This window comes from Monodelphis domestica, chromosome 4 (assembly GCF_027887165.1).
Source record: "Monodelphis domestica isolate mMonDom1 chromosome 4, mMonDom1.pri, whole genome shotgun sequence".
Lineage (NCBI taxonomy): Eukaryota > Metazoa > Chordata > Mammalia > Didelphimorphia > Didelphidae > Monodelphis > Monodelphis domestica.
This window is the reverse complement of record NC_077230.1, coordinates 445,969,343-446,243,341: the sequence shown is the minus strand read 5'-3', so window position 1 is coordinate 446,243,341 and position 273,999 is coordinate 445,969,343. Positions and strand designations below refer to the sequence as shown.

The window sequence follows — 273,999 nt, the reverse complement described above, 5'->3', positions numbered from 1 at the left end:
TCTATTACATTTTTAATAGATTCTAGGTGGGGAATTCAATACTGTTATTGCACTTCACTTCAACTACTAAAGGGATCCTTACCTCTTGTTACAAACAACTCAAAGGTAGACAAATGATCAGAAGTAGTGGTGCTACTAGATACCTGAAAATCACTTCTAAGATCCCTTAAAAATCAGTTGAGATTTTCAGATCATTAAATTCTCCAAAGGTTGTATACAGGTTGTAACCAGTTGGATGGAGTCCATCCATCATCATCATCTATGTCACAATTAACAAAGGCAAAAAGTAAAAAAAGGTCATTCAGGCAACATGTGACCTAGATGGATTTGGTGAAAAACTAAGCATCCATAAGGACCTATAGTTTTGTCATGGAGAAGGGTTTGTCCAAGTTGACTATAGGCTTTTATGATGGTATTTTCTCCAGTTCTAGTCATATAGGGAGGTACAAATAAATATAATGTAACAGCACATATAGCTAATGTCCAATACACAGTAGTTGAAAAGGACATGGTGAAATGGAACATTATAGATTAGATCAATATGTGAACTTAAAACCAAAATTAAATATTAAAGAAAACAATCCACAAATACAATATATGACAGGATACAGGCACTGAATTCAAGATTCCTTTTCTCCAATTGCAGAAGCTGCATTAAAGAGACTTCTTTACTATTTGAAGTGGAACAAACTGAAACAGTTAATATCAACAAAGCAATGGAATCTGAAAATTATCTCCAGACTCTTATAGGTTCATTTCCCTCCCCAGTATCACCATCCATTTAGATTATTTTGGTCACACTTCTGGAGTTTCCAATACCGGCACTGGGCATAGTGTGGATCAACCCCATATTGGATGTGTTGCAGAGGGTTAGAGGGAGATGAATCTCCTCTCTCAATCTAAAGATTATACAAGCTAACAGCAAGGTATTCAGTCAGTACACCCAGGATCGGCAGCAAGAAAAGACATCTTAAAATTTTGGTAAGGCTCTGCTCTTTCATAGACTAGGCCACGCTTGCAATTCTACTTCCTCTCTGTAGGTAGTGCTACCCTAGTATACACTGGCTAAAGTTAAGATGTTTAGAAGAGTAACCTTCCTTCCCCTCACCCTCAAGGGTAACAACACCAAGGAGTTGACTGCTTCCACTGTCATGGGGGCAGGGATTGCTACTCCCCTTGATTGCTCTCCCCAGCTACTTGGCCAGGGAATTAAAAGAGTGGAAGGAAGCATCTCCTCAGGTAAAAGCCTTTAGGAGGCTAATTTTTGCCTAAAAGATTCACCCAGGCATCCAAGGCAGCAGCAAGTACTCAGGTGTTAGCAATGCAATGAAAAGGGGAATTTTATACCTCAGCCTTCCTGTAGAAAATGGATGGCAAGGAACCCCAGTCAGTGTGTTCAAGAGAAGCCAAAGCAGGCTCACAGCAACAGCAGCACTGGATATGGGAGCAGAAGCAGTGGGAGGAGGAGCGGCAAAAGCAGCAGAGGCTTTTAAAACTAATCTCTATTTTTGTCTATTAAAAAAATTGCTCTACCAACCTGGAGAGAAGCAAGGGTTCGAAATGCCTGACTTCTGGTCAACACAATTTAAAATTTAAATTAATAGCCAATAACTCCATGTATATTTTATAAAGTTTATTAATAATCACTTGAAGTAGAAAGAAAATAAACTAAAAGAAATAGAAGTTCAAATCTAATTATCCTACAATAAGTAAACATATATATGTAGATTCTCCTGGCTGGCATAAAGCCCACATCCTCAGCCGCAATCACAGGGAGAAGATTGAGAGGCAGGGTAACACGCAAACTTTATCACCAAAACGTAATGACGTAACATGAGAAGTGTTCAGCTGGGATCTGGAGTTCTGAGGACCAAATCCTAATTATACAACAAAGAATAACCCCACATAAATGACCAGCATTTTTATAAATTTCGGACAAAAATCGGCAGTAAAACTTAGAGAAACTCCATTTACAATCACTCTAGACCATATGAAATATTTGAGAATCTTTTTGCAAACTCAGGTATTATATGAACACAACTACAAAACACTTGTCAAATAAATAAAGCTAGATCTAAACAATTGGAAAAACATTAATTGTTCATGGGTAGGATGAGCTAATACAAGAAAAATGACAATCCCACCCAAATTAATTTGCTTATTCGCTTTTTAAAGAATTAGAAAAACTTATAACAAAGTTCATCTGAAAGAACAAAAAATCAATATCAAAGGAACTAATGAAAAAATGTGAAGGAGAGGGGCTTAGCAGTACCAGATCTTAAATTGTACTAAAAAACACTGATCATCAAAACAATATGGTACTGGCTAAGAGACAGGAGGGTGGACCAATGGAATAGACTAGGGGTAAATGACCTCAGCAAGGTACTGTTTGATAAACTCAAACATCCCACTCATGGGGACAAGAACTCACTATCTGACAAAAACTGCTGGGAAAATTGGAAAACAGTATAGGAAAAATTAGGCTTAGATTAATTTTTCACAATTTATACCAAGATAAGCTCACAATGGGTATATGACTTAATCATGAAGAGTAATATTATCAGCAAATTAGAGGAACATGATATAGTGTACCTGTCAGATCTATGGGAAAGGAAGGAAATTTAAGAACAAACAAGAGATAGGGAACATTAAAAAATGTAAAATGAATAATTTTGCATATATTAATTAAAAAGTCTACATCAGTTCTCAATTCTTTCCAGGTCTCTCTAAGCTCCTTCTCCTCGTTAATGATGAAATAATAGGATTCCATTACAATCAGAAGCCAACATTTGCTCAGCCATTTCCCAATGCATGAGTTTCCTCTTAATTTCCAATATTTTCCTAACCCCAATAAGAGCATCTTTCCATTCTTAATATATGTGTGTGTGTGTGTGTGTGCTTGTGTGTGTGTGTATATATATTTCCTTTTTGTTTTTTAATGCCTTGTGGATGCAGTTTCAAATTGCCTTCTGCAGAATGGTTGAATTAGTTCACAACAACCCCAAAAGTTTTCCTTTTTCATCTTCTCACATCTCCTCCACATTTTGTCACTTTCCTTTTCTGTCATAACAAAATAGATGTGGGCTGATGCCTCAGACTTGTTACCATTTGTACTTCTCCAAATGAGTGATCACCCTCCTCTTGAGGAAACACATAAACCTGAACATAGTCATTATGTTTTGTTGCACTATAAATCCTCTGACGTGAAATAAGAGATTATCCCTTGCTGAAAGCCTTCCTACATCTGGAATACATCTGGAACTGATCTCTTCAGAAGATATTTTCTAGTATTGAAAGAGCTCTGGATTCTCCATTTCAATGTCTTTCTTCATTAATGACAGGAATAAGATTTCTATCCAAAAGGAATTCTTGCTTGAGAATAAGAGATGATTGTTGCCTGAAGGCCTTGCCACATTCATCATATTCCTAAAGTTTCTCTGTAGTGTGGATTCTTATGTTGAATAATGTAAGAGTGGAAACTATAAGCTCAGCTTCACTCATGAGGTTTTATTCCAATGGGGATTTTCTGACATGAAGCAACAGTGGAGCATTATGAGATAGGCTATCCGAATTTATTACATTCATAAGATTTCTCTCCGTTGTGGATTCTCTGATGGGCAGCAAGATAGCCCCTCCGTGTGAAAGCCTTTCCACACTGTGTACATTCATAAGGTTTCTCTCCAGTGTGGATTCTCTGATGTGTAGCAAGAGAGCTACTCTGTGTGAAAGGTTTCCCACATTGTATACATTCATAAGGTTTTTTTCCAGTGTGGATTCTCTGATGTGCAGCAAGAGAGCTACTCTCTGTGAAAGCCTTTCCACATTGTGTACATTCATAAGGTTTCTCTCCAGTGTGGATTCTCTGATGTTTAACAAGACTACTCCTCACTGTGAAAGTCTTTCCACACTGTGTACATTCATAAGGTTTCTCTCCAGAGTGGATTCTATGATGTGCAGCAAGACTTGCTCTGTGTATGAAAGCCTTTCCACATTGTGTACATTCATAAGGTTTCTCTCCAGTGTGGATCCACTGATGTGCAGCAAGATGACCCCTCTGTGTGAAAGGCTTTCCACACTGTGAACATTCATAAGGTTTCTCTCCACTGTGGATTCTCTGATGTGCAGCAAGATGGCCCCTCCATGTGAAAGGCTTTCCACACTGTGTACATTCATAAGGTTTCTCTCCAGTGTGAATTCTCTGATGTGCAGCAAGATCTCCCCTCCATGTGAAAGACTTTCCACATTCCATACATTCATAAGGTTTCTCTCCAGAGTGGATTCTCTGATGCTTATCAAGATTACCCCTCTGTGTGAAAGCCTTTCCACACTGTGTACATTCATAAGGTTTCTCTCCTGTGTGGATTCTCTGATGTGCAGCAAGCTTACCCCTCTCTGTGAAAGCTTTTCCACACTCTGTACATTCATAAGGTTTCTCACCAGTATGGATTCTCTGATGTCTAACAAGATTACCCCTCTGTGTGAAAGCCTTCCCACATTCTTTACATTGATAAGGTCTCTCTCCTGAGTAGATTATTTGATATGAGTTCTGACTGAAAGGTCTCGCACTTTTATTACTCACAGAAAGCATCTCTACATGTTTAATTTTTGGATGTCCTATAAGGTCTAAACTTGAGGCATAGGCAAGGCTCCCTTGGTTATCTTGATACAGGTTCAATTCAGGAGGTTTCTCATGTGACTGATTAAATCCTACTTTTTCAGGAAAGCATTTGGTGTATTCACTATCCACATAACAGTCATTACCTGAGATCAATTTCATATACGGATTTAGGACTGAATGTTGGCTGAATTTCTCTGCGACTTCATTAAATTCATAGTCTCTCTTTGGATTTTTATTTTCCTTGATTTTAGAGTCACAGATTTCTTTCAAAATGAAGTCACAGGGACCCTTATTCATGCCTCGTAGAGGACCAGATTCCTCCACAAATAGGCTCAGCATTGTAGACATCTCCGCTTCAAAATTAGTCTCTGCTTCTGAAGAAAAAAATAATGATATGAGCACAAAACAAGAGGACATACATAAACATGGAATATAACTTCTTTCCTCTGATGTCAGTAAAGTGATTTTTACTCTATTTCCCAAGGCCAAAAGGAATTTTCAAACTTAAAACGAGCAGAATCAGACTTTGGTCATCACTGCAAGATGGAAGATTTTAGAAATACACTGCAAAATGGAAGATTTTAGAAATACTTCCACATACAATAACAATGAAATCTCACAACAGATCTGTGACACAGACAAAACCAAGACTCTTATACTTCACAACTCATATCATATGTAAAGAATGGAGAAGAGACCTGACCAACTTCCTTGCAATTAGAATACAACTCATACTCTGTGCCTAAGCATGCTTTGTTCACAGTACTGGACAATCTTTGTCCATTTTCCTTTCTGTCCTTCCTTTTAGTCACTCATTGACTAATCTTATAATTTTGTTAATCTCATTTAAGTTTCCAGATATTTCGTTCCCATCATTCTTAGTAAATTTTATATGCTAAGCTGAGAAACAACTTCACAGTTTTAAATTCTCATGTAGCAATTATCAAAGTGCAATATAAGTTTTCTTCTTTTCTCTACAGATACAAAGATATTATGCCATTCAGTGCAGACCTACTATGTATTCATCTTATTTTACAACCTACCATATATTATGTCTCCTACTCTATTCTGAGTCCATCATGCATCTCTCACAAAATGAACAGTATAATTCAGGATTGGTCCTCCAACCCCTAAGTCTAGCACTCCCTTCACTACAACATATGAAATACTTTTGGGGTAACAATCCTTATACACCTGCTTTCACCTCATTACCCTGGACATAAAATCTTTGAGCCTTTTTTTCTCTAGCATCCATGTTGATTCCTCTCACTGAAAATAGGAGATAAAATTTGCTCTTGGAACTGGAAGCCCTGGACATAAGGAATAATGAAGGTATCAGGAAAGAAAAATAAAAAATTTGGTCCTCTTAATGGAAAAGGGGCAGGCAAACAAGACCTATAGAATGGTCTCTTGTTATTTCTTGTTATAGAATGTATTCCTTGTTGGGACATTTATATCAGGGCAGAGATTATGTAACAGATTTCCAATGAGAAAATTCCATCTAGATTTACCTCTTGTAATAGGATGGGCACATTCCAAAACCTCCATTATTTAGAAATTAAACACAGCTGGTAGTGAAGAGGTCAGAACTTGGAGCCAGAAAAAACAAATTTAATGAGATGGTATGTGGATGCCCTGGGGTTATTTATTTAAGTTATTTAACCTGTTACTTCATTTGCCTCAACTATGAATTGAGGACAATAAGAGGACAATTCCAATCAAACTCATAGGCACTTTGTGAAACTAATTATAACTATGAACTCTTTTACCTAGTAGAGCACATAGAGCAGGTATTTTTAAATGCTTATTGCCTTCAATTTCATTCCCATCATGAGGCCTGGAATTTGAGGGAAGAATGAAGGAGGAATAAGGATAAACCTGCTAGACTAGGTAGAATTAGGGGATGGGAGCTACAGTTTCATACTTCTTTTTAAATTTTATTTCCATATTGTTTCATTTTAGAAGTGAATAATCATATAAAATGACAACTTCAAAACAATAACCCAAATAAACAACTGAAAAACCATATTTTCTCATCTGCATTCCAATTCCAACAGTTCTTTCTCTGGAGGCATTCTTTGTCACAAGTCCCTCAGAATTGTACTGGATGGTCGTATTACTGAGTAGTCAAAGCTGTCACAGTTGAACATTCCATAACATTAGTGTTACCGTGTATAATATTGTCCTGGTTCTACTTATTTCCCTCTGCATCAGTTCATGGGGGTCATCCCAGCACTTTCTGAAATCATGTTGTTTGTCATTTCTTACAACACAATAGTATTCCATCACCTTCACATATGACAATTTGTTCAGCCCTTTGTCAACTGATAGACACCCTTTCAATTTCAAATTCTTTGCTACCACCAAAAGAGCAGCTACAAATAATTTCCTACAAGTAGTTCCTTTCCTTTTTTTTCTGATCTCTTTGGAGCACAGACCCAATAGTGGTATTACTGGATGAAAAGGTATACATTGTTTTGTAGAGCTTTGGGAGTCATTCCAGATTGCTCACCAGAAAGGATGGATCAGTTCACAAATCCAACAGCAAGGTATTAAGTGTCCCAATTTTGCCACATCCCCTCCAATCTCTGTCACTTCTCTTTAGTGTCATATTGGCCAATCAGTTAGGGGTGAGGTAATACTTCAGAGTTCTTTTAATTGACTTCCCTAATCAAGAGATATTTACAATACTTCTTCATATGATTATTGACAGCTCTGATTTCTTCACCTGAAAACTGCAGATAAGTGGACAGAATTTGAAAGAATTAAGCAAAATGAGGAAGAGACATCCCCCAGATTCATGGACAGAATAACTGAGTTGGTTACGTTGGTTTGGTTTGTTCCTAAATAGTTTAAAAGTTACTATACTCAAAATTATTCGTTTTACATCTTATAATGTTCTCTATCTCCTTTTGTCAGAAATTCTTCCTTTCTCCATAGATTGGTCAGGCAGACAATTCTATGTTCCCTGAATATACTTATAATATCACCCCTTATGTCTAAATCACATGCCCATTTAGACCATATCTTTTATAAGATATGAGCTATTGGTTTATACCTAATTTCTCTTCCTTTGGACTGACACGTGGTGAGTGAAAAGGCTGGCTCATTTCCTGGATTTTCTGAAAAAAAAAAAAACTAGGCTCAGGAGAGACTTGCCTCGAGAGACTTCCTCTGGTCCTTGGCTTTGCAGAGTCCGGCTGAAACTAACTCTCCCTGCCCAGGCTGAACCAGGGGCTGGGTGTAAATTACTTAGTGCTTAGGCTAGCTATCTTACCCTATCCTCTCTCTGATATTTTTTTACTTAACTCTTTCTATATTTTGAAAATAAATCTCTTTGGAATAAATTAAATTCCCAGCGACCCTATTCTTAAATAATCCAGGCCAACCTTTTTGTAAAATAAGCCCTTTTCTCCCCTTACAAGATGAAGAAATCACAACCATCAATAATGACATGAAATAATGCTTTCAATCCCTCCTGAAGAGAGAAATACAAATCAAAACAATTCTGAGGTACCACCTCATAGATAGCAAAGTGGCCAATATGACAGTAAAGGAAACTAATAAATGTTCAAGGGGATGTGGCAAAATTGGGACACTAATGAATTGCTGGTGGAGTTGTGAATGGATCCAATCATTTTGGTAGGCAATTTGGAATTATTGCCCAAAGGGCTTTAAAACAATGAATGCCCTTTAATCCAGCAATACTGCTATTAGATTTGTGTTCCCAATTGAGTTAAAAAAAAAAAGGGAAAGGACCTGTATGTACAAAAATATTTATAGCTGAAAATGGGGTGGGGTGGTCTCTCCGTCGGGGAATTGCTGAACAAACTGTGGCATATGATGATGATGGAATAATTAATAGACTGATTTCTATAAGAACTTAAAAGACCCACAGGAACTGACAGGGACTGAAATAAGCAGAACCAGGAGAACAATGTACACAGAAAGTGAATTGCTACTAAAAGGAATACAATGATACAGGACATTCTGAGGGACTTATGACAAGGAATGCTATTCACATCTAGAAAAAGACCTGTGGGAGTAGAAATCCAGAATAAATCATGTGACTTAACACTTGTTTACATGGGTCTTGATTTTAAAAGATTGCTTTATTACAAAAATCAATATAGAAATAAGTTTCGAGTGATAATACAGATACAACTCAGTGCAATTGCTTCTCAACTCCAGGATTGGAGAGGGAAGAGGGGACGGAGACAATATGAATTATATAAGTATGGAAAGAAAATTAAAATTAAAAAGAAACAGAAAAACCTATAAAGATCTACATGAACTGATACAAGTGAAGTGAGCAGAACCAGGAGAACACTATACACAGTAACAGCAATACTGTATGATGATCAATTGTGCTCTTCTCTGCAGTACAATGAACCAAGAAAATTCTGAAGGACTTATGATGAAAAATGGTATGTACTTTCAGAGAAAGAACAAATTGGGGTCTGAATGCAGATCAATACAGACTGTTCTCCAATTTTTTTATTTGTACATGTTCTTATTTAGGATTTTAGCTTATAGGAGTCTCCTCACAACATGACTAATAAGGAAATGTGTTTTGTATGATGGCATATGTATAAACTGGATCAAATTGCTCATCATCTGAGGGAGAAGAGGACAGTTTGGGTCTCAAAACTTTGGAAAACATGTTAATAATTATTATTACATGCAATTACAGAAAAAATAAAACAGCTTATTGAAAAAGCTTGCATTTCTAGTACAATATTAAATAATAGTGGAGATAATATGCATTCTTGATCTTGCTTCAGTTCTGATCTTAATGGGAAGGCTTCTAACTGATCTCCAATGCATATGATATTGGCTGGTGTTTTTAGACAGATACTACTTTTTATTTTAAAGGATGGCCATTTTATTGTTTTGCTTTCTAGGGTTTTTAAGAGGAAGGGGTATTGTATATTGGCAAAGGGCTTTTCTTCATCTATTGAAACAATTGTGTGATTTCTGTTAAGACTACTTATTGATATGGTCAATTATGCTAAGTTCTCCTAATATTAAACCAGCTTTGCATCCCTGGTATAAATTCTACCTGGCCATAGAGAATAAACTTTGTGAGATGTCTAAGATTTTTTCTGTCTATTTTATTAATATAAGTATTTGTGGATATAAATTTTCAACCAGGCACTGATTTGGTTACATCCCACAACTTCTGATATGTTGTCTCCTCACTGTCATTCTTTTATGATATCATTGATTGTTTCCATCATTTGTTTGTTGACCCACTCCTTTTGACCAATTGGATCATTCAGTTTCCAATTAGATTTAAACTTTTCTTTTGTAAGAAGGGAAGAAGAGAAATTGGTTGCAAACAGGTGAAAGCAAAAGATTTTGCTCAGAGAGATTTGCTGGAGTTGGCCACATGCTGTGGAAGATATGTCAAATTCTGGAACACGGAGAAAGGATAAAGGTGGACAACAGCAGTTACTGGGGACTCTTAGACTTCCTATTGCTGGGACTATTTGGACCTGGAATTTCCTCTCTATCTCTTTGAACTGAGGAGGTTTTGTTTTCCTATGCCCTGAAGCAGAAGATACCAAATCTGATGTTCCTATCTGGAGAAACCCTTCATTGCTTGAGATTCAATGGTGTTTCCTGCATACTGAAGATATGCTCTGAAGATCTGTGACCAGCTAGCCTGTACAAACAGTCTGGGGTGTGGAGGCCAGAAACCAACTTCAGCCTAATGCAACAAGGGTTGAACCCTGACATAAAGGGTCCGCACTGGAGCTATTCAGAATACCTGTTTATCCTGCAAAAGTAATCTGGGAGGATTAAGTAAAGTCAGGTTAGCCAATCAGCCCTGGGAATTTAGACAGTCAGGTCATGGCCTAGAGAGTGCAGAAGCAAATGAAATCTCCATGTAGAGATCGTAGAGAGTGAGTGATAAATTAGAACCCTTAGAGTTAGGGAATCCTAATTTCTTAATCCTCCTTTTCATATTATCGTGTTTCCAACAATAAATCCCTATCCTGTTTTTTTAAAATCTGTCTGGTAGTCTGAGCAGCTAACTGGTCGTGGTGAAGCAGGCTGACAGGCCTCCCTCATTGTGGGGTACTTAGGAACCAGCTTAACCTTGATATCTCAATATTATAAACATCATCCCATTAAGGATCTAGATATTTCACTTGCCATTAATTCTTTCATTGCATTATGATCTGAAAAGGTTATAGTTATTACTTCTGCATTTTTGTATTTCATTGTGAAGTTTTCATGGTCTTTTGTGTATATTGCATATGCACCTGAAAGGGGGGCATATTCCTTTTCCATTTCATTCCGTTTTGCTCTATTTATTTATTAAATGTAAGTTGTCTAAAATTTTATACACTTCCTTTATTCCTTTCTTATTTTTTGGCGAGTTCTGATGAAGGTAGGTTGAGATCCCCTACCAGTAGTTTTATTAGCAAGTTCCTCCTTATTCTCCTTTAGTTTCTAAAATTTTAAACTTTAAAAATCTGGAGACTATCAGTTGGTGCATATAAGTTAAGAACTAATATGGTCTCATCTATACTACCCTTTTTATCAAGATATAATTATCAACCTTATCTCTTAATCATATCTATTTTTGCTCTAGCTTTGTCTGAGATCATAATTGCTACTGTTGCTTTTCTTATTTGAGTTGAAGTCTAATAGTTTCTCCTCAATCCCCTTCCCTTTACTCTCTGTATTCCTACCTTCAAAGGGGGAGCATGGGAGGCACTAATAAAGGCTAAATAAGGATCCAGGGTCTTGAATTTGCCCTCAACCCAGTTATGGGATGTGGAGCAGTATTCAGGGATTGGATTTTCTGTGATCCCCTTTGCCCCGTTTTAAATCCAATTCCTCTTGGTCCCCAGAAAGAGACCCTTTCTGCCAACCTTTCAAGTTGTTTTCCTCAGGAGCCTGACCTTACTCTAACCCTTGTTCATTCTATTAGGCTAGAATTCTCAAAGCACTCTTTTAAAGTTTGTTAGAGATTCTCAGGGTATTTGAAGGATTGGCTTCTGCTCTGCTGCCTTCTTGGCACTGCCTGCCCCATTAATATTCCTAAATACCACTCATCCAACATGGGAAGGGGTTGCTTTGCAGATAAAAGTGTCACATTCAATGGCCAACTACAAGAAAAATCTGCCTTGATGTTAACAGAGAATTTGCACACAAAATTAAGGTCTAATTAGAAGGTCAATTAGATGACTTTTGTGATTAACTTCAAGAATGTAAATCTGTAACACTGTTTTAAGTTTTCACCTGAAGCTACCTAAAATAGAAGAGAGACAATTTTAGAAGCAAGAAAGTCCCAGCTTCCCATCACAGAATTCAAAGACTTTTTTTTTTTTAAATAAAACCAGGAAGGGGAACACTGCGCAGAGATAACATTTTTACTTTTTAAATTATTGACAAAGGCTTAATATCCTGTACCTTTTTCATGGAATGAAGACATTCCCTTAATGGCAGATTTAGAGTTAACAGAGGAAATGGTCCTTACCCACAAAGAGTAGATTCTGCACATTCTCCAGCACGACCTCCCTGTACAGCTCTTTCTGAGAATGGTCCAACAGGCACCACTCCTCCTGGGTGAAGTCCACAGCCACATCCTTGAATGTTATTGACCCCTAAACCAGCAAAAGTCACAAGATTTAGAGCTGAGTCTGCAGAATTCATCCAAGCCAGGCCTCATCAACTAACTTGAAGAAAGTGAAGCACACAAGGGACTCACCCCAAACTCTTCACCTTAAAGAGTGTCAGAGCCAGCTCTGGAGATCAGTCATTCAGAGCCTAATGGAACACTGACAAAGACTGACCACGCACTAGGCCATAGAGGCCGTCTCAACAAAAACCTTTCCAAGGAAGTTTGTTTCTTCCTCCTTTTCAGAACATTTGGATAATGTGCGAAACAAGTGTCCTCTCACAGCTCCAACCACGACCTGCTGCAGCTTTTTCTGGCTGTCTCTCTTTTCTAATCACCAAAAGTTATTTGGGTTGTTAGTGTTACACAAGGCTGCAAACCTAAAGCACTGTGGGATGACTCCCCCCCCCCCCCCCCCTTAGATTTCCTTGTGAGCCCCCTGAGAGCAGACGCAGCATCTCTCCCTTCTGGCCTCCCTTCGTGTCTTCCTCTTTCTTCCCCTTTGGCCATCCTCAGCAGCCGGTGAGGCCAGGGAGCTCCTGGCATTGTGGACAGCCTCAGTGTTGGGCTGAACGCGGGGAAGATACAGCCTTTGACGACTCCTGCTCCAAAGTGCTCCACACTGTCCATGTACTGCGATCCACTCCTTCGCCAAGTCAGACACGCACACCTCGCTCTTGTTTTTCCATGATTTCTCACTTTAACGTCATGGACAGCCTCCTTCTCCCCCTCAGCACTGCCCTTGGCACTCACGTTCTTAGGACCCGTGGTTAAAAGGTAAGGAATTTGCCCAAAAAACTGATAATACAGAAAAGTAAAGGAGAAAGCAAAAGCAATGCAATACAGATGCTCGCAGGGCCAGACAAACACTGAACTAGACCAGACAGCCTCGTGTCACTCGTGAAACCGAACGTCCGGCAGGCTGTCTAGTGGAGGGTGACGGAAGCTCGTGATCCAAATATCCGCTCGTGACTCAAATGCTCGTACCTCCAGTTCCTCGTGACTGCAGGTGCTCCTGACCAGGGACCCCTGGATGGCTCCAGAGGTAGGAAATCGGGCTGACAGGCTCTTTGACTTAAGCCTGTGGCCCAAAGCTCCTACCAAGCCCACCACCCCGGGCTGCACGTAGGACAGAAGACAGTCAGGCAGCAGTACAGGACGCCCATCTCCCAGGCACAATGGCTTAGGTCAGGCCTCCTGAGCTGTGGGAGGTGACTGACGATGACCTGGATAGGGATTGTCAGCTGAAGATCAGACCCGGAAGTCATTGCAGAGGCATAGAAAGTCATAATAAAGGATATTGGCTACCCCCCATCCTGAGGATTCCTGCACTTCCCGGCTCATTCAGCACTTGGTCAGCAATTCAGAACTGCCATGTGGAAGATTTCTGTTCATTCTATTTTCATTGGAACTCTTTCCTCTGCCAGAGGGAGGCCGGCCCTCTCCCAGTAAACCTATTTCTTCTTGGCTTGCAGATTCTGACTCTTATTAGTGTTTCTGCTGATGGAATTTTCCTCACAAGGGTGATCTCACCTCTGCTGAAGAAGTATTTCAGGTAATTATTAAGAGCTACTTTGTCCAACTACTTGGCAATAAATAGGACAACCTCGATGAAATGGGTGAATATTTACAAAAATATAAATTGCCTACTTTAAAAATACTTCAATAATCCCATCTCAGAAAAAAGAAGTTGAACAAGCCATCAAGGAATTCCCTAAGAAAAAATTCCCAGAGCCAGATGGATTCACAAGGGAATTCTATCATTTAAAGAACAACTAACCCCAATACTATACAAATTGGAGTCTCACCAAATTCTTGTTATGACAAAAATAGGGTACTGATTCCAAAGTCAGGAACATCAGAAAAAGAGAAAGAAAACTACAAACCAATCTCCTTCATGAACATAGATGCAAAAATCTTAAATAAAATATTAGCAAAGAGACTATAGTAAGTCACCACAAGAATTATTCACTATGATCAGGTAGGATTTATACCAGGAATGCAAGGATGGTTTAATATTAGGAAAACCATCCACATAATTGACCATTTCATTAACCAACAGAAATTACATGATTATCTCAAGAGATACAGAAAAAGCCTTTGACAAAATACAACATCTATTCCTACTGAAAACACTAGAAAGTATAGGAATAGCTGGGCCCTTCCTCAAAATAATAAACAATATATATATTAAAAACCACCAGCAAGTATCATCTGCAATAGGGACAAGTGTGAAGCTTTCCCAATAAGATCATGAGTGAAGTAAGGATGCCTATTATCACCTCTATTATTTAATATTGGGCTAGAAACACTAAAAGTAGTAATTAGAGAAGAAGAAAATAAGGTAGGCAATGAGGAAACTAAACCATCACTCTTTGCAGATATGATGGTATGCTTAAAGAATCCTAGAAAATCAACTAAAAGGCTAGTAGAAATATCAACAACTTTAGCAAACTTGCAGGGTACAAAATAAACCCACATAAATCATCGGGATTTCTATATATTTCCAACAACACTCCGCAGCAAGAGTTAGAAAGAGAAACTCCATTTAAAATCACTCTAAACAGTATGAAATTTTGGGGAATTTATTTACCAAGGCAAACAGGAATTATATGAAAACAACTACAAAATACTTTTCACACAATTAAAATGAGATCTAAACAAATGGAAAAACATGAATTGCTCATTGGTAGGATGAGCTAATTTAATAAAAATGATGTTCTTACCAAAATTAATTTAATTATTCAATGCCAAACCTATCAAATTTTTTTCAAGTTTACAAGAAAATTTCTTATAGAATTAAAAAAAATTATAACAAAGTTCATTTGGAAGAATAAAAGATCAAGAATATCAATGAAACTAATGAAAAAAGTGAAGATTGTGGCCTAACAGTACTAGAACTTTAAACATACTATGAACAAATATACAATATCATCAAAACGATATGGTACTGGCTAAGAGAAAGAAGAATCAATGGATCAACGGAATAGATATGGGGCAAATGAGCTCAGTAAGCCAGCGTTCCATGAACCCAAAGATTCCAGCTTTTGAGAAAAGAACTCACTATCCGACAAAAACTGCTGGGAAAATTTGAAAATAGTATGAGAAAAACTAGGTTGAGATCAACATGTCCCATCCTCAACCAAAATAAATTCAAAATGTATGGGGAAAGCCATATGACACAGTGGATTAGAGAGCCAGGCCCAGAGATGGGAGGTTCTGAGTTCAAATCTGGCCTCAGACATTTCCTAGCTGTGTGACCCTGGCCAAGTCACTTGACCCCCATTGCCTAGTCCTTAACACTCTTCTGCTTTGGAACCAATGCACAGTATTGATTCTAAGATGAAAGGTAAGGGTTTTAATTTTTCTTAAATGGATAAAAGACTTTATCTAATATAAAGAGTGAAATCATAAATGAGAATATAGAATAGTATACCTGACAGAGCTATGGGAGAGGAGGGAATTTAAGACCAAATAAGAGAGAACATTACAAAATGTAAAATGAATCATTCTGATTATATTAAATTTAAAAGGGTTTGTACAAACAAAACCAATGCAACCAAAATGAGAAGGAAAGCATCAAACTGGGAAAAAAATTTTAGAGCAAAACTCTTGACAAAAGTCTAATTTCCCAAATATATAAGGAAAGAAGACAACTGTACAAGAAATCAAGCCATTCCCCAATTGACAAGGGACATGAAAAGGCAGTTTTCACATAAAAAAATCAAAATGATCAATAATCACTTTAAAGTGTTCTAAATCTCTCCTAATGAAATGCAAATCAAAACAATTCTGAGGTACCATCTCACACCTACCAGTTTAGTCAATATGACAGTAAAGGAAAATAATATATGTTGGAGATGTGGTAAAATGGGGACTCTAACCCCTTGTTCTTGGAGTAGTGAACTGATCCAACCATTCTGGAAGGCAATGTGGAATTATGCTCAAAGGGCTTAAAAAGACTGCATGCCCTTTGATCCAGCTATAACACTGCTTGTTTGTATCCCAAAGAGATAATAATGAAAAACATTTGTACAAAAATATTTATAGCTGTGCTTTTTGTGGTGGCAAACAATTAGAAAACAAGAGGATGCCCTTCGATTGGGGAATGGCTGAACAACCTTTGGTATATGATGGTGATGGAATACTGTTGTTCTATAAGGATTGATGATCTGGACACTTTCCATATGAACTGGGAGAACCTCAATGAACTGATGCAGAGTGAAATGGGTAGAACCAGCAGAACATTAAAAAAAGAAAGTAAAACGCTGTAGAAAAATCCAATATAATGGACTTTGCTACTAGTAGCAGTGCAACAAGCTAGGACACTTCCTGAAGGACTTATGTAAAACAATGCTGTCCACCCTGATAGAAAAAACTATGGGAGTAGAATTGCAAAAGCAAAACATATGACATCACTTATCACATGTATTTATGGGGATGTCATTTGGGGTTTAGGCCTTTAAAAATTGCTGTATAACAAAAATGAATATGGAAATGGGTATCAAGTGACAACATTTGTCCAACTCAGTGGAATTGCTTGTCTGCTCTGGCAAGGGGGAGGAAAGAGGGGAGGGAAAGAAAATGAATCATGTAAACACTGAAAAAGATTGCTAAATTAATTAATTTTTTGGAAAAGATCCCTCTATTACAAATCTGAATAAAGAAATAGGTTTTGATCAATAATACTTGTACAACCCAGTGGAATTGTTTGTCAGCTCTAGGAGGGGGGAGGAAGAGGGAAGGGAGAGAATACAAATCATATAACCATGGGAAAATATTCCAAAAAATTTTTTAAAGAGTAAAAAATAAAGGAACCAAAATGAAAAATATTGAGAAAGCAACAGGTTAGAAAATCTTGTTAGGGTCAAGGTAAATCATTTTACTAGGAAAAGGAAAGATGTAAAGGTTCTGTAGGTTAAGTGCACTCTAAATTCTTGATAGTTAAGTAACGTTTGAAAAGCAGACCCCATGCTTTTTCTCCTACTAAAAACATGTCTTTTCCTGTCTGTGCTCTCACCTGATCTCACCCCAAACATCTTCCAAAGCCTCCCTGGCAGCCCTAACTGACCTGTTCAAACCCCAGAACCTGGAGGTCAAGAGCAGAGACTGTCTCTGGGCCATCCCTGGATGGTGGGACACACAGGCATCACCCTCTGATGGAGGGGATCATACTGGAGGGTGGATGAATAAATGTCTGCACTTGGGCCTGTCTGGAATCTGGACTGCCTCCTCCAGGCAGGGGCTACAGAGGCCCTGGAAAACCCCACAACACAGCTGAGGATTGTGGGTGACCCTTGAGGTCACACTGACAGCAAGCAGTGATGGTACCCCTGAAGGTGTAGAAAGACAAGTCTTAGTTCATGGGGGAGCTTGGCCAGGGACTGGGGATGGACTTCACTCACCTGGGAAGGGGGCCTCGGGGTCCCGGGGGCCATTCCCTCTGGCTCCAGGGTCTCTGCCTGGGTCAGACTGTGGTCCTTCAGAAGGTGAGAGCCCCAAGGTGGGCAGACTTCCTCTTTGCACACCTGTGGGGAATTAGGGAGGGGAGGGCTCAGAGGGGCTCCCAGAGCTCTTCCCTGGCCTCAGGGGAGACTCTTCCCTACAGGAGGGGACAGGGAGCCTCAGGCTTGGACAGAACCTAGGACTGGCCACGAAGAAGCCGCCCCACTCCCTCTGCTGCTCTCTCTGGCTTCATTCCATTCAGAAACTGCTTTGGGTGCGGAGGGTGGATTGAGGGAGACTCCTAGGAGGAAGAGGTTATGGGTAATGGGGGGGCCAAAGACGCTGGAGGGGGAGACGGACATCAGGTGGGGTTTGGGGGGAAACATGTTGGCATTTGTTCTGTGCCAGAGATCAGAGCTCCTTCCATGGCCTGTGGGCGCTGCACCCTGCTCCCAAACAGGCTCAGGTTGGCTGTTTCTCACCTTGGGCCTTTGAAAAAGGGCCTGGGCCAGCCCCGCCCCCATCTTGTGGCTGCACCCCCCTCCCCCAGCCTCCTGCGGGCTCCGGTGGGGGGAAATAGAGAACCCATTATCTCCTCTGCGGGAGGGCAAAGCCCTGTCATGGCTCCTTCTCCAGACAGAGCCGCCCCCGCCTGACACGGGCACTTCTGTCTTTGTCCATTTTCTATAGTTGTTTAAAGCTATAAACAGACACAGGGACACAAACAGGGACATCCACCTCCCCCCACCACACACATTTAAACGCTACTACAAACACCACCACCACCACCACCCCCGCCGCTCAGTCTCTCTGATAGCACATGCACAGGAGCTTCCCCCTTCTCCCTTCCCCCTCCCAACCCTCACCCCGACTCCCAGGCTCAGTTACCCGTAACTGCTCCACGCGGGTCTTCTCGCTTCCCAGGAGTTAGGGAGGAGACAGTCTCCACTGCAGAAGCTCCAGCTGCGACCTTTGCATCGACTCCCTCTCCTCCACTTCTCCAGGAAGAAAGTCCCAAACGGAAGCTGTGTAAACACTCCAAGAGCTGAGACCGCCCTCAAGAGATTCCCAGCATGCCTTGGGACTGCACAGAAGGAGGTGCCAAGACGGGTGAAGCCGGAATTCAGGCATTCTGGGAAATGGAGTCTTACTTCATACCTTTGGAGCCCTGCTGGAGGAGGGGCCACACACCAAGTGTTCCCAGTCTCCCTGGCTGCAGCCCGGTCCTTTTCCTTTCCTTTCTTTTCTGGTACTTTTAGCTTTGATCCTCCTGGGCCCCCTTCCTGTGATAAAGGAGGCGGCTCCAGAAGGAAACACAGAAACGTTTCTGAGGAGAACACAGACCGAGGGTGAGGAGGGGCCCAAGAAGCCCCTGAGCGCGACCTCCTCATTTCAGGGAGGACCGAACTGAGGCTGACAGGCTGGTCCTTGTCCTGAATGAGGGGCCAGAGAAGGGATGGTTCCGGTGCCGTATTGATCCTAATAGCAGCGCCCTGAAGCGGAAAAGGCCCACTTCCTGAATTTTAGGAACAATTACTATGTATTTCTCTGTCAGACCCGATCTGACATGTGATGCCATCTAGTCTATGGCTTGTTGAACTCAGGTCCTCTGAGGGTTCCTCATGGGGAACAGGAAGGAGGGAGAGGCCTGGCCTTCAGGACTACCAGCCACCTCCTTTCCCCTCTCAGCAGAGGCCATCAGAGGGGATCCTGGATCAGCCACTTCCTATGTGACTGTTTCTGAGGATCCAAACCTATGAGGTTGGGCTTGGAGGGCTGAGAGGGGTGAGAATGAGGAGGCAGATGGTAGAGGAGGGGCAATGGGGTTCGACCTTTTCTTCATAGAAATCATTGAGGAAATTCTTCCCTGTGCCCAGGCCAGAGCTAAGGAAAATGCAAACAGCCCAGGAAACATCAGTACCAAAATGAAGATCTTCCCTGGGCTCCAGCAGCTGAACTTCCAAAGGAGAATATGGGCCATTGAGGGGGCTTTTGCCTGGGAAAGTTCCTGGTCTGGAGATGGGGGCCTCAGGGCACAGACTGACATCCAGCATTCAGGTACAGGAACTGAGTGATTTGCTCTTAGTTGTTGTTGGCCGACCTGGAGAAGAGAAAGGACTGAGATGGCAAAGGAAGCCAAAACCAGGACTGGGCTGGGGGTTGTGCTAGTGAGAAATTGAGAATGATTTTGGAGCAGGAGTTTGGAGCAACTGAGTGATGACTTGTCAGTCAAACAAGAGTGTTCTATTTAGAATGTTACTGGGAAAGGCAGTTGGAAGTCAGACCAACTGCTGGCTGGATCCTTTTTGCCTTAAAAGAGGGAAGAAGGAGGTTTCCTCTCTGAATTTGGAAGACTGAAGAAAGAAGGACAAAAGTCCAAATAGCTCTCTCTGACTTGCTCTGTTGATGATAGTGAAAATTCCCACATGGAGAAACTGAACTGTTGACAATGTACCTCTTCCCAGCCCCTGGTGACCTGGTTCATTCCACAAAAATGTGTATGAAATTTTTGAATCTTGAGTGAAGCCCTACAAGTGAGTGAGTCTGGAAGGAGGAAAGAACTGAAAATGAGAGGGCATGCTCAATAAGCCCAGCAAGGCCTGAACACCTTTGCATGCTCTTCAGTCTATCTAAAACCTGTTTCTTGCGTTCTTGTCTAACACTATACCATCTTTTCTTGTACTAACTTCTTATAACCCATTATTGAGCCAATGCCCAACTTTTTTCCTAGATATCATCCAGGGGTCCTGCCTCTGGCTAGTGTTTACTCTTATGAATTTTAAAATCTCCATCTTGCTTGGTCTAGCACCCAAATTTGTGCATACCCACACATACATAGGAATGTGCTAGTCAATAACAAATCAGAAATAAATAACTGCCCACCTGGGCTGTCCTAAGCTAAGCTTGAGCTTAGATCTCATAGGAAATTATTTAAATCAAGAAGATTTAACTGATTCAACCATACAGCTGGCTGAAAGTAGTAAAGAAATGCAGAGTGATTCAGTAACAATAAACACCTTAGCTACACAGCCAGAAACATATGTATGGAGTACTGTGGGGAAGAATGAAGACACATATCCCAGTGATGCAGGAGGAAATGCAACTATACTAAACTTATTCCCAGAAGATAACATCATAGAGGGAAAGGTTTCTATCTCTACACAATCAAAACAGAGTAAAGATGAACAAAAACTTTAGGCTGATGATAGAGTAGAACCTATGAATGTTAGTAACAGCATTGCATATCTGCAAGAAACTAACCCCATACCATTAAATTTATCACCTCAAAACACGAATCTAAAGCTTATCAATGAGAAACAACCAGAAACAAATTTGGGAAACATAAAAGCTGGTGACCTCGGGTAGATCAACACAGAAAGCCAGAGTTAACAGCATCTGACACAAGTTTACATGGCACTGAACAAAATCCAATGAGTTATATAAGGATTACAAAATTCAATGACTCAGAATCAGAAACTGATTCAGAAGGAATACCAGATGGTGTAATAATAATAGACCAAGATAGTGATTTAGAACAAATACCTTATCAATTGTATAAGCTTTATGAGGAAGTAGACAAAGAGGGGGATGTGTGGGATACAAATGAGAAAATTGAATACCTGAAACCAGAACAATAAAAATCCTATGAATATGATGATAATAATGACATCTTTGGGCACAGAACAAGTTGTATACCATTGGAGGAACTTTATGCTAGATTATGAGTTGATAATGGAGAATATTTTATAGAGAAATTGAATTACATGGCTTGTAAAGATACTGATTATAAATGGGAAGGAGGATATTAAAGAACATTTAAAGAACAAACTGGAAGGGTGATAGATATACAATTTCACATGTATTCTCTAACTTCACAAATATGACAAATACTATCCATGCAGTAAGAGTAAAACGAAGATTAGTTGGAGTTCCATAGAGTAACATACAACACAAAATCTTATGAGAATGAAGACTAGTCTTAGGTAATGTGGAAAGGAAACAAGACTGACAGTTGGTGGGGGAAGGGGCAACTGGGAGTGGCAGTTACATCTTGTGACTACATACCCAAAGTTCAGGGCAAGTGGAGAGATTAAATAAAGACATCAAAATATTGGTAGGAAAATTTAGTGCAGAAACACCAAAAATGTTCAGACATTCTCCCTTTAGTTCTGTTCTATCTATGACCCAGTGGAGATTTGCACATCTCTCCATTTGAGATGCTATATGGACACACAATTTGGCAAGGAAGGACTTGTAAACCAGCTAACATTGCTATGATAGGTGGAGACTGTCAATTAACAAAATACATACAAGCTTTACAAACAAGAATAGCAGAGTTGCATGAAATGGGCTTGATACAACAAACAGTACTCCTGGATTACAATTTGCAAAACATCACACCAGGAGACATAGTATACTTTAAAATTTTCAATGGAAAATTGGCTACAGACATAAAATGGACTGGACCACATGAAGTATTGCTTAATCCCCCAACAGCTATAAAAATTGCAGGGAAAAACTCATGGTTCCACTGTTCCCACATAAAACCAGAAAATTTTGACATTACTGAAACAGACATAGAAGATAATTAGACAAAATATAGTGCTGAGAAATTAAAATAAAAACATGTTAACATCAGAAAAGTACACCACAAAGAAATAATAGTGGCACATAATGTTTGAGACAACTTTCCAGCCCAGAGGAAAAGCATCCCAGAAGAAAATATTTTAAACCAGCCCAGAGGAAAAACATCAAGAAAATCTGCTAGAGACAAGAAACAAAGAGGAAAAGCTAAGACTTTAAACTTTGTAAATTTGTTTATATAAGAAGAGGACAGATGGAAAACGAGACTTATATGTAAGACTGAGTATGTTGAAATATAAAACAAAAGTAATTTCATATATTAGAGAAATTGTAAAGATAATTTTAGGGTTGTGACTTAAAATCTAGATTTAATCTGCTGCCAGGGGAAATCCCAAATAAAATACCGGTCATTCTGGAAATTTATGGCAATTTAATTAATATAGAGGGAAGGAATTTAAGGAGGAGGGAAGAGGATATAGGATTTCTCCTGCCTGGCCTGTGCCAGGGGGAGTTCAAAATCCCTGCTTCTAGGTTTCTGAAGAAGATTAGAGGCTTCTAAGAGGATAAAGTTGGAAAGGTAAAGGAGGGGAACTCAGCCAGAAACTCACCACTGAAATGGACAATAGCTTGTAATCACGCTAAGATGCCAAAAGGCCCAGCACGCTGCTATCAGCCAACTCTCTGCTGCAAAAGGTACCAGAAAGAGGAAATGAGCCAATATATAGACCTTTCACTCTTGTGTCTCCTCCTCTAAATGCCCATTCTTTTTAGTTCTCATCTTCTTTGATTAGATTATATCTTTAGAGTTACTTAACACATCTTTGTTAAGTTCACCTTTTGTGAGTTACTTAACCTTTTTGTGATTAATTTAGCCTTCATAGTTACTTAACACATTTTTGTATTAAGATCTTAAAATAGACTTAGCTTAAAGTTCTAGCTTCACAATAAGGTAAGAGTTAAGTACCTTCAGTGTTCAATCAGGAGATTACAACTTAATCTTCCCCTAAAGTACATTCTAAGTAGGGTGGAGTAATTTAGAGTTCCCAAGACATTCCTGATTTTGTTAAACTAAGTATCTTCATTGTTACAATCAGGAAATAGCTAAATCCAATCTTCACAAAACAGCATGCATCACTACATAACTTGGAAGAAAGAAGAGATCCATCAGTCAACATGAGAAGTGGAAATCTGAAGAAACTTGATAAGTATTAATTCAACACAACACTATTAGACACAAAACAAAAATCACAAACTGACATATTGGGAGACCTTGTTTAAATAAACATGTGTCTTTATGCAAAATGTAAATATGTATATAGTGAGTTCCATAAGGCCTTGGGCAAATTTAAAGATCAATAGATATTTCTATTTGACTGATGTCAGGATGTGGAACAATGTATATTATTGTATTATATGTAAATAATCTCTATAAATAATATATATACTATAATTAGGTTAGTAACAGTGATAAAGTCTGTAAATATTTAGCATAGCATGTATATATGTTGTATATAAGATAATAGTTATAAGTAGGGAATAGATTAGGAGTAAGTTAACTTAAATATAGCATAGACAATTAGTTATACATAGGAATAGACAAGCTGCATTTGCAGATAGTAAACTTTTAATTGTTTATTGTAAAGCTGATGCTGAAATTGTGTTTTATGGATATACATATAGATGAGATAGTCTGCAAATAATTGTTGTTGGTTGTCTCTCAAACCGAGGATGACGATTGTCTTTGTGCGTTTTTGTGCACAAAGACACCTGTGCATGAAGATTTAAGTGGAAAAGTCATTACACAGAGACAGTCCCACTCTCTCGGCGTTGGAAGCCTGGGTCCATTGGCACGAAAAGTCGTTACACCTGGAGACCTCCTCAACTGCATTGGATGGCCGTGTTGTCTTTTGTGCTCCATCACGCCCTAAGCACTCCACAGTGCTTTGCTGCATTGCCATCTCAGCCGTTGAACCTTCTTGTTGGTTTCTTCCACCTGTTTTGCCAAAGCAGTATTCACATGCTGGGTGAGCAAAGCCCTAGTTCACCAGGGGTCGACGTCGACCTGATGGTTACCCTCACAAGGTTTAGCCGGCCTGTCGAAGCCGTTGCCCGGGGTGTGGCCGCTGCCTCATGCTAGTAGCTACGAGGAGCCACAAGTGAGAGCTGGGTGTCAGGTGAGGGTCAGTGGCTGGAGAGCTGCCCTAGAAGGGCACAACAAGCCCTCCATACCAGAGATATTACCCCTCCGTGAGCACCCCATATATATATAATAGGAAAACTATTTGTTTTAGTTAACTTAGCAAGAGTAAGTAGTATTAGCACTAAGATTCAAATTTCTTTGTAATGGTTTTGTTTAAACATTTATTGTACTGAATTTATTGTAAAACCCTAAAACTACCATTACCCAAATTTTCCTGCATAAAATTCCTTAGAGTAGATTTAGTAAATTGGTAACTATAATAAAAATAAGTGTAAAAATAAGTGACCATGGGAAGGTAAATACAAAAAAAAAAGGATGATTGTGGAAAGGAAACAAGACTGACAGTTGGTGGGGGAAGGGGCAACTGGGAGTGGCAGTTGGGTCTTGTGGCTAGCACTTCCTTCCTGCTGGGTTTACTTCTTTCCTGGTATTGGAGGTGGGAGGAGCGTGGGCTTCCCAGACTGGATTAGGAGTGCCTCTACTCGGTTCAGCCCAAAGACGCAGACCCAACCAGCTCTGAAGGCTAGAACTGTTCTTGTTGGTTTCTGCCTACTTCTAAGATTCTGAAATTGACAAAAACTGCATACAGATATAGTGGTAGATGGGAGTGGGAGAAACCCTCCACCAGCCTGTGAGGCCTGGCCTCAGCTCATAAAGCTGAGAAAGACTCCAACCTTATTTAGGGATCTCCTTCTTCCCTTTATCCCTCATATCTCTCCAATCCAAACTGGTTATTAAATGTTCTCTTATTAGAATATCACAGTCAGATAAGTGGATTATCTTTTCTGGGCATAGAGGGAGCTGAACATCAGCTCAGTCATCAACGACAAACAGTTCTTATTGGACCCCTGCTGTTGCCTCTTGGCAGGGGGCTTCTCTCACCTTTGGCTCATGAGCAGCAATATTCCCTCTCTCCCTTAGACTCCTCCATTCCCTGCTACAAACTTTCCTTATCCCCTGTTTTTCCAATCCCCCCATTCTTTCCCAATAAATATTACAGTAGAAAAAGAAAAGTATTCTGACAAAAGAACAACTAAGTAATTCAATCACAGCAAGAAAACTCCTAAGCTTTTAGTATCAAACTCCAACTTCACAACTATGACAAATACAAACACCTAGAATTCTATTGAAGCATATATTCACATTGGATGAATTTGTTATCAAAAACTTTAACATCAAGTTATAGATGAGAACTGAAACAGTTCTCAACCTTCATCCTAAAACATCATCTACCAGGGGAATGAAGAGAGGGAGGGTATACCATGAAGATATTGCCTCAATTGTTTCAGATATCTCACAAGAAACAACAATGTGGTCATGTCATCAATGAAGATACATACAAATGACATCTGATTTTTAAAAAGCCCTAGTCATGAGCAGCAACATGAATAGCCCTAGCAATAATAAAAAATCAATAACAGTCCCAAGAAAGGAAAGCACACAAGAGTACGTATCAACGGAAAGTACAGACAAGAGAGCATTGCACATGTTAAAATGATAACAGAAAAGCTCTGCTAAGGCAAACAAAACATCTCCAGAAAAGAAATATATCTGTAAAATAGACATGCAGTTTAAAAAATTAGCTCCAAAGAAAAGTCTCTGTATAATCTATATAAAGTCTCTGCAACAATAGTAACAGCAAAGAAAATAACAAAGTTATTTAACATGAAAACATAACTCCATGACTAAACAAACTACATTATATCCAAATTCTATCTCCAAAACATATCTAAAAGACAGCAAACAATAAATCCTCTTGTGAACATTCAAACTTCAAAAGATAAGAAAACTTTAAATTCATATTCTTAACAAAAATCTAAGAACTTATAAATTATGTATACACCCACCCATGAAGATGATCATATGTAAAGCTTACTTCCACACATGAAGAATAACTAATGAATATTGACACTCATGAAGAATTCATAGCTTACTTCCATGCACAAGGAAAAATTTCAATCTTACATACATGCACATGTAAAAGCCTTACACACATGCATGTTCCTGATTGTTCCAGTATGTTTCTGAATATTAAAGAACACAGCACTACAATCAAAATAGACAATAGTGTAAACCTTAAAATTTCTTAGACTTATGAATGTTGGAAATTTCCCCATTGGGAAATTTCATACTTGAAAAAATCTCCTACTGATAGTAAGAACTCTATTGGAATGTGAACCCCCTTGGCATGGGAGGATCCTTCTCCTCCCTACTTAAGACTACTTTAGGACAGAAACCTTTTGCTAAACAATGGAAAGAGCTTTGACCTATGCTTAAGCATAGAACAGGAAGTTCTTTGAGTCATGATTGGTTTTAGAATTGATACAATAGAGATACTTGGAATGACAGAACCAGGTCTTGGAAACTACAATCTTCACCCTACTCAGAGTAACAGGATTTAGGAAGGGCTGCAGCAAAGATCAAGATTTAATTATTTGAGAATATGACCTTCAACAGACATGTGCAAAGGGGTCAGACCTCTGGGCGGTCCTGGGTTAAGCTAGAGCCACCATTGGCAGAGGGGAGAGATCGACAGTGATTGGTAGATGGGAGAACTGAGGGGAGAGAACTTAGATTGTTTGCTTAAAGAGAGCAGGGTCTGAGGACGGATGGAGAGGAGGGAGGTTGATGCTCTGAAGGAGGTCTGAGAGGAGAGAGGTCCTGGAGGGAGAGCTCCTGGAGAGGTCTTGAAGGAGGCTGTGGAAGGAGAACTCAGGAGGAGTCAGGAGGAGGATTCTCTGGAATCATTTCTTGAAAGGAGGCTCTCTTGAAGGTGGAGCTTGAGGTTGGCCTGAGAAGCCTTACCTAGAGAGATCTTGGGTGAGTGATAAAACCAACTGACTGATTTATCTCTTAGGACTGAGGTCTAGACCTTATTGGCTTGAGGCCTTTCATTCTTATTCCTTTCTTACTTTCTCTCTTTTTCTATTGATTAATCAGTGTATTATAAATTAAATTTCTCTATAAAACCCAGTTGGCTTGGGCATATTCATAAATTGGGAATATATTCCCTGGCGACCATCTTATATTTATATAAAACCAAGACACAGTAGAAAACATATTTCAGCGGTCATAATTGTTATATATATATTTATCTTGTTCCAAACTATTTTAAATCTAACACCCTAGAGGAGGTACAACATTCCTTCCTTTTGATGCCTGACTCCCCTTTAAATTTTCTGGGGAGGGACCTTCTATGCAAACTCAGAGCCACAATAACTTGCTCCCCAGATGGTTCCTTATCATTGGAAGTACCTGAGGAATCTTTAAATTTACTCCCTGTAATACTCTCAGAGAGTCAGGAAGGAGAAAAGCATCCCACCTTTGTAATACCTGCACATATACCGGAATCTCTTTGGGCCACATCTTCTTCCGATGTAGGCTTACTTAAGTCAGCTATTCCTGTGCAGTAAAAACTAAATCCAGGCCACTTTCTTCCATTCATCAATATCCCCTCTCAAAAGAGGCAATTGAGGGTATTACCCCAGTAATAAACTCATTAATTGAACATGGAATAATAATCTGTTGTAAATCTGAATATAACAAGCCCATCCTGGCCGTTAAAAAAACAAAAAGGGGGCCCGATGGCAAGCACCTCTATAGATTCATACAGGATCTGAGGGCTGTGAACAGCCATGTTATAAAGAGATACTCTGTAGTTTCCAACATACATATGATTATTTCTTCTATTCCTAGAACAACTACATACGTTACAGTAGTAGACTTGTGCTCAGCCTTCTTTTCCATTCCCATACACGAGAACTCCAGGTATATCTTTGCTTTCACCTGGAAGGTCTCAAAGGGTAGATTGAGTCACCTGCCACAAGGGTTTGTGGAAAGCCTGAGTTTGTTTGCACAAATTTTGAGCCAAGACACAGATAATATAACATTTAAAAATAGTAAATTAATCAAATACATAGATGATCTGCTCTTAGCTTCAACAGACACAGAAGCATGTCAGGAAGATAGTAAACACCTTCTTTTGGAATTGCACAAAAGAGGACATAAGACCTCAAAGGATAAAGTTCAGTGGTGTCTCCCTAAAGTAGAATATTTGGGATTCATCCTGACTGTGGGTGCCTGCTCTATTTCTCCCAAACGAATTGAGAATATTCAAAATTTAAGTGATCCTACCACTAAGAAACAGTTGAGATAAATTTTAGGAGCAACAGGGTTTTGTAGACAATGGATTCCTTGCTATGGGGAAATTACTAAACCCCTTATAGCACTAACAAGGAATTTGGTCACTGAAGCCCTCAAATTAGAGCCAGAACACTTGTCAACTCTATCAGATCTAAAATATGCTGTCCTGTCTGCCCCCTCTCTAGGCATCCCTCTAATCTTCTTCAGAGACCTAGAGTCAGGGAATTTAAAACTCCCCCTGGCATAGGCCAGGTACAAGAAATCCTATATCCTCTTTCCTCCTCCTTAAATTCCTTCCCTCTATATTAATTAAATTACCATAAATTTCCAGACTGACTTAGAAATTTTATTTGGATACCATTTAAATCTAGATTTAAAGTCACAACCCTAAAATTATCTGACAGTCTATTAAAATGAGAAAACAGCTTATTAAGGTTTTGGTATAATTATAATAATATATTGATTGTAATGTAGTTTATAATAGATTTATAATACAAAATGATATAACAATCCATTATAAAATTATAATATAATACCATGTATAATATTCTACTATTTGGATCATGTTAAAAACCAATCAAGTATTTAATTGGTTATATTTGAGAGGATAAAATTGAAGAGATCTAGTTAAATCTTGTTTCCTTATGAGCTATAAGAATAAGGGAAATTCTTATCCCCTTCTCCATTATAACATCTCTTTGATTAGATGGACAGTAATTATTAGGAGGAATTATGACTTCTTTCAACTTATACAACTGTTTTTTTTGCCTAGCATTCAGAGTTTAACCAACAAAAGTATATAAGGACATTTCTCCAAGGGTATTGTATAATTGAAAATCTATTACCCTTAAAAAAAAGAACTACATTTCCCAGAATCCCACTGACTTCCTGTAATTACATACTTCCTGTGGACAGAGGATATAATGTGAGGACAGGGAAAGTCCCACCTCTTCTCAGGCTTGCAGCCAAAGGTGATGGTGGTGAGTGGGGATTTTAAAAATGGCTAACCAGCCATGGGGTTTAATTTTGTACCCTCTTTATTCCTTGATTTCTAATGATAATTTAATAAACCTCATAAAATATAATATTTTTATTATTTGAGATATAATTTAAAATTTTACAGTATCATGGTTTATTTAGGGCATGAGATTTTCATGAACAAAAAATAAGGCTCCTTCATCAGTTCCCTGAGAAAAAAGATTGTGTCTTGCCCCTTGTTTTCAAAGGAGTTGTGTCCTTTCTCTGACTGACCTGACAATTCAAACTTAGTCCTCCACTGCAAGTCCTCATTAGCCCTTCCTACCAGAGACTAAGTGGACATAGAGACCTCAAAACCTCTCTCATTACTTCATTATAGAAGGGCTAGACCTCAGCTCAGACCCAAAAATCAGCCAGCTGCATCATGAGACTCAGTCACTGGATATAATGAACTGAAGAGCAGGGATCAAGGCCTCTACCCATTCCATATGTTCTCCATATATTGTTATTTTGTTTGTTTGTAAGATCCTTTGTGCCAGCAAATAAAAAAACAACAACAACAACAAAGAAGTTATCAACTGTTGAAGAAATTGCAATACATGAATGCCATGAAATAGTGAGGATGCATGACAAACACTAGGATTTCAGAAAAAAAAATCAGTATCCTTGTATTTTAAGCACAATATGAAATTTGGGCTGTTAGATGAGGCCTCCTCTGTGGGGCAGTCTAGGGAAGTCTGTGCTACAGCAAGAGGCCTTTCTGGGGAATGAGATTTACTGAGTCTTCTCTCTAGAATGATGTGTCCAGTGTAGAGTCAAGGATGAGCTTGAAGCAAAGCCTTTCCTACAACTACTGCTTCATTACCCTAAAATGTAAGCACACAAGATGCAGAACTCATGGAATTGAAACATGCCTGTATCATTGCAAAGGATAAAAGAGTCACAATTTACACAGACTTACACTACCCCTTTGGCATATGTCATGCTGTTGGCATGCTATGGCACCAAAGAGGATTTTTAACCCTAGCTGGAGAATCTTTAGCTAATGCAGAAATTGTTAATGAAGTTCTTTCTGTTCTCCAGCTGCCCAAAGCTGTAGTTCATTGCTCTGCACATATAGGTGGCAATGACCCTGTCTCCAGGGAAATAATCAAGCAGAGATCACAGCCAAACTAGCAGTCTTAGAAGGACCTGAATTAATTTTGCCACTAACAATTACTGATGATTTGTATCTATCCCGTTCCAATAATGACAAGGAAGTGGGGAAATGGAAGCAAAAACTTAAAGCAAAACAGATTAATGGAGTCTGGGTATCATCTGAAGGAAAACCTCTGCTCCCTAGAAGTTTTTATCAACAAATTTTCCAAACTATTCATAAAAATGATCATTTTGGCACCCAGGGTGTCATGGACTCTGTTAGGAGAGTATGGATGGCCCCTGTTATAACTACTATAGCCTCTAAAGTATGTCCAGCCTGTCCTACCTGCCAGGCCTTTAATTAGCATGCCTTTTGTGGCAAAGCCTTTGCTGGACGTCCTCTCACACACCATTTGAACATTTAAAAATTGATTTTATCTCTATGCCAAAAGCTGAACAGTATAAATTTTGTCTGGTCATAATCAATCAGCTGACCAGATGGACTGAAGCATTCCCTACTGCTCAGGCCACATCTGCTTTTGTTTTTTCTTTTATATCATCGATATTATTGATCTGGGTTATCCTCTATTTATTTGTAAAAGCTTTGAAACTGATTTTAAGGAAATACAATGTACATGATTGGCTGACTTTTGGAAATGAAGAACTGAAACAATTAGTCATTGCCTTTCAGTAAAAATTTGTCCAAATAGAAACAAATTATGTGAAGTAATGAAAGCAAATAAGATGGTACATGAAATAAAGCAATAGGATCTAGTTAAGCTTGGGAGTGCTAAACAACAAGCACCTACAAAGCTACAGCAAGTACTCCAGGAAGGATGTACCCTCTAAGGGATGTTCCATATATCTCAGCTGACCATGGCATTGTACATATTAGACAACATAAGAATTTCACACAAATCAATTGGATTCCTTAAAGAGAAGAATATCTACATATGAGGAGGAAACAATGCAGGTGATGAAAGAATTTGAAAGAATTATTTGGATATTTGACCCAAGCTTTCAGGATTTTTATCTTCTTCTAGATGAGGTTCTAACAAAAAGGGAGAAGCAACAAATAACAGAGAAAACCAATAACACCGCTCTTACTTCCTGGTTACCAGAATATATGATTTAGAAATAAATTCAGTAGAAAATTACAGACAGCTGGATATGGCAAGAGAATCTATCCTGGAAACTCTGAGGGCAAATTCCAAACACTCTGGGACATGGTCTAAATTCGAGAAATTAAGGCAGGACAGAGGGGAAACACCGGCTAGTTTCCTAGATAGAATGATTGTAGGGAATGTTGGCTTGGATTAAATTTATTGTCTGAAGAAAATGAGAGTCACATCAGGAGGCAATTTGTGAATGCCTGCCCAGTGGTGAAGATTTTTTTTAGTAGTAATTGCCTTAACTGGTTCACCATAAGCTTAGATGAATTGAAGAGAATGGATACATATATTTACCAAGATGAATTAGGCAGACAATCAGAGGATAAAAATGATGTAATTGACAAATTAAGAACACAATTAAAAGAAGCCAACCAGAAAATAAAAGAGAGTGAGATCCAACAGTTAAAGGCTATGGCAGCTTTATAATCTTACAAACTACCTAGGAATGATTTTAATTCCAGGCAGAACAGGCATAATTCCCCTAGAAGTTATCTTTGTAATTGGGTTGGCCATGATGAGGGAATTCAGGTTCAGAGATCAATTCTCTGGACAAAATAAGAGGGGAAATCAAGGCAGTAATTCAATAATTATAACAAAATTCCTATGGTTCCAACAATAGGTTTAATAATAGTTTTAGTGGGAATAATAATGTATATCACAGACAAGAAAATAATTATTGTAATTATGTATGTTGTTATAGTTCCCAGCAAGCCCTGAACTTACAGATGATGCAGAACTATATCAGATTAGGAGCATGTCCTAAATTTTCACAAGTGGCTGGTAGGAATACCCAGAAAGGGAACTTGTAGAAGGGAACATGTTCAGCATGAAGATTTGATCAGGATGGCATAGTTACAATAAATTTAAAAGAGGATTGTCAGGCAGAAAATATAAATGGTGAAGAATTAAAAGAATGTGAAAATGGAGCAGAGAGTACAAAAAGGGAGGGAAAGAGAAGGGGAGGGAATTTAATAAACCCTAAAAAAATAGGAGGGGAATAAAAAAGGAGGGGGCAGAAAGGGAAGTAAAATAAGGGTGAGGATTAGGGGAGCTGATTAAAAAGCAAATCATTGGTGTAGAAGGAAATAGTGAATGAAGAAAGGGCAGGACTGGGAGAGAAAATCAAAATGTTGGGGAATTCACAGGTGGTAATCATAACTCTGAATGTGAATGGGATGAACTCACCCATAAAATGGAAGCAAACGGCAGAGTGGATTAGAAACCAAAATCCTACCATACGTTGTTTACATGAAACACACGAGGCAGATAGACACACACAGGATAAAGGTAGAAGGCTGGAGCAAAATCTATTGGGCATCAACTGAGAAAAAGAAGGCAGGAGTCACCATCATGATATATGACAAAGCCAAAGTAAAAATAAATCTGAGTAAAAGAGATAGGGAAGGTAATTACATCCTGATAAAAGGCAGTTATAGATAATGAGTAAATATCAGTACTTAACATGTGTGCACAAAGTGGCACAGCATCCAAATTTCTAAAGGAGAAACTAATGGAGCTTGAGGGGAAAATAAATAGTAAAGCTATACTAGTGGGAGACCTGAACCTTCCTCTATCAGATCTAAATAAATAAAACCAAAAAAATAAATAAGAAGGAGGTAAGAGATGTGAATGAAATCTTAGAAAAATTAGAGTTAATAGATATGTGGAGAAAAATAAATATGAACAAAAAGGAATACACCTTTTCAGCAGCACACGGTACAATCACAAAGATTGACCATGTACTAGGGCACAGAAACATGGCAAACAATTTCAAAAGAGTAGAAATAATAAATTCAATCTTTTCAGATCATAATGCAATAAAAATAATAATCAGTAAGGGTTGTTATAAGCAAGAGAAGGTTACAGCAAGTTTGCAGAGGCATGAGGCTAACAGGGAGAGAATTCTAGAAATCAAAAGGAAGGAAGAGACAGTTAACTGCGTTTTAGGGGTCTTTCTCTGCTTTGACCTTGAGAGACCGGTGTCTTTTCTTTAGTGGCTGATACTACCTTATATTACCCTGAATTTCCCATCCTGTTTTGCAGTCTGGCTGCCCTAACTGCTCTGCTACTCTGCCTGCTTTGCTGATCGTTTTTTCTGCAGTTCCTGGTGATTCTGAACCATATGGCATCTGATTTTATAAGATCAGGCCTGGGCCCTTTTGGATCTAGGACCTTCCCTGGGGCCTATCAGGCTCACACAGACTCTTTCCTTAATACCAGCTAAGGGGAGTTTAGATTTAGTTTAGCCAAGGTCAGGGTATGGGGATTTATGCAGTTCAGGAGGATTAGAGTAGGGAAAAATCACTCTGAAGAAATCTCTGTGAAGAGATATTAGATCTTGGGGTATTAGTTAGGCAAATTAGCTATAGGGTTATTCCATACCCTTTCACCTTATTCTTTTATTAAACCTACCTCGCGTTTTATTTGATTGGTCTGTGTGTCATCTTAGAGTCAGGCTGTGCCTGACTGGGTTTGAAGGTCTTCCCAAAACCTGTTAATCTTCTGATACTTGCCAAAATCTATCCATCTCGTCCCATCCCTAAATCACCCTCCTAACAGGGTACATGGAGAGGCAAATTAAAAATTAATTGGAAATTAAATAATATGATCCTCCAAAATCAGTTAGACAAAGAAAGTTAGACATAGAAACAGTAATTTCATTGAAGAGAATGACAATGATGAGACATCCCGTCAAAATCTACGAGATGCAGCCAAAGCAGTACTCAGAAGGGAATTTATATCCTTGAGTGAATATATTAACAAATTAGGGAGGGCAAAGATAAATGAATTTGGCATGCAAATTTAAAAAACTAGAATTTGAACAAATTAAGAATTCCCAGATAAAAACTAAATTAGAAATCCTAAAAATTGAAGGAGAAATTAATAAAATCTAAAGCAAAATAACTATTGAATTAATAAATAAGACTAGAAGCTGGCACTTTGAAAAAACAAATAAAATAGACCAACTACTGGTTAATCTAATTTTTAAAAAAGGAAAGAAGAAAACCAGATTAACAATATCAGAGATGAAAATTAAGACCTCACATCTAAAGAAGAAGAAATTAAGGCAATCATTAAAAACTATTTTGCCCAATTATATGACAATAAATGCAACAATCTAGATGATATGGATGAATGTTTACAAAAATATAAATTGCCTAGATTAACTGAAGAAGAAATAGAATACTTAAATAATCCCATATCAGAAAAATAAATTGAACAAGCCATCAAAGAACTCCCTAAGAAACAATCCCCAGGGCCTGATGGATTCATCTATCAAACATTTAAAGAACAACTAATCCAAATACTAATTGAACTGACAAAATAAGCAAAGAAGGCGTTCTATCAAATTCCTTTTGTAACACAAATATGGTACTGATTCCAAAGTCAGGCAGATCAAAAGTAGAGAAAGAAAACTATAGACCAATCTCCTTAATGAACATGGATGCAAAAATCTTAAATGGAATGCAAAAAGACTCCAGCAAGAGATCACAAGTGTTATTCATTATGAGGTGGGATTTATATAAGGAATGCAGGGATGGTTCAATATTAGGAAAACCATCCACATAATTGACCATATTAACAAGGAAACCAAGAAAAATCGCATTATTATCTCAACAGATGCAGAAAAAGCCATTGAAAAAATACAACACTCATTCCTTTTTTTTTTAATTAAACCCTTACCTTCCACGTATTGGTTCCAAGGCAGAAGAGTGGTTAGGGCTAGGCAATGGGGGTTAAGTGACTTGCCTAGGATCACACAGCTGGGAAGTGTCTGAGGCCAGATTTGAACCTAGGACCTCCCATTTCTAGGCCTGGCTGAGCTACCCAGCTGCCCCCTACAACACTCATTTCTATTGAAAACACAAGAAAGAATAGGAATAGTTTATAATTGAAAATCTGTTACCCTAAAAAGAACTACATTTTCCAGGAGCCCACCAACTTCCTGTCATTACATTCTTCCTATAGACAAGGGATATTAGGTAGGGATGTGGAGGGCCCTACCTCTTTACTTCCTGTCCTGAGCTTGGTGGTGGTAAGGTGGATGTTTGAACTGTCTCATCGGTCATGGGCACACAGTCTTTATTTTGTATCTTCTTTATTCCTTGATTTCTAATGAATATTAATAAATCTCTTAAAAATAATATTTTTATTATTGAGATTTAATTTTAACTTTTATAATAGAATGACTTTTCCTAAAAATAATAAATTGTATATATTTAAAACCATCAGCAAGCATCATCTGCAATGGGGATGAATTAGAAGCCTTCCCAATAAGATCAGGAGTAAAACAAGGATAGCCATTATCACCTAATACTAGTTTTACCAATAAGAAAAAGAAATTGAAGGAATTAAAGTAGGCAGTAAGGAAACTAAACTATCACTCTTTGTGGATGATACAATACTATACTTAGAGAATCCTAGAAGACCAACTAAAAATGGTTGAAATAATAACTTTAGCAAAGTTGCAGGATACAAAATAAACCCACATAAATAATCAGCATTTCTATATATTTCCAAGGAAGTTGAACAGCAAGATTTTGAAAGAGAAATTACATTTAAAATCACTCCAGACAATATAAAATATGTGTGACTATTTCCCAAGACAAATGCAGGAATTATATGAACATAATAACAACACTTTTCACACAAATAAAGTCAGATCTAAACAATTAGAAAAAAATTAATTGCTGATGGGTAATGTGAGCAAATATAAAATGGAGATCCTACCTAAATTAATTTACTTATTCAGTGCTATACCAATCAAACTCTAGGGGTCAAATTAGAAGCTTGACAAAGATAGAGGAGCAATTTAACAAAATTTTTGTTTTAATTAAGAGAGAGAGGTTTAACTATCTATACTATCTACCTAAAAGCTACCTAAATCTTCTTATATCAACCTATAAACTGTTGTTTGAGAGAGTATCACTTGAGAGAGTGTGCACTTGCACACCTCAAATACTCTAACTTCATCAGAGGGGTGGGCCTTTTGCTCAGTCCCAGAAATCAGCCAACTGCATCATGAGCCTGAGTCCTTGGATAGAATGAACTGGACATTACAGATCAGGTCCTCTATCCCTTCCACATCTTCCCCATTCCCTCTTATTTGTGTTTGGAAAGACCTATATGTGCCAGCAAAAAATAAAAAAATAAAAAGCAGGAAACGAATGAGTGCCAATTAATTAGGCAATAGCTAAAACAAATGTAATAGATGAATGCTGAAAAATAATGAGGAAAAGTGATAAGCATTAAGATTTCAGACAAAAAGTCTTTATCATTGTAGTATTTTTTGCACAATATGAAATTTGGAGTGTTTAATGAGGGCTCCTCTGTCAAACAGTCTATCAAGACTTGGAGACAGCAAAATGCCTTTCCTAGTGAATTGGAGACATTGAATCTCCAGCATAATGTTCCCAGATGGAAGAATTTAAATTGCTAAATATGAGAATTCTAAAGTAATATTGTGGTTGCTATTTTAAAAATATTACAGCTTAAGTCAAAATGACTTTTAGCAGCTTTATTACAAAGAGATGGAAAGAGTGAAAGTGGAAAAATGTAGATAAAGAGACAGAACCCTGAGTTTAATCCTAATGTCTCCAGACTGCAAATGCAAATTCAAAAGGGAATTTCACCAGAATCCAAAGTCCTAATTAGGAAGCTCAAATCTGAGAACCTTAAGTGCACACAAGGCTAAGACTGCCAAGAATATCATTAGAACTCTCACTGAAGGGAGTGTCCCACCAAAGCACCAACTAGCAGAGAGAGTCTCCTCACCAAAAAAACAAGGAAGGAATCACTCAACTCACCACTGCAAGCCAACACATGATTGAAGAAAAGAGTCTCCTCCTCCAGTCTGGCTCACCAATGCAGAGAGAATGACTGAATCCTCAAGCTGGCCTTTTAAAAGCACTTTTTTCGTTATCATTTCCTATCAATCCCCCACTTTACAGGAATGAATCTCAGTCTTTCAATTTGCCTAGAACTGCCCAAGGGGGTGAAGTGACCTTTGGAGGTGTGAGCTTATTCTAGTAAGTTACTTGGAAACTCTCTTACTTGGTGTCTGGAAAGGCACTAAGTAGGGGTACTTAAGTTTTCGATTCATTAACTTAAAAGTCCTTGATTGATAGACAAAGAAGAGTTTGATTCACTCTTCACGTAGACTATAGTCAAGTATCAGCTCAAGATGAAGCCCTTCCTATAATAATTTCCTGTATACCCCTTCATTCCAGAAAGCATATTGTTCACTACTGATCATACAGTACTTTATGTAGTGAAAAGGGATTTGAATGACCACAAAAGATTTGATCAGGCCTTTGGATAGGGACATAAATCTATCTACAACTAAACTATCACTCTTTGCAGATGATATGATGGTATACTTTGAGAATCCTAGAAAATCAAATAAAAAGCTAGTAGAAATCATTAATAATTTTAGCAAAGTTATGGGATACTGTAAAATTTAAATTAATATCCAATAACTCTATTATATTTTATAAAGTTTATTAATAATCACTTGAAGTAGAAAGAAAATAAATTAAAAGAAAAAGAAGTTCAAACCTAATTATCTAACAAAAAGTACATCCTCATGTGTAGATTCCCCTGGCTGGCATAAAGCCCATATCTGCAGCTTTGGGATCAAGGGGAGAAGAATAAGAGGAGGGGTTACACACAAGTTTATCTCCAAAATGTAAGGGCATAAAGTGAGAAGGAAAGTGGGAAGCTGGGATTTAGAGTTCTGGGGAATGAATCCTAATTATACAATTCCCCTCTGTGATTCCATTGGAAAACGAGCATGTAGAAATTGGCCAGATTTATATGCCTAGTTTCCCCATGGAATCAGTACACATAACCAACTTATATCTCTAAAGATCTTTAACTAGAGGTACATACAATATTGTACTTTCTAAGGGGAAATTACAATAATTTGGGCATAAGAGGGAAATAAAAGAAAAAAAACAATGATTGCTAGGTGCATTGACAAAAAGTCAATTAGGGGAAGACCCCTTTGGCATAAGAGTGTACAACCAAAATAAATGCATTCAACCCCCCACAGTTCAATTTCGCTATATCCCAAAGTTTACTCTGGATCTTTGGGTACAGTGTGTTATTTCTGCAGACTTCTTTATGGGGCCTTCTCCAAGTATTTCCCTTTCTTGATTCAGGGAAGTAGTAAGTTTCTTATCCTAAAATTACTCTCAAATAAGAAAAAAATTTTGTAAATATAGAATTTTATGACAATTATACAATCCCCTTGAGGAGGATGTTTACCAACACACAGATCATCCAAGGATACATGGCTGAATTACAAGGTATATTAATTATTTGCAAAAACAAAATCAACAACATAAAATAAACAAATTAAAGAGAAAAAATAACTTCTGGATGAAACATAAAATATCAAAGTCTCGTGTAAAAAATAAAGTAAGGAAAAATAAGCTATAACAGGTCCTTGAATCAGGGTCTGATTAAAGTTATTTATGTCCAATAAGCCTGTAGTAGAATTATAACAATGTAGCACGTATCCAGTCAGCACTCTGGACTACAGAAAATTGCCACACCAAAAATGAATGAAAAGGGACTAGATTTTGAAGCAGATAGTTAATAGTATTCCCTGGTCTGATATTATGCTTGTTCTCAGGGATAGGGAAGGCAAAATGGCAGCCAAACTGAGGTGCTCTGCAGAAATCTGGATCTGATTTGAAGGAATCCTACGTCTGAGGGTGTCAAAGAGAAACCTCCTTAAACCCCCAAAAAAGTTCAAGTCCCCTGTTTTGGCACAGAATCTCATAAATCCCACTGGGATTGGTTGTTTTTCTTGAAGTACATTCTTGGCACTGTATGAGGGATCTTTTGTGATACCTTCCTCTGAAATAAGACACAATTATTAGTCAAAGTCCCATAATATTAAACAATCAATGGCAGGTTTCCATAGTCTAAAGCTTTTGGGTATGCATTAATATTAGGGCTAATGAATATTATAAACTTATATTAGCACAAAAAACAAAAAACCATTAATACTAGTAACATGTCGTTTAAGTACAAAAAATAGGAGTTAAAAGAAAAATTGCTCTATTGCACATATAAGGAAAAAGAATAATAAATTTTAAAAAATAAAAATATATAGTTCACATTCAGTGACAGACTGTGTTAGCAAAAGAGAGGCAGGGGGAAGCTGGGTGGATCAGTGGATGGAGAGCCAGGCCTTGAGATGGGAGGTCCTAGGTTTAAATCTGGCCTCAGACACTTCCCAGCTGTGTGACCCTGGGCAAGTCACTTGACCCCCATTGCCTAGCCCTGACCACTCTTCTGTCTTGGAGCCAATATTGACTCTAAGATGGAAGGTAAGGGTTTTAAAAAAAAGAGAGAGAGGCAAAATACAAATGTTTCTCACACAAAAATGATATCCGTTTCTTCTTTTAACTTGGCCATGATTCATAATGTAAGTGCACATAATTTTCATGAAGTAATAGATTTTCAAAAACAGGAGTACAGCAGCTAATGCACATTCAAAGAAGTACCAAAATCCCCCAAATCACAAAAGCCCATTTAATGACAATAGTAAGCAAACCTACTATCATTACAATTCACATAAGTTGCTGTGTGACACTTAAAAAAACCTTTGAAGCTCATGGATACTTTTCACAAGTTTTCAAGATGTACCCAATCTTTCAACCTTGGCTGAGATATTTTTAACAAAGTCTATTGCTGCCACAATTCTAAAATCTGGCAGGAGAGCCCAGAAAGACCTCTGTACTCCTGATGAAAACCTTTTGAGTCTAAAAATTTCACCAAGAATCTAGATAATTCTGGTGGAAAGGTAGAATAAGCTGAAGAGTAACACATATAAAAACCATCGAGGATCCAGTAGGCTCCATGGAAAAATCCTTCCCACCTCCCAGGTTGAAATTATAATTCATCCCGGGGTACCCAAACACCTTGGGAAACCTCCATCCTCTGATATGAGAGTGTAACAGCATAAAAGGGATGTCTTTATATGTCCCAGGAATTACAATGTGGAAGAGAGGACTACAATATTAAAAATCACTTCAGATGTCTCATCCATTACATTTTTTAATAAATGTGGAGTATAGGAATACAACACTTCACATCAACTACTAAATGAATCATTACCTAGACAGATTTGGTGAAAAACTAAGCATCCATGAGGACCTATGGTTTTGTCATGGAAAAGGGTTTGTCCAAGTTAACTATGGGCTTTTAACAATGGAATTTTCTCCAGTCCAATCCAGTCCAGTCATATGGTGTTGTAGTGAAAATTTCACCTTTTTAAGATTGATGTAATATTGAACAATGGCCGCCAAGGAATTTACTTATGAAATTCCTAAAATGAAACACTCAAGTCAGAATGGAGTTTATGGTGGTTTAATCACAATGGGAGTAGGGAAAGGGAGAGGGAGAGAAGGAGAGAGGAGAAAAGGGTAAGGGGCTACTCAACCTCTGACCAAGGCAGAGGGAGTTTAGGCCCAAAGGGCCAAGGTGGAAAGGAATCAGTCCTTGACTCACTTGACCGATCTGAAGGGAAGCTGTCTGCGGGCCTCCTCCCTGTCCAAGCTCCTCACATGAACTGCCGTCTCGCCCTGTCCACAGGAAGTGAGCGAATTCCTGAGGCTGCTCTCTCCGTCACTTCCTGTGCCTCACAAGTGCCAATGGTGGCTCCAGCTTGGCTTAGGACAGCCCAGGGGGGCAGTTAGTTGTTTCTGATTTGTCATTGACTAGCACATGCCCGTGTAGTGTGGGTGTGCACAATTTTGGGTGCTAGACCAAGATGGAGGTTTTAAAATTCACAATGGTGAGGTATAAATGAAGATAATGTAACAGCATATATAGCTAATGGCCAAAATACAGTAGCTGAAAATGACATAGTGAAATGGAACATTATAGATTAGATCAATATGTGAACTTAAAACCAAAATTAAATCTTAAAGCTAACAATCATCAAATATAATATATATGACAGGATACAGGCACTGAACTCAAGAGTCCTTTTCTCCAATTCTGATAGCTGCATTGCAGAGACTTCTTCACTATTTGGAGGTGTAATAAAGGCTCTTTTACTAGGGTATTTATGGTAAGAGTACTACTGGAACAGTTACACTAGGAAATAAGGTTAGAAGGAGAACTGGGATTTTCACTCCTCCCCCTCATCTACTTTCTGTGCCTTTCACTTGATTTCAACAGCTCTTCAGAGAAGGTAAGTTACCAGCAGCTTCTAATAAATTAATTTCACAATACAATACTATCAAAAGGGGGTTTATTTAAAGGAAAGAAGTTAGGGAGATGAGATAGGGCAGAGGGTATATATAAGGCTTCCCTAATCTTTTATAAAGTCCAATATAAGGAAATGTGGTTGATTTATCCTTATGGGGAAATTGTTAATAACTTGGAAAGGGATCTTCAGAGCTCTGCCCCAAACTTTTCCAAGGCTAAATTATTGGTCAGGAATTCAGAGCAGTCATCTACCGGCTCCTCTCTCCTAGTTCAAGAGAGCAGAAGTGAAGTTTCATATGTTGACTTCCTTAACTGTCTCTCTGACCAAATTCTTCTCTGGAATCTTCCCTTCTCTCCTTGATGGACAGTCCCTCCAAGCTTCCATTCCTTGCATCTGCTTCAAAGTCTCTCAGTTGTAGTAATCAATTTCTCACAGAGGGGAACAAAGTGAAACAGTTGATATCAATAAAGCAATGGGGGTCTGAAAATTCACCTCCAGACTCTTTAAGGTTCCTTCCCCTCCCCAGTATCATCATTCATTTAGATTTCTTTGGTCTGTGAAGGGTTAAATTTTAGGGGCAAGAGTTTGAAGAAAAGTCAGGGGAGCAGCTCCTTAAACACAAAACCCTTAGTTTATTATTAGGAAAGTACAGATAGGAAAGAGAAAAGAGAAAAGTGAGAGCTATCTTATAATAGTTTATAACTATAACTAAGATCCCAATCCTAACTAAATTTTTTTCTAGAAAACCCTAAATCTATCTGCCTCTGAGAGCAGTACCTTCTTCCAGAGCCAGGCACTTTTTATGCTCTAATAATTTACCCATTATCCATCTACCTATCTACCCAAGATAATAATCAATAAAGCTATTATGGCCTTAAATCCATTTCTCTCACTCCAAGAGTTCCAGAGAGAGCAAGTCAGAAACACTCCTCTCCCTAGGGGACCCAGAGCCCAAAAGCCCCTTTTCCAACTGCCAAATGTTTAAGGATGATATTAGAAAATAAATATTGTTTTATTAGTTTAGAGATAAGAAGTAGAATGGCTGGCTTGAGAAAGAATTGGAATTTGAAGCAGAGCCAAGAGAGCGGATTAATTTCAATTGTTGACAGTTATAGCCATTTTTATGTGTCAGTTACTCACTCTGGTAGTTGGCAGAGACACACACTCAGGGACTCTCAGGGCTGGAGGAGGTAACATCTTTGCCTCTCTCTCTGTCTGAGGGAAAGACCTGAAAGAGCTTAATGTTTTCTTTCAACGTGGGAAACACTATTGACTATTTCTGTCTTCATAAATTGGTTTATATTTGGGAAAACTAAAGAAAGATCTGGTCTTTGGTTTCGATTTTGGTTTGGAATGTGATTTTTGTTGAGACTAACCAGCTAGCCTTTGTTGTTTTATAACTGTAAGGCAAAGTTAAGAATTATAAGGATAATAGTGGTAGTTTTAATTAGAATAGTGTAAATTTGTGTTAGGCAGATCAGGGAGTATTAGTATAGCCTGTGAAACACAGGAGAAGTGGTTCCTTGTGGAACCTGAGAGTTTATTTGGGTAGATTTAGAATCCATTAGAATTAGAATCCTTTTTATCCTTATATATTTTAATAAATATTTTATTTTTCATAAGAGGTTCTTTAGCATCTCTGCACCTGTCCCTGAAGGGAAGTTCACATTTGAGCTTCACTTCATCATTGAAGATACTTTTGATTACATTTATCAAAAGTATCTGAACAGTTTTGAACCTGTATTTGCATAGTTTTTCTCATCTACTTTTATAACTCACCAAATATTATTTTTTACAACTGTGACTAACTCAGCCACACCATTCTGACACCAACTGACCATCTGTGCAGCAGGGGGTCTCTTACTCAGAAATCGTTTTGCTCCCTTGCCTCTTAAATATAAAAAGGGAGCAATTAAAAAAACTCTCTCAACAGGTCACACTTTGGGGGTTCCCCATACCTGCATTGGGCATAATGTGAATGAACCCCATATTGGATGTGTTACAGAGACTGAGCAGGCCAAAATGACAAGGGGGTGTAGGGAGATGACTCTCCCCTCTGAATCTTGAGATTATACAAGCTAACAACAAGGTATCCAGTCTGTACAACCAGGAAGAGCAGCAGGAAAAGACATCCTAAAACTTTGATAAGGTTCTCCTTTTTAGCCCATCCTTGCAATTCTATATCCTCTCCATAGGTGGCACTACCCTAGTGTGCAGTGGCTAAAGTTAAGATGTTTGGAAGAGTAGCCTTCCTTCCCCTCCCCCAGGGGTAAAAATGCCAGGGAGTCACTTGCTTACACTGTCATGTGGGCAGGGACTGCTGCTCCTTTGATTGCTCTCCCCAGACATGTGGGCAGGGAGTTAAGAGCATGGAAGCAGTCTACTCAAGCAAAAGCCTTTAGGAGGCTAATTGTTGCCTAAAAGAAACACCTGGGGCATTCAAGGAAGCAGTAAGCACTCAGGTGTTAGCAATACAATGGAAAGGGGGGTTTAATACCTCAGGCTCCACACAGAAACAGTTCACAAGGACCTCCAGCCAGTGTGCTTAAGAGAAACTGAGGCAGGCTCACAGTAAGAGCAACAGCAGCCACATGTGCAGGAGCAGCCGCAGGATGAACAGCAAGGGCAGCAGAGGCTTTTAAAACTAATCTGTTGGGGGCAGCTGGGTAGCTCAGTGAATTGAGAGCCAGGCCTAGAGACAGGAGGTCCTAGGTTCAAATCTGGCCTCAGACACTTCCCAGCTGTGTGACCCTGGGCAAGTCACTTGACCCCCATTGCCTAGCCCTTACCACTCTTCTGCCTTGGAGCCAATACACAGTATTGACTCCAAGACGGAAGGTAAGGGTTTAAAAAAAAAAAAGCTAATTGTCTTTTTGTCTATTAAAAAAATTGCTCTACCAACTTAGAGAGGAGCAAGGGTTCTAAACTCTTGACTTCTAGTCACCACAATGTAAAATTTAAATTAATGTCCAATAACTCCAAGTATTGCATTTTATAAAGTTTATTCATAATCACTTGAAGTAGAAAGAACATAAGTAGAAAGAACATAAACTAAAAGAAATAGAAGTTCAAATCTAAATATCCTACAAAAAGTAAATCCTGGCTGGCATAAAGCCCACATCCTCAGTCCCAATCACAAAAAGAGCAAGAGGTAGAGTCATACATAAACTTTATCGCCAAAACGTAATGACATAACATGAGAAGTGGTAAGCTGGGATTTAGAGTTCTGGGGAGCAAATCCTAATTATATAATATAGAATAATCCCACATAAATGATCAGCATTTTTATATATTTCCAACACAAATCAGCAGCAAAAGTTAAAAAGAGAAACTCCACTAACAATCACTCTAGACATAAAATATTTGAGAATATTTTTGCCAAGATAAACTCAGGAATTATATGAACACAACTATAAAAACAATTTTCATACAAATAAAACTAGGTCTAAACAATTAGAAAAACATCATTTGTTCATGCATAGGATGAGTTAATATAATAAAAATGACAATCCTACCCAAATTAATTTGCTTATTCAGTACTATACCTATCAAACTACCAAAAACCTTTTTTAAAGAATTAGAAAAAATTATAATAAAATTCTTCTAAAAAAAGAGAAGATCAAGAATATCAAGGGAACTATTTTTTTTAATGTAAAGGATGGGGGCCTAAAATACTAGATATTAAACTGAACTAAAAACTGATCATCAAAACAATATGGTACTGGAGAAGAGACAGAAAGGTGGATCAATGGAATAGACTTGGGGTAAGTGACCTGAAAAAGCTAGTATTTGATAAATCCAAAGATCCCAGCTTTAGGGACAAACACAGCTGGGAAAATTAGAAAACAGTATGGGGAAAATTAGGTTTAGATTAATTTCTCACATCTTATACCAAGATAAATTCCCAATGGGTATATGACTTAAACATGAAGAGTGATATTATAAGTAAATTAGAGGAACATGAAATAGTATACCTGTCAGATCTATGGGAAAGGAAGGAAATTTAAGACCAAACAAGAGACAGGGAACATTACCAAATGTAAAATGGATAATTTTGATTTTATAAAATGTATATATATATGTTAAATATATTTAAAAATCTGCATCGGTTCTCAAGTCTTTCCAGGTTTTCTGAGCTCTTCCTTTCCCTCATTACTGATAAAATAATAGGATTCCATTATAATCAGATGCCACCATTTGCTCAAGCATTTCCCAATGGATGTTTCCACTTAATTTCCAATGCTTTTGTCATCCCAAAAAGAGTACCTTTAAGTGTTTGATATTTTTAACCTATATAGGCCATTTTCCTCCTTATTTTTTAATGCCTTTTGGACATAGTTCCAAATTGCCTTCTCCAGAATGGTTGAATTAGTACACACCAATCCCAAAAGTTCATTCCTTTTTCAATCTTCTCACATCTCCTCCAAGTTTTGTCACTTTCCTTTTCTATAATAACTAATCTAACAGATGTGGGCTGGTCCTTCAAATTTGTTGTCATTTGCATTTCTTCGAATAAGAGTGATCACCTTCTTCCTGAGGAAAACACATAAACTTGAGCACAGGTCATTAGGTTTTGTTGCACTATGAATCCTCTGGCATGAAATAAAAGATGATCTTTGGCTGAAAGCCTTCCTACAGGGAATCCGTCTGGAACCAATTTGTTCAGAAGACATTTTCTCCTACTGAAAAAGTTCTGGACTCTCCATTCCAATGTCTTTCTTTGTTCATGACAGGAATAAGATTTCTATCCAAAATAAATTCTCGCTTGGGAATAAGATATGATTGTTATCTGAAGGGCTTACCACATTGATCATATTCCTAAAGTTTCTTTCTAGTGTGGATCCTCTTATGTTAAATAATGTAAGAATAGCAACTATAATCTCAGTCTCACTTATGAGGTTTCTCTCCAGTAGGGATTTCCTGACGTGAAGCAACTGTGGAACATTAAGAGAAAGGCTATCTGAACTTATTACATTCAAAAGGTTTCTCTCCAGAGTGGATTCTCTGATGCTTAGCAAGACCCACGCTGTGTGTGAAAGCCTTTCCACACTGTGTACATTCATAAGGTTTTTCTCCAGAGTGGATTCTCTGATGTGTAGCAAGATGGTCACTCCGTGTGAAAGCCTTTCCACACTGTGCACATTCATAAGGTTTCTCTCCAGTGTGGATTCTCTGATGTGCAGCAAGATTATTCCTCCGTGTGAAAGTCTTTCCACACTGTGTACATTCATAAGGTTTCTCTCCAGTGTGGATTCTCTGATGCTTAGCAAGACTCATGCTGTGTGTGAAAGTCTTTCCACATTGTGTACATTCATAAGGTTTCTCTCCAGTGTGGATTCTCTGATGTGCAGCAAGACTCACCTTGTATATGAAAGCCTTTCCACACTGTGTACATTCATAAGGTTTCTCTCCAGTGTGGATTCTCTGATGTACAGCAAGCTTATTTCCCTGAGTGAAAGCCTTTCCACACTGTGTACATTCATAAGGTTTCTCTCCAGTATGGATTCTCTGATGTACAACAAGATGACCCCTCTGTGTGAAAGCCTTTCCACACTGTGTACATTCATAAGGTTTCTCTCCAGTGTGGATTCTCTGATGTACAGCAAGATCTCCCCTCTGTGCGAAAGCCTTTCCACACTGTGTACATTCATAAGGTTTCTCTCCAGTGTGGATTCTCTGATGTTTGGCAAGATTAACCCTCTGTGTGAAAGCCTTTCCACACTGTGTACATTCATAAGGTTTCTCTCCAGAGTGGATTCTCTGATGTTTGGCAAGATTACCCCTCTTTGTGAAAGCCTTTCCACAATGTGTACATTCATAAGGTTTCTCTCCAGAGTGGATTCTCTGGTGTTTAGTAAGAATAACCCTGTGTGTGAAAATCTTTCCACACTGTGTACAATCATAAGGTTTCTCTCCTGTGTGGATTTTCTGATGTTTAGCAAGATTGTCCCTCTGTGTGAAAGTCTTTCCACACTGCGTATATTCATAAGGATCCTCTCCAGTGTGGATTATTTGATATGAACCAGACTCAGAATTCTGACTCAAAGGTCTCTCACCTTTTTTACTCATAGAAAGCATCTCTACATGTTTACTTTTTGGATGTCTTATGGGGTCTAAACTTGAGCCAGAGGTGATTCTCCCAAGTTTATCTTGATACATGGACATTTCAGGAGGTTTCTCATTTGACTGATTAAATCCTCCTTTTTCAGGAAAGCATTTGGTGTATTCACTATCCTGACAACAGTCATTTCCTGAAGTCAATTTCATACACTGTTTTAAGACTGAATGTTGGGTGAATTTCTCTGCAATTTCACCCAATTCACAACCACTCTTTGTCTTTTTATTTACCTTCATATTAGAATCATAGATTTCTCTCAAAATGAAGTCACAGGGACCTTTATTCATGCCTCTTGGAGGGCTAGATCTTTCCACAAAAAAGCTCAGCTTTGTAGACATCTCCTTCCCTTCAAAATTAGTCTCTGCCTCTGAAGAAAAAAAAACAATGATATAAGCATAAAACAAAAGGAACATACATGGAAAATAAGTTTTTTTCTCTAATGGCAGTAAGTAAACTGATTTTTATTCTATTTTCCAAGGCCAAAAGAAGTTTTCAAACTTAAATGAGCAGAACAAGAATTTGGATACACCATTTGGTCTTGACTACAAGATGAAAGATTTTAGAACCACTTTCCCATACAGTAACAATGAAACCTCACCACTGATCTGTGATACATACAAGACCAAGACTTTCATCACACTTCACAACTCATATCATATGTAAAGAATGGTGAAGTGACCTGACCAACTTCCTTGCAAGTATACTACAACTCAAACCCTGTGCCTAAGCATGCTTTGTTCATAGTACTGAACAATCTTTGTCCACTCTTTCTGTCTTTCCTTTTAAAGTCATTCATTCACTAATCTTATAATTTTATCATTTCTCAAGTAACCTTCCAGATATTTCATTCCCATCATTTTGGATAAACTATCACATGGTCATTTTTGGTAAATTTTATATGCTAAGCTGAGAAACAACTTCATTCTTTTTAATTCTCATGTAGCAATTTTCAAAATACAATACAAGTTTTCTTCTTTTCTCTACAGATGCAAAGATATGTCATTCAGTTGAAGACATATGAAATATTCATCTTATTTTACAATCTACCATAAATAATGTCTCCTTCTCTATTCTGAGTCCATCATGCATCTCTCAGGAAATGAACAGTATAATTCAGGGTTGGTTTTACAGCCCCCAAGTCTAGCCCTCCCTTCACTAAAGCAGATAAAAGTATTTTGGGGTAACAGTCCCTATACACCTGCTTTCACCTCACTCCCCTAGACGGGAGAGCTTTGGGCCTTTTTTCTCTTGCAGCCATGGCGATTCCCCTCACTGAAAACCAGAGATAAAATTTTCTCTTAGAACTGGAAGCCCTGGACATAAGGAATAATGAAGGGATCAGGAGAGAAAAATAAAAAAAATTTGGTCCTCTTAATGGAAAAGGGACAGGCAAACAAGGCCTACACAATGGTTTTTGTTGTATTCATCATTGGGACATTTACAGCAGGGCAGAGATCATGTAACACATTTTCAATCAGAAAATTCCATCTAGATTTACCTTTTTTAATAGAAGATAGGCACATTCCACAACCTCCATTATCTAGAAATTAAAGGCAGCTGGTAGTGAAGAGGTCAGAATTTGGGAGTCAGAAAAACAAATGTAATGCTTCCAGAGAGAGATGGTAAATGGATGACCCGAGATAAGTTATTTAACCTGGTACTTCAGTTCCCTCAATTATGAATCGAGGACAATAAGAGTATCAAATTAACAGACATTTTGTGAAATTAAAAATGATTATGAATTCCTTTACCAAATAGAGAACAGAACAGGTATTTTTAAATGCTTATTGCCTTCCCTTTCATTCTTATCTCCAGGCCTGGAATTTGAGCAGAGAATGAAGGAGGAATAAGGATGAACTTGCTAGACAAGACAGAATTAGGGGCTGGGAGATATAGTTTCATATGATTTTTTAAAATTTTATTTCCCTATTATTAATTTTAGAAGTGAATAATCATATAAAACCACAACCTCAAAACACAAACCCAAATAAAAGAGTGAAAAATTGTATGTTCTCATCTACATTCCAACTCCAACAGTTCTTTCTCTGGAGGCATTCTTTGTCATAAGTCCCCCAGAATAGTACTGGATCATTGTACTGCTGAGAGTAGCCAAAGCTATCACAGTTGAACATTCCATAACATTAGTGTTATAGTGTATAATGTTCTCCAGGTTCTGCTTATTTCCCTCTGCATCAGTTCATAGGGGGTTGTCCCAGCATTTCCTGAAATGATCCTGTTTATCATTTCTTATGGCAGAATAATATTCCATCACCCTCATATATGACAATTTATTCAGTCATTCGTCAACTGATAGACACCCCCTTCAATTTCCAATTCCTTGCTACTACCAAAAGAGCAGTTACAAATAATTTCCTACAAGTAGGTCCTTTCCCTTTTTTTTCTGATCTCTTTGGGGCACAGACCTACTGTATCAAAAGGTACGTATTGTTTTGTAGAGCTTTGGGAGTCATTCCAAATTGCTCACCAGAAAGGATGGATCAGTTCACAAATCAAACAGCAAGGTATTAAGTGTCCCAATTTCACCACATCCCCTCTAATCTGTGACACTCCTCTTTACTGTCATATTGGCCAATCAGTTAGGGGTGAAGTAATCCTTCAGAGTTCTTTTAATTGACTTCTATAATCAACAGACATTTACAACACTTCTTCATATGATTATTGGCAGCTTTGATTTCTTCATCTAAAAACTGCCCACCTATGACCATTTGTCAACTAGGGAATGATTTGCATTCTGGAATAAAATTGACCTAGATCTTTATATGTTTCAAAAATAAGATCAGATAAATCTGTTATAAAACAGTATTTCCTGGTTTGTTGTTTCCCCTCCTAATCTTGGTTACATTGGTTTTGTTTGTTCAAAACAGTTTAAAGTTATATAGTTAAGATGATTCATTTTCCATCTTATAATGTTCTCTATCTCTTATTCGGTCAGAAATTCTTCTTTTCTCCATAGATCTGCCAGGCAAACAATTCTATATTCCCTGAATTATATATATATATATATATAAAGTTTACCCTTTATATCTAAATCATATGCCCATTTTAACCATATCTTGACATAGGTTGTGAGCTATTGATCTATACCTAATTTTTGCCATATGGTTTTCCAGTTTTCCAAGCACTGATAATTTCCAAGCATTTTATAGGGTCACTCTAGACAATATAAAATATTTGGAAATCTATCTGTCAAGAGAAGCACAGGAATTATATGAACACAACTACAAAACACTTTTTACACAAATGAAACTAGATCTAAATAATGGAAAAAATGTTAATTGCTCTTGGGTAAGATGAGCTAATAAAATAAAAATGACAATATTACCTAAATTAATTTATTTCTTCAGTGCCATATCTAACAAACCTCAAAAAATATTTTATTTTATTGGAAAAAATAATAACAAAATTGATCTGAAAGAACAAAAGATCAAGAATATCAAGAGAACCAATGAAAAACAATGTGAAGGATGTTGGCCTAGCAATACCAGATCTTAAACTGTAGTATAAAACAATGATCATCAAATTAATATGGCATTAGCTAAGAGATAGAAGGGAGGATCAATGGAATAGACTTGGGGTAAATGACCTCAGCAATCTAGTGTTCCATAAACCCAAGGATCACAGCTTTTGGGATAAGATTTATGGAGAAGGGAAGTATTAAAGACCAAGCAAGAGACAGAGAACATTAGAAGGTGTAAAACGAATCAGTTTGAATATGTCAAATTAAAAGGGGTTTGTAAGAAACAAAGCCAATGCAGTCAAGATTAGGAGGGAAGCAACAAACTGTGGAAAAATTTTGATAACAAATTTCTCAGACAAAGATCTAATTTCTCAAATATACAAAGAACTAAGTCAAATTTATGAAAAACCAAGCCATTCCCCAATTGAAAAATGGTCAAGGGACAATTCCCCAATTGACAAATGGTCAAGGGACAGGAATTGGCAGTTTTGAAATGAAGAAATCACAACCATCAATAATCACATGAAATAATGTTTTAAATCTGTCCTGAATAGAGAAATATAAATCAAAACCATTCTGAAATACCACCTCACAGGTAGCAGAGTGGCCAATATGACAGTAAAGAAAGTAATAAATATTGGAGGGAACGTGGCAAAATTGGGACACTAATGTATTGATGGTGGAGTTGTGAATGGATCCAACCATTCTGGTAGGCAATTTGGAATTATGCCCAAAGAGCTTTAAAACAATGCATGCCCTTTTATCCAGCAATACAACTACTAGGTTTTTGTCCCCAAGTGATTAAGAAGGGGGGGGGACCTGTTTATACAAAAATATTTATAGCTATGCTTTCTCTTGTAGCATAGAATTGGAAATTGGGGAAGTCTCTCCATTGGGAATGGCTGAACAGATTGTGGCATATGATGGTGATGGAATACTACCATGCTATAAGGAGTAATAAATAGATTGATTTCTATAAGAATCTGAAAGACTCATATCAACTGAAGGGGACTAAAATAAGCAGAACCAGGAGAACATTGTACATAGCAACTGAATTGCTACTAAAAGGGATGGAATGATTCAGGACATTCCAAGGGACATGTTACATGGAATGCTATCCATATCTACAAAAAGAATTATGGGAGTCAAAATCCAGAATAAAGCATGTGATTTATCACTGGTTTTTATGGGATTTGGTATTAAATGATTGCTATATTACAAAAATAAATAATATACAAATAAGTTTAGAGTGATAATATAGGTATAACCCAGCGCAATTGCTTCTGAACTCCAGGATGGAGGAGGGAAGAGGGGAGGGAGACCACATGAATCATGTAACTAGGGAAAGAAATTTAAAAGAAAATTAAAAGAAAAAAAAAGAAAAACCTGGAAACATGAATTGATACAAGTGAAGTGAGCAGAACCAGGAGAACACTATACACAGTAACAGCAATTTTGTATGATGATCAACTGTGAAAGACTTTGCTCTTCTCTACAGTACAATGAACCAAGAAAAAAATTTTAAACAATTGTATAGAATTTAATTGATGTTGACAAAGTGAAGAAAAAAAGAAAAACTCTGAAATCCCCTCAGTAAAGTAGGGAGAACATAAAGACTAGTTGCAGTTCCAAAGATTAAAGTTTTCCCACCTTCTCCTTCCTCTTCCTTTCCCTCCCCATGCTAAAGTAGGGATTTGTTTTTGTTTTTAATTTTATTTAGTCAATTTAGAACATTTTTCCTTGGTTACAAGAATCATATTCTTTCCCTCCCCTCCCATCACCCCTTTCCATAACCGATGTACAATTTCACTGGGTTTTACATGTATCCTTGATCAAAACCTATTTCCATGTTGTTGATGTTTGCACTGGGGTGATCATTTAGAATCTACATCCATAATCATATCCCCATCGATCCATGTAATTGAGCAGTTGTTTTTCTTTGGTGTTTCTACTCCCACAGTTTTTCCTCTGAATGTGGATAGTGTTCTTTCTCATAGATCCCTCCAGGTTGTTCAGGATCACTGCATTGCCACTAATGGAGAAGTCCATTACATTCGATTGTACCACAGTGCATCAGTCTCTGTGTACAATGTTCTCCTGGTTCTGCTCCTCTCACACTGCATCAGTTTCTCAAGGTCATTCCAGTTCACATGGAATTCTTCCACTTTATTATTCCTTTGAGCACAATAGTATTCCATCACCAACATACCACAGTTTGTTCAGCCATTCCACAACTGAATGGCATCCCCTCATTTTCCAATTTTTTGCCACCACAAAGAGTACAGCTATAAATATTCTTGTACAAGTCTTTTTCCTTATGATCTCTTTAGGGTGTTATACCTGGATCAAACCCAGCAGTGTTATGCCTGGATCAAAGGGCAGGAAGTCTTTTAGAGTCCTTTGTGCATAGTTCCAAATTGCCCTCCAGAATGGATGAACCAAGAAAATTCTTAAGGACTTGTGATGAAAAATGCTATGGACCTTCAGAGAAAGAACAAATGGGGTCTGAATGCAGATCAGCACATACTGTTCTTCACTTTATTTTATTTCTCCATGTTCTTATTTTAGAATTTTAGTTTTATAGGAATCTTCTCTCACAACATAACCAGTATGAAAATGTTTTTTTTTTTTATGATCATACATGTATATACTGGATCAAATTACTTAGCATGTAAGGGAGGAGAGAAGGACACAGTTTGGACCTCAAAATTTTGGAAAACATGTTAAAAATTGTTTATTATATGAAATTATAGAAAAAATAAAACCACTTATTGCTAAAGCTTACATTTCTCGTACAATATTAAATAATAGTGGTGATAATATGCATCCTGGCTTCAGTCCTGATCTTAATGTGAAGGCTTCTCACTGATCCCAATTGCATATGATATTTGCTGATGGTTTTAGAGAGATATTGTTTATTATTTTAAAGGATGGCCCTTTTTATTACTTTGCTTTCTAGGGATGTTAAGAGGAATGGGCATTGCATATTGTCCAAGATCTTTTCTTCATTTATTGAGATAATTGTGGGATTTCTTTTAGATTGCTTATGGATATTGTCAATTATGCTGACAGTTTTCCCAATATTAAACCAACTTTGCATCCCTAGTATAAATTCCACCTGGTCACGGAGAATAAACTTTGTGAGCTGTCTAAGATTTTTGTATCATGCTTCCAGTCAAGATGGTGGCTTAGAGAAAGCTAAAGTTCAGATCTCCTGAAACCCTTCCTTACCGATCTCAAACCGAATGCTCCTAGGGCACCAAAATTCAAAACAATCAACAGCATAGACCCCGGGAGTCCTCCTCCTGGACCTGGACCTGGAGCAAAAGGTACGCCCCCCCCCAAAAGCCAGAACCCCAGACCACTCGGACCTAAGGGGTAGGCAGAAGGAAGGTCCTAGGACCCATCCCCCCCCAACCCAGAGCACCGAGTCCGAGTCCGAGGCAGCAGAAGCAACCTCAGAGCCCCACGGCCTGCTATTCTGAAGGCCACATCCTGAAAACAACCTAACCCAGTCGAGGGGGCACCCAGACAGCATGGAAACAGAAAGGGATGGGGAGCTCGTAACCCCCTGGGAGGAGCCCTCGGAGTTCCAGAAAGCCATGGCCCCCTCCCCCTCAGAGAGCAGGGTCTTCTGAAACAACAGCAACCCTCAGGGCTGGCAAAAGGGCCTCGGGAGCTGGCTATTCTGAAGGCCACATCCTGAAAACAACCTAACCCAGTTGAGGGAGCACCCAGACAGCAGGGAAACAGAGAGGGGGGGGGAGCTTGTAACCCCCTGGCTGGATCCTTCCATCAGAGTCTCACGAAAAAAGTCCCTGCCTCAAGGCATAGTAAATTCAACCCAGGGAAAGCTAATCTCATTAGGAGCCCTCAGAGCTCCAGGAAGCCGCGGCCCCTCCCCCCAGCTAAGGCACAGGAACAAGGGCCAAGCTAGGCTTAGAGCATGGAAGTAAGGCAATGGAGAAGCATCAGGAGGGTGCCGAGGAGAGGAGGGCAGTAACAGGGACACACCAGCAACTCCTGGCTTCCCGGGAAGACAGAACAACAACTGCATAGAACAATCTGCCTAGGGCTAAAACCTCTGAACGCCAGACAGAGATAAGAAAAGCTATTCCCTCCCCACTCAGATAGAGACGGCAAACTCCACAGAAGCACAAAAGTCCAAAATTAAAAAAAAAAAGAAGGGGGCGACTTTGGACACATTTTATGGAGCAAAAATACAAAACACAGAGGAGATAGAAGAGGGAACACAAGAAAATGCTCCAAAACCTTCCAAAGGAAATGGAAACTCTCCACAAACCCATGAAGAATTTGAATCTGAAATGATCAAAAAGATGGAAGCCTTCTGGGAGAAAAAGTGGAAAAAGTGGGAAATAATGCAAAAGAAATTCATGCATCTACAAAACCAGTTTGACCAAACTGTAAAAGAAAACCAGGCTTTAAAGCAAGAACTAATAAAGCAAAGCCAAAGACCAAGAAATTAGAAGAGAACATAAAATATCTCACTGACAAAGTGACAGATTTGGAAAATAGAGGGAGCAGAGATAATTTAAGAATAATTGGACTTCCAGAAAAGCCAGAAATAAACACCAAACTCAACATCGTAATAGAAGAGATAATCAAAGAAAATTGCCCAGAGATTCTAGAACAAGGGGGCAATACAGCCACTGACAGAGCTCACAGAACACCTTCTACACTAAACCCCCAAAAGACAACTCCCAGGAATGTAATTGCCAAATTCCAAAACTCTCAAACAAAAGAAAAAATCCTACAAGAAGCCAGAAAAAGACAATTTAGATATAAAGGAATGCCAATCAGGGTCACACAAGACCTTGCAAGTTCTACTCTAAATGATCATAAGGCATCAAATATGATCTTCAGAAAGGCAAGAGAGCTGGGTCTTCAACCAAGAATCAGCTATCCAGCAAAACTGACTATATACTTCCAAGGGAAAGTATGGGCATTCAACAAAATAGAAGATTTCCAACTTTTTGCAATGAAAAGACCAGAGCTCTGTGGAAAGTTCGATATCGAAAATCAAAGAGCATGGAATGCCTGAAAAGGTAAATTTGAAGGAAAGGGAAAAGGAGAAAAATGTTATCTTCTTCTTTTACTCAAACTCTCTTCTATAAGGACTACATTTATATCAATCTATGTATACTAACATGTGGGGAACATGTAATGTGTAAATAGGGGGAAAAGAAAGACCAAATAGAATAATCGTTCTCACACAAAGATTCACATGGGAAGGGGAGGGGAAGAAAACTCCTATAAGAAGGAGAGGAAGAGAGTTTTTACTTAAACCTTACTCTCAGGGAAATCAACTCTGAGAGGGAAAAACATCCAGATCCATTGGGATCTTGAATTCTGTCTTACCCAACAAGGGTAGGGAGAAGGGAAAACCAAGGGGGAAGGGGGAGAGGGAAAACAAAAGGGGAGGGAAAGAGAGGGGGGGAAGGGGAGGGAACAAAAAGAGAGGGACTAAAAAGGGAAACATATCAAGGGAGGGGACAAGGGGGACCAATTTAAAGTAAATCACTGGACTAAAAGGAAGAGCTGAAGAAGAAAAGGTTAGAACTAGGGAAGGATATCAAAATGCCAGGGAGTCCACAAATGATAGTCATAACTTTGAACGTGAATGGGATGAACTCACCCATAAAACGTAGACGAATAGCAGAATGGATTAGAATCCAAAACCCTAACATATGTTGTCTTCAAGAAACATACATGAGGTGGGTTGACACCCACAAGGTCATAATTAAAGGATGGAGTAAGACCTTCTGGGCCTCAATTGACAGAAAGAAGGCAGGAGTGGTAATCATGATATCTGATAAAGCCAAAGCAAAAACAGACCTGATCAAAAGGGATAGGGAAGGTAATTATATTTTGTTAAAAGGGACTTTAGATAATGAGGAAATATCACTAATCAACATGTATGCACCAAATAATATAGCACCCAAATTTCTAATGGAGAAACTAGGAGAATTGAAGGAAGAAATAGACAGTAAAACCATATTAGTGGGAGACTTAAACCAACCATTATCAAATTTAGATAAATCAAACCAAAAAATAAATAAGAAAGAGGTGAAAGAAGTGAATGAAATCTTAGAAAAATTAGAATTAATAGACATATGGAGAAAAATAAATAGGGATAAAAAGGATTTTTGTATCATTATTCATTAAGGAAATTTGCCTACATTTTTTTCTCTGTTTTTCTTCTCCTGGCTCATCCATTAGCATTCTATTAGCATCACACTAAAAATTCTGTAGACTGCTTTTCCTAGTTTGCAAAATCATTTAAATAGTAGATAGATTAATGCTCTATTTTATTTGTCATTTTTTTCTTTGAAAACAAACTCCTAGTCTTATTTATTAGTTCAAAAGTTTTTTTTACTTTCAATTTTATTCATTTCTCCTTTGACTTTTTAGATTTCCAATTTAGTCCTTATTGGATTTTTAATTTGTTCTTTTGCATTTTCCCCCCTCTATTTTATTAATATAAGTATTCATGGATATAAATTTTCCCCCAAGTACTGCTTTGGTTACATCCTACAATTTTTGATATGTTGTCTCCTCAATCATTCCTTTTATGACACCATTATTGCCATCATTTGTTTGTTGACCCACCCCTTTTGACCAATTAGATTATTCAGTTTCTAATTAATTTAAAACTTTTCTTTCGATTAATTTTCATTGACAAGATTTTTATTGCATTATGATCTGAAAAGGTTGCAGTTATTACTTCTGCTTTATTGCATTTCATTGTAAAATTTTTATACCCTGGCACATGGTCTTTTGAATATTTTCCATGTATGCCTAAAAAGGGGACATATTCCTTTTTCCATTCCATTCCATTTGCTCCAGATATCTAATAAATGTAACTTGTCTAAAACTTCATACACTTCCTTTATTCCTTTCTTATTTATTTTTTGGTGAGAGTTATGATAAAGGAAGGTTGAGATTCCCTACCAGTATAGCTTTATTAGCAATTTCCTCCTTATTCTCCTTTAGTTTCTACTTTAAAAATCTGGAGGCTATATCAGTTGGTGCATATATGTTAAGAACTAATATGGTCTCACTATCTAAACTACCTTTTTTATCAAGATGTAATTATCAACCTTATCTCTTTTAATGAGATCCTTTTTTGCTCTAATTTTGTCTGAGTTCATAATTGCTACTCCTACTTTTCTTATTTGAGTTGAAGTCCAATAGTTTCTTCTCCATCCCCTTCCCTTTACTCTCTGTTTCCCTACTTTGAAGGAGGGAGCATGGGAGGCACTAATGAAGGCTAAAAAGGGTCCAGGGTCTTGAAGTTGCCTTCTGCCCTGGTACAGGATATGGAGCAGAATATAGAGGGTAGATTTTCTTCACTTCCCTTTGTGCAGTTTTATATACAATTCCTCTTTGTCCCCAGAAATAGACCCTTTCTGCCTACCTTTCAAGACCTTACTCTGACCCTTGTTCATTCATTGATTCCAGCATTCTAGAAGCACTCTTTTAAGGTTCATTTGATATTCTCAGGGTAATTCCAGCTTTTGCTTCTATAAAGTCTTAAAATGCTGTACATTTGGCATGGAATGAAGATATTCCCTTAATGGCAGATTCAGAGTTAACAGAAGAAGTGGTCCTTACCCACGAAGAGTAGATTCTGCACATTCTCCAGCATCACCTCCCTGTACAGCTCTTTCTGAGTATGGTCCAACAGGCACCACTCCTCCTGGGTAAAGTCCACAGCCACATCCTTCAATGTTATTGACTCCTAAAACCAGCAAAAGTCACAATATTTAGAGCTGAGTCTGCAGAATTCATCCAATCCAGGTCTCATCAACTAACTTGAAGACACTGAAGCACACAAGGGACTCACCCCAAACTCTTCACCTTGAAGAGTGTCAGAAGAGCTCTGGAGACCAGTCATTCAGATGCCAATGAAACACTGACAAAGGCATTTTGTGTCTGAAGTGAGAATCATGTTGGGATAGTAAAGACTGGAGAAGTGTCTCACTCTGAAATGCTTTTCCCTAAGGAATTAGGGATAGGGTGTGTGCGCTCTGAGGGAGGCGGGAGATTCTGTGGAGAAGAGAGAAGATGATCTGAAATCCCTCCTCATCACAACTGTCAGAATTCATCTAGTAAGAACATTTTTTGAAGTTTGTGAGAAGGAAGCAATTTCTGGGTATACGGGGGAAAATATTACCAATGATTAATAAGGATAAAAACAAAGAAAAAGGAATTCTCTACTTAATTTCCTAAAAGGCTAAGCAACTCTTATCTAGCTGAAAGTATAAAGAGGACTCCAGTTATATAAGGTCAGACACTGATTCTAGCAATGAGGAGAAGAGCAGGCTTTTGTTGTTATAATGAGAATTTGGCAAAACACTGGGTATGATGTGCCAAGACATCCTGTTTTTGCTTTATGGTTAATGTCATTTCTTCCTAGAAAATATTCAGTCATTTTATATTTAGTTATAGAAGAGGAAATGTGATGAGGAAAGGAGGGAGTTTTCACCTTTTAAAAAGATATTTGATTAACTGGGGTTGGGGACTGAGCTCATTGATAAAACAGACATTGACTGCAGTGACTGGAATTCTCAAGAGGCAGAATTTCTTCATTTGTAATTAATTTATTAAAAGACTGGTCATTTAATGAGGTCAGTTGAACCTCTCCACAATATAAAAGAAAGAAAAAAGATAATTCCTCTAGCACTTCTATCTTATCTTAATCTTTCTCTCTCTTTCTATCTATCTAGACATGTATAGTGCTGCTTTGATACACGAGCACCTTAAGTCATGAGCAATTTCAGATACTAGCAGTCCCAATCTAGATTTTTTGCTTTAACTAAAGTGGATATTTGAACCATAAGCTTCTCCCTGTGGGAGGAGCCCAAGGTAGATGAGATAATGAGTACAAGTGAGATTAAGGAAAGGTTCAGGATATGGGGAAAAAGTAAACAGTTTACTGTAGAGATACACTTAGAAAAAGTTCTAACAGGTCCTGCATTGGAGCTGTGTAAGGATACTTGTTTCACACATGATCATTCTGAAAGGGAGGAAGAAACTAACTTCCATGGAAAGGTTTTTGTTGAAACAGCCTCTAAGTGAAATCAAGGAAAGTTTGGCAAAACAGCTAAAATTCAATGAAGAAAATGATGATAATTAAGTTTAGCAATAATTACATATCACAAGTAATGAGTAAGATCAATTTTGTATTTAAATGTAAGCATTAGGTGTGTAGAGAGGAAATTATGTTAAGCAATAGCTCATGAAATGAAAACCTCCACCAGCATCTTCAGCTGACCTTGAAGGTAAATAGCATTTCATAAACAAGTTCGTTTCTTTACATTCTTTCTTAATATCTACAAATATATTTATTTGTTACATATTAAGTATATTTTTTATTTTAAAACATATAAAACAAAAAATTTGCATGGTTTTTGGGGGTAGAACAGGTTGATTCTTAGATTCACAAATAAGCACTGAGGAGGGGAACTTAGGAGACCTCAACTCCCCCCTCATTACATCTTCACAAGAGAAGCAGATCCTTGTCCATTTGAAGGAAGGTGTCAGTCCAAGTTTTCCCCAGCCTTGTGGCTGGCCCAGCACTCTCTCAAAATGGATTGTTCACCATGGCTTGCCAGCCCTACCCTTAACCCATGAGAAAATGGAATTCTTTGTCCTCTTTGTCTATTCTGAGTTTACACTTGTGAAAGGGAATCTTTTATTCCCTTTGTCTATTTTCAGTTAACACTTGGTTAACAATAACTTAAGTACCCCTACTTAGTACCTCACCATATTATGAAGAAAGGATTAACTCTCCCTTGTCTACTTTTGAATTGAATCAACAAAATCTTGATCACCCTACTTAGCACTAGGTGAAGGAGGGAGGAGAAGGGAGGGAAGAGTGAAGTTCAGGAGAAAATACAAATCATATAACCATGAAAAAATATTCTAAATAAAAAAATTTAAAGTTAAAAAATAAAACAAATAAAGGGCCTAAATGAAAAATATTGAGAAAGCAACAGGTTAGATAATCTTCTGAAGTTCAAGATAAATGATTTAAATAGGAAAAGGAAAGCTAAAGTTTCTCTATGTTGAATGCCCTCTAAGTTCCTGATAGTTTAATATTAGAAAAGCCACCCTTTTATCCCTCCCCTGGAATTCCCATCCTTTTTCTTCCACTTAAAACACACCTTTTCCTCTCTGTACCCTCACCTGATCTCATCACAAACTTCTTCCAAAGCCTCCCTGGCAGCCTGACTGACCTGTCCAAACCCAGAACCTGGAGGTCAGGAGCAGAAACTGTCCCTGGGTCATTCCTGGAATGGTGGGACACACAGGCATCATCCTCTAATGGAATGTGTCACACTGGAGGGTGGATGAATAAATGTCTGCATTTGGGCCTGTCCCTCTGGAACCTGGGCTGGCTCATCCAGATAGGGCTTACAGAGGCCCTAGAAAACCCCCAAAACACAGTTGGGGATTGTGGGTAACCTTTGAGGTCACACTGAGAGCAAGCAGTGATGGCGCCCCTGGAGGCTTGGGAAAGACAGAGGTCTTAGTTCTGCTGCATTCCACCTTGGGGGAGCTTAGCCAGGGCTGGGGATGTACTGCACTCACCTGCAATGGGGGCCTCTGGGTCCCAGAGGTCATTCCCTCTGGCTCCAGGGTCTCTGCTTGGCCCAGACTGTGGTCTTTCAGGGCGTGAGAGCCCCAAGGTAGGAAGACTTCCTCTTTTTACACCTGTGGGGAATAAGGGGGAGGAGGGGCTCAGAGGAGCTCCCAACCCTTCCCCAGGCCTCAGAGGAGACTCCTAGGAGTATAGATTACTGGGTAATGGGGGGGGCAGGAGAAGCTGGATGGGGTGACGAGCATCAGGTGGGGGTTGGGGGTAAACATGTTGGCATTTGTTCTGTGCCAGAGATCAGAGCTCCTTCCATGGGCTGTGGGCATGACCACAAACCCCCTACTCTAACCAGGCTCATGTTGGCTGCTTCTCCCCTGGGACTTTTGGGGAAGGGCAGGACCAGTCCCACCCCCATCCCAGTCTGGGGGGTGGGAGGATCCATTCTTTTCTCTTGGGGAGGGCAAAGTCCCTCCATGGCTCCTGGCCCAGACAAATCTGCCCCCACCTGATGCCAGCACTTTTGTATTTTTCCCTTTTCTGTGATCCTTTAAAAGGATGAACAGACACAGACACACAACTGACCCCCAACTCTGACCAGCTGCTTCCTTTATCTCCTCACTGACCAACTATCCCACCTAACTTCCTGTCAGAGGGCAGCTACTTCCTCTCCTCAGGCTGGTCTCCCTGGTAACAGAATCTTCAGCTCTGCCTCATTGACTCCTGTCAGTTCTTATCTACTTAGAAACCTGCTCTCTGGCCTCTGAGGGAGATACTGGGAGAGACTAAGAAAATCCCTTTAACACAAACTTCCATGCAAAGGTTTTTGTTGAAACAGCCTCCAAGTGAAATCAAGGAAAGTGTGGCAAAACAGCCAAAATTCAATGAAGAAAATGATAATTAAGGGGGAAAAAATAGCAATTAAGTTTAGCAATAGTTACACATCACAAGTAATTTGTAAGGTCAATTTTCCATTTTAAAGTAGCGTTATGTGTGTAGAGAGTAAGTTATGTTAAGCCAGCATTCTTTTTTATTATCTATAAATCTTTATTTGTTATATATAAAGTACATTTTTAATTTAAAAACATATAAAACAAAAAAAAATGTGTGTGGTTTTGGGGGCCAAAATAGATGAATTCTCAGATTCATAAATAACCACTGAGGAAGGGGACTTCAACTCCTTCCTCATTTCTTCACAAGAGAAGCAGGTCCTTGTCCATACAAGGAAGGTGTCAGTCTAAGCTTTCCCCAGCCTTGAGGCTGGCCCAGCACACTCTCAAAATGGGTCAAAGTTCACCATGGCTAGCCAGTCCCACCCTTAACTCATTTATCACAACAATAAAAGGAAGGCTCCCTGCTAGATCCATAACCTCAAGGGGAAGGACACAGCAAGTCTGGAGTTTGTTATGCAGTAAAAATCAACTGATCCTCACTCTGTATGGGACAACAGAATGTCCCACAACAGAATGTTCTGTGTAAAGCCCCAGGAGCTACAGGGGTCCCCCATCAAGTAACTCTACTATGACTGCTTTAACCAATATAAACTCCACTCTGACTCTGCCTCTTCGGAACCCCTTGACTGGGCTCCCCTAGCATTGCTAGTAATAAACTTCCCCTTGCCTGAATTGCATTGTCTCCATGTGCTCCTTAGGGTGGTCTTCCACTTGAACCCTAACATATGGGGGCTGATATTGATATGACACCCTGAGGACCTCCAGGACAAGGGAAGTTCTCTCCCAGATTTTGTGGTGACTCTCCAGAGGTGAGCAGAGTGTCTGTGCAGTGTAATTGGTTGTGTGACTGTGACTGATGGGGAACAGATCACAGGATTAGGGCATACAGCTAAGTGGTCCGGCTAGCCTCCCCACCTTAGGGTTTATACGAGGGGACCTATGCTAAGCCCAATCCTGATAAATGGTCTTATTCCACCTGTGTGTGAGTGTGGATCGGTGATTACCGAAGCTTCTGTTTCCCGTGAGGGACAAGGTCGAGAAAGTCGGGAAGCGAGTCCATTTAGACGGGTGGGGAGGGAGTCCTACAAGAGCTTGGAGACAGGTACATGGAACATTAGAAGGTTGGAGGCCTTCTATGGAACTTCAGGAGGTTAGAGGCCTTCTGTCCCCCGGGAAATAAGGGGGAGTCAGAACTTCAGAAGGTTGGAGACCTTCTGCCCCCGGAAGATAAGGGGAAGCCCAGGGTTAGAGTCCCTGGTGGAATTAAAATTCCAGGAAGCCCCGTAGTGGACACACTATGGGCACAGGTTAAGCAAAAGGGCACTGTGCACTACAGGCACAGGACAAGTAAAAGGGACACTGGGTCCTTTTAGAAGGACACCAGGGAAGGTGGGCTGGAGCCTTGAGCAAGCTCCAACCCCCGAAAGAGAATTCTTTGTTTGTCTTTTTGTCTGTCTCTTTGTCTGTCTTGTTCTCTTTGTTATTTGTGTCCCTGATCAAATGCCTTATATCCTGACCTGGCAGGACCTGGTCTTGGATCCTCCTCCCTGGGTCCATCCCCTGGTGTTGGTGGCCACCAACCCCTCTACCATCCTGGTGGCCAAGGCACTGACCCCAACCCCTCCCATGTTTCCCCCTTCGGGATCACCACCCCTGGACCCCCACCCCCATACATCCCTAGGTTTCCTCTCTTCCCAGTCTCCAGCTACTAGTGTAGGACTCTTGGTCGGCAGAAAAGGAGTTAAGCCAAAAACCCAGTGGAGCAATGGGTTGGCCCCCTGCCATGTCCTTTCTGCTCCACTGGCACTCAGAGGAGCCCTTCCCCAGCCCCAGGTGTAACCCACTCAGAGCCAGATGGGCTAGATGGGTGGGCTGGAATGGGAGGACAAGTCTGTGGCTTATGTGGATTTTTAGGACAATCAATGGGAGCTTGAGGTTTCTGCCTAGGAAAATCTTTGCTCTCCCTAAGGGTTGGTGAGCCAGGAGAAGAAGGGTAACAAGTTTGTCCTGTGTGTGTAGATCCTTAGGTTTCCCCCACCCCTTCCTCCCGATGCCGCCTCCGCCACCTACCCCCCCTCCAAGAACAACCCCACTTTTTCAACAATGGCCCTCCCCATCCAAAAAATTAATTCTAATGGTTGATACATGCAACTTGGGAGGATTGCTAATGATTTTGATATGGTACAAATGTAATTTCATGTATTACTGTTTGTCAGTTAAATGTGAAATGTTAGCCAGATTTTTATTGAGCACAAAAACTCATGGTTAGAGGTTTGTTTTGTTAGATCTTGCAATGCATAATGGTTTCAGTGAATTTGAGAATTGTCCAAATGTGATTGATAGCCAGCCTGACACAGAGAGGAATCTTTATTCTATAAGGACAGAAATTGTACTGGCTATTTAATAGATGTAAAAGTCATCCAGAAAAAGTTGTTATGTTGTTGAGAAGAACTTATTCTAGAATTTAAACTTGGTATTTTTCAAATCAGATGTTATTTTAATTTATGTGCTTTCAGAACTAGCAACAAGTACTCATATGACACACAAAAAATTTTTAAAGTGGGTAATATGTACATAGGATTTAATAATACCAGTACTGAGCTAAACGGTGTTTTCTTTGACTAAAATTATATGAATCATTTTTTTAAATGTGCAAAATGTATAGAAAGGAATTTGGGATCTAGAGATGAACGTGTATTCAGATACAAATTATGTGTGCATTTGTACTATATTTGTACCACCTAAAAAGGTTAAGGGCATATGATATGCAAACTGTATGTCCTTAACAAGACAAATTTGACCAGCCCTGAAATCAAGAAGGGCTTGAATTCTAGTGTGAAATAGATACAACAAATTATAAATTGGAATAATGTTGCTGGAATTTAATCAGGTATGTGGTAATGTTTTGAGCTAAAAGAAGACTAAACTGGAAGTTCTATTCTACTTTAGACAGAGGTTTGAGAGGAGTGAAGGTAAATGCTTTGAACTTCAGTTTGGTTACACACTGAGAGATTACTAAAGGACTTAATTAAAGTTCTTTGGAAGTTGTGGAATTCAAACTATCATCCACTGAGACTAAATTATCATGAAGAGGGTTGATACATTCAAAATTTTAAGCTAAGCCCACTTGTTAAAGAAGTATGGGACAAGGTTAAAACCTAAATTGAGCCAAGCAGTCTTAGGATAATTGCTCACAAGCCATTAACCCTTCCTTGCCCACAGGAAGGAGAAAGAAGTGTATTTCAAAAGCTATTAACCCCTTCCTTGCCCACAGGAAGGAGAAAGAAGTGCTGATAATTGTTCCACACTGATACTTAGGGATTTAAATAGGGATCTCACAGAGTTGGAGGCTGGTGCCTTCAGAAAGCCAGGGAAAGAGGATTCAGCCTTAACACTCACCACGTGGTTACCTAAGGGAAGCAGTCTCAGTCTCCACACTCCAGCCCTCCAAATCATGAAGCAACGCAAAACCCACCAAAGTCCCTCTCACAGGAAGTGACATGAAATATAAAAGCAGTTCTTTACATCACTTCCTATGTCTCACATGTACCAATGGTTGCTTAAAGTTGGCTTAGGACAGCCCAGAGGGTCAGTCAGTTGTTTCTGATTTGTCACTTGCTAGCACATGTGGGTCACAGGCCATCCTCCCCCACACTTAATCCTTAAGTAGGGGTGTATATATTCCTGATTGCTAACATTCTAAAGACTAAGCAGGGTGGAATAAATCTAAAATTCACAATTATCAGTGAGGAGTTATTTTGACTATTGCTGAATCAGCCAACAATGAAAGGATCCCAAAACATTAAAAAAAAAAGTGAGACACAACTTGAATTTTATTGTAGAAAGCAACCATGCTACAGGATGGTTAAATAAGAAACCAAGGCATGGCACTAGTAATTGTTGCAAAGCAATAGTATCAATAATAAATATCTACTTATAATAACTATCTTGGTTTTTTAAAAAAATTATTATGAAGTTTGAAATAATGAAGCACTGAATTAGTATATGTGATTAATTAATATCGCATTGTATTACTGTGACTTAATTAGGTTTTGTTCCAAGTTTATTAATTTGATTTTATTTAAGTTAATTCAATATTTTTGGTTAATTCTTTTATTAAGATTTATCCAATTGGATTCAATTCAGTTTGATGTAATCAATTTTATTTTATTCTATTAAAATTTTTTTTAATTGCCTATAGTTTTACTTCTTGTCTGCAGATCACTCTATACTTGCACCGTTAATTGCAGCTGGGAGCAGAAGTCTCAGCCCCCTTCTGGAAGGTCATGGTGCAGCACAGAAGATCCCTGGTATGGGCTGGTGCTTCAGTCCCCGCCCTCACAGCCAGGAGCCTGGAAGCCCCCACTGAGCAAGGGTTGTGGCAGGCCTGGGAAGAGAGACAGGGGTGTATGTGGGTGGGGGTGTGGGGGGAAAGGTCTGCTCTGGAATTAAAATTATAACAAAATTCATTTGGAAGAACAAAAGATCAAGAATATCAGAGAAAGGGGACAGCCTCTCCATCCATGCTGTCCCCATGGGGGAACAGCCTTTCCTTTCATGATGTCCTCCCAAGGAACTGCTCCCCATCTTGCTATCCCACCTTGCTATCCTCCTGGCCACTCTTAACATTACTTTCTAAATTAATAAATCTCTTTTTGTTTTTAAGCTAAGTTTTGGAGTCATTGCCTGCTTGCAAAGGCCTTCCTTCCCGAACCCCAAGGGTATCCTTCCTACCCATAACATTTTGATGCCTAACGTGTTTGGCTCTCCTGAAAGCTACTCCTGTACCCCGGATCATCCACGAGGACACAGATTCTCAGGTAGGAAGAAGCCTTTTCTTTGACTCCTGAAACCCCCATCTTTTGGGTGATATCTTTGTGGGAACTCTTTCGTGCTCTCTCTCCCATCGGCCCCAGATCAGTCTTGGCCGCTGAAGTTTGGGGTCTATCTGTCGGCTCCCCGTTATACTGGAAGACGGTTCTAAGTTGTGTGGGAAGTCTTGCCGCCTCAGTTTTCAACTGAGTGCTCTTGGTCCAGCAACTTCTGTGGATGCACAGTTGTTGACCCTCGGTGTGGAATTGGCCAATTCTGCATCTAAATGTGACAGAGAAAGAGAATGCCCCGGGATTCTCCTTTGGGGTGTATACTTAAAAAATTAGAAAAAATTGGCACTAAACAGTTTAAAGAAAAAGCAACCAATTTCTTTTTGTAATGTTGACTGGCCACGTTACATCCTTGGTAAGCAAGAGGCATGGCCTATCCATGGCACCCTGAAATTGAAATTTTTTTTCAGCCAGATAGGGACTAGCCAACCTAATTAAGACAAAGTGAGAAGATTCTTGAAGGCCTCTCCTGTTGGGAAGAGATCAAGTCTAAGAAGCCTGAGAGAAAATTCAGTTGGATTTTTGGTTTGTTTGTTTTCTCTCATGTTAAATAGCTGAGCAACATAAAAAAAATGATGAGGAAATTGACTTTTTGTTACCCTAAATTCTAACACCAGGTGGCAATTGGACATATTTTATGGACAGAAGCTCTGTACCTTTTAGCTTTATTCTCTCACCAGGATCCCAGTTCCCCAAACTCTACTCTTCACTTAGATTTTAAGGCAAGGGCCCACCTAAAAAAACCCAGGTGGAGATGGGGTGGGGGGAAGGAAACAGGGAAGCTTTTCAGTTCACTGATCTGCCTCTGCTCTGCCACTGATCTGCCACTGATCTCAGATCAGATCTGCCTTCCTCCTCTACTGCAGAGAGGAAGGATTGATTCTGAACAGAAAAACTGGTGAGACACCCCTATTTTGGGGATTTTTTAATGTTTTACACTTTTAAAACTAAGTTTTTTTCAACTTGTAGAACAACCTATTAATTATCTTCTGTTTTGAGGTAAACAGGGAGAGATAAGAAGACCTAATAAATCTCCTTTCCCTGTCTGCTAGCCAGAAGGAAGTAATGCTTAAAATCTGTCTACTAGAGGTATTTATTGGTATTTTATTTCAAAATTATGATCATGTATGTATATGGGTTTTAAAGAATAACATCCTAATTCTAATTTTGTCAGACAGTGAAATTTGTTTGTATAGGAAAGCCAAAGATTGGTTTTGTAAAATAGGTTTTTAGAGGTATAGCCTCAAAGACTGCATTCCATACTTAGAAAAAAATGGGTTTAAGTGTTTAAACTTACCAAAAATGGGTTTTTGTTTAAATTATCAAATGGTTTTCATCTCAATGGTTTTCATCCCAGTGTATTAAAGTTGAAATAACTTTATTATTACATTTAACTTCTTGATCTTGAAAACAGACAATCAGCCTGCTTGTCAAAAGGTTTGCTTTAAGGTTTACAGTTCTTATTAAAAGGTTTCAAATCTCTAAATTTAAAATAGATCCTGTAATACTAAATGCTTTATGAAATTTTTTTTTAAATGTTATGTGAGTTGCTGTTGAAATATGTATTTTAAGTATTGGTTGGATGTAAACAAGCTCATTGCAAATCTGACTCTACCATAGATTGTGTTCAAAACTCAGTGGTTACCTCAGTTTGCCAATTTGTTCTATGAACTGAAATTTATAACTGATGAGTACTATGCTAAAGATACAGTATTTCAATGATCCTTTAATCAGAATTCTTTTGGTTACTAATTAGCAATTGAAGTGATACCAAGGGAATGTTCGTTTGACTTATGGTAAAAGCAAGTCAGAGAAGGTAAAGAGGTATGTTGGGTTTGAATTCAGATTTGTGAAGGAAGAATGGAAGTTGTGTTCTGCTTTTTAAGCAGAGGGTTTTGGGTTTTGAAGGAAAAGAGAGAGAGAAAGAGAAAGAGAGAGAGAGAGAGAGAGAGAGAGAGAGAGAGAGAGAGAGAGAGAGAGAGAGAGAGAGAAGATGAAAGAAAACAGATAGATGTTTTGCTCTCATAATTGATCTTTAACTTAGGGATCATTTCTAGAATTGATGTATGTAGTTTTGGAAAATCACAAATAATTCTGGAATTTCTTTGAAAATTCCTTAGAGATTCCTGACTGGTCTTGTCTTAGTTCCTTCAGAGAGCCTAAGGTCAGGATATGATCTAGCCTTGATTTGTATTTACTGTAGAGCTAATGAATTCAACATTCCTGTTCAGGTCTTATGACTAAATTGTAACAAATTAATTATTGCCAAAATATGTAAGAATAATTGCTATAATGTAGACTCATAGGCTTTAAGGAATCCTTAGAGAGGACAAATGGTCAGAAAAGCTTGTTTGAGGGTATGGAAATTTGTTTTTGGACTGCTGACAAGCAGAATTTCTCTGAGCTTTTAATGGGTGAGACTTGTCCTTTAAGGAAAAGAAGGCCTCTGGCATCCAGTGGCAAGTGCTCTAAGGAGAGAAAGTCCTAGGATGGTTATAGAGAAGGCAGCCCAAGGCTCACTTTGGACTGAATTTTCCTGACCATCTAGGTTGCTGATACTTGAGTGAAACAATAATGGCAGTGCCAGCCTTGCTTGTTACATAAAGCCACTCACTGTCCTTTGTCTCATGTGGAAATATTTTCCCTTTTGGACTTTCTTCCTTGGTGACATCACCATAATCAGCACATAATACAACTTGGAAAATTAAAGTTTCCATTTCCCCAAACAACCTATTAGGTTAATAATTGGACATTCTCAAACTGTTAGGGAACATACTTTGAGAAGTAGGTGAAGTTTATTAATTGATGGCTTGTATTTGCAGCCTTAAGTGAAGTTTGGATCTTGAGCTTGGGATAGCTCAAAGCTCTCCTGAATTTTCCCCAGAATCTGGAGTAAAGAAATTCATCTGTAAAATATTGTTACTCAAGTGTTTATAGATGTTATAGTTAATGTGTACTTTGCAAAAGGATATTCTTTAACAGAAACATCACATACCAACTCTGCAAACAACTCAGGAATCCGATTTCCTAAAGGGATCTATTCCTGTCAGAAGATGATTTCTGAAGAAGTCTGTTGGCTAAAATACCCAAATGCAAATGTGTAATGCCAATTGTTATTGTAGTAATTTTCTTTGTTTCTATCCGCCCAGTCCTGGTTTTCTATACTTCTATCTTAGGGGCTGACTCTCCCCTTGTGACCTGTCTGCCCATCAGGGAAAGCAGTTGCTGGACATCCTTCACATCTCCAAGCAAATTCCCAGCTACCTAGGACCCAGGCACTCATTGAGGACATGTCCCTAAGATCCTGTGGCCACAGTCTTTCCTTCCCTGTTATCTTAACCCCTTTTGCTTTAGCCTTTAGCTACCTGGCCATAACTATTTCTTTCCTTAAATTTTGGGTCTTCTTCTATGTTTTCAATCATGCATACCCAGCCAGTCGGACATATAATTCTCTGATTCAGCTTGGGGAAGCATTAGCCAAAGTAGGTCCCTCTAACTGTTGGGTCTGTATGAAGCACCCCCAAAGTGGAGAGAACCCCAGACCTTTAGCCCAAGGTCTCAGTGCCTCTGGGGTATATCCAAAACCTGAGGCTTTAAGGAGACTAGCAACCACTCCAGTTTTTGCTACTCCCCTGTGGGATATGTGGACCTTGTATTTGTAACCTTGCCATCTCTCTAGTTGCTTCTAGGGTAAAAGCACTCATGGGAGTCACCCAGATGCCAGATGCCACCATAACCTTGGCAAACATCCCAGCCTGATGCTCTGGACACAGCCTACAGTCAATACCTCTCCTAACGTTAGGCAGGGATATCTCTATGCCCATTCTAAGCTGTGAAGAAGTTACAGAAGACAGACCACCTTCCCTTTTCCCTTACATATTAGGAGAAGGGAGAGATGATATGGGCACTGTACCCCAGAAACCCAGGCCAACTATTATCAGGGAAACTCCCTTGCCTTTGCATCCTTGTGACCCTTAACCTAGAAACACCCAATGACCCCACCTAGGGTCCTGAGATGTTTACCCTCTTTTGTCCTCTAGATTTAAAGTGGACAAAGAAATGAATCTTTATGTCTCCAGGCAGACCCCAGTCAGATGACCACCCCACCCCACCAAATGCCTGAGGGACTAACACTCTCCACACCAGGACATAGCATCTAAAGAGTATATAAACCCCAGAACTGATGTCTGGGGGACAGCCTCTCCATCCATGCTTTCCCAATGGGGGAACAGCTTTTCCTTTCATGCTGTCCTCCCAAGGAACTGCTCCCCATCTTGCTGTCCCACCTTGCTATCCTCCTGGCCACTCTCAACATTACTTTCTAAATTAATAAATCTCTTTTTTGTTTTTAAGCTATGGGGGGTGGGGGGGAGGAAAAGAAAATGATCTATGTCTTTAACGAATAATGCTTGGAAATGATCAAATAAAATATATTAATAAAAATAAATAAATAAATAGGGAACAAACAATTCAATTAGCCGACCCTTAATGATTAGCAGTGAGGAAACTCTGGAAAAAGAAGCCCTTGCTTCAATCTGTCACAACAAAAACGGCTAGATCATCAGAGTAAAGCAGTGAGTCAGCTTAAAACCCATTTTCCTGCTTTTCAGCCTCTCTAGGTTTTAAAATTTAAATGGGCTTTGCTCAAAGAAGATAGCACATGGTCCTTGCAGGTTAGCCTAAGGGATAAGGAAAGACCACTTGTGACCCCTCCAAAACTTAGTTTTAAAAGGAGCCTCAGCCTCAGGCAAAAGGCTTTGTTTTGTCTACCCCTTCACACAGAAGAATTTGAATGGATTAGAGCTGTGCATAAAGCCACACCTAAATGCCTACCCAAAAGAAAGAAAAGAAAATTTACAACAAAATAAGACCCTTGGCAGTAGAGCCATCTACTGACAAAAGGCAAAATTACAGGCAACTTAATGTTTGACTTTAGAAATATGTGGTTACCAAATTTGGAAATGTATTATTCCTTGTCTCTCTGCAATGTCTCATCCCAGAGGACTTATGGCTATGTCTAATTGCTGCACTACTCCTCCTTGGGATTTTAATTGTTGGAGCTGTAATATTGTATCTCTAAGAGAACCCTGGAAAATACCATACACAAGAATTCCCAGCCAAACCAACCAATTGTTCCTTCTACTATTCAACAATATGCAGAACACAATACCTGGCTTGAGCTTATAGAGGAAGTTTGGGGGAGCTCATAGCTTCTATAAAAAGCATTAAAAGAAACTTAAGATCATCTCGTAATAGGAGTGATTTATCTCTCCATACTTCATCATTATCAGAATCCCTGTCCCACCCAGCTCTACACAATTTGGCTCCTAGTTCTCAAACTGCCCCCACCCATACCCAACCCATTCCTCACCCTGTGCATTTCCCCTGCCCCCTTGGCCCTAGTCCCCCCATTCCTAACCAACCCACTCCTCCCCCGTCATGCCCCCTGCCCAACCCCCTCAGTCCTAGTCCCTCCCCCACCCATGCCTCCTGCCTGCCCCCTCAGCCCTAGTCCCTACCCCCACCTATGATGCTTCCATCCCCAACCCCCTTGCCCTGGCTAACCCACTCACCAATGCTACCTGCCCTGCCCACACTACCTTGACCCCCCCCCTTCTACTTCTCTTACTAAAAATGGAGAAAGAAGCCTAGAAAATAGAACAATAGATAATTCTGATAGGGGTTTATTTCTATTAAGGGAAGTACCCACTTTTAATAAAAATGGGGACTTAATATCTATAAGACACCATACGCCTTTTAACCCTGGAGATTTAAATAAATTCAAAGAAGACCTTCCATCATTTGAGGAAGAACCAATATTAATCATAAAAAAAATTGGAGAACATATTCAAAACTTCTGACCCCACTTGGATGGATGTTGAAAATTTATTAGAAAAATTTCTGACAAAAAGAGAAAAAAATAATGTCATCTCTCTGGCTAATCAGAAGCAAGGTAGAGGAGCAAATTATTGGCCAACTGAAAATTCACATTGGAACCCCAATGTTGAACTAGATTACACAAAACTAAACTAGGCCAGGGAAGCATTGTTGACAGGCATGAGAACATGCTCTGATAGACCTGAAAAATGGTCAAAATTTGAAAGAACCTGACAATAAATTGATGAAACCCCCTCCAAGATTATGGACAGACTTATTGACGAAGGAAATACATATATGGACCTTGATTTGTCCAGAGAAAGGGATATTAGACAAATACTTAGGCAATTCATTGAGAATTGTTGTTCAGTGGTAAGACTACTTTAAAACTAGCTGTCCGAATTGGGACTCTATGAACCTCAAAGAATTGAGGAGAGTAGCAGCCTATGTTTATAAGGGTCAGGCAAAAAAAAAAAAAACCACGAGGAACACAATACGTCAGTGGAAGACTTAAAGAAAGAAATTGAAATGTTAAAAGGACAATGAAAAAATCAGAGAGAGACCATAGCCCCTTTGCATGAATCCACAGATAAATCATTAACATGACTTTACTGTGGGAAGAGAGGCCATGTAATGATGGTCTGTAGGAGCTGGCTACAGAAAAAAAGAAATAATAACAACTTTAGAAATAATAACTATTGGAATCATAATGCCAATCAAAATAATGACAGTGCTCCAAATGAGGAAAATGATAATATTCAACACAATGCCCAACAATATATAAAAAATGGAGCTTGTCCACGCTATACTCTGGGTAAAAATCCCCATCAGTGTGGGGGATCCAAGAAAAATGCCCAAGCACCTTTATGAAGGTGTGAAGGGGGGGGGGTGAGGGCCTTGGAATCAAAGAGTGAAATCTTTGATTTTCCAAACCCTGATATTTTAATGCCAGTAATCCCAATACATGCCCCGCCCCCACACACATAGTAAGGAACCTCATGTCACTTTAAAGGTGGGAAATTCATACATATCTTTTGGACACTGGGGCATCTAGGTCAGTTTTGGTAAGCAAACCAGATGCAAAATTTGACTCTACTGGCTCTCTAGATGTAGTAGGTGTATCAGGAACATCTTTAAAGGTCCCAAAACTTTCTCCTTGCATGGTATGTGTGGGACCCAGGGATTTACTATGCAAACTACAAGCCACAATAATTTGCGCCCCATAGAGATGGCTCTATGTCTTTGTTAGTGCCTGAGGAATCTTTAAATTTACTCCCTGTACTTATCTCAGAGAGCCTGGAGGGAAAAGAACCTCCCACCTTTGAAATACCTACAGATATACCAGAGTCTCTTTGGGCCACATCTTCTTCTGATGTAGGCCTACTTAAATCAGCTGTTCCTGTGCAAATAAAAACTAAATCTAGCCCACCTCCTTCCATTCCCCAGTATCTTCTCTCAAAGGAGGCAATAGAGGGCATTACCCCAGTAATAAACTTATTAATCGACCAGGGTGTCAAATTTCCTGTAAATATGAATACAACATGCCCATCCTGCCTGTTAAAAAACCAAAAAGGGGGCCCAATGGCAAGTACTTCTATAGATTCGTACAGGATTTGAGGGCTGTGAACAACCATGTTATAAAGAGACATTCTGTAGTTTCCAACATCAATAGTATTATTTCTTCTAGTCCTAGCACAGCTACATACTTTACAGTAGTAGACTTGTGCTCAGCCTTCTTTTTCATACCCATACATGAGAACTCCAGGCATATCTTTGCTTTCACCTGGAAGGGCTCTCATTATATGTGGAGTCATCTTCCACAGGGTTGAGTGGAAAACCCGAGATTATTTGCACAAATTTTGAGCCAAGACACAGATAATATAATATTTAGAAATAGCAAAGTAATCAAATACATAGATGATCTACTCTTGGCTTCAACAGATGCAGAAGCATGTCAAGAAGATAGTAAACACCTTCTTTTGGAATTACATAAAAGGGAACATAAGATCTTGAAGGGTAAAGTTCAGTGGTCTCTCCCTAAAGTAGAATATTTGGGGTTCATCCTGACTGTGGGTGCCCACTATATTTCTCCCAAGTGAATTGAAAATATTAAAAATTTAAGTGCTCCTACCACTAAGAAACAGTTGGGAGTAGTTTTAGGAGCAACAGGGTTTTGTAGGCAATGGATTCCTTGCCATGGGGAAATTACTAAACCCCTTATAGCACTAACAAGGGATTCAATCCCTGAACCCCTCAAATTAGAGCCAGAACACTTGTCAGCTCTATCAGATCTAAAACAGACTATCCTGTCTGCCACTGCTCTAGGCATCCCAGATTACAATAAGCCATTTACTTTGTATGTACATGAGCAAAGAGGAGTAGCTTCAGGTGTTTTAACTCAGACTTTGGGGCCTTCTCAGTGTTACAGAGACTTCTTCATTCTGGGGAGGGGAACAAACTGAAACAGTTAACATCAATAAGGCAAAGAGGTTTGAAAAGGCTTAAAATTCACCTCCAGACTGTTTGAGGTTCCTTCCCCTCCCAAGTACCATCATTTATCACAATCCCTTTGTCTACACCCCTGGGGTCCCCCATACTTAGGGGAGGTTCCCGCACTGAGTACAGATGTTTTGGTGTGAATTTTGATTTCCCCCATTCAAATAACTATTCCTCCTATTATTAGCATTATCCCTAAAGCTTCTATTCCTATACTCCTGATTTCTCTTCTTAAAATTCATAATTATATGATCACCTTTCCACAAAAATATGTTAGTAGTTGTTTTGTGGATTCTTGTAAGGGAGCTATGATCTCTCCTTGCTTTACCTTTCCAACTGTTTCAGTTAATTCTTTTATTTCCTCCCTCAATGTCTCCACTAAAGTAGCATTCTCTTTATCTGTCTCACCCTGTTTAACAGTTAATTCCTTTATTTCCTTCCTTAATGCTTCCACTAAATCAGTGTTCTCTTTCTCCTTTTCCTTATGTCTATCAAAAGCATAGACTGCCACAGTTTGGACAGCTAGTCATAAAATAATTCCTAACTACCTTACAACTGTTTTTTACAAATTGCATTCTGATTTGTCTAACATCCCTTTCTCTATCAAGATGGAGATCTATATATCTTCCTCCCAGCTCAATAAGTCTATCCATAAACTGGAACGGGTTTTCATTGTTCAAATTTAATCCATGTACCAGGCCTATCAGAACAGGTTCTCATGGCTTTTAGCAATGCATTCCTAGCCTATCATAGTTGAAAGTAATCTTGCTCTGAATTTGGGTCCCATTTGGGATCTTCAGTTGGCCAGTGAACTGTTCCTCTCCTTGGGCTTGATTAACAAGAGAAAGAATCCTATTCCTTTCCCTTTCTGTTAGCAAGGCCTGGAGCAAATCCTCTACATCAAGCCATGTGGGATTATATGTGTGAAAAATGCTTTCAAACTTATTTATCACCACCACAGGTTCAGCTTCATATGAAGGTGTTTTTTCTTTGAATCTCTCAATGTCCTGTGGAGAAAAGGGTGTATGACATCTAATGTTTACTAAATCTCCATGTCTGTTATATGTAGGGACATCTCTTAGAGGGAAAACACATTTATTTGAATCATCTGTGGTAACTGCTGCTTGTCCTGTGTTCTGGAGTTCAATGGAGTGGGTTGTAGTGAGGCTAGTAAGGGAATGGGGGTGGGGTGGGGGAATGAAGAGGGAGAGGCTGATCAGGGCATGGAGAGGCAAAGCAAAAAGATTGGGGCATGGCAATGAGAAGTGGGGAAGAGGATGGGGGTGGGGTGGAGAGGAAGGGGGGTGGGACTGGGTATGGAGTGAAGAGGAGTATGAGGGGTGAGGTCTAGAGGAATCATACTAAAGTGGGTGGGAAGGAGAGTACAGAAAAGGATTGGAATAGGGATGGTACAGGTGGGGATAGGTGATATGGGTGGGCACTGGGTAGTGAGGAGGGTATCATGGTGGGATGGTAAGGGAGGGTAGAGAGGTAGATTGGGGGAAAGGGGATGGGAAGAGTAGAGGATGAGCAAGGTCTGACAAGGAGAGGAGCTGAAGTGAAGTCCTGGTTTGGGTCAGTATAAGAGGTTTCTTTATAGGCCAGGTGGGATGATAGAGTGTGTTTCTAGCTATATTTCACTGAAGGAGTTAAGCTAGAATGGTTCAGTTCCAAAGAAATAATGGTTTCCAAACTGGAGGGAATAGTTGATTTATCCCACAAGAGCAAGTGTTTATAAACTTTGGAATCTTTGTTTTTAATAACTTCAAATCTTTTAAGATCTCAAAGTCAAAAGAGTCATATTTTGGCCTGGTAAAAGATATGTCCATATATGCCTTACAAAGCTTTCTAGATTCTTTCTTTGTCATCCAATTCTAATGAGCTAGATTGGGATCACCCCAAGAAGTAAAAAGTATATTCAGAGGTGAATCAGGAGGAATATTTCCCAATTTCCCTCGATGTGTTGCAATATTTCCCATATTGTCAAGTCTGTCTGTCTTAATCTGCCTATTTAAGCTAGTCTGAGTATAGCTATATGGTCAGCTTAAAAAATGAAAAGTTCCTAAAACATTAAAAAATAGAGACAACAGATTTCTTCAATGTTATTGTGGAAGGCAATGAGAGGAGGTTTAAAACAAAAAGCTAATGTAAGGAAACAGTAATTGTTGCATAGCAATAGTATCAATAATAAATGTGCATTTAGTGTAATAATTGTTATTAGCAATTAATAACAAAATGCATTTATTATAATTATTGTTAATAATAACAATAAATACTCTAAAAAATCATCAATAATAAATAATAAAAAATCATCAATAATACTTATTAGTTATTAATAATAGGTGGTAGTAATAATAGTTGTTGAAAATTAATAATTATTATTATTTACAGTATTATTAATACTGTGTTCTAAAATTATTCCTTAATATTGCATGTAGTTAATTTGATTTAATGGTGGCTTTGTTCAATTTTAGAAAATTGGTTTTAATTTTAAATCAATATTATTAATATTTAACTATTAATAATTCTTTTATTTAAATGTATTCAATTCAATATCATTATTTTAGACCACAAGTAGCAGTAGCAAAGGAATTCTTTTGATTTTCCTGCAGCTTTAGTTCTTGAGAGTAGGTGGTGTTATAAATGCATGTAGAGTGGAACATACTTGCAGGTAGGTCTTACGTTAAAAAAAAAGAGATCAGGGAGGAAGGAATGTGTGTGAGGGGGAAAGGAAAGACCAAAGAACCAACACTTGAGGGTTTAGGTGGATAAAGGAAGAGAAAGAAAATGTGACTTTTTGATGTTCTAAAAGAAGCAGGCTGTATGCAAGGAAAGTCTGAGGGTGAGGGAGAGAGAAAAATCAAAAGAGAACTTCCTTGTAAAAATGCAGTCTGAAGAAATGTGCTGAGAGGGGAAGGGAAGAAAGAAAATTCCAAAAAGCCTTCCTCTTAGCCCAGTTCTAAGGACTGTTTGAGGGGGGAAGGGAGAAGGGAAAGGAAACCCCGAATTAAATCCCTTCCTCTCCCCCAAAGGGAACAGCCATGTGTTTCTCTCAAAAGTTGGGGGGCACTAGTAACTGCCAATGACCCACTCAATCAGTGCCAGTTTTTTAACCCAGGAACTCCTCCCTCTTGGTCTGACTATGGAGCACAGGAGTTCAATGCTCCAGCCCCTCCCTTACTGCTAGAGTCAAAAGGTGTGTGTATGTGTGTGGGGGGGTCTTTTGTTCCCCCAGTCTTCAAGGGCTGTGCTGTGCTGAGTGAAGCCAGAGGGCTTTGGGTCAGAGTCACAGCAGCTGGGTTGGAAAAGTCAGGCACCGGGTCCTGTCTGTGAAAAAAGCATCCTTCCCCTTCTCTACTGCCACAAGGAGCCCCTAACTCTAATCCACAGCCTAGAAGGACCCCCAGGATTAATTTAAGGGGTGTCTTCTTGCTTAGCACAGCACCTGGCTGAGCAAAGTGGCAGTAGGAGCTGGCAGTTTTGTGTGCCCGGGGAAGTCAAGGGCTGGGTTCCTGTGCTTGGCTTGTACTCTACAGACCCACTCTCAGCTAGGGTAAAAGAAGGAGGGGGTTTTCTCACGAATTGATCTGGGGAGGTGGTGTTAGACAGTTCTGCTTCTCTTTCTCAGCCAAGGTGCATTTTGCATATGAAGGCATGAGAGCAAACTGAAGCCAATTCTATTCACCTATGCTTACCTAAGCACTTACTCAAAACTCCTCTCAGAAGAAAATTAAAGGTCCTAAAGAACCAATGTGGTTGCCATCTGTAAGAATTATATTGATATTTCTACCCAGATATATATTTTATAAAGTTTATTAGAAAGGGTAGACAATCATAGTTTTAAATCTCATCATTCCTCTAAGTAACCTGACCACAAGTTGCCTAGCCTGCCAGTCCCTTCCTCTTTCCCCCTTCCCTAACTGCTCTGTTCCCATGTTCGTTCAAAAGCCAAAAACCCTGGTCCACCACTGCCCCCTCACTTTTATTGATGTACAGCATATATACGGACCCAAAACCCGGCGTAACTGTGTTATGTGAGGAATGTTGATGGACAGGTCAAGCTATTCAGGAGGTGGAAGGAATGAACTTCCTTGACACACCTGGTTTGAACCTTTTCTTTGCTTTATGGGATAATGGAGTCAGAATAATAGATGTTAATGTATTTGATATAGTGTGTGGCACAAGGAAATCCTGCATTTAACACATGTTAAACAGCTGTTACCTCAAGTCTCACACATGATCAAATCCCTGTGCTCTTTGTGCAGAATGTCATCAATCCCTATAGGATTGGTTTGGTCTTTTACCTTTTGTGCTCATTTGGCACATTGCAGGTCAACTTCTGTGCTCCTCTGTGGTCTATTTCACCTTGAATTAGACATATTCATCAAGCAAAAGTCTCATAATATTTAAATAACTAGCAGCATGTTGCCATAGTACAAAGCTTTTTGGGTACACATTTATATGCTAGGCAAATTGACATATTAGCTTAGTCTATTGCAAAAAGCAAAACAGTTAAAAAAAATCTTTTCAATACTGGTGACATATGCTTCAAATACAAAAAAATGAGAGAAAAGATCGAGGCTACTTTCCAAAAAATAAAGATTTATTTCCTCTTTAACTTGCCATGATCCACAATGTGAGTGCAAACGAGGTAGATAAAACAATGGGGTGCAAATGAATTAGATAAAGCAATAATACATTCAAGAAAATACAAAAAAAAGTTACAAAAGTCACAAAATGTTACAAAAGGCATATCAAGTCAATATAGGTCACTAATATAGGTTTTCTTTTTTGAGGTAGTATATGTGTTGTCCTACAAGGGTAATTTGTTCGAGTACAAGGATCACCCAAATAGAGTACAACAAAATAGTACAGATCCATCAATAGGGAAGTCTTATCACGATCAATAGTCAAATACAATCAGTACAGGCAATTATTATCAACAGAAGGTACCTGTTTTACATGGCCACAATGAATCCATGAGTTCCTTTCCCCAATTTTAATGGTGGTTGGTGTAGTCAATAGGACTTGAATGGTCCATCATACGCAGGTTCAGTCAACCCAGTACGTTTGAAATTATGTACATGCTATCATTGGAGTTTAAATCTCCAAGAGTGTGTGTCTGCCAACTGCCAGAGACCAACTGCCAACTGCCAGTGAGAGTGACTGACACAGAAAAGTGGTTATAACTGTCAACATTTGAAACTGACATGGTCTCTCAGCTCTGCTTCAAACTCCAATTCTTTCTCAAGCCAGCCACTCTACTTCTTACCTTTAAACTAATAAAACAATACATATTTTCTAATAATATCCTTATAATTTTCTCCCTTCAAGCATATGGAGAGAGAAAAAAATCTCTCCCTTATGCTCACTATTCTATGTAATTCTAAAACTATACCTGACCTTATTATCATTATATCTCCTTAAAATAGATTTAACCTTACACTTATCCTATTCTTATTGCTACACTTTATCTATGCTAACCTATACTAGGGATATAAATGAAAGAAAAGAAAATTTCAATGAAATCAAATAATCAATGAAAACATTTGCAGAAATGCAAGTGCAAAACATACAATTAGAGAAATTCAAAATTCAAAATACAAAATGTAAATTTTTGAAAAACCTTTGAAACAATGAAATACAACTACAAAAACTAACTTATGTTTCACAAAAAAGTAAAGTCTATATAAAACTACAGACTAATATTCTTAGTAAAGAGTCTACAGTAAGTCATCACAAGGATTATTCACTATGACCAAGTGGGATTTATATCAGGGATGCAAGGATAGTTTAATATTAGGAAAACCATCCACATAACTGACCATCTCAATAACCAAACCAACAGAAATTACATGATTATCTCAATAGATGCAGAAAAAGAATGACAAAATACAACACCCATTCCTACTGAAAATACTAGAAGGTATAAGAATAGCTGAGGCCTTCCTCAAAATAATGAACAATATATATTTTAAACCATCAGCAAGTATCATCTGCAATGGGGACAAGTTTGAAGATCAGGAGTGAAGTAAGGATGCCCATTATCACTTCTATTATTTAATATTGTACTAAAAACACTAGCAGTAGTAATTAGAGAAGAAAAAGAAATTAAGGTAGGCAATGAGGAAACTAAACCATCACTCTTTGCAGATGATATGACAGTATACATAAAGAATACTAGGAAATCAATTAAAAAGCGTGTGCGAGCAAAGCAAGTGACAAATCAGAAACAACTGACTGACCCCCCTGGGCTGTCCAAAGCCAAGTTTAAGCCACCATTGGTACATGTGAAACACAGGAAGTGACATAAAGAACTGCCTTTATATTTCACATCACTTCCTGTGAGAGGGACTTGGGCAATGGAACTTGGCTTGGAGGAGCTCAAGCATGAGACCTTAGACTGCTTCCCTGAGACGATTGTGTGGTGAGGGTTAAGGCTGACTCCCCTTTCCTTGGCTTAAGGCCTCTCATCTTGGAGGAGGCCTTGTGGCTGGAAGCCAAGCTAGATTTAATCCTCTGGGAAGACCTGTTGGCTGAAGCCTCTGAACTCCCACTGGTTTCAGACTAGGCTGGGACAGCTATCCTCCCCTTTTTCCTCTCTCTCTCTCTCTCATTCTTAATTTCTTCCTTCTATTGTAAATAAACCACCATAAAATTCCATTCTGACTTGAGTATTTCATTGGGATTTAGAATTTCAATTCCTGGAGACCAAATAAAAATTATGTTCAGTCTCAACCATAAAGTTTACTCCTAACACAAGCTAATAGAATATAAATTATGTTCCTACCAAAATTAATTTACAGATTCAGTGACAAATGTATGAAACTTTTATCAAGTTTTCAAGAATTTTCAAAGTTTTAAAGAAAATTTTTCATAGTGAAGCTTCCCGGACCAGCAAGAAGCCTCAAGGTAGGAAGATAGAGGAAGGATAGAAGTTCTGGATGCTGCAAGGGGGATGGTGGAGCCAAGTTAGAGATATGAGGTGGCAGGAATGAGTCAGAAATCCAGGCCTTATTAATTATCATGGAGCCACAACAAAACTCCAATCAGTGGACTACTCAGAAGGCTTGTTCCCATCCAAAGATCCCAATTTAATACCACACAGGTCAGAGACATGATAGAGAAAAGAAAGTGCCTGGCCGAAGGCCAGGTCCCAGGTGGGAGAGGTAGATAAGGAAAGGAATTAAAGATGGAGCTTGGCCTTTGGCCAAGCTCCAGCAAGGACAAGCATCAGTGAGAGCTGAGATCCAAGAGAGAGAGAAGGTGGAGCTTGCTGTGGCCCTGTATTTAATCTCTTTGATATGCAAATATATACAATACATAGGGATGATTATCATTGGTCAATGACAAGGTATAGGTGTGGTTTCTCTTAGCCAGATGAACACAAAGAAACCTGTTTTCCCGCCTAACCTGGGGGAAGCTAGGGTCAAGGGTCAGAGACTTTCCTAGCCATGCACAAGACTGAGCATGCTCTCTTCTAAGCCACTCTGTACACACTAACTGTTTCCCTTGCCCATAGCTAGGGGTGGACTGCTACATCTAGAATTAGAATTATAACCAGGTTAATCTGGAAGAACAAAAGATCAAGAATATCATGGAAGCTAATGAAAAAAATGTGAAGAATAGTGGCCTAACAGTGCCAGATCTTAAACTGTACTATGAAGCAGTGATCATCAAAACAATCTGGTACTGCTAAGAAACAGAAGGGTGGACTGATGGAATAGACTTTGGGGTCAATGACCTCAGTAAGCTAGTGTTCCATAAACCCAAAGATCCCAGCTCTGGGGACAAGAACTCACTATTTTACAAAAATAGCTGGGAAAATTGGAAAACAGTATGAGAAAAATTAGGTGGAGATCAACATGCCACATTCTAAACCAAGATAAGTTCAAAATGAATAAAAGATTTAAATATAAAGAGCGAAAACTTAAATTAGGAGAACATAGATTAGTATATGTGACAGATCTATGTGAAAGGAATTTAAGACCAAACAAGAGATAGAGAACATTACAAAATGTAAAATGAATCATTTTTATTACATTAAATTAAAAAGGGGTTGTGCAAACAAAACCAATGCAACCAAAATTAGAAGGAAACCATCAAACTGGGAAGAATATTTTATATAACAAAACTCTCAAAGGTCTAATTTCCCAAATATATGAAGAAAGAAGTCAACTCTACAAGAAATCAAGCCATTCCCCCAACTGACAAATGGTCAAGGGACATGAATAGGCAGTTTTCAGATAAAGAAATCAAAATGTTCACTAATCACTTGAAAAAGTGTTCTAAATCTCCTAATGAGAGAAATGCAAATTAAAACAATTCTGAGGTACCATCTCACACCTAGCAGGTTAGCCAATGTGACAGTAAAGTAAAATAATAAATGTTGGAGGAATTGTGGTAAAATTGGGACACTAATACATTGTTGGTAGAGTTCTGAATTGATTCAACCATTCTGTAAGGTAATGTGGAATTATACCCAAGGGGATTTAAAAGATTGCATACTGTCTGATCCAGGTATAACACTGCTGGGTTTATATCTCAAAGATGTAATAATGAAAAATAATTGTACAAAAATATTTAAAGCTATGCTTTTTGTGGTGGCAAAAAAAAAAAACTGGAAAAGGAGGGGGTATCCCTTCAATTGGGGAATGGCTGAACAAATTTTGTTATATGATGCTGATGGAATACTATTGTGCTGTAAGGATTGATGGTCTGGAGGCTTTCCATATGAACTGGGAGTGCACTGATGCAGAGTGAAATGAGCAGAACCAGCAGAACATTGTACACAGAAAGTAAAACACTGTGGAAAAACCCAATATAATGGACTTTGCTACGAGTAGCATGTAACAAGCCAGGACACTCCTGAAGGACTTCTATAAAAGAATGTTATGCATTCTTTTAGAAAGAATTTAGAAAGAATTATGGGAGTAGAAGTGCAAAAGCAAAACATATGATGTCACTTATCACATGTATATACGAGTATGCGATTTGGTGTTTAGGCCTTAAAAAAAGTCTCTCTATAAGAAAAATGAATAATATGGAAATAGATATCAAGTGACATTTTTCACAACTCTCCCAGCTTTCCCACCATGATAATGAGCACCAAGGCCCTGTAGCTCGCCTCTCCAACAGGAACTGGTGCCTGGTAGGTCTGTTCTCATGTCAGGAACAGACAAGCATCTGGCCGCCTGGCCCGTGAAAGCAATGATCATATAAACAACAGTTTTGAAGTGTGAGGCAGTGACTGTGGATGTCTTGGTTCCCCACAGGCCCCACATTTGGGGCATCATTTGGGTTATAGGCCCTCATGTTTTTTTCTGTCAGCCCCTACTTGATCATGGTGCTGGTGTCAAGGAGGAGCTCCAGGGAGCATCCCTGCCTAGGGTTCTGCACCTGTGCCTTTTTTTCCCCTGAAATCATCCTGTTCTTCATTCCTTATAACACAATAGCATTCCATCATCTTCATACATCACAATTTGTTCAGTCATTTCCTAATTGAGAGACATCCCTTCAGTTTCCAATTCTTTGCCACCACAAGAAGAGCAGCTATAAGCATTTTTTTTGTATAAACACACCCTTTCCCATTAAAAAAAAAATCTCTGGGATAAAGTTTCCTGGGAGCTGCGCCCCCACACAAGGCCTGCAATCACACCAGTAAGTGGCCATATGCTGGGCTTTCATCTTAGGCACTAGACGGGTCAGCCTAAGCATTAAGCCTGCAGCTTCTTGAGACTTTCCCATCCTCTTCTTGTATCTTTTCAATCCTGAGTCTATAAGATGTGGACAAAACATCCTTTCTCTCAATTTCAACCTAGGGGGACCCCCTTAGTGATATCTGAATTTTTCTGCGGCCACAAGAAACAGGGAAAGCCTGTCCGTGTTCCCAGGATCTAGGACCAAGTCCTTCTGTCTTCCCTGTTCTTATGACCATGCTGAAGAGCACAAAGGAAAATCCTCAGTGACTGGGGAAGTGAGCAGAAGGCCTTCTAGCACTGGAAGCAACAGTCTTAACCTCCTAAAGAGCTGGGCTTGGATTAAGGAACCTTCAGGTCAAATCCAGCCTCAGACAACTCCTATGTGTGATTCAGAGTAATAGTCATAAGGCATGACGTGTGTCATTAATAATAGCTTACATGTAGCATTTTCAGGGCTGCAGTGGGCTTTAGGAACCTTTAAACTAGCTAATCCTCAGTTTCAATTTATTTTTCATATACTGTGTTAATTACTCTGTATTGGGGAAATTTACTGTGTATTCCTGTGTCTGGGATTTGGGTCAAGATGATTTAGGGGGAAGTGAGGTGGCTCAGTGAATTGAGAACCTGGCCTAGAGTCAAGAGGTCCTGGGTTCTAATCTGACCTCAGATACTACCTAGCTCTGTGACCCTGGGCAAGTCACTTAATCCTCATGGTCTAACCCTTATTGCTCTTCTGCCTTAGAATCAATACACAGTATACTATATACTTTCAATGATGAAAAGTTCTCACCTCTAATGAAGAGGAAATTAAAATAATTATTAGGAACTATTTTGCCCAATTGCATGGCAGTAAATATGAGAATCTAGGTGAAATGGGTGAATATTTACAAAAATACAAATTGCCTAGATTAATAATAGAGAAAATTGAATACTTAAACAATCCTATCTCAGAAAAAGAAATTGAAAAAGCCATCAAGGAACTCACTAAGAAAAAATCCCTAGGGGCAGACAGATTAATAAGTGAATTATATCAAACAGGACTACATAAAATTGCCACACTAGAAAAGAAAGAAAATGTACTAGATTTTGAAGCAGATGGGAAATAGCATTCTCTGGTCTGATTTTACCTTTGCTCTCAGGGATAGGGGACCCAAAATGGCAGACAAACAGAGGAACTTTGCAGAAGTCTGGATCTGGCTTGAGGGAATCCTATGTCTGAGGATGTCAAACAGCCACCTCCTCAAACTTCAAAATAAATTCAAGTCTCCTGTCTTGGCACAGAATCTCATCAATCCTACCAGGATTGGTTGGTTTCCTTGACCTTGTGCTTCTTTGCACAGTATAATGGTTTCTTTTGTGATCCCTTCTTCTGAAACCAGACACAATTATTAGTCAAAATCCTATAATATTAAACAATAAATGGTAGCTTCCCATTGACTAAAATTTTTGGATATGCATTAATATTAGGGCTAATGAATATTGTAAACTTATATTAGTGCAAAATAAAAAAAAACATTAATACTGGTAATGTGCTTCAAGTACAAAAAATAAGAGAAAAAACTCAAATACTCTATTGCACATATAAGGAAAAACAATAAAATTTTTTAAAAAATAAAAAATATATAGTTCACATTCAGTGACACACAAAGATGAGATCCATTTCCTTTTTAACTTGGTCATGATCCAGTGTGAGTGCACATTATTTTCAGAAATAATAGATTTTTTAAAACAGTAGTACCTGAGCTAATGCAAATTCAGAGAAGTACCAAAATCCCCCCATAAGAGCCCATTTAATGGCAACAGCAATCAAAGCTGCTATCATTCGGATTCTCATGAATTGCTGTTTGAAACTTAAAAAACCTTTGAAGCTCATGGATACTTGTCATATGTTCTCCAGATCTAGCCAATACTTAAACCTTGGCTGAGATATTTTTTAACAAAAGCTATTACTGCCAACATTCCAAAATTTGACAGGAGAGCTCAGAAAAACCTCTGCACTGCTTATGAAGTCCTTTTTGGTCTAAAATGTCACCATGAATCAAGATCATTCTGGTGGAAGGGTAGAGTAAGCTGAAAAGTTACAAATATAAAAACCATCTAGGCTCACTGGGAAAATCTGTACCACCTCCTGAATGAGATTATGACCCATCATGTGGTAACTAGACCCCTTGGGAAACCTCCCTCCACTGGTATGAGACTTTAACAGCATAAAAGGCATGTCTTTATATGTCCCAGGCATTACAATGTGGAGGCCTGGACTACATTAGTGAAAATCAGTTCAGATGTCTCATCCATTACATTTTTAATAAATGCTGAGGTGGGGAAATAAAATATTGCTATTGCACTTCACTACTAAATGGACCCTTACCTCTTGTTACAAACAACTCAAAGGTAGGCAAATGATCAGTCAAATATAGTGGTGCTACAAGATATCTGAAAATCACTTCTGAAGACCCCTTAAAAATCAATTGAGATTTTGAACTCTCCAAAGGTTGTATACAGGTTTTGACCAGTTTGATGGAGTCCATCCATCATTCATCCATGTGACAATTAACAAATGCAAAAAAGGAACAAAAGGCCATTAAAGCAACATGAGACCTTGATGGATCTGTTGACAAATCCAGCATCTACGAAGACCTATGGTTTTGCCATATTAAAGTTTGTCCAAGTTTTACAGTGGTATTTTTCTCCAGTCCAGTCATATGGCAAGGTACAAATAAAGACAATGTAGTAGCACATATAGCTAATGGCCAAAATACAGTAGTTGAAAATGACATAGTAAAATGGAACATTATAGATTACATCAATATGTGAAGTAAAAACCAAAATTAAAACTTAAAGCAAACAATCAGCAAATACAATATATGTGACATGATACAATCATTGAATTCAAGAGTCCTGTTCTCTAATTTCAATAGGGGCATTACAGAGATTTCTTCATTATTTGGAGGGGAACAAACTGAAACAGCTAATATCAATAAAGCAATAGAGTCTGAAAATTCACCTCTAGACTCTTTAAGGTTCCTTCCCCTCCCCAGTACCATCATCCATTTATATTTCTTTTGTCTGTGAAGAGTTAAATTTTGGGGGTTAGGTTGAATAAAAGTCAGGAGAGCAGCTTCTTAAACACAAAATGCTTAGTTTATTATTAGGAAAGTATAGATAGGAAATAGAAAGGAAGAAAGTGAGAGTAATCTTATAATAGCTTATAACTATACCTAAGATTCCAATTCTAACTAAAATTTTTCTAGATAACCCTAAATCTATATGCCTATGGCTAGAGTCAGACTCTGGCCTAACTTCTCTACTCTTGACTATCTAATAGTTTATCCACTACCTACCTATCTACCCAAGATAATCAATAACTAATAAGGCTGTTAAGGCCTTAAATCCATTTCTCTGACTCCAACAGTCCCAGAGAGAGAGCGAGTCACACACTCCACTCCCCAGGAGACCCAGAGCCCAGAAGCCCCTTTTCCAACTGCCAGCTGTAACTGACTAACTCTCAGTCACACCCTTCTGTCATCAACTGACTGTTTGCACAGCAGGGGGTCTCTTACTCAGAAATCGTTTTTCTCCCTTGCCTCTTAAATATAAAAAGGGAGAAATTAAGAAAAAATCTCTTAACATATTCCCCTTGAGATCTGTTGGGAGACTAGTATCCCCAATGTATCTTTCAAACAAAAGTATCCTATACTCTATATTTTAAACAGGGAGAAGTAAAGAGAGAAAGAAAGGAAAACAATTCTTACAACATGCAAGTCTCAAATAATATACAATTACAAATATTTCTGTTACAGAGTTGCAAAATTCATACTATACTTTACATAAAAAACCTATTCTTATACTTTACAGAAATAAGAACCAAAAGATATTAATTCAAATACACCTTACAATTACTATATCCATAAAAAATAAACAAGAAAACTAAACAAGAATCTTCTATAATCATTATATACATCTAATATCTACCTTATATATGTATTATATACATCTAATATATCCCCCCCTGAAGTGGATCTTGATCAACATTTATAACACTTTGCCATTTACTTATTATCTTATCATTTAATTTTAATTTTTTCAATAAAAGTATATTATATCTATAACTTTTCTATAATCCTATAAATTATAATAATTATTTGACATAGAACTAATAAATCCTATTATATAATAATATGTATAATAAATAACAATATAACATAAACTATCCACTTGCCATTACATTCCATTTCAGACCTTTATGTATGAGAAACCTTTTATTTAAATGCAAAGTTCAGTATCCTTTAAATAATGTCCATTTGTAGTAGTCCTTGTAGTACAGTGTCTGTGCAAATGATCTCAAGTTGTAGTCCATTGTCCTTGCAAATAATGTCCTTGAAAATAGTCCAGTTATCCTTCATGAGTTAAATGTCCTTAAAAACAGAGTTCAGTTGTATCTATAGTCTTATTCTTGATTCTCACCTCTCATCCACAATGTCCTCTCTCTTATCTTGATTGCTGTAGGGATTGTTAGCAGTACTTGAAATGGAATGCATTGAAAATTCTTTATATACATTATATCCCCTGTAAGAGTTTTTACATTTCATTTATAGTTCCTAGATTATAAAATGGAACTCTGGAAATTAGTGTTAAGTACAAACATTAATATTATTAATGATGAATACAAATGTTAACAACATTAATTTACATTTACAACATTTTTTGCATCATTTCAAGCAAAGAATGATGTTACAATGTATTTTAAAGGTAAGGGTTTTATCCACCTTCTTCAGGAAGTTCTAATGTAATATCACCATCATGAGTATATATTATCGTGACTCTTAATGTACACAACAGATCTCTCCCCAATAAGTTCATAGGGGAATTAGGCATTAGTAGAAATAAATGTTCCATGGATAAAGGTCCAACAGACTTACAAAAGTTCAAGACACTCCAACAACATTAATAGAGCCAATAGTATTATAATCGGGATCAGGAGTATTCATTAGCACAGATCTTGATGCCCCAATATCTAGAAGACAATAATATAACATATTCCCTTCTTTCAGTGTCACATGTGGTTAGTTGCTATGTAGGAGAGAGTGGACTGGGATGACTGGTGAAATGTTATCAGCATCTGGAAAATAAAATATTTCACTATTTGATTCCAGAGACCTTTCTCCCCTGGCAAACCTTTGTGAAGGAACATTTCCACTCTTCTGAGATTCCTCTCATTGAGGAGGATTTACATTTTGGCTAGTACATGGATGTGCTCCATTATGAATATATTGTAACAAGTCATTTGCCTCAGTTTGGTTACTGTTTCTATCATTCCCATAATTTCCAAAATTGTTACTTCAGAAATTATTTCTATTGTTATTATTATTTCTAGGATAGTTGTTCCTAGAATAGTTATTCCTAAAGTTCCCACCATTATTTCTAAATTTGCTGAATATTTGATTCCAGCATCTGTGATTTATCATCAGGTGTCTCCTTTTCCTGTACAAGTAACACAACTGGCCTCTGGTTTGTAGATTCTCTTTGGATTATATATTCTCACACTGGAGCCCTGGTTAGTCCAAAACTTGTATCACCTTTTTCAAGTTTATCAAATTTTCCCTTTAATGCTTTTATCTTCTTTCTTAATGCATCTACAAAATCACTATCATTGGCATCTTTCATTTCATGCCCATGATAAACATAAACTGCCACTCTCCTTAACTCATCAAGGTCCATATTTATCCAGTTACAGCAACTGGTTTCAAAATAGTCCTTGACTACTTTGCCACAGTTTCTTACAAATTGCCTTCTCAGTTGTTAAATCAATGTCTATGTATCTTACTCCCAGTTCTATAAGTTTGTCCATGAACTGAGAAGGATTTTCTCTTATCTCTTGCTTTAAATTTTCAAATTTTGTCCAAGTACCAGGTCTATCTGAACATGCTCTCATTGTATTCAGAACTGCCTCCCTACCATGACATAATCTCAGTCTTTTTTAACATTAGTGTCCCAATGAAGGTCATTCTCAGGCCAGTGAGCTGCATCACACTCCTCATTGGTAAGCTTGATACCTTTATCCTTTTCCCTTTTAGTTAGTAACTCTTCTAGAAAACATTTAAAATCAATCCAAGTTGGATCAAATTACCTGCATATCTTCTCTAGCTTTTTAAAAATCACAGCTGTGGGCTTCCCCTCAAAAAAGAATGATGCACTTAAATCCCTCCATATACTGAGGGGTAAATGATTTGTTGCACATAATAGTTATGAACTCTTTCTTCTTTGGATTATAAATCAGTACTTCTCTTAAAGGGAATGGGGGGGGGGGGGCAACGAGGAAGTTCAGTGGATTGAGAGCCAGCCCTAGAGACAGGAGGTCCTAGGTTAAAGTCTGACCTTAGATACTTCCCAGCTGTGTGACCCTGGGCAAGTCACTTAATCCCCATTGCCTAGCCCTTACCACTCTTCTGCCTTGGAACCAATACACAGTACTGATTCCAAGATGGAAGGTAAGGGTTTTTTTTAAGGGGATAGGCTAGGGTTTGTATCTTTTTTCTTTTGTGTTTTTGTTTTTTTTTTCAGCCTCGATGGGAGAATTAGAAACAGTAGGAGAGTTAGTTTGAAACAAGCGAGACCTAGTTTCAGTCAATTCTGAGATACTATCTTCAACTTTAGAGATAGTTTCAGTTTGGTAGGCAATAGTATTAGTCAATTGAGAGATGCAATCCTAAAGATATGAAAATCTAGTCTCCATTAATCTCTTTTAGTTGTTTCCTTTTCTTAGTAAGGATTAAACTAAATACTTGATATAGATAGTACCCCCCTGAAACAATTCAGACAGCACAAATACTCCCATAAGTGGTACAAACCAGAGACAATAAAAAACTGTGATATTTTAAATCTCAGTGAAGGTCCCAGGAAATGGGAATTGTTGAAGGTAACTTAGCACCACCTCCTTCACTAACTGGACCATGATATCAGACAACATGGTTACACTCCTATCCTTTTCCCAATATTGGAAATAACAGAAGATCAATAGATTAATCAAACTCCTAGCTGGTTTGCCAGGATGTGAATAGTTAAATTTTGGGGATAGAAGTTACAGTAAGTCAGGAGAACAGCTTCTTAAACACAAAACACTTAGTTTATTATTAGGAAATAGAAAGGAGGAAAGTGAGAGTAATCTTATAATAGCTTATAACTATTCCTAAGATCCCTATCATAACTAAAATTTTTCTAGAAAACCTTAAATCTATCTGCCTTCGAGGGCAGTGCCTTCTGCTTGAACCAGGCTCTGGCTTAACTTTTCTACTCTGGGTAAAAAATATCATTATTTAAATTGCAAAGTTTAGATTCCTTTTGAGAAGAATTTTAGGTAAAGAAGATGCTACCTCTCTGAATCCAGAACTGAACTGTTGGAGAAGCCACCATGAAGAAGCCTCCAGACCACAAGTTGCACAAAATTGAACTTTGGGTGTGGTTGATTGAACATTTATTTGTATGTATACTTTCATGCCAAAGGGGACTGCCCCCTAACTGGCTTTTTGTCAATGCATTCAGCAATAATTGGGTTTTTTTTTCTTTTATCCTCAAATTATTGTAATCTTTAAATTGATTATGTTTTTATGATCCTTTGGGGAAGGACTTCTTCCCAGAGGATCAAACGGGGGAATGTAAAAAATAGACTTGAATACAGGACTAAAATCCCCACAAGCCTTTGCTCCACTTCCCCAAAATTCTTTGTAATCTCACAGGAATTCTGAGGTGGGCCGAGATCGAGGAAGGATTTAAGCTTGTGGCAAAGGTCTTTGGGGCTCTTTTTGGACTTCCGTTTTGGAGCAGAGGCATCTCTTCCATGATGTGAGGTTATTTTGTCTAGGCCTGTGGCCTAGGCACATGTTTCTTACTTGTATATTCTTTAGTCCTTAATCCTTAATAAACCTCTAAAAAATATAATACTCTTGCAGAGAGAAACTAATTTCTACCTGCCTCAGTCTCCTCATATTCCTAAATTTTAACTGTTACAGGAATATCTAAGAGTTTACCCACTATCTACCTATCTACCCAAGATAATAATCAATAAGGCTACTAAGGCCTTAAATCCATTTCTCTGACTCCAACAGGCCCAAAGAGAGCGAGTCACACACACTCCTCTCCCCAGGAGACCCACAGCCCAAAAGCCCACCCTTCTGTCACCAACTGACCATGTGCACAGCAGGGGATCTCTTACTCAGAAATCTTTTTGCTCCCTTGCCTCTTAAGTATAAAAAGAGAAAAATTAAGAAAAACTCTCTTAACAGGTCACACTTCTGAGGTTCCCCATACCAGCACTGGGAATAGTACAGTCGAACCCCATCTGCTCTTTCACAAAATAGCCCATGTTTGCAATTCTACTTCCTCTCCTTAGGTGGTACTACCCTAATATGCACTGGCTAAAGTTAACATGTTTGGAAAAGTAACCTTCCTTCCCCTCCCCCAAGGGGTAAAAAAGCCAGGGAACCACTTGCTTCCACTGTCATATGGGCAGGGACTGCTGCTCCCCTTGATTGCTCTCCTCAGCTATGTAGGCAAGGAGTTAAGAGGGTGGAAGCATCTCCTCAGGTAAAAGCTAATAGGAGGCTAATTGTTGCTTAAAACAAACACCTGGGCTTCCAAGGTAGCAGTAAGCACCTAGGTATTAGTAATGCAAAAGAAAGGGGGATTTAATCTGTCAGCCTCAGCTCAGAAAATGTTTCACAAGGACCCCCAGCCAGTTTGCTAATGGGAAAAGCAATAGAAATAGCAGCTGTGGGTGGGAGCAGCAGCAGTGGGAAGAGGAGCAGGGAAGGCATCAAAGGCTTTTAAAACTAAACTGTCTTTGTCTATTAAAAAATTGCTCTACCAACTTTGAGAGGAGGAAGAATTCTAAACTTCCAACTTCTGGTTGCCACAATGTAAAATTTAAATTAATAGCCAATAACTCTAAGTATTATATTTTATAAAGTTTATTAATAATCACTTGAAGTAGAAAGAAAATAAACTAAAAGAAATAGAATTTCAAGCCTAATTATCTAAGAAAGAGAAAACCCATGTGTGTAGATTCTCCTGGCTGGCAGAAAGCCTGCATCCTCAGGGAGATCACAGGAAGAAGAGTGCCAGGTGGGGTCACACACAAACTTTATCACCAAAAGGTAAGGATGTAATGTGAGAAGGAAAGTGGGAAACTGGGATTTAGTGTTCTGGGGAGCAAATCCTAAATTATACAACACAAAATAAACCCACATAAACAATCAGCATTTTTATATATTTCCAAAAATAAATCAGCAACAAGAGATAGAGAAACTCAATTTACAATCATTCTAGACAATATAAAATATTTGAGAATCTTTTTGCCAAGACAAACTCAGTACTTATATGAACACAATTACAAAACACATTTCACACAAATAAAACTAGGTCTAAACAATTGGAAAAACAATAATTATTCATGAGTAGGATGAGCTAATATAATTAAAATGACAATCCTAACCAAATCAATTAGATTATTCAGTGCTATACCTATCAAATTACTAAAAATCTTTTATAAAGAATTAGAAAAAAGTTTAACAAAGTTCATCTGGAAGAACAAAAGATCAAGAATATCAAGGGAACTAATAAAAAAAAGTGAAGGATGGGAGCCTAGCAGTACCAGATCTTAAACTGTACTAAATGACACTGATCATCAAAACAATATGGTACTGGCTAAGAGTCAGAAGGGTGGATTCATGGAATAGACTGGGGGTAATGACCTCAGCAAGATAGTGTTCAATAAAACCAAAGATCTCAGCTCTTGGGACAAAAACTCACTATTTGACAAAAAGTGCTGGGAAAACAGGAAAAAAAGTATGGGAAAAATTAGGTTTAGATTAATTTCTCATACCTTATAACAAGATAAGTTCACAATCTGTATATGACTTAAACATGAAGAGTGCTATTATAAGTAAATTAGAGCAACGTGAAATAATATACCTATAAGATCTATGGGAAGGGAAAAATATATAAGACCAAACAAGAGAGAGGGAAATTTTTACAAAATGTAAAATGAATCATTTTTATTATATTAAGTTAAAAAGTCTGAATCGATTCTCAAGTCTTTCGAGGTTTTTCTGAGCAGCTCCTTCTCGTTAATGATAAAATAATAGTATTCCATTACAATCATATGCCCCCATTTACTCAGCCATTTCCCAATTGATGTTTCCTCTTAATTTCAGATACTTTTGTCACCCTGAAAAGAGTACTTTGAAGAATTTTGTAATTTTAATTTTTAATATACATATATACACATATATGTATACATAGGTCTTTTTCCATTTTGTTTTTTTAATGTCTTTTGGATATAGCTCCAAATTGACTTCTCCAGAATGGTTGAATTAGTTCACAACCCCAGAATTTCATTCTTTTTTCAATCTCCTCACATCTCTGCCAAATTTTGTCATTTTTCTTTTCTGTCATAATTACCAGTCTAATAGAAGTGGGCTGGTCCCTCAGACTTGTTATCATTTGCACTTCTCCAAATGAGAGTGATCAACCTCCCCCTGAGAAAAACATAAACTTGAGCACAGTTTTGTTACACCACGAATCTTCTGACATGAAATAAGAGATGATCACTGGCTGACCTTCCTATAGGAAATTCATCTGGAAATGATCTGTTCAGAAGACATTTTCTCCTACTGAACAAGTTCTGGACTCTCCATTTAAATTTCTTTCTTCATTCATGATAGGAGTCAGATTTCATTCCAAAAGGAATTCTTGCTTGGGAAAAAGAGATGATTGTTGCCTGAAGGCCGTACCACATTGATCAAATTCCTAAAGTTTTTCTCTAGTGTGGATCCTCTTATGTTACATAAGCTAAGAGTGGCAACTATAATCTCAGTCTCACTCATGAGGTTTCTCTCCAGTGGGGATTTCTGGACATGAAGCAACAGAAGAGGATTAAGAGAAAATCTATCTGAATTTATTACATTCAAAAGGTTTCTCTCCTGTGTGGATTCTCTGATGCTTAGCAAGACTCACGCTGTGTGTGAAAGCCTTTCCACACTGAGTACATTCATAAGGTTTCTCTCCAGAGTGGATTCTCTGATGTGCAGCAAGATTGTCCCTTCGTGTGAAAGCCTTTCCACACTGTGTACATTCATAAGGTTTCTCTCCAGAGTGGATTCTATGATGTACAGCAAGATATTGCCTCTGTGTGAAAGCCTTTCCACACTGTGTACATTTGTAAGGTTTCTCTCCAGTGTGGATTCTCTGATGTCTAACAAGATGACCCCTCACTGTGAAAATCTTTCCACATTGTGTACATTCATAAGGTTTTTCTCCAGAGTGGATTCTCTGATGTTTAGCAAGATCTCCCCTCCGTGAGAAAGCCCTTCCACATTGTGTACATCCATAAGGTTTTTCTCCAGTGTGGATTCTCTGATGCTCAGCAAGACTTACCCTGTGTATGAAAGCCTTTCCACACTGTGTACATTCATAAGGTTTCTCTCCAGTGTGGATACTCTGATGTGCAGCAAGACTCACCCTGTGTATGAAAGCCTTTCCACACTGTGTACATTCATAAGGTTTCTTTCCAGTGTGTATTCTCTGATGTCTAGCAAGAGAGCTACTCTCTGTGAAAGCCTTTCGACACTGTGTACATTCATATGGTTTCTCTCCAGTGTGGATTCTCTGATGTGCAGCAAGCTTACCCCTTCGTGTGAAAGGCTTTCCACATTGTGTACATTCATAAGGTTTCTCTCCAGAGTGGATTCTCTGATGTGCAGCAAGATTAACCCTTTGTGTGAAAGCCTTTCCACACTGTGAACATTCATAAGGTTTCTCTCCTGAATGAATTCTCTGATGTTTAGCAAGATTACCTCTCTGTGTGAAAGCCTTGCCACACTGCATACATTCGTAAGGTTTCTCTCCTGAGTGGATTCTCTGATGTTTAGCAAGATTACCCCTCTGTGTGAAAGCTTTTCCACACTGTGTACATTCATAAGGTTTCTCTCCAGAGTGGATTCTATGATGTTTAGCCAGATCACACATCCGTGTGAAAGGTTTTCCACACTGTGTACATTCATAAAGTTTCTCACCAGTATGGATTCTCTGATGTCTAACAAGATCTCCCCTCTGTGTGAAAATCTTTCCACACTGAGTACATTCATAAGGTTTCTCTCCAGTGTGGATCCTCTGATGCCTAGCTAGAGAGTTACTCTCTGTGAAAGCCTTTCCACACTGTGTACATTCATAAGGTTTCTCTCCACTGTGGATTCTCTGATGTTTAGCAAGATCACACGTCCGTGTGAAAGGTTTTCCACATTGTGTACATTCATAAGGTTTCTCTCCAATGTGGATCCTCTGATGTGCAGCAAGACTCTCCCTGTGAATGAAAGCCTTTCCACACTGAGTACATTCATAAGGTTTCTCTCCAGTGTGGATTCTCTGATGCCTAGCAAGAGAGCTACTCTCTGTGAAAGCCTTTCCACACTGTGTACATTTGTAAGGTTTCTCTCCACTGTGGATTCTCTGATGTCTAACAAGATTACCCCTCTGTGTGAAAGCCTTTCCACATTCTTTACATTGATAAGGTCTCTCTCCAGAGTGGATTATTTGATAGGAACCAAACTCATAATTCTGAATGAAAGGTCTCCCATCTTTATTACTCACAGAAAGCTTCTCTCTATGTTTACTTTTTGAATGTCTTGTGAGGGCTAATCTCAAGTCATAGGTGATTCTCCCTAAGTTATCTTGATACATGGGCATTTCAGGAGGCTTCTCATGTGACTGATTAAATCCTACTTTTTCAGCAAAGCATTTGGTATAATCACTATTGAGACAATAGTCATTTACTAAGGTCTGTTTTGTAGACTGATTTAGGACTGAAAGGTGGCTGAATTTCTCTGCAACTTCATGAAATTCACAGTCATTCTTTGGATTTTTATTTACCTTCATATTAGAGTCACAGATTTCTCTCAAAAGGAAGTCACAGGGACCCTTATTCATGCCTCGTGGAAAGCCAGATCCTTCAACAAAAAAGTTTAGCTTTGTAGACATCTCCTTTGCTTCAAAATTAGTCTCTGCATCTGAAGAAAAAAAATAATGACATAAATACAAAACAAAAGGGGACATATATACATGGAATATTAAGTTTATTCCTCTGATGGCAGTAACTAAACTGATTTTTATTCTATTTCCTAAGGCCAAAAGGAGTTTTCAAACTTAAACAAACATAATCTGACTTTGGATACACCTTTTGGTCATAACCACAGAATGGAAGATTTTAGGAATACTTTTAATACAATAACAATGAAACCTCTCAAAGGATCTGTGATAAAGACAAGACCATCATATTTCATAACCCATGTCATATGTAAAGAATGGAGAAGTGACTGGACCTAATTCCTTGCAAGTAGACCACAACTCAAACACTGTGCCTAAGCATGCTCTGTTCACAGTATTGAACAATTTTTGTCCATTGCCCTTTCAGTCCTTCCTTTTAAAGTCACTCATTGACTAATATCATAATTTTATCAATATCAGGAAACCTTCCAGACATTTAATTTCTATCATTTTGGATGCACTATCACATGGTCATTCCTGGTAAAATCTATATGGTAAGCTGAGAAACAACTTCACTCTTTTTAACTCTCAGGCAATAATTTTCAAAGTGCAATATAAGTTTTCTTCTTTTCTCGACAAATGCAAAGATTTTATGCCATTAAGTGCAGGCATACTTGATATTCATCTTATTTTACAATCCACCTTCTCTATACTGAGTCCTTCATGCATCTCTCAGGAAATTAACAGTATAATCCAGGGTTGGTCTGCCAGTTGCCGAGTCTAGCTCTACCTTCACTACAACAGATAAAAATATTTTGGGTTAACAGCCCTTGTACACCATCTTTCACCTCACTCCCCTGGACAGGAGATTTTTGGGCCTTTTTTCTCTAGCATACATGGTGATTCCCCTCATTTGTAAAAGGAGAAAATTTTCTCTTGGAACTGGAAGCCCTGGGCATAAGGAAGAATGAATGGATCAGGAGAGAAAAATAAAAAAATTGGTTCTCTTCATGCAAACAAGGCTTATAGAATAGTTTCTGTTGTATTCATTGTTTGGACATTGGCAGCAAGGCAGAGATCATGTAATACATTTGCAATCAGAAAACTCCATCTTGAGTTGCCTCTTGTAATAGAAAGATAGGCATTTCACAACCTCCATTATCTAGAAATTAAAGGCAGCTGGTAGTGAAGAGGTCAGAACTTGAAGCCAGAAAAACAAATTCAATCCAGTCTGAGAGAGATGGTAAGTGTTTGCCCTGGGGTGAGTTATTAAACCTGTTACTTCAGTTACCTCAACTATGAATTGAGGATAATAAGAGTATCAAACTCACAGGCATTTTGTGAAATTAATGATAATTATGAATTCCTTTACTTAGCAAAGTACATGGAACAAGTATTTTAAAATGCTTATTACCTTCCCTTTTATTCCTATCACCAGGCCTGGAATTTGAGGGAAGAATGAAGGAGAAATGAGGATAAACTTGCTATACTAGACAGAATTAAGGGCTGGAAGATAAAGTTTCATATGATTTTTAAAAATTTTATTTCCATAGTGTTGATTTTTAGAAGTGAATAATCATATAAAACCAGAACCTCAAAACAAAATCCCAAATAAACAAGTGAAAAATTGTATGCTCTCATCTGCATTCCAATTCCAACAGTCCTTTCTCTTGAGGCATTCTTTGTCATAAGTTCCTCAGAATTATATTGGATCACTGTATTGCTGAGAGTAGCCAAAGCTGTCACAGTTGAAAATTCCATAACATTACAGTTATAGTGTATAATAGTCTCCTGGTTCTGGTTATTTCCCTATACATCAGTTCATGGGAGTTGTCCCAATACTTTCTGAAATCATTCTTTTCATCATTTTTACAGCACAATAGTATTCCATCATCCTCATATATGACAATTTATTCAGCCATTCATCAACTGATAAACATCCCTTCAATCTCTAATTCTTTACTTCCACCAAAAGAGCAGTTGCAAATACTTTTCTACCAGTAAGTCCTTTCTCTTTTTTTCTGATCTCTTTGGGGCACAGACCTAGTAGTGGTATTATCAAAAGGTATGCATTATTTTGTAGCACTTTGGGAGTCATTCCAAATTATTCACCAGAAAGGATGAATCAGCCCATAAATCCAATAGTAAGGTTATTAAGTGTCCTAATTTTGCCACATCCCCTCCAATCTGTGTCACTTCTCTTTATTGTCATATTGGCCAATCAGTTAGGGGTGAGGTGATCCTTCAGAGTTCTTTTAAATCACTTTTCCAATCAAGAGACTTTTATAACATTTCTTCATATGATTATTAAATGATTTGATTTCTTCATCTGAAAACTGCTTATTCATAAACTATGACCATTGGCCAACTGGGGAATGTAAATCTTAAAAATTCTCAGACCCTACTTCAGAAGATTTGGTTAAGACCATTCCCCATTTTAAACAATGAAGGTACTTGATCAGGAATGTGAGAACTCCACTTCACCCATACTTAAGCATACTTTAGGGGAAGACAAAGTTGTAAACTCTTTACTGAACAATGAAAAGTACTTAACCCATACTTATAGTGAGGCCAAGCACTTAAGCTAAGTCTATTTTTAGGAAGGTGCTAAGTACCTATGAAGTTCAGGCAACTTGCAAACTTGCAAGTTGCAAAGAGGTGTGAACTTACTCAGAAGTTTTAGTATTCCCAGAAAAGTTCAGTCTACTCAGGTGTGAATTACTGAAAAGTTTAGTCTACTCAGGTGTGAATTAAGAATGGTCAGTCCTACTGTGATTGGTAGATGTGAGAACTTAGGGGAGGTGACATAGGAGAAAATTCTCTTTAAAAGGAGTTCAAAAGAGGTCTCGAGAGAGATTGAGCTGGCCAAAGCTGAACTGGTGTCTCTCTGAACACTAGAATCTTGCTTGGGACAAATCTTATGGTGAGTGGATAAAAGACTGACTGATCTCTCTTTTAAGGCTTAAAAGCCTAGGCTGGCCTATCTCTTTCTCATTGTTTCCTCTTACACTCTCTCTTTCATTAATTCCTTATTTGTATTAATTAAAATCTCCATAAAAACCCAGCTGACTAGGGTATATTTCATATTTGGGAATTTTTCCCTGGCAACCACTGTATTTTTTATTTGAAACCATATTTACGTGGTCAAGTTTAACCAACCACTCTTTTATCTGTAACAGTTTATGCCTTCTACTATTTTAATTGATACGGGAATGACTTGCATTCTTGGATAAAATTGACCTAGATCTTTATGTTTGAAAAATGAGATCAGAGAAATCTGCTATAAAACATTTTCTAGCTTATTGTTTCTCTTCTAATCTTGGTTAAATTGGTTTCATTTGTTCAAAACAGTCTAAAATTATTATAGTCAGAATTATTCTTTTTACACCTTATAATGTTCTCTATCTCATTTGGTCAGAAATTCTTCCTTTCTCCATAGATCTACCAGGAAAACAATTCTATGTTCCCTGAATTTACTTATAATATCACCCCTTATGTCTTAATCATATGCCCATTTGTATCATATCTTGATATAGGGTGTGAGGCATTGGTCTGTACCTAATTTTTGCCATATGGTTTTCTAGTTTTCCATACTGTTTTGGTGAGACCAAGAGGAAATCATCCACATACTGAATCAACTGGCTGTATTTAAATTGTACGGCATCTGTATCAACAGTTAAGAATTGTGTAAATGAAGTAGGACTGCCCACAAACCCTTGGGGCAGACAAGCACAGGTCCACTGTAAGACCTTCCAGGTGAAAGCAAAGATATGCCTGGACTTCTCATGTATGGGTATAGAGAAGAAAGCTGAGCACAAGTCTACTACTGTAAAGGTTGTGGCTGTGCTAGGAATTGAAGAAATAATATTTATGTTGGAAATTACAGGGTATCTCTTTATAATGTTATTGTTCATAGCTCTCAAATCCTGGACAAAGAGATAGAGATGCTTGCCATCGGGCCCCGGTTTTGGATTCTTAACCAGCAGGATGGGTGGACTGTATTCAGACTTACAGGGAATTATGATGCTTTGGTCAATCAATGAATTTATTACAGGTGTAATGCCATCAATTGACTCTTCGAAAGAGGGTACTGAGGAATGGAAGGAGGTGGGCTAGATTTTGTTTTAATTTGGACTAGGACAGCTGATTTAAGTAGGCCAACATCAGAACATGATGTGGCCCAAAGAGACTCAGGTATATCAATTGGGACCTCAAAAATAGGTGTCTCCTTTGTTTCATGAGCATCTGAAAGAAGTACTGGGAGTAAAGTTAAGGATTCCTCAGGCAGTTCCAATGTCATAGAGCCATTTGGAGAGCAAGTTATTGTGGCCCTAAGCTTGCACAAAAGGTCTCTCCCCAGAAAATTTAAAGGTCAGCCAGGCATTAAGAGGAGTGTTCCACGCAAAGGTGTCCTATGGAAGCTATTCTAGGGGAAAGCTTGGGAAACTTTAGAGGTGTCCCTGATATCCTTCTGACATTAACTGAGCCAATGGAACTGCAATCTGAATCAGTTGTATTCTTCAATACAGACTGGGAAGCTCCAGTGTCCAAAAGGCAATCATAATAGGTGTTATCAACCTTTACTGTTACATAGGGCTCATTAGTAAGGGGGAGGGGGAAGTGGATAGGGACAACAGGCAGTAAGATGTCAGGGTGTGGAAAATCAAAGTTTGAATTCTCTGATTCCTGTGCTCCACACACCTTCATAATCTTTGGGTAGTACCTTGGGCTCCCCCCGAAGGGTAGTAGCTCCCTGGGTGGTTTGGGGGAGAGCTCCACTGAAAATATACTGCTGTGGGGTCATTTGGTATGAGTTGTCAGGTACCTGATTTATGTCCCTAGGATTATTATTATCAGTCCTAAAATTATGATTCCTGAAGTCACCATTATAATTATCATTCCTGTAAGTGTTCCTATAAGAATTTCTCTGGTTGGTATAGTTCATCATTGCCTGGGAAAAATTCCTACAGTACCTCATTATGTGGACCTTCTTATGACAGAAGTGGCAGGGACTGAGTTAGATTCTTGGAGAGGAGCTAGCGTCATTGGTTGAGCATCATGCACTTTGTCTTGTTTATCAAACCTATCCTTTAAAAATTTGACAATCCCCCCAGAGTTTCTATGACATTATTAGCCTCTTCCTGTTTTTTTGGGTTTTTTTGGCCTTTAAAGACATAAGCAGCAGTGTTCCTCAACTCTTCATGGTCCATCTGAGGCCACTGTGGGCAATACATCCTAAGATAGCCTTGGACCACCCTGCAAGAGTTGTTGACAAAATGTCTCTTTATTTGCTTAATATCTTTGTCTTTAGAAATATCAAGATCTACATACTGGCCCCCAAGCTCAATGAGCTTATCCATGAATTGTGAGGGTGTCCCATCATCTGACTGTGTAAGGCTTTCAAATTTTTGACCATGTTTCTGTATCCTCGGAATATTCTCGCATAGCTATTATAATGGCCTCCATACCAGGATGTAATTGTATCTAGTCCTCAGTACTGTTATAATCCCATGCAGGATCCTGAGCTGGCCAGTGCTGCGCCATGCCCCAGGACCTTGTTAAAATGAGAGATGATTTTATTTTTCTCACTTTCTGTTAGAAAGGCATTGAGCAAATTCTCAACATCCTTATAGGATGGGTCATATTGATAAAAAAAAATATCAGCCATTTTCTTGATTAACACAAGAGGTTCACATTCAAAATGAAGTACATTTCAGTTCCCTAATTTCTTGAGGAGCGAAAGGTAAATGGTGTCTTGGGGTCACCACATTCCCATTGTGTCCTATTTGGGGCTTTTTCCTTAAGGGAAAAGGGCCTTCATAGAGTCATCCGATGGCTGTGATTCCTTAGAAGGTGACTGTGAGGATGCTAAGGTAACAAGGGTAGGAACAGGTATGGTAGCAGAATGAGGTTTTTTTTGGTTGGGCCTGATTGTGGGGTGGGAGAAAGAATAGGAGAGGATGAGAGATTATAAGAAGGATCAGGGGAGGTAATATCAGCCAGGAGTTGCAGAGCATGAGAGAGAAGGGTCTGCACCTGATGTATATGAGAGGGGTGTCTCATCTCCATTTTGGGAGAAATAGAATCGTCCTCTATTTAAGGTTCAGGAACAGGCTTGCAAAATTCAGACTTGTTTTGGATGGGATCAGTATTTTTCATTAGATCATATAAGTGCTTGAAACTTTTTCACTGAATTTTCCTGTCAGCCTGCTTTTCTGCTTTAATCTCTCATATAATAGCATTTTTTGTCTTAAGAATGAAGATCAGGAAAAAAAATTTCCTAGGAGTACAAGGAGAATGAGGGAGTTTGGAATTTTACATGCCTCTAATTGGGTAAAAAGCTGAAGGCTTTCATGCATGGTAGCATTTATGCTGCTGAGCATTTTGATCAAAAGCGGAAAAAAATGTATTTTTTGTTGATTTATTTTTTAATTATTATTATAAGGGGCGGGGGTAGAAGTGTCAGGGTATTTAGTTTATTTTATTTTTTATTATTTTATTGGATTTTTATTCGTATAAAAAAAGGGAAATGTTTTAAATTATTTATTTATTGCTGCCACCCAGTGGCAGCAAACAATCACTGTAGCTAAGCAGGAAAAGAGAAAAAATAAAAGAGAAAAAAAGGAAGAGAAAAAAAGGTAGGGAAAAATCAGTGCTCAACATTGACCTCTAGTGGCCAAGAGGCAGCACTACAACTGGGAGGGGTGAGGGGATGGGTCAGGGGTAGGTTTCAAGGTAAGGGGTGTGGTTAGGGACTACCAGAAATCAAAATGGAGGATATGACTATAAAACAGGGCGTAGACTGAGAGACTGAAGTAAGGCAGATTTGGTAAAGCAAGGAGGGGTAGAATTTAAATTGGGGTGGTTAAAAGAGGGCCAGGACCCTCCCAGCCAAGGCAAAGAGCCTGGTGGAGCCTAGGAGGCAATCAGCTGCCAGCGGTGAAAGGGAAGCTTATGCTTACCAGCTAGAACAGGGATCAGGGCAGCAGAAGCGAACGGCAGCATTGCAGGGGTGGGTCCCAGGGCTAAGGTAGCAGTTCGAGCTGGTGCCAGGCAAGGGTGTTCCAGCTGTGCAAGCTAGCAGGAGCTGTGAGCCAGGCTGGACCTCAATGTGGCTACAAAACCCCAACAAGCTGCTTTGGACTGCAGTGTGAATCTTGAAATTTCTCAGACTTGTGAATGTTAAAAGATTCTCAGCCTCTACCTTAGAACATTTGGTTAAGACCATTCCCCATTTTAAACAGTAAAGCTACTTAGGTCTAAAATGTGAGAACTCTACTTGGATCAGAAATGGGAGGATCTTTACTCCACCCGCACTTAGGATTGCTTTAGGGGAGAAAACTCCTTGCTGAAAAATGAGAAATGCTTACACCCATACTTAAGCCATGCTTATTTTTAGAATTAATACAATAGGGTGCTAAGTACCTATAAAGGTCAGGCAACTTGTGAATTTACAAGGAACAAAGAGGTGAGAAACTTATTCAGAAGTTTTTTTCTGGTTCAAACTTACTAAAGGGATTAGTTGACTCAGCTGTGAATTCAGAATGGGCTGTCCTTTGGAAAACATCTACTGTGATTGGTAGATGGAAGAACTTAGGGGAGGTGACATAGGAGAAAACCCCCTATATAAGAAAAAGGATCTCTTGAAGAAAAAAAAAAAGCTCTTGAGAGACAGGCTTTAAGGAAGATATCTTGAGAAGGAAAAGCTCTTGAGAGACAGGCTCTAAGGAGGGTCTCTTGAGAAGAATCTCTTGGAGGAAATCTCTAAGGAGGTCTCTCAGGGGAGGCTGACTCTGGCTGGAACTCCCTCTGGGGAGACTCTGTCCCCCAGAATCCTCGCTTGAACAGATCTTATGGTGAATGATAACTGACTGACTGATCTTTTCTTTTAGGACTTAGGCCTGGGTTGGCCAGGGCTACCCTGGGCCAGTCTATCCTTTTCTCATTATTCCCCTTTTTCTCTCTTTCTCTCTCTCTTTAATTCCTCATTGTATTATTAATTAAAATTCTCTATAAAACCCAGTTGACTTGGGTATATTCATAATTGGGAATATTTCCCTGGCGACCACCTTATATTTGATTTAAAACAAGACACAGTAGTGAAAACATATTTTCTGCAGTCAAAATTTACTCACCCACTCTTATATCTACAACAATTTATATCTTCCACTATTTTACTCACTACAGTTTACAACCTCAACCATTTTAACTCTTACAGTTTATGACTCCAACTATTTTAAATGCCACAGCAGGCAGGAGAAGCCAAGCTGGGCATGGCTAGGTTCCAGCAGCTGCTGAAACTAGTGGGCAGTCAGTAGCAGCAGCAGCAGCAGCAATGCCCCCATGTTGGGTGTGGAGAGTGGCAGCACCCAGCATGCGCTTGGGAGGGGGTGAGGTTATGCTCCCATCCTGGCCGCTAAACTGGGATTGGGCTGCTGGCTGGGAGCAGCTGTGGCTGTAATCCAGAATTGCAGAATAAGCCTCAGCTGGGGTTGTTGCAAGAGAAGCCTGGGTTTGAAAGCTTCCGGCAAAGGGGGTCCTTAAAAAAATTCTCAGTTCAGATCCCTTCGTAATTAGCCAATTGTAAAGATTAAATTAATCATTTGATACTCCAAGTATTATTTTAATACTATTTCTTGAAAATCGACTTAGAGCAAAAAGAGAAACTTAAATGCCAGAGCAAGGCTCAGCCGCCTAGCCTAGCTCCATGCTGCTACCACAGCAGAGACCAGGAGCAGAGAGAGCTCAACGTGCTCAAAGCCATAAGTGAATAAAAAATTAACCCATGATGCATGCCAGGAAAAGGGGATTGTGGGAAATGTAGTCTCTAGGGTTCATAATTCTAAATCAGTACATTGTCCAAACATTTTAAAGGGTCACACTAGACAATATAAAATATTTGGGACTCTATCTGCCAAGAGAAGCACAGGAACATAACTACAAAACACTTTTCACACAAATGAAACTAAATCTAAATCATTGAAAAAAAAGTTAATTGCTCTTGGGTAGGATGAGGTAATACAATAAAAAATGAGAATTTTATTTATTCAGCACTGTACCTAACAAAAGAGAAAAAAATATTGTATAGAATTGGAAAAAATAATAACAAAATTGATCTCAAAGAACCAAAGATCAAGAATGTCAAGAGAAACATTGAAAAACAATGTGAAGGATGATGGCCTAGCAGTACCAGATCTTAAGTGTCCTATAAAAGTGATCATCAAAATAATATAGCATTAGCTAAGAGATAGAAGGGAGGATCAATGAAATAGACTCGGGTTAAGGACCTCAGCAATCTAGTGTGTGATAAACCTAAGGATCACAGCTTTTGGGATAAGAACTCAATATTGGACAAAACTTGCTGGGAAAATTAGAAAGCAGCATAGCAAAAATTAGATTTAGATCAATTTCTCACACACTATACCAAGATAAGTTCACAATGGGTATATGACTTTAACATGAAGAGGGATATTATAAGTAAATAAACTGGGTGAATGAGAAATAGTATACCTGTCAGCTCTATGGAGAAGGGAAGTATTTAAGACCAAGCAAGAGACAGAGAACATTACAAGATATAAAATGAATCATTTTGATGATATCAAATTAAAAAGCTTTCATACAAACAAAACCAATGAAATAAAAATTAGAAGGGAAGCAACAAACTGTGGAAAAAATTTATAACAAATTTCTCTGACAAAGATATCATTTCTAAAACAAAAAAAGGACTAAGTCAAATTGATGAAAAAACCAAGCCATTCCCCAACTGACAAATGCTTAAAGGACAGGAATTGGCAGTTTTGAGATGAAGAAATCACAACCATTAATAATCACATGAAATAATTATTTCAATTCCCCCTGAAGAGAAATACAAATCAAAACAAATCTGAGGTACCAACTCACAGGTAGCAGAGTGGCCAATATGAGAATAAAGGAAAATAAATGTTGGAGGGGATGTGGCAAAATGGGATGCGGCAAAATGGGACGCTAATGCATTGCTGGTGGAGTTGTGAATGGATCCAACCATTTGGGTAGGCAATTTGGAATTATGCCCAAAGGGCTTTAAAATAATGCATGCCCTTTGATCCACTACTAGGTTTTTATCCCCGAGTGATTAAAAAAAAAGGGGGGGGGAGGACCTGTTTGTACAAAAATATTATTGGCTGTGCTTTTTCTGGTAGCAGAGAATTGGAAAATGAGAGGGGTCTCTCCACTAGGGAATGGATGAATAAATTGTGGCATATGATGATGATGATGGAATACTAACGTGCTACAAGGAATAATAAATAGATTGATTTCTATAAGAACTCAAAAGACCCACATGAGCTGATGGATAGTGAAATAAGCAGAACCAGAACACTGTACACAGAAACTGAATTGCTACTGAAAGAAATGCAATGATAGAGGACATTCCGAGGGACTTATGACAAGGAATGGTATCCACATCTAGAAAAAGAACTGTAGGAGTAGAAATCCTTAATAAAACATGTCACTTATCACTGGTTTGTGGGGGTTCTGGTTTTAAAAGATTGCTCTATTACAAAAATGTTTAGGGGGAAGCTGGGTGGCTCAGTAGATTGAGAGCCAGGCCTAGAGATGGGAGGTCCTGAGTTCAAATTTGGTCTCAGGCACTTCCTAGCTGTGTGACCCTGGGCAAGTCACTTGACCCCCATTGCCTACCCCTTACCATTCTTCTGCCTTGGAACCAATACACAGTACTGATTCCAAGATGGAACGTAAAGGTTTATTTTTTTTTATTTAAAAAAATGTTTAATATAGAAATGTTTTAAGTGATAATATAGGTATAACACAGTACAATTGCTTCTGAACTCCAGGATGGGGTAGGGAAGAAGGGAGGGAGACTACATAAATCAGGTAACTATGGAAAGAAATTTAAAAAGAAAACTTAAATTTAAAAAAATCTGGAAAGAGCTATATGAACTGATACAAGTGATGTGAGCAGAATCAGGAGAACACTATACACAGTAATAGCAATACTGTATGAGGATCAATTGACAAAGACTTCGCTCTTCTCTGCAGTACAATGAACCAAGAACATTCTGAAGGACTTGTGATGAAAAATGCTGTGGACCTACAGAGAAAGAACAAATGGGGTCTGAATGCAGATCAACACAGACCATTCTTCACTTCATTTTCTTTGTACGGGTTCTTATTTTAGGGTTTTGGCTTTATAGGAGTCTTTTCTCCCTACATGACCAATATGGATTTATGTTTTGTATGATCACACATGTATAACCTGGATCGAATTGCTTAGCATCTGAAGGAGGAGAGGACAGAGTCTGTACTCAAAACATTGGAAAACATGTTAAAAATGGTTATTGCATGAAATTACATAAAAAATAAAACCATTTTTTGCTAAAGCTTACATTTCTAGTAAAATATTAAATAACAGTGGTGATAATATGCATCCTGGCTTCAGTCCTGATCTTACTGGGAAGGCTTCTCACTCATCCCCGTTGCATATGATTCTTGCTGATGGTTTTAGACAGATACTACTTATTATTTTAAAGGATGGCCCTTTTATTGCTTTGCTTTCTAGGGTTTTTAAGAGGAATGGGTATCATATATTGTCAAAGGTCTTTTCTTCATCTATAGAGATAATCGCGTGATTTCTGTTAGATTGCTTATTGATATGGTCAATTATGCTGATAGTTTTCCCAATATTAAACCAGCCTTGCATCCCTGGTATAAATTCTACTTGCTCATAGAGAATAAATTTTTTGATCTAAGATTTTTGCATCACTATTCATTAAGGACATTTGCCTATAGTTTTCTTCCGCTGATTTTCTTCCTCCTGACTCATCCATCAATATCCTATTTGCATCACACTAAAAACTTTTTAGGAATGCTTTTCCTATTTTGACAAATCGTTTAAATAATAGTTAGATTAATGCTCTATTTTATTTGCCCTTTTTGTGCTTTGAAAACAAACTCAGAGACTTATTTATTAGTTCAAAAGTACTTTTAGTTTCAATTTTATTCATTTCTCCTTTGTTTTTTTGCATTTCCAATTTAGTTTTTACTTGGATTTTTAATTTGTTCTTTTTCATTTTTTTCCTCTATTTTATTAATATAAGTATTCATGGATATAAATTTCCCCCCAAGTATTGCTTTGGTTACATTCCACAACTTTTGATGTGTTTTCTCCTCAAGTCATTCATTTTATGACATCATGGATTGTTTCCATTATTTGTTTATTGACCCAAACCTTTTGACCAATTAGATTAATGTTTCCAATTAATTTTAAACTTGTCTTTTTATTAATTCTCATTAATAATATTTTTACTGCATTATGATGTGAAAAGGTTGCAGTTATTACTTTTGGTATTTTGCATTTCATTGTGAAATTTTTATACCCTAGTAAATGGTCTTCTGCGTATTTTTCATGTGCACCTGAAAAGAAGATATATTCCTTTTCCATTTCATTCTGTTTGCTCCAGATATCTATTATATTTAACTTACTTGTCTAAAATTTCATGTGCTTCCTTTGTTCCTTTCTTGTTTATTTTTTGGTGAGAGTTCTGATAAAGGAAGGTTGAGATCCTCCACCAGTATAGTTTTATTAGCAATTTCCTCCTTATTCTTCTTTAGTTTCTACTTTGAAAATATGGAGGCTATATCAGTTGGTACACATATGTTAAGAACTAATATGGTCTCCATTATCTAGACTACCTTTTTAATCAAGATGTAATTATCAACCTTATCTCTTTTAATCAGATCTATTTTTTGCACTAGTGTTGTCTGAGATCATGCTACTCCTGCTTTTCTTATTTAAGTTAAAGTCCAATAGTTTCTCCTCCATCCCCTTCCATTTACTCTGTTTCCCTACCTTCAAGGGGTGAGTGTGGGAGGCACTAATGAAAGCTTACTAAGGATCCAGGGTCTTGAACTTACCTTCTGTCTAGGTATGGGATATGGAGCAGTATGGAGGAGGTGGATTTTCTACACCCTTTCCCCCAGTTTTAAATCCAATTCGTCTTTGTCCCCAGAAACACTCTTTCTGCCAACCTTTTAAGTTGTTTACTTCAGGACCCTGACCTTACTCTAATCCTTATTCATTCTGTGATTCTAGAATTCTAGAAGTTTTATTTGAGATCCTCAGGGTAGTTCCAGCTTTTGCTTATGCTCTGCTGTCTTCTTGGCACCGCCTGCCCCATTAATACTTCTTAACCAAAAATTCTTTCTAAATACTAATCATCCCACATGGGAAGGGTAGAGAGTTCCCTTCAATGGTCATCTGCAAGGAAAATCTGCCTTGGTATTAACAGAGAATTTGCACCCAAAATTCAGGTCTAATTAGGTCGACTAGATGACTTTTGTGATTAACTTCAGGAACGTAAATCTGTAACACTGTATTAAGTTTTCACCCGAAACTACCTGAAATAAAAGAGAGACCATTTCAGGGGCAAGAAAGGAAAATCCCAGGTTTCTATCTTAGAATTATAGACTTTTTTTTTTTAATAAAGCCAGGCAGGAGAACCCTGTGCAGAGGTCAGTACTTTTGTTTTTTAATCAATGACAAAGGTTTAAAATCCTGCTCCTCTGGCACGGAATGAAGACATTCCCTCCATGGCAGATTCAACATTAATGGAGGAAATGGTCCTTACCCACAGAGAGTAGATTCTGTACATTCTCCAGCATCACCTCCCTGAACAGCTCTTTCTGAGAAGGGTCCAACAGGCGCCACTCCTCCTGGGTGAAGTCCACAGCCACATCCTTGAATGTTATCGACCCCTAAACCATCAAAAGTCGTAAGATTTAGAGCTGAGCCTGCAGAATTCATCCAATTTGTACCTCATCAACTAACTTGAAGAAAGTGAAGCACACAAGGGACTCAGTCCAAACTCTTCACCTTGAAGAGTGTCAGAGCCAGTTGTGGGGACCAGTCATTTAGAGCCCAATGGAACACTGACAAAGGTATTTTGTGTCTGAAGTGAGAATCATGTTGGGAGAGTAAAGACTGGAGAAGTGACTCACTCTGACATGTTTTCCGTATGGAATAAGGGAGAGGTATGTGCTCTCTGAGGGAGGCATGAGATTCTGAGAAGAGAGAAGGTGATCTGAAATCCCTCCTCATCACAACTGTCAGAATTCATCTAGTAAGAACATTTTTTTGAAGTTTGTGAGAAGGAAGCAATTACGGAGTATTCTGGGGGAAAATATTACCAATGATTAATAAGGGGAAAACAATAAAAAAGGAATTCTCTACTTAATTTTCTAAAAGGCTGAAGGCCTCTTATCTAACTGAAAGAATAGAGGATTCCAGAGATTTATATGGGATCAGACTCTGATTCTAGCTAAGTGAGGAAGAGAAGTCTTTTGTTGTTATAGTGAGAATTTGTCAAAACACCAAAACATCCTGTTTTTGCTTCATGATGAATGCCATTTCTTCCTAGAAAACATTCAGTCATTTTATATTTTGTTACAGAAGATTAAATGTGATGAGGAAAGGAGGGGGTGTTCATTTTACCTTGGTTTGGGAACTGAGCTCATTCATAAGAAAGACATTGACTGGAATGACTGGAATTTCTTCATTTTTAATTCATTTATTAAACAACTTGGTCATTTAATGTGGTCAGTTGAACCTCTCCACAATATAAAAGAAAGAAAAAAGGTAATTCCTCTAGTACTGGTGTCTTCTTTTTATTTCTATCTCTATCTCTCTAGACACATATAGTGGTGCATAGATCCATAGACACCTTCAGTCAAGAGCAACTTGAGATACCAGCACTCACAATCAGGATTTTTTGCTCTAACTCATGAGTGGATATTTCAATCAGAAGCTTCCCCCTGTGGGAGGAGCCCAAGGTGGATGATATAATCAGTAAAAAAAAAAAATGAGATTAAGGAAAGGTTGAGGATTTGGGAAAAAATGACACAGTTTATTGAAAAGACACCCAGAAACAGTTGCAACAGGTCCTGCACTGGGGCTATGTAAGGACACTTGTTTCACACATTATCGAAACGTTCTGAAAGGGAGGAAGAAACAGACTTCCATGGAAAGGTTTTTGTTGAAATGGCCTCCAAGTGAAATTGAGGAAAGTGCATAAATTCAATGAAGAAAATGATGATAATTAAAGGAAAAAATAGCTATTAAGTTTAGCAATAGTTACATATCACAAGTAACGTGTAAGATCAATGTTGCTTTTAAATGTAGCATTACGTGTTGTAAACCTCAAATTTCCTTAGACTTATAATTGTTGAAAATTTCACCATTGGGATATTTCATACTTGGAAAATTTCTTACTGATAGTCTATTGGAATGGGAACTCCATTGGCATGGGAGGTTCCTTCTCTTCCCTTCTTAAGATTACTTTAGGACAGAAAACCTTTTGCTGAACAATGGAAAGGACTTTGACCTATGCTTAAGCATAGAACAGGAATTTCTTTGAGTCTTGATTGATTTTAGAATTGATACAATGGAGATACTTGGAATAAATCTCCACCCTATTCAGTCCTAATAGGATTGAGTAAGGGCTGCAGCCTAGATCAAAATTTAATTATTCCAATCTCTACCATACTCAAGTTAACAGGATTTAGAAAGGGCTGGAACAAAGGAGTAAAGATTTAATCATTTGAAAAATATGACCTTCAACAGACATGTGCAAAAGCCAGAAACCTCTGGGCGGTCCTGGGTTAAGCGAGAGCCTCCATTGACAGGGAAATTGATGAAGAGTGATTGGTAGATGTGAGGACTGAGGGGAGGCAACTTGGATGGTGTCCTTAAAGATAGGAGGGTCTGGAGACTCGGGAGAGAGGATTGAGTTTTTGGTCGGTGTGGTTCCTGGGCTCTGAGGAAGCTTGCTCTGAAGGAAGCTGAAGGTGGGGGCCTCTGAGACTGTTTCTCCATTTTGGACACGTGAGTGATAGGGACTGATCTCTTTTCTTTGCCCCAGCTATCTAAGGGCTTGGGCCTTTTGGCCCAGCCTAAACAGAAGGGGTATTTAAGCCCTATTCCCTTCTCTCCCCTTTCTCTCTCTATATATATCTCTAATTCCTTTCTTGCTCCTATTGTAATTAAACTCCAAAAAAGGCTGACGGCTGACTTGAGTTTTTCATTTAGGAATTACATAGCTGATTCCTTGGCGACCTTAAATTAATATATATCAGTCTTTTAAAGTGATTCCCTTGTAACAGTGTGTAGAGAGTAAGTTATGTTAAGCAATAGTGCATGGAATGAAAACCTTCTCCACCAGCATCTTTGCCTGAACTTGAGGGAAAAAACATTTCATAAGCAAGTTGATTTCTTTACATTCTTTCTCATTATCTATACATATATTCATTTGATATATACAAAGTACATTTTTATTTAAAAAACATAAAACAAAATAAAAATAATAAAAATAAAACAACTCTAGAAGTTTTGAGATTCTGAGGTAGCTGCAGCTTTTGCTTATGCTCTGCTGTCTTCTTGGCACTGCCTCCCCCTTTTAATACTTCTTAACCAAAAATTCTTTCACAAGAGAAGCAGGTTCTTGTCCATACAAGGAAGGTGTCCGTCCATTCAAGCTTTCCCCAGGCTTGTGGCTGGCCCAGCACACTCTCAAAATGGGTCAGAGTTCACCATGGCTTGCCAGTCCGGCCCTTAACCCATTTCTCACAACAATAAAGGGAGGCTCCTCCCAGATTCATGTCCTCAGGGGAAGGGCACAGCAAGTCTGGAGTTCTGACCTTGGCCAGGCTAAGGGGAAATTTATTCCACAAAAATATCATAATTTGACATTAATTTTCAAAAAAGTTATTTATGAAAAACAAAGGATCTAAGCCTGGCCCTGTAATCTTGGAAATCTGAGGAAAAAGGGTCAAGAGAAGAAGTGAAGAGGCCAATAAGGAATAACTGGTTGTTGGCCCATAGCGTGCAGCACCCAGGCAAGGCTGCCTGTGGCCACTCACGCAGAGCTGGGCTGTGAGCAGTCGTGACAAGCCAGCACAACCCTCACAGCCAAGACCGGTGCTGGCCTCACCTCGATGCCCACACAGGGAGCTCCAGGCCGCTCCTCTCTCCAACAGCCCACCTCACCTAAGCTAAGGCCGGGGCCTCGGGAGGACAATCTTACCCAAAGCCCGGCAGTGGGGAAAGCAAGGGCATCAATGGCAGCAGCAATGGGCCAAATGGCGAGACAGACCTGCTCTGTTCTCTAATCTAGAACTAAAAAGGCTTAGAAAAAGGGAGGATTCTTCCCCAAGCTTCTAGTGGTTGCCGTCTGTTCCAGCTAAACTAAAACTCAGGTCCTGGATTCACAGAGCCGATTAATATCTACGTGAATAAGAGAGGACAGACAGACAGACATGGAAGTCTCTTCTCAAACTAGCCACGGGGGCGCTCAGGGCTCTCTTGGCTGCCGTCCTGTCACCTCTGCATCCAAGGGGATAAAAAAACACTTCCTAGAAGACCTTCTTAAAGCTCTGGCCAAGTTGAAAGAATGAATAAAGAACTTAAAGCTCCTCTTTAGCTTCAGATTGGTTGCCTTTACTTTCCCGATTGCTGTGCCTAGCTCGCTTCTCCTGGGATGTACTAGCAACAAAAGCCTTTCCGTGGAAGTTTGTTTCTTCCTCCTTTTCAGAACATTTGGATAACATGCGAAACAAGTGTCCTCTCACAGCTCCAACCACGACCTGCTGCAGCTTTTTCTGGCTGTCTCTCTTTTCTAATCACCATTTGGGTTGTTAGTGTTACACAAGGCTGCCACTTAAGCACTGTGGGACGACCCTCCCCCCCACCCCAGCCTTCCTTGTGAGCCCCCTGAGAGCAGACGCAGCATCTCTCCCTTCTGGCCTCCCTTCATGTCTTCCTCTTTCTTCCCCTTTGGCCATCCTCGGCAGCCGGTGAGGCCAGGGAGCTCCTGGCATTGTGGACAGCCTCAGTGTTGGGCTGAACGCGGGGAAGATACAGCCTTTGACGACTCCTGCTCCAAAGTGCTCCACACTGTCCATGTACTGCGATCCACTCCTCCGCCAAGTCACACGCACGCCTCGCTCTCGTTTTTCCATGATTTCTCGCTTTAAGGTCATGGACAGCCTCCTTCTCCCCCTCAGCACTGCCCTTGGCACTCACGTTCTTAGGACCCGTGGTTAAAAGGTAAGGAATTTGCCCAAAAAACTGATAATACAGAAAAATAAAGGAGAAAGCAAAAGCGATGCCATGCAGGTGCTCGCAGAGCCAGACAAACACTGAACTACACCAGACAGCCTCGTGTCACTCGTGAAACCGAACGTCCGGCAGGCTGTCTAGTGGAGGGTGGCGGAAGCTCGTGATCCAGATATCCGCTCGTGAATCAAAGCAGAGAACCCCGACGGGGCCTGCTCGTACCTCCAGTTCCTCGTGACTGCAGGTGCTCCTGACCAGGGACCCCTGGATGGCTCCAGAGGTAGGAAATCGGGCTGACAGGCTCTTTGACTTAAGCCTGTGGCCCAAAGTTCCTACCAAGCCCACCACCCCGAGCTGCACGTAGGACAGAAGACAGTCAGGCAGCAGTACAGGACGCCCATCTCCCAGGCGCGATGGCTTAGGTCAGGCCTCCTGAGCTGTGGGAGGTGACTGACGATGACCTGGATAGGGATTGTCAGCAGAAGATCAGACCCGGAAGTCATTGCAGAGGCGTGGAAAGGTCAGTCATAATACCGGATATTGGCTACCCCCCATCGTGAGGATTCCTGCTCTTCCGGGCTCATTCAGCACTTGGTCAGCAATTCAGCAGAACCAGAAAAACACTGTACACAGAAAGTAAGACACTATAATGGATTTTGCTACTAGTAGCAATACAAGCCAAGACACTCCTGAAGGACTTATGTAAAAGAATGCCATCCATCCTGAGAGAAAGAACTGGGGAGTAAAAATGCAAAAGCAAAACATATGATACCAATTATATGTATATATTGGTATGTTTCCGGAGGCCATCATACCCTATCTTGGTCAGACCTCTGTAGTATGTAATTTGGGGTTTAGGCCTTAAGATAGTCTCTCGGTAGCAAAAATGAATAATATGGAAATAGGTATCAAGTGACAATATTTGTGTAACTCAATGGAATTGCTTGTTGGCTTTGGAAGGGGGGAGAAAAGAGGGGCAGAAAAGAAAATGAATTATATAATCATGGAAAGAGATTAAATTTTTTAAAAAGATCACACTATTACAAATATGAATAATATGGAAACAGGTTTTCAGCAATAATACATATACAACTGTGACAAGGAAATCACTTTAAAAGACTGATATATATTAATTTAAAGTCACCAAGGAATTCAGCTTTGTAATTCCTAAATGAAAACTCAAGTCAGCAGTCAACCTTTTATGGAGTTTAATTACAAACAGGAGGAAGAAAGGTATTAGAGAGAGAGAGAGAGAGAGAGAGAGAGAGAGAGAGAGAGAGAGAAAGGGAAGAGAAGGGAATAGGGCTTAAATAACCCCTCTGTTTAGGCTGGGCCAAAAGGCCCAAGCCCTTAGATAGCTGAGGCAAAGAAAAGAGATCAGTCCCTATCACTCATATGACCAAAATGGAGAAACAGTCTCAGGGGCTTCCACCTCCAGCCTTCTTCAGAGCAAGCTTCTCAGAGCACAACCTCTCAGCGCAAAAACTCTCCAACCTCCTCCAGACCTCAGACCCCACTATCTTTAAGGAAACCATCCAAGTTCCCTCCCCTCAGTTCTCACATCTACAAATCACTGTCCATGTCTTCCCTGTGCCAATGGTGGCTCTAGCTTAACCCAGGACCGCCCAGTGGTCTGCCCCTTTGCACATGTCTGTTGAAGGTCATATTCTCAAATAATTAAATCTTGATCCTTTGCTGCAGCCCTTCCTAAATCCTGTTAGGACTGAGTAGGGTGGAGATTGTAAGTTCCAAGACCTGGTTCTGTCATTCCAAGTATCTCTATTGTATCAATTCTAAAATCAATCATGACTCAAAGAACTTCCTGTTCTATGCTTAAGCATAGGTCAAAGCCCTTTCCATTGTTCAGAAAAAGGTTTCTGTCCTAAAGTAATCTTAAGTAGGGAGGAGAAGGACCCTCCCATGCCAAGGGGGGGTTCACATTCCAATAGACTATCAGTAGGAAATTTTTCAAGTATGAAATTTCCCAATGGCTAACATTTATAAGTCTAAGAAATTTTAAGGTTTACACAACTCAGTAGAATTGTTTGTCAGCTCCAGGAGAAGAAAGACACAGGTAGAGAATATGAATCATATAACCATAGAAAAATATTCTAAATAAAAATTTTTAAGTTAAAAAATTAATAAAATAAAAGAACCAAAATAAAAAAATATTGTGAAGGCAGCCGGGTAGATAATCTTGTTAGGTTCAAGGTAAATTATTTGAATAGGAAAAGTCGTAAAATTTCCGTATGTTAAGTGCACTCTAAGTTCCTTATAGCTTAATATTTGAAAAGCAGACCTTTTAGCCCTCACCCAGAATTCTCATCCTTTTTCTTCTACTAAAAACTTACCTTTTCCTCTCTGTTCCCTCACTGATCTCACCCCAAACTTCTTCCAAAGCCTCCCTGGCAGGCCTGACTGACCTGTCCAAACCCTGAGTCCTAGAGGTCAGGAGCAGAGACTGTCCTTGGGCCATTACTGGAATGGTGGGACACCCTGCAAATGCCCTCTGATGGAGGGTGTCACACTGGAGGGTGGATGAATAAATGACTGCACTTGGGCCCGTCTTGCTGGAACCTCATCCACGCAGGGACTACAGAGACCCAGGAAAACCCCCAGAACACAGTTGAGGATTGTGGGGATTTGGAGTCACACTGACAGCAAGCAGTGATGGCATCCCTGGAGGCTGGGAAAGACAGAGGTCTTAGTTCCTGGGGGAGGTTAGCCAAGGCTGGGGATGGACTTCACTCACCTGGGATAGGGGCCTCTGGGTCCCAGGGGCCATTCCCTCTGGCTCCAGGGTCTCTGCTTGGGCCAGACTGTGGTCCCTCAGGAGGTGGGAGCCCCAGGGTAGGGAGACTTCCTCTTTGTGCACCTGTTGGAGATTAAAGAGGAGGAGGGCTCAGAGGGGCTCCCAGGGCTCTTCCCTGGCCTCAGAGGGGACAGGGAGCCTCAGGCTTGGAAAGGACCTTGGACTGGCCAGGAAGAAGCCTCCCCACCCCCACTGATGCTCTCTTTGGCTTCATTCCATTTAGAAACTGCATTGGGTACACAGAGTGGATTGAGGGAAACTCTTAGGAGGAGAGGTTACTGGGTAATAGGGAGGCTCTGGACAGGGAGACAGGCATCAGGTGGGGGTTGGAGGGAAACATGTTGGCATTTGTTCTGTGCCAGAGATCAGAGTTCCTTCCATGGTCTGTGGGCACCGGCATCCCACCCCCCACCCCCATTCCAGCCAGGCTCAAGTTGGCTGCTTCTCCCCTTGGACCTTTGGGGAAGAGCCTAGACCAGCCCCACTCCCACTGCCCCCCGCCTGGGGAGAGGGGTAGGAAGGTGGAGGTCCATTCTTTCCTCTTGAAGAAGGCAAAGCCCAGCCCTGGCTCCTGATCCAGACAGAGCTGCCCCTACCTGATTCCAGCACTTTTGTATTTGTCCCTTTTCTGTGGTCCTTTAAGGGGATGAACAAACACAGAGACACAGCAGACCCCCAACAGTCAGCAGCTGCTTCCTTTATCTCCTCACTGACCAACTGTCCCACCTAACTTCCTGTCAGAGGGCGGCTACTTCCTCTCCTCAGGCTGGTCTCCCTGGTAACGGAATCTTCAGCTCTGGCTCACTGACTCCTGTCAGTTCTGATCTACTTAGAAACCTGCTCTCTGGCCTCTGAGGGAGACACAGGGAGAGACTAAGAAAATCCCTTTAACACAACCTTCCATGGAAAAGTTTTTGTTGAAACAGCCTCCAAGTGAACTCGAGGAAAGTGTGGCAAAACTGCCAAAATTCAATGAAGAAAATGATGATAAGTAAAAAATAGCAATTAAGTTTAGCAATAGTTACACATCACAAGTAATGTGTAAAGTCTATTTTACATTTAAATGTAGCATTACGTGTGTAGAGAGGAAGTTATGTTAAGCAATATTATCGGGCACAAAATGAAAACTTTTTCTGCCAGCATCTTCACCTGACCTTGAAGGTAAATAACGTTTCATAAGCAAGTTTATTTCTTTACATTCTTTCTTATTATCTATGTTTATTTGTTAAATATAAAGTACATTTTTAGTTTAAAACATATAAAATATTTGTGTGGTTTTGGGGGGCAGAAGAGATTAATTCTCAGATTCATAATAAGCACTGAGGAGGGGGACTTTGGAGACCTCAACTCCCCCCTCATTACTTCATCACAGGAGAAGCAGATCCTTGTCCATACAAGGAAGGTGTCAGTCCAAGCTTTCCCCAGCCTTGTGGCTGGCCCAGCACATTCTCAAAATGGGTCAAAGTTCACCATGGCTTGCCAGGCCTGCCCTTGACCCATTTATCACCACAATAAAAGGGAGGCTCCCCAGATCCATAACCTCAAGGGAAGGGCACAGCAAGTCTGAAGGTCTGACCTTGGCCAGGGAGTTGGGGAGGGAGGGGGAGAAGTTGAGCAAGGGGGAGGACAGGGTAGGTTTGGGCAGTGAGCAGCGAGAAGCTGAGCAGGGCAAGGCAGAGCCTGGATAGTCTTCCATGGTGGGGGAGGGGGTAGAGATGCTACCCAAGTGGGGCTATGAGCTAAGAGGGGCATGTAAGGGGGAGGGGCAGAAGGAGCCAAATTCTGCTCTGAATCAAGAAGAGGAGGAGGAACCTCCTTGCAGGCAGGTGGGGAGACAACAGGGTGTCTTTCTTGCTAGATTTAACTAATTGTTTAGGGAGAGGAACTGAAGGAGTACAGTCAGAAGGGCCTGGATCGAGAGGCTGAACAGCCTCATGCCTGGGCGCCAGTGAAGGCTGGGCATCAGGGTTCTCAGAGACAACCAGGCCATTTTGCGGCAGTGACTTGGGTCCACTGATCAGGGTGAGGTGGCCAGAGAAGCAAAGGAGGAGTCTTTAGAGTTCTTATGGCCAAAGGCCAGGTTTAGTTCTTTTAAAACTTTAAAGACAAATGAACCACATCTTGGCCAGCTAAGCTGGGACTTCCCATCCTTGACACACTCTCTTTGCTCCCTTCTTTAACATACCATGTTCTTTGGGGAAATCAGGATCATGCCAAGAATTCAAGTCTGTGCAGGGGTGAACTGGGAAGAATCTGGCCTGATTTCCTCTAATTTGTTGCAAGACTTCCCATAGTGTTTAGTCTTTTGACCCTGAATTTAGGAGAAAAAAAATTTCTAGTCTTTCTATCTTAATCTGTTTAGGGAAGATTCCTGAGCCTTTTGCCCAATCTGAGTGAGGCTTCTTCTCTAGCTGCTACTGTTGAGGAATTCAGTAGCTCTGCTATAATTCTATCACTATCAGTGAGGAGTTGGTCCAACTATTGCTGAATCGGCAATTTCAACAATGAAAGGATCCCAAAACATTAAAAAAAAAATTAGACACATAACTTCAATTTAATTGTAGAAAGCAACTCTGATATAGGATGGCTAAATAAGAAACCAAGGCAAAGCACTAGTAATTGATGCGAGGCAATAGTCTCAATAATAAATATTTAAAATAATTATAATTATTTTTGGTTTTAAAAAATATTATGAAATTTGAAATAATGAAGAACTGAATTAGTATATGTGATTAATTAATATTGTGTTGCATTAGTTTGGCTTAATTTGGCTTTCTTCAAGTTTATTAATTTGGTTTTATTTGATTTTATGCAATTTAATTCATTATTAATTTTTAGTTAATAATTCTTTTATTGAAATTTATTCTATTTGATTAAATTCAGTTTGATGCATTCAATTATATTTGATTCTATTAAAATTTTTAATTGCCTGTAGTTTTACTTCTTGCCTGCAGGTGGCTCAACACTTGCACCTTTAACTACAGCTGGAAGCAGAAGCCTTAGCTCCCTGCTGGGAGGTCAGGGTGCAGCATGGGAAATCCCTGGTGTGGGTTGGTACTTCCATCCCTGCCCTCACAGCCAGAAGCCTAGAAGCCCCTCTGAGCAAGGGTCCTGGCAGGCCCAGGAAGAGAGGCAGAGGTAGATTGGTGGAGGGAAGAAGAGGGGAGGCCTGCTCTGGAATTAAAATTATAACAAAGTTATCTAGAAGAACAAAAGATCAAGAATATCAAGGTAACAAAAAAAAAGTGAAGAATGGTGGCCTAACAGTACCAGATCTTAAACTGTGCTATTAAGCAGTGATCATCAAAACAATCTGGTACTGGCTAAGAGAAAAAAGGATCAGTAGATCAGTGGAATAGACTTGGAGTACATGACCTTAGTAAGCCAGTTTTCCATAAACACAAAGATCCCAGCTTTTGGGACAAGAACTCACTATCTGACAAAAACTGCTAGGAAAACTAGAAAACGGTAAGGAAAAATTCGGTTGAGATCAACATGTCACACCCTAAACCAAGATAAGTTCAAAATGGATAAAAGAAGTAAATATAAAGAGGGAAATCATAAATAAATGAGAACATAGAATAGTGTACTTGGCAGATCTATGCAAAAGGAAGGAATTTAAGATCAAACAAGAGATAGAGAACATTACAAAATGTAAAAGAAATTATTTTGATCATATTAAATTAAAAAGTTTATGCAAACAAAACCAATGCAACCAAGATTAGAAGAAAAGCATCAAACTGGGGAAAAAATTTTATAACAAAACTCTGACAAAGGTCTAATTTCCCAAATATATAAGGAAAGAAGTCAACTGTACAAGAAATCAAGCCATTCCCCAACTGACAAATGGTCAAGAGACATAAATAGGCAGTTTTCAGATATAGAAATCAGTGATCAATAATCCTCCCAATGAGAGAAATGCAAGTCAAAACAATTCTGAGGTACCATCTCACCCTTAGTATTGTGAAGACTGGATCTATCTCCTGATCGTAACAATGAAGATACTTAGCTCTTCCTTTATTGTGAAGATTAAATTGTAATCCCCTGATTGTAACAATGAAGGTACTTAGCTCTTTCTTTATTAGGAAGATTGAATTGTATTTTGTATATTGAATTGTATATCCTATTTTAGATTTTAATCTACAAAAAGGTGATAACTCAGTATTTTAAGTAGATCTACCCATTTTAACTACAAAACTACAAAAAGGTATTAAGTAACTACATAAGGTGAACTAACCAAAAAAGGTATTAAGTAACCAAAAAGGTATACTCTAACCAAAGAAGGTGTGAACTAAAGAGTGGGCAGTCCTGGAGAGGAGAGTCTGCTGTGATTGGTAGATGTGAAATTTAGGGGAGGTGACACAAGAAAAAAGATCTTTAAAAGAGGACCAGAGGCCAGAAGAAGATATATTCGATTGAGATTTGAGTTGAATGGAGGATTCTCTTGACTCAGAGTTGGACTGGAGGAACTGGACCCCTGAAGGAGCTTGTGCAGGAGACCTCAGACTGGTTCCCTTTTAGACGGTCACTATTAGTGAGTGAAAGGCTGACTTAGTGACCCTGCCTTTCTGGAGGCGTGAAGGCTCCAGGAAAGGCCCATCATCTTGAGACTCTCTTCCCCTGGCTGGGGCTTAGAAATTCTAACTGGTATTAGTGGAAGCCAGAGATCTCTCTCTCTCTCTCTCCCCCCTTTTCTCTCTTCCTTAATATCTTCCCTCTATTGTAAATAAATTACCATAAATTCCATTTACTGGAGTAATTCATTTGGGGATTTAGAAATTAGATCCCTAGTGACAACCTATATAAATATTCAGAGTCCAACCACAATTAAATTTAATAGCATATTGGCCAACATGACAGTAAAGGAAAATAATAAATGTTGGAGGAGATGTGGCAAAATTGGGACACTAATACATTGTTGGTGGAATTGTGAATTGACCCACCATTCTGGAAGGGAATTATCCCAAAGGGCTTTAGAAGACTTCATACCCTCTGATCCAGCTATAACATTACTGGGTTGGTATCCCAAAGAGATAATAAGGAAAAAGACTTACACAAAAATATTTATAGTCACGCTTTTTGAGGTGGCAAAAAATTGAGGGGATGCTTTTTGATTAAGGAATGGCTGAACAAATTTTGGCATATGATGATGATGTAATACTATTGTGCTATAAGGACTGATGGTCTGGAAGCTTTCCATATAAACTAGGAGAGCCTCAATGAAGTGATGCAGAGTGAAATGAGCAGAACCAGCAGAACATTGTACACAGAAAGTAAAACACTGTGGAAAAATCCAATATAATGGACTTTGCTAAGAGTAGCATGCAACAAACCAGGACACTCCTGAAGGACTTCTATAAAAGAATGCTATGCACTGAGAGAAAGAATTATGGGAATAGAAATGCAAAAGCAAAACATATGATATCAGCTATCACATGTATAGAGGGGTATGTGATTTGGAGTTTAGGCCTTAAAAAAATCTCTATAAGAAAAATGAATAATATGGAAATGGGTTTCAAGGGACAGCATTTGTACAACTCAGTGGAATTGCTTGTCGGCTTTGGAAGGGGATAGGAAACAGGGGAGCAAAAGAAAATGAATCATGTAAACATGGAAAAAGATTATTAAATTAATTAATTACAAAAAAAGATCACTTTATTACGAATACAAATAACATGGAAATAAGGTTTTGAGCAATAATACATGTACAACCCAATGGAATTGTTTGTCAGCTGTAGAGAATTATTTGTTAACTAAGTAAGAGTTTATTAGGAAATAGTTAAGTAGAATTGGTATATATATATGAGAGAGATTAATAAATTGGGTTTCTTTAATTTGAAAGGAATCTCAGAGATAGATTATGGGTAAAAGAGAATATTCCCAAGGTGCTTTGAGAGTCAGGCAATCCAATGGACTTCACTCTTTGGGCTTACCCTGTTCTGAAAGGAGGTCCTAAGAGCTGCTTGGTGAGGTTTAAAAATCTGTTTTTCACAGGTAAAATTCATCTATCAGGCTGGATTAGTGAAGGAAACTGTTGGGTGCAATACCAGTGCAAGCCCAGCAGAATGGCTGTACGAATGGAGAAAGTTTGTGGAGATTCCAAGCTGTATTATTCATCTAAACAGCAAGGAAGAGAAAACTAATTCATTCCTCACCTTTATAAGTTTATAATTTATAACTAACAGATTAGTTAGATAAGTATTTTGGGGTTTTAGATAAATTAGAAAGAGGATATCCTCAACTCTGTTGAGGGAGAAGGTGATCCTTGGGGATCAGATTTGGTTGGGTGGTTAGAATAAGATTTATTAGTTTAGGGGCCTCTACATTATAAGAATTTCCTTTCTACCTGTTTTCTTTTACTATCCCTTCCTTTAGTTTTTTACTCATAATAAAAATATTTTTTTATACACAGATCTGAGCCAGAATTCTTTGGACTGCTCTGAGAAGTCATCATAGGACACAATTATTGGTATTACCATACAATAGCAATAATTTATAAGGGTTAGGAAACCCTTCTAAGAGAAGGGAGGGAAGAGGGAAAGGAGAGAATAGGAATCACATAACCATGGGAAAATATTCTAAATAAATTTTTAAAGTTAAAAATAATGAAATGAAAATGAAAAATATTGAGAAGGCAGCAGGGTAGGTAATCTTGTTAGGTTTGAAGTAAATTATTTTAATAGGAAAACAAAAGACCTAAAGTTTCTGTGTATTTAGTGCACTCTAAGTTCCTGATAGTTTAACATTTAAAAGCAGACCTATTAGTGCTCCTCTGGAATTTCCATTCTTTTTCTTCTACTAAAAATACACCTTTTCCTGTCTGTGGCCTCACCAAATCTCACCCCAAACTTCTTCTAAAACCTCCCGGGAGGTCAGGAGCAGAGACTGTCATTAGGCCACCTCTGGAATGGTAGGACACACAGGCATCCCCCTCTGATGGACTTTGTCACAATGGAGGGTGGATGAATAAATGACTAAGCTTGTTCCCATTTGTCTGGAACCTGGGCTGCCTCATCCAGGCAGGGGCTTACAGAGGCCCTAGAAACCCCCCAGAACACAACTGGGGATTATGTTCTGTGACTTTTGAGGTCACACTGACAGCAAGCAGTGATGGCTCCTGAGGCCTTGAGGGAGTTTGGCCAGGGCTGGGGATAGACTGCACTCACCTGGGATAGGGGACTTGGGGTCCCCGGGGGCCATTCCCTCTGGCTCCAGGGTCTCTGCTTGGCTCAGACTGTGGTCCCTCAGGTGGTGGGAGCCCCAAGGTGGGGAGACTGCCTCTTTATACACCTGTGGGGAATTAGAGGGGGGGGAGGGCTCAGAGGGGCTCCCAGGGCTCTTCCTTGGCCTCTGGGGAGACTCTCCCCACTGGCGGGCTCATGGAGCCTCAGGCTTAAAAAGGACCTTGGACAGAGCAGGAAGAAGCCGCCCCACCCCCTCTGCTGCTCTCTCTGGCTTCATTCCTTTCAGAAACTGCTTTGTGAGCCCAGGGTGGTTTGAGGGAGACTGCTAGGAGGAGAGGTTATGGGTAATGGGGAGCAGGAGACCCTGGAAGGGGAGACGTGCATCAGGTGGGGGTTGGGGGGAAACATGCCGGCATTTGTTCAGTGTCTAAAATCAGAGATCCTTCCGTGGCCTGTGGGCACCTTTCCCTCCCCCGCACCCCACCACTCCAACAGGCTCAGGTCGGCTGCTTCTCCCCTGGGATCTCTGATGGAAGGGCCAGGACCAGCCCCGCCCCCATCCAGTGACAGCACCCTCTCCCTCCAGCCACCTGGAGGAAGAGCCCCACTCTCCTCGGGGGTAGAGCAAAGCCCCGCCATGGCTCCTGATCGAGACAGAACTGCCCCCCCCCCCCCCCACAACACGGGCACTTCTGTGTTTGTCCCTTTTCTAGGGTCCTTTAAAGCTATGAACTGACAGAGACACGAGACATCCCCCTGCCACCACCACACACACCTCCCAGCCCCGTCTCTCAGGTCGCACCAGCACCGGAGCCTCTCCCTTCTCCCAACCCTCACCCCGACTTCCAGACTCAGTTACCCGCAACTGGTTCACCCGAGTCTTCTCTCTCTCCAAGAATTAGGGACCAGAAACTCTCCACTGCAGAAGCTACTCCGAATTTTGCATCGACTCCCTCTCCCCTAACCCCACCCCCACCCCCACCCCCACCCGCAAGGAGTAAAAGCCCCAAAAGGTCCCGTGTAAGCACTATACAGGAGCAGAGACAACTCTCAAGAGATTCCCAGCATGCCCGGGGATCGCACAGGGGGGAGGTGCCAAGACTTGGATGAAGCCAGGACTCGGGCATTCTGGGAAATGGCGTCTTCTAAAATGGGAGTGCCACGGTTTGGAGGACGCCAAGCCAGAGGAATTCTAGGAAATGGAGTCTTACTTCCTGGTCCCCTAGGTTTGGAGCCCTGGTGGAGGAGGGGCCACGCACCAAGTTTCCCAGTCTCCCTGCCTGCAGCCGGGTCCTTTTACTTTCCTTTTCTTTCTGGTACTTTTAACTTTGATCTTCCTGGGCCTCCTTCCTGTGATATAGAAGGCGGCTCTAGAAGGAAATACAGAAGCGTTTCTGAGGAGAACACAGACCGAGGGTGAGAAGGGACCCAAGAAGCTCCTGAGCGCGACCTCCTCATTTCAGGGAGGACCGAACTGAGGCTGACCTGCTGGTCGTTGTCCTGAATGCCCACCCCCCACGCCCCCTCAGGGATGGTTCCGGTGCCGTATTGATCCTAATAGCTGCTCCCCGGAGCGGAAAAGCCCCACTTCTGTAGTTTAGGAACAATGTCTATATATTTCTCTGTCAGACCCGGCCCCGAGATGCCATCCAGTCTACGGCTTGTTGCCCTTCCTTTGCCTTAAGCATCCCAAAGAACTTCTTCCTCTTCTACAGAATTTGGTGACTGAGTGAAGGGGACAAAGAGGGTTTTCAGACCTGGGAGGGAACCTTCCTGAGTCCCCCTGAGAGTGACCAGGGCTCAGGGCTGGCTGGACCATCTCCTCATCAGGCTTTCACCAGTTGGGGGGGGGGGGGCCTCTAGGTAGGGGCTGAATAATGAGCTCCTCAAAGGCTCTGTTAAACGGCCTGAGCAAGCTCTGGGGTCTCTGGTCACTGGGGAGGCCCTTGGCCTCTTGGCATCTGGCCCTTCCTGGTCCTGAGCAGCCCTGTGCAGCTTGGCCCTCTGTCCACAGCCTCCTTCTACCTTCTCTCTGCCTCTCTTCTCCCTTGGTTTCAGGCAGTATTTTTGTATACCTCATTCCAAAGGAAAGGAAATCATCACAGCCAGCATTTCTCTGACCCTGAGGGATTCATCACAAGAACCTTACTGGATTGATGGTAGTAGTAGTAGTAGTCTCTTAGTAACCGAGAATGAACAGATGGAAGAAACCAATAAGAAGGTTCAATGGCTGAGATGGCAACGCAGCAAAGCACTGTGGAGTGCTTAGGGCATGTTGGAGCACAAAAGACAACATGGCCATCCAATGCAGCTGAGGAAGTCTCCAGGTGTAATGATTTTTCGTGCCACTGGGCCCAGGCTTCCAATGCCAAGAGAGTGGGACTGTCTCTGTGCATCGACTTTTCCACTTAAATCTCCTTCATGCACTGGCCTGATGGGCCATTTTACAAATGAGGAAAAGTAAGGCAGTGTGATTTTTGAATCTCCATCTTGCTTAGTCTAGCACCCAAAATTGTGTACACCCACACTATACAGGCATGTGCTAGTCAATGACAAATCAGAAATAACGAACTGCCCACCTGGGCTGTCCTAAGCCAAGCTTGTGCCACCATTGGCACTTGTGAGGCACAGGAAGTGAGCTAGAGAACAACCTCTGGAGTTTGCTCACTTCCTGTGGACAGATCTAGGTGGGAGTTCCTTCTAGGAACTCAGAGAGGGAGGAGGCCCCGCAGACAGCTCTCCTTCAGATCAGTCATGTGAGTCAAGGACTGATTCTCCTTTTACCTTGGCTTTCGGGCCTAAACTCCCTCTGGCTCTACCAGAAGGTTGAGTTAACCTTTTTCCTTTTCCCCCTATTTCCTTCTTTCTTACTCCTGGTGTAATTAAACCATCATAAACTCCATTCTGACTTGAGTATTTCATTTTAGGAATTTCATAAGTGAATTCCTTGGTGACCTTAAATTAATATTATATCAATCTTTAAAAGGTGATTTTCACTATAACACAAGTGCAGTCATCCACCCTCCAGTGTGACACACTCCATCAGTGGGGGATGACTGTGTGTCCCACAATTCCAGGGATGGCCCAGGGACAGTCTCTGCTCCTGACCTCGAGAACCTGGGGTTTGGACAGGTCAGTCAGGCTGCCAGGGAAGCTTTGGAATAAGTTTGGGGTGAGATCACATTAAGACACAGACAGGAAGAGGTATGTTTTGAGCAGAAGAAAAAGGATGGGAACTCTGTGTGAGGGCTAAAAGATCTCCTTTTCAAATATTAAACTAACAGGAACATGAGTTCACTTAACAAACAGAAAATTTAGGTTTTTCTTTGTTCCATTAGAATCATTTGTCTTGAACCTAACAGGATTATCTAACCTGTTGCTTCCTCAATATTTTTCATTTTGGTTCCTTTAGGAGGATGAGATACAATTAGGGTTCTAGCCCTATAGATACAAATAAAAGCAACGATACCTTTTGGGAAATAATTTCTCTACCCCAGGTGCAGTGATTCCACAATTGAATTAACTTACAAGAGACTAATTATACTCTAGTTAAAACAAAAACATGTGGGGTGCAATTACATTTCAATAATTCTCTATTCTATATAGACTATATACTATATGCATATAGTATATGCATGAGTTGCCCATAGTCAAATATACTTGGTTATTGACTACATTCAAATGGGAAAATATTACAGAAACTTTACTTAAATTTAGGAAAAATAAGCTATTTTAGGGACTTCCTCTTATATATGATTAGCATTACAGTTCAATGACACTTGGTTAAGAAACAGTCACATCTTACAATCTACATTATGCTCCTACATTTCCTTGGCCACTTGCTCTAATTACCGAAATTTTCTATCAAAGAAAAAGTAGATTATCTCAAGACAACTGATAACATTAATATTGAATCGTCATATATAAGGGAGTAGAGGGATTTTTCTCCCACAATACACAGAGATTTCATTCTACTGTTTTATTTGATTTTCCTCAAGTTAGAACTCATCCTCGTATAAAGATCAACTCTTAGAAATTAATCAAATTAATATGTCATCAGTGGTCCCATTTCCTTAGTTAGAAATCCCATAACCCAAAAAAGATCTGGTTGTAAAGCTGATTGGTTTCCCCACTCAATTGACTTCTTAAAGTCTTATAAGTTTACAGGTAAAATGTTTTCCCCTTTAACCTTTCCATAAAAGTAATCACCCACTCTTTATTATTTTTATTCTCTCTTTCCATACTTTACTTCTCACAGAATCTCAATGCTCTACACTGCATCTAACTGATAGGATTTTACCCAACAGTATCACAATTTACTCATCTGGGAGTTTTCAGGGACATGGACTTGTCCCTCTAATCCTAACCCCCCTAATGTTTTCCTTTTTGTAGTGAGGAATACATAGTTCTGGAATTCCAATGAAAAGAATTACAAAATAGATAAGAGATTCAGAAACAATACTAGTTGGTTGCTTCCCACTGATACTTTTTCCTTTTCCTTAAGACAGAAAAGGGTTAAGAAACTGCAGACAGTTTAACTATTTCGTAGCACTCTCTCAAACCTGTGTTGATATTTCAAGAGACAAGGTGTACTTGCACACCTCAAATCCTCCCTTATTACTTCGTCAGAGGAGTGGGACTTTTACTCAGTCCCAGAAATCAGCCAACTGCATTATGAGCCTGAAACCTTGAATAGAATGGAGTGAACAGCAGGAATCAGGTCCCTTCCCCATTACTACCTTCCCCATTCCCTCTTATTTGTATGTTTGGAAAGACCTACATGTGCCAGGAAAAAACAGGAAACTAATGAGTGCCAATTAACTAGGCAATGGCTAAAACAACTGTAAGATGAATGCCAATAAATAGTGAATAAGAATGATAAGCATTAGGATTTCAGGTAAATGACATTTGGAATGTTTAATGAGAGCTCCTTGGTGGGAGAGTCTATGAAGACTGGGCTAAAGCAAAATGCCTTTCCTAGTGAATTGGAGACATTGAATCTTATCTCCAGCATAATATGCCCAGTGTACAGTCAAGTATGAGCTAAAGATGAAGCCCTTCCTATAATCATTCCCTGCACTCTCCTTCATCCCAGAAAAGAATATTGTTCACTACAGATCATACGACTCTTAAATACCTTATGTAGCCAAGAGTGATTTGGTTTTTTTTTTATTTGAATAAGTTTATTTAGTCAATTTAGAACATTATTCCTTGATTACAATAATCACATTATTTCCCTCCCTCCCCTCCAACCACTCTTCCTGCAGCCAACGAGCAATTTCATTGGGTATTACTTGTGTTCTTGATCAGAACCAATTTTCCTGTTGTTGTTAACACTAGGATGTTAATTTAGAGTCTACATCCCCAACCATATCCCTTCGACCCATGTATTCAAGCAGTTGTTTTTCTTTAGTGTTTTAACTCCCACTGTGTTTCCTCTGGATGTGGATAGTGGTTTTTCTCATAGGTTCCTTCAAGTTGTTCAGTCATTGCATTGCCACTAATGGAGAAGTCCATTACATTTGATTGTACCACAGTGTATCAGTCTCTGTGTACAATGTTCTCCTGGTTCTGCTCCTCTCATTCTGCATCAATTCCTCAAGGTTGTTCCACTTCACATGGAATTCCTCCACTTTATTATTCCTTTGAACACAATAGTATTCCATCACCAACATGTACCACAATTTGTTCAGCCATTCCCCAATTGAAGGGCATCCCCTCATTTTCCAATTTTCTGCCACCTCAAAGAGCGCAGCTATGAATATTTTTGTACGTCTTTTTCCTTATTATCTCTTTGGAGTACAAACCCAGCAGTGCTATGGATGGATCAAAGGGCAGACAGTCTTTTATCACCCTTTGGGCATAGTTCCAAAATGCCCTCCAGAATGGTTGGATCAATTCATAACTCCACCAGCAATGAATTAATGTCCCAACTTTGCCACATCCCCTCCAGCATTCATTACTTTCCTTTGCTGTCATTTTAGCCAATCTGTTAGGTGTGAGGTGATACTTCAGAGTTGTTTTGATTTGCATTTCTCTGATAAGAGATGTAGAACATTTTTTCATGAGCTTATTAATAGTTTTGATTTCTTTATTTGAAAATTGCCTATTTATGTCCCTTGCCCATTTATCAATTGGAGAATGGCTTGATTTTTTTTGTACAACTGGTTTAGCTCTTTATAAATCTGAGGTTTGTCAGAGGATTTTGTAATGAAGATTGTTTCCCAATCTGTTGCTTCCCTTCTAATTTTGGATGCATTAGTTCTGTTTGTACAAAAACTTTTTTAATTTTATGTAATCAAAATTATTGATATCATATTTTGTGATTTTTTCCCTAGCTCTTGATTGGTTTTAAAGTCTTTCCTTTACCAAATATCTGACAAGTATACTATTCTGTGCTTGCCTAATTTGCTTATAGTTTCCTTCTTTATATTCAGGCCATTCACCAATTCTGACTTTATCTTGGTGTTGTAAGAGTTAAAATGGTTGAAGATATAAATTGTGATAGATATAAGAGAGGGTGAGTAAATTTGACTGCAGAAAATATGTTTCACTACAGTATCTTGGTTTTTAAATCAAATATAAGGTGGTCACCAGGGAAATATTCCCAATTATTCAAATACCCAAGTCAACTGGGTTTTATAGAGATTTTAATTAATACAAATGTGGAATTAAAGAAAAGAGAGAAAGAGAGAAAAAGGAAATAAGTATGAAGGGCCTTAAGCCAACATGGCCTAGACCTGAGTCTCAAGACAGAGAGATCAGTCAGTCAGTCTTTTAACACTCACCACAAGGTCTGTCTAAGCAAGGATTCTAGTGACACCAGGCCAGCTCCATCTCAGCTGACTTCACCAGAGAGAGTTCCAGCCAGAGTCCTCCTTAAAGAGCCTTCCAGCCAGAGACTGTTCCAAAGGGCCTCTCTCCAGAGCCTCCAGAGGGACAGAGTCCCTTCAGAGGAGCTCCAGCGAGACCTCCTTAGAGATTGTCCTCCAAGAGCTTCCCTTCTCCAGAGCCTCTCTCAAGAGATTCTTCCCAAGCGATCCTCATCAGAGATCCTCCAAAAGGATTTTCTTTTTCAAGAGATTCTGCTTTTTCTTATATAGGGGTTTTTCTCCTATGTCACCTCCCCTAAGTCCTTACATCTACCAATCACTGTAGACGTTTTCCAAAGGACTGCCCATCTGAATTCCTGCTAAGTCGACTAATCTCCTCAGTAAGTCTGAACCAGTGAAAACACAGCTGAGTCAACTAATCTCATCAAGAGAAAACTTGCCCAACCCTTTTAGGTACCTAGCATCTCATTGTATCAATTCTAAAAAATAGGCATGGCTCCAAGAACTCCTTGCCTTATTATAAGCATGGGTCCAAGTACTTTCATTGTTTAGCAAGGAGTTTTCTCCCCTAAAGCAGTCTTAAGTATGGGTGGAGTAGAGGTCCTCCCATAGCAAGGATTTTTCTCCCCTAAAGCAGTCTTAAGTATGGGTGGAATAGAGGTCTTCCCATTTCTGATCCTGGCGAGTTCTCACATCAAAATGGGGAATGTTTCCCAGTAGGGAATGTGTTCCAATGGAGGATTCCTCGATGTGAAAATTTTTAACATTCACAAGTCTGAGAAATTTCAAGATTTACAGTGTAGGGTGTGAGATGTTGATCCAAACCTAGTATCTCCCATACTGTCTTCCAATTTTCCCAGCAGTTTTATCAGAAAGTGGGTTTTAGTCCCAAAAACTGAGATCTTTGGGTTTATCATAGACTGTCTTGCTGAGGTCATTTACCCCAAGTCTATTCCACTGATCCTCTTTTCTGTCTCTTAGCCATTACCAAATTGTTTTCATAACCACTGCTTTATAGTATAGTTTGAAATCTGGGACTGCAAGTCCTCCTTCCTTTGCATTTTTTTTTTATGATTTCCCTGGATATCCTTGATCGTTTGTTCTTCCAAATGAACTTTTAGTTATTTTGTTTTCTAATTCAGTAAAAAAGTTTTTTGGTAGTTCAATGAGTATGGCACTACATATGTAAGTTAATTTGGGTAAGATTGTCATTTTTATTATGTTAGCTCATCCCCCCATGAGCAATCAATGTTTTTCCAATTGTTTAGATCTAGTTTTAATTGTGTGGAGAGTGTTTTGTAGTTGTGAGCCTAGAGTGATTTGAATGACCACAAAATATTTGATCAAGCCTTTGGATGGGGATAAACCAACCCAGAACTAAACTATCACTTTTTGCAGATGATATGATGGTATACTTAGAGAATCCTAGAAAATCAACTAAAAAGCTAGTAGAAATAATAATTTTAGCAAAATTAAAGGATACAAAATAACGCTACATAAATGATCAGCATTTTTATATATTTCTAACAAAAATCAGCAGCAAGAGTTAGAAAGAGAAATTCCATTTACAATCATTAAATTAAAATCTATTTATAATTTAGACAATATAAAATATTTGAGAATTTTTTGCCAAGACAAGCTCAAGAATTACATGAACACAACTACAAAACATTTTCACACAAATAAAACTAGGTCTAAGCAATTGGAAAAACATTAATTGTTCATGGGTAGTATGAGCTAATATAATAAAAATGACAGTCCTTCCTAAATTAATTAACTTATTCAGTACTATACCTATTAAATTACCAAAAAAAAATTTTACAGAATTAGAAAAAAATATAACAAAGTTCATCTAGAAGAACAAAAGATCAAAAATGTAAAGGGAACTAATAAAAAAAATGTGAAGGATGGAGGCCTAGTGGTACCAGATATTAAATTGTGCTATAAAACAGTAATTATCAAAATAATACTGTACTGACTAAGAGGGGATCAATGGAATAGACTAGGGGTAAATGACCATAGCAAAGTAGTATTCGATAAACACAATGATCCCAGCTTTTGGGACAAGAACTCAGTATCTGACAAAAACTACTTGGAAAATTGGAAAACAGTGTGGGAGATATTAGGTTTAGATTAATTTCTCACACCTTATATACCAAGAGAAGTTCACAATGGATATATGACTTAAACATGAGAAGTGATATTATAAATAAGTTAGAGGAACATGAAATAGTATCCCTGTCAGATCTATGGGAAAGAAAGGAATTTAAAAACAAACAGGAGATAGGGAACATTACAAAATGTAAAATGAATAATTGTAATTATATTAAATTTAAAAGTCTGCATCAGTTCTCAAGTCTCTCCAGGTTTTTCTGAGCTATTCCTTCTCATTAATGATAAAATAATAGGATTCCATTACAATCATATGCCACCATTTGCTCAGCCATTTCCCAATGGATGAGTTTCCTCTTAATTTCCAATACCTTTCTCACCCCAAAATGAGCACCTTTAGGTGTTTTATAGTTTTACTATATATAGGAATTTTTCCTTTTTGTTTTTAATGCCTTTTGGACACAGTTCCAAATTGCCTTCTCCAGAATGGTTGCATTAGTTCACAACAACCACCAAAGTTTTCCTTTTTCAATCTTCTCACATCTAATCCAAGTTTTCTCACTTTCTTTTTCTTTAATAATAACCAATCTAATAAATGTGGGCTGGTCCCTCAGACTTGTTATCATTTACATTTCTTTAAATGAGAGTGATCACCCGCCTCCTGAGGAAAACACATCAACTTGAGCACAGTCATTAGGTTTTGTTGCACTATGAAACCTCTGACATGAAATAAGAGATGACTCTGGCTGAAAGTCTTCCTACAGGGAATCCATCTGGAACTGATCTGTTCAGAAGATATTTTCTCCTACTGAAAAAGCTCTGGATCCTCCATTTTCAGTGTCTCTCTTCATTCATGATTGGAATAAGATTTCTATCCAAAAGGAATTCTCGCTTGGGCATAAGAGATGATATAGTTGCCTGAAGACCTTACCACATTGATCATATTCCTAAAGTTTCTCTCTAGTATGGTTCCTCTTCTGTTAAAAAAGCTAAGAGTGGCAACTATAAGCTGAACCTCACTTATGAGGTTTCTCTCCAGGGGGGATTTTCTGACATGAAGCAACTGTGGCACATTAAGAGAAAGGCTATCTGAATTTATTACGTTTATAAGGTTTCTCTCTAGTGTGAATTCTCTGATGTCTAACAAGATGACCCCTCTGTGTGAAAGCCTTTCCACATTGTTTACATTCATAAGGTTTCTCTCCAGTGTGGATTCTCTGATGCTTAGCAAGATCACTTCTCCCTGTGAATGCCTTTCCACACTGTGTACATTCATAAGGTTTCTCTCCAGGGTGGATTCTCTTATGTGCAGCAAGACTCACCCTGTGTATGAAAGCCTTTCCACATTGTGTACATTCATAAGGTTTCTCTCCAGTGTGGATATTCTGATGTACAACAAGACTGTCCCTGTGTGTGAAAGCCTTTCCACACTGTGTACATTCATAAGGTTTTTCTCCAGTGTGGATACTCTGATGTGCAGCAAGACTCAACCTGTGTATGAAAGCCTTTCCACAATGTGTACATTCATAAGGTTTCTCTCCAGTGTGGATTCTCTGATGCTTAGCAAGAGAGCTACTCTCTGTGAAAGCCTTTCCACACTGTGTACATTCATAAGGTTTCTCTCCAGTGTGGATTCTCTGATGTATAACAAGATGACTCCTCCGTGTGAAAGCCTTTCTACACTGTGTACATTCATAAGGTTTTTCTCCAGAGTGGATTCTATGATGGACAGCAAGATCTCCCCGCTGTGTGAAAGCCTTTCCACACTGTGTACATTCGTAAGGTTTCTCTCCAGTGTGGATTCTCTGGTGTCTAACAAGATGACCCCTCACTGTGAAAATCTTTCCACATTGTGTACATTCATAAGGTTTCTCTCCAGTGTGGGTTCTTTGATGGTCAGCAAGATGGCCCCTCCATTTGAATGCCTTTCCACACTGTGAACATTCATAAGGTTTCTCTCCAGAGTGAATTCTCTGATGTGCAGCAAGATCACCCATTCGTGTGAAAGGTTTTCCACACTGTGTACATTCATAAGGTTTTTCTCCAGTGTGGATTCTCCGATGTGCAGCAAGATCACCCATCCATGTGAAAGGCTTTCCGCACTGTGTACATTCATAAGGTTTCTCTCCAGTATGGATTCTCTGATGTGCAGCAAGAGTGCTCTTCCGTGTGAAAGCCTTTCCACATTGTTTACATTCATAAGGTTTCTCTCCAGTGTGGATTCTCTGATGTGCAGCAAGCTTGCCCCTCTCTGTGAATGCCTTTCCACACTGAGAACATTTATAAGGTTTCTCTCCAGTGTGGATTCTCTGATGTCTAACAAGATTACCCCTCATTGTGAAAGCCTTTCCACATTCTTTGCATTCATAAGGTCTCTTTCCAGAGTGGATTATTTGATAGGAACCAAACTCAGAGTTCTGACTGAAAGGTCTCCCACCTTTATTACTCACAGGAAGCATCTCTACATGATTTGGATGTCTTGTGAGGTCTAAACTTGAGCCATAGCCTATTCTCCCTAGGATATCTTGATACACGGGCATTTCAGGAGGCCTCATATGTGACTGATTAAATCCTACTTTTTCAGGAAAGCATTTGGTGTTTTCACTATCCAGACGGTAGTCATTTCCTGAGGTCAATTTCGTATACTTATTTAGGACTGAATGTTGGCTGAATTTCTCCGCAACTTTATCAAATTCACAGTTATTCTTTGGATTTTTATTTACCTTGAGTTTAGAGTCACATATTTCTCTCAAAATGAAGTCACAGATACCCTTATTTATGCCTCTTGGAGTGTCATATCCTTCCACAAAAAGGCTCATCTTTGTAGACATCTCCTTGACTTCAAAATTAGTCTCTGCCTCTGAAGAAGACAAATAATGATATAAACACAGATGGAAAGGGTACACGTACACACACACACACACACACACACACACACACACACACACACGGAATACAAGTTCTTTCCTCTGATGGTAGTAAGTGAACTGATTTTTATTCTATTTCCCAAGGCCAAAAGGAATTTTCAAACTTAAACGAGCAGACCCAGGCTTTGGATATACCATTTGGTCATAACTTCAAGATGGAAGATTTTAGAAATACATTTCCATACAATAACAATGAAACTTCATAACAGATCTGTGAAATAGTCAAGACTAAAAATCTCATCATACTTCACAACTCATATCATAAGTAAAGAAAGGAGAAGTGACCTGACCAACTTCCTAATAAGTAGACTACAACACAAACCCTGTGACTAAGCATGCTTTGTTCACAGAATTGAACAATCCTTGTCCATTACCCTTTCTTTTTTTCCTTTAAAAATCACTCTTTGATTAATCTTATAATTTTGTCAATCTCAGGTAACATTTCAGATATTCCATTCCCATCATTTTGTATATTCTATCACATGGTCATTCTTGGTAAATTTTATATGCTAAACTGAGAAACAACTTGACTCTTTTTAACTTTTAGACAGCAATTTTCAAAATGCAATATAAGTTTTCTTCTTTACAGATGCAAAGATATTATGCCATTCAGTGCAGACATACTCAATATTCATCTTATTTTATAATCTACCATATATTATGTCTCCTTCTCTATACTAAGTCCATCATGCATCTCTGAAGAAATGAACAGTATATTTCAGGGTTGGTCTGCCAGCCCCCAAGCCAAGCCTGTCTTTTGGGATAACAGCACTTGCACACCATCTTTTACCTCACTCCCCTGGACAGGAGATCTTTGGGCCTTTTTGCTTTAGCATTCATAGTGATTCCCTTCACTGAAAACAGGAGATAAAATTTTCTCTTAGAACTAGAAGCCCTGGGCATAAGGAAGATTGAAGGGATCAGGAGAGAAAAATAAAAATATTGGTCCTTTTACTGGAAAGGTAGCATGCATGCAAGGCCTACAAAACGGTTTTTGTTGTATTCATTGTTGGGACATCTGCAGAAGGGCAGAGATCATGGAACACTTTTGAAATCAGAAAATTCCATCTTGATTTACCTCTCATAATAGAAGGATAGGTACATTCCACAACCTCCATTATCTAGAAATTAAAGGCTGTTGGTAGTAAAGGGGTAAGAGGTCAGAACTTGGAGTCAGAAAAACAAATTTAATCCAGACTGAGAGAGATGGTAAGTGGGTGCCCCGGGTAAGTTATTTAACCTCTGTTACTTCAGTTGCCTCAACTATGAATTGAGGACAATAAGAGTATCAAACTCACAGGGATGTTGTGAAAATAATGAAAATTCTGAACTCTTTTACCCAGGAGAGGACATAAAGCAGGTATTTTTAAATGCTTATTGCCTTTCATTCATTAGCAGGCCTAGAATTTGAGGGAAAAATGAAGGAGAAATAAGGATAAATTTGCAGACAGGGCAGAATTAGAGGCTGTGAGCTACATTTTTGTACTACTTTTTCAATTTTATTTCCATATTATTTATGTTTAGAAGTGAATAATCATATACCGCAACCTCAAAACAAAACCCCCCCAAAAAACAAGTGAAAAATTATATGCTTTCATCTCCATTCCAACTCCAACAGGTCTTTCTCTGGAGGCATTCTTTGTCATAAGTCCCTCAGAATTGTACTGGATCAAGTATTGCTGAGAGTAGCCAAAGTTATCACAGTTGAATATTCCATAATATTTACTTATAATATCACCCTTAATGTCTAAATCGTATGCCCATTTGGACCATATCCTGATATACACTGTGAGCTATTATTCTATACCTAAATTTTGCCATACTGTTTTCTAGTTTTCCAAGCATTATAATTTCCAAGCACTTTATATGGTCACTCTAGACAATATATAATATTTGTGAATCTATCTGCCAGGAGAAGCAAAGGAATTATATAAACACAACTACAAAACACTTTCACACAAATAAAACTAATTGAAAATTGAAAACTAATTGAAAAAAAACTAAATTGAAAAAATGTTAATTGCTCTTGAGTAGGATCAGCTAATATAATAAAAATGACAATACTACCTACATAATTCACTTATTCAGTGCCATATCTAACAAACTACCAAAAATATTTTATAGAATTGGAAAAAATAACAACAAAATTGAACTGAGAGAACAAAAGATTAAGAATATCAAGAGAACCAATGAAAAACAATAAGAAGGATGGTGGCCTAGCAGTACCAGATCTCAATCTATACTATAAAGCAGTGATCATCAAAATAATATGGCATTAGCTAAGAGATAGAAGGGTAGATCAATAGAATAGACTTGGGTTAAATGACCTCAGCAATCTAGTGTTCAATAAACCTAAAGATCACAGCTTTTGGGATAAGAACTCAATATTAGGCAAAAATTGCTAGGAAAATTAGAAAGCAACATGGCAAAAATTAGGTTTAGATCAATTTCTCATACCTTATACAAAGATAAGTTCACAATGGGTATATGATTTTAACATAAAGAGTGATATCAGTAAATAAATTAGGTGAATGAGAAATAGTATACCTGTGAGATTTATCAAGAAGAGAAGTATTCAAGGCCAAGCAAGAGACAGAGAACATTACAAGATGTAAAATGAATCATTTTGACAATATCAAATTAAAAAGGGTTTGTACAAACAAAACCAATGAAATAAAAATTAGAAGGGAAGCAACAAACTGTGGAAAAATTTTTATAACAGATTTCTCTGACAAAGATCTAATTTCTCAAATATACAAAGAACTAAGTCAAATTTATGAAAAGCCAAGCCATTCCCTAATTGACAAATGGCCAAGGGATAGGAACTGGCAGTTTTGAGATGAAGAAATCACAATCATCAATAATCACATGAAAACATGTTCTAAATCCCTCCTGAATAGAGAAATACAAATCAAAACAATTCTGAGCTACCACCTCACAGGCAGCAATGTGGCCAATATGATAGTAAAAGAAAATAATAAATGTTGGAGGTGATGTGGCAAAATAGGGACATTAATGCACTGCTGGTAGACTTGTGAATGGATCCAACCATTATGGAAGGCAATTTGCAATTATGCCCAAAGGGCTTTAAAACAATGCATGCCCTTTGATCTAGCAATACCACTACTGGGTTTGTGTCCCCAAGTGATTAAAAAAAAAACAAGGGAAAGAACCTGTTTGTACAAAAATATTTATAGCTGCACTTTTTCTGGCAGCTAAGAATTGGAAAATGAGGTGGTGTCTCTCCATTAGAGAATGGCCGAACAAATTGTGGCTTATGATGGTGATAGAATACTACTGTGTTATAAGGAATAATGAATAGATTGATTTCTATAAGAAGTTGAAACACCAACATGGACTGATGGGGAGTCAAATAAATAAGCAGAACCACGAGAACATTGTATACAAAAACTGAATTGCTACTTAAAACAATGCAATGATCCAGGATATTCCAAGAGACTTATGACAAGAAATGCTATCCACATCTAGAAAAATAATTGTGGGAGTAGAAATCCAGAAGAAAACATGGGATTTATCACTGTTTTACATAGGTTTTGGTTTTAAAAGATTGCTCTATTGCAAAAATGAATAATATAAAAATCAGTTTTGAATGATAATCAAGTTATTATAACCTAGTACAATTGCTTGTCAACTCCAGGATGGGGGAAGGAAGAGGGGATGGAGGAATCATGTAACTGTGGAAAGAAATTTTAAAAGGAAATTTAAATTAAAAAAAAAAGAAAAGAAAAACCTGGAAAGATCTACATGAACTGATATAAGTAAAGTGAGCAGAACCAGGAGAACACTGTACAAAGTAACAGCAATATTTTATGATGACCAACTGTGCAAGACTTTACACTTCTCTGCAGTAAAAAGATTCAAGAAAATTTTGAAAGACTAGTAATCAAAAATGCTATGGACCTTCAGAGAAAGCATAAATGCGGTCTGAATGCAGATCAAAGCAGACTGTTCTTCGCTTTATTTTATTTGTATGTGTTTTTATTTTAGGGTTTTAGTTTTATAAGTATTCTCTCACAACAATACCAATTACCAATACCAATATGGAAATATTTTGTGTGATTATACATGTATAACCTAGATCAAATTGTTTAGGATCTGAGGGAGGAAACACAATTTGAATCTCAAAACTTTGGAAAACATGTTAAAATTGTGATTACATACAATTAGAGAGAAAATAAAACAGCTAATTAAAAAAATTATTTTTCCTCTCATTGCTAAAGCACACATTTCTAGTACAATATTAAATAACAGTGGTGATAATATGCATCCTGGCTTCAGTTCTGATCGTACTGGGAAGGCTTCTAACTGATCCCCATTGCATATGATACTTGCTGATGGTTTTAGACAGATACTACTTATTATTTTAAAGGATGGCCTTTTTATTGCTTTGCTTTCTAGGGTTTTTAAGAGGAATGGGTATTATATACTGTTGAAGATCTTTTCTTCATCTATTGAGATAATCATGTGATTTCTGTTAGATTGCTTATTGATATGGTCAAGTATGCTGATGGTTTGCCTAATATTAAAGCAGCCTTGCATCCCTGGTATAAATTCCACCTGGTCACAGAGAATAAACTTTGTGTGCTAAGATTTTTGCATCACTATTCATTAAGGACACTTGCCTATAGTTTTCTTTCACTGTTTTCCTTCCTCCTGACTCATCAATCAGCATCATATTTGAATCACACTAAAAATTTTGTAGGACTGCTTTTCCTATTTTGCCAAATTGTTTAAATAGTAGTTAGATTCATATTCTATTTTATTAGCTTTTTTTCCTTTGAAAACAAATTCCTAGTCTTATTGATTAGTTCAAAAATTCTTTTACTTTCAATTTTATACATTTCTCCTTTAATTTTTTGGATTTCCAATTTGGTCTTTACTTGGGGATTTTTTACTTGTTCTTTTTCATTCCCCCCCCCCTCTATTTTACTGATATAAGTATTCATGGATATAAATCTTCCCCCAAGTACTGTTTTGGTTACATCCCACAACTTTTGATATGTTGTCTCCTCACTATCATTCTTTTATGACACATTGATTTTTTCCATCATTTGTTTGCTGACCCATCCCTTCTGACCAACTAGATTATTCAGTTTACAATGAATGTTAAATTTTTCTTTCCATTAATTCTTAATGACAATACTTCTATTGCATTATGATCTGAAAAGGTTGTAGATATTACATCTTCTTTTTTGCATTTCATTGTGAAGTTTTTATATACTGGTACATGGTCTTTTGCAAATTTTCCATGTGCACCTGAAAAGAAGATATATTACTTTCCCATTTCATTCCTTTTGCTCCAGATATCTATTAAATATAACTTTTCTAAAATTTCATACACTTCCTTTATTCCTTTCTTTTTGTTTTTGGTGAGAGTTCTGATAAAGGAAGGTTGAGATCCCCTACCAGTATAGTTTTACTAGCAGTTTCCTCCTTATTCTCCTTTAGTTTCTATTTTAAAAATCTGGAGGCTATATCAGTTGGTGCATATATGTTAAGTACTAGTATGGTCTCATTGTCTAAACTACCTTTTTTTTTATCAAATGTAATTATTAATCCTTTTAATCAGATCTATTTTTGCTCTCATTTTGTCTGAGTTCACAATTGCTACTCCTACTTTTCTTATTTGAGTTGAAGTCCAATAGTTTCTCCTCCACCCCCTTCCCATAACTCTCCATATAGCTAACTTCAAGGGGTGATCATGGGATGCACTAATCAAGGCTTAAGAAGGGTCCAGGGTCTTGAAGTTGGCTTCTGCCCAGGGATGGGATGAGAAGTAGAATGTAGTGGGTGGATTTTCTGTGCTCTCCTTTATCCAGTTTTACTTCCAATTCCTCTTTGTCCCCAGAAATAGACCTTTTCTGCCCACCTTTCAAGTTGTTTTCCTCAGGAGCCTCACCTTACTCTGACCCTTGTTCATTCTGTGATTCTAACATTCTAGAAGTATTCTTTTAAGGTTCATTTGAGATTCTCAGGGTGGTTCCAACTTTTGCTTCTGCTAGGTTTCCTTCTTAGCACTGCTTCCTCCATGAATACTTCATAACAAAAAATCTGTTCTAAAGACCAAATTCATCCCAAAAGAGAAGGGTCTGCCTTGACAGTTAAGAGTGTCCCTTTCAATGGCCAAATGCAAGGAAAATCTGCCTTGGTAGTAACAGAGAATTTGTACACAAAATTCAGGTCTAATTAGAAGGTTGGCTAGATGACTTCTGTGATTAATTTCAGGAATGTAAATCTGTAACAGTTTTAAGTTTTCACCTGAAGCTACCTAAAATAGAAGAGAGACATTTTCAGGGACAAGAAAGGAAAGTCCCAACTTCCCATCACAGAATTAAAATACTTTTTTTTTTTTATTAAAACTATGCAAGAGAACCCTATGAAGAGATCAGCACTTTGGTTTTTTAATCATTGACACAGGCTTAAAATCCTGTACCTTTAAATTAAGAGTAAACTGAGGAAATGGTCCTTACCCATGAAGAGTAGATTCTGAACATTCTCCAACATGACCTCCCTGTACAGCTCTTTCTGAGAATGGTCCAACAGGCACCACTCCTCTTGGGTGAAGTCCACAGCCACATCCTTGAATGTTATTGACCCCTAAACCAGCAAAAGTCACAAGGTTTAGAGCTAAACCTGCAGAATTAATCCAATCCAGTCCTCATCAAGTAACTTGAAGAAAATGAAGCACACAAGGGACTCATACCCCTATATTACTGTCATCAAATTCTAGATTTATAAACAATTTTCTTTTTTGAGAGTAATTTTAGGATAAGAAACTTGCTACCTCCCTGAATCAAGAAAGTGAGCTGTTTGGAGAAGGTGCCATGGAGATGCCAACAGAAACCACACACTGCACCAAAAGATCCAAAATGAACTTGGGATGTAGTGAAATTGAACTGTGGGGGGTTGAATGCATTTATTTCTAATATAAACTCTTATCCCAAAGGGACTGTCCCCTAATTGGCTTTTTGTCAATGTGCCCACCAATCACTGGTTTTGCTCTCTTTTATTTCTCTTTCATCCCCAAATTATTGTAATTTCCCCTTAGAAAGTGCAATATTGTATATACCTCTAGTTACAGATCTTTAGTTCATTAGATGTATTGATTCATTGGGGAAACCAAGTCATGTAAACCTGGGAGATTTCTACATGCTCATTTTCCAGTGGAATCACAGGGGAATTATATATACTTAAAATTTTGAACCACAGAACTCTCTTTTCCAGCTTCCCATGTTCCTTCTCACATTGTGTGCTAACATAAGGAAGATATACATTTTGTGTAGCTCTGCCCTCACTCTCTCTTTTCCCCTGATCATGGTTGGGAAAGCAGGCTTTATGCCAGCCAGGAGAATCTATACAAGTGGGTTTACTTTTTGTTAGATAATTAGGTTTGAACTTTTATTTCTTTTAGTTTATTTCCTTTCTAATTCAAGTGATTATTAATCAGCTTTATAAAATATAATACTTGGAGTTATTGGCTATTAATTTAAATTTTGCACACCAAACTCTTCACCTTGAAGAATGTCTGAACCAGCTCTGGAGACCAGTCATCCAGAGCCCAATGGAACACTGACAAAGGCATTTTGTGTCTGAAGTGAGAATCATGTTGGGAGAGTAAAGACTGGAGAAGGGTCTCACTCTGACATGCTTTTCTCTATGGAATTGGGGAGAGGGTGTGTGCTCTCTGAGGGAGGCAGGAGAGTCTGAGGAGAAGAGAGAAGGTGGTCTGAAATCCCTCCTCATCACAACTGTCAGAATTCATCTAGTAAGAACATTTTTTTGAAGTTTGTGAGAAGGAAACAATTACTGGGTATTCTGGGGGAAAATATTACCAATAATTAATAAGGAGAAAACAAAGAAAAAGGAATTCTTTACTTACTTTACTAAAAGGCTCAAAGACTCTAATCTAGCTGAAAGCATAAAGATGATTCCAGAGATTTATGTGGGATCAGACTCTGATTCTAGCTAAGTGACGAAGAGAAGTCTTTTGTTGTTATATTGAGAGTTTGGCAAAACACTATGTATGATGTGCCAAAACATCCTGTCTGTTTTATGATGAATGTCATTTCTTACTAGAAAATATTCAGTCATTTTATAGTTAGTTACAGAAGAGTAAATGTGATGAGGAAAGGAGGGGGTGTTCATCTTTTAAAAAGATATCACTTGATTACCTGGGGTTGGGGACTGAGTTCATTCATAAGAAAGACACTGACTCTAATGACTGAAAGTCTCAAGAGACTGAATTTTTTCATTTTAAATAATTTATTAATCAACTGGTCATTTAATGCGATCAATTGAACCTCTCCATAATCTCTCTCTTTCTCTCTCTCTCTCTCTCTCAGACACACACACACACAATGTACTAAGATCTCAGATTCACAAATAACCACTATAACCACTGAGGAGGGGGACTTAGGAGACCTCAACTCCCCCCTCATTACTTCATTACAGGAGAAGCAGATCCTTGTCCATACAAGAAAGGTGTCAGTCCAAGCTTTCCCCCAGTCTTGTAGCTGTCAAAATAGGTCAATGTTCACCATGGCTTACCAGGACTATCCTTAATCCATTTATTTTAACAAAAGAAGGGAGGCTAACCCCTAGTTTCATAACCTCAGGGGAAATGGACAGAAAATGTGGAGTTTTAACCTTGGCCAGGCTAAAGGGAAATTTATTCCACAAAAATACCACAATTCAACTTTAATTTTAAAAAAAGTTTATTCATGAAAAACAAAGGATCTAAGCCTAGCCCTATAACTATGGAAACCTGGGGAACAAGAGTCAAGAGAAGAAGTCAAGAGGCCAACTGAGGAATAACTGACAAGCCAATGGTCAGACGTAACAATAACAGGCTACTTGGCAGAACTCTTCTCCTTTTTCATATTGCTCCATGGAAAACCCAGGCTGCACCTGGTATTGGAGGCTCTTCCATTTCACCCCTTCCTCACACATTCGCTACTTTTCAGCCTGAAATACCGCTGGGACACCCAGGGGAGGAACAGTTTGAGGAAAAGATCAGTTTCCAAACATGGGAGGACACCAATTCCCCAGACCCTCAATACACTCCAGAAACCGGAAACCCTACAGGAACCATTCCAATGTGCTCTTCATGAATCCAAGGACTATTCCATTCTCCTGCAATGGCTTTTTTCCCAGCCCTATGACTAGACTATGTAGACACCTTCATGGCTTGAGAGGAATGACTCTGAGCTACAATTCTTTGGACCAGAACCAGCATTTCCTCTCACACAATAAAACTCTCTTCCAAATAAGTAAGCATAGAGCAATCCCTGGAGCCAGGGCTGGGAGGGAGAATTGCTCCTGACCTATCTGAAGGGCCTTCAAAGAGTTCAGACAGGAAAGGGCTGCCACCACCACTACTAGCAGGGCAGCAAAAGGCCCTCATTCAGATATACCTAGAACCAGAAGGCAGAAAGATCTCAGCCTCAAAGGAAAGCAGAGAAATCTTGGCTCAAAGGGAAGAATGCAGAGAGATCACAGGTACAAGGAGAGAAGACAGCTTCTTGTTTTGAACTCGTCTACACTGGGTGGGTCCTAGTAGTCCTCACTGCCCCTCCTGTCCTGTCTCTGTAGTCCCAAGATCACAGCTGTCCTCCAATGGCACCCAAAACCAGGACCTCAGGACCCTCCCTACCTCTCTACCCTAAACTCTGCTCTCTATTATCTGAAATGCCACTGCCAGCAGAATGGACACTCTTCACCCTAGACTCCTCCCAGGTATCTGCACTCCCCCAGAGCTTGATATTCCACTTGGACAGCCACCTGCAAGGCTGGTCACCCTGAGAGCTCCCCCCTTACCCTCCCACAGAAGAAAAACATATGATTGATCTCATGGTTCGATGGTGATATGATTGGAGATGATGACTTTAAATCATCACTCTATTGCAAATAGTAATAGGGTTTGTACAATGATACATGTAAAACCTAGTGGAATTGATCTTTGGCTCCAGGACGGGTGAAGGAGAAGGTGAAGGAAAGAACATGAATCATGTAACCATGGAAAAATATTTTAAATTAATTAATTAAATAAATTTAAAGGGAAAAAAAGTAAAGAAACTGAACAAGCCATCAAGGAACTCCTTAAGAAAAAATTCTCAGGACAAGATGGATTCACAAGTGAATTCTATCAAACATTTGAAGAACAACTAATCCCAATACTATACACATTATTTGACAAAACAAGCAAAGAGTCTCACCAAATTCTTTTTATGACACAGAGTACAGATTTCAACGCTAGACACACTACAGAGAAAGAAAAGTACAGACCAATCTCCATCATGAATATAGATGCAAAAACCTTAAATAAACTACTAATAAAGAGATTACAGTATGTTATCACAAGGATTATTCAATATGAGAAGTTGGGATTTATACCAGGAATGCAAGGATGGTTTAATATTAGGAAAACCATCCACATAATTGACCATCTCAATAACCAAACCAACAGAAATCACATGATTATCTCAAAAGCCTTTGACAAAGAATGTCAAAGAATCTTTGACAAAGAAAAAGCCTTGGACAAAATACAACACCTATTCCTATTGAAAACACTAGAAAGCATAGGAAAAGCTGGGGTTGTCCTCAAAATATAAACAGTATATATTTAAAACCATCAGCAAGTATCATCTGCAATGGGAACAAGTTTGAAGTGTTCCCAATAAGATCAGGACTGAAGTAAGAATGCCCATTATCACCTCTATTATTTAATATTGGGCTAGAAACACTAGCAGTAGCAATTAGAGAAGAAAAAGAAATTAAGGTAAACAAGGAGGAAACAAAACTATCACTCTTTGCTGATGATATGATATGCTTAAAGAATACTAGGAAATCCCCAAATTTAATTTACTTATTTAGTGCCACACCCATTGAACTACCAAAAAACTTTTTTACTGAATTAGAAAAAACCATAGCAAAGTTCATTTGGAAGAAGAAAAGATCAAGAATATCCAGGGTAGTAAGGAAAAAAAAAAGGTGAAGGAAGGAGGCCTTGCAGTACCAGATCTCAAACTATACAATAAAGCAGTGGTTATCAAAACAATTTGGTGCTCGCTCAGAGGGAGAAAGGAGGCGTGGAATAGACTTGGGGAAAGGGACCTCAGTAAGACAGTCTATGATAAACCCAAAGATCCCAGCTTTTGGGACCAAAACCCACTATTTGATAAAAAAAAAAAAAACTGCTGGGAAAATTGGAAGATAGTATAGGAGAGATTAGGTTTGGATCAAAATCTCACACCCTACACCAAGATAATCTCAGAATGGATAAATGACTTGAATATAAAGAAGGAAACTATAAGTAAATTAGGTGAACACAGAATAGTAAACATGTCAGGCCTTTGGGAAAGGAAAGATTTTAAAACCAAGCAAGAGCTAGAAAAAAATCACAAAATATAAAACAAATAATTTTGATTACATCAAATTAAAAAAGTTTTTGTACAAACAAAACCAATGTAACCAAAATTAGAAGGGAAGCAACAAACTGGGAAACAATCTTCATAATAAAAACCTCTGACAAAGGTTTAATTACTCAAATTTATAAAGAGCTAAATCAATTTTACAAAAAATCAAGCCATTCTCCAATTGATAAATGGGCAAGGGACATGAATAGGTAATTTTCAGTTTAAAAAAATCAAAGTATTAATAAGCACATGAAAAAGTGTTCTAAATCTCTTATAATCAGAGAGATGCAAATCAAAACAACACTGAGGTATCACCTCATACCTAGCAGATTGGCCAACATGATAGCAAAGGAAAGTAATGAATGCTGGAGGGGATGTGGCAAAGTAGGGACATTAATTCATTGCTGGTGGAGTTATGAATTGATCCAACCATTCTGGAGGGCAATTCGGAACTATGCCCAAAGGGTGATAAAAGACTGTCTGCCCTTTGATCCAGCCATAGCACTGCTGGGTTTGTACCCCAAAGAGATAAAAAGGAAAAAGACATGTACAAGAATATTCATAGCCGCGCTATTTGTGATGGCAAAAAATTGGAAAATGAGATGAAACCCTTCAATTGGGGAATGGCTGAACAAATTGTGGTATATGTTGCTGATGGAATACTATTGTGCTCAAAGGAATAATAAAGTGGAGGAATTACATGTGAACTGGAATGACCTCCAGGAATTGATGCAGAGTCAAAGGAGCAGAACCAGGAGAACATTGTACACAGAGTTTGATACACTGTGGTACAATCGAATGTAATGGACTTCTCCATTAGTGGTAATGCAGTGATCCTGAATAACTTAGAGGGATCTAGGAGAAAGAACACTATCCATATTCAGAGGACAAACTGTGGGAGTAGTAACACAGAAGAAAAACAACTGCTTGAATACATGGGTCGAGGGGATATGATTGTGGATGTAGACTCTAACTGAACACCCTAGTGCAAACATCAACAACATGGAAATAGGTTTTGATCAAGGACACATGTAATACCCAGTGGAATTGCATGTCAGCTATGGGAAGGGTGGGGTGAGGGAAGGGAGGGATGGAATATGATTCTTGTAACCAAGGAATAATGTTCTAAATTGACTAAACAAATAATTTTTAAGAAAATTTTAAAAACCAAGAATTGTATTTTAATCTAGATGTTGGTTAACCACATAATACACTTTACTAGATACACCATTTAGGTCCCAACATTTCTACTGAAAAATGAAAATCCAAGCCCAATCACTTTTAATTTTCACTTGTAGCATTTATTTTCTTTAGTTTCATATTTTTCCACTGAAAAAAATAGATTAATATTTTTATTTTCTATTTTTTTATTTATTTAAAGTCTATAAGTCTTAGCTACTCTGATCAAGTCAGTAATCCAAGGCAATTCCAAAGAACCCATGTTGAAAAATGTTATCTATGTAGAAAGAATGGATGAACTCTGAAAGCACATTGAAGCATATGTTTAAAAAACTTTATTTTTATTGATTTTTATGAACATGGTTTCTTTTGCTAATATAGAAATTTTGTGTACATGGTTTCTTTTGCTAATGTGGCTAATATGGAAAAGTGTTTTACATTATTTCACATGTGTGATAAATACTATATTATTTGCCTTCTTAAGGGGTCAGAGAGGGGCAAAGGAAAGAAATAGAATTTGAAACTCAAAATGTTTAAAAATGAATGCTAAGATTTTTAATATGTAATTGGTAAATATATAATGAAATAAAAATGTATTAAAAATTAAAAATAAATTTTAAAAAAATCCTAGAAAATCAACTAAAAAGCTAGTGGAAATATTAACAACTTTAGTGAAGTTTCAGGGTACAAAATGAACCCATATAAATCATCAGCATTTCTATATATAACACAGTAAATTCAAAATGGATAAAAGACAAATATAAAGAGTGAAATCATGAATAAATCAGGAGAACATGTATACCTGACATCTATGGGAAAGGAAAGAATTTAAGACCAAATAAGATATATAGAATATTAGAAAATGTAAACTGAATTCTTTTGATTGTATAAATTTAAAAGGTTTTCTACAAAGAAAACCAATGCAACCAAAATTAGAAGCAACAAACAGAGGAAAAAATCTTTATAACAAAACCCTCTGACAAAGGTCTAATTTCACAAATATATAAGGAAAGGAGTTAACTGTACAAGAAATCAAGCCATTCCCCAATTGACCAATGGCCAAGTGAACAAATAGGCAGTTTTCAGATAAAGAAATCAAACCAATCAATATTCATTTGAAAAGGTGTTCTAAATCTCTCCTAATGAGAGAAATGCAAATCAAACTCTGAGGTAGTGCCTCACACCTTGCAGATTGTCCAATATGACAGTAAAGGAAAATAATAAATGTTGGAAGATTAATGGTAAAATTGGGATACTAAAACATTGTTGGTGGAATTGTGAATTGATCCAACCATTCTGGAAGGAAATGTGGAATTATGCCCAAAGGGCTTTAATCCAGCTATACCATCCCAAAGAGGTAAGAATGAAAAATACTTGTACAAGAATATGTATAGCTGTGCTTTTTGCGGTGGCAAAAAACTGGAAAATGACAGGGTGTCCCTTGACTGGGGAATGGCTGAATATATTTTGTATACTATTGTGCTGTAAGGATTGATGATCTGGAGGCTTTCCATATGAACTGGGAAAATCTCATGATGCACAGTGAAATGAGCAGAACCAACAGAACACTGTACACAGAAAGTAAAACACTGGAAAAATCCAATGTAACGGACTTTGCTACTAGTAGGAATGCAACAAGCCAGGTCACTCCTGAAGAACTTATGTAAAACAATGCCGTATACCCTGAGAGAAAGAACTATGGGAGTAGAAATGCAAAAGGGAAACATATGACATCATTTATCACAGGTATTTATGGGTATGTGATGTGGGATTTGGACCTTAAAAATCACTCTATAGTGAAAATGAATAATATGGAAATAGGCATCAAGTGACAACATTTGTACAACCCAGTGGAATTGCTTGTTGGCTATGGGAGGGGGAAGGAAAAGAAAATGAATCATGTAAACAAGGAAAAGTATTTTTAAATTAATTACTTTATGAAAGATCATTCTATTACAAATATGAATAACACTGAAATAGGTTTTGAGAAATAATACATGTATAATCCGGTGGAATTGTTTGTCAGCTCCAGGAGGGGGAAGGAAGAGGAGAGGGAGAGAATACAAATCATATAACCATGGAAAAATATTCTATATAAATTTTTTTTAATTAAAAAAATAAAGGAATCAAAATGAAAAATATTGAGAAAGCAACAGGTTAAATAATTCTATTAGATTCAAGTTTTGAATAGGAAAATGAAAGAATGTAAAGTATGTTAAGTGCACTCTAAGAATATTTGAAAAGCAGACCTTTTCTTTCTCCCCTGGAATTCCCATCCTTTTTCTTCTATTAAAAACATGCCTTTTCCTATCTGTGCCCTCACCTGATCTCACCCCAAACTTCTTCCAAAGGAGGCAGGCCTGGAGGTCAGGAGCAGAGACTGTGCCTGGGCCCTTCCTAAAATGGTGGGACACACAGGCATCCCCCTCTGATGGAGGGTGTCACACTCTAGGATGGATGAATAAATGTCTGCACCACCTGTCTGTCTGGAACCTCATCAAGCAGGGGCTATAGAGGCCCAGGAAAACCCTAGAACACAGTTGGGGATTGTGGGTGACCCTTGAAGTCACACGGACAGCAAGCAGTGATGGCCCCCCTGGAGGTTTGGGAAAGACACAGGTCTGAGTTCTGCTGGATTCCAGCTGGGGGGAGCTTGGCCAGGGTTGGGGATGGACTGCACTCACCTGGGTTGGGGGCCTCTGGGTCCCGGGGGCCATTCCCTCTGGCTCCAGGCTCTGCTTGGGCTAGATTGTGGTCCCTCAGGGGGTGGGAGCCCCAAGGTGGGCAGACTTCCTCTTGTACACCTGTGGGGAATTGGAGAGGGAGAGGGCTCAGAGGGGCTCCCAGGGCCCTTCCCTGGCCTCAGAGGAGACTCTTCCCCACAGGAGGGGACAGGGAGCCTCAGGCTTGGAAAGGACCTTGGACAGAGCAGGAAGAAGCCTCCCCACCCCCTCTGATGCTCTCTTTGGCTTCATTCCATTCAGAAACTGCATTTGGTGCACAGGTGGACTGAGGGAGACTCCTAGGAGGAGAGGTTGCTGGGTAATGGGGGGGGGGGGGCGCCCCAGCATCAGGTTGGGGTTGGGGGTAAACATGTTGGCATTTGTTCTGTGCCTGAAATCAGAGTTCTTTCCATAGCGTGTTTGCACGGGCATTCCCCTCCCCCCTCCGCCCCCTACTCCAACCAGGCTCCAGTTGGCTGCTTCTCCCCTTGGACCTTTGGGGAAGGGCCCGGCCCATCTCCGCCCCCACCCTGTGACTGCAGCCCTCCCCCTCCCCCTCCCCGCACCCATCCTGTGACTGCATCCCCTCCCTCAGCAGCCTCCAGGCTGGGGGAGTGGGGGGAGTGGGGGGGTGGGGGTGGGGAGGAGCCCATTCTCTCTTCTGCGGAAGGACAAAGACCCACCATGGCTCCTGGGTCCAGACAGAGCCGCCCCTTCCAGACACCGGCACTTGTTTTTCTAAAGGGATGGACAGACACAGAGACACAAACAGTGACTTCCCCCTACCCCCCCGCCCCACACCACCCCTACCATCCTCTCTGATGGCAGGTGCGTCGGAGCTTCTCCCTTCCCCCTCACGACTACCAGGCTCAGCTACCCACAACTGGTCCGCCTGGGTCTTCTCGCTCAGAAAGTCCCCTATGCCAAGAGGGAAGCCCGGGCTGTGACTTTTGCATTGACTCCCTCTTCCCCACCCCCCAACCCCCCAGGAGAAAAGTCCCAAAAGGGACAAAAGTGAACACTCCAGTAGCCGAGAGCGCCCTCCACGCATTCCCAGCATGCCCTGGGACTGAATACGGTAGGTGCCAAAACTTGGGTGAAGTCAGGACCCAAGCATTCTGGGAAATGGAGTCTTCCACAATGGGAGTATCAAAGCTTGGATGATGTCGTGCCAGAGGCATTCTGGGAAATGGAGTCTTAATTCATGGACGTTTGAGTTTGGAGTGCTGGTGAACTCCGAGGGGCCACGCACCAACTGCACGCAGTCCGCCTGGCTGCACCCTGGTCCTTTGTTTCCTTTCCTTTCTGGTATTTTAACTTTTATATATCTATATATCCTGTGATAGAGGTGGCGGCTACGTAAAGAAACCCGGAAGCATTTCTGAGAACACAAATCTAGGGTGAGAAGGGACCCAAGAAGCCCTTGAGCGCGACCTCCTCTTTTCAGGGAGGACCAAACTGAGGCAGATAGGCTGGTCCTTGTCCTGAATGAAGAAGGGCCAGAGGAGGAGGGATGGTTCCGGTACCGTATTGATCCTAATAGCAGCTCCCCGGAGCGGAAAAGCCCCACTTCCTGTAGTTTAGGAACAATGACTATTTCTCTGTCAGACCGGGCTCCTAGGTGCCGTCTAGTCTACGGCTTGTTGCCCTTCCTTTACCTGAAGCATCCCAAAGAACTTCTTCCTCTTCCACAGAATTTGGTGCCTCAGTGAAGGGGGCAAAGAGGGTTTTCAGGCCTGAGAGGGACCCTTCCCGAGTCCCCCTGTGTGTGACAAGGGCTGAGGGCTGCCTGGACCATCTCCTCATCAGGCTTTCACCAGTTGGGGTGTCTCGGGGGCTCCAGGGAGGGGCTGAATAATGAGCTCCTCAAAGTCTCTGTTAAACTGCCTGAGCAAGCTCTGGGGTCTCCGGTTACTGCGGAGGCCCCTGACCTCCGTGGCCCATCCCAGGGCTGACGCTGGCCTGACCCAGACACGGATCTAACCCAGAAACTGACGCCGCTCACCCCAGATCACTCTCAAGTGACTTTGGTCCTACCAGGAGGAAGCAGCAGAGGTAGTTGGAAGCCCACCTTGGCCAGTGCTGAGCCCGGCCCGACCCCTCCCAGCTCCTGCCTTCTTCTCCTCTTTCTCCAGCATCTATTTGCATTAAAAATGAAGCCACTCCAGATCCAACAGGGTTTCTCCATCTGCTTTCAGTGCACAGGAGCACTGCCAGGAAGAATCCTTCCCGCAGAAGCCAGCGTGTGGGCAGGGAGTGAAGGCTGGCCCAGATTTTACAGAGATTTTCTCCCTCCATCCTCCTCTCAGCCCTGAGAGAGAGCTGCTCCTGTGACCCCATTGTGCAGAGAGGGAACATCAGGGAGAAGCAGGTGAAATGATTGGCCCAGGGTCACTGAGATGGGAACTGTAAAGCCCTCAGCATGGTGCCTGGCACCCAAGAAGCTTCTCTAAAAGTTGACTCTTCTTGGAGATGGACCCCAACCCCCTCCCTAGTCTGAAGGAGGAGTGACTCCCTCTGAGGGTGGAGGAGGGGAGGAAGGACCTGACTGGGGAGGAGTGACAGAGGAGAGGGAGGGGGGAGGCTCCCAGAGGATGGGGGAGGAGGAACAGATAATGGGGGAAGGGGAAAGGGAGCCTGGGGAATCCGCTCAGAAGAGCTCCAGGGGAGGGGGGAGAGTGAGACACGGAGGGGGAAGGGGAGAAAGGGTAAGGATGGGATGTCTGGTGGGGGACCATGAGGAGGTAGGAAGGGCAGAGAGGTATCAGGGAGGGGCCAGCAGGTTACCCCAAACCCTCTTCTCTTACTAATGCCTTGACCCCAGGGTACTGGTCACTGCCTTGGCATCTAGTCCTTCTTGGTCCTGAGCAGCCCTGTGCAGCATGGCCCTCTGTCCACAGCCTCCTTCTACCTACTCTCTGCCTCTCTTCTCCCTGGATTTCAGGCAGTATTTTTGTATCCCTCATTCCAAAGGAAAGGAAATCATCACAGCCAGCATTTCTGTGGCCCCCAGGGATTCATCACAAGCACCTTACAGGGTTGATTTGCCATTTTACAAATGGGGGAAGTAAGGCAGAAATGCAATGACTTCTCCAGGGTCACAGAGCCACCAAGTGTCTTAGGTACTATTCCACCTCAGATCTTGATTCCATCCACATTTCCCTCTTCTTCCAGGGGTTCAGAAGAAGGTCCTGTGGTCTCAAACTTACTTTTGCTAGTGCAACAGGAATTGACTCTCATTTTATGTGAATAAAACCATGAAATGTTCGTGAAAAAATATTAAGTTAGCCAAGCTGGTTCCATGTGTGGAATCCTACCTGCCATCCTGACAACTCTTACTTAGGCAATAATAAGAGGCAGAGACAGAATTTGAACCCAGGACTAAGTAGTCCAAATCCATTGAACTTGCTTCCTCTTGTACCATGCTGTTTCCCAAATATATAAGAGGATGAGAGTGGACATGAATGTGTGTGTTCAGACTCTGGCCATCTCCTGGGGTCACTGAATTGGACCTGGAAGGGACACTGCATATCACTTGGGCTGACTCTTTTGTTTCACAGAAGAACACACTAAGGCTGAAGAAGAGAGAAACAAATGTGAAAGCCAGAATCTAAACCCAGGTCCTCTGAGTGTTCCTTGTGGGGAACAGGAAGGAGGGAGAGGCCTGGCCTTCAGGACTACCAGCCACCTCCTTTCCCCTCTCAGCAGAGGACATCTGAGGGGATCCTGGATTAGCCACTTCCTATCTGACTGTTTCTGAGGATCCAAACTTATGAGGTTGAGGTGGGAGGACTGAGAGGGGTGGGAATGAAGAGGCAGATAGTAGAGGATGGGCAATGAGGTTGGAGCTTTTCTGCATAGAAATCATTGAGGAAATTCTTCTTTGTGTCCAGGCCAAAGCTAAGAAAAAAAAAAACAGCCCAGGGAACATCAATACCAAAATAAAGACCTGGGCTCCAGCAGCTGAACTTCCAAAAGAGAATAGTGGCCATTGAGGAAGCTTTGGGCTGGGAAAGTTCCTGGTCTGGAGAGGGGGAACTTGGGGCACAGACTGACATCCAAATACAGGAACAGTGATCTTCTCTTAGTTGTTGTTGGCTGAAGGACTGGGATAGCAAAGGAAGTCAAAACCAGGACTGGGCTGGGGAAGTTGGGTGGGAGAAATGTCCTGAGAGTGGAGAGTGAAGTCATAGTTTCCTGAAGCTTTCCTCCATCTTTGACTGAGGAGAGGTGGACACTAGGGAGCACTGCAGAGACTCAGGGGTCAAGAATATGGGCAGGACTCCCAGGTGGATACGTGTCTGCCCAGTTTTTATTAATTTAAGAAAAGATTTTATCCTCTGGCTAAAATCCCTGGAGGAGGTGGAGGCAAGGAGGGAGGAAGAAAGACAGAGACTGAGACAGAGAGATAAAGAAAAGAGACAGAGAGAGATAAAGAAGAGACAGAAAGTCAAAAGAGAGAGATAGACCCAGACAAAGAGATAAAGACCTGAACAGAGAAGGAGTTGAATGGAAGGGACAGAGAAAGGGAGAAAAAGACAAGAGACAAAGAGGTAAAGACTAGAGACAAAGAAAGAGAGATAAACATAAGAGACTAAAAGACAGGAGAGAAAGATAAGAGAAAAAGAGATAAAAAGGAAAAAGAGGAAGAGGGAGGAAAGAAACAGGCACAAAGACAAAAGAGTAAGAGGGGAATGGGGGAAGGAGAGAGAGTTCTTTTGTTTTTGTTTCCTTTTTTAAAGATTATTTATTGAATTAATTTAGAATATTTTTCCATGGTTACATGATTCATGTTCTTTCCCTCCCCTCCTCCCAACCCTGACCCGTAGCTAAAGAGCAGTTCCCCTGGGTTTTACATGTGTCATTGATCAAAACCTATTTCCATATTATTAATATTTGCAGTAGAATGATCACTTAGAGTCTATATCCTCAGTCATATCTCCATCGAACCATGTGATAAAGCAGTTGTTTTCTTCTGTGTTTCCACTCCCATAGTTGTTTCTCTGGATGTGGAGAGCATTCTTTCTCATAAGTCCCTCAGAATTATCCTGGATTATTACATTGCTGCTATTAGAGAAGTCCATTATATTCAATTGTGCCACATGTATCCATCTCTGTGTATAATGTTCTCCTGGTTCTGCTCCTTTCATTCTACATCAATTCCTGCAGGCCATTCCAGTTCTTATGGAATTCCTCCAGTTCATTATTCCTTTTAGCACAACAGTATTCCATCACCAACAGATACCACAATTCCCCAATCAAGGGACACCTTTTCATTTTCCAGTTTTTTGCAACCACAAAGAGTGTGACAGTAAATATTTTTGTACAAGCTTTTTTCCTTATTATTATCTCTTTGGGATATGTACCCAGCAGTTGTATGACTGGATCTAAGGGCAGATAGTCTTTTAAAGCCCTTTGAGCATAGTTCCAAATTGCCTTCCAGAATGGTTGGATCAATTCACAACTCCACCAGCAATGCATTAGTGTCCCAATTTTGCCATATCCCCTCCAATATTTATTACTTTGCTGTTATATTAGTCAATCTATTATGGATGAGGTGATATCTCAGAGGTATTTTGATTTGCATTTCTCTAATTTTAAGAGATTTAAAACACTTTTTTATGTGCTTATTGAGAGTTTTGATTTCTTTATCTGAAAACTGCCTATTCATGACCCTTACCCATTTATCAATTAGGGAATGGCTTTCTTTTTTGTACAATTGATTTAGCTCCTTATAAATCTGAGTAATTAGATCTTTTTTCCCAGAGGTTTTTGTTATAAAGATTTTTTTTCCCAATTTGTTTTTTCCCTTTTAATTTTGGTTGCATTGATTTTGTTTGTACAAAACCTTTTTAATTTAATATGATCAAAAGTATTTTAAATTTTGTAATTTTCTCTATCTCTTGCTTGTTCTTGAAATCTTTCCTTTCCCAAAGATCTGAGAGGCATATTATTCTATGCTCACCTAATTTACATATAGTTTCCTTCTTTATATTTAAGTCATTTACCCATTCTGAATTTATCTTGATGCAGGATGTGAGATGTTGATCTAAATCTAATCTCTCCCATGGTGTTTTCCAATTTTCCCAGCAGTTTTTGTCAAATACTTGGTTTTTTCTCTACCCTGGGATCTTTGGGTTTATCATTCATTGTCTGGGTGTGGCCATTTACCCCAAATTTATTCCACTGATCCTCCCTTCTGTCTCTTAGCCATAATCATTTCTTTAGAGTACATTTTAAGACCTGGTACTGCTAGGCCTCCATCCTTCACTTTCCTCCCCATTATTCCCCTTGATATTCTTAATCTTTTGTTCTTCCAAATGATCTTTGTTATAATTTTTTTCTAATTTAGTAAAAAAGTTTCTTGGTAGTTTGATAGGTGTGACACTGAATAAGTAAATTAATTTGAATAGGATTGCCATTTTATTATGTTAGCTGATCCTATCCATGAGCAATTAATGTTTTTCCAATTGTTTAGATCTAGTTTTAATTGTGTGGAAAGTGTTTTGTAATTGTTTTCATATACTTCCTGTGCTTGTCTTGGCAAATAGATTCCTAAATATTTTATATTATCTAGGGTGATTTTAAATGGAATTTCCCTTTCTAGCTCTTGCTGCTGAGATGTGTTGGAAATATAGACATGTTGATGATTTATGTGGGCTTATTTTGTATCCTGCAACATTGCTAAAGTTGTTTATTATTTCCACTAGCTTTTTAGTTGATTCTCTAGAATTCTTTAAGTAGACAATCATGTCATCTGCAAAGAGTGATAGCTTGGTCTCCTCATTGCCAATTTTAATACCTTCGATTTCTTTTTCTTCTCTAATTACTACTGCTAGTGTTTATAGTACCATGTTAAATAATAGAGGTGATAATCAGCATCCTTGTTCCACTACTGATCTTATTTAGAAAGCTTTTAATTTATCCCCACTGCAGATGATACTTGCTTATGGTCTATTCCTATGCTTTCTAGTGTTTTCAATAGTAATGGGTATTGTATTTTGTCAAATATTTTTTTTCTGCATCTATTGAGATAATTCTGTGATTTCTTTTGATCTGGTTATTGAAATGGTCAATTATGTGGATGGTTTTCCTAATATTAAACCATCCTTGCATTCCTGGTATAAATCCCACCTGATCATAGTGAATAACCCTTGTGATCACTTACTGGAGTCTTTTTGATGGTATTCTCTTTAAGATTTTTGCATCTGTGCTCCTTAAGGACATTGGGCTGTAGTTTTCTTTCTCTGTTTTTGGTCTGCCTGGCTTTGGAATTAGTACTGTATTTGTGTCATGAAAGGAATTTGGTAGAACTCCTTTTCTTATTTTGTCAAATAGTTTTCATAGTATTGGAACTAGTTGTTCTTTAAATGTTTAGTAGAATTCCTTTGTGAATCCATCTGGCCCTGGGGATTTTTCTTAGGGAGTTCCTTGATCACTTGTTCAAGTTCTTTTTCTGAGGTGGGATTATTTAAGTATTCTATTTCTTCTTCTGTTAATCTAGGCAATTTAAATTTTTGTAAATAATCATCCATATCACCTAGATTGTCATATTTATTGCCATACAATTGGGCAAAATTGTTCTCAATAATTACCTTAATTTCCTGTTTATTAGAGGTGAGGTCACCCTTTTCATTTTTGATACTGTTAATTTGGTTTTCTTCTTTCCTTTTTTAAAATTAGATTAACCAGTACTTTATCTATTTTGTTTTTTCAAAGTACCAGCTTCTAGTCTTATGCATTAATTCAACAGTTCTTTCACTTTCAATTTATTAATTTCTTCTTTAATTTTTAGTATTTCTAATGTAGTTGTCATATTGGGATTCTTAATTTGTTTGCTTTCTAGTTTTTTAATTTGCATACCCAATTCATTGACCTCTTCCCTCTCTAATTTGTTAATATTGTTATAGGGGTATTTGGGAAATGGGATTAGATATAAAATTTCTGAGTGAAACAAGAATAAATTAATAACAGGCCCTTGTATTCCCATTTACTATGACTTTGTTTATCTGTGTACTAGTCCAGGCTATCTGTTAGGTCCTTTCAATCACAGTGTAGAAACCTTGATACTGACCCAAAGTATGGCTTCTGCAATGAATCATAACCAGCTGTTTTGGATTCTGGATAGCACCCAAAAACTCAGTTATTATATTTGCAACTTTACCATCAGCTAGAATACAGGCTTGTTTCAATGCTACTAGCTCTGCTCCCTGAGCACTGATATTTCCAGGTAATGAGCCAAACCACAGTCTCAAATTCTGTGACCACTGCCACTCCTGTGCAGTTAATATCATTCCACAAATAGAATGATCAGTAAACAAAACCAAGAGTCAATTTTCAATAGGGGTGTCTTTCAAACCCATCCTAGGCATGTCTACCTCTTCCACACACTCATGTAATGGTTCATCATTCTTTGAAAGATCAGGAAGAAGCATAGCAGAATTTAATACATTACACCTCTTCAACTGGATATTCTCACTACCCAGGAGTATAATTTCATACTTAGAAATTTTCTGATCTGAATAAGCTTGAATATGAAATTTTCTCATCAGTGCTTCTATTCGATGCGAACAGTATATAGTTATTGGGCATGCTAAAACTAAGTCAATTGATTTCTGGACTAACACAGGAAGACCAACTACCCCCTGCAGACAAGGTACAGTGCCTGAAGCTATGGGATCAAGCTGACAGCTATAATACCCAATAGGATGATAAATTTGTCCCAAAGTCTGTGTTAGCACCCCAGAAACTATTCCCTTGGTCTCATTTTTTAATTTTTTAAAATAAAAAAATTTTAGAATTGAAAAGTTTTATTTAATTAATTGATTTAGAATATTTTTCCATGGTGACATGATTCATGTTCTTTCCTTCTCCTCTCACCCCCCTGCCCTTAGGCAACAAATAATTCCATTGGGTCTTACATATGTCACTGATCAAGACCCATTTCCATATTGTTAATATTTGAATTAGGGTGATCCCTTAGAGTTTATATCTCCAGTGATGTCCCAATCGACCCATGTGATTGAGCAGTTGTTTTTCTTCTGTGTTTCTACTTCTACAGTTCTTTCTCTGGATGTGAATAGCATTCTTTCTTATAAGTCCCTCAGAATTATCCTGGATTATTGCATTACTACTAGTAGAGAAGTCCATTTCATTCAACTATGCCACAGTGTATCAATCTCAGTGTATATGGTTCTCCTGGTTCTGCTCCTTTCACTTTGCATCAGTTCCTGGAGGTCATTCCAGTTCACATGGAATTCCTCCAGTTCATTATTCCTTTTAGCACAATAGTATTCCATCACCAACAGATACCACCATTTTTTTCAGCCATTCTCCAATCAAATGGTATCCCCTAATTTTCCTTTTTTTTTTGCCACCACAAAGAGCAAGGCTATAAATATTTTTGTACAAGTCTTTTTCCTTATTATCTCTTTGGGATATGTCCCCAGCAGTGGTATGACTGGATCAAAAGGCAGATAGTCTTTTAAAGCCCTTTGAGCATAGTTCCAAATTTCTATCCAGAATGGCTGGATCACTTCACAACTCCACCAGCAATGCATTAGTGTCCCAATTTTGCCACATCCCCTCCAATATTTATTACTTTCCTTTGCTGTCATATTAGCCAATCTATTATGAGTAAAGTGATATCTCAGAGGCATTTTGATTTGCATTTCTCTAGTTTTAAGAGATTTAGAACACTTTTTCATGTGCTTATTAAGAGTTTTGATTTCTTTATCTGAAAACTACCTATTCATGTCCCTTGTTCATTTATCAATTGGGAAATGGCTTTCTTTTTTATAAAATTGATTTAACTCCTTATAAATCTGAGTAATTAGACCTTTGTCAGAGGTTTTTGTTATAAAGATTTTCCCCCAATTTGTTACTTCCCTTCCAATTTTGATTGCATTGATTTTGCTTGTACAAGACGTTTTAAATTTAATGTAATCAAATTTATTTATTTTACATTTTGTAATATTCTCTATTTCTTGATTGGCTTAAATAGCTTTCCTTTCCCATAGATATGACAGGAAAACTATTCTATGTTCAACTAATTTAATTATAGGTTCCTTCTTTATATTCAAATCATTCACCCATTCTGAATTTATCTTGGTGTAGGGTGTGAGATGTTGATCTAAACCTAATTATCTTGGTCTCATTAACAAATAATTGGAATGATTTTGCATAGTCTAGGATACCCAAAGCTGGAGTAGACAAAATGGCTTCCTTAAGCTTTGCAAGAGCTAGCAGATGTTCAGGTTTAAATTTCAGAGGTCCAAATTCTGTGTTCCTGGTCAAATCAGTAAGACACTTGGTTATTTCACTGTAACCAGGGATCCATTGATGACAATCCAGTGGTTCCAAGAACAACTTTGAGCTGCTCTTTAGTTTTTGGAGCAGTCAGCTTCTGGATATCAACTATTGTTTTCTGAGTGATACTTCTTGAACACTCTGATAACCAAAATCCTAGATATTGTAGTCTAGGCAAAACCCACTGTAATTTTACCTTGGAGATTTTATACCCATGCTTATACAATTCCAACAAAAGAACTCTGCTATCTCCAAGATACATTTTGACATTTGGGGACTCAAGGAGGATATTGTCCACAAAATGCATCAATTTGCTCTCTTTGAAGGTTATACTTTTTTTTTCATTTTTTATAATTTTTATTTATTTACTTTTAAATATTTTCCCATGTTTCCATGATTAATTTTCTTTCCCCCTTCCCTCCCCCCTCCAGGAGCCGACAAGCAATTCCACTGAGTTGTACAAATCTCATTTAATTTCCTTTCACTATTTCCATATTATTCAGTCTCATTGATTCTTGACCAACCACAAGGTGTCTCCTATCTGTGCCCTTCTCTCAACATTTGCAGCCACCACCCTAGTTCAGGTCTACATCACCTCTTAACTTGGAAAGGTGCCATATCATCTTATCATTCTGCTCCCTGAAGTCTCTCCCCACTCTAATCCATCCTCAACATGGCCATCAAAGCAGTATTACTGAAGGACAAGTCTGACCAGCTCCTTTCTCTGCTCAAAAAGTTGCAACAGCCTCTACATTGCTTTTAGCTTAAAAAACAATCTCTTTCCTTTGAAACTTAAAGTTGTTTACAGTTTGGCTTCAGCCCACCTGTTCAGGCTTATTCCATTACTCCCCAGGCACAGACCTCCCCCTTTAAAGGTAAGTGGGGGGTATATGCTTTTGGTGATTAAATCTAAAAATGGGCAGAGGAGAGTTAATCCCATCTCACACATGCATGCTGGGATCTATCCAAACTAGCCTATTTGATATATCATATATAACCTCACTTTTTATTTTATTTTTTATTCTTTTATTTTTAAAATTAATTTAGTCAATTTAGAACATTATTCCTTGGTTAAAAGAATCATATTATTTCCCTCCCTCCTCTCCACCCACCCTTCCAGTAGCTGGCGTGCAATTTCACTGGGTATTACATGTGTCCTTGATCAAAACCTATTTCCATGTGTTGGTGTTTGCATTAGGATATTCATTTAGAGTCTACATCCCCAACCATATCCCCTTGACCCATGTAATCAAGTAGTTGTTTTTCTTCTGTGTTTCTTTCTACTCCCATAGTTTTCCTTCTGAATGTGGATAGTGTTCTTTCTGGTAGATCCCTCCAAGTTGTTCAGGATCCCTGCATTACCACTAATGGAGAAGTCCATTACATTCGATTGTACCACAGTGTTATCAGACTCTGTGTACAATGTTCTCCTGGTTCTTCTCCTTTTGCTCTGCATCAATTCCTGGAGGTGAATGTTATACTCTTAAGGTCTCTATTTAAAATTTATGAAAATTGACTCAAGGAATCTGAGAATCCTTGAAACAAACAAGTCAAAGTTCACTCTGTCTCTCCCAAGCAAAAGCGAAGATCTTTAGGGAATCCTTATGAATGGGAATAGAGAAAAAAAAACTGAGCATAAATCTACCACAGTGAAATATCTTACCTGGCTGGGAATGGAAAAAATTATGGCCACTGAACTTGGTACAAGAGGATGAGTTTTGATAACATAATCATTGACAGTCTGTAAATCTTGAATAAAATGATACGTTGGTCTGCCATTCTCATCTAATTTTGGCTTTTTTAATAGGAAGTATAGCAGTATTAAATTCTTAGAAGCAAGGAATTATGATCCCTTGTTGGATTAGGGATTCTATTATTGGTCTAATTCCCTATATTGCTTCTTTAGTCAGGGGATATTGAGGCACACAAGGAACTGGTCCTCCTTTTGTCCTCACCCTGACTGGAGTAGCAGATTTTAAAAATCCTACATCTGTAGAAGACTTTAACTAGAGATACTAGGAAATGTCATCAGGTATTGGAAAAAGGGAACCTCTGTACTCACCGAATCTAAGAAAAGCATTGGAAAGGCTCTCAAAGATTCTTCTGGAAGATGCAATGAAACCTCTCCAGTTGGAGTACAGTGGATCAAGTTCTCTTCCTAAGAGATTCATTGGGCAACCTAGCATACAGAAAAAAGCATGCTCTAGAGATAATGATCCCAAAGAAACAAACCATCTTTGGTTGCAATTTGGCTACTCTTTGTGGTCTTCCTGTAGCTCCCACAAGTTCCATTGTACCAATAGTCCTACAATTTTCAGGAGAAGTTTGTAACACCAGTTTACTTGCAGCCGTGTCAACCAGAAGATCATAAATCTGGTCTCCAATACTCACAGACACATGTGGTTCCATGCCATTTGGTGGTTGGGATGTTTCCAACACCAGAGCCAACAGTGATATCAGTGCAAAGCTCAGTCACCTCCTGTCCATCCAAACACACATGTGCTTGAACTGTGTGACTTTGCCAGGATTTTACATCTGTATCATATTCTCCAGATTTAACATTATTCTAATTGATCCCCTCAACTTCTGCATTAGTTCCGTTGTTCACACATGCAATCATATTTTATTATCCATTTCACATTCTTCATTATCATTCATTATTACACAGTCCACAGAATTCTAAAACATTATTATATCAATATTTTCTTGTTTTCCACATTCCCTATCATTAATTACATTTCCTTTTGTTTTAATTACATTATTCATTGATTCATTTACATTATCCCCATCACATTCAATATCTGTAATCATAAATTTATTTTGAACTGATTCACCCAACATTGGAGAACTCTGGGTAAATTGTTATAATTAAAAGGCACCCTTGTTTTGATCCCCATCTGGCAACCAGCTACTGATGAAAATTTAGGGCTAGCTCACGATTTTATCCAATCCTGCATAGTTGTCAAGTCTGGTGCTTGCATTTCCTGACAACCAGCATTTGTACAACCATTTGAATTACCCTGTCCTTGATATGAAGAATACCTATTTCCATTATTATTATTATTATTTTGCCATCCAAAAGAATTTTTTCTACAGCCATTATTAAACCCATTATTTCTATTCAGTTATCAAGAATATTGTCACCTAAACTAACAATCTCTAACAAAATGTCCCAAACACTTGCATAGGTAACATCTTAGACCTTCTGACCTTTGCTATCTGGGCACAAACGTGTGTTTTAGGCTGCACATATCTTAAAGCAGCTATTGCCTTTATGTCTTTAATTTCACTGTCCTTGATTTTCTTATTAGATTCCTGTAACTGCTTTTTAAAAATCTTCTATTTTCCCATCTTTCTCATCTGAATGTTAATCTTTATATGCTAGGTAAACATAGAAAGCTTTCTTTTTTAGAACTTACAATCTCAATGTTTAATAATCAGGGCAATTGTTATTAAAAATTTTTTACCACACTGCATTAATTCCTAACAAATAATCTCCTAATATGAGCAAGAATTTCCTCAGATAAAACATCCAGATCCAATTGAATTTCAACTGCATCCATTAACATATCTAAAAATATTGCAGGTGTCTCTAATCTCCTGTTCTCTCAAATTTAGAACAGGAGTCATCTTTCTGAGTGGGTCTTCATCAAAATGTATTCCCTAGCTTAGCCCAGAAATCTGTAATTGTTTACTGAATTCAGTTCAATTTCTTGAGAATTATTAGGCCATGGGGTTAAAGCAGGATTTCTGTATGTCTCCTCTACAAACTGGTCTCTTTGTCTCCTAGTAAGTAATTCCTCCATGAAGAGAGTAAAGTCTGCAAAATCCAGATCAGAATTTTTAACAGCATGCTTAAATTCCTTAATAAGTTTATGGGGATCATTGAAAAAACAAGGTATTCTTCATTTAATCAAATCCAAATCAGTTGATGAAAACTGCTTGTGTGTTCTTATATGTACAACCCCTATATCTGCAGCATTCCAGAATCTTTTCCTATTGATCCCATGCCTCTGCCCTCTGCAAACCTTCATTTTTCTACTAAACAAATTTTCCTGAGTGCTGCTTTGGCTGCATCCCATAGATTTTGATATATCTCCTCATTGTCATTCTCTCCAATGAAATTATTGTTTCTATGATTTGTTCTTTAACCAATAAATTTTGGAGAATCATATTATTTAATTTTCAGTTAATATTTTATTTTCCTCTCCATGTACCCTTACTAATTATAATTTTATTGTATTATGATCTGAAAAAGTTGCATTTATTACTTCTGCTTTTTTTGCATTTGTTTGCAATGTTTTGTGCCCTAATACATTGTCAGTCTCTGTGAATATACCATGTGCTTCTGAAAAGAAGGTGTATTCCTTTTTGTCCCTATTTTTCTCCATATATGTATTAATGCTAATTTTTCTTAGATTTCATTCACATCTCTTAAATCATTCTTAATTTATTTTTTGGTTTGATCTATCTAGATCTGATAGAGGAAGATTTGGGTCTCCCACTAGTATAGTTTTACAATGTATTTCTTCCTTAACTCCAATACTTTCTTCTTTAAAAATCTGGATGCTATATCATCTTGAGTATACATGTTGAGTACTGCTATCTCTTCATTGTCTATACTGCCTTTTATCTAACTCTTTTAGTCAGATATATTTTTACTTTGACTGTCAGATATCATGATTGTGACTCCTGCTTTCCTTTTCTCAGTTGATGCCCAATAGATTTTTCTCCAGCCTCTTACCTTTATCCAACATGTGTCTACCTACCTCATGTGTGTTTCTTATAGTCAACATATGATAGGACTTAATTTCTAATCTACTCTGCTTTTTGCTTCTGTTTTGAGTGAGTTCATCCCATTCACATTCACAGTTATGATTACCACCTGTGTATTCCCCATGATTTTGATTTCCTCTCCTAGTCCTGACCTTTCTTCTTTTACTATTTTCTTCCACACCAGTGTTTTGCTTTTAATTAGTCCCCCTAATCCCCACCTTTATTTTAGTTCCCTTCCTACCCCCTCCCTTCTTATTCCTCTCTTAGTTTTCTTTAGGATCTATTGAATTCCCTCCTCCCTCTCTTTCCCTTCCTTTTGGTACTCCTCACCCCATTCCCCGTACCTTGGTTTTGCCCTCTCAAAGTCCCTGTAGGGCAAGATAGAATTCGATACCCCAATGGATTTAGATATTTTTCCTTCTCAGAATTGATTCCACTGTAAGGTTTAAGTATTACCTGTTAGCACTCTTTTCCCTCTCCTTCTTATAATAGTATTCCTCCCCTCCCCCTCCCATGTGCCTCTTTATGTGTTATAATTTATTCTATTTTTCTTATTCCTTCAAGTTTCTCTTGGTTCCATCTTCTATTTCCCCCCATCCTTTTCTTTTTTTTACATATCATCTTAAACCACTTAATACCCCAACCTCTACCGATGAACAATTCTTCTATTATGATAGTGGATACAGTTTTTGATAGTTACAAATAAACAATTTGACCTTACTGAAACCCTTAAAATTTTTTTCTCTTTCTTGTTTACCTTTTCATGTTTCTCTTTAATTTTGTATTTAGACATTAAAATTTCCATTTAGTTCTGGTATTTTCTTTACAAATATTCTATTTTGTTAAATGTTTATACATTCCCCTGGAAGTATATAGTCAGTTTTGATGGGTCAGTGATCCTTGGTTGTAGAACCAATTCTCTTGACTTTCTGAATATCATGTTTCAAGCCTTGTGGTCCTTTAGAGTGGAGGCTGCCAGATCCTGTGTAATCCTCATTGGTGCTCCTTGATATCTTAACTGTCTCTTGATGGCTTCTTGCAATATTTTCTCCTTAGCTTGGAAGCTCTTGAATTTTCCAATTACATTCCTGGGGGTTGTCTTATGAGGATTTGATGGAGAGGGTAATCTATGGACTCTTTCTATGTCTGTTTTGCCCTCTTGTTCAAGAATATTATATCGGTTTTCTTGGACAATTTCTTATAGTATTATGTCAAGGTTTCTGTTATTTCTAGGTTTTCAGGTAGACTTATGATTCTCAAATTGTCTCTCCTGGACCTCTTTTCTAGGTTAGTCATCTTCTCAAAGAGACATTTCATATTTTCTTCTATTTGCCATTCTTTTGACTTTGCTTTATTAGTTCTTGTGGTCTTGTGAAATCATTAGCTTCTACTTGCCCAAATCTAGTCTTTAAAGACCGGTTTTCAGCTTTGATCTTTTGATTTTCCTTTTCAGTTTGGTCTATCCTGCTTTTCATGGCTTCCAGCAGGTCAATTCTGGTCTCCAATTTGCTTATCATTTCATTTCATTCCTGGGCTCATTTTTTTCCAAATGGGAGATTGTCTTTTAATCTGTGATTTTCTTTTTGAACTATTTCCCACTTTTCTCATCAAGTTTCTTCTATCTTTCTTACTTGGTTCTTAAAATCAAATTTAAGTTCCTTGAGAGCTTGTGACCAATTTCCATTAAAAAAAAAAGTTTAGATGTGTTTCCTTGTTTATCTACCTCTACTATCTACTCTGTAGTCTACTGTTTTTCTCCATAGAAGTTATCCAGGGTCAAAATCTGTTTCTTATTTTTTTTTTGGTAATTGTAGATTATTGTTTGTGGGTGTTGGTGGCCATTGCTACATTAATTTTTTCCCCTTTCCAGCCAGAAGTCTGAGAGAGGAGGGTAGGGAGGTCTCTGTCTATCAAGCTACAGAGCAGTTTTTGCCTTGAGGCTATTTTTCAGGCTCTGTCACTGTGGTCCCAAGCCTCATTGCCCTCAGGGGTAAGTCTATGGTGTCCTAAGCAAGCCCATAAAAACCTAGAAATCGCCCTGCACTTGCTCTGACTTGTGCCATAGGTGGAGTGGGGGAGGGGTGATCAGCTCATACTTTGGTAGGAGTAATTTTACCCCTTATATCATGTAAATGCCCAAACCCTGCCTACCTTTAAGAATGTATTCTGTGGTATAGCCCCTTCACTCATATGATTTTGATTTTTGTCCTTTTGAGGTGCTTTATATTGGTTGGTGATGAAGAGAAGAAGACCTTTGCTTCTACTCTGTGAACATCTTAGCCTGGAAGTTGAAAGTTTTCTAAATAATTGGAAATTCTCAATACTGGTTTCAGAATGCACTGAGGCCACTAAGTGCTCAGCTATTTGGAATCAAAACCAGGTGTTAGACAGGCAGCTAGGTGGCTCAGTGGATTAAGAGTCAATCAAGTAAAGAGGCAGGAGGTCTGGTTGAAATCTGCCCTCAGATACTTCCTAGCTTTGCAACCCTGGGCAAGGTACTTAAGCCAATTTGCCTAGCCACTGCCACTCTTTAGCTGTGAAGGTAAAGGTTATAAAAAGAAATTAGTGAAGTAAAAGTATTATTTCCATAAATAACTTAGGATATGATTATTAAGGGAAGAGTCAGAGCTGAATATAAAGGAAGTCAAATACAGTTTGTATGTGGTGAACTTTATGTGGTTACTCTGTGTAAAATTGCAGCTTTTACCTCCTGAAACTGGAGGGAGGATGAATGTGAAGCAGGCTGGTGATAAAAATGGATCCAGTTATTTAAAAGGAAATAGGGATAATGTTGTAGGGAACCAGGAATTTGGAAACTGAGCACTGATAAAATGAGATTCTTTCTTTCTTTTGAAGTGCTAACAGTTTTAAGGAAGAACTACAATGCTGGCAAATATAACGATTTTGCCAGGTTGTGTAATTTACCCATGTGATTTCACTTGTCTTTCACTGCTTACTGTGAGTGTGACATCAAAGGTCACCCAGTTCCCAACTGTGTTCTGGGGGTTTCCCAGGGCCTCTGTTGTCCCTGCCAGGATGAGCCAAGCTAGGTTACAGAGAGATAGGCCCAAACACAGTCCTTTATTCACTCACCCTCCATTAGGAGGGGATGACCATGTCCCACAATTCCAGGAATGGCCCAAGGATATTCTCTGCTCCTGACCTCTAGGACCTGGGGTTTGGACAGGTCAGTCAGGCCTGCCAGGGAGGCTTTGGAAGAAGTTTGGGGTGAGTCCAAGTTAGGACACAAGAGAGTGAGTAAAAGGTATGTTTTGAGCAGAAGAAAAAGTATGAGAATTCTGGATGAGGGTTAAAAAGGTTTGTTTTTCAAATATTAAAATACCAGGAACTTAGAGTGTACTTAACATAGAGAAAACTACAGAAACTTTAGGTATTCCCTTGACCCATTAAAATCATGTGTAACTTGCACCTAATAAGATTATCTTACCTGTTGCTTTCTCAATATTTTTCATTTTGGTTCCTTTTGGAGGATGAGATGCAATGAGGGTTCTAGCCCTATGGACAGAAATATAAGCAACAATGCCTTTTGGAAAATAGATTTCTCTAACCCCAGGGGTAGGGATTCCACAAATAAATTAACTTACTAATTATTCTCCAGTTTAAAAAAGACATGGGTGGCATGCAAAAACACTTCAATAATTCCCTCCTATGTATAGAAAACTGTGTATCCCCATTGAGTTGCCCATAGTAGAACATACTTGGCTGTTGACTACATTCAAATGGAAAGATATTACACAAACCCTCCTTACAATTAGGAAGAATGAGATATTTTAGGGATTTCCTCTTATACATGAATAGCATGAACAGATAGTCCAATGACCAATTCTTGGTTTTGTGGGAGATATAGAATGACCTCACATTAAACTGAAAACAGTCACATTTTACAACCTGCATTATGCTCCTACATTTCCCTGCCTACTTGCACTGATTATAGAAATTTTCCACCAAAGAAAAAGCACATACAAGAGTATAACCACATTAATGCTGCTCCTTTAAACATCAGCCTCAGTGCATAGACTGATTCAACACTATTTGATTTTAGGGAAGAATCAGAGGTGTCAACAGGGTGGTAATAATTCTACTTTACAGTAATGATCAGGTGGAAAATATTCGTATTTAAAGGGAAATGACAAAGGGGGATTCTGAATCAAAAAGGGATCCTACTCTCACATGTGCTGAGAATCATGCCCTTGACTTCTGCCACTCAGCTTGTGTTTGGGATCACATCCCTTCTGAGTAAGTGGTGGATTTTCTCTGGAAAGGTACGTAGATTACTGACTTCATGATCAATGATCCATCAGACAATTACACCTGAACTCAAGGCTCAAAATATTAGTTGCAGTCCCAAAAGCTTTTACCTCAAATGGCAAATCTTACCAATTACAACTTAGTGCAAAAATTTTCACAGGATTGACCCTATTGTGTAATTTATAACCACAGGTACACAAATGATAGTCTACAAGGAATGAAAAAAAGGTAGGTTTATTCTGGAGGGGCCAGTCTCACAACAAAGTCAGATGTCTGGTCAAGACCAAAAGTGTAGCATTCCAATGTATGATTCCTGAGTGGGATCCTAAGCGGGGCCATGCAGCCTTTGTTCTAAGTAGGCTCATTTCCAAAGTGCGGGCTGGATTTAATCACGCCTCTATCATGTATGTCATTAGCGTTTAAACCAATGGCAATCCACTATGCGTTATTACATATGCATTACGTACCTCCCAATCATTATCTTAATAAAAGACAGGAATGGCGCAGCTCCTCCCTCTCTCCCACTCTGGCTGTCTGCCATCTGGATCGCCCCTTTTCTGGAGCCCTACTCTGGTCCCTAAAGATCTTCTTCCTTTGTTCTTTTGTTTCCCTCTCACCTATCCTCTTGCCACATGTCTTGGCACCAGGAGCCAAAGCTCCCCACCTTTGTTAGGGGCACTCTGTCACCACCTGTTTTCCATCTTGGAATAATCAAATCCACGTGTTCTATTATCAGGTTTTTCCTTAATTTACTTTAAAAGGAAAACCTTTTCAGGAACTTAGCGCCATGCCTTATAAAAATTAACTTGTGTCTGTCTCTCAATTGGTCATCCATAATCCTCAGATTCCTTGCTCCTTCTCAGGCTACAACCCACCAAGGATTTCCTTATGTAACAGTTGCCGGACAACTGTTATATCTGGCATCCAACGTGTGGTAGTAAAAAAAAATTTTTAGAGAGCTAAAACCCCATGCACAGCAGCCTGAGAAGAATTGGGGGACAGAGTTTGGAGTCAAGGCAGCGATCGGCCTGGTGCTTCACTTCCAACCGTATTTTTACGTGGCAGGCATCTGGGCTTCTTTATCCCTAAGTCTGTGCATGATCATTACAAGGGAGAGAAAGGAGTTCCCTCTCATCTCCAGATATAGACTTCTTCTTTGTCTAGTAAAGATCTGGCAACTTCTTGTAGTCCTGGCTATACATGGGTAAAATGATATATACATACACCTGTCCTATGAACTACAGGACTAATGTCACATTAGGTCAGGATCGCTAGAGTGAAGATCATTTTCTCATTATTTTTATTTTTGTTTTTGCATTATTCTTATTACTATGTTAAGGGAAACTTTTGCTTTTATTTTTAATCATACTTAATTTTCACATTTAATCTTTTGAATTCTGATGTTGAATTAATTTTTTAAATTATTATATGATTATGCTCAATTATATTTTGTATATATATATGTATATATATATGTATATATATATATATATAATAAAGTATATATTGTGAATCTTAAAAATTCTCAGACCTTACTTCATAAGATTTGGTTAAGACCATTCCCCATTTTAAACAATGAAGGAACTTAGATCAGGAATGAGACCTCTACTCCACCCCTACTTAAGCCTGCTTTAGGGGAAGAAACTCCTTGCTGAAGAATGAAAAATACTTAAACCCATACTTATAGTAAGGCAAAAGTTCTTAAGCTGTGCCTATTTTTAGATCTAATACAAAAGGGTGCTAAGTACCTATAAAGGTCAGGAAACTTGTGAATTTACAAGGAGTAAAGAGGTGAGAACTTACTCAGAGGTTTTGTCAGGGGTGAACTTAATCAAAAGTTGAAGTCTACTTAGGTGTGAATTGAGAATGGTCTGTTCTTTGGAAAACGTCTACTGTGATTGGTAGATGTGAGAACTTAGGGGAGGTGACATAGGAGAAAATTCTCTTTAAAAGGAGCTGTCTGAACCAGTTCAGGGACTGAGGAGGAATGCAGCCTTGGAGGTTGAACTTAGTTGAGATGAGGAGCTGAATTGATGGATCTCTGAACACTAGAATCTTGCTTGGGACAAATCTTGTGGTGAGTGGACAAAAGACTGACTGATCTCTCTCTCTTAAGGCTGACCTAAGCTGGCCTAGCCATTTTTCTCATTATTCCCTTTTCTTTCTCTCTCTTTCTTTAATCCCTCATTTGTATTAATTAAAATCTCTATAAAACCCAGTTGACTTGGGTATATTTCATATTTGGGAATTTTTCCCTGGCGACCTATTTATATTATTTGATTTAAAACATTGTCTTGAAACCATATTTTCTGCGGTCACAATTTAAGCCAAACACTCCTTTTATGTGCCACAGTTTATGTCTTCCACTATTTTAACTCTTACAATATGTATATATAAATAAATGTATATATACATTCTTTATTATAAATTACACTACACTTTGTTTTTATTTATTTATTTAAACAAAAAGGGGGATATGTGGCATTCCAATGTATGATTCCTGAGCGGAATCCTAAGCAGGGCTATGCAGCCTTTGTTCTAAGCAGGCTCATTTCCAAAAGCGCAGGCTGGATTTAATCACGCCTCTATCATGTATGTCATTAGCATTTAAACCAATGGCAGTCCACTATGCGTTGTTACATATGCATTACGTACCTCCCAATCATTACCTTAATAAAAGACAGGAACGGCGCAGCTCACTCTGGCTGTCTGCCATCTGGATCGCCCCTTTTCTGGAGCCCTACTCTGGTCCCTAAAGATCTTCTTCCTTTGTTCTTTTGTTTCCCTCTCACCTATCCTCTCGCCACATGTCTTGGCACCAGGAGCCAAAGCTCCCCACCTTTGTTAGCGGCACTCTGTCACTACCTGTTTTCCATCTCGGAATATCCACATGTTCTATCTATTATCAAGTTTTTCCTTAATTTACTTTAAAAGGAAAACCTTTTCAGGAACTTAGCGCCATTCCTTATAAAAATTAACTTGTGTCTGTCTCTCAATCGATCATCCATAATCCTCAGATTCCTTGCTCCTTCTCAGGCTACAATCCACCACAAGGATTTCCTTATGTAAAAGTTGCTGGACGACTGTTATAAGAAGGATGCTGAACACTGTGGGAGACTTTCTTTTATACCCCAAAGAATTAAACAAGTTTTTATACCATTACAAAAATAATTCAGGTCAGTGATGAAAACAGAGAAATGTGGATTGATTGAAGTAATCAGGACCTCCTGGGCAATGCTAGACAAATGAAATATAATTGGTTCCTGAGATGTGACGTGGGAGAGCTGTTGGGTGGAGAAAAGTGCTTATGACACACAACAGCAAGTCTGAACATTCAATTCTGATTTAGATTCTGGTGCACATTCTGATTCAGACTGGTGCACTGACAGAAGGAGACACTCTCGAGCTGGTAAAATTCTGATTCATTTGCACTTGCATTCTGATTTCAGATTCAGATTACTGTGTTGGAGACTCAGCTCAAGAAGAATGTTTACTCTGGTGAGACTCCTGCCTCCTTGGCGTCAGAGATTGTCTTTTGAGAGGAGCCTCTTTGGGTTGGAGAATCCTCTTTGGACTGAATGGTCTTGGGGTAGCTGTCTATGTAGATAAGATGCTCTAGTGATACGCTTGGTTGGAGAAATTCCTAAGGACTTCTACCTGGAGACTGGAACCTTGCCTGGGTGGTGAGCTGGATCTCTTCAGATAGGACTTAGGGCATTTAGCTAGTCAACTCCCTATCTCCTTCCTATTCTTCTCTCTTTACTATCTCTACCTTGCTGTAATAAAGTTACTAAAGCTACTAGCAGCCTCTTGACTTCAGAGTTAATTTTTATAAACCACAACCAGAGCAATGTTTTTTAACTCTTAAATTTAACTATTCAATTTTAACTATTACAGGCATAAGAAGTCATTTGGCAATGAATTAACAATCACCTGATAGATTGGGGAGGGGAAGCAGATGTTTCTGAGCTAATGATGCATAAGAGTTGGTCAGGTTAAGTAGTAACTGGCTCTGAGCCAAAGGTGAGGCATCATGAGGTAGAATGGATCACAAGTTAGGGTGCCTAAAATAACAACTTTAAAGGGTGGGCCTAAGGTCTATATTAAAGCAGTTATTTACTTAATTCAAAACCTTAATACTTGTACCAGAATATTCACAAAAAAACTACTGAAATTATGGCTTATGCCAACTATGTCAGAATTACAATTATGATTACCTCAAGACTACTGATAACATTAAAATATAATCCTCATATAAGGGTGTAGGGGGATTTCTCTCTCAACACACAGAGATTTCATTTGGTTGTTTTATTTGATTTTCTTTAAGTTAGAACTCATCCTGGTATAAACATCAATTCTTAGAAATCATTACAGTACCATAATCAAATTAATACATCATCAATGATCCCACTTCCTTATTTAGAACTCCCATAACTCAAACAAATCTGGTTTTGCAAGGCTGATTGCTTTGCCCACACAATTGGCTTCTTAAATTCTTATAAGTTTACAGATAAAATGTTTTTTCTTTTAACCTTCCCATGAAAGTAATCACCCACTCTTTGTTTTCTTTATGCTTTTTCCATATTTTACTCCTCAAAGAATCTCAATGCTCTACAATAGATCAAACTAATAGGATTTTATCCCGCAGTACCACAATTTATTTATCTGGGAGTTTTCAGGGATTTGCTCCCCTTTAGACCCTCCAATGTTTTCCTTTTTGTAGTGAGAAACACATAGTTCTTGAATTCCAATGAAAAGAATTACAAAATAGAGAAGGGATTCAGAACTAGTTGGTTGTTTCCAAATTCACACATGTTTTCCTCTCCCTTAAACCAGAAAAAGGGTTAAGAAATCTGCAGACATTAACTTTTTTGTAGCCCTCTCTCAAACCTGTGTTGCTATTTTGAGACAAAGTGCACTTGCACACCTCAAATCCTTCCTTTTTACTTCATCAGAGGGGTGGGAGTTTTGCTCAGTCACAGAAATCAGCTGACTGCATCATGACCCTGAGTCCTTGTAGAGAGTGATCTGAACAGTACAGATCAGGTCCCCTTATCCCTTCCACATCTAGCCCTTCCTGTAATCATTTCCTGTACACCCCTTCGTTTCAGGAATATTGTTCAACTCTTGAACACTTCATTGAATCTAAAGGGATTTGCTTTCATAAAAGATTTCATCAAGCTTTTGGACAGAGACAAAAATCAATCCAGAATTAAGCTATCACTCCTTGCAGATGATATGATGGTATGCTTAAAGAATCCTAGAAAATCAACTAAAAAGCGAGTAAAAAGAATGATTTTAGCAAAGTTGCAGGATACTATAAAATTTAAGTTAATATCCAATAACTCCAAGTATATTTTATAAAGTTTATTATTAATCACTTGAAGTAGAAAGAAAATAAACTAAAAGAAATAGTTCAAACTTAATTATCTAAGAAAACATACACCGACATGTGCAGATTCTCCTGGCAGGCATAAAGCCCACAGCTGCAGCCACAAAATCACAGGGAGAAGGAAAAGGCTAGTAGTAATCATTAACTATTTTAGCAAAGTTACAGGATATAAAATAACTCCACATAAATGATCAGAATGTTTATATATTTCCAACAAAAATCAGCAGCAAGAGTTAGAAAGAGAAACTCCACTTACAATCACTCTAGACAATATAAAATATCTGAATCTTTTTGTCTAGAATGTAAGAATTAAATTTTAATGGTCAAAATGACTTTAATAGCTTTTATTTACAAAAGAAGGAGAAAGACAAAGCATAGACATACAAAAGAGTAGAGAAGACATTAGCTTATCTAACTAAATATTGCTCCATTGCTCGACTCAGCCAGGACTTGTTGACCTCCAATTGGAATTAAACTCTCTCCAAAAGACAGGAAAGGAAAACCAGCTTTCAACTCACCCAAGTTCCCTCAAAGAGGCAGGTCAAGACAATGACTGGAGCTGAACGTGATTCCTGAGGCCCACTTTCTTCCTTGAGCCAACCTTCTTCTTGAAGCTCACTTCCTCCTTGAAGTTGACTTCCATCTTGGAGTGAACTCTCCTAACCCCAGAAATTCAGGACCTTTTTATAGTGGCTTCTTGTCCCTTCCCCTTTTCACAAGGGTCAATTTCGGCTCCCAAATTACCCAGCACTGCTCAAGGGGCAGTGTTTGTGAGAACCACATCTCACCTTCTGGAGAGGTGAAAATTCTCATTTCCTGGCTGTTTGAGTTGAAAGGATGGAGAGCTCCTACACCTAGTGCTAAGTAGTGTGTTTTAGCTTTTGTTGATTCGATTCAAAAGTAGACAAAGGAGAATTAATACCGTCTTCACAGTCTGATGAGGTACTAAGAAGGGGTACTTCAGTTATTATTAACCAGAGTATAAAGAATTCCCTTTTACAAGTGTAAACTCAAAGAGAACAAAGAATTCCGTTACAAGACAAACTCAGGAATTATATGAACACAACTACAAAACAATTTTCACACAAATAAAACTAGTTCTAAACAACTGGAAAAACATTAATTGTTCATGGGAAAGATAAGCTAATATAATAAAAATGACAATGCTACCCAAATTAATTTGCTTATTCAGTACTATATCTATCAAACTACCAAGAACCTTTTTTAAGGAATTACAAAAAATTATAACAAAGTTCATCTGGAAGAACAAAAGAGCAAGAAGATCAAGGGAACTAATAAAAAATGTGAAGGATGGGGCCCTAGGACTACCACATCTTAAACTGCATTAAAAAACAGTGATCATCATGGTACAATAAAATGTAATAGACTTCTCCATTAGTGGCAAGGCAGTGTTCCTGAACAATCCAGAGGGATCTAGAGAAAGAACACTATCCACATCCAGAGGAAAAACTGTGGGAGTAGAAGCACAAAAGAAAAACAACTGCTTGACTACATGGGCTGAGGGGGATGACTAGGGATGTAGACTCTAAATGAACATCCTAGTGCAAACACCAACAACATGGAAATGGGTTCTGATCAAGGACACATGTAATACCCAGTGGAATTGTGCATTGGCTATGGGAGGGGTGGGGGGAGAGGAGGGAGGAATAGAAAATGATTTTTGTAACCAAGGAATAATGTTTGAAAATCACCAAAAAAAACAAAACAGTGATCATCAAAACAAGATGGTACTGGCTAAGAGACAGAAGGGCGGGGAATCAATGAAATAGATCAGAGGTAAATGACTAGTGTTCAATAACCCAAATATCTCAGCTTTTGGGACAAGAACTCACTATTTAACAAAAACTGCTGAGAAAATTGGAAAACAGTATGTGAGAGAGATTATGTTTAGGACAACATCTCATACCCTACACCAAGATTAATTCAGAAAGGGTGAATGACTTTTAACATGAAGAGTGCTATTATAAGTAAATTAGAGGAACATGAAATAGTATAGCTATCAAATCTATGGTAAAGGAAGGAAATTTAAGACCAAAAAAGAGACAGGAAACATCACAAAATGTAAAACAGAAACTTTTGTTTGTATTTAATTTTAAAAGTCTGCATCAGTTTTCAAGCCTTTCCAGGTTTTTTCTGAGTTCCTCCTCATTAATGATAACAGAATTCCATTATAATCATATGCCAACATTTGCTCAGCCATTTCCCAATGGATGAGTTTCCTCTTAATTTCCAATACATTTGTCACCCCAGAAAGAGCACCTTGAAGTGTTTTGAATTTTTAATATAAATAGTTGTTTTTCCTTTTTAATGTCTTTTGGACATAGTTCCAAATTGTCTTCTCCAGAATGGTTGAATTAGTTCACAACAACCCCAAAAGTTCATTCCTTTTTTTCAATCCTCACCCTCCTTTTCTGTCATAATAACCAATTTAATAGATGTGGGCTGGTGCCCCAGATTTGTTATCATTTGCACTTCTCCAAATGAGTGATCACACTCCTCCTGAGAAAAACACAAACTTATGCATAGTCATTAGGTTTTATTGTACTAGGAATCCTCTTACAGGAAATAAGAGATGATCTCTGGCTGAAAGTCTTCCTACAGAGAATCCATCAGGAACTGATCTGTTTAGAAGACATTTGATCCTACTGAACAACCTCTGGTTTCTCTATTTCAATGTCTTTCTTCATTCAAGCCAGGAATAAGATTTCTAACCAAAAGGAATTCTGGCTTGGGAATAAGAGATGATTGTTGTCTGAAGGCCTTACCACACTGATCATATTCCTAAAGTTAATTTCTAGTGCAGATCCTCTTATGTTAAATAAGCAAACAGTGGCAACAATAAGCTCAGCCTCACTTGAGGTTTCTCTCCAGTGGGAATTTTCTGACATGAAATAATTGTGGAACAATAAGAAAAATGGTTATCTAAATTTATTACATTCATAAGTTTTCTCTGCAGTGTGAATTCTCTGATGCTTGGCAAGATCACCCCTCCATGTGAATGTCTTTCCACAGTGTTTACATTTATAAGGTTTCTCTCCAGTGTGAATTCTCTGATGCTCAGCAAGACTCACCCTGTGTATGAAAGACTTTCCGTACTGTGTACATTCATAAGGTTTCTCTCCAGTGTGGATTCTCTGATGTCTAGCAAGAGAGCTACTCTCTGTGAAAGCCTTTCCACACTGTTTACATTCATAAGGTTTCTCTCCAGTGTGGATTCTCTGATGTATAACAAGATGACTCCTCCGTGTGAAAGCCTTTCCACACTGTGTACATTCATAAGGTTTTTCTCCTGTATGGATCCTCTGATGTGCACCAAGACTTGCCCTATATATAAAAGCCTTTCCACACTGTACACATTCATAAGGTTTCTCTCCAGAGTGGATCCTCTGATGTGCAACAAGACTCATTCTGTGTATGAAAGCTTTTCCACACTGTGTACATTCATAAGGTTTCTCTCCAGAGTGGGTCCTCTGATGTGCAACAAGACTCACTCTGTGTATGAAAGCTTTTCCACACTGTGTACATTCATAAGGTTTCTCACCATTGTGGATTCTCTGATGTGCAGCAAGAGTACCCCTACATAGGAAAGCCCTTCCACATTGTGTACATTTATAAGGTTTCTCTCCAGTGTGGATTCTTTGATGCTCAGCAAGACTCACCCTGTGTATGAAAGCCTTTCCACACTGTGTACATTCATAAGGTTTCTCTCCAGTGTGGATTCTCTGATGTGTTGCAAGATGGCCTCTACATGTAAAAGGCTTTCCACACTGTGTACATTCATAAGGTTTCTCTCCAGTGTGGATTCTCTGATGTGTGGTAAGATGGCCCCTACATGTAAAAGGCTTTCCACACTGTGTACATTCATAAGGTTTCTCTCCAGTGTGGATTCTCTGATGTCTAACAAGATAATCCCTCCGTGTGAAAGCCTTTCCGCATTGTGTACATTCATAAGGTTTCTCTCCAGTATGGATTCTCTGATGTGCAGCAAGACCACCCCTCTGTGTGAAAGGCTTTCCACACTCTGTACATTCATAAGGCTTCTCTCCAGAGTGGATTCTCTGATGCTTAGCAAGAGCGCTACTCTCTGTGAAAGCCTTTCCGCACTGTTTACATTCATAGGGTTTCTCTCCAGTGTGGATTCTCTGATGCTCAGCAAGAGTGCCCCTCCTGGAGAAAGCCCTTCCACATTGTGTACATTCATAAGGCTTTTCTCCACTATGGATTCTCTGATGTCTAACAAGATTACCCCTCACTGTGAAAGTCTTTCCACATTCTTTACATTGATGAGGTCTCTCGCCAGAGTGTATGATTTGATAGGAACCAAATTCAGAGTTCTGACTGAAAGGTCTCCCACCATTATTACTCACAGAAAGCATCTCAACATGATTTGGATGTCTTATGAGGTTTAAACTTGAGCCAGAGGTGATTCTCCCTAGGTTATCTTGATACAGGGACATTTCAGGAGTCTTCTCATGAGACAGATTAAGTCCTCCTTTTTCAGGAATGCATTTGGTGTGTTCACTATCCAAACAACAGTTTTTTCCTGAGGTCAATTTTGTACATTGATTTAGGACTGAATGTTGGCTAAAATTCTCTGCAACTTCATCAAATTCACAGTCACTCTTGGGATTTTTATTTACCTTGATATTAGAGTCTCTCAAAAAGAAGTCACAGGGACTCTTATTCATGCCTCTTGGAGAGTTAGATCCTTCCACAAAAAGTCTCATCTTTGTAGACATCTCCTTCACTTCAAAATAAGTCTCTGCCTCTGAAGAAAACAAATAATGTTATAAACACAGATGGAAGGAGAACACACACACAGAATATAAGTTCTTTCTTCTGAAGGCAGTAAGTAAATTGATTTTTATTTTAGTTCCTAAGGCCAAAAGGAGTTTTCAAACGTAAATGAACAGAACCAGACTTTGGGTAGACCATTTGGTCATTAACTATAAGATGGAAGATTTCAGAAACACTTTCACATACAATAACAATGAAATGTCACAACAGATCTGTGATACAGACAAGACCAAGACTCTCATCATACCTCACAACTCATGTCATAGGTAAGGAATGGAGAAGTGACCTGACCTACTTCCGTGCAAGTAGACTACAACTCAAACTCTGTGCCTAAGCATGCTTTAAAAGTTCACAGTATTGAAGAATCTTTGTCCATTGGCCTTTCTGTCTTTCCTTTCAAAGTCACTCATTGACTAATCTCATAATTTTGTCAATTTTGAGAGACCTTCCATATATTTCATTGCCATCATTTTGGATGCACTATCAAATCATCATACTTGGTATTTTATATGCTAAGCCAAGAAACAACTTGACTCTTTTTAACTCTTATGCAGAAATTTTCAAAGTAGAATAAATTTTTCTTCTTTTCGCTACAGATGCAAAGATATTATGCCATTCAATGCAGACATACTAAACATTCATCTTATTTTACAATCTACCATATATGTCTCCTACTCTATACTGAGTCCATCATGCATCTCTCAGGAAATGAACAGTATAATCCAGGATTGGTCTGCCAGCCCCTGAGTCTAGCCCTCCCTTCACTAAAACAGATCAAAGACTTTTGGGATAAAAGCCCTTATCCCCATGCATTCAATTCACTACCCTGGACAGGAGATTTGGGGGCCTTTTTTCTCTAGCATACATGGTGATTCAAACAGGAGATAATATGTGCTCTTGGAACTAGAAGCTCTGGACATAAGGAATAATGAGGGGATCAGGTGAGAAAAATAAAAAATTTGGTCCTCCTAATGGAAGGGAGGGGCATGCAAACAAGGCCTATAGAATGGTTTTTGTTGTATTCATCATTGGGACATTTACAGGAGGACAGAGATAATGTAACATATTTACAATCAGTAAATTCCATCTTCATTTACCTCTTGTATTAGAAGGATAGGCACATTTCACAACCTCCATTATCTAGAAATTAAAGGCAGCAGGTAGTGAATAGGTCAGAACTTGGAGTCAGGAAAAAAAAATTCAATCCAGCCTGAGAGAGATGGTAAGTGTATGCCCTGGGGTAAGTTATTTAATCTGTTACTTCAGTTACCTCAATATGAATTGAGGACAATAAAAGTATCAAACTCACACAGGTGCTTTGTGAAATTAATGACAATTATGAACTCCTTTACTTAGTAAAGAACACAGAGCAGGTATTTTTAAATGCTTATTGCCTTCCTTTTCATTCTTAACACCAGGCCTGGAATTTGAGGGAACATTGAAGGAGAAATAAGGATAAACTTGCTAGACTAGGAAGAATTAGGGTCTGTGAGCTATAGTTTCATACTTTAAATTTTATTTCCGTATTTTTTTAGAAGTGAATAATCATATAAAACTACAACTTCAAAAGAAAAACCCAAATATACAAGTGAAAAATTGTATGCTCTCATCTGCATTCCAACTCCAACAGTTCCTTCTCTGGAAGTGTTCTATGTCATAAGTCCCTCAGAATTATTTTGGATTATTGTATTGCTGAGAGTAGCCAAAGCTGTCATGGTTGAACATTCCATAATATTAGTGTTATAGTATATAATGTTTTCCTGGTTCTGCTTATTTCCCTCTGTATCAGTTCAGAGTCATCCCAGCACTTTCTGAAATCATCCTGTTCATCATTCAATACACCACAATAGTATTCCATCACCCTCATATATGACAATTTATTTAGCCATTCGTCAACTGATAGACATCCCTTAATTTCTAATGCTTTACTACCACTGAAAGAGCAGTTACAAATATTTTCCTAGCAGTAGGCCCTTTCCCTTTTTTTCTGATCTCTTCGGGGCACAGAACTAGTAGTGGTATTACTGGATCAAAAGGTATGCATTGTTTGGTAGCTCTTTGGGAGTCATTCGAAATTCGCTCTCCAGAAAGGATAGATCAGTTCACAAATCCAACACCAAGGTATAACATGCCCCAATTTTGCCACATTCCCTCTAATCTGTGTCACTTCTCTTTTTTGTCATGTTGGCCAGTCGGTTAAGGGTGAGGTGATACTTCAGAGTTCTTTTAAATCACTTTTCCAATCAAGAGACATTTATAATATTTCTTCATGTGACTATTGACAACTTTGTTTTCTTCATCTGAATACTGTTTATTCATAACCTATGACCATTTGTCAACTGGGGAATGACTTGCATTCTTGGATTAAATTTACTTAGATCTTTATATATTTGAAAAAATGAGATCAGAGAAACCTATTATAAAACCATATTTCCCAGCTTCTTGTTTCTCTTCTAATCTTGGTTATATTAGTTTTGTTTGTTTAAAACAGTTTAAAGTTAATATAGTCAAAATTATATATTTCACATTTTATAATGTTCTCTATCTCTTGTTTGGTCAGAAATTCTTCCTTTCTCCACAGATCTGCCAGGAAAACAATTCTATCTTCCCTGAATTTACTTATAATATTACCCTTTATGTCTAAATCATATGCCCATTTGGACCATATCTTGATATAGGGTGTGAGCTATTGGTCTATACCTAATTTTTGTCACATTTTTTTCTAGTTTTCTAAATACTTTTAATTTCCAAGCATTTTATATGGTCACACTAGACATTATAAAATATTTGGGAACTCATCTGCCAAGAGAATCACAGGAATTATATGAACATGAATACAAAACACTTCTCACACAAATAAGACTAGATTTAAATAATTGAAAAACAAGCCAATTGCTCTTGTGTTAGATGAGTAAATATCATAAAAATGACAATACTAACTGAAGAAATACACTTATTCATTGCTGTACCTAACAAATGACAAAAAAAATTTTTTATAGAATTAGAAAAAATAATAACAAAATTGATCTGAAAGAACAAAAGATCAAGACTATCCAAAGAACCAATGAAAAACAATGTGAAGTATGGTGGCCTAGCAGTACCAGATCTTGAACTGTACTATAAAACAGTGATCATCAAAATAATATGGCATTAGCTAAGAGATAGAAGGGTGGATCAATGAAATACACTCGGGGTAAATGACCTCAGCAATATTTGATAAACCCAAGGATCACAGCTTTTGGGATAAGAACTCAATATTGGATAAAACTTGCTGGGAAAATTAGAAAGCATCATGGCAAAAATAAGGTTTAGATCAATTTCTCACACCCTATACCAAGATAAGCTCACAATGGGTATATTACTTTAAAATAAAGATTGATGTTACAAGTAAATAAATTAGATGAATGAGAAATAGTATATTGGTCAGTTCTATAAAGAAGGGAAGTATTAAAGACCAAGCAGGAGACAGAGAACATTACAAGATGTAAAATGAATAATTTTGACTATATCAAATTTAAAAAGTCTTGTATAAACAAAGCCACTGAAATCAAAATTAGAAGGGAAACAACAAATAGTGGAAATAATTTTATATCAAAGATCGAATTTTTCAAATATACAAATAACTAAGTCAAATTTATAAAAAAAAAAACAAAAAACAAGCCATTCCCCATTTGACAAATGGTCAAGGGATAGGAATTGGCAGTTTTGAGATGAAGAAATGACAATCATCAATAATCACATGAAATAATGTTTTCAATCCCTCTTGAATAGAGAAATACAAATCAAAAAAATTCTGAGGTACCAACTCACAGGGAGCAGAGTGGCCAATATGACAGCAAAGGAAAGTAATAATGTTGGAGGGGATGTGGTAAAATTGGGACACTAATGCATTGCTGGTGGAGTTGTGAATGGATCCAACCATTCTGGTAGGCAATTTGGAATTATGCCCAAAGAGATTTAAAACAATTCATGCCCTTTGATCCAGCAATACTACTAGTATGTATGTGTCCCCAAGTGATTTAAAAAGGAAAAGGACCTGTTTGTACAAAAATATTATTAGCTGGACTTTTTCTGGTAGCAAAAAAATTGGAAAATGAGGATGGGGGTGGGGGGGCGTCGCTCCATTGGGGAATGGCTGAACAAATTGTGGCATATGTTGTTGATGGAATACTACTGTGCTATAAGGAATAATGAATAGATTAATTTCTATAAGAATTTGAAAGACCCACATGAACTGATTGGGACTGAAAAAAGCAGAACCCGGAGAACACTGTACACAGAAACTGAATTGCTACTAAAAGAGATGCAGTGATCCAGGACATTCTGAGGAATGTCTGAGGAATGCTATCCACATCTAGAAAAAGAACTGTGGAAGTAGAAATCCAGAATAAAACATGAGACGTATCACTGGTTTATGTGGGTTCCGGTTTTAAAAGATTCCTGCGTTACAAAATGAATAACATAGAAATAAGTTTTGGGTGATAAGTATAACTGATTGTGAGCTAGATATTTTTGATTTTTTAAAAATTTTATCATTGTTTTTCCTTATGTGCAATAGAGTATTTGATGTTTATTCTCTCATTTTTTGTACTTTAAGCACATGCTAACAGTATTAACGGTTTTTATTATTTTCACCTGAAGCTACCTAAAATAGAAGAGAGACCATTTGAGGAGCAAGAAAGGAAAATCCCATCTATCCATCACAGAATTCAAAGACTTATTTTTTTTTTTTAAATAAAACCAGACAGGAGGAGAATCCTGTGCAGAGATCAGTACTTTTGCTTCTTTAATTACTGACCAAGGCTTAAAATCCTGATCCTTTTGCTTGGAATGAAGACATTCCCTTAATGGCAGAGCCAGAGTTAACAGACGAAATAGTCCTTACCCACAAAGAGTAGATTCTGCACATTCTCCAGCACGACCTCCTTGTACAGCTCTTTCTGAGAATGGTCCAATAGGCACCACTCCTCCTGGGTGAAGTCCACAGCCACATCCTTGAATGTTATTGACCCCTAAATCAGAAAAAGTCACAAGATTTAGAGCTGAGCCTTGTGAAAAGGAAATCACTTTAAAAGACTGATATATATTAATTTAAGGTCGCCAAGTAATTCAGCTATGTAATTCCTAAATGAAAACTCAAGTCAGCAGTCAACCTTTTATGGAGTTTTTAATTACAAACAGGAGGAAGAAAGGTATTAGAGAGAGAGAGAGAGAAGGGAATAGGGCTTAAATACCCCCTCTGTTTAGGCTGGACCAAAAGGCCCAAGCCCTTAGATAGCTGAGGTAAAGAAAAGAGATCAGTCCCTATCACTCACGTGACCAAAATGGAGAAACAGTCTCAGGGGCCTCCACCTCCAGCTTCCTTCAGAGCAAGCTTCTCAGAGCACAACCTCTCAGAGCAAAACCTCTCCAACCACCCTCAGTCCTCAGACCCCCGCTATCTTTAAGGAAACCATCCAAGTTCCCTCCCCTCAGTTCTCACATCTACAAATCACTGTCCATGTCTTCCCTGTGCCAATGGTGGCTCTAGCTTAACCCAGGACTGCCCAGAGGTCTGTGGCTTTGCACATGTCTGTTGAAGGTCATATTCTCAAATAATTAAATCTTGATCCTTTGCTGCAGCCCTTCCTAAATCCTGTTACCCTGAGCAGGGTGGAGATTGGAAGTTCCCAAGACCTGGTTCTGTCATTCCAAGTATCTCTATTGTATCAATTCTAAAATCAATCTGACTCAAAGAACTTCCTGTTCTATGCTTAAGCATAGGTCAAAGCCCTTTCCATTGTTCAGCAAAAAGTTTCTGTCCTAAAGTAATCTTAAGAAGGGAGGAGGAGGAACCTCCCATGCCAATGGGGTTCACATTCCAATAGAGTTCCCACTATCAGTAGGAAATTCCCTACAAGCATGAAACCTTCCAATGGTGAAATTTCCAACATTCACAAGTCTAAGAAATTTTAAGGTTTACAGCCTGCAGAATTCATCCAATTTGTACCTCATCAACTAACTTGAAGAAAGCACACACGGGACTCACCCCAAACTCTTCACCTTGAAGAGTGTCAGAGCCAGCTCTGTAGACCAGTCATTCTAATGGAACCCTGACAAAGGCATTTTGTGTCTGAAGTGAGAATTATGTTGGGAGAGTAAAGACTGTAGAAGTGTCTCAATCTGAAATGCTTTTCCCTATGGAATGAGGGAGAAGGGTATGTGCTCTCTGAGGGAGGTAGGAGAGTCTGAGGAGAAGAGAGAAGGTGATCTGAAATCCCTCCTCATCACAACTGTCAGAATTCATCTACTAAAGAACATTTTCTTTGAAGTTTGTGAAAAGGAAGCAATTATTGGGTATTCTGGGGAAATTATTACCAATGTTCAATAAGGGGAAAACAACAAAAAAGGAATTCTCTACTTAATTTCCTAAAAGGCTGAAGGACTCTTATCTAGCTGAAAGAATAGAGGACTCCAGAGTTATATGGGATCAAACTCTGATTCCAACTAAGTGACAAAGAACAGTCTTTTGTTGTTATATTGAGAATTTGGCAAAACACTGAGTATGATGTGCCAAAACATCCTCTTTTTGCTTGATGATGTCATTTCTTACTAGAAAATAGTCAGTCATGTTATATTTAGTTACAGAATAGTACCAGATCCATCTTATTTGCAAACATTCCAGTCCTACGTGGACGACAAGCTGTCTGTCAAGGGACCACTCACTGGAAGCTCAACCGAGAAATGGAACCAGTTCAGAGACGCAGTGAAGGAAACATCAAAGACAGTCCTAGGCCCCAAACAACACAACCACCAGGACTGGTTCGACGAGAACAACACTGCTATTAAAGACCTACTGAGCAAAAAGAGCAAAGCCTTTATGGAGTGGCAAAATAACCCAAACTCTGCTCCTAAAAAAGACAGATTCAAGTCTCTCCAAGCCAGGGCTCAGTGTGAGCTCAGGAAGATGCAAGACCGATGGTGGGGAAAAAAGGCAGAAAAAATCCAGTGCTTTGCTGATACAAAAAACTACAAACAATTTTACAGTGCCCTCAAGACTTTCTATGGGCCATTAAAACCCACCACCACTCCCTTACTATCCTCTGACGGGGACACTCTCATAAAAGATAAAAAAGGCATCAGCAACAGGTGGAAAGAACACTTCAGTCAGCTTCTCAAGCAACCTTCTTCAGTCGACCAAAGTGCCCTTGACCAGATCCCCCAAAACCGCACCATTGAACAACTTGACAAAAGCCATTAAACAAATGAGTACAGGCAAGGCACCCAGTAAAAATGGGATCCCAACTGAGGTGTACAAGGCCTTAAAGGGAAAGGCGCTTCAGGCATTCCACATAGTGCTGACCAGCATTGGGAAGAGGAAGACATGCCCCCAGAACTCAGAGATACCTCCATCATAGCCCTATACAAGAACAAAGGTGCATGAGCAGCCTGTGACAACTACAGAGGCACCTCACTACTCTCTACTGCTGGAAAGATCCTCGCCCCTGTTATACTCAACAGACTCCTGTCATCTGTTTCAGAGCAGAACGTTCCTGAATCACAATGCGGCTTCTGACCAGATCACAGCACCATGGACATGGTCTTCACAGTGAGGCAAATGCAGGAAAAATGCCTTGAGCAGAACCTGAGTCTCTACATTGTCTTCATAGACCTGACAAAGGCGTTCGACACAGTGAACAGGGATGCATTGTGAGTGATCCTTAGCAAGCTTGGTTGCCCAGCAAAATTCATCAAACTGATCCAGCTCTTTCATGTCGATATGTCTGGGGAAGTCCTATCTGGTGGAGAGACTTCCGACCGCTTCAACATCTCCAATGGCGTGAAACAAGGCTGTGTCCTCACTCCAGTACTATTCAACCTATTTTTCACCCAAGTACTACGACATGCTGTGATGGATCTAGACCTGGGCGTCTACATCAAATACCGACTGGTGGCTCAGTATTCGACCTTCGCTGTCTGACTGCAAAAACTAAGACAACAGAGAGACTCATCTTGGAAGCTCTCTTCACAGATGACTGTGCTCTTATGGCCCACCAAGAAAGTCATTTTCAAACCATTGAGGACAGGTTCTCTACCGCAACAAAACTGGCCTGACTATCAGTCTCAGCAAAACAGAGGTGCTATTCCAACCCGCACCAGGGAGGCCAACTAACCAGCCTTACATTACAATCAACGGCACGCAGCTTTCTAACGTCAACACTTTCAAGTACCTGGGCAGTACCATCGCCAACTACGGGTCCCTAGAACACGAGATTAATGCCAGGATCCAAAAGGCCAGGCAGGCACTCAGGCGGCAGCGCTCCAAAGTCCTCCAACACAGAGGTGTAAGCACTGCCACGAAGCTCAAAGAGTGTACAATGCAGTGGTCCTCAGCTCTCTCCTGTATGGTTGAGAGACATGGACACTGTAACAAAAGCACATGAAACAGCTGGAGCAATTCCACCAACACTCTCTCCTGTCAATCATGAGGATCCGATGGCAGGACCAAATCACCAACCAGGAAGTCCTCGACAGAGCCAGCTCCACCAGCATCGAAGTAATGATCCTCAAAACCCAGCTATGACGGTCTGCACACGTCATCCGCATGGACCCACAGCGAATACCAAGACAGGTATTCTATGGTGAACTGTCAGCTGGACTCAGGAAACAAGGCCGACCAAAGAAAAGATACAAGGATCAGCTAAAGTCAAACTTGAAGTGGGCTGGCATTACACCAAAGCAACTAGAACTTGCTGCCTCTGTCAGAAGCAGCTGGCATACCCACATTAACCATGCCGCCACCACCTTTGAAGATGATTGATGACGACCTCTTACCACTGCGTGTGAACGCTAACACCAGGCCACAACAGCACCTCCCGTAACAACTGGTATTCTATGTCCCATGTGTCACAATCTTTGTGCCTCAGCCTTTGGACTCCAAAGCCATATGAGGGTACATCATAGATGAATACATACAAGAAAGAGTCATTCTCGGTCACCAAGAGACTACTAATTACTAACAGAATAGTAAATGTGATGAGAAAAGGAGGGTGTGTTCATCTTTTAAAAAGATATCATTTGATTTCCTGGGGTTGGGGACTGAGCTCATTCATAAGAAAGACATTAACTGCAATGACTAGAATATTCAAGAGGCAGAATTTCTTCATTTTTAATTAATTAATTAATTGGTCATTTAATATGGTCAGTCGAACCTCTCCACAATATAAAAGAAAAAAAGGTAATTCCTCTAGTACTGTTGTCGTCTCTTTATCTCTCTTTCTCTTACTATCTTTCTATCTAGGCACATCAACTGATGTCTTGATACACACACACACACACACACACCTTAAGTCACAAGCAATTTGAGATGCCAGCAGTCACAATCAGAATTTTTTGATTTAACTCATGAGTGGATATTTGAACCACAAGCTTCCCCCTGTGGGAGGAAGCTCAAGGTGGATGAGGTAATCAGTACAAATGAGATTAAGGAAATGTTGAGGATTTCAGAAAAAATTAAAGAGTTTATTGAAAAGACACACCCAGAAAAAGTGGCAACAGGTCCCACATTGGAGCTGTGTAAGGACACTTGTTTCACACATTAACGAAATGTTCTCAAAGGGAGGAAAAAACAAATGTAAGGGTTAAATTAAGGATTTTGACAAAGTGAGGAGAGCAGTTTAACAATAACTTTGTTTAATTGAAGAAAGAAGTACACACATAGAAAGATAGAAAAGAGAAAAGAGAGATAATTAATCTTATACTCTATAAATATACCTAAAAGTCCTAATACTACCTAAAACTATCTCTGTTTTCTGAGGACAGTTTCTTTTGCCTGGCATGCCAGGCCTATCTGATCTACTCTATCTATAAATTATTCACTAAATACCTAACTCCGTAACATAATAGACAGTCACTACTCAGTCCTTCAATCAGTTTTCTATAGCAGCCCAATTGTCAGCAGCCCTTTGCCCCAGAGACAGAGCTCTTGCTCTCTCCAGATCCCAGAGGCAAAAGACCTCCAACTGTCCCTGGTTGCTTCCTTTATCTCCTCACTGACCAACTGTCCCACCTAACTTCCTGTCAGATGGCAGCTACTTCCTCTCCTCAGGCCTGGTCTCCCTGGTAATGGAATCTTTAGCTCTGGCTCACTGACTGCTATCAGTTCTGATCTACTTAGAAACCTGCTCTCTGGCCTCTGAGGGAGACACAGGGAGAGACTAAGAAAATCCCTTTAACACAAACTTCCATGGAAAGGTTTTTGTTGAAACAGCCTCTAGGTGAACTCGAGGAAATTGTGGCAAAACTGCCAAAATGCAATCTATCCCTTAACCCATTTCTCACAACAATAAAAGGGAGGCTTCTCCTAGTTTCATGTCCTCAGGGGAAGGGCACAGCAAGTCTGGAGTTCTGACCTTGGCCAGGCTAAAGGCAAATTTATTCCACAAAAATATCATAATTCGACATTAATTTTTTAAAAAGTTATTAATGAAAAACAAAGGATCTAAGCCTGGCCCAGTAACCCTGGAAATCTGGGGAACAAGGGTCAAGAGAAGAAGTGAAGAGGCAGCTTGAGGAAGAGGCTGTTGGCCCATAGTGTGCAGCACCCAGGCAAGGCACACAGACCTGGGCTGTGAGCAGTCGTGACGAGCCAGAACAACTCTCACAGCCAGGACGACCGGTTCTGGCCTCACCTCGATGCCTGAACAGGGAGCTCCAGGCCGCTCCTCTCTCTAATAGCCCACCTCACCTAAGTAAAGGCCAGGGCCTCGCGAGGACAATCTTACCCAAAGCTGGGCAGTGGGGACAGCAAGGGCAGCAATGGACCTGCTCTGTTCTCTATTCTAGAACTAAAAAGGCTTAGAAAAAGGGAGGAGTCTTCCCCAAACTTCTAGTGTTTGCCGTCTGTTCCAGCTAAACTAAAACTCGGGTCCTGGATTCACAGAGCTGATTAATATCCACATGAATAAGAGAGGACTGCCAGAAATTCTGGAAGGCAATGTGGAATTTTGGCCAAAGGGCTTTAAAAGACTGCATGCCCTTTGATCCAGCTATAAGACTACTGGGTTTGTATCCCAGAGAGGTAATAATGAAAAATACTTGAACAAAAATATTTATAGCTGTGCTTTTTGTGGTGCCAAAAAATTGGAAAACAAGGGGGTGTCCCTCCATTGGGGAATGAACAATTCTGGCATATGATGGTGATGTTATACTGTGAAGACTGGATTTGGCTCTCCCCTGATTGTAACAATGAAGATACTTAGTTCTTCCTTGATTGTGAAGATTAAATTGTAATCCCCTGTGTATTTTTAGATTTTAATCCCCAAAGTGTTAACTCAGTGTTTAAAGTAGATTTACCCATTCTAACTACAAAAAAGGTGTTAAGTAACTACAAAAAAGTGTTAACTAAGAACAAAAAGGTATTAACTAACTACAAAAGGTGTGAACTCCCATTTCATACATTGAGTGAGCAGTTCTGAAGAGGAGTGTCTGTTGTGATTGGTAGACATAAAATTTAGGGGAGGTAATACAAGAGAAAAAGGTCTTTAAATAGAGGAAACACAGGCACACAAGGATCGATTGATAGATCAAGATTCAGTCACTCAGATTTGTACTGGAATCAAGATCAGTCACTTGAGCTTGGAGTGAAGAAGAGTCCCTTGGAGGAGAGACTGAAGACAGACACTCAGACTTGGAGTGAAGACACTTGGCTGTGGAACTGGACCCCTGGAGGAGCTCCTGCAGGAGACTTTAGAATGCTTTCCTTTTAGACAGTCATCATGGTGAGAGAAAGGCTAACTTAGTTTCCTTGCCTTTCTGGAAGTGTGAACCTCCAAAAAAGGCCCATCCTCTTGAGACTCCTTCCACCTAGCTGGGGCTTAGAATTTCTACCTGGCTCTGAGGGAGCCAGAGCTCTCTCTCCCCTTTTCTCTCATCATTAATATTTTTCCTTTATTGTAAAAATAAACTACCATAATTCCATTCTACTTGTGTAATTCATTTTGGGATTTTAGAAATTAAATCTCTGGCAACCACCAATTAAATATATTCCATCCAACCATATAACTAAATAAATTTAATATACTATTGTGCTATAAGGATTGATGATCTGGAGGCTTTCCATATGAACTCGGAGAATTTCAATGAATTGATGCACAGTGAAATGAGCAGAACCAGAACAACATTGTACACAAAAAGAAAAAACTGGAAAAATCCAATGTAATGGACTTTGCTACTAGTAGGAATGCAACAAGCCAGGACACTCCTGAAGGACTTAAGTAAAATAATGCTATCCACCCTGAGAGAAAGTACTATGGGAGTAGAAATGCAAAAGCAAAACATGACATCACATATCACATGAATATATGGGAATGTGATTTGGGGTTTAGGACTTTAAAAAATCACTCAGATTTAGAAAAAACCATAACAAAGTTCATTTGGAAGAACAAAGGATTAAGGATATCCAGGGAAATAATGAAAAAAAAAATACAAAGGAAAGGGGCCTTGCAGTCCCAGATCTCAATCTATATTACAAAGCAGCAGTCATCAAAACAATTTGGTACTGGCTAAGAGATAGAAAGGAGGATCAGTGGAATAGACTTGGGGCAAGTGAACTCAGCAAGACAGTATATGATAAACCCAAAGATCACAGCTTTTGGGACAAAAATCCACTATTCGATAAAAACTGCTGGGAAAATTGGAAGGCAGTGTGGGAGAGATTAGGATTAGATCAACATCTCACACCCTACATCAAGATAAATTCAAAATGGGTGAATGACTTGAACATAAAGAAGGAAACTATAAGTAAATTAGGTGAACACAGAATAGTATACATGTCAAACCTTTGGGAAGGGAAAGACTTTAAAACCAAGCAAGACTTAGAAAGAGTTACAAAATGTCTAAAATAAATAATTTTGACTACATTAAATTAAAAAGATTTTGTACAAACAAAGTCAATGTAACTAAAATCAGAAGGGAAGCAACAAATTGGGAAACAATCTTCATAAAAACCTCTGACAAAGGTTTAATTACTCAAATTTACAAAGAGCTAAATCAATTGTACAAAAAATCAAGCCATTCTCCAATTGATAAATGGGAAGGGACATGAACAGGCAGTTTTTCAGTTAAAGAAATCAAAACTATTAATAAGCGCATGAAAAAGTGTTCTAAATTTCTTATAATCAGAGAGATGCAAATCAAAACAACTCTGAGGTATCACCTCACACCTAGCAGATTGGCTAACATGACAGCAAAGGAAAGTAATGAATGCTGGAGGGGATGTGGCAAAGTAGGGACATTAATTCATTGCTGGTGGGGTTGTGAATTGATCCAACCATTCTGGAGAGCAATTTGGAACTATGCCCAAAGGGCGATAAAAGACTGTCTGCCTTTTGATCCAGCCATAGCACTGCTGGGTTTGTACCCCAAAGAGATAATAAGGAAAAAGACTTGTACAAGAATATTCATAGCTGTACTCTTTGTGGTGACCAAAAATTGGAAAATGAGGGGATGCCCTTCACTTGGGGAATGGCTGAACAAATTGTGTTATATGTTGGTGATGGAATACTATTGTGCTCAAAGGAATAATAAAGTGGAGGAATTCCATGGAGACTGGAACAACCTCCAGGAAGTAATGCAGAGCGAAAGGAGCAGAACCAGGAAAACATTGTACACAGAGACTGACACACTGTGGTACAATCGAACGTAATGGACTTCTCCATTAGTGGCGGTGTAATGTCCCTGAACAATCTGTAGGGATCTAGGAGAAAAAACACTATCCACAAGCAGAGGACAAACTGTAGGAGTAAAAACACCAAGGAAAAGCAACTGCCTGACTACAATGGCTGAGGGGACATGACAGAGGAGAGACTCTAAACGAACACTCTAATGCAAATACTAACAACATGGAAATGGGTTCGAATCAAGAACACATGTGATACCCAGTGGAATCGCGCATCGGCCATGGGAAAGGTGGGGGTGGGGGGGTTAAAAGGTGGGGGTGGGGGGGTTAGAAAAGAAAATGATCTTTGTCTCCAATGAATAATGTTTGGAAATGACCAAATGAAATAAATTTTAAAAAAATCACTCAATAGTAAAAATGAATACTATCAAAATAGGTATCAAGTGACAACATCTGTACAACTCAGTGGAATTGCTTGTTGGCTCTTGGAGCAGGGAGGAAAGAAGGGAGGGAAAGAAAATGAAATCATGTAAACATGGCTAAAAATTTTAAAATTAATTTTGTTAAAGGGATCACTGTATTACAAATATGAAAAATATGGAAATGGATTTTGAGCAATAATATACTTATAACCCAGTGGAATTGCTTAGGAGCTCGAAGGGTAGGGAGGGAAGAGGGGAGGAAGAGAATAAGAATAATATAACCATGGAAAAATATTCTAAATAAATTTTTTAAGCTAAAAAATAAAAAATAAAGGAAACAAACTGATATAGAATGAGAAAGCAACAGGTTGTATAATCCTGTTAGGTTCAAGGTAAAAGATTTGAATAAGAATGATCTAAAGTTTCTGTACATTAAGTGCACTCTAAGTTCTTGATAGTTTAATAATGTTTGAAGAGCAGACCTTTTAGCGCTCACCCAGAATTCCCATCCTTTTTATTCTACTAAAAACACACCTTTTCCTCTGTGTCCTCACCTGATCTCACCCCAAACTTCTTCCAAAGCCTCCCTGACCTGTCCAAACCTGAGATCCTGGAGGTCAGGAGCAGAGACTGTGCCTGGGCCATGCCTGGAATGGTGGGACACACAGGCATCCCCCTCTGATGGAGGGTGTCACACTCTAGGATGGATGAATAAATGTCTGCATGGCCTGTCTGTCTGGAACCTCATCCACCCAGGGGTTACAGAGGCCCTGGAAAATCCTAGAACACAGTTGGGGATTGGGGGTCACACTTGAGGTCACCCTGACAGCAAGTAGTGATGGCTCCCCTGGAGGTTGGGAAAGACACAGGTCTGAGTTCTGCTGGATTCCAGCTGGGGGGAGCTTGGCCAGGGCTGGGAATGGACTGCACTCACCTGGGAAGGGGGCCTCGGGGTCCCGGGGGCCATTCCCTCTGGTCCCAGGGTTTCTGCTTGGGCCAGACTGTAGTCCCTCAGGGGGTGGGAGCCCCAAGACAGGCAGACTTCCTCTTGTACACCTGTGAGAAATTAGAGAGGGGGAGGGCTCAGAGGAGCTCCCAGGCCCTTCCCCCGGCCTCAGAGAAGACTCTCCCCACTGGAGGGGACAGGGAGCCTCAGGAAGAAGCCTCCCCACCCCCTCCGCTACTCTCTCTGGCTTCATTCCATTCAGAAGCTGCTTTGGGAGCACAGGTGGATTGAGGGAGACTCCTAGGAGGAGAGGTTATGGGTAATGGGGGGGGGGGGGGGCAAGTGACGCCGGACCCGGAGACCGGCATCAGGCCGGGGTTGGGGGTAAACCTGTTGACATTTGTTCTGTGCCCGAATTCAGAGCCCCCACTCCAACCACGCTCATGTTGCCAGTTTCTCCCCCGGCATCTCTCCGGGAAGGGCCGGGACCAGCGCCGCCCCCATCCTTTCACCGCACCCTCCTCCCTGAGCCGCTTCTTGGCTCTGGTGCTGGGGGTAAGGCGGCGCATTCTCACCCCGGGGGGGGGAGGGCAAAGCCCCTCCAGGGCTCTGGTTCCAGACAGAGCCGCCCCCACCTGACACGGGCACTTCTGTATTTGCCCCCTTTCTAGGGTCCTTTAAAGCGACAACAGACGCAGAGACACGGAGACCTCCCCCTCCCCCCACCACACACTTGCACCGCCCCTGCCCCGCCTCTCTGCTCTTCCAGGCACCGGAGCTTCTCCCTTCCTCCACCCCCCACCTTGACTTCCAGGCTGTTACCCGCGACTGGTCCGCCCGGGTCTTCTCTGTCCCCAGGAACTAGGGAGTAGAAAGTCTTCACTGCCTAACGCCAGGCTGCAACGTTTAACTTGACTCTCCTCCTTCCCCTTCTCAACACAAAAGCCAAAACCCAAACTTGTGAACATTCCAGGAGCAGAGACGACCCTCCACAGACTCCCAACACACCCGGGGACTACACAGTGGGAGGAGCCAAGATTTGGGCGAATCCAGGACCCAGGCATTCTGGGAAATGGAGTCTTCCATAATGGGAGTGCCAAGGCTTGCAGGATGTCAAGCCAGAGGCATTCTGGGAAATGGAGTCTTACTTCCTCGTCCTCTAGATTTGGAGCCCTAGTGGAGGCGGGGCCACCCACCAAGTGTTCTCAATTTCCCAGGCTGCAGCTGGGGAATTTCTTTCTAATATTTATATTTATAATAAATTTATATTTCTAATAAAATTCCTTTCTAATAGTTTTAGCTTTGATCCTCCTGGGCCTCCTTCCTGTGATATAGGAGGCTGCTATGGAATGAAACACGGAAGCGTTTTTTTTTAAACCCTCACCTTCTTTCTTAGAATCAATACTGTGTATTGGTTCCAAGGCAGAAGATTGGTATGTCCTAGGCAATGGGGGTGAAGCGATTCGCCCAGGGTCACACAGCTGGGAAGTGTCTGAGGCCAGATTTGCTCCCAGCATCTCCCGTCTCTGGGCCTGGCTCTCCATCCACAGAGCTACTTTCCCCAATTACATGGCAAGAAACACGGAAGCGTTTCTGAGAACACAGACCGAGGGTGAGAAGGGACCGAAGAAACCCCTGAGCGCGACCCCCTCATTTCAGGCAGACAGGCTGGTGCCGGTCCTGAATGAGGGGCCCGAGGAGGGATGGTTCCGGTGCTGTATTGATCCTAATAGCAGAGCCCCGGAGCGGAAGAGCCCGACTTCCTGTAGTTTAGGAACAATGACTATTTCTCTGTCAAACTGTCCTCCTAGATGCCATCTAATCTACGGCTTGTTGCACTTCCTTTGCCTTAAGCATCCCAAAGAACTTCTTCCTCTTCCACAGAATTTGGTGCCTCAGTGAAGGGGGCAAAGAGGGTTTTCAGGCCTGAGAGGGGACCTTCCTGAGTCCCCCTGTGTATGACAAGGGCTGAGGGCTGCCTGGACCATCTCCTCATCAGGCTTTCACCAGTTGGGGTGTCTCGGGGGGCTCCAGGGAGGGGCTGAATAATGAGCTCCTCAAAGTCTCTGTTAAACTGCTTGAGCACAAGCTCTGGGGTCTCTGGTCACTGGGGAGGCCCTTGGCCTCTTGGCATCTGGCCCTTCCTAGTCCTGAGCAGCCCTGTGCAGCTTGGCCCTCTGTCCACAGCCTCCTTCTAGCTTCTCTCTGCCTCTCTTTCTGGTTTTAGCCAATTTTAGTATACTTTATTCCACAGGAAAGGAAATCCTCACAGCCACCATTTCTATGGCTCTCAGGGATTCATCACAAGCACCTTACTGGATTGATGCTCCATTTTACATATGGGGAATGTATGGCAGAGGTGCAATGACTTCTCCAGAGTCACACAGCCAACAAATGTCTCAGGTGCGATTTCACCTCTGATCTCGATTCCATCCACATTTCCCTCCTCTTCCAGGGGTTCAGAAGAAGGTCCTGTGGTCTTGTTGTGGGGGGCTTGAGGTGAACCCCTGTGGTTCGGGAAGGGTACCTTTTGCAAGGATGAAAGACTCCGAAACTTAGCTTGAAAATAAAAAGAGAAATTTATTAATTTAGAAGGTAATGTTGAATCTGGCCAGGAGGACAGCATAGGTGGATGACTGCCTCCTAGGGGGAACAGCATAGATGGGAAGCTGTTCTTGGGAGGACAGCATAGATGGGAATCTATCTCCCAGAGGTCAATTCTGGGGTTTTTATACTCTATTCAACAGTGAAGATATAAGTGGGAGGGAGTTTGGTCCTCTGACCGGGTCTGCCTGGAGATATAGGGGTGACCCTCATAGCTTAGGGGACAGATGAATATCTGAGGTACAACCACTTGGTACCAAGATCCGTCTCAAACCTACAGGACGAATCTTCTCAGGGTCCTAGCAGATGTTTAGAGTTAGTAGTCACAAGGATGTAAGGGAGCAAAGGAATTTTTCTGCTTATATTTTGCTTGAAATACTTCTATAGTTTGGGTTTACAATGTCCTGTGCCAGTCTTAAACCTACTCTTGCTAGAGCACCAGGGATTGACCCTCATTTTATGTGAATAAAACCATGAAATGTTAGTGAAAGAACATTAAGTTAGCCAAGCTTGTTCCATGGATCCTGCCTGCCATCCTGCCAACTCTAACTCTGGGCAATAAATAAGAGGCAGAGACAGAATTTGAACCCAGGACTAAGTAGTTCAAGTCCTTTGAACTTGCTTCCTCTTGCGTGGTCACGCTGGTTCCAAAATATATAATGAGGTTGTGAGTGCACATGTATGTGTGTATGTGTGTGTGTGTGTGAGGACTCTGGCCATCTCCTGGAGACATAGAATTGGAGGGGACCCTGCATGTTGCCTGGACTAACTCTTGTTTCACAGAACACACTGAGGCTGGAGGAGAGGCAAGCGCATGTCAAAGCGAGAATCTGAACCCAGAACCTCTGAGTGTTCCTCATGGGGAACAGGAGGGAGAGGGATGCCTGGCCTTCAGGACTACCAGCCACCTTCTTTCCTCTCTCAGCAGAGGCCATCAGAGGGGATCCTGGATCAGCCACTTCCTATCTGACTGTTTCTGAGGATCGAAACCTATGAGGTTGGGATGGAGGGGTTGAGAGGATTGGGAATGAGGAGGCAGATGATAGAGGATGGGCACTGGGGTTCGGCCTTTTCTGCATAGAAATCATTGAGGAAATTCTTCTTTGTGTCCAGGCCAGAGCTAAGGAAAATACAAACGGCCCAGGGAAGATCAATACCAAAATAAAGACAGTCCCTGGGCTCCAGCAGCTGAACTTCCAAAAGAGAATATGGGCCATTGAGGGGGCTTTTGGCTGGGAAAGTTCCTGGTCTGTAGAGGGGGGCCTCAGGGCACAGACTGACATCCAGCATTCAGGGCCAGGAACAGAGTGGTTTATTCCTAGTTGTTGTTGGCTGAACTGGAGAAGAGAAAGGACTGAGATGGCAAAGGAAGCCAAAACCAGGACTGGGCTGGGGAGGTTGGGTGGTAGAAATGTCATGAGAGTGGAGAGTGAAGTGATAATTTCCTGAGACTTCCCTCCACCAGTGATGGAGGAGAGATGGACAATAGGGAGCACTACAGAGTCTCAGGGAGCCAAGAGTATGGGCAGGACTCTGAGGTGGATACATGGCTGCCCAGTTTTCATTAATTTAAGAGAACATATTTTACCTTCTGGCTAAAATCCCTGGAGGAGGTGGAAGCAGGGAAGGAGGAAGAAAGACAGAGACTGAGACAGAGAGAGATAAGGAAGAGACAGAAAGTCAAGAAAGATAGACCCATACAGAGAGAAAAAGACCAGGACAGAGAAGGTATTAATGAGAATCGACAGAGAAAGGAATAAACAGACAAGAGACAGAGAGATAAAGACTAGAGATAGAGAAAGAGAGATAAAAAGGAAAGAGAGGGGACGAGAAAGAGGCAGAAGAATGAAACAGAGAGATGAAGACAAGAGAGAGAGAAGGAATGGAGGGAGAGAGGAGAGTTTTCTAAATAATTGGAAATTTTAAACACCAGTTTTAGAATGCACTGAGGTCACTAAGTCCCCAGCTATTTGGAATCAAAATCAGGTGTTACACAGGTAGCTAGGTGGCGCAGTGGATTGAGAGTCAATCAGGCAAAGAGGCAGGAGGTCCTGGTTGAAATCTGCCCTCAGACACTTGTGGCTTTGCAACCCTGGGCAAGATACTTAAACCCACTTGCCCAGCCCCTACCACTCTCCTGCCTTGTAGGTAAGAGTTATAAAAAGATTAGTGGTGTAACAGGATTATTTCTATAACTAATTTAGGATGTGATTGTTAAGGGAAGGGTCAGAGCTGGATATGAAGGAGGAGACAGATACAGTTTGTATGTGGTTACTCTGTGTAGGGGTGTATGGGGTGTTCAGGGAGGGATAGTATCTCTGGTATGGAGGGCTTGTCGTGCTCTCCTAGGGCAGCTCTCCAGCCTCTGACCCCCACCTGACACCCAGCTCTCACTTGTGCCTCCCAGTAGCTGCTAGCATGCGGCAGTGGCCACGCCCCAGGCAATGGCTACAACAGGCCGGCTAAACCTTGTGAGGGTAGCCATTGGGTCCTCAACCCCTGGTGAACCAGGGCTTTGCTCACCCAGCATGTGAAGACTGTTTTAGTGGAACAGGCGGAAGAAACCAATAAGAAGGTTCAACGGCTGAGAGGGCGACGCAGCAAAGCACTGTGGAGTGCTTAGGGCGTGTTGGAGCACAAAAGACAACACGGCCATCCAATGCAGCTGAGGAAGTCTCCAGGTGTAACAACTTTTCGTGCCAATGGACCCAGGCTTCCAACGCCGAGAGAGTGGGACTGTCTCTGTGCATTGACTTTTCCACTTAAATCTCCTTCACGCACAAGTGTCTGTGTGCACACTCATCTATCCTAAGCCCGTCTACCCTCTTCAAGACCTGCGGCGATGGGGGAGGGGCGACGCAACAGGTGAAGGTGACCACTGGCAGTTGTAGTCACGATCTTGCACGTAGGCGGCCCACGGACCAGTGGTTGCTCGGCTCTGTAGGGCAGCAGAGATGTTCAGCAGCATCCTGGGTGACTGAGCAGCCCTCTCTAGGACAGCACTGCTCACCCTAATGAAGGGAGGAGACTAGAAAAGGTGTCCCAAACATTGCCTGCCCTACAAACACCGAGTCAGCACACTGCGGCTGGCAGGTCATCCCTTTAAGTGGTTGAAATCAAAGGAAACAAAATACAAAGAAACTCCTACTAGGAGCATTGTAAAGATTAAAATTTAGGGGAGACTGGGGAGACTGAGAGAGGTAGAAATTAGTTTCTCTCTGCAAGGAGTATTATAGTTTTTAGAGGTTTATTAAAGGTTAAAGATTAAAGAAAATACAGAATAAGAAAGAACATGTGCCTAGGCCAGAGGCCTAGGCCAGATAACCTCACATCACAGAAGAGATGCATCTGCTCCAAAACGGAAGTCCAAAAAAGAGCCCTCAAAAGCTTTTGAATCAGCTTAAATACCTTCTCGATCTCGGCCCAGGTGAGATTACCAGGCATTCTGAGGAAGTGGAGCAAAGGCTCGTGGAGATTGTAGTCCTGTATTCAAGTCTATTTTTTACATAACCCCATTTGATCGTTTGAAAAAAATTAATTTTTTCCCCAAAGGATCATGAAAACATAATCAATTTAAAGATTACAATAATTTGAGGATAAGAGAAACAAAAGAACAAAACCAATAATTGCTGAATGCATTGACAAAAAGCCAGTTAGGGGGCAGTCCCCTTTGGCATGAAAGTACAGATACAAATAAATGTTCAATCAACCACACCCAAAGTTCAATTTTGTGCAACTTGTGGTCTGGAGGCTTCTTCATGGTGGCTTCTCCAACAGTTCAGTTCTGGATTCAGAGAGGTAGCATGTTTCTTAACCAAAATTCTTCTCAAAAGGAATTTAAACTTTGCAATTTAAATAATGATATTTTTTTTACATTCCCCCCATTAAGAGGGTGATTTAAAAAAAAAGGATCACTTAGGGATGCATGGCTGAGGTATGAGGTATATGAATCAATTGGCAAGAGATATTAAGAAGACATCAGAAAAATCAAAAAGAAAAGAAAAATCTCTGGATGAAAATATAGACTATCAAAGTCTTACGTGTAAAAATTCCAAGTAAAAGAAAAATAAATGTATAACAGGTCCTTGAATCAGGGCCCAATCAAAATGATCTAAGCAATGAGGCATTTACCCAGTCAATAGCCAGGACTACAGAAAGGTACCACACTATGAGAGGCAGAAAAGAAAGGGACCAGATTATAGAAGCCAAGTAGGAGCCAATGTTTTGGGGATACTCGTCTGTGAGTATCTTCAGAGTGAGTGTGGACACAAGGAAAGCTTATGTCTTAACACATATTAAACATAGTAACCTCAAGTCTCGAGTCTTCACACTAGGTTCAAGACCTTTGTATTGGCCTAGAAGTGCATCAATCCATCCTGGATCGGCCTTTCTTTGGCTCTGTGAAATGGCTCTTGTGTGTATATCTTGTCCTGAAATCAGACAGAATCATTAAGCAAAGTCCCATAATTTATTAAATAATTAGTGGTATCATTTTTATAGTCACAAGCTTTTAGGGCATGCATTAGCAAATGTATTTCAAACTTGTAGCACTGAAATGTAACAAAGTTAAAGAAAAATTTAATGCTGGTGACGTGCTTCAAATATAAAAAGGAGAGAAAAAATAATAAAAAAATGAAAAAGTATATTGCACATGCAAGAAAAATAAAATAATAAAAGAGCTTTAAAAAATTCAAAAATAGGGGACTTCCGGTTAAGATGGCGGCTTAGAGAAAGCTGAAGCTCAGATCTCCGGAAAACCCTTCCCGACCGATCTCAAAATATAAGCTCCTAAGGCGCCGAAATTCAAAACGATCAACAGCACAGACCCTGGGAACCCTCCTCCTGGACCTGGACCTGGTTCAAAAGGTACGGCTCCCCTCAAAAGCCAGAACCCGAGATCACTCGGACCTCACAGAGAGCAGAACCCTCAGGGCCTTCTACCCGAGTCCCAGTGAAAGTTACTGCCTGGGGCTTCCGCTGCAGAGAGCTGGTCTAAACAACAGCAACCCTCAGGGCGGGCAAGACAGCCTCACGGGCTGGATCCTGCTATCCAAGTCTCAGTGAAAGTCCTTGCCCTAGAGCTTGGGAAAGCTGCAGCCCATCCCCCCCCGCAGGCCGACGAAACAGCCTCACGGCCAGCTATTCTGAAGGCAACTTCCAGAAATCGAGCCAGGGGGAGAGTGTGGCCTCGTGGTCTGACCCTTCCATTCCAGCTCCAGTGAGGCATATTCAGTTTAACCCAGGGAAAGCTCTTAGAACCAACATCTGCCCAGGACTAAAGCCTCGGATCACCAGAGATAAGAAAAGCTAATCCTCCACATTCAGAGATGACAAACTCCACAGAGGCACAGAAGCCCCAAAATACCAAGAAAAATAAGAAGAAAGGGGCGACTTTGGACACATTCTATGGAGCCAAAATACAAAATACAGAGCAGATAGAAGAAGATATACAAGAAAATTCTCCAAAATCTTCCAAAGGAAATAGAAACCCTCCACAAACCCAGGAAGAATTTGAATCAGAAATGACCAAAAAGATGGAAGCCCTCTGGGAGGAAAAGTGGGAAATAATGCAAAAGAAATTCATGCATCTACAAAACCAGTTTGACCAAACTGTAAAAGAAAACCAGGCTTTAAAGCAAGAACTAATAAAGCAAAGCCAAAACACCAAGAAATTAGAAGAGAACATAAAATATCTCACCGACAAGGTGATAGATCTGGAAAATAGAGGGAGAAGAGAAAATTTAAGAATAATTGGACTCCCAGAAAAGCCAGAAATAAACACCAAACTGGACATGGTGATACAAGATATAATCAAAGAAAATTGCCCAGAGATTCTAGAACAAGGGGGCAATACAGCCACTGACAGAGCTCACAGAACACCTTCTACACTAAACCCCCAAAAGACAACTCCCAGGAATGTAATTGCCAAATTCCAAAGCTATCAAACAAAAGAAAAAATCCTACAGGAAGCCAGAAAAAGACAATTTAGATATAAAGGAATGCCAATCAGGGTCACACAAGACCTTGCAAGTTCTACTCTGAATGATCGTAAGGCATGGAACATGATCTTCAGAAAGGCAAGAGAGCTGGGTCTCCAACCAAGAATCAGCTACCCAGCAAAACTGACTATATACTTCCAGGGGAAAGTATGGGCATTCAACAAAATAGAAGACTTCCAACTTTTTGCAAAGAAAAGACCAGAGCTCTGTGGAAAGTTTGATACCGAAAATCAAAGAGCAAGGAATACCTGAAAAGGTAAATATTAAGGAAAGGGGAAAAATGTTATCTTCTTCTTTTACTCAAACTCTCTTCTATAAGGACCACATTTATATCAATCTATGTATGCTAATATGTGGGGAAAATGTAATGTATAAATTGGGGGTAAAGAAAGACCAAATAGAATAATCGTTCTCACACAAAGATTCACATGGGAAGGGGAGGGGAAGAAAACTCCTATAAGAAGGAGAGGAAGAGAGGGGGGGGGGTTACTTAAACCTCAATCTCAGGGAAATCAACTCTGAGAGGGAAAAACATCCAGATCCATTGGAATCTTGAATTCTATCTTACCCAACAAGGGTAAGGAGAAGGGAAAACCAAGGGGGGGAGGGGGGGAGGGAGAACAAAAAGGGAGGGAAAGAGAGGGGGGAGGGGGAGGGAAGAAAAAGGGAGGGACTAAAAAGGGAAACATCAAGGGAGGGGACAAGGGGCACTGATTCAAAGTAAATCACTGGACTAAAAGGTAGAGCCGAAGAAGAAAAGGTTAGAATTAGGGAAGGCAATCAAAATGCCAGGGAGTCCACAAATGACAATCATAACTTTGAATGTGAATGGGATGAACTCACCCATAAAACGTAGACGAATAGCAGAATGGATTAGAATCCAAAACCCTACCATATGTTGTCTTCAAGAAACACACATGAGGCGGGTTGACACCCACAAGGTCAGAATTAAAGGATGGAGTAAGACCTTCTGGGCCTCAACTGATAGAAAGAAGGCAGGAGTGGTAATCATGATATCTGATAAAGCCAATGCAAAAATAGACCTGATCAAAAGGGATAGGGAAGGTAATTATATTTTGTTAAAAGGGACTCTAGACAACGAGGAAATATCATTAATCAACATGTATGCACCAAATAATATAGCACCCAAATTTCTAATGGAGAAACTAGGCGAATTGAAGGAAGAAATAGACAATAAAACCATACTAGTGGGAGACTTAAACCAACCATTATCAAATTTAGATAAATCAAATCAAAAAATAAATAAGAAAGAGGTAAAAGAAGTGAATGAAATCTTAGAAAAATTAGAATTAATAGACATATGGAGAAAAATAAATAGGGATAAAAAGGAATACACCTTCTTCTCAGCACCACATGGCACATTCACAAAAATTGACCATACATTAGGTCACAGAAACATAGCACACAAATGCAAAAAAGCAGAAATAATGAATGCAGCCTTCTCAGATCACAAGGCAATAAAAATAATGATTAGTAATGGTACATGGAAAACCAAATCTAAAACCAATTGGAAATTAAACAATATGATACTCCAAAACCGTTTAGTTAAAGAAGAAATCATAGAAACAATTAATAATTTCATCAAGGAAAATGACAATGGCGAAACATCCTTTCAAACCTTTTGGGATGCAGCCAAAGCGGTAATCAGAGGCAAATTCATATCCCTGAAAGCTTATATTAACAAACAAGGGAGAGCAGAGATCAATCAATTGGAAATGCAATTGAAAAAACTCGAAAGCGATCAAATTAAAAACCCCCAGCAGAAAACCAAATTAGAAATCCTAAAAATTAAGGGAGAAATTAATAAAATCAAAAGTGATAGAACTATTGATTTAATAAATAAGACAAGAAGCTGGTACTTTGAAAAAACAAACAAAATAGACAAAGTACTGGTCAATCTAATTAAAAAAAGGAAGGAAGAAAAGCAAATTCACAGCATTAAAGATGAAAAGGGGGACAGCACCTCCAATGAGGAGGAAATTAAGGCAATCATTAGAAATTACTTTGCCCAATTATATGGCAACAAATACACCAATTTAGGAGAAATGGATGAATATATACAAAAATACAAACTGCCTAGACTAACAGAAGAGGAAATAGAATTCTTAAATAATCCCATATCAGAAATTGAAATCCATCAAGCCATCAAAGAACTTCCTAAGAAAAAATCCCCAGGGCCTGATGGATTCACCTGTGAATTCTATCAAACATTCAGAGAACAGTTAACCCCAATACTATACAAACTATTTGACATAATAAGCAAAGAGGGAGTTCTACCAAACTCCTTTTACGACACAAACATGGTACTGATTCCAAAACCAGGCAGGTTAAAAACAGAGAAAGAAAACTATAGGCCAATCTCCCTAATGAATATAGATGCAAAAATCTTAAATAGGATACTAGCAAAAAGACTCCAGCAAGTGATCAGAAGGATCATTCACCATGATCAAGTAGGATTCATACCAGGGATGCAGGGCTGGTTCAACATTAGGAAAACCATCCACATAATTGACCACATCAACAAGCAAACTAGCAAGAACCACATGATTATCTCAATAGATGCAGAAAAAGCCTTTGATAAAATACAACACCCATTCCTATTAAAAACACTAGAAAGCATAGGAATAGAAGGGTCATTCCTAAAAATAATAAACAGTATATATCTAAAACCAACAGCTAATATCATCTGCAATGGGGATAAACTAGATGCATTCCCAATAAGATCAGGAGTGAAGCAAGGATGCCCATTATCACCCCTACTATTTGACATTGTACTAGAAACACTAGCAGTAGCAATTAGAGAAGATAAAGAAATTGAAGGCATCAAAATAGGCAAGGAGGAGACCAAGTTATCACTCTTTGCGGATGACATGATGGTCTACTTAAAGAATCCTAGAGATTCAACCAAAAAGCTAATTGAAATAATCAACAACTTTAGCAAAGTTGCAGGATACAAAATAAACCCACATAAATCATCAGCTTTTCTATATATCTCCAACACAGCTCAGCAGCAAGAACTAGAAAGAGAAATCCCATTCAAAATCACCTTAGACAAAATAAAATACCTAGGAATCTATCTCCCGAGACAAACACAGGAACTATATGAACACAACTACAAAACACTCGCCACACAACTAAAACTAGACCTGAACAAATGGAAAAACATTAACTGCTCATGGATAGGACGAGCCAATATAATAAAAATGACCATCCTACCCAAACTTATTTATCTATTTAGTGCCATACCCATTGAACTACCAAAATACTTCTTCACTGATTTAGAAAAAACCATAACAAAGTTCATTTGGAAGAACAAAAGATCAAGGATATCCAGGGAAATAATGAAAAAAAACACATACGATGGGGGCCTTGCAGTCCCTGACCTAAAACTATATTACAAAGCAGCAGTCATCAAAACAATTTGGTACTGGCTAAGAAACAGAAAGGAAGATCAGTGGAATAGACTGGGGGAAAGCGACCTCAGCAAGACAGTATACGATAAACCCAAAGATCCCAGCTTTTGGGACAAAAATCCACTATTCGATAAAAACTGTTGGGAAAATTGGAAGACAGTGTGGGAGAGACTAGGAATAGATCAACACCTCACACCCTACACCAAGATAAATTCAAAATGGGTGAGTGACTTAAACATAAAGAAGGAAACCATAAGTAAATTGGGTAAACACAGAATAGTATACATGTCAGACCTTTGGGAGGGGAAAGGCTTTAAAACCAAGCAAGATATAGAAAGAATCACAAAATGTAAAATAAATAATTTTGACTACATCAAACTAAAAAGCTTTTGTACAAACAAAACCAATATAACTAAAATCAGAAGGGAAACAACAAATTGGGAAAAAATCTTCATAGAAACCTCTGACAAAGGTTTAATTACTCATATTTATAATGAGCTAAATCAATTGTACAAAAAATCAAGCCATTCTCCAATTGATAAATGGGCAAGGGACATGGATAGGCAGTTCTCAGATAAAGAAATCAAAACTATTAACAAGCACATGAAGAAGTGCTCTACATCTCTTATAATCAGAGAGATGCAAATCAAAACAACTCTGAGGTATCACCTCACACCTAGCAGATTGGCTAACATTACAGCAAAGGAAAGTAATGAATGCTGGAGGGGATGTGGCAAAGTAGGGACATTGATTCATTGCTGGTGGAGTTGTGAATTGATCCAACCATTCTGGAGGGCAATTTGGAGCTATGCCCAAAGGGCGACAAAAGAATATCTACCCTTTGACCCAGCCATAGCACTGCTGGGTATGTACCCCAAAGAGATAATGGACAAAAAGACTTGTACAAAAATATTCATAGCTGCGCTCTTTGTGCTGGCCCAAAACTGGAAAATGAGGGGATGCCCATCAATTGGGGAATGGCTGAACAAACTGTGGTATATGTTGGTGATGGAGTACTATTGTGCTAAAAGGAATAATAAAGTGGAGAAGTTCCATGGAGACTGGAACAACCTCCAGGAAGTGATGCAGAGCGAGAGGAGCAGAACCAGGAGAACATTGTACACAGAGACTAATACACTGTGGTATAATCGAACGTAATGGACTTCTCCATTAGTGGCGGTGTAATGTCCCTGAACAACTTGCAGGGATCCAGGAGAAAAAAACACCATTCATAAGCAAAGGATAAACTATGGGAGTGGAAACACCGAGGAAAAGCAACTGCCTGAATACAGAGGTTGAGGGGACATGACAGAGGACAGACTCTAAATGAACACTCTAGTGCAAATACTATCAACAAAGCAACAAAGCAATGGGTTCAAATCAAGAAAACATCTAATGCCCAGTGGACTTACGCGTCGGCTATGGGGGGTGGGGGGGAGGAAAAGAAAATGATCTTTAACGAATAATGCTTGGAAATGATCAAATAAAATATATTTAAAAAAAAATTCAAAAATATAGCTTATCATCATTGACACTCTGTGTCAGCTAAGAAAATATAAAATGCAAGGCTTTCTCACCAAAAATGAGATCCATTTCCTCTTAATATCTATCTGGCCATGCTCACTGTGAGTAGAAGGCAAATGAATTGAACAAGGTTAACAATTTTTCTTTTTTTTTTTTAATATAGTAGTACAAATATGTAGTTACCAAAATCCCCAAAATTCTCAATAGCCAATTAATTACAATAGCAAACAAACACACTTTCATATCTCACATAAGTTGCTGTATGACATTTTAAAAAACCTATGAATTGATGGACATTTGTCACAATTTTTACAAACATAGCAATCTTTCAACTTTGGTATTTAAACATATATTTTTAAACAAAGTAAAACTCATCTTGGGTTAATAACATAATCAAGAAATCTATATGTCATTCTGGCAGAAGTAAAATAGTGAGCTAAAGAGTATAAATAAAGGGATGCTCCTTTTTGGAGGCTTTTAAGGATACAAATGTCCTGAGATTAACTGCCCAACTTCCATTCACATATTTAGAAATGCGGGAAAGTTGGGGGTTATAAAATGTATTTCACTTCAGCTAATGGGCCTTAGAGCAGGCAAAAATAACCAGATTGTTAAAAAAAAATTCCAAAAATCATATTTAAAAAACCCTTAAAATAAAATCATTTGAGGTATTTAGCACATTAAATTTCCAAGGTTGTTAATACAATTATAACCAGTTCTGAAGTCCATCTATCCTCGGCAAAATAGAAAAAAGCTGTTTTTTCATATATGGGCTTATTCACAATAATATTTGTTCAACACAGTTATAGGGGAAAAACAACAGAATTTCAAAACTCAGTACATTCAAAATAAATTCAATCAACCTTCAGTTCAAGCAGAATAATATTGAATCCAGTAATATATGAACTTAAAATCACAAAGTTAAACCTTAAACAAAAAATGCAATAGAATACAGAGATTTTTTATAAACCATTAGAGTTTGAAATGCCTCAAAATATAGACTTTAGTCTCTTCAAAGTTCCTTGGGTGTGTTTTTTTGTTTGTTTGTTTGTTTTTAATTATCCATTTAAATGTCTATTGTCCGAAGGTAGAGTAGTAAAGGCTATCAATCTGCTCGGAGCCCCACAGCTGGGGAGTATCTGAGGCCAGATTTTAACCCATGACCATGCTCTCAGTTCCCTGAGCCACCCATTTGCAAATTCAAAGTTGAATCTTTGAGCTGAATGTTTCTTCTGACATGCAGGTGAAATCAATGAAATTACCAGAACAGTCAAAATTCCTTTTAAACAGCCCATTGCTTTTTAAGTTTCTGTTTGAAAAAATCTGTTTCTTCTCTCTCTAGTCTCTCTTTCCCCTCTTCCCTGGTATGATCCTTCCTCCTGCCCCAGTCCACGTGGAGCCCAGGCCACCCATGTGGAGCCAATACACCCCTGTTTGCCCAGAGGCTTAGCCTAAGGGGAAATTTCTCTCCCCTCCGCCCATGTGGCCAATACTGTTACCAGCTGGTCGAAATGAGTCCTGAGCTATCTGCTCCAAGGATCTGGGTGATGAGCCAGCTGGGGTCATGCTTATGGGTCTGGGGCTGGGGTGATGAGCCATCTGGGTCAGAGGCCAGATGGGTGAGAGACAGACCGCAGGTGTGGGTCGGGCCAGGAGCCATCAGGTGAGAGGCCAGGAGCAGAAGCAGGAGCCGGAGCTGGCCACAGGCAGGAGCTGATCAAGATGGTTTTCTAAAGAGCATCTTGGAGAATCGTGGCTTTTAAAAAAAAATTCTCTAGGCTAAAAAATTTTGAGAAGTTCTCATCCAATCTAGTGGTCGCCAACTGTAAATATTAAAATTTAGGGGAGACTGAGGCAGGTAGAAATTAGTTTCTCTCTGCAAGGAGTATTATATTTTTTAGAGGTTTATTAAAGGTTAAAGATTAAAGAAAATGCAGAATAAGAAAAAACACGTGCCTAGGCCAGAGGCCTAGGCCAGATAACCTCACATCACAGAAGAGATGCATCTGCTCCAAAACGGAAGTCCAAAAAAGAGCCCTCAAAAGCCTTTGAATCAGCTTAAATACCTTCTCAATCTCGGCCCAGGTGAGATTACCAGGCATTCTGGGGAAGTGGAGCAAAGGCTCGTGGGGATTGTAACCTTGTATTCGAGTCTATTTTTTACAGCATTGAACATCAGAACATTACTTGATAGAGAGAATACCCCAAGACCTGAGAGAAGAACAGCTCTAATAGCGAAAGAACTGGTGCAATATAACATCGACATCGCAGCCTTAAGCGAAACACGCTTACCAGAAGAGGGATCACTCAGCGAACCCACCACTGGTTACACCTTCTTCTGGAAAGGTAGAGTCACAAATGAAGATAGAATCCACGGTGTTGGCCTGGCTATCAAGACCAGTTTGCTCAAACAGCTGCCAGACTTGCCTGTGGGCATCAGCGAGAGGCTCATGAAGATCCATTTGCTTCTCAACAAAGACCGGTATGCCACAATCATCAGCACATATGCCCCTACACTGACCAGCACAGAGGAGACCATCGAGCAGTTCTACTCTGACTTGAGTGCCGTCCTGCACTCAGTGCCCACAAATGACAAGCTGATACTACTGGGAGACTTCAACGCCTGTGTTGGCCAGGACCATGAAAGATGGAAAGGAATGCTCGGCAAACACAGCGTGGGCAAAATAAACAACGGCCTACTGCTACTCAGCAAATGCTCAGAGTTCGAACTCACAATCACGAACACTGTGTTCAGAATGGCAAACAAATATAAAACAACGTGGATGCACCCATGATCAAAACAGTGGCATCTCATTGACTACATCATTGTATGCCGGCAAGACATCCAGGATGTACAGATCACCAGAGCCATGAGAGGAGCTGAATGCTGGACAGACCACCAATTGGTTAGAGCGACTCTTCAAATGCGCATTGCGCCTCGCTATCCAAAACGCGCCCAGACAGTTCACGCATTTTACAACGTGAGTCATCTTAGAGATCCATCTTATTTGCAAACATTCCAGTCCTGCCTGGATGACAAGCTGTCTGTCAAGGGAACACTCTCTGGAAGCTCAACCAAGAAATGGAACCAGTTCAGAGACGCAGTGAAGGAAACATCAAAGACAGTCCTAGGCCCCAAACAACGCAACCACCAGGACTGGTTCGATGAGAACAACACTGCTATTGAAGACCTATTGAGCAAAAAGAACAAAGCCTTTATGGAATGGCAAAATAACCCAAACTCTGCTCCTAAATAAAAAGTGTGAGATTTAAAATGGTTGAGGTCTTAAACTGTAGTGGTTAAAATAGTGGAAGATATAAATTGTGATAGATATAAGAGAGGGTGAGTAAGTTTGACTGCAGAAATATGTTTCACTACAGTGTCTTGGGTTTAAAATCAAATATAAGGTGGTCGCCAGGGAAATATTGCTAATTATTCAAATACCCAAGTCAACTGGGTTTTATAGAGATTTTAATTAACAATACAATGAGTAATCAAAGAAAAAGAGAGAGAGTAAAAAAGGAATAAGTATGAATGGCCTCAAAGCCAATATGGCCTAGACCTGAGTCTTAAAAGAGAAATCAGTCAGTTTTTTATAACTCACCATAAGATCTGTCTAAGTAAGGATTTCTAATGACACCAGGCCAGCAGCATCTCAGCTGCTTTCACCAGCTCCCTCCTCCATCTGAATGTTTCAGAATCAGTCTCCTCAGAATGAGTCTCTCCAATCTGAATGTTTCAGAATGACCTCCCAGCTCTTCCCTGAGCTCTTATTTTTAAGGGCAAAATCTTCTCTGTCACCTCCCCTAAGTCCTTACATCTACCAATCATTGTAGATGTTTCTAAAGGACCGCCCATTCTTAGTCCACACCTAAGAAGGTGTGGATTTTTGAGTAATTCACACCAGGAAAGCTCTGAGTAAGTTTTCCAGTTCTTTGTTCCTTGTAAATTCACAAGTTGCTTGACCTTTATAGGTACTTAGCTTAAAAAAGTATGGGTTTAAGTACTTTTCATTGTTCAGAAAAGAGTTTACAACTTTATCTTCCCCTAGGGCAGACCCAAGTAGGTAAAGTAGAATTCTCACATTCCTGCTTTAAGTAGAGTTCACTGCCCAAATGGGGAATGGTCTTAATCCAGTCTTATAAAGTAGGGTCTGGGAAATTTTAAGGTTTACAAAAGGACAGATTCAAGTCTCTCCAAGCCATGGCGCAGTGTGAGATCAGGAAGATGCAAGACCGATGGTGGGGAAAAAAGGCAGAAGGAATCCAGTGCTTTGCTGATACGAAAAACTACAAACAATTTTTCAATACCCTCAAGACTGTCTATGGACCATTAAAATCTACCACCACTCCCTTATTATCCTCTGACGGGGACACTCTCATAAAAGATAAAAAAAGGCATTAGCAACAGGTGGAAAGAACACTTCAGTCAGCTTCTCAAGCAACCTTCTTCAGTCGACCAAAGCGCCCTTGACCAGATCCCCCAAAACCGCACCATTGAACAACCTGACAAAAGCCATTAAACAAATGAGTACAGGCAAGGCACCCAGTAAAGATGGGATCCCAACTGAGGTGTACAAGGCCTTAAAGGGAAAGGCGCTTCAGGCATTCCACATTGTGCTGACCAGCATTGGGAAGAGGAAGACATGCCCCCAGAACTCAGAGATGCCTCCATCATAGCCCTATACAAGAACAAAGGTGCATGAGCAGCCTGTGACAACTACAGAGGCATCTCACTACTCTCCACTGCTGGAAAGATCCTTGCCCGTGTTATACTCAACAGACTCCTGTCATCTGTTTCAGAGCAGAACCTTCCTGAATCACAATGTGGATTCCGACCAGATCGCAGTACCATTGACATGGTCTTCAAGGTGAGGCAAATGCAGGAAAAATGCCTTGAGCAGAACCTGAGTCTCTACATTGTCTTCATAGACCTGACAAAGGTGTTCGACACAGTAAACAGGGACACACTGTGGATGATCCTTATCAAGCTCAGCTGCTCTGCAAAATTCGTTAAACTGATCTAGCTCTTTCATGTCGACATGACAGGGGAAGTTCTATCTGGTAGAGAGACTTCCGATTGCTTCAATATCTCCAATGGCGTGAAACAAGGCTGTGTCCTCACTCCGGTACTATTCAACCTATTTTTTACCCAAGTATTACAACATGCTGTGATGGATCTAAATCTGGGCGTCTACATCAAATACCGACTGGTGGCTCAGTATTCGACCTTCACTGTCTGACTGCAAAAACTAAGACAACAGAGAGACTCATCCTGGAAGCTCTCTTCACAGATGACTGTGCTCTTATGGCCCACCAAGAAAGTCATCTTCAAACCACTGAGGACAGGTTCTCTACCGCAACAAAACTGGCCTGACTATCAGTCTCAGCAAAACAGAGGTGCTGTTCCAACCCGCACCAGGAAGGCCAACGAACCAGCCGTACATTACAATTAACGGCACACAGCTTTCTAACGTCAACACTTTCAAGTACCTGGGCAGCACCATCGCCAACGACGGGTCCCTAGACCACGAGATTAATGCCAGGATCCAAAAGGCCAGGCAGGCACTCGGGCGGCTGCGCTCCAAAGTCCTCCAACACAGAGGTGTAAGCACTGCAACAAAGCTCAAAGTGTACAACGCAGTGGTCCTCAGCTCGCTCCTGTATGGTTGCGAGACATGGACACTGTAACAAAAGGACATGAAACAGCTGGAGCAATTCCACCAACGCTCCCTCCGGTCAATCATGAGGATCGGATGGCAGGACCGAATCACCAACCAGGAAGTCCTCGACAGAGCCAACTCCACCAGCATCGAAGTCCTGGTCCTCAAAGCCCAGCTATGATGGTCTGGACACGTCATCCGCATGGACCCACAGCGAATACCAAGACAGGTATTCTACGGTGAACTGTCAGCTGGACTCAGGAAACAAGGCTGACCAACGAAAAGATTCAAGGATCAGCTAAAGTCAAACTTGAAGTGGACTGGCATGACACCAAAGAAACTAGAACTCGTTGCCTCTGACAGAAGCAGCTGGCATACCCACATTCACCATGCCGCCGCCACCTTTGAAGTTGAGCAACGCTGACGTCTTGCCGCTGCACGTGAATGCCGACACCAGGCCACAACTGCACCTCCCATAACAACTGGTGTTCCATGCCCCATGTGTCACAAACTTTGCAACTCAGTCTTTGGACTTCAAAGCCATATGAGGGTACACCAATAGATGATAATGCAGAAAGACAATCATCATTCTTGGCCACCGAGAGACTACCACTATAGCAAGCACTGCAGTTTGAATCAAGGCTGGCCACATAAGTTGCTGCCCTGCTGTGCTAATAAAGTACTTTTTCCATCCTTTTCCTGAGTTTGCTTCATTAACCAGAGTGAGGCCTTGGCCAAGATTTCTTTTAACAAGGGCAAGTAGAGAAAAAGCTTTATGATCAGAGCAGACATGGAGGAGAAATGGATGAAGGGAATTTCCACAAATGGATGCAGATGAGGAAAACAAATGTGGCCTGGACTCCTTACATGGAGAGCACCTAAATGGGGTCAAGTGTGGCCAGAGCGCATGCATGGGATAGCTCACACCTCCAACACCTCAGAACCACCTATATGCTTGAGTAACATCATCCTTCGTTCCTAACCATGTGGCCCACCTTGCTTGTTTGGTCTCATATTTCTGTTGGATGCTTCTTCTCTGTGAAGCACTTCCACTAGTCTCTGGCTACCATCTTCATACACTGCACCCTGCTCCTCTCTGCTGGGCTGGAGCTTCTCCTAAATCCCTAGCTTAAAAAAGTAGGTAAAATTCCTTTGACCTTCCTATAACAGCTACACCAAGACAGACAATAAGCATTAGCCAACAGAAGCTTTCAATCAAGGATTAAATCTGTCCTTTTGACTACTTTGTTGAGTTTAAAGTTCCTGGCCTCAGGCAATTATCTAATCTGGATTCAGAAAATTCCATTTATTCCCTACCAAATCCCTGATAGTCAACCTCTATCTTCTTCAACCATTTCAGGGATCCCTTTCAACAGAAATGCAAAGGGATTATGAGGGGATGGGGCAGCAGTGTTTGCCTCAGCCCCTCTCTCATGCCCATATTTACCACCTCCATTGACCTGGAGTCAAGAAACAAGGAGCTGGGAAAAGCTAGCAGAACTGGTATGCCTCTGCCTTAGATTCTATCTATATCTTTGTGTTTAACAGTCAACAAAACTACTGGATTTTGTTTAGCATTTGTCAGCAACAAATCTTATTGATATCAAATGGATTTGACTCTTTTCACCAAAATTTCCATCATTTCTAATTGTATAACCAAATCCTTCTTGATCAGAATCACATCTAGAGGGTCAGCTAGGTGACTCAGTAGATAAAGCTCTAGATCTAGAGAGGTCCTGGCTTCAAATCTGGCCTCAGACCCTTTATAGCAGTGTGACTCTACACAAGTCACTTAACCCTAGCTTCTTACCCCTTACCATTCTTCTGCCTTGGATCCAATTCACAATATTCATTGCAAGATAAATGGTAAGGGTTTAAAAAAAAGAATCACTTCTAGAATAAAATTTTCCCTTTCCATTTAGTCAAGTCAAGAACTAGTATTAACTGTTTTTCTTTAGAAGTAGGGATTATTTCACTTTTTTATACTGGTATCCCCAGTACCTAGCATAATTTTTATATGACTGCTGATTGAGTTAGCAGAAAGTGAGCTAGAACAGATTTTTGGATACTCTAATTCTACAAGTTTATTATATTGTACTATTTCCCCAGGTTTATGATATACTTCCCACAAATAAGATTCTCCTTTTGTCTAGATAGTCTTTTGTATACTTAGATTACTAGAACAATTCTTTCTCACTCCACTAATCCCTTTCCTAATGCTCTCCACAATTCTTCCATTTTATTCCTGGATTTTCTCGCATGAAGCTATATTACAAACATATAGTGATGCCCCACCACCATTTTACCTATCCTGTTACTTTTGACTTAGGTTTATCCTTCCAAAGTCATATTTTAGTTCTGTGTCCCTACTCCATCATGCCTCAGTGATACAAATCATTAGATCAAATTTATTTAGAATTCCTTTATACCTTTTTTAAATATGTAACCTTTTTGTCTTTCTAAATAGATTTTCAGAGACCAAGGATTTTCTTCCTGGATCTCTTTTTAGAGATTTTTCTCTCTGGATGTCTGAAATCTACTGTTATTCTTTTTAAATGATAGTTGTTTGAAGAAAAGCAATAATTTTAAAGAAAAATGTCATAGCCTTAGTTTTAAAATAATTTAATTGATTTAAAAACTTTTAACAACTTCCATGTTCAAGGTATTTCTATAATTTCTTACTAACTGCTACAATATACAAATCTCTTCTTTGAGTTTCCCTCGATAAGGAGGGAAAAGAGAAATGGGATGCAAACATGTAAAAGAGAAATTTTGCAATGAGAGATGTGCTGGACCTGACTGCATGCTGTAGAACGGATGATATTGAATTCTAGAACACGGAGAAAGGATAAAGCAGGATACTGGCAGTTATTCAGGGTCTTAGACTTCCTGTGTCTTGGACTGGCTGGAGCTGGAACTTCCTCTCTATCTCTATGAAGCTGAGGTTTTGGTTTCCTATGGCCTGAACAACTCTGGTGTTCTTGCCTGAAAACCCTTCATTACTTAAGATTCAACAGTGATTCCTGTATCCTGAAAGTGTTCCTGACTGCTCTAGAGATCTGTATATACAAGCCTATATAACTGTCAGTGGTAGGAAGGCTTAAAGCCAACTTAGGCCTGACCCTACTTGGGTGAACCCTAACATAAAGGGGTCACCCTGAAGCTACTTTGAAGACCAGTTTATCCTACAAAAGTTATCTTGGAGGATTAAGAGGGTCAGGTAGCCAGAGAGCTGGAGAAAATTTAGACAGTCCGAATAGGAATTAGGGAGCTTGGAAGAAACTGAAGAAATCTCCATGCAGAGGTGGTAGAAGGTGGGACTTTAGCTAGACCCCTTAGAAGTAGGGAAACCTATTACCTCCCCTCCATCCTCCCCTCCATCTTACCATGTTTCAATAAACAAATCCCTTTATAGTTTTATAAAATCTGTCTGGGAGTCTGAGCAGTGCACTGGCCCTGGGAGGAGGCCCACAGGCCCCTTCACTGTGGGTTACTGAGGTACCAACTAAACCTTGATATCTCACCATTAAGAACATCAACCATCAAGAATATAGACCTATTTCACCTCCTAGCTGAGCCCTAGAGTGAAGTATGACTTTTTTCCCACCCAAAGAAAGAGGCAGATGTGACCTGCTGGATTTCTAGCATATCTGAAGTGCCCAGGTCAGAGAAGGGATGGAGGAATGATTCTTGAGTCCAATACAACTCAACAAGCTTACAACAGAACAACCTCTTTGCTTCCCCTGCCTTCATTCTCTTGTCTTTCCTATGCAACCTCTACCCAAATGACAAGGTGATTTTGCTAAGGCCTCAATCTGATCATGTCCTTCAGTAAATCCCAATGAGTCCCCAAATCTCAGTGATAAAATAGAAACTCTTGAGCTTGTTTATAAAGAGCCTTTACAATTATGTCCCATCCTACCTTCCTAGCTTTATGAGACATAATGCCCCTCCACCCAGAGTATGGTTCAGCCAAACTGGATTTTTTTTTTCAAATCTTCAGACAACCTGTTTTTTATCTTGTGAAATTAGAAATCTGTTACCCCAAAAACTACATTTTCCAGGATTCCATTGACTTCCTATCATTATGTACTTCCTGTAGACAGAGGGATAAATTGAGTGGGGTTCCTGGTCTGTATAGGGGATTATTTTAAGTGAAAGATGATCATTTCAAGATCAGATCTGCAAATCTCCTCTCACCTCCCTGTTTCCTCCTTCCTTATCCCTCCTCCTTCTTTCCTTCCCTCCCTACCCAGTTCTTCTTCTGTTAGTCTCACTGAAATCAGCTCAGAATGAGATCAAGTAAGGGTTTTATTTTTTTTTAAGGGGGAAGGAAAAGAAGATGAGGAGAGAGAGGGTTTGGGATTTCACTAATCTTAAATTAATTCCTAAATTGGAGGATGGTGGAATATAGTTCAGATTTAGGAAAATGTTCAACAGGTCTTGAAGATTCAGTCATTGTAGTATTGCAGACAGAAACCAAAGAATAGGACTTTTGTCCTTCCTCCTTTCTGTCCCAAGGCAAAGAGACCCAGTTTTTCAGTTTGCTTCTTCCTTTTTCAATGGTCCTTCCTGGTCCCCATTTAGAATGTACTTTTGATTGACAGGTTCTACAGCCCTGGCTTCTCCAGCTCTGCTGCAGACTTTTCCCATTTTCTCTCATCCACAACATTACAGGTCTCTCTTTGTTTCCTGGGTTTTAACTGTGGTGGTAAGTGGGGGTTTTGAACAGATTGATTAGCCATGGGCAATTTTTTTTCATTTTGTTACCTTTTATTCCTTTATTTTTAATGATCATTAATAATAATCTCTTAAATATAATATTTTTAATTTCTTGAAATTAATTTTAATATTTACAATAATGGCAACCATGAAGGGATGTCATCACTGTAAAAATTAAAATTAACATTAGTTTTGCTTTCTCTCACTTCTATTTCCCTCTTATCTCTAACTATTGTAGTTTCCTTTTTGAATGTGCAATATTGTATGCACCTGTAGTTAGAAAAATTTTAGGGGTACAAGATGATTATGTCAAATGATTAATTGGGGAGACTAGTCTCCCTAATGATCACATTTTTAATATAGGATTAACTCTCCCTTGCCCATTTTTAGATTTAATCATCAGAAACTATATGCCCCATTTACACTTGAGTGGGGGAGGTCTGTTACCCATCTGTGCAATAGTGAGTTATGAATCAGAATCAACTGACTGTCTCCTGGGCAATCCTAAGCAAAGCTTTAGATGTAACTGGTACATGTAAAATGGAGGAAAGTCTACAGGAAGTACATAATGAAAGGAAGTCAGGGATCCTGGGAAATGTAGTTTTGGGGGTAACAGATTTCTAATTACACAATGTCCATACCTATGCATGAAGCTTTCATTATTGGAACAATCTCTTTACTCCATTACTTTGTTAAAGGATCAGATAAAGTTCTACCTTCTCCATGAAGCCTTCCCTGTACTCCCAATTGACTCTTTCACACCCAAATTTTCTTGTATTTATTTTGTACACCCTTATAAAATGAATGTTTCATATATGTTGGTCTGAATATGCTTGAGTACAAAATTTTCTCATTAGCACTTATATTTGATGTGAACAGAATACTATCAATGGACATCCCAAAACTAATTCTGATCACTTTTGAACTAACACAGCTGCAACAGCTACACCCCTTAAACAAGGAACTGTACCTGCGGTAATTGGATATAGCTGACAATTATAGTATCGAATTGGATGATAACTTTGTCCTAAAGTCTGTGTCAGTACACCAGATGCAATACCTTTGGTCTCATGCACAAACAATTGAAAAGGTTTAGTATAGTCTGGGATTCCAAGAGCTGGTGCAGATAAAATAATTTCCTTAAGCTCACTTAAGGCTTGTAGATGTTCAGGCTTGAGCTTTAGAGGTTCTGGTTCTATACTCCTACTTAGATGTGTTGAACATTTAGTAATTTCACTATATGCAGGTATACATTATCTACAAAAACCAGATGTCCCAAGAACAGCTCTGAGTTGCTTCTTGGTCTTAGGTGCACTCAGTTCCTGGATATCAGCTATTCTTTTCTTAGGGATACTTCTGGAACTCTCTGACAACACAAAACCAAGATATTCAACCCATGGCAAAACCCACTGAAGTTTTGCTTTAGAGATTTTATGACTATGTTTATATAATTCAATCAAAAGAATCTTGCTATCTCTCAAAAACTTTAGCAGATAGAGATGCTAAGAGGATATCAACTACAAAATGCACTATTTTACTTTCCTTGAATGATATTATTTTAAGGTCTCTGTTCAAAATTTGAGAGAATTGGCTTGGGCTGTCACAGAATCCCTGTGGAAGACAAGTGAACATCCACTGGGCACTGTCCAATGTGAAAGCAAAGATCTTTTGAGAATCCTCATGAATTGGTATCAAGAAAAAAGCTGAACATAAATCTGCCATGCAGAAATATCTTGCTTGACTTGGAATGGATGATATTATAGCTGCTGGACTTGGTACTACAGGGTGAATCTTGATCATTTACAGCTCTCAAATCCAGTATGAATCTATAGACAACTTTGCCATCTTGATCGAGCATGGGAGTATTGTAATTTGAAAAACATGGTATTATGATCCCTTGTTGAACCAGAGACTCAAAAATCAGTCTTATTCCATCTATAGCTTTTCTACTCAAAGGATATTGAGGAACACAAGGAACTGGTCCTTCCTTGGCTCTCACTCTTACTGGATCAGCTGATTTCAATAGGTTAACATCTGTGGAAGACTTTGCCCATAAATCTTCTAATATATCCTCAGGAATGGGATAGATAGAATTCAACTCATTCTCTGCACTGACTGAATCTAAGAACTGCAATGGAAAGGCTTTCAGAGATTCTTCTGGGAGTTGTAATGATATATCCCCAGTGTCAGTACATTAAATTGTTACTCGTAATTTACAAAGCAAGTCCCTCCTGAGAAGATTCATTGGGCATCCAGGCATACACAGAAATGCGTGTTCCATGCTTAATGGACCAAGAGTAATCATTTTAGGTTGTAATTTAGCTAATCTTTCTGGTTTTCCAGTAGTTCCAATCACTTTCATAGTACCAACAGCTTTACAATCTTCAGGCAGACTTTGCAAAACTGATTTACTGGCTCCAGTGTCCACCAAAAGATCATATATCTCATCCCCTATAGTTACCGAAAGCTAGGGTTCAGTGCTATTTGGCGGTTGGAAGGTTTCAAGAATTGTTGCAAGCGGACTTCCGGGTAAGCATGGCAGCTAGCTAAACGTGGTTTACTCACTCTTCCCAACATACACCGACAAGGACTACTCCCAAAAGACCTTAAGAATCATCTTAAGGAGGAGCGGAGGAGCTGTAAAGTAAGGCGCAGAATTGAAGGTGCATAGGACCGGGGCTTTACCAGTCTAAAGAGGGTGAAAGGGCTTCCACCCAAACGTGAGCCCACCCAGCCTCCCCAACTCACACATACAGGGCCAGAGCCAGGACCAGCACACACTGAGATGAGCAAGCAAGGGGCGCCTCTGAAACGAGGAGAGGACACATTTGTGACCTTGGGAGCTGATTAGGAGAGCAGGGGACCCCCCCCCCCCACATGGCAGCTAGGCAGAAAACGCCAACACGTGAGAGAGTGCAGAGGTCAGGTGCTCAGAGCCAGTGCACCCGCCATAGGCAGGGAGTGAGCCAGTAGTGCCTCTGGAATGAACAGGGAGCGTTTTTGGGTCCTTGGGAACTGACTAGGACTGCAAGGGACCCACACCCAAAAGCAGCTAAAGTGGAAAACCAGGAGGACAAGAGAACACAGAAACTGAGCTCCCCTGGAGGGAGGCACCGAGAAAAGCCATAAAGTACTGTGGAGAATTGAGAGCCTGCCTCTGCTCCTTAACTCCATACACAAAGAACTTGCCCAGCTGACTCAGATTTCTGACTAAAGAGGGAACTGAGAACATCCAGAAAAGATGGCTAACTGTGCACAGGAGCCTTGAAATACCTCTAAGAAATAAAAAAAGAAAGCTGTCACCATCGAAAATTTTTATAGAGGAAAAACCCAGGCTACAGAGGAAATACTGGACAAAACTAAAACAAAGGCAAAAATGAAAAAAAAAAACTGAAAATTGTCCACAAGCCCTGGAAGTGTCTCAAATATAGCTTATCATCAGAAAGCTAGAAGCCCTTTGGAAAGAGAAGTGGGAAATGGTTCAAAAAGAAAATCAAGAAATTATTTTAGAGAACCAAAAAATTACAGCTGAATGCCAAAAGATTAAAGGCGAAAACCAGGCCTTAAGGACCAGAATTGAGCAACGGGAATCAATAATCTTGCAAAACAGCAAGAATTAATAAAGCAAAGTCAAAAGACTGGTACAATAGAAGAAAGCATAAAATATCTCACTGACAAGGTGACAGATCAGGAAAACAGAGGAAGGAGAGACAATTTAAGAATCATTGGTCTACCTGAAGAGCCAGAAATAAACAGGAACTGTGACACCATACTACAAGAGATCATACAAGAAAACTGCCCTGAAATTCTTGAACAAGGGGACAAAAATCAACATTGAAAGAGTTCAAAGAACACCATCTACACTAAACCCCCCAAAAACAACTCCCAGAAATGTAATTGCCAAATTCCAGAGGTTTCAAGCTAAGGATAGAATCCTGAAAGAAACCAAAAAGAAACAATTCAGATACAAAGGAGCACCAATCAGGATCACACAAGACCTGGCTGCTTCCACACTGAAGGACCGCAAGGCCTGGAACACGGTATTCAGAAAGGCAAGAGAACTGGATCTTCAACCAAGAATCACCTATCCATCAAAACCGACTATATACTTCCAGGGGAAAGTATGGGCATTCAACAAAATAGAAGATTTCCAAGTATTTGTAAGGAAAAGGCCAGAACTAAGTGGAAAGTTTGACATCCAAACACAAAGATCAAGAGAAACATGAAAAGGTAATTATGAAAGAAAGGGAAAAGGAGAAAAATGCTTCTCTTTAAAAAATTTTTTTAAATTCAAACTCTCTTCCTTAAGGGCTAAAATTAGACCAAATTATATATATATATATATTAATATATGGGGAAAATGTTAAGTGTAACTCTCAAAAATGTTTTCATCATTATAGTAAATAGAAGAATCATTCATAAGAAAAGATTAGGGCATTAAAGGCTATAAAATGATAAGGGGGGAAAGGATGAGGGGGGATCGACAGTATTAAGAGATACTTTAAGAAATAAAATAAATAGAATAATCTTTCTCACACAAAGATACACATGGGATGGGGAGGGGAAGAATTCTCCTATAAGAGGGAGAGGAAGAGAGTGCTAATAGGTGATACCCAAATATTACTCTCACTGAAATCAATTCTGAGAGGGAAGAACATCTAGACCCACTGGGAGCTTAAAGTCTATCTTATCCTACAGGTTAAAGAAGAAGGGGAAACTAAGGGGGGGAGGGGGAAAGGAGCTCAAAAGATAAAAAAGGGAAGGGAAGGAGAGGAGGCAGGGAACTTAAAAGACCCCCCCCCAAAACAAGAAGGGAACAAAAAGGGAGGAACCAGAAAGGGAAGCATATTAAGGGAGGGTATTAAGGAGATTGACTAAAAGTAAATCATTGGTTTAAAAGGATATAGCAAAAGAAGAAAGGACAGAACTAGGAGAGGATATCAAAATGCTAGGGAATTCAAAAGTGACAATCATAACTTTGAACGTGTATGGGATGAAATCACATATAAAACATGGACAAAAAGGAGAGTGGATTAGAATCCAGAATCCTGCAAGATACACACATGAGGTGAGTAGATACTCACAAGGTCAGAATTAAAGGATGGAGCAAGACTTTTTGGGCCTCAACTGACAGAAAAAAGGCAGGAGTTACAATCATGATATCTGACAAAGCCAAAGTAAAAATAGATCTGATTAAAAGGGATAGGGAAGGTAAATACATCCTGATAAAAGGGAGTATACATAATGAGGAAATATCACTAATCAACATGTATGCTCCAAATGGCATAGTACCCAAATTTCTAATGGAGAAAGTAGGAGAACTGAAGGAGGAAATAGATAACAAAACCATAATAGTGGGAGACCTGAACCTACCACTATCAAACCTAGATAAATCACACCAAAAAATAAATAAGAGGTAAAAGAGGTGAATGAAATCTTAGAAAAATTAGAATTAGTATATATATGGAGAAAAATAAATAGGGACAAAAAGGAATACACATTCTCAGCACCACATGGCATATTCACAAAGATTGACCATATACTAGGTCATAAAGACATGGCATTCAATTGCAGAAAAGCAGAAATAATAAATGCAACCTTTTCAGATCATAAGGCAATAAAAGTAATGATCATTAAGGGTACAAGGAGAACTAAATCCAAAACTAAATGGAAATTAAATAATATGATTCTCCAAAATCGACTAGTCAGAGAACAAATCATAGAAACAATTAATAATTTCATTGAAGAAAATGACAATGATGAGACATCCTTTCAAACTATATGGGATATAGCCAAAGCAGTACTCAGGGGAAAATTTATATCCCTAAGTTCAAACATTAACAAATTAGGGATCAATGATCAATGAATCAGACATGCAAATAAAAAACCTTGAAAGTGAACAAATTTAAAAATCCCAGGAGAAAACAAAATTAGAGATCCTAAAAATCAAGGGAGAAATTAATAAAATTGAAAGTGATAGAACTACTGAACTAATAAATAAGACTGGAAGCTGGTATTTTGAAAAACAAATAAAATAGACAAAATGCTGGTCAATCTAATAAAAAAGAGGAAAGAAGAAAATCAAATTAACAGTATTAGGGATGGAAAAGGAGAACTCACCTCCAATGAAGAGGAAATTAAGGCAATCATTAAAAACTATTTTATCTAATTATATGGCAATAAATATGTCAATCTAGGTGATATGGATGAATATTTGCAAAAATATAAACTGCCTAGATCAACAGAAAAATAAATAGAATTCTTAAACAATCCCATATCAGAAAAAGAAATTGTACAGGCCATCCCATCAGAGAACTCCCAAAGAAAAAATCCCCAGGGCCTGATGGATTCACAAGTGAATTCTATCAAACATTCAAAGAACAACAAATTCCAATACTGTACAAACTATGTGACATAACAAGCAAAGAGGGAGTTCTACCAAATTCATTCTACAACAGAAATATGGTACTGGTCCCAAAGCCAGGAAGGCCAAAAACAGAGAAAGAAAACTACAGACCAATCTCCTTAATGAACATAGATGCAAAAATCTTAAACAGGATACTAGCAAAAAGACTTCAGCAAGTCATCACAATGGTTATTCACTTTTATCAGGTAGGATTTATACCAGGAATGCAAGGATGGTTCAATATTAGAAAAACCATCCCCAAAATTGACCATATCAACAAGCAAACCAACAAAAATCATATGATTACCTCAATAGACGTGGGAAAAGCTTTTGACAACACTCAGTCCTATTAAAAACACTAGAAAGCATAGGAATAGAAGGGTCGTTCCTAAAAATAATAAACGGTATATATCTAAAACCATCAGCTAATATCATCTGCAATGGGGATAAACTAGATGTATTCCCAATAAGATCAGGAGTAAAACAAGAATGCCCATTATTACCTCTATCATTCAACATTGTACTAGAAACACTAGCAGTAGCAATTAGAGAAGAGAAAGAAATTGAGGGTATTAAAATTGGCAATGAGGAGAACAAGCTATCACTCTTTGCGGATGACATGATGGTCTACTTAAAAATCCTAGAGAATCAACCAAAAAGCTAGTGGAAATAATCAACAATTTTAGCAAAGTTTCAGGATACAAAATAAACCCACACAAGTTATCAGCATTTCTATATATCTCTAACACATCTCAGCAGCAGGAATTAGAAAGAGAAATTCAATCACCTTAGATAATATAAAATACTTAGGAATCTATTTGCCGAGACAAACACAGGAATTATATGAACACAACTACAAAACACTTTCCACACAACTAAAACTAGATCTGAGCAATTGGAAAAACATTAACTGCTCATGGGTAGGACGAGTCAATATAATAAAATGACCATCCTACCCAAACGTATCTACCTATTTAGTGCCATACCCATTGAACTACCAAAAAACTTTTTTACTGAATTATAAAAAAAAAAAACGTAACAAAATTCATTTGGAAGAACAAAAGATCAAGGATATCAAGGGAAATAATGGGAAAAAAATGCAAAGGAAGGTGGTCTTGCAGTCCCAGATCTCAAACTTATGTGGTCATCAAAACAATTTGGTACTGGCTAAGAGACTGAAAGGAGGATCAGTGGAATAGACTTGGGGTAAGTGACCTCAGCAAAACAGTCTATGACAAACCCAAAGACCCTAGTTTTGGGGGACAAAAATCTACTATTTAATAAAAACTGCTGGGAAAACTGGAAGACAGTGTGGGAGAGATTAGGTTTGGATCAACACCTCACACCCTACACCAAGATAAACTCAGAATGGGTGAATGACTTGAACATAAAGAAGGAAACTATAAGTAAATTGGGTGAACACAGAATAGTATACATGTCAGACCTTTGGGAAGGGAAAGATTTTAAAACCAAGCAAGACTTAGAAAAAAAATCACAAAATGTAAAATAAATAATTTTGACTACATCAAATTAAAAAGTTTTTCTACAAACAAAACGAATGTAACCAAAATTAGAAGGGAAGCAACAAATTGGGAAACAATCTTCATAACAAAAACCTCTGACAAAGGTCTAATTACTCAAATCTATAAAGAGCTAAACCAGTTGTACAAAAAATCAAGCCATTCTCCAATTGATAAATGGGCAAGGGACATGAATAGGGAGTTTTCAGTTAAAGAAATCAAAACTATTAATAAGCACATGAAAAAGTGTTCTAAATCTCTTATAATCAGACAGATGCAAATCAAAACAACACTGAGGTATCATCTCACACCTAGCAGATTGGCTAACATGACAGCAAAGGAAAGTAATGAATGCTGGAGGGGATGTGGCAAAGTTGGGACATTAATTCATTGCTAGTGGAGTTGTGAATTGATCCAACCATTCTGGAAGGCAATTTGGAATTATGCCCAAAGGGAGATAAAAGACTGTCTGCCCTTTGATCCAGCCATAACACTGCTGGGTTTGTACCCCAAAGAGATAATAAGGAAAAAAGACATGTACAAGAATATTTATAGCCGTGCTCTTTGTGGTGGCAAAAAATCGGAAAATGAGGGGATGCCCTTCAATTGGGGAATGGATGAACAAACTATGGTATATGTTGATGATGGAATACTATTGTGCTCAAAGGAATAATAAAGTGGAGGAATTCCATGGAGACTGGAACAACCTCCAGAGAGTGATGCAGAGCGAAAGAAGCAAAACCAGGAGAACATTGTACACAGAGACTGATACACTGTGGTTCAATCAAATGTAATGGACTTCTCCACTAGTGTCAATGCAATGTCTCTGAATAATCTGCAGGGATCTATGAGAAAAAAATACCATCCACAAGCAGAGGACAAACTGTGGGTGTAAAAACACTGAGGAAAGGCAACTGCTTGACTACAGGGGTTAAAGGAACAAGATTGAAGAGAGACTAAATGAGCACCTTAATGCAGATACCAGCAACATGGAAATGGGTTCGGATCAAGGACACATGTGACACCCAGTGGAATTGTGCGTCGGCTAGGGGGGGGGGGGATAAAATGATCTTTGTTTCCAATGAATAATGTTTAAATATATAATAAATAAATACAAAGCTTAAAAAAAAAAGAATTGGTGCAAGAACAGTAACATCAGTACAAAGCTCAGTCATTTCCTGTCCATCCAAGTCAACATCTGCATGAATTACATGACTTTCCCAGGATTTTACATCATCAGCTTTTATATTACTCTCATTGGTCCTTAAATTCTACATCTTAGGATCATTGTTCCCATTTACAATTTCATTATTATTATTTAGGTTATTTTCTTCATTAATTTCTCTTACCATACATTCATTAGGATTTTCTATTAAATTTATATTACAATGTTCCTTCTCTGTACAATTATTTACACCAACTATATCATCCTTTGACTCAATTAATTCATTTGTATCACCATGTCATTACTCCCATTTTCATTTATCCTCAACTCATTTGCAATTATATCACACTCATTCCTTGATTCATTCCCCTGTGTTCTCTGGGCAAACCTTCATAAGACACTATTCTTACTCTGGCCACCCTTTCTAACCTGGCTATATTTAGGTCTTGCTCCAACATTTACCAAAGAATGCATAGTATTTAAATCAGGTAACTGTTGTCCCTGGCAACAGGCATTTTGACATTGATTGGTATACCTAGTTTGATTGTTATTATTTACATTCCATCTATTTTATTATTAGAATTATCACTATTTCAGTTATTGTTTCTATTATACCCATTACTTGTCTTTTAACCTGATTCCTAAAGTGGCAGTCTCTGTACAGGTGTCCAATGTGATCACATAGGAAACACCTCCTAGGGCGTGATCTCCTCTCATTTGGTTTATAAGTCTTATTAGTATACCTTGGCTGTACAGATCTTAATGCAGCCAAAGCTTTTATTTCTTTGATTTCACTCTTTAGCCTTTGATTCAGCTTCCTTCAATTTTTTCTTTAAGTCCTCAACAATAGTATCCTTGTTATCATCCCTTTCCTCCGAGTCTGTAATCAAATATGTGGCCTTCCTCTGTAGATCATCCAATTCGAATTCCTCCCAGTCAGGGTAATTTGTTTTAAAAAATTGCCTGATGTCTGGGACAGCATTTTTAACAAAGACCCTCTTAATATGTGCAATTGAGTTCTCTTCCAGGGAATCCATTCCCAATAAAGTTTCAACTGCCTCAGTTATCCTTCCCAGGAAAACCACAGAAGCTTCAGAGAACTTCTGCTTGCTTGCCTCAAATTTTGACCATGAGTTGGGCCTTTTGGTATACCTTCTCATTACCTCCAGAATTGCAACTCTTGCCTCTACTAACGTCTCATAAACTTCCTCTTCAGATAAACTTCAAATCCTCTGGCCAGGATTGCCATAATGGATCTATTCTAGTTTCCTGAAAAAATTTGGTTCTTTCTCTCTTAGTCAAGACCTCCTTCATCAGTAGGGCAAAATCATTAAAGTCAGGATCATATAAATCAATTTCCCTCCGCATCTCATTAATCACCCTATTAGGTTCATCATTAAAAAGTGGCGTTTTCTTCCTGATGGACTCAAGGTCTTCCGGGGAAAATCTCTTTATGTATTTTCACTTTATGGACTTCATTTTTTTTACCACAGGCATATCTCTAAGTGGGCACAAAGAAATTATTCCTGCTACTTCCTCTTTATCTAGTCTATTTAAGTTTTCCCCAGTATTGTTTACTCTATTGGTATCTTGTGCAAAGCTTTGAGTCACATTTAGGTTTATTAAGTGCTCGAGGGTATCTAGTTGGAATTTCATTTGCATAACCATCATCTTCAAGTCATCCCTTCTAAATTAGGTCACCAGATATTTTAGATGCTTAACACAGAGGCACACAAAGGCATGAGATTCATAGACCACACAGGCATAGATTACAGCCAAAGGGACATAAGCCATAAGGTCACAGAGCTTAACATCCATTAGGGGTTTCAGACAGTCCATAGCAAACACATAATGACAATAATTAGGGAACATTACAAATATAAAATATGGTACATACAGAAAAAAGTTGAAGAACAGAAACAGTACATTACTAAACATGTCTACAGACATGCCAGCTTGCATTGTAAGATTATTGCTACAATGTATACTGTACATAAACTAAAGTCAACAAAATAAATTTCAAACAATCAAAACATTTTTTTTCTCTTAAGATGGCTGCCAGCGTCTGTGGTGCAGCTTCAGGACGTCAACCCTCAGAATTCTATATAACCCCCTAAGCTCCTAGCTAAGTACACAGAGAAATATACAATCATACAAGAAATAAATACAATATACAGATTCTTAACCTAGCTGGCTCACCAAACTGTTATGATAGGATTTTCTGAGTAAGGGAAACACAAGAGGAAAAAACATATAAAAATCTACTTTACTGTTTTGGAAGGGAAAGGAATAAGGGCATAGGGATTTACTTATGCTTAGTCTTATTAAAAAAAAAAAACTAACTAGCTATTTTATCTAGGTTACTGAACTGAAACTTAACCAAATTCCCAAATCTTACTCAGCAGGGATCAAAAAAAAAAAAAAACCAGAGCCAGGATATGTTGTTAGATGTCCAAGCAAATCCTGATGTCCAAGTGAGACTATATGTTGCCAGCAGCTAGATACAGGAACCTTTCCTCAGGGAAATCCTCTTCAGACTTTCCTCTTGACTTCCTCAGGAGACCAGAAGAAAAAGTCCGTTGGGGCAAGATGGAGTCTTCCCTGATCCTCCAGCTCAGGCTCCCATGTGACCCTTGGTCAGATGCCACTGTCCATCATACCTAGGTTTCCACTTTTCAATTTTTGTTGTTTTGCAAATTGCAAACCTTTCCATCCTTTATCACAGTTTCTAGTCTGAAATAGCCATTTTTCAGCGTGGAAAAAAGAACCACGTTCAGCGTCTTTCAGGAAAAATGCTATTGCAAAGCATGCTTGAAACTCTGAAACAATTGTTTGAGTTGATAGAGCTAAAAAGTGCAGTTTGGATCTGCTTAATTCTTTTCCTAGGAGATTTCATTTTCATTCGAGATTTCCCACTTTATTTCCCTCTCCTCAAGAATATGCCACAGGCTAGGCTGCTCATACTACAAACAAACTGAAATATTTTGACAAAGTTCTAAAAGTCTTAAATACTCTTAACATGCAGAATGGATATTCTGCCCTGTGCTTCTATGAGGAAATTCAGACCTCTGACAAACAAAATCTAAATGGATATAAATATGGGGGGAGTATTTTTTGGATGAGCACCACTTAAGTTAAATTGTTGTAGAGTCATTTGGTTTGAGTTATCATTTTCTCAATATCTATTCTTATAGTTATCATTCCTAAAGTTGTGGTTTCCATTATCATTATTATAATTTCTATAATAATCATTTCTGTAATTGTTATTAAACTGCATATTCCTTCTGATTGTCTTAAATAAAATTCTAAACTCTATCATTCTGTGGCCCTTCTCACAGAATTGGCAGGTTACGATGGATAATTAGATTCCTGGAGAGGGGCAAGTGCCATTGGATGAGTATCATGCCCACTGTTCAGTTTACCAATCTCATCTGTTAAATGTCAATTGTTTCTAAATTTTCTCCATCAGATCATTATTCTCTTCCTCCTTTTGTTTCCCTTTGAAACATATAGAGATGTTTTCCGCAATTATTCAAAGGCCATCTGTGGCCATCTTGGGCAATGTGTACTAAAATAATCCCTGATCACTTGGCAACAGTTATTGACAAAGTGCCTTCTATGTCTTATGCAATTTTCTTTATAAAGGTCAAAACCCAGGTATCTACCCCCAAACTCAATTATTCTGTGCATGAATCTGGAGGGTGTCTCTTCCTCATTTTGCTTAATTCTTTCAAATTCTGCCCACTAGTCTGTACTGCCTGCACACTCTCTCAGGGCTATTAAGATGGCCTCCCTACAATGGTATACTTGTAATTAACCCTCAGAGTCGTTATAGTCCCATTAGGGATCCTGAGATGGCTAGTGTGCTGCATTGCACCCCTGGGATTTATTGACATGAGAAATTATTTTATTTTTCTCACGTTCATTTAAAAAAGCCTGTAGCAAGTTTTAAACGTCTTGGTAAGATGGATTATACTGAAAAAAAAAGTGTCATCTTTTTCGTTACAAGAAAGGGATCTTGTTCATATGTAGGAACATTTCATGTGAATTCATTTGTTTCTTGGGGAGTAAATGATATATTGTGCCTTGGAGTCACCACATCCCCATTGTGTCCTATTTCTCTAGTCGAATTCGGTACCTGTGGGTCAGTTTGACTAGAACGAGTTTCTTTAGAAGGACAAGATTTCCTTGGGACTGGGATTGGTTTTTGGGTAGGAGGACATTTCCTTGGGGCTGGGATTGGTTTTTGGGTAGGAGAAGGAACGGGAGAAACTGAGAATTCAGAAGTTTGGGTGTCAGGAGAAGAGTCTTGAGGATTAAGTTCAGCCAAGATCTGCCAACCATGAGAGAACAAGTCTGTTAGATGAGCTATAAGAGAGGTGTTTTCCATCTCCATTTTGGGGGAGGGAATTTCCTCATTTAGAGGTTCAGAAACAAGTTTGTCAGGTTCAGACATGTTTTTGGTGGGGTCAATATTTGCCAATTGATCCTGTAAGAAGCATTTTAAATTATCCAATTGGTTTTGCATGTTCTCCTATATTTTAGCTTCAAATTTTTGCATGTTTTCCTGTATTGTAGCTTCAGATTTTTGCCTGTTAGCATGTCTCATCACAGTATTTAGGAGTATAAAAATGAAATTACTTATTAACATAAGAAATTGGAGGTATTCTGAAATCTTTAATGTCCCTAATTCTTCAACCATGATACAAATGTCATAGAATGTAGTATTCATATGAATACTACATTCTATGACATTTGTATTAATTGTATTAATTTATTTACCTCTCCATGTACCATTACTAATTATTATTTTCATTGCATTGTGATCTCAGGTTGCATTTATTATTTCTGCTCTTTTGCACTTGTTTGCAATGTTTTTATGCCCTAATACATGGTCAATATTTGTGATTGTACCATGTGCTGCTAAAAAGGTATGTTCCTTTTTGTCCCTATTTTTTTTTTCTCCACATATCTACTAACTCTACTTTTTCTAAGATTTCATTCACTTCTCTTACCTCTTTCTTATTTATATTTTGGTTTGATTTATCTAGTTCAGATAGAGGAAGGTTCAGATCTCCCACTAGTATAGTTTTTCTGTTTCATCCTTGAGCTCCACAAGTTTCTATTTAGAAATGTGGATGCTATTCCATTCGATGCATACATGTTGAGTACTGATATTTCCTCATTGTCTATACTGCCTTTTATCAGGATGTAATTACCTTCCCTATCTCTTTTAACTATTTATTTTTAGTTTGTCTTTGTCAGATATCATGATTGCGACACTTGTCTTCTTTTTATCAGTTGATGCCCAATAGATTTGGCTCCATCCCCTTACTTTCAAACTATGCATATCTACCTTCCTCATGTGCATTTCTTGTAGACAGCGTATGGTAGGGTTTTGGATTCTAATCCACTCTGGTGTTCTCTTGCATTTAATGGGTGAGTTCATTCCACTCACATTCAGTTCTGATTACCAGCTGTGTATTTCCCACATTTTGATTCCCACTCCTAGTCCTGACTTTTCTTCTTTCACCATTTCTGTCCACAACAATGTTTGTTTTTAATCAGTCCCCCTAGTTCTCACCCTTATTTTATTTCCCTTTCCACCCCTCCCTTCTTATCCCCCCTTATTTTCTTCGCAGTCTTTTAAAAACTACACCCCCACCCTCTCCCTCCCTTATACTGCTTCCCTCCCCACTAGTACATTTGTTACCCTTCTCCTTCCCTATAGGGTGCAAATCTATTCTCTGCCCCAATGGATTGGATTGTTTTTCCCTCTTTGGGTCAATTTCCATGCACGTAGGAGTTGAGTATTTCCTGTCTCCAACCTCTTTACCCTTCCAGTATACTGATGTTCTCCCCCCTCCCGCCATGAGCTCCTTTGTGACATATAAATTTACCCCCTTTTGTTTCTTTTCCTATTTCTTTTGGTATTAACCTTTTTTGTAGCTCTAGTTGTATATATATATACACACACACATATATGTATTTATGCATACATATATCTATATACCAATTTATGTCTTATTTCATCCTATACAGTTTTTCACTGTTCCCTCTATATGTAATTCTTCTAGCTGCCCAGGTGATAACAACAGTTTTTAAGAGTTACCAATGACCACTTTTCTTATAGGGATACATATTGTTTTAACTTATTGAGTCTCTTAAAAGAAAAGAGTTGTTGTTATTGCTTTATTTTGTTTTTGTTTGTTTTTCTTTTTCCCCTCTTTTTTAATTACCTTTTAATGGTTCTCTTGAGTTCTGTGCTTTGACATCAAATTTTCTGTTCAGATCTGGTCTTTACAAATTCTTGGAATTCTTCTATTTTGATGAATGACCATACTTTCCCCAATAAGAATATAGTCAGTTTTGCTGGGTAGTTGATTCTTGGTTGTAGACCTAGTTCTCTTGCTTTCCAGAATATCATATTCCATGCCTTTCAGTCCTTCAGTGTAGATGCACCCAGATCCTATGTTATCCTCACTGTGGATATCTGAATGACTTCTTCTTGGCAGCTTGTAACATTTTTTCTTTGGTCTGATAGTTCTTGAATTTGGTTATAATATTCCTGGGTGTTGTCAGTTGGGGATTAAGTACAGGAGGTGATCTGTGGAGCCTTTTAATATCCACTTTTCCCTCTTGTTCTAGAATATCGGGGCAGTTTTCTTGAATAATTTCCTGTAGTATTGTGTCCAGGCTTTTTCTTTTGTTATGGTCTTCTGGTAGAACAATGATTCTTTAATTGTCTCTCCTTAAATGATTTTCTAAATCTTGTGTTTTTTTAATGAGAGGTTTCATATTTTCCTCAATATTTTCATTCTTTTGGTTTTGTTTTATAGGGTCCTACTGCCTTGTGAGGTCACTTAATTCTAGTTGTTGTATTCTGGTTCTTAAAGACTGGATTTCATCCCTGGCTTTTTGGTCATCCTTCTCCTTCTGCTCTGATTTTCTTTGAAGGTCAACTTTCATCCTTTTTGCCTCATCTCTCATCTCCTTTACCTCATCTTTCATCTCCTTTGCCTCATTTTTAAGCTGGTTGATTTTGGCTTTCAAGACACTATTTTCTGTTTCCAGATGACTTATCTTAGTTTTTAAGTTCTTTTCCCAATTGTCTTCAGCCTCTCTTAATTGTGTTTTGAATTGCATTTTGAGTTCTTCCAAAGCCTGTATCAAATTCACTGGGATGTCTGATTTATCGTTTGATGATCCTCCGTTCCGTTTGCTCTTTGCTTATTGCCTGTACAGAAGCTGTTTATTGTAATTTCTTTCTTCTTTTTATGTTGTGTGTTTATATTTACCCCTTCTTTGCTCCCTGTATTTGTCTATGCTCTTGCTCCTCTCATTTTCTTTTTTGGTTTTGGGGGTTTCTGTCAGTCTCCCCTCTTGGAGCTTTGACAGATGATCTCTCAGTGCAGTCTGTCAGGGAGGCATATTAGAGTTTGAGCTTCCCTGTCCTCTGGAGGCTTTTGATTGGATTAAAATCCAGCAGCCTGTGGGGGAGAGGTGTTGGAGCTTTAGGTTCCCTGACCTTTAAAGACTTTTGATGGGATTAAGTTCAGCTGGGTTGGGCTCAATGTGCTCTGAGGTCAAAACCTCCTGGAAGGCTGGAACAATATGGAGGGTCTTCGCCTCTGTGACCAGGCTACCCACTCTGAGCTCCATCTCCAGCTCCTTCCCCACCACCTGTGTTCAACGCTCTGAGCCTGGTAGAGCCCTGTCCACAAGGTACACCCTCCACACAAGTGCCTTTGCCCGCCCAGAGTATCCCACTGCCATTGGAGGCTTAACACTCTAGGTGGGGGAGGAGGGGTCCTGGGACCTTCCTTCTGCCTTCCCCTTCAACCTGAGTGTTCTCGAATTCCAGCTTTTGGGGGAAGTACCTTTTGGATTGAGGGCTGCAGGACGGTTCCTTGGCTGTGTCCTGTTGTTAGATTTGATTTTTAGTCCCCTAGGAACATTCAGTTTGTGATCAGTAAGGAAGGGTTTTCAGAGGTCTGAACTCTTGCTACTTCTAAGCCGCCATCTTGACTCCATCCTGGTTTTTGTTTTTTTTTACTTCTCACTTAATTTTAAAACTAGAGACACATGGGGAGCAGGACAAGACCTAAACTTCCTCCAGGTTTCTCTCAGTGCTAATTGAAAGTAATCTAGGCAGTATTGTCAGTGAGGGTTGCATAATTGGTTTGTTCCCTAAGGGAAAGGGAATTTGTATGTAAACAGCTTCCCCAGTCCTGCTGCTTTTAGATTAAAAAAAAAATCTGTGTTCAATTTAAATTAAAGAGTATATATAGAAAAAAAAAAACATTTTATACTCACCTAATCCCGCAGCTGTGTTTCAAACTGCTTAAAAAGCTGACTTGATGAATTAATAAAGTGAGAAAAGGCAGAGGTTTCACAGAAATTTGAGGGTCCTAGTCACACCCTTCATGGATTAGCCAGACTAAAAGGATAATTTTAGGGTTGTGACCTAATCTAAATTAATTTGGCCAACAGAGAAAATCCCAGATAAAATACCCAAGTCAGTTTGGAAATTTATGGTGATTTTAATTAATATAGAGGGAAGGAATTAAGGAGAAGAGAGAGAAGAGGGTATAGGATTTCTCTCTCCTGGCCTGTGCCAGAGGGAGTTCAAAAACCTCTGCAACAAGATCTTTGAAGTAGATAAGTGAGGTCAGCCAGGCCTGCCAGGGAGGCCTTGGAAGAAGTTTGGGGTGAGTTCAGGTTAGGACACAAGAGAGGAAAAGGTATGTTTTGAACAGAAGAAAAAGTATGAGAATTCTGGATAAGGGTTAAAAGGTTTGTTTTTCACTACCAGGAACTTAACCAGGAACTACCAGGAACTTAGTGTGTACTTAACATAGAGAAACCTAGAGAAACTTTATGTATTTCCGTGTCCCATTAAAATCATATAACTTGCACCTAACAGGATAATCTAACCTGTTCATTTTTCAATATTTTTCATTTTGGTTCCTTTTGGAGGATGAGATGCAATGAGGGTTCTAGCCCTATGGACAGAAATATAAGCAACAATGCCCTTTGGAGAATAGATTTCTCTAACCCCAGGTGTAGTGATTCCACAAATAAATTAACTTACTTATTATTCTCCAATTTTAAAAAGACATAGGTGACATGCAGAAACACTTCAATAATTCCCTCCTATGTATAGAAAACTGCGTATCCCTATTGAATTGCCCATAGTAGAACATACTTGGCTGTTGACTACATTCAAATAGAAAGATATTACATAAACCCTCCTTACATTTAGGAAGAATGAGATATTTTAGGGATTTCCTCTTATACATGAATAGCATGAACAGATAGTCCAATGACCAATTCTTGGTTTTGTGGGATATAGAATGACCTCACATTAGACTGAAAACAGTCACATTTTACAACCTGCATTATGCTCCTACATTTCCCTGCCTACTTGCACTGATTATAGAAATTTTCCATCAAAGAAAAAGCACATACAAGAGTATAACCATATTAATGCTGCTCCTTTAGATATCAGCCTCAGTGCATAGACTGATTCAACACTATTTGACTTTAGGGAAGATTCAGAGGTGTCAACAGGGTGATAATAATTCTACTTTACAGGAATGATCAGGTGGAAAACATTCGTATTTAGAGGGAAATGACAAAGGGGGATTCTGAATCAAAAAGGGATCCTACTCTCACATGTGCTGAGAATCATGCCCTTGACTTCTGCCACTCAGCCTGTGTTTGGGATCACATCCCTTCTGAGTAAGTGGTGGATTTTCTCTGGAAAGGTACGTAGATTACTGACTTCATGATCAATGGTCCATCAGACAATTACACCTGAACTCAAGAATCAAAATATTAGTTGCAGTCCCAAAAGCTTTTACCTCAAATGGCAAATCTTACCAATTACAACTTAGTGCAAAAATTTTCACAGGATTGACCCTATTGTGTAATTTATAACCACAGGTACACAAATGATAGTCTACAAGGAATGAAAAAAAGATAGGTTTATTCCAGAGGGACCAGTCTCACAACAAAGTCAGACATCCAGTCAAGACCAGAAGGATGCTGAATACCATGGGAGACTTTCTTTTATACCCCAAAGAATTAGACAACTTTTTATACCAGTACAAAAATTATTCAGGTCAGTGATGAAAATAGAGAAATGTGGGTTGGTTGAAGTAATCAGGACCTCCTGGGCAATGTTAGACAAATTAATGAAATATGATTGGTTCCTGAGATGTGACATGGGAGAGATATTGGGTAGAGAAAAGTGCTTATAAGATGACACACAACAGGAAGTCTGAACATTCGATTCTGATTTGGATTCTGGTGCACATCCTAATTCAGACTGGTGCACTGATGGAAGGAGACACTCTCATGAGCTGGTAAAATTCTGATTCATTTGGACTTGCATTCTGATTTCAGATTCAGATTCTGAATACTGTGTTGGATAATCGGCTCAAGAAAAACATTTACTCTGGTGAGACTCCTGCCTCCTTGCCGTCAGAGACTGTCTTTTGAGAGGCTCTGCCTCTTTGGGTTAGAGATTCCTCTTTGGACTGAATGGTCTTGGAATGGGTATCTTTATGTAGTTAAGATGCTCTGATGATACACCTGATTGGAGAGATTCCTAAGGACTTCTACCTGGAGACTGGAACTTTGCCTGGGTGGTGAGCTCAATCTCTTCAGATAGGATTTAGGGCATTTAGCTAGTCAACTCCCTATCTCCTTCCTATGTTTTTCTCTTTACTATCTCTACCTTGCTGTAATAAAGTTACTAAAGCTACTAGCAGCCTCTGGACTTCAGAGTTAATTTTTATAAACCAAAACCACAGCAATGTTTTTTTAACTCTTAAATTTAGCAAACTAATTTTAGGCAGAAGTCATTTGGTAATGAATTAAGAATCACTTGATAGATCGGGGGGAGGGGGGAGGGTTGGGGAGGGGAAGCAGATGGTCCTGGACTAATGATGCATAAGAATGAGTTGGGTTGAGTAGTAACTGGTTCTGAACCAAAGGTGAGCCATCATGATGTAGAAAAGATCACAAGTTAGTGTGCCTAAAATAGCAACTTTGAAGGGTGGGGCCGAGGTCTATATTAAAGCAGTTATTTACTTAATTCAAAACCTTAATATTTATACCAGAATATTCACAAAAACCCCCACTGAAATTATGGCTTATGCCAACTATGTTAGAATTACAATTATGATTACCTCAAGACTACTGATAACATTAAAACCTAATCCTCATATAAGGGGGTGAGGGGATTTTTCTCTCACGATACACAGAGAAGAGATTTCATTTGGTTGTTTTATTTGATTTTAAGTTAGAACTTATCCTAGTATAAAGATCAATTCTTAGAAATCATTGCTGTACCATAGTCAAATTAATACATCATCAATGATCCCATTTCCTTAGTCAGAACTCCTATAACTCAAACAAAATCTGGTTTTGCAAGGCCGATTGCTTTGCCCACTCAATTGACTTCTTAAAGTCTTATAAGTTTACATATAAAATGTTTTCTCCTTTAACCTTCCCATAAAAGTAATCACCCACCCTTTTTTTTCTTTATTCTCTTTTTCCATATTTTACTCCTCAAAGAATCCCAATGCTCTACACTACATCTGATAGGATTTTATCCCACAGTATCACAATTTATTTATCTGGGAGTTTTCAGGGACATGAATTTGCTCCCCTTTAGAACCTCCAATGTTTTCCTTTCTGTAGTAAGAAACATAGTTCTTGAATTCCAATGAAAAGAATTACAAAATAGAGAAGGGATTTCAAAACAACTAATACTAGTTGGTTGTTTCCAAATCCACACTTTTCCCTTTTCCTTAAACCAGAAAGAGGGTTAAGAAATCTGCAGACAGTTTAACTTTTTGGTAGCCCCCTCTCAAACCTGTGTTGATATTTTGAGAGACAAGGTGCACTTGCACACCTCAAATCCTCCATTTTTACTTCATCAGAGGGGTGGGAGTTTTGCTCAGTCACAGAAATCAGCCAACTGCATCATGACCCCGAGTCCTTGGAGAGAATGGTCTGAACAGTACAATTCAGGTCCCTTATCCTTTCCACATCTTCCCCATTCCCTCTTATTTGTATGTTTGAAAAGACCTATATGTGCCAGCAAAAAAAAACAGGAAACTAATCAGTGCCAATTAACTAGGCAATAGCTAAAACAACTGTAATAGATGAATACTGATAATGAGGAAAAATGATAAGCATTAGGATTTCAGACAAAAAGTCGTTATCGTAGTATTTTTTGCACAGTATGAAATTTGGGATGTTTAATGAGGGCTCCTCTGTGGGACAGTCTATGAAGACTGGGAGACAGGAAAATGACTTTCCTAGTGAATCGGGGACATTTAATCTCCAGCATAATGTGCCCAAATATAAGAATTTAAATTTAAGTTTCATGCTAAATATGAGAATTCTAAAGAAACATTGTGGTCACCAAATTAAAAAGATTACAGCTTAAGTCAAAATGACTTTTAGCAGCTTTATTTAAAAAGAGGTGGAAAGAGTGAATGTGGAAAAATGTAAAAAGACAGAAAGTACTGCCTAGCTATAAATACCCTGAGTTTAATACTAATGTCTTCAGATAGTAAATGAGAATCCAAAAGCAAATCTCACCAGAATCCAAAGTCTTAATTAGGAAGCTGAAATCTGAAGAGGAGCCTTTGAAGAATCTGCCAACAAAGCACATGAGGCTCAGACTGCCAAGAATATCTCCAGAACACATGCTGAAGGGAGTGTCCCATCAAAGCACCAACATTCAGAGAAGGTTTCCTTATAAAAGAACCAAGGGATCACTCCACTCACCACTGCAAGCCAACACAGGATCCAGTGAAAGAGTGTCCTCCAATCTTACTCACCAATGAAGACAGAATGAGTGCATCCTCGAGCTGGCCTTTTTAAAGCAGTTTTTTCAATGTCACTTCCTGTCGACCCCCCACTTCACAACCAAGCACTGCCCAAGGGAGGCAGTAACCTTTGGAGGTGTGATCTTACTTTAATAAGTGACTTGTGAACTCGCTTAGTATCTGGTAATGTACTAAGTAGGTATTACTGACAAAGAATGCTTGGCTCACTCTTCACACAGAGTATAGTCAAGTTTGAGCTCAAGATGAAACCCTTCCTGTAATCATTTCCTGTACACCCCTTCATTTCAGAAAGAATATTGTTTACTACTGTTCATTCAACACTTGAACACTTTATAGAATCTAAAGGGATTTAAATGAACACAAAAGATTTGATCAGGCCTTTGGACAGAGAGAAAAATTAATCCAGAGCTAAACTATCACTCTTTGCAGATGATATGATGGTATGCTTAAAGAATCCTAGAAAATCAGCTAAAAAGCTAGTAGAAAGAATAATTTTAGCAAAGTTGCAGGATACTGTAAAATTTAAATCAATATCCAATAACTCCAAGTATATTTTATAAAGTTTATTACTAATCACTTGAAGTAGAAAGAAAATAAGCCAAAAGAAATAGAAGTTCAAACTTAATTATTTAAGAAAACATACATCGACATGTGCAGATTCTCCTGGCAGGCATAAAGCCCACAGCTGCAGCCACAAAATCACAGGGAGAAGGAAAAAGCTAGTAGTAATCATTAACTATTTTAGCAAAGTTACAGGATATAAAATAATTCCACATAAATGATCAGCATGTTTATATATTTCCAACAAAAATCAACAGCAAGAGTTAGAAAGAGAAACTCCATTTACAATCACTCGAGACAATATAAAATATTTGAATCTTTTCGTCTAGAATGTAAGAATTAAATTTTAATGGTCAAAATGACTTTAATAGCTTTTATTTACAAAAGGAGAAAGACAAAGCATAGAAATACAAAAGGGTAAAGAAGACATTAGCTCATCTAACTACATATTGCTCCATTGCTCAACTCAGCCAAGACTTCTTGACCTTCAACTGGAATTAAACTCTCTCCAAAGACAGGAAGGGAAAATTAGCTTTCAACTCACCCAAGTTCCCTCAAAGAGGCGAGTCAAGACAATGACTAGAGCTGAAGGTGATTCCTGAGGCCCACTTTCTTCCTTGAGCCAACCTTCTTCTTGAAGCTCACTTCCTCCTTGAAATTGACTTCCTTCTTGGAGTGAATTCTCCTAACCCCAGAAATTCAGGCCCTTTTTATAGTGGCTTCTTGTCCCTTCCCCTTTTCACAAGGGCCAATTACAGTTTCCAAATTACCCAGCACTGCTCAAGGGGGCAGTGTTTGTGGGAACAACATCTCACCTTCTGGAGAGGTGAGAATTCTCATTTCCTGGCTATTTGAGTTGAAAGGATGGAGAGCTCCTTCACCTAGTGCTAAGTAGAGTGTTCGAGCTTTTGTTGATTCAATTCAAAAGTAGACAAAGGAGAGTTAATGCTGTCTTCACAGTCTGGTGAAGTACTAAGAAGGCATACTTCAGTTATTATTAGCCAGAGTATAAAGGATTCCCTTTTACAAGTGTAAACTCAAAGAGAACAAAGAATTCCCTGTTACAAGACAAACTCAGGAATTATATGAACACAACTACAAAACAATTTTCACACAAATAAAACTAGTTCTAAACAACTGGAAAAACATTAATTGTTCATGGGAAAGATGAGCTAATATAATAAAAATGACAATGCTACCCAAATTAATTTGCTTATTCAGTACTATATCTATCAAACTACCAAAAACCTTTTTTTAAGGAATTAGAAAAAATTATAACAAAGTTCATCTGGAAGAACAAAAGAACAAGAAGATCAAGGGAACTAATAAAAAAATGTGAAGGATGGGGGCCTAGGACTACCAGATCTTAAACTACATTAAAAAACAGTGATCAACCTGGTACAATCAAATGTAATAGATTTCTCCATTAGTGGCAATGCAGTGTTCCTGAACAATCCAGAAGGATCTAGAGAAAGAACAGTATCCACATCCAGAGGAAAAACTGTGGGAGTAGAAGCACAGAAGAAAAACAACTGTTTGACTACATGGGCTGAGGGGGATGACTAGGGATGTAGACTCTAAATGAACATCCTAGTGCAAACACCAACAACATGGAAATGGGTTCTGATCAAGGACACATGTAATACCCAGTGGAATTGTGTATTGGCTATGGGAGGGGTGGGGGGAGAGGAGGGAGGAATAGAAAATGATTTTTGTAACCAAGGAATAATGTTTGAAAATGACCAAATTAAAAAAAAAACGTAAAAAAAAAAACCAGTGATCATCAAAACAAGATGGTACTGGCTAAGAGACAGAAGGGCGGGGGGATCTTTGGAATAGACCAGGGGTAAATGACTAGTGTTCAATAACCCAAATATCTCAGCTTTTGGGACAAGAACTCACTATTTAACAAAAACTGCTGAAAAAATTGGAAAACAGTATGTGAGAGAGATTATGTTTAGGACAACATCTCATAACCTACACCAAGATTAATTCAGAAAAGGTGAATGACTTTTAACATGAAGAGTGATATTATAAGTAAATTAGAGGAACATGAAATAGTATAGCTGTCAAATCTATGGTAAAGGAAGGAAATTTAAGACCAAAAAAGAGACAGGAAACATTACAAAACGTAAAATAGATATTTTTGTTTATATTTAATTTTAAAAGTCTGCATCAGTTCTCAAGCCTTTCCAGGTTTTTTTCTGAGTTTCTCCTCATTAATGATAACAGAATTCCATTGCAATTATATGCCACCATTTGCTCAGCCATTTCCCAATGGGTGAGTTTCCTCTTAATTTGCAATACTTTTGTCACCCCAGAAAGAGCACCTTGAAGTGTTTTGTATTTTTAATATAAATAGGTGTTTTTCCTTTTTAATGTCTTTTGGACATAGTTCCAAATTGCGTTCTCCAGAATGGTTGAATTAGTTCACAACCCCAAAAGTTCATTCCTTTTTCAATTCTCACCCTCCTTTTCTCTCATAATAAACAATCTAATAGATGTGGGCTGGTGCCTCAGACTTATTATCATTTGCACAAAACACAGACTTGTGCATATGTGTTGCACTAGGAATCCTCTGACATGAAAGAAGAGATGATCTCTGGCTGAAAGTCTTCCCACAGAGAATCCATCAGGAACTGATCTGTTCAGAAGACATTTTCTCCTACTGAACAAGCTCTGGATTCTCTATTTCAATGTCTTTCTTCATTCAAGACAGGAATAAGATTTCTAACCAAAAGGGATTCTCACTTGGGAATAAGAGATGATTGTTGTCTGAAGGCCTTACCACACGGATCATATTCCTAAAGTTTCTCTCTAATGCAGATCCTCTTATGTTAAATAAGCAAACAGTGGCAACAATAAGCTCAGTCTCACTTGAGGTTTCTCTCCAGTGGGAATTTTCTGACATGAAGTAATTGTGGAACATTAAGAGAACGGTTATCTAAATTTATTACATTCATAAGTTTTCTCTGCAGTGTGGATTCTCTGATGCTTGGCAAGATCACCCCTCCATGTGAAACTCTTACCACAGTGTTTACATTTATAAGGTTTCTCTCCAGTGTGCATTCTCTGATGCTCAGCAAGACTCACCCTGAGTATGAAAGCCTTTCCACACTGTGTACATTCATAAGGTTTCTCTCCAGTGTGGATTCTCTGATGTCTAGCAAGAGAGCTACTCTCTGTGAAAGCCTTTCCACACTGTATACATTCATAAGGTTTCTCTCCAGTGTGGATTCTCTGATGTATAACAAGATGACTCCTCCGTGTGAAAGCCTTTCCACACTGTGTACATTCATAAGGTTTCTCTCCTGTGTGGATCCTCTGATGTGCAGCAAGACTTGCCCTATATATGAAAGCCTTTCCACACTGTGTACATTCATAAGGTTTCTCTCCAGAGTGGATCCTCTGATGTGCAACAAGACTCACTCTGTGTATGAAAGCTTTTCCACACTGTGTACATTCATAAGGTTTCTCACCATTGTGGATTCTCTGATGTGCAGCAAGATGGCCCCTACATATGAAAGCCTTTCCACACTGTGTACATTCATAAGGTTTCACTCCAGTGTGGATTCTTTGATGCTCAGCAAGAGTGCCCCTCCGTGAAAAAGCCCTTCCACATTGTGTACATTCATAAGGTTTCTCTCCAGTGTGGATTCTTTGATGCTCAGCAAGACTCACCCTGTGTATGAAAGCCTTTCCACACTGTATACATTCATAAGGTTTCTCTCCAGTGTGGATTCTCTGATGTGTGGCAAGATCTCCCCCCCGGGTGAAAGGCTTTCCACACTGTGTACATTCATAAGGTTTCTCTCCAGTGTGGATTCTATGATGTATAACAAGATAACCCCTCCGTGTGAAAGCCTTTCCACATTGTGTACATTCATAAGGTTTCTCTCCAGTGTGGATTCTCTGATGTGCAGCAAGACCACCCCTCCGTGTGAAAGGCTTTCCACACTGTGTACATTCATAAGGTTTCTCTCCAGTGTGGATTCTCTGATGTGTGGCAAGATGGCCCCTACATGTAAAAGGCTTTCCACACTGTGTACATTCATAAGGTTTCTCTCCAGAGTGAATTCTCTGATGCTTAGCAAGAGAGCTACTCTCTGTGAAAGCCTTTCCACACTGTTTACATTCATAAGGTTTCTCTCCAGTGTGGATTCTCTGATGTGCAGCAAGCTTTCCCCTCTCTGTGAAAGCCTTTCCACATTGAGTACATTCATACGGTTTCTCTCCACTATGGATTCTCTGATGTCTAACAAGATTACCCCTCACTGTGAAAGTCTTTCCACATTCTTTACATTGATGAGGTCTCTCTCCAGAGTGTATTATTTGATAGGAACCAAACTCAGAGTTCTGAATTAAAGGTCTCCCACCTTTATTACTCACAGAAAGCATCTCAATATGATTTGGATGTCTTGTGAGGTTTAAACTCGAGCCAGAAGTGATTCTCCCTAGGTTATTTTGATACATGGGCATTTCGGAAGTCTTCTTATGAGACAGATTAAATCCCACTTTTTCTGGAAGGTATTTGGTGTATTTACTATCCAGACAACAGTTTTTTCCTGAGGTCAATTTTGTACACTGATTTAGGACTGAATGTTGGCTAAAATTCTCTGCAACTTCATCAAATTCACAGTCACTCTTGGAATTTTTATTTACCTTGATATTAGAGTCATTGATTTCTCTGAAAAGGAAGTCACAGGGATTCCTCTTCATACCTCTTGGAGAGTTAGATCCTTCCACAAAAAGTCTCATCTTTGTAGACATCTCCTTCACTTCAAAATTAGTCTCTGCCTCTGAAGAAAACAAATAATGATATAAACACAGATGGAAAGAGAAGACACACACATACAGAAAATAAGTTCTTTCCTCTGATGGCAATAAGTAAACTGATGTTTATTTTAGTTCCTAAGGCCAAGAAGAATTTTCAAACTTAAATGAACAGAACCAGACTTTGGATATACCATTTGGTCATAAACTATATGATGGAAGATTTTAGAAATACTTTCACATACAATAACAGTGAGATGTCACAACAGATATGTGATACAGGCAAGACCAAGACTCTCATCATACTTCACAACTCATGTCATATGTAAAGAATGGAAAAGTGACCTGATCTACTTCCGTGCAAGTAGACTACAACTCAAACTCTTTGGCTAAGCATGCTTTAAAAGTTCACAGTATTGAAGAATCTTTGTCCATTGTCCTTTCTGTCTTTCCTTTCAAAGTCACTCATTGACTAATCTCATAATTTTGTCAATTTTGAGAGACCTTCCATATATTTCATTGCCATCATTCTGGATGCACTATCAAATCATCATACTTGGTAAATTTTATATGCTAAGCTGAGAAACTACTTGACTCTTTTTACTCTCACAAACAAATTTTCAAAGTGCAATAGAAGTTTTCTTCTTTTCGCTACAGATGCAAAGATATTATGCCGTTCAGTGCAGACATACTAAATATTCATCTTATTTTATAATCTACCATATATGTCTCCTATTCTATACTGAGTCCATCATGCATTTCTCAGGAAATGAACAGTATAATCCAGGATTGGTCTGCCAGCCCTGAGTCTAGCCCTCCCTTCACTAAAACAGATCAAAGTCTTTTGGGATAAAAGCCCTTATGCCCCTGCATTCAACTCACTACCCTGGACAGGAGATTTTGGGGCCTTTTTTCTCTAGCATACATGGTGATTCTCCTCACTGAAAACAGGAGATAAAATTTGCTCTTGGAACTGGAAGCCCTGAACATGAGGAATAATGAAGGGATGAGGTGAGAAAAATAAAAAAAAAATTGGTCCTCTTAATGGAAAGGGGCATGCAAACAATGCAAACAAGAATGGTTTTTGTTGTATTCATTGTTGGGACATTTACAGCAGGACAGAGATAATGTAACATATTTACAATCAGAAAATTCCATCTTTATTTATCTCTTGTAATAGAAGGATAGGCACATTTCACAACCTCCATTATCTAGAAATTAAAGGCAGCAGGTAGTGAAGAGGTCAGAACTTGGAGTCAGGAAAAAAAAATTCAATCCAGCCTGAGAGAGATGGTAAGTGTATGCCCTGGGGCAAGTTATTTAACCTGTTACTTCAGTTACCTCAACAATGAATTGAAGACAATAAAAGTATCAAACTCACAGGCATTTTGTGAAATTAATGACAATTATGAACTCCTTTACTTAGTGGAGAACATAGAGCAGGTATTTTTAAATGCTTATTGCCTTCCCTTTCATTCTTATCACCAGGCCTGGAATTTGAGGGAACATTGAAGGAGGAATAAGAATAAACTTGCTAGAGTGGGCAGAATTAGGGGCTGTGAGCTAAAGTTTCATATTTTAAATTTTATTTCCATTTTTTTAAGAAGTGAATAATCATATAAAACTACAACTTCAAAACAAAAACTCAAATGTACAAGTGAAAAATTGTATGCTCTCATCTGTATTCTAACTCCAACAGTTCCTTCTCTGGAAGTGTTCTATGTCATAAGTCCCTCAGAATTATTTTGGATTATTGTATTGCTGAGAATAGCCAAAGTTGTTATGCTTGTAACATTCCATAATATTAATGTTATAGTATATAATATTCTCCTGGTTCTGCTTATTTCCCTCTATATCAGTTCATGGGAGTCGTCCCAGCACTTTCGGAAATCATCCTGTTCATCATTTAATAAAGCACAATAGTATTCCATCACTCTCATATATGACAATTTATTCAGCCATTCGTCAACTGATAGACATCCCTTTAATTTCTAATTCTTTACTACCACCGAAAGAGCAGTTACAAGTATTTTCCTACCAGTAGGCCCTTTTCCTTTTTTTCTGATCTCTTCGGGGCACAGAACTAGTAGTGGTATTACTGGATCAAAAGGTATGCATTGTTTGGTAGCTCTTTGGGAGTCATTCGAAATTCGCTCTCCAGAAAGGATAGATCAGTTCACAAATCCAACACCAAGGTATAACATGCCCCAATTTTGCCACATTTCCTCTAATCTGTGTTACTTCTCTTTTCTGTCATGTTGGCCAGTCGGTTAAGGGTGAGGTGATACTTCAGAGTTCTTCTAATTCACTTCTCTAACTAAGAGACACAATATTTCTTCATGTGACTATTGACAGCTTTGTTTTCTTCATCTGAATACTGATTATTCATAACCTATGACCATTTGTCAACTGGGGAATGACTTGCATTCTTGGATTAAATTTACTTTGATCTTTATATATTTGAAAAAATGAGATCAGAAAAATCTACTATAAAACCATATTTCCCAGCTTCTTGTTTCTCTTCTAATCTTGGTTATATTGGTTTTATTTGTTCAAAACAGTTTAAAGTTATCATAGTCAAAATTATATATTTCACATCTTATAATGTTCTCTATCTTTTGTTTGGTCAGAAATTCTTCCTTTCCTCATAGATCTGCCAGGAAAACAATTTTATCTTCCCTGAATTTACTTATAATATCACCCTTTATGTCTAAATCATATGCCCATTTGGTCCATATCTTGATATAGGGTGTGAGCTATTGGTCTGTACCTAATTTTTGCCACATTTTTTTCTAGTTTTCTAAATACTTTTAATTTCCAAGCATTTTATATGGTCACACTAGATATTATAAAATATTTGGGAATTCATCTGCCAAGAGAATCACAAGAATTATATGAACATGAATACAAAACACTTTTTACACAAATGAAACTAGATTTAAATAATTGAAAAACACGCCAATTGCTCTTCTGTTTGATGAGCAAATATCATAAAAATGACAATACTAACTGAAGAAATACACTTATTCAATGGTGTACCTAACAAACGACTAAAAAATATTTTATAGAATTGGAAAAAATAAAAACAAAATTGATCTGAAAAAACAAAAGATCAAGACTATCCAAAGAACCAATGAAAAACAATGAAGGATGGTAGCCTAGCAGTACCAGATCTTGAACTGTGCTATAAAACAATGATCATCAAAATAATATGGCATTAGCTAAGAGGTGGATCAATGAAATAGACTCAGGGTAAATGACCTCAGCAATCTAATGTTTGATAAATCCAAGGATCACAGCTTTTGGGATAAGAACTCAATATTGGATAAAACTTACTTGAGAAATTAGAAAGCATCATGGCAAAAATAAAGTTTAGATCAATTTCTCACACCCTATACCAAGATAAGTTCACAATGGGTATATAACTTTAACATAAAGATTGATATTACAAGTAAATAAATTAGATGAATGAAAAATAGTATATTGGTCAGGTCTATGGAGAAGGGAAGTATTAAAGACGAAGCAGGAGACAGAGAACATTACAAGATGTAAAATGAATCATTTTGACTATATCAAATTAAAAAGGTCTTGTACAAACAAAGCCACTGAAATCAAAATTAGAAGGGAAGCAACAAATAGTGGAAATAATTTTATATCAAAGATCGAATTTTTCAAATATACAAAGAATTAAGTCAAATTTATAAAAAACCAAGCCATTCCCTATTTGAAAAATGGTCAAGGGATAGGAATTGGCAGTTTTGAGATGAAGAAATTACAATCATCAATAATAACATGAAATAATGTTTTCAATCCCTCTTGAATAGAGAAATACAAATCAAAAAAATTCTGAGGTACCAACTCATAGGGAGCAGAGTGGCCAATATGACAGCAAAGGAAAATAATAAATGTTGGAGGGGATGTGGTAAAATTGGGACACTAATGTATTACTGGTGGAGTTGTGAATGGATCCAACCATTCTGTTGGCAATCTGGATTATGCCCAAAGAGCTTTAAAACAATTTATGCCCTTTGATCCAGCAATACTACTAGTATGTATGTGTCCCCAAGTGATTTAAAAAGGAAAAGGACCTGTTTGTACAAAAATATTATTAGCTGGGCTTTTTCTAAACGTAGCAAAAAAACTGGAAAATGAGGAATGGGGGAGGGGGTTCTCTCCATTGGGGAATGGCTGAACAAATTGTGGCATATGATGTTGATGGAATACTACTGTGCTATAAGGAATAATGAATAGATTAATTTCTGTAAGAACTTGAAAGACCCACATGAACTGATTGGGACTGAAAAAAGCAGAACCCGGAGAACACTGTACACAGAAACTGAATTGCTACTAAAAGAGATGCAGTGATCCAGGACATTCTGAGGAATGTCTGAGGAATGCTATCCACATCTAGAAAAAGAACTGTGGAGGTAGAAATCCAGAATAAAATATGAGACGTATCACTGGTTTAATGTGGGTTCTGGTTTTAAAAGATTCCTGCGTTACAAAATGAATAACATAGAAATAAGTTTTGGGTGATAGGTATAACTGATTGTGAGCTAGATATTTTTGATTTTTTAAAAATTTTACTATTGTTTTTCCTTACGTGCAATAGAGTATCTGAATTTTTCTCCTCTCATTTTTTGTACTTAAAGCACATGTTAACAGTATTAATGTTTTTTATTATTTTGCACTAGGGTAAGGTTAAAATGTCCATTAGCCCTAATGTCAATGCATACCCAAAACTTTAGACTATGGGAACTTGCCACTGATTGTTAAATATTATGGAACTTTGTGTCTGATTCTAGAAGGAATCACAAAAGAGCCACTAAATAGTTCCAAGGAGCATAAAGTTAGCCTGCACAGTGCCTAGGAGTACAAGGTCAGGCTCATCCCTGTGGGACTGATGAGATTTTGCATGAAGAAGGGGACTTATTCTGGGATTCAAGGAAGCAGCTGTTTACAAAGTCAGATGCAGAATTCCCTCATGCCAGATCAAGACTACTACCAAATAATTCAGTTTAGTTTGGCTGCCATTTATGGAGCAGTATGGAGGGGGTGGATTTTCTGAACTCCCCTTTGCCCGGTTTTACTTCCAATTCCTCTTTGTACCCAGAAATATACCCTTTCTGCCTACCTTTCAAGTTGTTTTCCTTAGGAGACTCACCTTACTCTGACCCTTGTTCATTCTGTCATTCTAGAATTCTAGAAGCAGTCTTTTATAAGGTTTTTTTTAAGATTCTCAGGGTACTTGTAGCTTTTGCTTATGCTCTGCTGTCTTCTTGGCACTGCCTCCACCATTAATACTGAGAATCTTAAAAATTCTCAGACCCTACTTCAGAACACTTGGTTAAGTAAGACCATTCCCCATTTTATACAATGAAGGGACTTAGTCAGGAATGTGAGATCTCTACTCCACACATACTTAAGCATGCCTTAGGGGAAGATAAAGTTGTAAACTCCTTGCTGAACAATGAAAAGTACTTAACCCATACTTATAGTAAGACAAAAGCCCTTAAGCTGTGCCTATTTTTAGAGGTGCTATGTACCTATAAAGGTCAGGCAACTTGTGAACTTGCAAAGGGCAAAGAGGTGAGAAACTTACTCAGAGGTTTTAGTCTAGTCGGGTGTGAATTATTCAAAAGTTTAGTCTACTCAGCTGTGAATTCAGAATGGTCTGTCCTTTGGAAAAGGTCTACTGTGATTGGTAAATGTAAGAACTTAGGGGAGGTGACATAGGAGAAAATTAGCTTTAAAATGAGCTCAGAAAGGGCTCTGGGGATTCATTTCAGCTGGAAAAGTCAGCTGGAGATTGAGCTGGGAAAAGCTGAATTGGAGAAGGCAGCTGGCTGCCTTGAAAGACTTGGTGCTGAACTTGATTGAGCTAGCTGAAGCTGAACTGGTGTCTCTCTGAACACTAAAATCTTGCTTTGGACAGATCTTGTGGTGAGTTGATAAAAAGACTGACTGATCTCTCTCTTAGAGCTTCAGCCTAGGCTGGCCTAGGCTGGTCTAGCCTATTTCTCATTATTTCCTTTTTCTCTCTCTCTCCCTTTTTTTAATTCCTCATTTTTATTAATTAGAATCTCTATAAAACCCAGCTGACTTGGGTATATTTCATATTTGGGAATTTTTCCCTGGTGATCACTTTATATTTGATTTAAAACAAGACACTGTCTTGAAAACATATTTCTGCGGTCACAATTTAAGCTAACCACTATTTTAATCATTACAATACTTAACAAAACATCCTTTCTAAATACCACTCATCCCACATGGGAAGAGGCAGAATTGGCAGGTAGAGTGTCCCTTTCAATGGTCATTTGCAAGGAAAATATGCCTTGGTTTTTACAGAGAATTTCCAAACAAAATCAAATTAGAAGGTTGACTAGATGACTCTTGTGATTAACTTCAGGAATGTAAATCTGTAACACTGAAGTTTTTACCTAAAGCTACCTAAAATAGAAGAGACACCATTTTCAGAGCAAGAAAGGAAAGTCCCAGCTTCCCATCACAGAATTCAAAGACTTTTTTAAAAAAAATAAAAACAGGCAGGAGGAGAACCCTACACAGAAATCAGCACTTTTGCTTCTTTAATCACTGACAAAGCCTTAAAATCCTGCTCCTTTTACATGGAATGAAGACATTCCCTTAATGGCAGATTCAGAGATAATAGAGGAAATGGTCCTTACCCACAAAGAGTAGATTCTGCACATTCTCCAGTACAACCTCCTTGTACAGCTCTTTCTGAGAATGGTCCAACAGGCACCACTCCTCCTGGGTGAAGTCCACAGCCACATCCTTGAATGTTACTGACCCCTAAATCAGCAAAAGTCACAAGATTTAGAGCCGAGCCTGCAGTATTCATCCAATACAGGCCTCATCAACTAACTTGAAGAAAGTGAAGCACACAAGGGACTCACCCCAAACTCTTTACCTTGAAGAGTGCCACAGCCAGCTCTGGAGACCAGTCATTCAGAGTCCAATGGAACACTGACAAAGGCATTTTGTGTCTGAAGTGAGAATTATGTTGGGAGAGTAAAGACTGGAGAAGCGACTCACTCTGACATGCTTTCCGTATGGAATAAGGGAAAGGGTATGTGCTCTCTGAGGGAGGCAGGAGAGTCTGAGGAGAAGAGAGAAGGTGATCTGAAATCCCTCCTCATCACAACTGTCAGAATTCATCTAGTAAGAACATTTTTTTTTTGAAATTTGTGAAAAGGAAGCAATTATTGGGTATTCTGGGGAAATTACCAATGATTAATAAGGAGAAAACAACAAAAAAGGAATTCTCCACTTAATTTCTTAGAAGGCTGAAAGGCTCTTATCTAGCTGAAAGAATAGAGGACTCCAGAGTTATATGGGATCAAACTCTGATTCCAAGTAAATGACGAAGAGTAGTCTTTTATTGTTATATTGAGAATTTGGCAAAACACTGAGTATGATGTGCCAAAATATCCTCTCTTTGCTTCGATGTCATTTCTAACTAGAAAATATTCAGTCATTTTATATTTAGTTACAGAAGGAAAGGAGGGAGTGTTCATATTTTAAAAAGATATCATTTGATTTCCTGGGGTTGGGGACTGAGCTCATTCATAAGAAAGACACTGACTGCCATGACTAGAATATTCAAGAGGCAGAATTTCTTCATTTTTAATTAATTCATTAATTGGTTATTTAATATGGTCAGTCGAACCTCTCCACAATATAAAAGAAAAAAGGTAATTCCTCTACCACTGCTGTCATCTCTTTATCTCTCTCTTACTACCTATCTATCTATCTATCTATCTATCTATCTATCTATCTAGACACATCAACTGATGTCTTGATACACACACACACACACTTTAAGTCACAAGCAATTTGAGATGCCAGCAGTCACAATCAGAATTTTTTGCTTTAACTCATGAGTGGATATTTGAACCACAAGCTTCCCCCTGTGGGAGGAGGCTCAAGGTGGATGAGGTAATCAGTACAAATGAGATTAAAGAAAGGTTGAGGATTTCAGAAAAAATTAAAGAGTTTATTGAAAAGACACACCCAGAAAAAGTTGCAATAGGTCCCACATTGGAGCTGTGTAAAGATACTTGTTTCACACATTAGTGAAATGATCTCAAAGGGAGGAAGAAACAAATGTAAGGGTTAAATTAAGGAGTTTTACAAAGTGAGGAGAGAAGTTTAACAATAACTTTGTTTAATTGAAGAAAGAAGTACACACATAGAAAGATAGAAAAGAGAGATAATTAATCTTATACTCTATAAATATACCTAAAAGTCCCAATACTACCTAAAACTATCTCTGTTTTCTGAGGACAGTTTCTTTTGCCTGGAATGCCAGGCCTACCTGATCTACTCTATAAATTATTCACTAAATACCTAACTCCCTAATATAATAAGACAGTCACTACTCAGTCCTTCAATCAGTTTTCTATAGCAGCCCAATTGTCAGCAGCCCTTTGCCCCAGAGACAGAGCTCTTGCTCTCTCCAGATCCCAGAGGCAAAAGACCTCCAACTGTCCCTGGTTGCTTCCTTTATCTCCTCACTAACCAACTGTCCCACCTAACTTCCTGTCAGAGGTCGGCTACTTCCTCTCCTCAGGCCTGGTCTCCCTGGTAATGGAATCTTCAGCTCTGGCTCACTGACTGCTGTCAGTTCTGATCTACTTAGAAACCTGCTCTCTGGCCTCTGAGGAGACACAGGGAGAGACTAAGAAAATCCCTTTAACACAAACTTCCATGGAAAGGTTTTTGTTGAAACAGCCTCTAGGTGAACTCGAGGAAATTGTGGCAAAACTGCCAAAATGCAATCTATCCCTTAACCCATTTCTCACAACAATAAAAGGGAGGCTTCTCCTAGTTTCATGTCCTCAGGGGAAGGGCACAGCAAGTCTGGAGTTCTGACCTTGGCCAGGCTAAAGGCAAATTTATTCCACAAAAATATCATAATTCGACATTAATTTTTTAAAAAGTTATTAATGAAAAACAAAGGATCTAAGCCTGGCCCAGTAACCCTGGAAATCTGGGGAACAAGGGTCAAGAGAAGAAGTGAAGAGGCAGCTTGAGGAAGAGGCTGTTGGCCCATAGTGTGCAGCACCCAGGCAAGGCACACAGACCTGGGCTGTGAGCAGTCGTGACGAGCCAGAACAACCCTCACAGCCAGGACGACCGGTTCTGGCCTCACCTCGATGCCTGCACAGGAAGCTCCAGGCCACTCCTCTCTTTAATAGCCCACCTCACCTAAGTAAAGGCCAGGGCCTCGCGAGGACAATCTTACCCAAAGCTGGGCAGTGGGGACAGCAAGGGCAGCAATGGACCTGCTCTGTTCTCTATTCTAGAACTAAAAAGGCTTAGAAAAAGGGAGGAGTCTTCCCCAAACTTCTAGTGTTTCCCATCTGTTCCAGCTAAACTAAAACTCGGGTCCTGGATTCACAGAGCTGATTAATATCCACGTGAATAAGAGAGGACTGACAGAAAATCTGGAAGGCAATGTGGAATTTTGGCCAAAGGGCTTTAAAAGACTGCATGCCCTTTGATCCAGCTATAAGACTACTGGGTTTGTATCCCAAAGAGGTAATAATGAAAAATACTTGTACAAAAATATTTATAGCTGTGCTTTTTGTGGTGCCAAAAAATTGGAAAACAAGGGGGTGTCCCTCCATTGGGGAATGAACAATTCTGGCATATGATGGTGATGTTATACTGTGAAGATTGGATTTGGCTCTCCCCTGATTGTAACAATGAAGATACTTAGTTCTTCCTTGATTGTGAAGATTAAATTGTAATCCCCTGTGTATTTTTAGATTTTAATCCCCAAAGTGTTAACTCAGTATTTAAAGTAGATTTATCCATTTTAACTACACAAAAGGTGTTAACTAACCAAAACAGGTGTTAAATAGCTACAAAAAGATGTTAACTAACTACAAAAGGTGTGAACTCCCATTTCATACATTGAATAGGCAGTCCTGAAGAGGAGCGTCTGCTGTGATTGGTAGACATAAGATTTAGGGGAGGTGACACAAGAGCAAAAGGTCTTTAAATAGAGGAAACACAGGCACACAAGAATCAATTGATAGATCAAGATTCAGTCACTCAGATTTGGACTGGAATCAAGATTAGTCACTTGAGTTTGGAGTGAAGAAGAATCCCTTGGAGGAGAGACGAAGACAGACACCCAGATTTGGAGTGAAGACACTTGGCTGTGGAACTGGACCGCTGGAGGAGCTCGTGGGGGAAACCTTAAAAAGATTCCCTTTTAGACAGTCACCGTGGTGAGAGAAAGGCTGACTTAGTTTTGTGAATCTTAAAAACTACTCAGACTGTACTTTAGAAGATTTGATTTTAGCTATTTCCTTATTGTAACAATGGAGATATTTGGTCTAACAAGAATCAGGAATGTATTGGGAACTTTTAAAATTACTCCACCCTAAGGGATACTCCACCCTAGACATACTTTAAAGGAAGATAAAGTTGTAAACTCCTGATTGAACAATGAAGGTACTTAACTCATATCTTATAGTAAAGCTAAAACTTAAGCTAAGTCTATTTTTAGATCTAATACATAAAGGTGTTAAGTACCTTTAAAGGTTAAATTAATCACAAAAAGGTCAAGTAACTCACAAAAGGCAAGCTTAACAAAGAAGTGTGAAGTACTCAGAAGATATAATCTAACCAGAGAAGGTGAGAACTAAAGAGTGGTGAGAACAAATAATGGGCAGTCCTGGAAAAAAGTGTCTACTGTGATTGGTAGACATAAAAATGTAGGGGAGGTGACATAAGAGAAAATTCTCTTTAAAAGAAGGCTAAAAGTCAGTTCAAGTGATTATTCTGAACTCAGTTCAGGAGACTGAGTTCAGTGGAGGACTGGAACCCAGCTTGGAGACAGTCTCATGGTGAGTGATAAGACTGACTCCCTTACCCTTAGGCTCAGGGAGGCCACTTTGGCCAAGGCCTTTAACTACTGCCTGGCTCAACCTGAGCCATAGCAGTTTAAATTAATTCTCTCTCTCTGTCTCTCTCTATTCCGTTCCTTAATTCCTTCTCTCTATATTAATTAAAATCTCCATAATTGCCAGCTGACTTGGGTATTTTATTATTTGGAAATTTACCCTGGCAACCAATCATTTAGATTTAAGTCAAAACACTAAAAATTATCTTACAGTTTCCTTGCCCTTCTGGAAGTGTGAACCTCTGCAAAAGGCCCATTCTCTTGAGACTTCTTTCCCCTGGCTGGGGCTTAGAATTTCTACCTGGCTCTGAGGAAGTATTTTCTCTCATCTCCCTTTTCTCATCTCTCTCTCCCCTTTTCTCTCATCATTAATATTTTTCCTCTATTATAAAAATGAACTACCATAATTCCATTCTACTTGAGTAATTCATTTTTGGATTTTAGAAATTAAATCCCTGGTGACCACCAATTAAATATATTCAATCTAACCATATAACTAAATAAATTTAACATACTATTGTGCTGGAAGGATTGATGATCTGGAGGCTTTCCATATGAACTCGGAGAACCTTAATGAACTGATGCAGTAAAGTGAGCAGAACCAGAAAAACATTGTCCTCAAGGAAGTAAAATGCTGTGGAAAAATCCAATGTAATGGAATTTGCTACTAGTAGTAATGCAACAAGCTAGGACACTCCTGAAGGACTTATGAAAAAGAATACAATCCACCCTGATAGAAAGAACTATGGGAGTAGAAATGCAAAAGCAAAACATATGACATTTCATATCACATGAATATGTGGGAATGTGATTTGGGGTTTAGGCCTTAAAAAAAATCACTCAACAGTAAAAATGAATACTATCAAAATAGGTATCAAGTGACAACATTTCTACAACTCAGTGGAATTGCTTGTTGGCTCTTGGAGCAGGGAGGAAAGAAGGGAGGGAAAGAAAATGAATCATGTAAACATGGCTAAAATTTTTAAAATTAATTTTTAAAGGGATCACTGTATTACAAATATGAATAATATGGAAATGGATTTTGAGCAATAATATACTTATAACTCAGTAGAATTGCTTAGGAGCTCGAGGGGTAGGGAGGGAAGAGGGGAGGAAGAGAATACGAATAATATAACCATGGAAAAATATTCTAAATAAATTATAAGCTAAAAAATAAAAAATAAAGGAAACAAACTGAAATAGATTGAGAAAGCAACAGGTTGTATAATCCTGTTAGGTTCAAGGTAAAAGATTTGAATAGGAAAGACCTAAAGTTTCTGTACATTAAGTGCACTCTAAGTTCTTGATAGTTTAATAATGTTTGAAGAGCAGACCTTTTAGCGCTCACCCAGAATTCCCATCCTTTTTATTCTACTAAAAACACACCTTTTCCTCTGTGTCCTCACCTGATCTCACCCCAAACTTCTTCCAAAGCCTCCCTGACCTGTCCAAACCTGAGATCCTGGAGGTCAGGAGCAGAGACTGTGCCTGGGCCATGCCTGGAATGGTGGGACACACAGGCATCCCCCTCTGATGGAGGGTGTCACACTCTAGGATGGATGAATGAATGTCTGCACGGCCTGTCTGTCTGGAACCTCATCCACCCAGGGGTTACAGAGGCCCTGGAAAACCCTAGAACACAGTTGGGGATTGGGGGTCACACTTGAGGTCACCCTGACAGCAAGTAGTGATGGCTCCCCTGGAGGTTGGGAAAGACACAGGTCTGAGTTCTGCTGGATTCCAGCTGGGGGGAGCTTGGCCAGGGCTGGGAATGGATTGCACTCACCTGGGAAGGGGGCCTCGGGGTCCCGGGGGCCATTCCCTCTGGTCCCAGGGTTTCTGCTTGGCCCAGACTGTGGTCCCTCAGGGGGTGGGAGCCCCAAGACAGGCAGACTTCCTCTTGTACACCTGTGAGAAATTAGAGAGGGGGAGGGCTCAGAGGGGCTCCCAGGCCCTTCCCCCGGCCTCAGAGAAGACCCTCCCCACTGGAGGGGACAGGGAGCCTCAGGAAGAAGCCTCCCCACGCCCTCCGCTACTCTCTCTGGCTTCATTCCATTCAGAAACTGCTTTGGGAGCACAGGTGGATTGAGGGAGACTCCTAGGAGGAGAGGTTATGGGTAATGGGGGGTGGGAGGAGGGAGGGCAGGAGGAGGCCTGGACCCGAAGACGGGCATCAGGCCGGGGTTGGGGGTAAACCTGTTGACATTTGTTCTGTGCCCGAATTCAGAGCCCCCACTCCAACCACGCTCATGTTGCCAGTTTCTCCCCCGGCATCTCTCCGGGAAGGGCCGGGACCAGCGCCGCCCCCATCCTTTCACAGCACCCTCCTCCCTGAGCCGCTTCCTGGCTCTGGTGCTGGGGGTAAGGCGGCGCATTCTCACCCCGGGGGGGGGGGAGGGCAAAGCCCCTCCAGGGCTCTGGTTCCAGACAGAGCCGCCCCCACCTGACACGGGCACTTCTGTATTTGCCCCTTTTCTAGGGTCCTTTAAAGCGACAACAGACGCGGAGACACGGAGACCTCCCCCTCCCCCCACCACACACTTGCACCGCCCCTGCCCCGCCTCTCTGCTCTTCCAGGCAACGGAGCTTCTCCCTTCCTCCACCCCCCACTTTGACTTCCAGGCTGTTACCCGCGACTGGTCCGCCCGGGTCTTCTCTGTCCCCAGGAACTAGGGAGTAGAAAGTCTTCACTGCCTAACGCCAGGCTGCAACGTTTACCTTGACTCTCCTCCTTCCCCTTCTCTACACAAAAGCCAAAACCCAAACTTGTGAACACTCCAGGAGCAGAGATGACCCCCCACAGACTCCCAACACACCCGGGGACTGCACAGTGGGAGGAGCCAAGATTTGGGCGAATCCAGGACCCAGGCATTCTGGGAAATGGAGTCTTCCATAATGGGAGTGCCAAGGCTTGCAGGACGTCAAGCCAGAGGCCTTCTGGGAAATGGAGTCTTACTTCCTGGTCCCCTAAGTCTGGAGCCCTGGTGGAGGCGGGGCCACGCACAAAGTGTTTTCAATTTCCCAGGCTGCAGCCGGATCCTTTCACTTTCCTTTCCTTTCTGGTACGTTTAGCTTTGATCTTCCTGGGCCTCCTTCCTGTGATATAGGAGGCCGCTATGGAAAGAACCACGGAAGCGTTTCTGAGAACACAGAACGAGGATGAGAAGGTACCCAAGAAGCCCCTGAGCGCGACCTCCTCATTTCAGGGAGGACCAAACTGAGGCTGACAGGCTGGTGCTGGTCCTGAATGAGGGGCCCGAGGAGGGATGGTTCCGTTGCCGTATTGATCGTAATAGCAGCGCCCTGTAGCGGAAAAGCCCCACTTCCTGAATTTTAGGAACATTTCTATGTATTTCTCTGCCAGACCCGGCTCCGACATGCCATCTAGTAGTCTACGGCTTGTTGCACTTCCTTTGCCTGAAGCATCCCAAAGAAATTTTTCCTCTTCCACAAAATTTGGTGACTGAGTGAAGGAGGCAAAGAGGGTTTTCGGGTCTGAGAGGGAACCTTCCCAAGTCTCCCTGAGTGTGAGGAGGGCTGCCTGGACAGTCTCCTCTTCAGGCTTTCACCAGTTGGGCTGTTTCCGAGGGCTCCAGGGAGGGGCTGAATAATGAGCTCCTCAAAGTCTCTGTTAAACTGCCTGAACAAGCTCCGGGGTCTCTGGTCACTGGCGAAGCCCCTGACCCCAGGGGTGGTCATGTCTTGGCATCTGGCCCTTCCTGGTCCTGAGCAGCCCTGTGCAGCTTGGCCTTCTGTCCACAGCCTCCCTCTAGCTTATTCTGCCTCTCTTCTCCCTGGGTTTCAGGCAGATTTTTGCATACTTTATTTCACAGGAAAGTAATTCATCACAGCCACCATTTCTATGGCTCTCAGGGATTCATCACAAGCACCTTACTGGGCTGCTGCTCCATTTTATAGATGGGGAAAGTAAGGCAGAGATGCAATGACTTCTCCAGGGTAACACAGCCACCAAGTGTCTGAGGTTCTATTCCATCTCAGATATTTTTTATTCCATCCACATTTCCCTCCTCTTCCAGGGGTTCACATGAAGGTCCTGTGGTTGAAGTGCCCGGTTATGATCCCAAGTATGAAACGGTATCCAACAATGTAACACACAAGAGGGAGTTTTATTAACCAAATTGCAGTTTGGGGCACAAGACTAAAATTGCTGGCCCCAAGTCTGGGGTTTGCAGGCTTTTTATACACTTTCGTGGTAGGGGGAGTGCAGAGGAATTCCTGGGTTGGGGAGAGTGAACAGGAACTTCTAGGGCTGAGGTGTTATCAGTTCCTGACATATGTCAGGAGGGGAAGGGACAGGAACTTCTGGGTTTAGGGTCTTTATGGCTTGTTAGATTTAAAATGGTTGAGTTCTTAAACTGTAGTGAGTTAAAATGGTGGAAGATATAAATTGTGATAGATATAATAGAGGGTGAGTAAATTTGACCACAGAAAATATGTTTCACTACAGTGTCTTGGGTTTTAAATCAAATATAAGGTGGTCGCCAGGGAAATATTCCCAATTATTCAAATACCCAAGTCAACTGGGTTTTATAGAGATTTTTAATTACAAATATAATGAGGAATTAGAGAAAGAGTAGAAAAGGAATAATTATGAAGGGCCTCAAGCCAATATGGCCTAGACCTGAGTCTTAAGAGAGAGAATCAGTCAGTCAGTCTTTTAACACTCACCACAAGGTCTGCCTAAACAAGGATTCTAGTGACACCAGGCCAGCTCCATCTCAGCTGACTTCACCAGAGAGAGCTCCAGCGAGCCCTCCTTAGAGATTGTCCTCCAAGAGCTTCCCTTCTCCAGAGCCTCTCTCAAGAGATTCTTCCCAAGCGATCCTCACCAGAGATCCTCCAAAAGGATTTCTCCAAAAGGATATCCCTCAAGAGATTCTGCTTTTTCTTATATAGGGGTTTTTCTCCAATGCACCTCCCCTAAGTCCCTACATCTACCAATCACTGTAGATGCTTTCCAAAGGACTGCCCATCTAAATTCCTGCTAAGTCGACCAATCTCCTCAGTAAGTCTGAATCAGAAAAAATGCTGCTGTGTCAACCAATCTCCTCAGTAAGTCTGAACTAGAGAAAACACAGCTGAGTCAACTAATCTCATCAAGAGAAAACTTGCCCAACCCTTTTAGGTACCTAGCATCCCATTGTATCAATTCTAAAAACAGGCCTGGCTCAAAGAACTCCTTGCCTTATTATAAGCATGGGTCCAAGTACTTTCATTGTTTAGCAAGGAGTTTTCTCTCCTAAAGCAGTCTTAAGTATGGGTAGAGTAGGGGTCCTCCCATAGCAAGGAGTTTTCTCCCCTAAAGCAGTCTAAGTACGGGTGGAGTAGAGGTCCTCCCATTTCTGATCCTGGTGTGTTCTCACATCAAAATGGGGGATGTTTCTCAGTAGGGAATTTGTTCCAATTAAGAATTCCCCGATGGGGAAATTTTTAACATTCACAAGACTGAGAGATTTCAAGATTTACAGGCTCCTGGCATATGTCAGGAGGGGGAGGGACAGGAACTTCTGGGGCTAGGGGTGTTATCAATACATTCCAGGGTATGGTAACTGGTTCTTCATTGACTTGACTGAAGGGGCTCTAGGGCAGGGGGGCAGGGGGGCAGAGAGAAAATAGATTCCCTGGCTGGTCCTTCATGGTCTTGTTGTAGGGGGCTTGGGGTGAGCCCCTTTGGTTCCGGAAGGGTACCTTTTGCTAAGACTCTGAAACTTAGCTTGAAAATAAAAAGAGAAATGTATTAATTTAGAAGGTAATGTTGAATATGGCCAGAAGGACAGAATAGGTGGATGACTGCCTCCTAGGGGGAACAGAATAGATGGAAAGCTATTCTTGGGAGGACAGCATAGATGTGAAGCTGTCTCCCAGAGGTCAGTTCTGGTGTTTTTATACTCTATACAACAGTGAATACATGAGTATTCACTCAGGCACAGTGGGTGGGAGTTTGGTCATCTGACCCGGTCTATCTGGAGATATAGGGGTGACTCTCATAGCTTAGGGGACAGATGACTATCTGAGGTACAACCTCTTGGTACCAAGGCATAGCCTGGAGGTGTATCTCTATGTCCATCTCAAACCTAAAGGATGAATCCTCTCAGGGTCGTAGCAAATGTTTAGTTAGTAGTCACAAGGATGTAAGGGAGCAAAGGAATTTTTCTGCTTATGGTTTGCCTGAAATACTTCTATAATTTGTGTGTACAATGTCCCATGCCAGTCTCAAACCTACTCTTGCTAGAGCACCTGGGATTGACCCTCATTGTATGTGAATAAAACCATGAAATGTTAGTGAAAGAACATTGCTAGTCAAGCTTGTTCCATGTGTTGGATCCTGCCTGCCATCCTGTCAACTCTAACCTGGGCAATAAATAATAAGAGGCAGAAACAGAATTTGAACCCAGGACTAAGTAGTCCAAGTCCTTTGAACTTTCTTCCTCTAGCACCATGCTGGTTCCTAAATATATAATGAGGATGTGAGTGGACAAGTGTGCATGTGTGAGGACTCTGGCCATCTCTGGGGGTCATTGGATTGGAGGGGACCTTGCATGTTGCCTGGACTAATTCTTTTGTTTCACAGAAGAACACGCTGAGGCTGGAGGAGAGATAAGCACATGTCAAAGCCAGAATCTGAACCCATTGGAATTGCATGTCAGCTATGGGGGTGGGGTGGGGAGGGGAGGGAAAGAACATGATTCTTGTAACCTTGGGGAAATACTCTAATTAAACTAATTAAATAAAAATTTCCAAAAAAAAAAACAGTATCATCCATGAAGTGGACCATTTTACATTCCGTGAACACAATGGACTTCAGAGCTTGTTTTAAAATTTGGCAAAACCAGTTGGTGTTTTCGGAGAACCCCTGGGGCAAATGACTCCATCTATAATTATTCCCATTCCAAGAAAAAGCAAAGATCTTTTGACTTTTCTTGTCTATGGATATTGAAAAATAAGCACTACACAAATCCACCACTGTGTAAAATTTTGAATTGTTAGGAATTTTACTTAGAATACGAGAGGGATTTTAGATTACAGGATTACTTTTGATGACAAAGTCTTTCATCACCCTTAAAACCTGGTTGAATCTCCACTGTATTTTTCCTTGGGCATCTCACTTTGTTTCCTTGGTTGGCATGATTGGGGTAGTATATTCTGATATCATTGGAACCAGGATTTTCTGCTGGATCAGGTTTTGTATGATCAACCTGATTCCATCAACTGCCTCTTTGCTTAATCTATATTGGGATATTCTTGAAGGTATTCCATCTTTCACTTTGATTTTTATAGGATTTGCAGATTTCTAAAGCCCTACATCAGAAGAATGCTTTGCCCAGATTTCAATTGGCACTTCACTAGGAATCTCATAGATTGTATTTGCATTTTGATCTTGTTCTTCATCCAGTTTCCCCAGTAATTGCAAAGGATGATGTTTCAGTGCTTCTTTTGGCAAGTGTAGGAAAATCTTTCCAGATGTATCACACTGGATTATAGCCCCTATTTTATTAAAAAAATCTCTACCTAGAAGATTCAAAGGACACCCAGGTATTAATAGAAAAGTGTGCTCAGGAGTTAAGGGACTTAGAGTTATCATTTTGAATTTTAGTTTGGGTACTCTGTTTTCCTTGTGACATACATTACGTTTACTGGATCCACACTTTTACTGTCCTCAGGAGATGGATGATTTTAGCACTGAACGTGTTGCTCCAGTGTCTTATCAATGCTGGATATATTTCATTTCCCACCTTGATCATGGCGTGTAGCTCAGTATTATTAGGCTCTTGAAATACTGTAACCATTGGTCCTTGCAACTCTATGTTCCCCAAATCCCATTCTTTGTCTAGTTCTTTTTGAGAATAGAACAGCTACAGATTCTTGATTTGAGACTTCACTTTGCAACCCATCTGTTTCTTGCAATGGGATTGCTTGAGCACGAGGATTTAAAGATATTGGGATAATGTTTTTGTTGTTCAGAGATTCTGTATGTGTTGTTGGCTTAAATTCTTGAACATTAGGATTTAATTTGAATTCTTTTAATATATCAGTCACATTTTTCTTTTCTGTATTACCCCTATGATTTCATCCTCAGGAGTGAAGATATTGACTGTTCCAACCCATTATTTTTTTCCTACTATTAGCTTTGATGTTTTATCTCCCTGTTCAGTGAAACAGTTTGCTTTTGCATCATGAGAACATTTCTCTATTTGTGAATCAATTGTACTTGTTTGTTCTTTTAGCTTTATGGTGCTAGTTTCTAAATTATGATTTTTTACCTCTAGTAAGTCAATTTTGGTTTGTGCTGAGAACACTTTTAACTCATTATCACTAGCAACTATTTATTTGTATTCTGTACTTGCTAAATCTTTGTACACTAACAAGTTTACTGTGTCCTAGTTTTTGCAACAATATCTCCATTTCCCTCTTCCTTTGTATCTTTTCCCATTGTTCCATAAACCTTACACCCTATTTCCTCTATATGTTTTTGCTTTTGCATCTCCTCCTCTTCTTGTTCTTTAGTTTTATACTTTCTTTTTGTACCCAGCTGTACTAAGTCCATACCATTCCCTCCAAGTAATTTTTCCCATGAATTCTCCCATCTTTACTTATTGCTTTCACCCCAAACATCTGGCTTCATAATTGACTGGTTTTTGCAGCACCTGAGTACCGCCAAATACTTTGGCTTCGTTACTTGTTGGATAAACTTTTTCATCATCTCAAGATCAATTGCTTCCCTTAACCCTGAACAATTATGCTTACAACATTGGGTAGATGCTTGTTTGTTGTAGGTTATGCTATTTTTCCAGGATCCTTTCTTATTATTTGCTGAATCTATTTGTGCTTTTAAATTACAGTTTTTGACAATGTGCCCCAATTTCCCACATAAAAAAACACTTAGGCAAATTTCTTTTCTGGTTATTTTGTGCAAAATTTCTTTTTGGTCTATGAGACTGTGATGATGCCATGTTTTTAATTTCAGCTATCTCCTTTTGCTTTAGCTTTGTTTCCTTGAGTCGATTTCTTAAATCCTGAACTAACTCATCTTTCTCAAGAGAATTTTCTTTATGAGCAGAAAATATATAAGTGGCATTCTTTCTTAACCCTTCCAACCCAAGGCTATCCCAGCCAGGGCATTGCAACCTTAAGTAATTCTTGATGAGTGTATTACCCCCAACCCCCTAACAAATTGGCTTCTAATGTGCTAGAGATTTTGTTCATTCAAATCTTGGAAACCAAGGAGATTTTCAGCAGACTCAACAATTCTATCAAGGAACACTGAGGGATGCTCTCCTACTTCCTGCCTTAATTTCTCACACACCCCCCCAATTATTTGGAATCTATGAATGCAGATTCATTGCTTCGATCAGATCTCCCTTTGTCTTTCTCATATATACTAGATTTTGGTTGCCGGATAATTCTACATCTTTCCATTGTTCTGGCCAAGATGTTAAGTCTGGGTTTGACCTCATTTCACCAATGAATTGGTCTTTCTCTCTAGGTATCTGCTAGGTGTGGGGTGATACCTCAGAGTTGTTTTGATTTGCATCTCTCTGATAATAAGAGATTTAGAACACTTTTTCATGTGCTTATTAATAGTTTTGATTTCTTTAACTGAAAATTGCCTATTCTTTATCAATTGGAGAATGGCTTGATTTTTTATACAATTGATTTAGCTCTTTATAAATTTGAGTAATTGGTATGATCTCTTAATAGCAGTATTGGTGTTGCCCCTTCAGTTTCAACTTTCTTCCCCCCTTTGGCTACATTGTCTGTTTGTGCATTGTCTTTGTGTGTTGTTTTCCTTTTCCCAGTTAAGTTTGCCAACATTTGTTTTAACTGTATGATCTCCTCCCTCACTGCTAGAATCATGATCTTCATTTCATTTTCCTTGCTTAGTTTCCCAACCACTAGTGTTACTCCTTTCTTTAAATCATGGCACAGCTTGATCATTGCAACTATTACTGCTATTAAGACAAGCATGTAACAAATCACCCTGTCTAATCCAATCTTCAACAATTGTAAGCTGTCATAGATGTTTAAAATATATATATATATATAATCTGGAATTGTCACACACACATACACACACACACACACATACACATACACACACACAATGAACACCATAGGTAAATGAAGTTTCCTACTATGGCTAGATAATCCATTGTCACTACAAGTTGGTTAGCCATATTTATTTCAAAAAGCCTCTTCCCAGAGGGGGAAAAAAAAGTGGTTTTATGTCTATGCCTTTAAGAGCTCAGGAAGAGCAGAGTGTTCTTATTGGCTGTTGTTGTTGTTGGGCAGAGTAGCTTTGACTAGAATCACTGTTTCAAAATAGCCACTGTCACATAGGCTTTTGTGTGGTGACTAAGCCTCAACCACCCACTATCTTTTCTTTCCCAAAGTTTTGACTAAAATAAATAAGAATCCTGGCTGGCTCGCCAACTTTAAGATGGGAATAAAGGAGGACCCCTGGGATGATGTTATGTTAGTTAGTGAGTGAGTACTGATGATCTAACTCCCCAGAGAAACTCCTTCACTTTCTGAGTAGAGAGCTAGTGGCCACTCTCTACCTCAGTCTGGATCACTGAAGATGATTTGTTAGAGAAGTAGATTGTCACAGATCAGAGATCACTTCAGGAAATTAGTATGTATCAGTAGGCTAGGAATTTTGTGTAACCTAGCTCTTCCTTAGATGATCTCTTCTATGAACAGATCTGCCAAGGGAAACCAGTATTGGGCATCCCAAGTTTTGGCTTTTACTTAAGACTAAGAAAGGTTTCACTCCTAAAGCTCCTTCTCTCAAAACCCCCATCACCCTTCAAGTAATTTCTGACTGCATATGAATATAATTTAAAGAAGGTTTATTAATACAACTAGCTAGGGAAAGATTTAGGAAAGAGGGAATCAGGAGATTCTTAAGCTAACTGTTCAGACCAGACTTGAGTCCCCAGCTTTGGCCACTAGCCAGGACCAGCTTGGAAACAAATTCTTCCTTTCTCCTATGTTATACTATCTTAAACTAAATGTCTAAATAGTAGCTTGAGTCTTGAGGTTAAGATGTTAGAGACTGATGCTTTATCTTCAGGTTGGACACACAGACTGCCCTCCAGGGAATAATCCCTCTTGGGCTAATCTGACCTTTGGTGGTCTGACCACGAAGTTCTTGACAAGATGAGATTCAAGACTTTTAATAGATACCAGATATGTAGAAGTCAATTTGGGACACTTCTGGGAATCAAATGGGATTCACAATCCAGAGCTCAAGAAAACTTCTGAGCCTCCAAGGCTCAGAATCACACCTATCTCCCCACCCCACCCCCAGTTGAAAATCCTTCCCAGAAGACTCCTCTGCAACATTCTGCCTCCCAATCTGCCAATCATGTCTCTTCCTGTGTTCCATCTCCACTCTGTTAACATCTTCCCTTACAACGTGGAATAAAAATTTCTTTCTTTTCTCTTCAGATCCAAAGATATTATTCCATTTAGTGCAGATATACTAAATATTCATTTTATTTAACAACATAACATCTATTATGTCTCACACTCTATGCTGAATCTATCATCCTTCTCTGAGAAAAAGAACAGTATGATTCAGTGTTGGTTCTCTTGAACCATAGCCCTTTGGAGGTTCTGGACCCTCTGGAGGTTTCAGATGATGTCCAATGGATCAAAGCTAAGAATTCTTTAATGGCTCCTTATGCAGTGAGGAACTGCCCAGTTTGACTAACAATATCTTCCAAAGGACAAGGGACTGCCTTGGGAGGTACAGGATTCCCTTCAATGCCCATCTGAAAGGAAAAGCTGCCTGGGTATTAATAGAGATTTTACACACAAAATTCAGGTCCAGGTAGAGGCTAGATGTAGATAAAAATCTCTATTCACTTGTTCATCATTGTGATTTCTTCCTTAAAACATAGGACTTCTCTTTTAGTAATCTATATTTCACCTTGAACTTCCTTAATTTCTATTAGAAATAAATAAGACTTTTCCCCTTCATTTTATAGATTCTAAAGAATTTACAAAATTGTCCTTTTCACTGGGGTCTCCTGAGTTATGATTCTTCATTGCACTGTATTTCTTCCTAGTATGAGCAATCAGTATAAGAAGACCATGCCATTCCCTCTGGCTCCAGGGTCCCAACTTGGACCAGGTCTTTGTTTTCTCTTGTCTGAGCTAGAAGGAACAAGGATCCCAGAGTAGGAGATGTCTTTCCCTTTTCTATCCAGGCAGGATTCTGGCCTACAGACATTTATATGGGGTGAGATCCCCAAGGAGTAACAAAGCCTCCTGCCCTCAGGGGGAGACTCCAACCCAAAAAAGAGGAGGGTAGCAGATAGGGTCAGACTAGAAAAGGAAGGTCAGAAATCAAAAACTACTTCTCAGACTCACTTATTCCTTCTTTATGGCCCCATTCCAGTCCCTCATCCACCTGCAGAGACCCAGAAGGCAGAAGGGGCTGGGGATCCCAGAGCATATGAGACCAGTTAGAGCATCAATGACTCCTGAAGCCAACCTTTAACTCCAAGGGATAGAATGAGTGACATCTGAAAGTCCTGTAGCTGTGACCCAATGGGAAGGCTAGGAATGGCACTCCATGGT

The 273,999-nt window shown here is 39.2% G+C and overlaps 4 protein-coding genes across 14 annotated transcripts; all 4 read right to left on the bottom strand.

Moving 5' to 3' along the window:
• Positions 1–1,618: 1,618 nt before the first annotated feature.
• On the bottom strand, positions 1,619–17,692 carry LOC130459045 (zinc finger protein 883-like). The gene is made up of 4 exons (XM_056826302.1): positions 17,660–17,692; positions 13,242–13,436; positions 12,114–12,240; positions 1,619–4,992 (listed from the first exon to the last, which is right to left on the bottom strand). Exons 1-4 carry the CDS (start codon positions 17,690–17,692, stop codon positions 3,563–3,565), a joined length of 1,785 nt encoding a protein of 594 aa, XP_056682280.1. The 3' UTR covers positions 1,619–3,562.
• A 23,589-nt stretch (positions 17,693–41,281) lies between these two features.
• On the bottom strand, positions 41,282–128,936 carry LOC100619450 (zinc finger protein OZF-like). 9 transcript variants are annotated; one of them, XM_056825846.1, is made up of 7 exons: positions 128,268–128,579; positions 127,391–127,514; positions 120,165–120,287; positions 112,932–113,058; positions 99,193–99,329; positions 59,376–59,502; positions 41,282–48,629 (listed from the first exon to the last, which is right to left on the bottom strand). In XM_056825846.1, exons 3-7 carry the CDS (start codon positions 120,195–120,197, stop codon positions 47,101–47,103), a joined length of 1,953 nt encoding a protein of 650 aa, XP_056681824.1. In that variant the 5' UTR covers positions 120,198–120,287; positions 127,391–127,514; positions 128,268–128,579; the 3' UTR covers positions 41,282–47,100. The 9 variants fall into 9 exon arrangements, with proteins under 9 accessions (XP_056681824.1, XP_056681827.1, XP_056681826.1 ...); XM_056825844.1 differs by lacking the exons at positions 41,282–48,629; positions 59,376–59,502; positions 128,268–128,579 and adding an exon at positions 128,620–128,936 and having other exon boundaries at positions 89,394–99,329; XM_056825843.1 differs by lacking the exons at positions 41,282–48,629; positions 59,376–59,502; positions 128,268–128,579 and adding an exon at positions 128,668–128,936 and having other exon boundaries at positions 89,394–99,329.
• Positions 128,937–132,569: 3,633 nt separating this feature from the next.
• Positions 132,570–200,439, bottom strand: LOC103103464 (zinc finger protein 850-like). Its single transcript, XM_056826301.1, has 10 exons — positions 200,028–200,439; positions 199,194–199,315; positions 189,066–189,192; positions 182,305–184,151; positions 181,786–181,882; positions 172,627–172,747; positions 156,435–156,579; positions 154,579–154,638; positions 145,772–145,898; positions 132,570–139,213 (listed from the first exon to the last, which is right to left on the bottom strand). Exons 2-10 carry the CDS (start codon positions 199,224–199,226, stop codon positions 137,439–137,441), a joined length of 4,332 nt encoding a protein of 1,443 aa, XP_056682279.1. The 5' UTR covers positions 199,227–199,315; positions 200,028–200,439; the 3' UTR covers positions 132,570–137,438.
• Positions 200,440–245,664: 45,225 nt separating this feature from the next.
• LOC103103094 (zinc finger protein 883-like) lies at positions 245,665–264,286 on the bottom strand. Of its 3 annotated transcripts, none has more exons than XM_007492599.3 (4): positions 264,109–264,286; positions 263,177–263,298; positions 257,138–257,264; positions 245,665–250,474 (listed from the first exon to the last, which is right to left on the bottom strand). In XM_007492599.3, the coding sequence occupies exons 1-4, from the start codon at positions 264,260–264,262 to the stop codon at positions 248,616–248,618; spliced, it is 2,262 nt and encodes a 753-aa protein (XP_007492661.2). In that variant the 5' UTR covers positions 264,263–264,286; the 3' UTR covers positions 245,665–248,615. The 3 variants fall into 3 exon arrangements, with proteins under 3 accessions (XP_007492661.2, XP_016278223.1, XP_056681828.1); XM_016422737.2 differs by having other exon boundaries at positions 264,021–264,248; XM_056825850.1 differs by lacking the exon at positions 264,109–264,286 and adding an exon at positions 257,369–257,571 and having other exon boundaries at positions 263,177–263,300.
• Between the last annotated feature and the right edge of the window lie 9,713 nt (positions 264,287–273,999).

Coding starts and splice junctions, on each gene's coding strand:
- LOC103103464 (XM_056826301.1), bottom strand. CDS start 199,226: ATGGCCCCCGGGACCCCGAGGCCCCCTTCCCAG. Junction 184,152..189,065: donor GCAGAATCTACTCTTTGTGG/GTAAGGACTATT, acceptor TGTTTTCTTCAG/AGGCAGAGACTTATTTTGAA. Junction 154,639..156,434: donor CCCCCGAGACACCCCAACTG/GTGAAAGCCTGA, acceptor ACCACAATCTAG/CCCAAGCAGAGCCTGGAGCC.
- LOC100619450 (XM_056825844.1), bottom strand. CDS start 120,197: ATGGCCCCTGGGACCCAGAGGCCCCTATCCCAG. Junction 113,059..120,164: donor CCCAGAGGCCCCTATCCCAG/GTGAGTGAAGTC, acceptor TTGATGGTTTAG/GGGTCGATAACATTCAAGGA. Junction 99,330..112,931: donor ACAGAATCTACTCTCTGTGG/GTAAGGACCATT, acceptor TTTTTTCTTCAG/ATGCAGAGACTAATTTTGAA.
- LOC130459045 (XM_056826302.1), bottom strand. CDS start 17,692: ATGGCCCCCGGGACCCCGAGGCCCCCTTCCCAG. Junction 12,241..13,241: donor GCAGTCACGAGGAACTGGAG/GTACGAGCATTT, acceptor TTGCTGGTTTAG/GGGTCAATAACATTCAAGGA. Junction 4,993..12,113: donor GCAGAATCTACTCTTTGTGG/GTAAGGACCATT, acceptor TTTTTTCTTCAG/AAGCAGAGACTAATTTTGAA.
- LOC103103094 (XM_007492599.3), bottom strand. CDS start 264,262: ATGCCTGGGTCCTGGATTCGCCCAAATCTTGGCTCCTCCCACTGTGCA. Junction 263,299..264,108: donor GGGGAAGGAGGAGAGTCAAG/GTAAACGTTGCA, acceptor AATTTCTCACAG/GTGTACAAGAGGAAGTCTGC. Junction 257,265..263,176: donor CCCCGAGGCCCCCTTCCCAG/GTGAGTGCAATC, acceptor TTGCTGATTTAG/GGGTCAGTAACATTCAAGGA.